This window comes from Balaenoptera ricei, chromosome 13, assembly GCF_028023285.1.
Source record: "Balaenoptera ricei isolate mBalRic1 chromosome 13, mBalRic1.hap2, whole genome shotgun sequence".
NCBI lineage: Eukaryota > Metazoa > Chordata > Mammalia > Artiodactyla > Balaenopteridae > Balaenoptera > Balaenoptera ricei.
This window is the reverse complement of record NC_082651.1, coordinates 31,369,590-31,657,947: the sequence shown is the minus strand read 5'-3', so window position 1 is coordinate 31,657,947 and position 288,358 is coordinate 31,369,590. Positions and strand designations below refer to the sequence as shown.

General features: G+C 43.5%; 6 protein-coding genes and 1 pseudogene across 19 annotated transcripts in view; 4 read left to right on the top strand and 3 right to left on the bottom strand.

Annotated features, from left to right (window-relative positions):
• Nucleotides 1–43,880, top strand: part of TET3 (tet methylcytosine dioxygenase 3) — a 116,731-nt gene extending 72,851 nt beyond the window's left edge. For all 7 annotated transcript variants that reach the window (XM_059942633.1, XM_059942632.1, XM_059942631.1 and 4 more), the window contains 8 exons: nucleotides 11,151–11,241; nucleotides 18,296–18,389; nucleotides 26,118–26,326; nucleotides 27,475–27,625; nucleotides 31,061–31,150; nucleotides 31,665–31,802; nucleotides 35,048–35,384; nucleotides 36,026–43,880. In XM_059942633.1, the coding sequence (XP_059798616.1) occupies nucleotides 11,151–11,241; nucleotides 18,296–18,389; nucleotides 26,118–26,326; nucleotides 27,475–27,625; nucleotides 31,061–31,150; nucleotides 31,665–31,802; nucleotides 35,048–35,384; nucleotides 36,026–37,836 (2,921 nt within the window). In that variant the 3' untranslated portion in view covers nucleotides 37,837–43,880. The remainder of the gene's footprint in view (nucleotides 1–11,150; nucleotides 11,242–18,295; nucleotides 18,390–26,117; nucleotides 26,327–27,474; nucleotides 27,626–31,060; nucleotides 31,151–31,664; nucleotides 31,803–35,047; nucleotides 35,385–36,025) is intronic.
• Nucleotides 43,881–58,002: 14,122 nt separating this feature from the next.
• LOC132377339 (formin-binding protein 1-like) lies at nucleotides 58,003–71,551 on the top strand (annotated as a pseudogene).
• A 4,041-nt stretch (nucleotides 71,552–75,592) lies between these two features.
• BOLA3 (bolA family member 3) lies at nucleotides 75,593–85,878 on the bottom strand. 2 transcript variants are annotated; one of them, XM_059942797.1, is made up of 4 exons: nucleotides 85,771–85,878; nucleotides 83,468–83,591; nucleotides 81,267–81,355; nucleotides 75,593–75,838 (listed from the first exon to the last, which is right to left on the bottom strand). In XM_059942797.1, the coding sequence occupies exons 1-4, from the start codon at nucleotides 85,822–85,824 to the stop codon at nucleotides 75,773–75,775; spliced, it is 333 nt and encodes a 110-aa protein (XP_059798780.1). In that variant the 5' UTR covers nucleotides 85,825–85,878; the 3' UTR covers nucleotides 75,593–75,772. The 2 variants fall into 2 exon arrangements, with proteins under 2 accessions (XP_059798780.1, XP_059798781.1); XM_059942798.1 differs by having other exon boundaries at nucleotides 83,492–83,591.
• Nucleotides 85,879–95,129: 9,251 nt separating this feature from the next.
• On the bottom strand, nucleotides 95,130–112,815 carry MOB1A (MOB kinase activator 1A). Of its 2 annotated transcripts, none has more exons than XM_059942873.1 (6): nucleotides 112,567–112,815; nucleotides 109,170–109,333; nucleotides 103,755–103,848; nucleotides 102,167–102,300; nucleotides 97,604–97,767; nucleotides 95,130–96,426 (listed from the first exon to the last, which is right to left on the bottom strand). In XM_059942873.1, the coding sequence occupies exons 1-6, from the start codon at nucleotides 112,578–112,580 to the stop codon at nucleotides 96,349–96,351; spliced, it is 648 nt and encodes a 215-aa protein (XP_059798856.1). In that variant the 5' UTR covers nucleotides 112,581–112,815; the 3' UTR covers nucleotides 95,130–96,348. The 2 variants fall into 2 exon arrangements, with proteins under 2 accessions (XP_059798856.1, XP_059798855.1); XM_059942872.1 differs by having other exon boundaries at nucleotides 109,170–109,336; nucleotides 112,567–112,812.
• Nucleotides 112,816–112,960: 145 nt separating this feature from the next.
• Nucleotides 112,961–151,169, top strand: MTHFD2 (methylenetetrahydrofolate dehydrogenase (NADP+ dependent) 2, methenyltetrahydrofolate cyclohydrolase). 2 transcript variants are annotated; one of them, XM_059942409.1, is made up of 9 exons: nucleotides 112,961–112,980; nucleotides 116,904–117,125; nucleotides 144,249–144,433; nucleotides 145,892–146,014; nucleotides 146,638–146,790; nucleotides 147,207–147,314; nucleotides 148,152–148,244; nucleotides 148,628–148,753; nucleotides 149,941–151,169. In XM_059942409.1, exons 2-9 carry the CDS (start codon nucleotides 116,989–116,991, stop codon nucleotides 150,102–150,104), a joined length of 1,089 nt encoding a protein of 362 aa, XP_059798392.1. In that variant the 5' UTR covers nucleotides 112,961–112,980; nucleotides 116,904–116,988; the 3' UTR covers nucleotides 150,105–151,169. The 2 variants fall into 2 exon arrangements, with proteins under 2 accessions (XP_059798392.1, XP_059798393.1); XM_059942410.1 differs by lacking the exons at nucleotides 112,961–112,980; nucleotides 116,904–117,125 and adding an exon at nucleotides 128,699–128,804.
• A 1,075-nt stretch (nucleotides 151,170–152,244) lies between these two features.
• SLC4A5 (solute carrier family 4 member 5) lies at nucleotides 152,245–278,773 on the bottom strand. Of its 5 annotated transcripts, XM_059942570.1 has the most exons (28): nucleotides 274,697–274,766; nucleotides 273,157–273,349; nucleotides 248,305–248,385; nucleotides 243,091–243,261; nucleotides 229,534–229,663; nucleotides 199,821–199,981; nucleotides 198,786–198,941; nucleotides 197,975–198,070; nucleotides 195,517–195,572; nucleotides 192,061–192,218; nucleotides 191,540–191,627; nucleotides 190,424–190,578; nucleotides 189,833–190,054; nucleotides 187,999–188,173; nucleotides 186,020–186,153; nucleotides 185,061–185,332; nucleotides 180,735–180,793; nucleotides 178,256–178,456; nucleotides 174,878–174,991; nucleotides 173,309–173,470; nucleotides 172,315–172,493; nucleotides 170,971–171,043; nucleotides 162,151–162,219; nucleotides 161,497–161,670; nucleotides 159,073–159,222; nucleotides 157,345–157,429; nucleotides 156,189–156,256; nucleotides 154,157–154,240 (listed from the first exon to the last, which is right to left on the bottom strand). In XM_059942570.1, exons 3-27 carry the CDS (start codon nucleotides 248,381–248,383, stop codon nucleotides 156,222–156,224), a joined length of 3,354 nt encoding a protein of 1,117 aa, XP_059798553.1. In that variant the 5' UTR covers nucleotides 248,384–248,385; nucleotides 273,157–273,349; nucleotides 274,697–274,766; the 3' UTR covers nucleotides 154,157–154,240; nucleotides 156,189–156,221. The 5 variants fall into 5 exon arrangements, with proteins under 5 accessions (XP_059798550.1, XP_059798551.1, XP_059798552.1 ...); XM_059942567.1 differs by lacking the exon at nucleotides 157,345–157,429 and having other exon boundaries at nucleotides 152,245–154,240; XM_059942568.1 differs by lacking the exons at nucleotides 157,345–157,429; nucleotides 273,157–273,349; nucleotides 274,697–274,766 and adding an exon at nucleotides 278,714–278,773 and having other exon boundaries at nucleotides 152,245–154,240.
• On the top strand, nucleotides 266,065–266,556 carry LOC132376919 (chromobox protein homolog 1-like). The gene has a single exon (XM_059942833.1). It carries the CDS (start codon nucleotides 266,065–266,067, stop codon nucleotides 266,554–266,556), a length of 492 nt encoding a protein of 163 aa, XP_059798816.1.
• Nucleotides 278,774–288,358: the final 9,585 nt, after the last annotated feature.

The window sequence follows — 288,358 nt, the reverse complement described above, 5'->3', positions numbered from 1 at the left end:
GTGAAGTTCTTTTTGTTTGTAGACTTATAGTATCCAGTCAATATTGTATTTTCCAGAGTTACTATTACATAGTCTTTTGAGTCATTTCTTTCACTTAGAAAAATTCATTTAAAAATCATCCATGTTGTTGTATGAATCAGTAGTTTGTTTTTTTTAATTGTGGTGAACTTCACATAACATAAAATTTATTTTTAACATCTTTATTGTAGTATAATTGCTTTACAATGTTGTCTTAGTTTCTGCTCTATAACAAAGTGAATCAGCTATATGTATACATATATCCCCATATCCCCCACCTCTTGCGCCTCCCTCCCACCCTCCCTATCCCACTCCTCTAGGTGGTCACAAAGCACCGAGCTGATCTCCCTGTGCTATGCGGCTGCTTCCCACTAGCTAGCTATTTTACATTTGGTAGTGTATATATGTTCATGCCATTCTCTCACTTCGTCCCAGCTTACCCTTCCCCTCCTCGTGTCCTCAAGTCCATTCTCTATGTCTGCGTCTTTATTCCTGTCCTGCCCCTAGGTTCATCAGAACGATTTTCGTCTTAGATTCCATATATATGTGTTAGCATACGGTATTTGTTTTTCTCTTTCTGACTTACTTCACTCTGTATGACAGACTCTAGGTCCATCCACCTCACTACAAATAACTCAATTTTGTTTCATTTTATGGCTGAGTAATATTCCATTGTATATATGTGCCACATCTTCTTTATCCATTCATCTGTGGATGGACACTTAAGTTGCTTCCATGTCCTGGCTATTGTAAATAGTGCTGCAATCAAAATCGTGGTACATGACTCTTTGAATTATGGTTTTCTCAGGGTATGTGCTCAGTAGTGGGATTGCTGGGTCATATGCTAGTTCTATTTTTAGTTTTTTAAGGAACCTCCATACTGTTCTCCATAGTGGCTGTATCAATTTACATTCCCACCAACAGTGCAAGAGGGTTCCCTTTTCTCCACACCCTCTCCAGCAATTATTGTTTGTAGATTTTTTTTTATTGTCCTACTTGATATTATGACACAAAAAGAATAATTTATGTTAGAACCACGTCACATTAACCCTGTCTTCTTCTATTAGTCTGGGGTTTTTTTTGTTTCTTTTTTCACACACACACACTGTATTTTATTTTTACAAGAGATAAATAGACTGACACCAAGCATTGTAAATGGATGACCACAGCAAAAGCAACAATGATTGCAATTACCAAACACGAAACACACTCATGCTATGTAATAATATTGACATTCAGTCCAGTAATCCTCCACTGTAACAGCTCCTTTACTTTGCAGTGAAAATTGATTTGTATATTCTTTGCCTCTGAGTCCTTGTGGGATTTTTTTTTTTAATTTTTTAAATTCAAACAGAAAGTCACAAATTATAATCATCCTCATCAGCACACTCAGTCCCATGTAATTAATTTTTTTTCTTCATCTTGGTCTTTTATTGGCACTTTTATGAGTTCATCAGTTTTTCATTAGAGTTCTGAAAATGCTTATTCATTCAGTTCAGCAGTACCGTCAGTTACCAGAAACCTGTACTTGTCAGAGTCTTTTCCATGAATTCCTTGAAGATGAAACCCTTTTATAGGAACATATTTGCAAAAGCGTCACAGTACACCCAGAACTGTCTGTAAATGACAAAAGACTTAAAAATGACCACAGTTAAAGATTTGATGAAAGTTCATAATAATGCAATTGACAAGGAAATTTAGTTATTTCTGAGATATACATTTTAAAGTAATAACTAGAATTATGACTTATAACATTATACCAGAACATATAAGATTTTTAGAAATTTCATGTAATGTCTGAAACATTTATATTAACATATTTCCATACAAATAACCCAATGAAAGTTTAGTATTTGTTGTTTTGTTTGTTTGTTTGTTTTTTATACTGCAGGTTCTTATTAGTCATCAATTTTATACACATCAGTGTATACATGTCAATCCCAATCGCCCAATTCAGCACACCACCATCCCCACCCCACCGCAGTTTTCCCCCCTTAGTGTCCATATGTCCGTTCTCTACATCTGTGTCTCAACTTCTGCCCTGCAAACCAGCTCATCTGTACCATTTTTCTAGGTTCCACATACATGCCTTAATATACGATATTTGTTTTTCTCTTTCTGACTTACTTCACTCTGTATGACAGTCTCTAGATCCATCCACGTCTCAGCAAATGACTCAACTTTGTTCCTTTTTATGGCTGAGTAATATTCCATTGTATATATGTACCACAACTTCTTTAACCATTCGTCTGTCGATGGGCATTTAGGTTGCTTCCATGACCTGGCTATTGTAAATAGTGCTGCAATGAACATTGGGGTGCATGTGTCTTTTTGAATTATGGTTTTCTCAGGGTATATGCCCAGTAGTGGGATTGCTGGGTCGTATGGTAGTTCTATTTTTAGTTTTTTAAGGAACCTCCATACTGTTTCCATAGTGGCTGTATCAATTTACATTCCCACCAACAGTGCAAGAGGGTTCCCTTTTCTCCACACCCTCTCCAGCAATTATTGTTTGTAGATTTTTTGATGATGGCCATTCTGACTGGTGTGAGGTGATACCTCATTGTGGTTTGTTTGTTTGCTTTTATAAATTTATTTATTTATTTTTGGCTGCATTGGGTCTTCATTGCTGCGCACAGGCTTTCTCTAGTTGTGTCGAGTTGGGGCTACTCGTTGCGGTGCGCGGGCTTCTCATTGCAGTGGCTTCTCTTGTTGCGGAGCACGGGCTATAGTTGCGCGGGCTTCAGTAGTTGCGGCGCATGGGCTCAGTAGTTGTGGCTTGCGGGCTCTAGGGCACACGGGCTTCAGTAGTTGCGGCACACGGGCATAGCCTCTCCGCAACATGTGGGATCTTCCCGGACCGGGGTTTGAACCCATGTCCCCTGCATTGGCAGGCGGATTTTTAACCACTGTGCCACCAGGGAAGTCCCCTCATTGTGGTTTTGATTTGCATTTCTCTAATGATTAGTGATGTTGAGCGTCCTTTCCTGTGTTTGTTGGCAATCTGTATATCTTCTTTGGAGAAATGTCTGTTTAGGTCTTCTGACCATTTTTGGATTGAATTGTTTGTTTTTTTGATATTGAGCTGCATGAGCTGCTTGTATATTTTGGAGATTAATCCTTTGTCAGTCACTTCGTTTGCAAATATTTTCTCCCATTCTGAGGGCTGTCTTTTTGTCTTATTTATGGTTTCCTTTGCTGTGCAAAAGCTTTTAAGTTTCATTAGGTCCCATTTGTTTATTTTTGTTTTTATTTCCACTTCTCTAGGAGGTGGGTCAAAAGAGATCTTGCTGTGATTTATGTCAAGGAGTGTTCTGCCTATGTTTTCCTCTTAGAGTTTTATAGTGTGTGGCCTTACATTTAGGTCTTTAATCCATTTTGAGTTTATTTTTGTTTATGGTGTTAGGGAGTGTTCTAATTTTATTCTTTTACATGTAGCTGTCCAGTTTTCCCAGCACCACTTATTGAAGAGACTGTCTTTTCTCCATTGTATATTCTTGCCTCCTTTATCAAAGATAAGGTGACCATATGTGCATGGGTTTATCTCTGGCCTTTCTGTCCTGTTCCATTGATCTATATTTCTGTTTTTGTGCCAGTATCACACTGTCTTGATTACTGTAGCTTTGTAGTATAGTCTCAGGTCAGGGAGCCTGATTCCTCCAGCTCCGTTTTTCTTTCTCCAGGTTGCTTTGCTATTCGGGGTCTTCTGTGTTTCCATACAAATTGTGAAACTTTTTCTTCTAGTTCTGTGAAAAATGCCCTTGGTAGTTTGGTAGGGATTCCGTTGAATCTGTAGATTGCTTTGTGTAGTATAGTCATTTTCACAATGTTGATTCTTCCAATCGAAGAACATGGTATATCTCTCCATCTGTTTGTATTGTCTTTAATTTCTTTCATCAGTGTCTTATAGTTGTCTGTATACAGGTCTTTTGTCTCCTTAGGTAGGTTTATTCCTAGATATTTTATTCTTTTTGTTACAGTGGTAAATGGGAATGTTTCCTTAATTTCTCTTTCAGATTTTTCATCGTTAGTGTATAGGAATGCAAGAGATTTCTGTGCATTAATTTTGTATCCTGCTACTTTACCAAATTCATTGATGAGCTCTAGTAGTTTTCTGGTAGCATCTTTAGGATTCTGTATGTATAGTGTCATATCATCTGCAAACAGTGACAGCTTTACTTCTTCTTTTCCGATTTGGTTTCCTTTTATTTCTTTTTCTTTGATTGCTGTGGCTAAAACTTCCAAAACTATTTTGAATAATAGTGGTGAGAGTGGACAACCTTGTCTTGTTCCTGATCTTAGAAGAAATGGTTTCAGTTTTTCACCATTGAGAACGATGTTGGCTGTGGGTTTGTCATATATGGCCTTTATTATGTTGAGGTAAGTTCCCTGCATGCCTACTTTCTGGAGGGTTTATATCATAACTGGGTGTTGAATTTTGTCAAAAGCTTTCTCTGCATCTGTTGAGATGATTATATGGTTTTTATCCTTCAATTTGTTAATATGGTGTATCACATTGATTTGTGTATACTGAAGAATCCTTGCATTCCTGGGGTAAACCCCACTTGATCATGGTGTATGATCCTTTTAATGTGCTGTTGGATTCTGTTTGCTATAATCTGTTGAGGATTTTTGCATCTATGTTCATCAGTGATACTGGCCTCTAGTTTTCTTTCTTTGTGACATCTTTGTCTGGTTTTGGTATCAGGGTAATGGTGGCCTCGTAGAATGAGTTTGGGAGTGTTCCTCCCTCTGCTGTATTTTGGAAGAGTTTGAGAAAGATAGGTGTTAGCTCTTCTCTAAATGTTTGATAGAGTTCACCTGTGAAGCCATCTGGTCCTGGGCTTTTGTTTGTTGGAAGATTTTTAATCACAGTCTCAATATGTGCTTGTGATTGGTCTGTTTATATTTTCTATTTCTTCCTGGTTCAGTCTCGGAAGGTTGTTCTTTTCTAAGGATTTGTCCATTTCTTCCAGGTTGTCCATTTTATTGGCATATATAGTTGCTTGTAGTAATCTCTCATGATCCTTTGTATTTCCGCAGTGTTAGTTGTTACTTCTCCTTTTTCATTTCTAATTCTATTGATTTGAGTCTTCTCCCTTTTTTTCTTGTTGAGTCTGGCTAATGGTTTATCAATTTTGTTTATCTTCTCCAAGAGCCAGCTTTTAGTTTTATTGATCTTTGCTCTTGTCTCCTTCATTTCTTTTTCGTTTATTTCTGATTTGATCTTTATGATTTCTTTCCTTCTGCTAACTTTGGGGTTTTTTTGTTCTTCTTTCTCTAATTGCTTTAGGGATAAGTTTAGGTTGTTTATGTGAGATTTTGCTTGTTTCTTGAGGTAGGATTGTATTGCTGTAAAGTTCCCTCTTAGAACTGCTTTTGCTGCATCCTGTAGGTTTTGGGTCATCGTGTTTTGCGTTTTTTTGTTTTAACATCTTTATTGGATTATAATTGCTTTACAATGGTGTGTTAGTTTCTGCTTTATAACAAAGTGAATCAGCTATACATATACATATATCCCCATATCTCTTCCCTCTTGCGTCTCCCTCCCTCCCACCCTCCCTATCCCACTCCTCTAGGTGGTCACAAAGCACCGAGCTGATCTCCCTGTGCTATGCGGCTGCTTCCCACTAGCTAGCTATTTTACATTTGGTAGTGTATATATGTTCATGCCATTTTCTCACTTCGTCCCAGCTTACCCTTCCCCTCCCTGTGTCCTCAAGTCCATTCTCTAGTAGGTCTGCATCTTTATTCCTGTCCTGCCCCTGGGTTCTTCAGAACCTTTTTTTTCTTAGATTCCATATATATGTGTTAGCATATGGTACTTGTTTTTCTCTTTCTGGGTCTTCGTGTTTTTATTGTCACTTTTTTCTAGGTATTTTTTGATTTCCTCTTTGATTTCTTCAGTGATCTCTTGGTTATTTAGTAGTGTATTGTTTAGCCTCCATGTGTTTTTATTTTTTACAGTTTTTTCCTGTAATTGATATCTAGTGTCATAGTGTTGTGGTTGGAAAAGATACTTGATACAGTTTCAATTTTCTTAAATTTACTGAGGCTTGATTGTGACCCAAGGTATGATGTATCCTGGAGAATGTTCCATGAGCACTTGAGAAGAAAGTGTATTCTGTTGTTTTTGGATGGAATGTCCTATAAATATCAGATAAGTCCATCTTGTCTAATGTGTCATTTAAAGCTTGTGTTTCCTTATTCATTTTCATTTTGGATGATCTGTCCATTGGTGAAAGTGGGGTGTTAAAAGTCCCCTACTATTATTGTGTTACTGTCGATTTCCCCTTTTATGGCTGTTAGCATTTGCCTTATGTATTGAGGTGCTCCTATGTTCGGTGCATAAACATTTACAATTGTTATATCTTCTTCTTGGATCAATCCCTTGATCATTATATAGTGTCCTTCTTTGTCTCTTGTAATAGTCTTTATTTTAAAGTCTATTTTATCTGATAAGAGAATTGCTACTCCAACTTTCTTTTGATTTTCATTTGCATGGAGTATCTTTTTCCATCCCCTCACTTTCAGTCTGTATGTGTCCCTAGGTCTGAAGTGGGTCTCTTGTAGACAGCATATATATGGGTCTTGTTTTTGTATCCATTCAGCCAGTCTGTGTCTTTTGTTGGAGCATTTAATCCATTTACATTTAAGGTAATTATTGATATATATGTTCCTGTTACCATTTTCTTAATTGGTTTGGTTTGTTTTTGTAGGTCTTTTCCTTCTCTTGTGTTTCCTGCCTAGAGAAGTTCCTTTAGCGTTTGTTGTAAAGCTGGTTTGGTGGTGCTGAATTCTCTTAACTTTTGCTTGTCTGTAAGGGTTTTAATTTCTCTGTCAAATCTGAATGAGATCCTTACTGGCTAGAGTAATCTTGGTTGTAGGTTTTTCCCTTTTATCACTTTAAATATGTCCTACCACTCCCTTCTGGCTTGCAGAGTTTCTGCTGAAAGATCAGCTGTTAACCTTATGGGTATTCCCTTGTATGTTATTTGTTGCTTTTAATATTTTTGCTGGTTTTAATATTTTCCTTTGTATTTAATATTTGTTAGTTTGATTAATATGTGTCTTGGCATGTTTCTCCTTGGATTTATCCTGTATGGGACTCTCTGTGCTTCTTGGACTTGATTGACTATTTCCTTTCCCATACTAGGGAAGTTTCCAATTATAATCGCTTCAAATATTTTCTCAGTCCCTTTCTTTGTCTCTTCTTCTTCTGGGACCCCTATCATTCGAATGTTGGTGCATTTAATGTTGTCCCAGAGGTCTCTGAGACGGTCCTCAATTCTTTTTTCTTTATTCTGCTCTGCGGTAGTTATTTCCACTATTTTATCTTCCAGGTCACTTACCTGTTTTCTGCCTCAGTTATTCTGCTATTGATTCCTTCTAGAGAATTTTAAATTTCATTTATTGTGTTGTTCATCACTGTTTGTTTGCTTTTTAGTTCTCCTAGGTCCTTGTTAAACATTTCTTGTATTTTCTCCATTCTATTTCCAAGATTTTGGATCATCTTTACTATCATTACTCTGAATTCTTTTTCAGGTAGACTGCCTATTTCCTCTTCATTTGTTTGGTCTGGTGGGTTTTTACCTTGTTCCTTGATCTGCATATTTCTTTGTCTTCTCATTTTTTTTGACTTACTGTGTTTGGGGTCTCCTTTTCGCAGGCTGCAGGTTCGTAGGTCCCATTGTTTTTGGTGTCTGCCCCCAGTGAGTGAGGTTGGGTCAGTGGCTTGTGTAGGCTTCCTGGTAGAGGGGACTGGTGCCTGTGTTCTGGTGGGTGGGGCTGGATCTTGTCTTTCTGGTGGGCAGGGCTGTGTCTGGTGGTGTGTTTTGGCGTGTCTGTCAACTTAGTATGATTTTAGGCACCCTCTCTGCTCATGGGTGGGGTTGTGTTCCTCTCTTGCTAGTTGTTTGGCATGGGGCATCCAGCACTGGAGCTTGCTGGCCGTTGGGTGGAACTGGGTCTTAGCGTTGAGACGGAGATCTCTGCGAGAGCTCTCACCAATTGATATTACGTGGGACCAGGAGGTCTCTGGTGGTCTAGTGTCCTGGACTTGGCTCTCCCACCTCGGCGGCTCAGGCCTAGCACCTGGCTGGAGCACCAAGACCCTGTCAGCCACAATGCTCAGAAGAAAAGGGAGAAGAAAAAAGGAAGAAAAATAAATAAATAAAATAATAAAATGAAAAAAATAAATAATAAAAATAGAGCAACCAAACCAATAAACAAATCCACCAATGATAACAAGCACTAAAAACTAAACTAAAATAAATATAAAAATCAGAAACAAATGAGTTGCAAACAGCAAACCCCAAGTCTACTGTTGCTCCCAAAGTCCGCTGCCTCAATTTTGGGAACATTTGTTGTCTAGTCAGGTATTCCACAGAGGCAGGGTTCATCAAGTTGATTGTGGGGATTTAATATGCTGCTCCTTGGGCTGCACGGAGAGATTTCCCTTTCTCTCCTTTGTTCGCACAGCTCCTGGGGTTCAGCTTTGGTTTTGGCCCCACCTCTGTGTGTAGATCACCCTCAGGCATCTGTTCCCGCCCAGACAGGAGGGGGTTAAAGCAGCGGCTGATTAGGGCACTCTTGCTCACTCAGGTGGGGGGAGGGAGGGGTACAGTAATCATAATTGGAATGCAGGGCAAGCCTTCGGGCGGCAGAGACCGGTGTGACATTGCAACGGCCTGAGGCGCGCAGTGCGTTCTCCCAGGGAAGTTGTCCCTGTATCTCGGGACCCTGGCAGTGGCGGGCTGCACAGGCTCCCAGGGGTGTGTGGAGAGTGACCTGTGCTCGCACACAGGCTTCTCAGTGGCGGCAGCAGCAGCGTTAGTGTTTCATGCACGTCTCTGGGGTCCGAGCCAATAGCCACGGCTCGTGCCCATCTCTGGAGCTTGCTTAGGCGGTGCTCTGCCTTTCTGTGGGCACACTGGGGAGGAATGCTGTCTCCTCGCGCACCCCGAAAGAATGGTCTCTTGCCTCTTCAGCAGGTCCAGACTTTTCCCCAACTCCCTCCCAGCTAGCTGTGGCGCACTAGGCCCCTTCAGGCTGTGTTCACACAGCCAACCCCAGTCCTCTCGCTGGGATCTGACCTCCAAAGCCCGAGCCTCAGCTCCCAACCCCCGCCCGCCCCTGCGGGTGAGCAGACAAGCCTCTCAGGCTGGTGAGTGCTGGTCAGCACCGCTCCTCTGTGCGGGAATCTCTCCGCTTTGCCCTCCGCACCCCTGTGGCTGCGCTCTCCTCCGTGGCTCCGAAGCTTCCCTCCGCCCACCCCCGTCTCCTCCAGTGAAGGGGCTTCCTAGTGTGTGGAAACCTTTCCTCCTTCACAGCTCCCTCCCAGAGGTGCACGTCCCGTCCCTATTCTTTGTCTCTGTTTTTTCTTTTTTCTTTTGCCCTACCCGGGTACGTGGGGTGTTTCTTGCCTTTTGGGAAGTCTGAGGTCTTCTGCCAGCGTTCAGTAGGTGTTCTGTAGGAGTTGTTCCACATGTAGATGTATTTTTGATGTATTTATCGGGAGGAAAGTGATCTCCATGTCTTACTCCTCCGCCGTCTTGAAGGTCCCCCCCAAATTAATCATTTTAAAGTGTACAATTCACTGACATTTAGTACATTCACAATATTGTGAAATAATCACCTCTATCTAGTTCCGAAACTTTCATCATTCTAAGTTTCAAAGTTTCATCATTCTAAAATAAAATCCTATACCCATTAAGTAGTAACTCTCCATTCCTCCCTCCTCCCAGCCTCTGGCAACCGTCATTCTGCTTTCTGTTTCTATGGATTTACCTATCCTGGATTATTTCATACGAATGGAATCATGCGATATATGTGCTATTTTGTGTCTGACTTTTTCACTTATTGTAATGTTTTTGAAGGTTCGTCCACATTGTAGCATGTATCAGTACTTCATTCCTTTCTCTTTTTTTAATTGTGGTAAAACATACATAATATAAAATTTACCATTTTAACCATTATTTAGTGTATAGTTTAGTGGCATTAATTACATTCACAATATTGTGCAACCATCACCACTATCTATTTCTAAAACTGTTTCAACACTAAACAGAAACTCTATTAAGTAATAAGTCCCCATTCCCCACTCCTCCCAGCTGTCGGTAACCTCTAATCTAATTTTTACCTCTATGAATTTACCTATTCTAGATATATCCTATAAGTAGAATCATACAATATTTGTCCTCTTGTGTCTGGCTTATTTCACTTAGCCTAACATTTTCCAGGTTCATCCATGTTATAGCATATATCAGAATAAATACTTTTTTTTTTTTTTTAAAGTTTTTTCCTTTGTGATGAGAACTCTTTTTTTTTTTTAATTTTTATTTATTTATTTATTTATTTATGGCTGTGTTGGGTCTTCGTTTCTGTGCAAGGGCTTTCTCTAGTTGTGGCGAGTGGGGGCCACTCTTCATCGCGGTGCGCGGGCCTCTCACTATTGCAGGCTCTCCTGTTGCAGAGCACAGGCTGCAGACGCGCAGGCTCAGTAATTGTGGCTCACGGGCCCAGCCGCTCCGCGGCATGTGGGATCTTCCCAGACCAGGGCTCGAACCCGTGTCCCCTGCATTGGCAGGCAGATTCTCAACCACTGCGCCACCAGGGAAGCCCCAGAATAAATCCTTTTTATGGTCGAATAATATTCTGCTGTATGGATATACCACATTCTGTTCATCTGTTGATGGACACTTGTGTTGTTTTCGCCTTTTGGCTCTTGTAATAATGCTGCAGTGAACACTGCATACAGGTGTTGTTTGAGTCCTTGTTTCCAGCTTGTTTGGGTCTGTACCTAGGAGTGGGGTGGTTTGCCAACCTCTGGTCTAGATTATGTATAATGATAAACTAAATTCTAGAGTGGTTAGGCCTCAGTCTTGATAATGCATAGTTTTATCAGATTTTTTAATTTTTGCCAATTTGGTCTGTGTGTAATGGTGTTTCATTGTGATTTTAATTTGTATTTCCTGATTTCTAATGGGGGTGAACATATTTCCACATGTTTATAAGCCATTGAACTTCCTGTTTTGTACTATGCTATTAATTTTCCTATTGATGGTTTGCCTTCCTAAATTAATATTGATGAATTGATGTCTCCAAATAATGTTTACTCTGTATTTCTGCAGAACAAATAGTGGAGAAAGATGAAGGTCCGTATTATACTCATCTGGGATCTGGCCCCACGGTAGCCTCCATCCGGGAACTCATGGAGGAGCGGTGAGTGATACACAGATGTCCAAGAAGAAATGGGCAAGTTGTTAATAGAATATGGATTTTAAGCACCTCTCGTTTTCATTGCCTTATACTAGACAGCCTACAGAAAGGAATCCCTGATACACAGACTGAAAAGTTGAATGTGGGATTTTTCACCCCCAGTGCCCTGGGTTTCTTTCTGTCTATAGGTCTGCCCTTTACAGATCCCCATAACCCCCTTTTATCTCACTCTTTCTTGAAATATTTTTTATTAAAGAAATGGGGTTAAATGGTTGTATGTTCTGTAGAGTTTCCCATGGTCTGAAGTTTGCTGCTACCTTTCCTGTGGTATTGTTTAACAGGTTCTTCTGCCCTGTGTTGTGTAAATTGGTTAGATCTAAAGGCTTGATCAGAATCAGATTGTTTCTTTCTTTCAAAACTACTTCCTAGGTGGTGGTTTGTACCACCAATAGGAGAAATGTATGCCTTGTCTTTGGCCAGTGGGCACCTATTCACATTGTCTCCTGAGTCCTTTTGACATGATCCTAGGAGTTCTTGATTTCTCGTATTTTTATTGGGGGAAGAAGTATTTAGAAAACAGACTCTGGGTGCTGGGGGTCCTCATTTTCTAGGCCATTTCAGTAGAAAGAGCCAAGGTGTATGTGTAGGTTTTTTATTTTTGCTATTGCTTAGTGATTAAATACATACACTGAGTTTATATACACTTCCAATTCGAACTCAAAACTATAGGGCTTTTACTTAACAGCTCTGTTTTGCTTTTTTAAGCAGTTTTGCACAGATAGAAACTTTAAAATCTATGTACGTGTCCACAGTAGATATTAAATACTGTGAGTTCCAGTGTGTAGAGAGGTAAAAATAGCTTGGTGATTGAGAGCATATGGACACTGGAGCTAGACTAAGGTCCAGTCCTGGCCCTTCCACTTACTGATGAGTTCTTTGGTAAGTTGCTTTACTTCTCTGTGACTGATGAGTTCTTTGGTAAGTTGCTTTACTTCTCTGTGACTCGGTTTTCTTATCTGCAAAATGGAGAAAATAAAAGTATATACATTGGAGGAGAGTTATGAGGATAAACTGAATTGATGTCTGGAAAGCACTTAGTGCTTACTAGTAAATATTATATACAGGGTGTCTACATCATATCTGCATTTACTGACTGCATTTTTTTAACAAACGTTAGTATTTTAATAGTAAAGGCGTAAATTATGTAAGACATAAACATGTTTGCTCATACATATACATAGACATACAGATGTGTGGAAGGCTGGGGGCTGAGAATTGTAGCTTAGAATTTCTACAAATTTGGGGACCAGATTTTGTCTGACCAGGGTAACTAATACTGTCATTAATATAGCAGGGAACATGATTTTGAACTAAATAACTGTAGTGATACCCCCGAATGAATAAAAGGTAAGATGGATGGAACACAGTGATCTGCCATAAACACTCTTAATTATCGTGTACCATCTGGAAACATTTATATTCATAGTAGCCCATCAGAAAAGCATTTGATCCAAGACCCAATCTGTAAATTCAAGACTGATTGAAAGAGCACCTCTGAGTCCATAAGAATCATCAAAAAGTCTACAAATAACAAATGTTGGCAAGGATGTAGAGAAAAGGGAACCCTAGTACACTGTTGGTGAGAATGAAACATTTAAAACAGTGTGTGGGTTATTCATGCACGCCTGCATGTGCCCACATGTGTATGTGTTGCAGCTTCGAGGTTGGAGTGGGCATTGTTTTGGCCAGCGATTTTTTTTTTTAACATATTTATTGGAGTATAATTGCTTTACAATGGTGTGTTAGTTTCTGCTTTATAACAAAGTGAATCAGCTATACATATACATATATCCCCATATCTCTTCCCTCTTGCATCTCCCTCCCTCCCACCCTCCCTATCCCACTCCTCTAGGTGGTCACAAAGCACCGAGCTGATCTCCCTGTGCTATGCGGCTGCTTCCCACTAACTATTTTACATTTGGTAGTGTATATATGTCCATGCCACTCTCTCACTTTGTCCCGGCTTACCCTTCCCCCTCCCTGTGTCCTCAAGTCCATTCTCTAGTAGGTCTGCGTCTTTATTCCCATCCTGCCCCTAGGTTCTTCATTACCTTTTTTTTTTTTTTTAGATTCCATATATGTGTTAGCATACGGTATTTGTTTTTCTCTTTCTGACTTACTTCACTCTGTATGACAGACTCTAGGTCCATCCACCTCAGTACAAATAACTCAATTTCGTTTCTTTTTATGGCTGAGTAATATTCCATTGTATATATGTGCCACATCTTCTTTATCCATTCATCTGTGGATGGACACTTAGGTTGCTTCCATGTCCTGGCTATTGTAAATAGAGCTGCAATGAACATTTTGGTACATGACTCTTTGGATTATGGTTTTCTCAGGGTATATGCCCAGTAGTAGGATTTCTTTGTCATATGCTGGTTCTATTTTTAGTTTTTTAAGGAACCTCCATACTGTTCTCCATAGTGGCTGTATCAATTTACATTCCCACCAACAGTGCAAGAGGGTTCCCTTTTCTCCACACCCTCTCCAGCATTTATGGTTTGTAGATTTTTTGATGATGGCCATTCTGACTAGTGTGAGGTGATACCTCATTGTAGTTTTGATTTGCATTTCTCTAATGATTAATGATGTTGAGCATTCTTTTTGGCCAGCGATTTTGTGAGGAATCTTGACACTATTGTTTACAGGTTGAGGGCTGCAGGGGAGTCAAATGTACAAGTTTGATCTGGGACAGTTTTTATGTGTGTTTGTTTTTTGGTAACAATTTTGCAAGATTTCTAGACAGCTCTCTCAATAACTTTTAGTTATGGAAGAGTATGTTTTGAAACAAGGATTAAGAGATAATGATAAAGTTGAGATTTGTCCTTTTTTTTTTTTTTGTCATTGCTTTAAAAATAACAGCCAAGTGTAGATTCTTCAGAAACTGATCCAAGGGAGGAATTCCTCTCAAGACCAGGAATACTTGTGTTTTCCCTCAGCAACTGGTTTATTTTTATCTTAAGGGCCTTGTAAATCATGGAACAGATTGTGTTTCCATCTTTATGTTGGCTGCTAGTAAGCTTAGAGCCAGATTTGTGTATCCTCATTAGGAGGAACGTAATTTCTCATCTTTGGCCCGTGGGAGCCTATTCAGGTTCACTCCTGAGTCCTTTTGACATGACCCTAAGGGGTCTTCATTAGCTTCCTTGATTTCTCATGTGATGAAATGTTCTAGGCTCATCTCTTAAAAATACGCACAAGATCCCACCGTTTGCATTTTGCATAACAACATCATGTCTGTTTCCCCCTTTACTCTGATTTCATCACCTGTTATTTTTATCACATAGACATCTTTTTAAGCTCCTTCTGTAACAGGAGGGGAATGAATGATTGCTGAAAATCACCTGGAAGGGGGTCTAGTTTGTGAATGATCCAGGCTGTCTCTTTCTCTAGACTTCCCACCCAACCCTTTCTCTGCAGGACTGCTCCACTGCCAGGAGTTGGCCAAGGCAAGGAGGGAAGAAAACTGAAATCCAGGGGATGTTGGTGCTTTTAGTTTATCTGGGAAAGACTGTGAAAGGAGGAGGTTGAAAGCAAGTCCTAAAATATTATCAGATTTGTTAATGGGTTCCATACCTCCTGGGTACCCAGGTCCTTGTTGTCATAGATAATTGGAGTCAGGTGTTCAAACCCATATCTGAGAATGGCCTGCTGCACAGGGCCACATGTCCTCTAACTGGAAAGGGGATTCTCTGCAGCCTAGGAGTTCATTAAATGTTCATTCTAGGAATGAAAGCACCAACACCATGCCAGCAAATCCTCTGAGTTTGGGGGGAACTGGTCTCATTAATGTGTGATAGAGGTAACCCTGAAGAATCACAACTTTAGATCAGCGGTTATCAAGCTTGAGCATGCTTCAGGTCTCTGGAGGACTTGTGAAAGCACAGATCGCTGGGCCCCACCCCAAGATTTCTGACCCAGCAGGTCTGGGATGGGACCCAAGAGTCTGCATTCCTCCCAAGTTTCCAGAGGATGCTGGTCCCAGCACCACCTTTGAGAATCACTGGCTAAGACGATCAAGTTACCCTTTAGAATAAGGTTTCAGCCTACCCTTCCAGACTTAGTTTAGGGTCTAGGAGTTCACCTATATCTTAGCCTCTTAATGATAGGCCAGAAAGTAAGACATTTAAGAAAAAAGAACTAAATCCAGAGTTGGTTGGTTGTCTTTCAACACAGAGACAGTTCTGGTTAAAAAAAAAAAAAAAATTCTAACTGATCAGACAGTGCTTGGCCCTTTTATTTGCTCTCAAATATGAAGTTCACTACAGGAAGCATTTCTCACAAGGATGGGACGGTGGGGAAGGTCTTGGTCAGAAAGCCCTAGTCTGTGTCCTCAGCTCACCCTCCTGTGGGGAACACGATATCCTGTCCGTTCCAGTGAGAACAGTATGGTCACCTCAGGTTGTTCTTCCCAACAGTGACCCCAGGACACACTGAGTGCCCAGGCTCTGCGCTCCTGATAGATGCTTGTGGAGCTGAAAGTTTTCCAGGAACCAAACAAAAGCAGCAGTATCTGGTCTTTTCCTCTTGAGCCAGACCACGCTATATAAACTCCCCAGAGTCCTGTCTCCAAACACATTCTATAAGGGACTAACGTAGCCTTAGAATTTTAATGTGGCAGTTATCAGCTTTTCACCTCATTCCTGAGGTCCTGAGTGAAATAGAGAACATTGAACTCAGAGAAACCTTAGATCAGCATTTTTTTAAATATTTGTTTTCTTTTCCAATTACAAAAATAAAACATGTCTATAAACGGCTGTTTTTAAAAAGTCTAGAGTGAATAAAGCTCTCTAATAATTATCCTTCTTAGAAGAAAATATTTTTTAAAAGTTTGACGCTTACGTTACTATTTTTTCTAAGCATTTACGGAGATACACATATGTATATAGAGAAATTTTTAACAAAATGGGATCAAGAATACTATCCCCATGTTTGTAGCTATTACCCCCCACCCCACTTAATTTCTTTCATGTCAGTACATACAATTCTGTAGAATCCTTTTTGACGACTTACATGGTTTTCCATTGCATGTACATTTATTTTATTATGTTTTATTTAGCCAGTCCTATACTGGATATTTAAGTTCTCTCTAAATTTTCTGTTGTTGATGCAACAATGAATATCTTCTTCCTAAATCTTGGTGTATTTGTACAGTTATGTCTGAGGTAGAGATTCCTAGAAGTAGAGTGGATGAGATAAAGAATTATGTGTAACTATTTGTGTATTTATATAAAGAATATGTAAAACAGAATATGTAGTAGCTATGATAACATTATCCTCTATTAAATAGTATATTAACATAATATGCTATGACCAGATTGGATTTATTACAGAAATATAAGGATTGTTTGATTTAGACAGTCTGTTAAAATAGCATACCTTGTTAATTGACCAAAGGAGAAAAACCATTCAATCATCTATGTCCTTAGTTGCTAAAAATGTATTTGATAAAATTGATCGATTCTTGATTAAAAATCCTTAGAACGAGGACTTCCCTGGTGGTGCAGTGGTTAAGAATCCGCCTGCCATTGCAGGGGACATGGATTCTAGCCCTGGTCCGGGAAGATCCCACATGCCGCGGAGTAACTAAGCCCGTGCACAACTACTGAGCCACGTGCCACAACTACTGAAGCCCGCGTGCCTAGAGCCCGTGCTCCGCAACAAGAGAAGCCACCGCAACGAGAAGCCCGCGCACCGCAACCAAGAGTAGCTCCTGCTCGCCGCAACTAGAGAAAGCCTGTGCGCAGCAACGAAGACCCAACGCAGCAAAAAAAAAAAAAAAAATCCTTAGAACAGGAAACGCTTAGTAGAGCCCTTCAAAGTAAGGGAGTCTCTATCTCTATCCCAAAGTCAGCGAGCTTCATGCCCAGGGATGAGTAGTTAGAAACATTTCCAGTAAAGTCAAGAAATAAGCAAAGATGCCTGCTAGTGCTTTGGAAGGGGCTGGCCAGTACAGACAGACAAGAGATGGAAATAGAGGCATGGAAAGTGGAAAGGAGGAGGTGGCAAATAACCAGTATTTGCAGATGATATAATATTGTACTTGAAACTAAAAAGCTATTAAAAATAAGACAATTCAGTAAGATGGATGTTTACAGTATTAAGAATAATTAATATTTATTGGGCTCTTCCCTCATGCCAGGAACTTCAGGGTACTTTATTGCACTCCCTGTGGATTATCTCATTTGATCTTTTCCCAAGCCTAGGAGACAGGAACCATTTTTATATCCATTTTACAGATGAGGAAACTGAGGCTTAGAGAAGTTCAGTCATTTGGCCATGGTCCTGTAACAAGAAAGTGCTGCGCTGGCACTCAAGCCCCAGCTCTCTGACCTCCGAGGCTGCACTTTAACCGCCATTGCCCCCAGGTAGCTGTGTGGCCTTGGGCAGGTCAGTTCAGCTCTGGGGGCCACTGTTTCATCACCTCTGAATGTGGTGAATCCCTGAGTGTGTGCACACATGTATGGGCCAGGGCAGGGGTGTGTGCAGGAACCAGACGTGTTTACTGTCCAAGGGAATCTCAGAGCCAGTTTGTACTGGGTAGGGTCACTTCCCCCTGGCCTCAGCTATCTGTCCTCATCTGTTCAAATGTCAGTTGGGGATTGTTGAAAGAGAATAATAAGGGTTTCCCCATTTGTTTTCTTTTGTCTATTGCATTTTACTGAATTTATAAATAACTAACTCTGCTAACAGGGCTGGATACAAATGCCTGTGTTGAGCCTTGGGTTTGAGTGCTCAGAGGTAATAATCAGAGACCTTCTGCCCTGGGACAGAGCGGAGCCAGGTGGACCAGAGGCCCTGGGAGTCTGTAAGTGGAGCTGTGTCCCCAGAGGCTTTCACACGGAATAAACATTTAAATCTTCCTCTTCCTTCTCTATTGCCCCGCAGTAACTAGAAACCCTAGCTGAAACACACTGAGGCTTGCCTTCTTACCAAGACTTGCTCTCCTTTGGGGTTCAGCTGTGCTAATGGTGCCTTCTGTCTCCCTCTCCAGGTACGGAGAGAAGGGGAAAGCCATCCGGATCGAGAAGGTCATCTACACGGGGAAGGAAGGGAAGAGCTCACGTGGCTGTCCCATCGCAAAGTGGGTACGTGTCAAAGCTCCACAGTCCAAGCTGGGCCAGGGAGTGGAGGGCAGACGTGTGCACTGTCCAGGGAGCTGTGAGCCAGCGTCTGGTGCTGGTTAGGGTCATCTTCCCCCAGCCTCAACTGTTAGTCCTCACTTTGTTTAAATGCCAGCCTCTGATGTCCAGGGCTGGCCTTGGAACTGCTCTGGTCATTACTGTCAGCTCATACTGCCCGTGTGGTTCAGGGCTGCAGAGGGAGGGAGGAGAAGCGGAAGCTGGAGATGTCATCTTGCTCAAGGCTGAGCCCCACCACAGTCCCTGTGACTCCTCTGCCCGCTTTGTGTGCCCTGGAGCTGCAGGTGTTCCTGTCTCCTGTCCACAAGAACGAAGCCTCTGGACAGGGTCAGGGACAGCATTGCATCTGTTTTACTTCTGAGCCACTGTTTCCTATAAGGCAGCCTGTGTGTCTTGGTAGAGGGGACGTCAATGACTCAGACCCCAGTTTCACCCAAAGTTTTCTGACCTTGCCCTTCCAGTCCTCATAGAGCACTTTAGAACCACTGCGGAACCAGTGCCCAGAGCAGCAGCAAGGTTATCAGGTAGCTGTTTGCTCAGTGCTTGGTAGGGAGAATATACATGGAAAATAGAAGGCTCCTTCCCTGTGTTCAAGCTGCTTATGATGTAGAGACACAGGAAGTAAGGTCATGGAGACTTGAATAATCGAGGTTTAACACCGAGAGGCAGACTTGGTGCTGTAGAGTTCAGGGGCAAGGGACATGACCGGCAGGCTGGGTTTCCCAGAGAAGGTGCCTATGCGTGGAGCCATATTAAATGGGCCAGGAGAAGGTAAGAGCATTCCTGGTGAGGAGAGTCATGTTGGCAAAGGCAAAAAGGCTGGGTGAACGTACACACGGCTCACTTTGAGTGAGGGATGGTGGTAAGATGACCTTTGTCATCCTCTGTCCGTCTCCACACATGCCTGTTTTTATCTGGTCTATACCCCATGCCTTTGCACCTTTATGTTTAACGAAAATGAAAGATGTCTGAACCTGAACTACCACATATCTATTTGTAGCAATTTTCAGACAGTAGTGAAGAATTATCTGGAAAAATCTGGAATACTTAAGAGTATTCACAGGTATGTAGAAGCATGTTGTCCCCACCCTTGTGAAAGATGGTCAATACAGTGGGAGGTTGACTCTGTCTGCGGCTGATCACGGTAGGGTGTTATCCCCCCAGAGAACCTATTAGAGAAATGGCATTGTCCCTCTCTCCTGCTAATTCAGGCAGTTGTTGAGGGATTCCAAAGTCTTGGGCAAGAAACTGAAGATCCTTGGGGCGTAGGTAGAGATAGGGACTTCTCAGCTTCAGAAACAGCACCTTAAAGAAAGAAGACACCTGGCTATGTGGATGGTGTTGAGGATGAGAACATGCATTTCTAGTCCCCAGACACCCGTGGTCAAGCTTTAGCTCTTGACCAGCTCTTGTATGTCTCTGCTGAGGGCTGAGGAGGAAGTTGCCCAGGTAAAGCATGAGATCAGTTTCTGGGGCTGTGAGAGGGAAGCAGAATGATGGAGGCGGGGGAGGAACTTGGTCCTCAGAACTTTGGTCCTCCAGAGTCTGTGGACAAATGCCCAGAGCAGGACACATGTAGCATAGTGCTTTGTCCAAAGGTTGGAATAACTTGTGGGTATCACCAAGTCTGGTGGGGGATGCCAGCTTTGAAAGAAAAGCTCAGATAGAAGGGAATACATAGTGACAGAGAGGTGAGGAAATTCTGTATCTGATGAGTGAAGATAAAAGGAGAGAGGAAAGAAAATTTTTTTATGAGAAGAGTGGTAGATCATAGAACTGTTACAGTGGCAAGAAAAAGGCCATGCTGAGTTGTGTTTGTTTTTTTTTTTTTTCCTCTTTTATAGCCATCTCTCATAGTGTGGTGGACTTCTCTTATTTTTTGCCTACACAGCCACCAAATACCCTATGTATTTTGGTTGTAGAGCTCATCTAGAGTTCCACCTCCTTGGAAGTTAGAGAAGGGGCAGGTGTTCCCTTTCTCTGCCCCCCCCCGGGGGAGGTGACCCACAAATGCTAAGAAGGACAGATTATCCTCGGTGGCAGCATGGCATCAAGAGCGCAGGAAGTGGTCCATGGCCACGGGGGACTGGCAGCATCCAACTGCCTGTGGTGGACAGTGCCTTCTGTGGCTCTCCCTACTTCCCCTGTCCCATGTCTAGAGCCTGGGTTTTCTTTCCAACTGGGGTTCACGTCTGTGTTTGCAGCCTGAACCCCCAACCAATACCTTCATTACAAGCAGTGTACCTGACAAGTTCTAGACTTAACCGGCTAGGATCTTGGGGGACAAAGCTGAGGTGCATCATGGATACCCAGCAAATGTGTGTTGAGAGAATGATCTAAGAAAGCAATGGGGACTACCCAGAGAGCCTGCTGGTAGTCTCTATTTTAAGGTGGCCTGTACAAAGTATGGAAGTCACCAAGCATGGGAGTAAGGGAGTGACCCACGGAGCGTTCCAAAGGCTCAGAATAAACAGAGGCATGCCAGAAGCAAACACTGCAGACGGAAAAAATGGGCTTTTGGTAGAAGAATCATGGAGATGCTGCTTCGCCAGCCTGTAAAGGTAACAGGTCAGAAGGCAGATATTTGAAGACCCTTCAGGGGCATGGTAGAGTAGACTTACTGGGGAACCCCAGTGGTTGGAACTAAGTACCAAGGGTGAGAGTTATGGGGGAATAGATTTGAGTCTCTGCCTGGTGCTGTTCTAGGTTCAGTGCTCAGGGAATTCCTGCCCAGAATCTAGGTGATTTGTTTACAATCCTGTGATGGCATGTGAACAGTCTGTGTTGCCGTGCTCGAGTGTTGGTTTGTTCACACCTTACGTTGGCCTTTGACTTTTGCACTTTGTGTATTTCATCCTGCTGGGTTCCTTCATAGAGTGTGGATAGGGAGCTCCGCTTTGTTATAGCTTTTTTGAGTGTACCCAAAGGCCTGCGAGGGTGCCACAGGCCTGTCTGCTCATGCCTAGTCACCTTTATGTGTTTGTCACTTGGGAAACCCAAAGGGCGTGACCTCAGTCTTAACTTTGACAGGTCGGGTGTCTCTGTGTGCTCTGAACGTGTGTTGCACATGAGTGCAGTTAGTCAGTGCGCTGCCCGGGCAATGAGCAGAGGTTGACAATAGTGTCTCAGAAACCCTAGTACCTACGATGTGTGCAGATGCCCATGAAATGCCCGACTCAGCCTGCAGTAGGCCAATCACACAGGGATATGATTAATGGCATGTTCATATATTTACTGAGCCACAAAAACAATTTTATAAATAAATTGATGTAATCGATGCTTCCACAGAGGGTGAGGGTGGTGGACACCATTATTGCTGTGGCTCAAAACAGGAACTCTTGGCCCAGTTTTATGTTTTGTTTAGCATACAAAGTGTCCTTTAAATTTTTGAAGCAAATTCTGATACATGCTGCATCATGGATGAAACTTAAGGACATTATGCTAAGTGAAATAAAGCCAGTCATTAAAGGACAAATGCTGTATGATTCCACTTCTATGAGGTACCCAGAGTAGTCAGATTAATAGAGTCAGAAAGCAGGATGGTTGTTACCGTGGGCTGTGGGCAGGGGAGAATGGAGAGTTATTGTAAATGGGTGTAGAGTTTCTTTTTTTTTTTTTAATTAATTAATTAATTTTATTTATTTTGGCTGCGTTGGGTCTTCGTTGCTGTGTGCGGGCTTTCTGTAGTTGCAGCGAGCGGGGGCACTCTTCGTTGCAGTGTGCAGGCTTCTCATTGCCGTGGCTTCTCTTGTTGTGGAGCACGGGCTCTAGGCGCGTGGGCTTCAGTAGTTGCAGCTCTCGGGCTCTAGAGCACAGGCTCAGTAGTTGTGTTGCACGGGCTTAGTTGCTCCGCAGCATGTGGGATCTTCCCGGACCAGGGCTCGAACCCGTGTCCCCTGCATTGGCAGGCAGATTCTTAATCACTGCGCCACCAGGGAAGCCCCGGGTGTAGAGTTTCTGTTTGGCAAAATAAAAAGTTCTGGAGATGGAAAAAGTTCTGGTGATAGTTTGCACAACAACGTGAATATACTTAATGCTACTGAACTGTACACTTAAAATGCTAAATTTTATGTTACATATATCTTACTACAATTTTAAAAATTGAATTTGGTGTTCCTGTGTTTAAAAGGAGAGATTTCATGTGAAAATCTGGATTTCTGTTTTCTTCTTGCAAAACTGGAAGAGGTAGGTACACTCGGCTGGAATTCCCGCCAGGCAGTGGTCGATGGAGAGAGGTCTGGCTTCCCACCCATCCCCCAATTCTTTAGTTGTACATCTGGCCTGCTTTCCTTATTGGTATTTCCTGCCCAGTGGCTCTCTCAGCATCTCCCTGCACTGACGGACTCATGACCAAGTCTGTCTCCAGCCCAGACATCTCCTGACCTCCAGACCCATTCTGTTGGGGCTGCTTAGAATAGCCACTCCAGTGTTCCAAAGTGCCTCTGGCCTCAGCATGCTCCCTGCTAACCTGCAAGGAAACACTGCCCACACTCACCCACTTTTCTGCGCCACAAAACGTGGAGGTGATTTAAGACGTTTCCCTGTCCCTCAGCTCCTATAGTCAGATGGTCCCAAAGTCCCCTTTCTCCTAAAGGTCTCTAGAATCCATGCCTTTTCCTGCTTCATTCCCCACTGTTCTAGTTCCGACTTTATCTGTTTTGCTTGTGTTACGTCAGTGGTCTCCCCATTTCACCCCTCTCCCGACTGTCTGCACCCCTTTCTAAAGCATGTAGCTATGTGTATAAGTGAGCCCCCTGCTTATAGTCCTTTGTAGAAGCCCCGCCTCGAGTCCTTGTCCCTCCTCCTGCCACTCAGAGCCCTTCCCTGTCTCCCCTCTTCACAGGTCCGCACATCTTATCTAGTCACAGAATTCCCTGGGATTCTGGGGGGAGATTCAGCCACCTCATCCCCCACTCCTGGACCCTTTGCCTTAACATATCTTTGTGTGAGCCAGGACGGTGTTTAGGGAATGAGTGAAGAGGAGAGCAGTGCCCAAGGCCCGTGCTTTTTTTTTTTTAAACAGCCTTATTGAAGTATAATTCACATACCATACAATTCACTCATTTAAAGTATATAGTTCAGTGGGTTTTGGTATTATTAATTTTTTAAAATTGTGTTAAAATATACATAACATAAAATTTGCCATTTTAACCATTTTTAAGTGTACAATTCAGTGGCATCAATTACATTCACATTGTTATGCAACCATCACCACAGTCTATTTCCAAAACTTTTTCATCATCCCATACTGAAACTCTATACCCATTAAACAATAACTCCCCAAACCCTCTCTCTCTGCCATCCCAGCCCCTGGTAACCACCATTCTACTTTCTGTCTCTATGAATTTAACACGTACAGGTACCTCATATAAGTGAAATCATACAGTATTTGTCCTTTTGTGTCTGGCTTGCTTCACTTAGCATAGTGTTCTCAGGGTTCATCCATGTTGTAGCATGAGTCAGACCTTCGTTCCTGTTTAAGGTTGAGTAATATTCCATCGAATGGACATGCCACATTTTGTTCATCCATTCGTCAGTTGACGGACATTTGGGTTGTTTCCACCTTTTGGCTATTGCTAGGTAATGCTGCTCTGGCCATGGGGGTACAAGTACCTGTCCAAATCCCTACTCTCAGTTCCCTTGGGTGTATTCTTAGGTGTGCCTGGTTATATTTGTTTAACTTTTTGAGGAACTACCAAAAACTGTTTTCCACAGCATCAAGGCTCTTGCTTTTTAACTAAAAACATACAGATATGCACCGTTTTCTCTGCAAATGTTTTAGGACAACATAAAAATCTCTGAATATATTTTGGCTTATAATTTTATCTATGTTTTGGGTTGGCCAAAAGGTTCGTTCGGTTTTTTCTGTCAGTTGGCTCTAGTAGCGTCTAGTTGTCTTTAACTTCATTCGAAACGGTTTTGTTGGATTGTATTGTGACAGCTGTCATATCAGAGTGCATTGAAAAAAAAAACTTATCAAAATTGGTGAATTTTTGTGTAGCCATTTTAATATTGAAGATGGAAGGAAGAAAAGCAACATTTTGGCATATTATGCTTCATTATTTCAAGGAAGGTAAAAACGCAAAAAAAGATTTGTGCAGTGTATGGAGAAGGTGGTGTGACTGATCAAATGTGTCAAAAGTGGCTTGTGAAGTTTCGTGCAGGAGATTTCTTGCTGGACAATGCTCCACGGTCGGGTAGACCTGTTGAAGTTGATAGCGAATCAAATCGAGACATTAATTGAGAACAATCAACGTCATACCACTCTGGAGATAGCCGACTTACTCAGAATATCCAGATCAAGCATTGAAAATCATTTGCACCAGCTTTGTTATGTGAATCGCTTTGATGTTTGGATCCCACATAAGTTAAGTGAAAAAAACCTTCTTGACCGTATTTCCACGTGCGATTCTCTACTCAAACTTAATGAAAACATTCTGTTTTTAAAACAAATTGTGACGGGCGATGAAAAGTGGATACTGTACAATAAGGTGGAATGGAAGAGATCGTGGAGCAAGTGAAATGAACCACCACCAACCACACCAGAGGCCGTCTTCATCCAAGGAAGGTGATGTGTATATGGTGGGATTGGAAGGGAGTCCTCTATTATGAGCTCCTTCTTGAAAACCAAACGATTAATTCCAAGTACTGCTCCCAATTAGACCGACTGAAAGCAGCGCTTGACGAAAAGCGACCAGAATTAGTCAACAGAAAACGCATAATCTTCCATCAGGATAATGAAAGACCGCATGTTTCTTTGATGACCAGGCAAAAACTGTTACAGCTTGGCTGGGAAGTTCTGATTCATCTGCCATATTCACCAGACACTGCACCTTCGGATTTCCATTTATTTAGGTCTTTACAAAATTCTCTTAATGGAAAAAGTTTCAATTCCCTGGAAGACTGTAAAAGGCACCTGGAACAGTTCTTTGCTCAAAAAGAAAAAGTTTCAGGAAGAATGGAATTATGAAGTTGCCTGAAAAATGGCAGAAGGTAGTGGAACAAAAGGGTGAATACGTGGTTCAATAAAGTTCTTGGTGAAAATAAAAAATGTCTTTTATTTTTACTTAAAAACCGAAGGGAGGGCTTCCCTGGTGGCGCAGTGGTTGAGAATCCGCCTGCCAATGCAGGGGACACGGGTTCGAGCCCTGGTCTGGGAAGATCCCACATGCCGCGGAGCAACTGGGCCCGTGAGCCACAGTTACTGAGCCTGCGCGTCTGGAGCCTGTGCTCCGCAACAAGAGAGGCCGTGACAGTGAGAGGCCCGCGCACTGCGATGAAGAGTGGCCCCCGCTTGCCGCCAATGGAGAAAGCCCTCGCACAGAAACGAAGACCCAACACAGCCATAAATAAATAAATAAATAAATAAAACCGAAGGGACTTTTTGGCCAACTCAATATTCTTATCCCTAAGTCTATATACATCACCAATGACTTAGGTTTTGTAGTAATTATTTTTTTTATTTTGCTCTTTAATGTTTTTCTTTCCCTGATTATAATGGTCCTTTAGCCTGTGCGGTTGCTGTCGCCAAGGTGTGACGCCCCTGGTACACTGCCCTAAAGATCTGCAGCCCCAGGTCTGTTGGGCAGAGGTGAGGGGCTGTGGCATCCGTGCAGAGGAGCATGGGTGCCCGGCTCCTGTGGTTCACAGCACCCCCGCCCCACCTCCCTGCAGGTGATCCGCAGGCACACGCTGGAAGAGAAGCTGCTCTGCCTGGTGCGGCACCGGGCGGGCCACCACTGCCAGAATGCCGTGATCGTCATCCTCATCCTGGCCTGGGAGGGCATCCCCCGAAGCCTCGGAGACACCCTCTACCAGGAGCTCACCGATACCCTCCGGAAGTACGGGAACCCCACCAGCCGGAGATGTGGCCTCAACGATGAGTATGTGGACGGTCCCAGTGGGCAGTCCCAGTGGGCAGGGGTGGGGCAGTGGGGTCAGGGCCCTGTGTGTCCTGCAGAGTTAGGACTGTGGTGGAAAGAATGCTTACCTACGGATCTGGCCTGGGGTCTGGCCCTGGCTGGGGAGGGTCTCTTGACTCAGCTTAGCTTTGCTTTCCGCCCCAGATTGACTCTGAGGCTCTAATAGTGGTAACAAGTGTGGAAAAGTGTGAGTGCCCTGCTAATATAAGGCATCAGTGGTATTCACAAGACCTACCCTTATAGGGTCCCCTCCCCCATTTTTAAAATTAAGATATTTTTACTTACAGTAAAATTCATCCTTTGAGGTATACAGTTTGGAGAATTTGACAGATGCTTACAGTCATGTAGCCACTGCCACAATCAAGATATAGAAGAGTTCCATCACCCCCCAGACTCCACCGTGCCCCTTTATAGCCAGGCGCTTCTCCCCACCCCTGGCAAACACAAATCTTGTTTCCTGTCCCTGTAGGGTTGCCTTTACAAGAGTGTCATATGAATGGAACCATACAGCATATAGCCTCCTGAGTCTTGCTTCTTTCCCTGGGCACCGTGTTTCTGAGTTTCATCTATGGATGTGTGTATCAGTAGCTCATTCCTTTTCACCACTGAGTAGTATTCCACTGTGTGGGTGTGTCACAATTTGTTTATTCATTCCCCAGTTGGAGGGCATTTGGGTTGTTTCTGGATTTTATTAAGTGTTGAATGGTAAAGTCAGTGTTCATTTGTTTAAAGGCCTGTCAGCACCTGGACCTGCAAGAAGCAGGCATGTGGTTCACATTATTCCCGTTTGTGTGGTCTGTGTTGGAGCTGGTCAAGATATTAGAGTTAAGGCAAAGTGTAAACGTTATTGGGTTTTTGATTAGATCCTTCCCAGCCATCTCAGACAACCCGTGTGCTTCTCCCCGCAGCAGACTCTCAGACTTCAGGCTCAGGGGTGGGAGCCAAACAGGCTGCTCAGAGCTGATTCTCTGCCCACAAGGGTAGAGATTTGGGAAAGGAGTTGAGGGCAGGGAAGGATGTCATGGCCGTCACTGGGAAGCCAGAGGGAGGGGGAAAATTCCAGAACTAAAAATGTGCCTTGTGTGCCTAACATGTGATATATGTTGCAGCCGTACCTGCGCTTGCCAAGGCAAAGACCCAAATACCTGTGGTGCCTCCTTCTCCTTCGGTTGTTCCTGGAGCATGTACTTCAATGGCTGCAAATATGCTCGGAGCAAGACTCCTCGCAAGTTCCGCCTCGCGGGAGACAACCCCAAAGAGGTGAGCACAGCCCCACAGGGAGCGTGGGACCCTCCCACTCACCCTGTTCCACCTGCTGCCTTTAATAGTCCCGGTGGGACGTAGGATTAGCACACTGTGACTCAGATGTGTAGAAAATGGAACTTCCATTTTTTTTTTAAACTGACCTTATCTTGCAGTGAAATAAGGTATGTGGGGTGTAGTGTGGAGGGATACGATGAGTGAAAAATTAGACTTACCAATTATAGGTACCTCAGACTCTTGCAGTTTAGAAAAGTCTCTTTAAGGTAAATGTTCAGATTCCTCATTAGAATTTGACCCTCTTGGGGCTTCCCTGGTGGCGCAGTGGTTGAGAATCTGCCTGCCAATGCAGGGGACACGGGTTCGAGCCCTGGTCTGGGAAGATCCCACATGCCGCGGAACAGCTGGGCCCCTGAGCCACAATTACTGAGCCTGCACGTCTGGAGCCTGTGCTCCGCAACAAGAGAGGCCGCGATAGTGAGAGGCCCGCGCACCGCGATGAAGAGTGGCCCCCGCTCGCCACAACTAGAGAAAGCCCTCGCGTAGAAACGAAGACCCAACACAGCCATAAATAAATAAATAAATAAAATTAAAAAAAAAAAAAGAATTTGACCCTCTTAAAGGGTTATTTCTCCCCTCCATTCTTCTCAAGACATCTTTCTGGGTGTGAGGTGTGGCACAAAGAGGGGCCTCTGGGCCTCAGGCCACCCTCTGGCCAATGCTGGACGTCCCGAGGGTCCCTCATCCTGCCTGGCTGCTGGGCCCACATCTCTGTGCACTTGTCCAGTTGTCCAGGTCCTTGGTGTCTCCTTGCTGGGGGCCTGGCACGGTCCTTGGGCACTGGACTGGCATCCACATGGTATGGCCACTAGGCCTGAGGCCTCCTCCCGCCCACCAGAGCTCCTCCCCAACCCAGTGACAGCAGGACAAGGGGCCTCAGGGTCTCCTCTGCAGGCCGAGCTTAGGCTGGGAACCAGAAGCGTCAGGTCAGGTCGCCTCCCACTCCGCCACTTCTCTGTTGCCCTGGTTGTGAGGACCATCCCGAGGGGGTCTCCACTTGGAGTCCAGATGCAAAGCAGGCACAGGCCTGAGTGGGCTCTCTGTCACGTCCCCTCCAGCCTCCCTGCCTCCTGCCTCCCTGCCTCCTGCCTCCTGCCTCCTGCCTCCCTGCTTCCTGCCTCCTGCTTCCTGCCTCCCTGCCTCCTGCCTCCTGCCTCCCTGCCTCCAGCCTCCCTGCTTCCTGCCTCCCTGCCTCCTGCCTCCCTGCCTCCTGCCTCCCTGCCTCCTGCCTCCTGCCTCCCTGCCTCCCTGCCTCCTGCCTCCTGCCTCCCTGCCTCCTGCCTCCTGCCTCCAGCCTCCCTGCTTCCTGCCTCCTGCCTCCTGCCTCCTGCCTCCAGCCTCCCTGCTTCCTGCCTCCCTGCCTCCTGCCTCCTGCCTCCCTGCCTCCAGCCTCCCTGCTTCCTGCCTCCCTGCCTCCTGCCTCCTGCCTCCCTGCCTCCTGCCTCCTGCCTCCTGCCTCCCTGCCTCCAGCCTCCCTGCTTCCTGCCTCCCTGCCTCCTGCCTCCCTGCCTCCTGCCTCCAGCCTCCCTGCCTCCAGCCTCCCTGCTTCCTGCCTCCCTGCCTCCTGCCTCCTGCCTCCTGTCTCTGCTACCGTGAGGGGGGTACTGGATCCAGGCAGTACCTTGATCCCAGTCTCTACCTTCCAAACCTCTCCAAGCTCCTTTTACCAGAAGGGCTTCCCCCTTTTCCAGGGGACAGGGACTGTCCTGGGGCACATTTTTTTTTACACTACATGTAAATTTCTATGCTCAGACTTCCAAGCTTTGCTTTTCAGAAATAAAAGGAAGCATGTCCAAATTTAGAACCCCTTTTTTCCCCTCAAAGCCCAGCTTTCTGACTATTACATGACCTAGTCTAAGAGTCTGATTTGACACTAGACTTTTATTTATGGCAGTGCCTGGCCTCCCCCAGAAGCAGCAAATGCAGTTGCTTCAATGAATGGAGGAGTCCCAGTGCCACCAGGAACTAGGAATTACCATGAATGAAAATAATTGCTTTAATTTCTCACAGATACTTTCCCTGTTCCGTCAGCTACCATTTCCTGTGCACTTACTAAGTGCTGGGTACTCTGCCCAGCACCTCACAGGTGTCTCAGTTAATCTCATGACAGCCTGAGGATCTAGGCGCTATTACTGCTCCCTTGACACGCGAGGCAAATGGCTTGCCCAGGGCCATGTGACAGTGATGATGAAGTCAGCATTTAAACCCTGGCCTGTGTTTCCCCAGAGCTCACAAGCCTCACCCCCGTGTTGTGCTGGCTTCAGGCCCACTATGCTGGTGGCAGCATCTGGAAGGCGGCCAGGGAGGTGCAGCGAGGCTGGCTGGCAACTCTGGCCGCCCTGCTGGACAGACAGCTGAGCCATTGGTCTCACCCTTCCATTTCTAATTCTGTGAGTTTGGTACCTTTTTTCTTCCCTCTTCCTCTTCTTTCTTCTCCATAAACTCTTCATGCCTGTGCTCAAGGCTAGCTAGGAGCCCCCATAGCCCAACTTGTTACCCTCAGAGAGCCGGAGAGAGGCTGCAGATACCTGAAACTCTCTGCCAGTCTGAGGGCTGCTGCTTCGTCGAGGGCAGCACTATTCAGTGGAACTTTCTGTGATGATGGAAATGTTCTCTGTAGAAAACACACAGCCGTGGGAGCCACATGTAGCCACTGAGCATTTGAAATGTGGCTAGTGCAGTGGAGGGGCTGAATTTTCTTTTAATTTTTAAAATTAAAAAAAGTTTTTAAAAAATTAATTAAAACTTTTTAATTTTAAAAAAATTTTTATTTAATTTTAATTAAAATGAATTTATATTTCAATAGCCACACGTGGCTTGTGACTAAACACATGAGATGGTGCGGGTCTAAAGGACAGAACGTTGCAGTCTGGCTGTGTGCCTGGCTCGTGATGGGCGCTGGGCCTGGCTGGCTGTGGGATTTCTAGCACAAGCGTCACCCCCCCCCCCCACCTTTATTTACCTGTCTGGACCACTGCAAGAAGGTCCCACGCCTGCCGCTCGTGCCTGTACACGCCTGCCATCCCACACCTCTGACCTAGGGTGTTGAGCAAGTGCTTAGCAAGAGCAGGAACCTGTTCTAGGTGTTCTGAGCGGCACTGGGCTGGAGCCTGGCAGAACAGGTGCTTAGTAGTCAGGGTGACCAGACCCTCAGGCAGTGTCTTTCCTGGTGAGCTTCAGCGTCTCCAGCATTAAAACAGACCTGGCACCGTTCCCCTCCCAGAGGGAACACCGTAAAGATACCTGATGGCTCCTTGCTTCCTGCCTTCCCAGTGGCAACCTGGCAGTGGTTCTAGCACGGAGGTCAATTTCCAGTGTGCAGACTTTGCCAGGCAGGGCTGCCCTGGAGGTGTGTGACTGTTCTTCTGTCCACAGGAAGAAGTGCTCCGGAAGAGTTTCCAGGACCTGGCCACCGAAGTTGCTCCCCTGTATAAGCGGCTGGCCCCCCAGGCCTATCAGAACCAGGTACTGGGTCTTGGGCTGTTCTGTGCCCACATGTCACCCACATCTCTGCCCAGGCTCCCTGAAGTGGGGGAACGGCAGAGTGGGTTCCTTACGGGAAAAGCCCAGCCAGAGCTAGAGCAGTGATCTTTGTTAAGGTCTTTGTTAAGACCCCTTGTTTACACCAAGCTAACCACATCCCAGGCTGTCTCTCCTGTATCCTTGGTCTTTGTCTCTCTCCCCTTAATTATCCTCCACCTCCTCTGCTGTGGTTTCTACTAGGGAGGCTTGAGTTTCTCTCACCTGTCACTTCTGCACCCCACAGACGAGGTGAGAAGGACTTGAGATAACCCGGAAGGAAGTAACCCCTTATAGGGACTTCAGCCAGAAAACCTCCCTCCTACAGCCCAAGTACAAGATGGCTGTGGTCCTTAACCTCCTTCCTCCCTCCTTCCCTCTAAGACCTGGCCTCCCCAATGCCGAATCAGGGCCACTCACCTCAGGTCACTCGAGCAGCTGTCCTTGGCCATCCACACAGGTGACCAATGAGGAAATAGCGATTGACTGCCGCCTGGGGCTGAAGGAAGGGCGGCCCTTCTCAGGGGTCACGGCCTGCATGGACTTCTGTGCCCACGCCCACAAGGACCAGCATAACCTCTACAACGGGTGCACGGTGGTAAGGAAGCCTGTGACCTGTCACAGCCCCACCTGCGAGACGATCCTGGGAGGGCGCACACCTGTTCTCTGCAGATAGGTGGGCTCAAGGCAGGGAGGGACCCTGCCAGACTGCCTGCTCCTGCCCACTTCTCTGGGAAATGCAGGGGCAAGGCTGGCTTGGGTGCTGCAGAATGCAGCCTCTTGGGCACCCAGTGTCTCCCAGTTCTCTAAAGTGTGGCTCCAGGTCTCTCTGAGCACTTGGATTTAAGTCCAAACAACCTTTTGATTCATTCATTGAGCAAATGTTTATTGTGCCTCAGGTACTGCTCTAGATGCCGGGGAATAAACTGGACAGAGTGCTGCCCAAAAATGTGATATAATGTCCAGTAGCAAGGAAGGCTGTGAGGAGAAGATGAAGTAGGGTAAGGGATGAAATGACAGCAGATGCTATTTTAGATGACATGGAGAGAGGCCTGTATGAGGAGGGGCACCTGAGCAGAGACGCGGAAGTAAGGGACTGAATGCATGAGGGTGGGGTACTCCAGGCAGAAGGACCAGCACAGGCAAAGGCTCAGAGGAGTGAGATTAGAGGGGCAGGGAGGGGTGAGGTCGCAGGGAGCATGGCAGGCTGGGAGGGCTGTGGGTTGTGCTCTAAGTGTGATGGGAAGCCCTAAGATCTCATTTATAAAGTCAGAAGCACTCTCTTGCTCCTGCAGATGGAGAATAAAATATGTTGGGGTAGGGGTGGGTGGGGGAGAATCAGAGCAAGCAGGCCAGGTAGGAGGCTGGGACACTTGTTCAGGCCAGAGGTGACAGGGCTTGGGCAGGAGTGAGGGTGGGGCGTGGGGAGTAATTGGACAGGTTGTGGGTTGATTTTGAAGGCGTAACTGAGAGTCGTTGCTGATGGGGTGGACCTAGGATGTGTGAGTTGCTTGAGCAACTAGGCAAGTGTTGGTGTTTACTGAGATGTAGAATATCAGGAGAGACCAGTTTTGGGGTGAAAATCAATAATTCTTTTTTGAGATGCTTGCTAGATGTCCAAGTGGAGATGTAGAGTAGGCAGGGGAGAGGGAGGGTCTGGAGAAATGAATTTGAGACTGGAGAGCGCTGAGTTCATAGTTAGGACCATGAGCCTGGATGCAGGCCCCAGAAGAGTGAGTGCAGATGGAAAAGAGAGGATGAGAAGCAAGATGGGGCAGGCTTCTGTCTACACTGTATTGTGCGGGTTTCTAGCTGAAATACAGAGAAAGAAGGGTGGGCCCTCCAGGATTAGGAGAGGGGTAGGGAAGGAGGATGGGGCACTGAGAGATAGGAGCACAGGGAGGTTATTTGGATCCCAGAGCTTCTGGAGTTTGGAGTGAAAAATAAGTTTTTTCCAAAAATGAATAATGTTTTTTGTTCTAATTAAACAATAATTTATTGTAAAAACTAATTTTAATAATATGAGAAAGTATAAAGTAAAAACGCCTGAAATCTCATAGGTAACCTGTGTTAGCATTGTGATGACCACACATTCAGACACCTGAATGTATGTGTGTGTGCACAGTTGTATACATTTTACACACTATGTGTACGTGCTGTTCCAGGATCTTGCTTTTCTTGACTCAAGAATACCTGGTGGACAACTTGCTGGTCGGTGGATATAGGCAGCGTGTTCTAAGGCTGTGTGACCGGTCTCCTATGGGTGGCAGTCAGTGCTTTCGTACTGCTCTATAAACCACAGGGAGGGCGTCCTCAGCACAGCTTCGTGCAGTGGCCCCAGGATAAGGACACTTACAGCCTTGGAGTGCTCATTTGGCAGCTTACTGGGCAGCAGTAGGGTTTGTCAGGAGGCAGAGAGGGGAGAGAATAGCCCAGAGCTTTACTGGGGATTTTGTAGAAAGGAATGGGCAAGGTAGGATAAGTAAGCTGAATAAGTTTAGGATGGATAGTTTGAATAATTTCTGCAGGCTCTGGGCTATAGAGGTGGTCCCTAGTTGTCAATACCTAGCCCTGGGGTGATTTAAGGCAGAGAGAATATTTGCTTGGTGTGTGAGAGTTTTATAAAGGAGATGGTTGGGGGTGGGGACTCTGGATTGGTTGGTTTGTGTATCAAAGTTGCACTGGCAGGGGATCATTTGCTATCTATAGGAATTAGCTAGTCTTAGGGGAGGGACAGTCCCTCCAGGATCAAGGCCCCAAATGCCAGAACATCAGGAATACAGAAAATAAAATATAGTCAATATAAGAGTAAAACGTAAACGAGAAAAAAATCAATCAAACCTTATTAGTAATCAGAGAAACACATACCAACGACGAGATACATTTTGATAACAGGCAAAAAGTTTTAAAGAAATTAATAGCAAAAGTATCAGCAAAAGTATAGGAAAATTGAAACTCATTCTGCCATTGTAAGTGAAACACTGATGATAATCATTTTGGAGCGCAGTTTGGCAATATGTGGCGGTTCTACCTTATAGTGTTTATTCTAAGGAATTAAGTATCTTAGAAAATTCAGTGAAAAGGATAAAAGTATTATTTATGATAGGGAAACAGGTTTAAATGGTCATGAGGCATTAGTTAAATTAACACATTGATACAGTGGAATAATATTGTGTGGCTCTTAAATCATATTGGGGAAGCATATTTAACATGAAAGAAAATATACTGTGTTAAGAAAAAAAGTTATTCTAAAACTGTATGCATAATATAAATGATCCTATTTAATTATTAAAAAGTGAGTGTATATATGACCAAGTATATACAAGGGTTATTTCTAGTTGGTGGGATTATGGAGATAATTTTTATGTCCTTTGTGCTGGCCTAAATGTTCTACAACCAGCACATATAATTTTCAATTTTAAGGGCAAAAGGAGGCTGAGTGTTGAAGGCAAGGAGGATAATGGTGGAAGGTCCGAGGTCTGTGTGATGACATGTAATGGCAATGATGGCAGTGGAAGGCAGAGCACATCTCCCAGTCGTGACCTGGCCCCTTTCTGGCCGTGTGACCCTGGGCCGGTCATCTTATCCCCCCAGAGCCTTGTTAGACAAAGTGAATGGATGTGCTCTGAAAACTGTCGAGCAGACCCTAAACGCTGGAGATTCCGTTACTCTCTAAAGCAAGACAAATGCGCTTTTCAGTTGCTCCAGAGAGTACTAGTGGATAGCTGGGGCTGGGACGGTGTGGGGAAGGGGCGGCCTTGTGTGAGGGATGCTGAGCCCCTCCCCCCCAGTGTCTGGCTACCACAACCCCATGCACCCTCCCCGTCTCTCTGTCTGGGGCAGGTCTGCACCCTGACCAAGGAAGACAATCGCTGCGTGGGCAAGATTCCCGAGGACGAGCAGCTGCACGTACTCCCCTTGTACAAGATGGCCAACACGGATGAGTTTGGCAGCGAGGAGAACCAGAACGCCAAGGTGGGCAGCGGGGCCATCCAGGTGCTCACCGCCTTCCCCCGCGAGGTCCGGCGCCTGCCGGAGCCTGCCAAGTCCTGCCGCCAGCGGCAGCTGGAAGCCAGGAAGGCGGCAGCTGAGAAGAAGAAGGTTCAGAAGGAGAAGCTGAGCACTCCTGAGAAGATCAAGCAGGAGGCCCTGGAGCTGGCTGGCATCCCCACTGACCCAGGTGTGTGGGGAGAGGGTGCCCGGCAGGGGTGGCACGGGCACTGTTGGGTTGGGGGGGGCCCTGGACGGCTCCCTTACCACCCCTCTTCCTGCCTTGAGATAGAATTCCATACAGAAAAGTACTGGGTTGGGGGGGGGGGGTCTCTCAGCCACCTGGACCATCAGTTATCTTAATTTTGTCAGTCAGCGCCATAGCTGCAGCAGCCCCGGGAAACCAGGCCAGATGGGAGGCACCTGGGAGCCAAATGAAGGCAGTCTCCCTGTCTTCCCAGAGGGCAGCTGGGCGTCCCCCCGGCTCACCCGCTCTCCTCGCTGCGGGTCTGCGGAAAGTACCAAGGCGCCAGGCGCGTGGTCTGCGGCAGGGTTTTCAGGTGTGGGGCGGCCCTCGTCCCTGCCATGGCTGGCACGAGGGGGCTTCAGTGAGGCCGGGTGGAGTTCGCTAGAGTCGGGAAGAATGACAGCACCAGAGCCCTGGGCTCTGCCTGCTGCTCTTCGGGGGCTTCGCCCCACTGCGCGGCCCTGGGAGCGAGTCCGGCCTCACTCATCTCGCCCGCCCAGCAGAGGACACCTCTTGGCGAGAGGGAGCGTCCGTCTCTGTGCTTCTCTGTGCTTCTTCTCTGTCTTGCCTCCTGTCCTCCTCAGGCCTGTCTCTGAAGGGTGGATTGTCCCGGCAAAGCCTGAAGCCCTCCCTCAAGGTGGAGCCACAGAACCACTTCAGCTCCTTCAAGTACAGCGGCAACGCGGTGGTGGAGAGCTACTCGGTGCTGGGCAGCTGCCGGCCCTCCGACCCGTACAGCGTGGACAGCGTGTACTCCTACCACTCCTACTATGCACAGCCCGGCCTGGCCTCCGTCAACGGCTTCCACTCCAAGTACGCGCTTCCGTCATTTGGCTACTATGGCTTTCCATCCAGTAACCCCGTCTTCCCCTCTCAGTTCCTGGGTCCTGGCACCTGGGGGCACAGTGGCAGCAACAGCAGTTTTGAGAAGAAGCCAGACCTCCACGCTCTGCACAACAGCCTGAGCCCAGCCTACGGTGGTGCTGAGTTTGCCGAGCTGCCTGGCCAGGCTGTTCCCACAGACACCCACCACCACCCTGCTCCTCACCACCAGCAGCCTGCTTATCCAGGCCCCAAGGAGTATCTGCTTCCCAAGGCCCCCCAGATCCACCCAGTGTCCAGGGACCCCTCTCCCTTTGTACAGAGCTCCAGTTGCTACAGCAGATCCATCAAGCAAGAGCCGGTAGATCCACTGGTCCACGCCGAATCTGTACCCAGAGAGCCTGGCAAGATGGTCAGAATGCCTTTGCCCGAGGCGTCTCAGAATGGGGGACCCAATCACCTATGGGGACAGTACTCAGGAGGCCCAAGCGTGTCCCCCAAGAGGACTAACAGTGTGGGTGGCAGCTGGGGTGTGTTCCCTCCTGCGGAGAGCCCTGCCGTTGTCCCCGATAAGCTCGGTTCTTTTGGGGCTGGCTGCCTGACCCCTTCCCACTTCCCAGATGGCCAGCATCAGTGGGGGTTATTCCCTGGCGAGGGGCAGCAGCCGGCCCCCCAGCCTGGAGGACGGCTGCGGGGCAAGCCGTGGAGCCACTGCAAGTTTGGGGACACCGCCTCGGCCTTGGCTGGGCCCAGCCTAACGGAGAAGCCATGGGCGGTAGGAGCCGGGGATTTCAACTCTGCCCTGAAAGGTGGTCCCAGATTCCAAGACAAGCTTTGGAGCCCCTTGAAAGGGGAGGAGGGAAGGATTCCAACCCCGGGGGTGAGCCAGCTGGACAAAGCCTGGCAGTCCTTTGGCATGCCCCTTGGCCCCAGTGAGAAGCTGTTCGGGGCCCTGAAGTCCGAGGAGAAGCTGTGGGATCCCTTCAGCCTGGAGGAGGGGACGGCGGAGGAGCCCCCCAGCAAGGGCACGGTCAAGGAGGAGAAGGGCGGCGGAGGCAGCGGCGCTGGTGGGGCAGAGGAGGAGGAGGAGGAGGAGCTGTGGTCCGACAGTGAACACAACTTCCTGGACGAGAATATCGGCGGCGTGGCCGTGGCCCCCGCTCACGGCTCCATCCTCATCGAGTGCGCCCGGCGGGAGCTGCACGCCACCACGCCCCTCAAGAAGCCCAACCGCTGCCACCCCACCCGCATCTCGCTGGTCTTCTACCAGCACAAGAACCTCAACCAGCCCAATCACGGGCTGGCCCTCTGGGAGGCCAAGATGAAGCAGCTGGCAGAGAGGGCACGGGCGAGACAGGAGGAGGCCGCCCGGCTGGGCCTGGGCCAGCAGGAGGCCAAGCTGTATGGGAAGAAGCGCAAGTGGGGGGGCGCCGTGGTCGTCGAGCCCCAGCATAAGGAAAAGAAGGGGCTTGTCCCCACCCGGCAGGCGCTGGCCGTGCCCACGGACTCAGCAGTCACCGTGTCCTCGTATGCCTACACGAAGGTCACGGGCCCCTACAGCCGCTGGATCTAGGTGCCAGGGTGCCAAGGAGCCAGCGTACCTCAGCGTCGGGCCAGGCCCGAGCTGCCTCTGTGGTGCTTTCGCCCTCACACCTGGGGGCGGGTTGGGGGTGCAGAAGTCTTTTTATCTATATATACATATATAGATACGCATATATATGTATTTATGGTCCAAACCTCAGAACTGACCCGCCCCTCCCTTCCCCCCGATTCCCCAGCACTTTGAAGAAGAAACTACGGCTGTCGGGTGATTTTTTTCGTGATCTTAATATTTATATCTCCACGTTGGTTTTTTTCCTCCCTTGTTTGGGGGGGGGCCTTTTATTTTCTCTTGTTTTTAAAACTCTATCCTTGTATATCACAATAATGGAAAGAAAGTTTATAGTGTCCTTTCACAAAGGAGTAGTTTTAAATTCCATTTAAAATGTGTATTTATTGGATTTTTTTAAAAGTGACAATTGTAATGGTAAAGGATCGGCAGGAAAGGCCAGAAGCACTCATTCCTGCCCAGTTGTGCTGGGCCTGGTGAGCCTGGCCCTCTTGGGAGCTGACAAGGTTCTCTCAGCCATCGGCCCCTCATGAGCCAAGTGCAGGTTGTAGCCACCCACTGCATCCCTCCTGACAGACATGCCTTCCCTTCAGGGGAGGGAGCCCTCAGGACAGCTTCTGTCCTCTCCGGTAGGATGGGAGAATCTGTAGAACAACAGCTGGGGTCCCTTTTCCAGTCACCGGCTTGGAGTCGGGGATGGAGGCAGGTGCGCCCCAGGCCAGGCACCTGAGATGCTGGCATAGATTTTCCCAGAAACCAGGTTGGAAGTAGACAGCTTCAAGCTTGCTAGTCTCCACACTGAATCCTCTCTGTCCCTTAGCTATCAAGTCATGTGATACCGTGGTCCCCTCGGCAGCACCTCGGGATGGAGCTGGAATCAAGAGGTTCTCGGGAGCCTTTTCCACCGAGCTGACTAGCCAACGAATACTGGCTGGAAGGAATTTGTCTTAGTGGCAGGTTTTTTTTTTAAAAAAATGCCCCAAAGTCTGTGCTGATACCGAAAAGGGCTACTGTATCTTTAAAAACAGGAAGTTGAACCCAAGCTGTGAAAAGCCAGCGGTGCTGTGTGCAGCGCTGCGCAGAGCCTGGTGCTGTAGTGTTGTGCTGGGACTTCCTTGACTCGGGCAGGCTGCATCTGCAGGAGCTCCGCACAGCAGTGTGACAGCAGTAACGCATCTCCTTATCCCTGGATTTCACATTGGACAATGGTGCATGCCTCATACCTGAGCCCACCTCCTCCATGCTATCATTTGGGGAGTGGGCCTACACTTAATGATTTTAAAATGCAAGAGTCAAACATTTTCAGCAGGTAGCTATGATTTTCCTCCCTAATTGGTGCCATTTCTCTATTTGGTCATTTTCTCCTTTCCTTCCTCCCCTCTCCACCCACTTGAACATGCCCGTTCTAAAATTCTGGTGCATTCATTCAGTTCTTTGAAATGAGAATGTGGTGCTTAATTTTTTCAACATTGTTGAGAGAGGTTGGGCCTGACAGGCGGAAGCAACGTGCGTTGACAGCAAGTCAGACTTCTTGGAGTGTCTGTTTTTCCTGTGGTATTAGCAGAAATTATATCCAGCTACCCATGTGGATGTGTGTGGTGAGTGGGAGGCTTCATAAGGACACAGAGGGGAATATGGCCCCACAGTGAATGACAGCCAAGCCCTGAGATAAACATCAGATATTTATTGAGCAGTTTTATTCAGATGTGGGTCTTCATAAAATGAGTTTAACAATCAGATGATGATGCTAAAGGCAAGTTCCTGAGCTTCCAGGTGCCTTGTGTAAGAGCTGAGAATTGGCCCGCTGGGTGTTTACTGTAACTGTTCCAGAAGCACTGGCGGAGAGTCGCTGTGAGATGTCCTGAGCATTTATGTGGTCTGGTTTTAACTGTAAATAGTGAAAAAAAAATTTTTTTAAGCACTTTTGCCTAGATTTAAACAGCAACTTGAAAAAAAGTATGTTTTAACATGTAATTGTGGGAGAAATTGTAAATAGTAGCTGAATATTTAACGTGCTTTGTCTATCCTTCACTTTTACCATATTCTGTAAAGTTGCATTTATTTTACAGGACAAAAATGAAATATTATTGCTTTTGAAATAAGTACCCAAGAGCTTATCAGGATTTCGAATTATTCAGAACTCAGATTTATAGGAAAACCTCTGACCTTCAGTTTGACAAGCTAAAGGAAGCAGAGTCTTTAATGAGCATGCTGATTTTCTAGTTTTGAGGAAAAGTTGGGTCCTTTAAATGCTATTTTGCTTATCGCATCAGTACTTTTATGCAGGTCTCATTTGACTCCGTGCTTAGGTAGATGCGGGGGTGCCTTGAAAACTTCATTTTAAATTATCTTAAGCAAGAAATACAGTATTTTACAAAACATTTGGAGAATGTGACCGTCTGTATGACCCGGGAAAGCCCCAGGTTGGCTGTTGGTTTGGAAGGTCCTGAGTGTAACCCAGGTGATTCTGATGCTTGGCATGTATGAATCTCCTTGATGTGTGTTAAATAGACCCTTCCCCTCATCCCCCTTTGGTAGCAAAGCCATTAGATGAAAGAAGAAACCAATACAAGCTAAAAGCATGTGATGTCTGTCCCCCCAGCCCAAACAGCCTTCGGTTCATAAATTCTAGATCAGCAAATAGGCTGCTGAGAAGTGAGTCAAGAGGCAGTCTCCATTGGACGTCCCCATGCCCTTCAGAACGGTGTTTCAGAAATTAGGTGGTGCTGTTGCCATGCTCAAGCCCATGCTGATTTTTACACACTACATGTATAACCTACCTCAAATCTCAGTCATTAAATTAGCATGCTTTAGACGTATGTTGAAAAAGTAACTATGCACAGCTCTTTATCCCCCCCCCCTTGCTGCTGAAGGTTTCTTAAAGAGAAAAATCAAATTTTTATTTTTTACTGGCACTATCATTTTTTAAGTCCTAAAGATGATTAACAGACATTTTTATCATGAGAAGAAAAATAAAGCCATTGCAACTAAAGAACCTAACAGCATGATCAAGTTTTAATAATAGTATAGCAGCGGAAATGATGGAGTCTTAGAGTCATCCCCCAGTGTGCCCTGTCCACAGACGCCATCCACATGCAGTGCAGACATTTGGTTCTTCTTCTGTTTTGTTTTCCCCGCCTTTTGCTTGCAAGGAAAGTACTTGCAAAGTTTTGTGCTAAGAGTTTTTTAAAATAAAAATCGCTTTGTGGCAGGTTCTCGCAAAATAACTGGTGCTAGCTCAAGAAACCGTTATCTGACCATCAGAGATCTTGAGTAAGGTGTTTCATGGATTTTGAGGTTTCTTGTTTTTGTTGTTGTTTGGTGTGTTTTTTGGCAGGGCCTAGGTTTCCCACACTCTGGCTTCGTGGGTACTGCTTTGCTGTCTCACTGAGATGACAGATATGCATGGAAAGAGATCATACCCACCCCTCTTGGTCCTTTCACCAGCCTCTTTTGGAAACAGTAGTTTGCAGAACAAGGGACTTTTACAGTGCTAAAGTAAGGAAAGAAGAGCAGATCTTAATTGCTTTGTACCAGACAGCAGTGGGTGTGTGAGGACGGGTGACAGTGAGTAAGTAGATGGTAACCTGAATTCCATTGAGAGAACCCGGCCAGGCTTCATGAAGTTAACCACCGCCAGATCTCACACCAAGGCAGTGCTGTGGAAAATTAAAATGATAGCCCTGACGTGCCTCAACCAGTCTCTCTTTCCTTTTGTTACTGAAGTGTGTTTTATGGACTAGGAAGCATTTTTATGAATTGAAATAGTATAAATAAAATGGTGCTATGGTGTTTTAATGTGACTGTCCCTGATCCTGTCCTGCTGAGGTGCTATCAAGGTTCTGAAACCACAACCAACCAAAAACAAGGTGGGCTCCAGTCTCTCTTGGCTTCTCCCCCCCTCCCCCCTTTTGGTGCTGTCTCCTTAGACCTCTGTTTACGTGCTAGAACCTGCTCTGAGCAGTTTTTCTGTTTTGTTTTATTCTTCCCTTGCTGGCCAAATAGAAAGGCAAGTCTCGAAGGCAGCCAGCCCCCTTACTACGACGGGGAATGGGCTTGACGGGGAATGGGCCTGCCTGGCTTGGAGGTGGCGGGAGCTCTCATTTCACATCTGTCCTCTTAGGCCTGATAAGAAAGGAGGTGTGAAGGGCTTTTCTTTTTTCTTTTTTTTTGGAGGAAGGGGAGTTGGGTACTCCTGCCTCTTCTAACGTGGCAGGCATTCTCATAGCCAACACACATTTTCCTCCTGCAGTCCAGGGTGCCAAGTAGATGTCTCTGAGGGTTCCAAAGGTGCTCTGCATACCAAGGTGGGCCAGATGGGCCTCCTTCCTCACCTAGCACTGGCCAGGACCATGGTGGGCAGGGGTCTCATTCCTTTGCTCCTCACAGCCTTTGCCCCAGCAATGCTTCTGCTTCTCATTGGGAACCCCTCATGTTCAGACTTAAAGGAAGGAGCTTTCTTTGCTCACTCGGTGCCACTGAGGCTCTTTTTAGTTGGTGCTATCCTAAATTTCTTCTTGGGTCCACAAAAGTTGATATTTTAAAAACTCAACAGGAAGCTCCATTTTGTGTCATCCACTGTCACAATAATTTTTTTAAATACCTCAAAAACAAAACATCATGACAACTTTGGTAAAGTAGATTCCATGAGGGTCTGATACATACAGGTTGTCCATTTGATGACATACTTGACCTTGCAGAATCTGGGGTCATTTTGTTTTTCATTCTTCAGTTAAAATGGCAGAATGCCTAAAGGAAGGACTGTGGTTGACTTTATTTCATTTCCTTTTTTTGCTTTTGAATAAAATGTGAATTTCCCATGCCCATCTCATTGAGCTTTTTCAGTCATGGTTGCTGTCATTTGAAATGACTCCCTCAAAACCTAGTTTTATTAGCCAGCTGCATTTGCTGTAGTACATGGCCAACTTCAACATACCCTGGACCAAAATGAACATTTTTTGGGGTGCATACCCCCAGCATAGGTTATACAGTCCCACACCCACATGTGCAAAGAGCTTTTCCATGTGTGAGGCCCCCGTCTTGGCGCTCCCAGCCCTTCCTTCTGCAGAGCTGCCGACAAGAGCAAAGCAATAGGCTTCTTCCCTGAGCAGAGACTGCAGCACAGAAATGCAAAGTCTAAAGTTGCTTTTTGCCTAAGAATCAGTGAGAATTGGCCTACTTCCTTGTTTGCTTCTATTCTGACATCAGGGATGCTTTTTGTAGTGGTATTGTTTGCTCTCTTTTCTTGTTTTGACTACCTGTCATTCAGGGATAACTCATCATTATTCACATGAGGATTTAAAAAATACTATTTGGCTCATTTGACCATCCAAATTTTCTTGGTTCCAGTACTTTTTTTTCTTTTGAGGGGAAAAAGGAGGAGAAAAACAGGAGCGATGTAATTTCTTTTTCACGTATTCTAATTTAAAAAAAAACAAGGACAGGTCATATTGTGGCATATTAATGCATTAGACTTCATCTAGAACCCCTGTAGCTTTTTGGTGTGTTTTATTTCTTCTCTCTTTGAATTCCTGTTTGGTTACTTGGCTTCCAATGGAGGTGAACTTAACAACCATACTTGAATATTCCGTCTTGACTTTGTAACTGTGGCTACTTGAAATGAAGTTTATCTGGGGTTGATGGATGAATGGTAGATTTTTGCAATGTCTCAAGGCAATAGGATGTGTATTATTAAACTGTAGATATTCTTAGTACAGTAAATTTATGCTGATAATTTTATTTTGTATAATTTTTACTTTTTTGTTAATATTTTTTCTTCCCACTTTATTGGTTTGCCTCCTGAGCTACCCTCCTTGCCTTCCCTTCTCCCCCAGTGTTTCAGCAGATTTAATTTAGGGTGCCTAGAAATTGCAAGTATGTATCCTTTTTTGATTTGTATTTTATTATAATTTACACAAACAACTGGGTTTGTGAACTGTATTACTCCTGGTATCTTTAAAATATTGTGGGTGTTTTAATAAATTTTATATTTATTTTTTGCACTCAAATTCTGTGTGGCTTCTTCCCCCTCGCCCCCCCCCCACCTTGAATTGGGCCCAGATTGTGGTATTTAAGATTCCCTGTAATCCCACCGTCCCCCTGAAGGTTGTAGGTACACAAAGGAAGCCCTGACTAATAGCCTGTTCCCCTTCCACCTCCTGCATAAAGTGATGTTCAAAGACTGGCAGCTGTTAAAGCTGCTAGAAAGGGGGAAAGTAGACGGGGCCTTTTACTCGTCTGTTTCTCCTTTTGTTTGTTTTTCCCCTTTGATCTTTTCGTCCCCTTTTTCCATTCAGTTTGGAGACTCCCACCCCCTGCCCCCATTACCATTTTTCACTTCTGATGTACTGTTTGCTAAGGATTGCTGCATCCTACTCCACTCTGATGGCCTCAGCAGCACATCCAGTAGGAAGGGCCTATCTTTGGAGAGAGGAGCTTTCCCATAAGGTCCCATGCCTGGGGCTACCTCTTTTCATTCAGGTTGCCAATTCTGTTGATGGCTGAAAAGGGAACTATAAGTTGAAGAAAGGAAAAGAGAGAAGGGTAAATGGGAGGAGGAGAAACCATCCCTTCTGCTTGAAGCATCGGACTAAAATGGATTCAGCGTCTCTGAGGGACAACCAACCCCGCAGTCCACAAAGACCAGCACTCTCTCCAGTTGGTGCCAGTATCCCGTTAGGTCACTAGACAGGAAAGCTCCTCTCTGAGGACATTTGCGTGAAAACCCCATCATTCCAATAGGGGTGCCAGATGACAGCCTCGGGGGTTTCCTTCTCTGTTTCAGTTGCAAAGGAACCCTCTGGAAATGCCTGGGCACACCAGGGTTACCAGGGATCCTCACAGATGTTCGTGTGTTTTATGGAAGTGGGGTCACACTGTGTTTGGTAACCTGCTTTCCACTTGACATCTTTGAGTTGAAAGAGACCTAGTGTCCCCTTTCCCAGCCCCTGTTGCGTTGGCCCCATTTCCAGGCCCTGAGGTGAGGGGCTAGGAGATTACTGCTTCGGCAGGGACTGACTCACTACTGGATAATATAAATATGCTTTCATCTCTTCTTATACAAATTTCGTGTTAAATATAGAAAAATTAGAAGACAGGAGTTTTAAAAAATTATTTGAAATCCCACTACAAGAGAACCACATATTATTGGTCACAAACATTTTCTGAGTATTTAAATATAACTATATGTGTGTGTATATATATATATATTTTTTTAATGGAATAAAACAATAATACCATGTTGTTATCTTTTTTCACTTAACATATCTTCAAGTATCAGTAATACAGAACTATAGTTGACCCTTGAACAACACAGTGGTTAGGCGCACCAACCCTCTGCACAAAGAGCCTAACATTATTTACTAGTCCACCCTCTGTATCTGCAGTTCCTTGGTATCTGAGGTTCCACGTCTACCCACTCAACCAACTTGGATCCCGTAGGACTGTAGTATTTACTATTGAAAAAAATCTGCGTTGGGACTTCCCTGGTAGTGCAGTGGTTAAGAATCCATGTGCCAATGCAGGGGACACGCGTTCGATCCCTGGTCCGGGAGGATCCCACATACCACGGAGCAACTAAGCCCGGGTGCCACAACTACTGAGGCCACGTGCCGCAACTACTGAAGCCCACGTGCCGAGAGCCCGTGCTCCGCAACAAGAGGTGCCACCGAAATGAGCAGCTGGAACACTGCAATGAAGAGTAGCCCCCACTCGCCCCAACTAGAGAAAGCCCACGCGCAGCAACGAAGACCCAGTGCAGCCAAAAATAAATTTTAAAAAATTAAAAAGAAAAATCTGCATATAAGTGAACCTGTGCAGTTCAAACCCATGTTGTTCAAGGGTCAACTGTACATCTTTTTAAAGAGTTGCCTAGTATTTCATTGTGTGGATTTACTCAACCACACATTACTATTGAACTCTTAAGATTCCAACTTGTTGCAGTTATAAACTGAACTAATCTAAATCTGCCTCCATCTTATTTCCACTAAATTTCTTTGTCCTCCAAGAAGCATCTCAATTAATCCCTCTGAGCCACATGACTGCATCCTTAATTCCCTGAACCTTCTTGTGACCCTATACTACCCCCACCATACCCCTGTTGGCAGCTAGAGCATCCTTCATTATAGTGGGATCTCTAGAAATGACCGCTGTCCCAGATGCGATCTGGCTGGCCTAAACCAAGCACACAGACACCACGGAGTCCCACAACCTGGACACGCCATTTTTATTAACACACACCAAAGTTTATTAGCTTTTTAAGCAGCTGAGTCACGCTGAGGGCTGTGTGGCTCAGTGGGAAGAACATGGCTCCCTCGCTTCCCAGGTGTGTGACGTGAGATGAGAAGTTTCATCTCCCTGTGTCCTTTTCTTTGTCTGTAAAGCAGGCTAATCACACCACATAAGATGGATATGAGGGTCAAAAAGAAATGCTAGAGAAGTAACAGTACCAGGCATTTGAGATGTGGCAGGTATAGAAGCTATCGTTATTACTCTGGGCATATACAAAGCTTTAAGTCACTAAAGAGTCCAAGACTCAGTTGTGGACCACAGAGTGACCTCTTATGTGAACTACTGCCAAGTCAGGCTCCCGAGCTCCAGCCTTTATGCAATTCATCTTGTGTTTTTACTTCTACACACGGCACTTGAACCTTAACCATCCTAAATGGGCTGTTTAACCCATCCTCTCTGCCAGTGTTGAATCTCAATTTTGTCAATATTGTTTAACCCTATATAGCTATGCAAACTTGTTCAACAACCTTATCACAAGTTCTGCTGATGCTCTTGTAGGCTTCTTAACCTAGGAGAGCTGTTAGTCATTTTATGTCTCCCATTGTACTCTGAAAATAATAGGCACTCATTGTCCTGTAAGAAGAAATGAATTGATACCCTTAGGGAGCGGGGGATCAGCTGAAATACATTCAACACATGTAACTCAGCGCACATTCCCGTCAGAGACACAAGCACACCACAGAAGACACAAGAGGACCACACATAGAAGACACCATAGAAGACATAATCAAAGCTTCATCAAAATCTAGATCCTTCCAATGCTACCCTGACTCCCACCTGCAGAAGCCTTGGCAGATACCTGCTCTCTTCCTCTGCCAGCAAGCCCAAACCCAGGCCCAATACCCCTTCCCTACCCTTCAAACATCTTCCCTATTTTGTCTTTTTTCTTCGCACACATTGACTCCTACTCCTTGGGACTACTCCCCTCCCCCCTGACATTTTCTCTTGATTTGCACCCTTTGCTTCCCCTCTGACATGCCTCATCAACTATCCTCTTTCTGCAGCTCCTCCCCTCACCGTGCTCTCAGGACTGTCGGCCTGATCCTGCTCTGCCCTCAAGCTCACCACCTTTCTCCCTGCTTCCTATCACCAGCACATTTCTGCAGGTGTAGACAACCTCCTGGCTTCAACACCCACACTACTCACTCACCGTGTCTTTGTCCCTCCAGAAAGAGCTGTCTTCTAGGCCTATGATTCTGTCTTCACTGATCTCTCAAAACCCTCCACTCCTGGAATGTACCACCAGTGACGTCCCATTATCCCAGAACCCTAAAGCCCTCTGCTCTTCTCATGGCCCCTTTGTGCCCTCATGTCCATTAAACATATATGCCCCCCAGGAGAATAGGCTCAATCCTCACTATGACCTATAGGCTTTCCTTCAGAGGCCTTGCTCAGCCACCAGGCCTCAACCATGACCCTAATGCCAGTGATTTCCAAAGCTGTGTCAAGCCCTGAGTCCCTCATGAGTTTGGGCTGCTGGATAGCTCTGGATGGCTGTTTGGCAGGGCCAAAGTCTTAACACACCTAAAATTGACCTCTCAAGTCTCTGCCATATTTTCCTCTGGCTGTTGATGGCCCCGTCATTCTATTGGTCACATCCTGACACCGGCCAATGCTGGATTTTACCCCCTTAGTGTCCTCAGTCCTGCCTCCTCTTTTCACTATTATTAGCAGTCCACACTGTGCAGTTGCACAGGATGTGCACTGCACAAGTCTGGGGGGCACCATTCACATAGACTAACATGTGGGCCTTGATCATTGGCATAGATTCCCTGTGGGCAGGAGAGGACCACAGCAGGGCCTTCTAAAGCCAGGGGCCCAGGGCAGAGGCCTCTCATACTTTGGTCTAAAAATGAGAACTTTCAGATGGGCTTCCCTGGTGGCGCAGTGGTTGAGAATCTGCCTGCCAATGTAGGGGACATGGGTTCGAGCCCTGGTCTGGGAGGATCCCACATGCTGCGGAGCAACTGGCCCCATGAGCCACAACTGCTGGGCCTGAGCGCCTGGAGCCTGTGCTCTGCAACAAGAGAGGCCGCGATAGTGAGAGGCCTGCGCACCGCGATGAGGAGTGGACCCCACTTGCCGTGACTAGAGAAAGCCCTTGCACGGAAACAAGGACCCAACACAGCCAAAAATAAATAAATAAAAAATAAAAAATAAAAAAAATAAAAAAATAAAAATGAGAACTTTCAGAAAGATTAAGTGACTTGCCCAAGACCATCATCTAGGAAGTGGCAAAATCCAGACTCAAACCAGGTGTGTCTGACACCAAAGCCTGAGCCCTGTCCAAATATACCCCTGCTTCTTCTGCACCTTACGAGCCGTGTATCCAAGGGATACACATTGTTCTCGCTGGCAGGAATCTACCCACAAACTGAGCTTAAGGCATGGCTGGCAGCCTGCAGGTCTGTGAGTACAAGAGGCATAGGACAAGGTGGCTCTGCAGGAAGACTTGTGCTTTTTAAAGCTTTTCAACAAGTATCAATATTTGAAAGTCTGCATTCCAGCCCCAATTTTATCTCTCTGCTCATCTCACCAAAGCCGATCTCCTTACCTAGATAATCTTCCTTAAACCAAAGAGGATGATACTATTTCCCTGTAATACTCCTCACTGCTCTCCATTTGGCACAGCTCTCAGGGTAAGGTGCAACACCCTAACTCCGTCCGAGGGCCCTGCAGGACATGGCTCCAGCTCACAGCCCACTCGGTGTCTTTGTCCGATGATCTCCTCAGTGCCTGCCCCCACTCCGGCCAGGTGGCTTCTCACATATGAGAGTGCTCTCAGGCTAATGGTAGTGCAAATAATAAATAATAAACCCCCAAGAACTCACTCCTTTTAAAATCCGTTAAAATATTTACATAAACTATAAAACTACTCCAAATAAATTATCGATAAGAACAAAAAGATCAACAAGATTTTACTCAAGGAAGTATGAATAAACAGGAAGTCGAGTTTTCTGAAACCAAAGAAAAACTTTTACTGCACAAAGAACCTCAAACATTAATTCAGAGACTAGCAACGAATCCTTTGCAAGAAATACAGAAGGTTAGACAGTGATTGCAATCTATTCTCAAAAAAAAAAAAAAAAGCTACAAGTGTATACTGTACAACACAGGGAATATAGCCAATATTTTGTAATAACTATAAATGGAGTATAACCTTTAAAAATTGTGAATCACTATACTGTACACCTGTAACTTATATAATATTGTACAACTACACTTCAATAATAAATAAATAAATGAATAAATAAATAAAAAGAATATCTCACCCACTCAACAGAAGCAAGATTCCTCGATAATAGACTAAATAGTATCGATGCTGAAAGCACGACTGATGTGCTGAGAACAGAATAACTGAGGTAGATCAGGAAACAGCTATTTAACACGAAAGATTACATAGGGAGATGCACAAGGCCATAAAAGACCATGAGAATAGAGCACTGAAATGCCTCTTGAAAATACGGAGAGTTCCCAATAAAGGACACAGAATAAATGGTTCTGAATCAGTAATCAAAGGCCTATGGGAAGAAAAATGTTCTGAATGAGGTCAGGTGGCGTTGATACCTCCAAGGCATTGCAGGCTGTGGCTCATTTGATCAAGAAGTCCAAGTCCCGGAGATTAACCTCCTCCTCATTGGCTGAGGAATCATTTCTGCAAAAACATTTCAGCTCTTCAGCCATGTTCACATTCGGAACCCCGAGCAAAAGCTGTAGGCCCACAGCCCTCAAGTCTCAGATCCACTCTATCCATAGGCAGCACTGTGCTGGCTGGGCACACACCGCCAGGCCCAGACATCCAAGCAGTTCAGAGCAGAGGACCTCACTGGAGACTAAAATGTCCGGCTGGTTTTTACTATCCCTATGCACTGGCAATTCTAAACAGTGTCATTGCTAAGGCAATAAATGAGGTAAATATTATGGTACAAAAAAGGAAAAGTGAACTAATGCTTTGTTTTTAAATTAATAAACTTTATTTGTAGAGCAGTTTTAGGTTTATAGAAAAATTGATTGGCAAGTAGAGAGTTCCCATATACCCACCCCATCCTCACCAATTTCCTCTGTTACTAACATCTTGCATTAGTGTGGTACATTTGTTATGATAGGTGAGTCAATATTGATACAAAATTATGAACCAAAGTCTATAGTTTACATTAGGGATCACTCTGTATTGTACACTCTATGGGTTTTAACAAACGTGTGATGACATGTATCCACCATTGCAGCACCCTACAGAATAGTTTCACCTCCTTAAAACTCCTCTGTGTGCCACCTTGTTCATCCCTTCCTCCCCTCCAACCCCTGCCAACACTGATCTTTTTTCACTGTCTCCATAGTTCTGCCTTTTCCAGAATGTCATGTAGTTGGAATCCCACAGTGTGCAGCCTTTTCGGATTGGTTTCTTTCACTTACAATATTCATCTGAGTTTCCTCATGTGTTTTCGTGGCTTGATAGATCGCTTCTTTTTATTGCTGGAATTGACACTTTAATTGCATTAACGTGTGTTTTGTTAAAGGGCGGGAAGAGAGGAGTTGCTGCGGGTGTGGAGGGAAGTGTTTGGTGTAGACGGAGCGCCAGGCCTGAGGAAGCGCCGGGCACCCAGGTGACAAGCCGGAGGCGAGGGCGGGGGCGGTGCAAGCGGGAAGCAGCACCTGGAGGAGAGGCGGCGCCGGCTGGACCTGATCCCGTCTGTGTGCTGACAGCGTCCCTCTGGCTGCTGGGCGAGCGCTGAGAGGCGCGGCGGAGAAACTTCACGTCATAGGCGGCCTGGAGTCCCCAGGCGGGGTCTTTGCTTTCAGCGGGCGCTCGCAGATGGCCTCCCCAAGGAGCCCACGTTGCGGATCTAACAGTTGTTGTGGTTACTGTTTTAACAATAAAGAACCTTCAGATCGGCACCTTTTAAAAAAATTTATTTTATTTTTTCTGATGTTAACATTTCATGTTTTTTTTTTTTAAACATCTTTATTGGAGTATAATTGCTTGACAATGGTGTGTTAGTTTCTGCTTTATAACAAAGTGAATCAGCTATACATATACATATAATCCCATATCTCCTCCCTCTTGCGTCTCCCTCCCTCCCACCCTCCCTATCCCACCCCTCTAGGTGGTCACAAAGCACGGAGCTGATCTCCCTGCAGATTAGCACATTTAAAAATTACTCTTTAATAAACATTACATTCTGCAGGCAAATTAGTACCAAGTCAGCCCCTGACACGCAGACTCAGCAGCATGCTTTTTTTTTTTTTTTTTAATTATTACTATTATTTGGGTTAAAGTGAGTTTTCCCCTTGGCTTCTGTTTACTTAGCAATTTTTTCAGTTTATTTTTTATTGTAAAATGTACATCAAATAAAGTTTACTATTTTCACTATTTACACGTGTACAGTTCAGTGGCATTAATTACATTCACATTGTTGTGCTGTCTCCACCATCCATCCCCAGAAATTTTTCATCATCCCAAACAAAAACTCTGTGCCCACTAGACAATAACTCCTCATCCTCTTCCCTCCCAGTCCCTGGCAACCATCTTTTTACTTTCCCTCTCTATGAATTTGACTACCTAGGTACCTCATAGAAGTGGACTCATACAATAGTTGTCCTTCTGCGTCTGGCTTAATTCACTTTGCATTAATGTCTTCAAGATCCATCCATGGAATAGAATGTGTCAAAATTTCACTCCTTTTTAAGGCCAAATAATATTCCACTGTATATGCATACCACATTTCATTAGCTGCATGTTTTAAGAGTGAATTTGTAAAGGTTCTGAATCTTTGGTTCTGGCTTTGAGCTCCTTAATGCCTCTAATTACCCCCTCCCGCCATACCCTGCTTTAAATTGTACATTTGAAATACAATCCTCACAATAAAATGTAAGGATGAAGAAATAGACATATTATTTCAGTTCCATCATTCTGTGTGGCCACTTTGAATTGTATGTTTAAAACTTTTAACTTGGAGACAAATTAAACCCACTAGAATCAGTCTTGAAAAAAAGACAGACATAATTGCAATTTCTGGAATTCATTGTGAAAAGACACTTTTATGAATCTCTGCTGCACTTTGCCTATTTTTTTTTTTTTTTGGCTGCATTGGGTCTTCATTGCTGCGCGCGGGCTTTCTCTAGTTGTGGTGAGCGGAGGCTACTCTTTTGTTGTGGTGCGTGGGCTTCTCATTGCGGTGGCTTCTCTTGTTGCGGAGCACAGGCTCTAGGCGCGCCGGCTTCAGTAGTTGTGGCTCGCGGGCTCTAGAGCACAGGCTCAGTAGTTATGCCGCACAGGCTTAGTTGCTCCGCGGCATGTGGGATCTTCCTGGACCGGGGATCAAACCCACGTCCCCTGCATTGGCAGGCAGATTCTTAACCAACTGCGCCACCAGGGAAGTCCAAACTTAGCCATTTGTATGCAACTCTTCCTACTGGAATATTTCTTCTTCCATAAGCTACGACTGAAGACTGACATATCTGTCTGTTCCATCAAGTGAACATGAATATGCAAAGAAAGTCTGTTTTGACACATTTACAGAAATTAAGATCATAAAAAAGAAATTGTAATTTTACTCTTTATTACCATGATAGACTAACATGTGGGTATAAGTTTTCCCCTTTTTAAAAAGACATATATTACTATAATTTAAAACTATTAATCCATTTTTCCTCTTTTGTGCTGTACTTTTAATTTTATTTTTTACATTTTCTTCCGAATATAAAATACTCCTTATAAGTTTTATATGTACAAATTGTAGCAGTCAGGTTAAATAATGTATATTTATTACTACAAAAGTAATATGCCACAATAACTAATGATTGTGAAAGCTGTGAACTACACAAAAACAATTATTAAGAATTTATAAATAACTATAAGTTTAATGCACAAGGAAATAGGTGGACTATTAATACAAAGACTGAGAGACAGTGTTAATTGGGTAACCTTAGAAAGACCTTATATCCTTTTTGAGCCAACAAATGTTTATACGTTTTAAAATAATGTGAAGCAGAATAATAAAAATGAGATTAAATCTTAATTCCAATCTTTATAGAATTGGTTGGTACTAACATCTGTAACTTTGGACATACTAATCTTTAAGGACTAAATTAATTTTAGTTATTTATTTATATTTAGGTCATGAGGCTTTCAGGAGAAAATACTATTTGGGAATTCTGCACATTACATTTGGATGAATTAAAACATCATCAAAAAAACCCACAAAAAACAAAAAAATATCATCATCAATATACACTTTCTACCTCAAAACTTTACGAGAAGAAAAAAATTCCAAGATTACGTACCAAAATACCCATGCTCAGTTAACTTCAATCCAAACATAATTAGAAATATGATGAAAAAGAGAAACTGTTGGAAGAAGTTAGGTACTCATTTTATTTTACTAATCTGCCGAAACAATGGCCTTTATAAAAATAAAGAAAAAAATTTTTATACTTTTGAATCTATGAAAACTGAAATTTTTGAAGTCTTTGTTTTAAAAAATGTCAAATTTATAGAAAGATTGCAAATACTACAGTGCATGTACTGTAGATTGCAAATACTACAGGGCAACATGCCCTTTACCTAGATTCATCATTAGCGATTAGTTATATTTGCTTCTCTCACGTTCTCAACACACACACGTATGTGCAGACACACATATACATCCCTACATATATATAAATGCTTACATTTGCATATATATATATTTTTATATTTACACATATATTTACCTATACGTATATTTTGACGAACCATTTGAGAATTCACTGCAGACATCAGGACACTTTCCTCTAAGTCCTTCTGCCAGTGTCTGCTAAGAATAAGGTCGTTCTTCATAATGACAGTATAATTATTGCACTCAGGAAATTTAACATCAATATAATATTATCTAATACAGACGTCATATATTAGGTCATATCCAGTGGTTGTAATAATGTCCCTTATAACTGTGGTTTTCCTCCCTAAACCAGGAACCAATCTGGAATCATGCAGTGCATTTAGTTGTAATGTTTCTTTCATCTCCTTAATGCTGCCACTGTTGCCCTATCACTTTTTTCTTTTGTGATATTGTCATCTTTTAAGAGTTCAGGTCAATTTCTTTGCAGAATGCCTTTCAATTGTGGTTTGTCTGTTTCTTCCTTATTAAATTCAGGCCAACCCAATTTGACAGGAATCCTACCCAGACCATGTGTCCTTCTCAGTACCTCACAGGAGGAGGTACTCTTGTCCCGTTATTGGTAATGTTAAGCTTGTCATTTAATTCAGGCGGTGTCCAGCCGAATTCTCTATTGCAGAGGTGCCTGAAAAATTTCCCCTTTGTAATAAATCAGATTTGTGAGATGATGCTTTGAAATTGTATGAGTAACCTGTTCTCCAATAATCTTTCACCCAATGGTGGGGTTTTGTTTGTTTGTTTGTTTGTGGTGAAGGAAAATACAGTGTTTATTGCAGGGTGCCCACCAAGTGGTTTTAGTTTCCATTGATTCTTGTGCGAATCAACTATTAACCATGGTTGTTACAAAAATGGTAATTTTCCAATGTTATAATTCCTACATTTATTGGTTGTCATTCTTCTATTTTAAAAAAGCACTTTTCCTTCTCCTTCCTTTTGTATTATTAGTAGTAATATTAGTAGTACTATGAACTCATAGATTCTTATTTATAATTGCACATTTTAAAACTATTCATTTTTGATACACAAGTTGTCTCTACTTTAACCAGTGGCAGCCCCTCAAGCTCATGCCTGTGACCTTTGATATGTCCTCATCATTCGAGTGTTTTCTTGTTTTCTGTCACACAATATATTCCAGGCTTATCTCACACTTTCCCTACCCCAGTCCTGGAATCAGCCATTTCTCCAAGAAGCCCTGGTTCTTTTTAAATGGGAAATATTTAGAAATCAAAATCTGGGAGATATTCATGTCCAGTGCTACTTGGAGTATCGTTTCCCAGCCCTTTCAGTTGACAGATTTAGGAGATAAATGAACACATTTTTTTAAAAAATCATGAGTTCAAATAGATAACCCTAATTCCACTCTAATACCACAGGGCTTTTCCTCCCCGTTCTGTGTTCCACATCTGTATTGTAAATCTCCTTCATCAGCCAAAGGCCACCAGGAGCACACTTACAGTGAAACGAAGTTAGATTTATTGACCTGTTGCAACAAGGGTAACTGCTCAACTTGAGGAGCCATGGGACGTCCCAGGGGGAGGGTGTCAGAAAGGACTTAGCAGGATTTGGGCTTGTGTTGGGTGATTACGGAGGAAGGTTTGAGGGAGTGCGCATTGCTCTGGATATGGCTGTAAGGAGGCAGGGCTAACTCTATGGGCAGGTATCTTAATTCTTTTCTAGAAAGAGAGAAGCATGGGAACAAGGCTACCAATCACAGGGTTAGGCCATTTTTGTGGTTTAAACAATGTTCAAGTTTTTGTCTGTGTTTGGACATGATTATGAGGTGGCCCTCTTTTTATTTGGATCCATCACCATCACAGAGTGGCCTTCCCTGATGTTGGTGTTCTGTGAAATTTTTACTTTTAATAAACACCACAGCCTACCTCTGGTGCCAGGTCAGCTTCCAGCTGTCAAGGGCTAATTCTCTCTCAGTATCTCCCTTTTTCCACAGTGAAAACATTCACTCCCAACAGTATGGATGTATTTAGTCATTTGCTCAATCCTACAATACACACAAAATAGTTTCAGAGTTGTTACACTTATACCACTACGAACAACAAAAATATCAAGTAAAAGTCAAGATTTCTTTGTAGATTTTTTTTATTCTCAGAATATGTCCAATTAAAAGGATGGTGTTCAAAGTTACTTGAACTAATCATATTTTCTTCTTCTGTATAAATGAGTTTGTTATCAATTTGACTTTCAGCTAGGTTCATTTTTAAATGTTAAGTATTTTCCCCATCCTCATCGATTTATTTTTTGAATATGTAAAATATTAACACAGTTAAAAAGTCAAAACTATATGAAAAAGACGTATTCAGCAAAGTCTCATTCTTTTCTCTCTTCCTCTCTCTCCATTCCCACCTAGCCCCTCTAGATAAGCCAATTTCATTAAATTTCTGGTTTATCTTTCCAATCTTTCCTTTTACAAAAATAAGCATACACAATATAGACTTTTATTTCCCTTACTTACACAAAAGCCAGCATATGAAATATACTTTCAAACTTTTGGGTTTTTTTTAAAGGAAGGTTTATTGAAGTATGATATATTCACTCCTTTTAAGTGTACAGTTTGATTGATGCTGATGTATCAAACTAGGTAACCACCACCAAAACCAAGATACAGAACATGTCCAGCACCCCAATAAGTTCCCTGTCCCTTTGCAGTCAATCTTCTTCTTCCACTCCCAGCCTCTGGCAAACACAGATTTAATTCCTCTCTCTATTATTTTACCTTTTCTAGAATATCATAGAAATGGAATCAGACAGTATTTAGCCCTTTGTATCATCTGGCCTCTTTCACTTAGCATAATGAAAGTGAGATTCATAATTGTTGTTAAAAGTACTAATTGTTCTTTTCCTTATTATTGTTGTGTACTCTTTCGTTGTGTGGCTAGAAAAATGTGTTTATCCCTCTATTGGTTCATGGACATTTGGGTTGCTTCCAGCTGATTGCACTTTTATATCTTAACAACATAAACTGGAAATAATTCCTTATCAATTTATAGATTTCTTTCTTATTCCCTTACCTCCACTTTTATATGGGTTATAAAAGTTAACAGCTTTATTGAGATATAATTCACAAAGAGTAAGGCTTACCCTTTTAAAGCGTACAATTCAGTGGTTTTTAGTATATTCATAAAGTTGTGTGTGGATCAACACTATATAATTCCAGAATATTTTCATCACCTCAAAAAGAAACTCCATACCCATTAGCAGTCACATCTTATCCCTAACCCTATCTACTCTCTTCTTCTAAGAATTTGCCTACTCAGGAATTTTCATGTAAATGGAATCATATAATATGTGTGTCTGGCTTCTTTCACTTGACATAATGATTTCAAGGTTCATTCACATTGTCACATGTATTAGTACTTCATTTCTTTTTATGGCTTAATAGTATTCCATTGTATAAATATACCACATTTTGTTTACCCATTCATCAGTTGATGGACATTTGTATTGTTTCTACTTTTTGGCTATTGTGAACAAAGCTATGAACATTCGTGTACAAGATTTTGTGTCCGCATATGTTTTTACTTCTCTTGGGTAGATACCTAGGAGTGGAATTGCTGGGCCATATGGTAACTCTATGTTTAACTGTTTGAGAAACTGTCAGACAGTTTTCCAAAGCAGCTGCACCACCACCATGTATAAGAGTTCCAATGTCTCCACATTCTCTCCAAACTTGTTATTGTTCACGTTTTTTATTCTAGCAACGCTAGTGGGTGTGAAGTGCTATTTCATGGTAGTTTTGATATTCATTTTCTTAATGGCTAATCTTGTTGAGAATCTTTTCATGTGCTTTTGGCAATCTGTATATCTTCTTTGGAGATATTCAAATCTTTTGCCTATTTTTAAATTGGGTTATCTGTATTTATTGTTGAGTTGTATGAATTCTTTATATAAGCTTTCTTCTACTACTTGTGTGATTACATCTTTAACATTTAGACCTCTGATCGTTTGCATATTTTTCTTGTGTATGGTGTGAGACATAGGTCCAGGTCCTTTATTTACAATTTTTTTCTCCCACTTTTGAATTGTATTTTCACTTTCTTGATGGTGTCTTTGAAGCACAAAAGTTTTTCATTTTGATGGATTCCAATTTATTTTTCTTTTCTCACTTGCTTTTAGTGTCATATATCAGAAGGCTTTGTCTAACCTAAGGTCACAGAAATTTACTTCCATGTTTTCTTCTAAGAGTTTTATAATTTTAGCTCTTACACTTGGGTCTATGATAGATTTTGAATTAATTTTTCTGTACAGGGTGAGGAAGGAGTCCAACTTTATTATTGTACATCTGGATATCCAGTTGTCCCAGCGATATTTGTTGAAAAGACTATTCTTTCCACCTTGAATTGTCTTGGCACCCTTGTTGAAAATCAACTGGCCATAAATGTAAAGGTTTGGTTCTGAACTTTCAATTCTATTCCATTAATCTCTATTTCTATCCTTATACCAGTACCTCATTGTCTTGATTACTGTAGCCTTGTAGTAAGTTTTGAAATTGGGAAGTACAACTTCTCCAACTTCATTCCTTTTTTTCAATACTGTTTTGGCTAATCTAGGCCCCTTACATTTCCATATGAATTTTAGAATCAGCTTGTCAATTTTGGCAAAAAAAGGCAGCTGGAATTCTGATAGAGATTGTGTTGCATCTATAGATCAGTTTGGAGAGTACTGCCATCTTAACACTATTCTAATCCATGACCAGGTGGTGTCTTTCCATTTGTTTAGATCTTCTTCAATTTCTTTCAATAATGTTTTGTGGTTTTCAGTGTACAAATCCTAAACTCATTTTGGGAAATTTATTCTTAAGTATTTTATTCTTTTTATGCTATTGTATGTGGAATTGTTCTAATTTTATTTTCAGATTATTCACTGTCAGTGTATAGAGGTACAACTGATTTTTGTATATTGCTCTTGTATCCTGCAACCTTGCTGAACTCATTTACTAGTTCTAATAGTTCTTTGTGGATCCCTTAGGATTTTAAAAACAGGTTTAATTTTATTAATTTATATTAATTGATATACTTGCTTTGCAAAAGGATTTGGCTATTTCCTTTCATCTTTTAGACCCTGGAATAATTTGTGTAGTATTAGGCTTATGTGGTGTTTAAGGATTTGATAGAATTCCCCTATATATGGTGTATTTATTTGATAAATTTCTCTATTATTTTATGGAGATTGGTCTGTTAATGTTTTCTCTCTCCATGAGGGTCAATTTTGGGAAACTGTATTCTCCTCTGAAATTATTGATTTTATCTGTGGTTTGAAATTTATTTGCATAAAGTTGTACAAAATAGTCTCATATATTTTTTTAGTTTCCTCTGTTCCAATGGTTATTTCCCCTATGCCCCTTTATATTTTGTATTTTTGTGCTTTCTTCCCTTTTTTCTTAATTAGTTTAGCTACTGGTTTGTTGATCTTGTTAATTTTTTCCAAAAGAACCAGCATTTTGATTTATTATTTTCACTATCTTTTGTTTCCTACTTCATTAATTTATGCTTTTATGCTTATCATTTCCTTCCGTGTTCTTTATTTGGTTAATTTTGTAGTTCTTTTTCTGGCTTTTTGAGGAAGCTAAAATTTTAAATAAACAAAAGATAGCTTATAGTCTGCCAACTATTTTTTTAGCAAAAAACAAAGGGTTTTTTAAATGTCTATTCAAGCTACGAATCCTAGGAACAAAGTTCCCTCTAGAAAATTTTACTGAAAAATCTCCTTCGTGAATTAAAGTTAATGATAACAATGATGCGATAGCATGACGTGAACATAAACATTTTTTCATTCCACAAATGTGTAACATAAGGACCACAGGAACGATCTAAGCCTGATACATCTGAGATATTGTCTGTACAACCTAGTATATAATTTTAAGTTTTTTAGTTGAATTTTTAACCATAAAATATCAGATTACTGACGTTAATTATCTCTGAAGTTAATTCTCAGATGATGGCATTCCCTTCTATGCTTGGCTTTGGCTTAACATTTATTTTGCCCGTATGGACTGAATGTGTCTGGTCCACCTCTACCAGAAGAGGGCGAGAAGGTTGGGCGGTACAGTCTGGTTTATGGGTGGCCGACAGAGAATGGAATGAGGAGGCAGAGGTAAGTCAGGCTTGAGGTGCCAGCAGGAAGGCCCAATAGTGTTCCAGGGGCCCTGTTACCAGAAGCGCTCTGGGACCACCCATGGGCCGCCTCCTTCTTACATGAGAGGGCCTCTTGGACCTCCGGGCTCCTCCGAGGATGCTGCATCCCAGAGACCCGTCGGACCTCGCTCTGGGGCGCTCCATCCTGCTAGGGCCAGGGCCAGGGTCGCAGCGCTCAATCCTGCTAGGGCCAGGGCCAGGGTAGCGTTGACAGGCGACGTCCATACCCCTCGGTCTTTCCCTCCGGGCCTGTGCGCCATTCGCCTGGACAAAGCTTGAGCGCGCGCTTCCGGACTCGGGAGAACATCCCGGTCATTTACAAACTAAAGCACACAAGAGCCCTCGGCGGGCGGTGGGTGGAGCGATCTTGGTGCGGATCTACCGGGAGAGGGGGCCGTGGGGGAGACCCAGCAGGACGCGGGCGGCGTACCCGCCGCGGGGAGCCTCTAACCGCCCCTGCGCCCGGACTCGGGCACCGAGCTCGGGGATCCGTTCGACTTAGGAAAACACAAGCAGTGAGGAATTGGTATTCTTGAGAAATACATCACATTTGTCAGGGAAACGACAGAGATTGAACTCAGCTTTACAAAGCAACTCAGGAATCTTTTGAAGAAATACCAACCTAAAAAGAACTGAAAGGAGGAAGAATACAAGTATATTCGTCATGTAAAGCGTTTCTTCCCACCCTGTGAGCGAAATGAGCGGTCACGCTGGGCACCATGAATTTATGGAGTTAGCAGGCTGTGTTCAAGACCAGAGCAGGAGTGGAAATCGCGCTTTTTGTGATGCACAGAAGAGAGCCACCGGTAGACACTTGCTGGAAGCAACGTAAATCAAGTAAACGACGGTATGTGTGAGATTCCAAAAGACTGACAGAACACAGCAGTATTTTGGAAAAAAAAAAAAAATCATGCTGACATGAGTGTTTAAAAGGTAGGTGTTGAAAAGGCACACCAACAAACTCAAAAGTGTCATCAATAGCAGAGGACAGCAAAGCAGATTACTCACCAAGTCTTCAAGAAATTGGACCAGGACCTGCAGGAATATTACCATCCTCATATATCCAACATCCTTCAGAAAATACAAGAGATGGAAGAAAGAAGGACAGTGAGAATTGGAGGATCAATGAAGACATGCAGATGTTGATCAACAGGCAATAGTAATCAGTGGGAAATGCTTGGATACCATAGTTAAGGCAGCTGAATGAATGATCAGATAAATGTCATAGTTGGTAACAGAAACTTTCAAGTCAGAGTTTGAGCCTCCTGGAGACATCTGAGGAAGACACTCAGCCAATGAAGTGTACTGTGTCTGATCATAGTGTTTAAAATTCCAGAGTAGACAAAACAGAGGTCAAATCTGATAGCAAATCCAAAGGAAAGTTATGGCTGTTCATAAAAATAAATGTCTCCCACACAGTAAAGGGAACTCATTGCTTCAATGAGTTCATGATCTTCAAACCCCAAATTCACTTTAAAAACCTTAAGCATGGTTGTGGGGGGGAGGGCAACACCAGAGGGTTTCAGCAATCTTTCATCTCAACAAAGAAGGAAAAAGCTATATAAAGAAAGTCAATGAATTAAATAAAGAAATCCAGATGGAGATGGATCAGAGATGGTATAACAAAGATGAAGAGTGACTGTCTAAAGAATCCTCAAATGGGAGACCCAGCCAGTTTGGGTCACAAATTAACTATATGTATGTATATATGTATATATGTATATATATATATATATATATATAGAGAGAGAGAGAGAGAGAGAGAGAGAGAGAGAGACAGAGAGACAGAGAGACAGAGAGAGAGAGAGTTTCATATACATATATACATATACGTAGGAAAACTGTGACGAGAGGCCCAGAACCTTGTAGTCTGGCTGGCTGAGGTTGAAGGCAGGCTCCCAGCACCAAGTGAAGAGGTCTGACAACAGAGTGTAATGCACAAAAATCTCAGTCCCAAATAACTGTGCACAAGACTGGAAGAATACAGACACCAGTTACACAGAGGAGCAAAGTCCGGAGAGTGAGGTGCAGGTCTGGTCATGACTTTTAGTAATAAATTCGATGACAAGGAACATCTTCCCCCCCCCCCCCCCACAGGGACTTGTAAAACTCTCTACATATTTGAAGGTCAGAATGAAGGAATTCTTTCAGCAGTTGAAGCAGAAACATTGTATGTTATAGAGGAAAATGAAGGTGATTCTGCGTTTGGAGAAATGAAGATGAAAAGGGTTATATTCCTACTTTATTTGTCAAAGTCTATTTGGACAAAAATGCCAAAGGTGCTAAGATGTATACAGGCATACCTTGGAGACATTGCAAGTTTGGTTCCAGACCACTGCAATAAAGTGAATATGATAATAAAGTCACACGAATTTCTTTGGTTTCCCAGCACGTATAAAAGTTATGTTTACGTTATACTGTAGTAAGTGTGCAATAGCATTATGTCTGAAAGAACAACATATATACCTTAATTTTTTTTTTTTTGGCTGCACTGCGCAGGATGTGGGATCTTAGTTCCCCAACCAGGGATCGAACCCCCGCCCCCTGCATTGGAAGCGCAGAGTCTTAACCACTGGACCGCCAGGGAAGTCCCACACCTTAATTTTTAAAAATACTTTATTGCTAAAAAATACTAACCATTGTCTGAGCCTTCAGCAAGTCAGTCTTTTTGCTGGTGGAGGGTCTTGCCCAAATGTTGATGACTACTGACTGATCAGCGTGGTGGTTGCTGAAGGTTGGGGTGGCTCTGGAAATTTCTTAAAATAAGACAATGAAGTGTGCCACATCAATTGACTCTTCATTTCATGGACAATTTCTCTGTAGCCGTGCTGTTTGGTAGCATTTTATCCACAGTAGAACTTCTTTCAAAATTGGAGTCAATTCTCTCAAACCTGCTGTTGCTTTATCAATCAACTAAGTCTGTGTAATATTCTAGATTCTTTGCTGTTATCTCAAGAATCTTTACAGATCTTCACCAGGAGTAGGTTCCATCTCAAGAAACCACTTTCTTTGCTCATCAATAAGAAGCAACTCCTCATCTGTGAAAAGTTTTATCATGACATTACAGCAATTCAGTCACATCCTCAGGCTCCACTTCTAATTCTAGTTCTCTTGCTCTTTCCACCACATCTGCCGTTGTTTCCTCCATGAAAGTCTTGAACCCCTCAAAATCACCTGTGAGGGTTGGAATCAACTTCTTCCAAACTCCCATTAATATTGATATTTTGACCTCTTCCCATGAATCATGAATGTTCTTAATGGCATCTAGAATGGTGAATCCTTTCCAATTCAGAGGGTTTTCAAATGACTTCGCCCAGATCCATCAGAGGAATCACTATCTATGGCAGCTATAGCCTTACAAAAGGTAATCCTCTTTTTCTATCTGAATTTTAATTTTAATAGATATTGCCAAGTTTCTCTTGTTTAGTTAAAATCAACTATGCCTAACAAAATGCAAAATGTATTTCTTAAATACTAACACTTGAGAGTCAAAATTACCCCTTGATCCGTGGACTGCAGAATGGATGTTGTGTTAGCAGGCATGAAAAAAGCATTAATCTCATTGTACATCTCCATCAGAGTTCTTGGGTGACCACATGCATTGTCAATGAATAATAATATCTTGAAAGGAATCTATTTTTTTTTTTAATAGCAGTTGGTTTCAACAGTGGGCCTAAAATATTCAGGAAACCATGTAGTAAATAGCTGTGCTGTCATCCAGGCTTTATTGTTCCATTTGCAGAGCACAGGCAGAGTAGATCTAGCATAATTCTTAAGGACCCTAGGATTTTCAGAATGGTAAATGAGCACTGGTTTCACCATAAAGCCACCAGATGCATTAGCCCCTAGCAAGAGAGTCTTTGAAGCTCTGAAACTAGGCATTGATTTCTCCTCTCTAGCTATGAAAGTCCTAAATGGCATCTTCTTCCAATAGAAGACTGTTTCATTTACATTGAAAATCTGTTGTTTGGTGTAGCCACCTTCATGAATTATCTTAGCTAGATCTGGATAACTTGCTGTAGCTTCTACGTCAGCACTTGCTGCTTCCCCTTGCACTTTTATATTATGGAGATGATATCTTTCCTTAAACCTCCTGAACCAACCTCTGCTAGCTTCAAACTTTTCTTCTGCAGCTTCCTCACTTCTCTCAGCTTTCATAGAATTGAAGACGGTTAGGGCCTTGCTCTGGATTAGGCTTTGGTTTAAGGGAATGTTGTGGCTGGTTTGATCTTCTATCCAGACCGCTAAAACTTTCTCCATATCAGAATAAGGCTGTTTCACTTTCTTATCATTTGTGTGTTCACTGGAGTAGCACTTTCAATTTCCTTCAAGAACTTTGCCTTTGCATTCACAACTTGGCTAACTGGCGCAAGAGCCCCAGCTTTCACCCTATCTTGGGTTTTGGCATGTCTTCCTCACTAAACTTAATCATCTCTAGCTTTTGATTTAAAGTGAGAGATGTGTGACTCTGCCTTTCACTTGAACACTTAAAGGCCACCGTAGGGTTATTAACTGGTCTAATTTCAATATTGTTGTGTCTCGGAATAGGGAGGACCAGGGAGAGGGAGAGAGACAGGGAACAGCCGGTAAGTGGAGCAGTCAGAAGACACACAACATTTAGTTTTTTTAGTTTGCTGTCTTAAATGGGCGCAGTTCGTGGCTCCCCAAAGCAATTACAATAGTAACATCAACTCAACCATAAAAAAGAATGAAATAATGTCATTTGCAGCAACATGGATGGATCTAGAGATTGTCATACTGAGTGAAGTAAGTCAGAGAAAACCAAATATCATATGATATCGCTTATATGTGGAATCTAAAAAAAAAGGGTACAAATGAACTTATTTACAAAACAGAAGAAGAGTAACGGATGTAGAAAACAAACTTATGGTTAACAGGAGGGAAAGGGGGGAGGGATAAATTGGGAGATTGTGATTGACATACACACACTACTATATAAAATAGATAACTAATAAGGACATATTGTATAGCACAGGGAACTCTTCTCAATACTCTGTAATGACCTATATTGGAAAAGAATTTTTAAAAGAGTGGATATATGTATATCTATAACTGATTCACTTTGCTGCACAGCAGAAGCTAACACAATATTTTAAATCAACTATACTCCCAATAAAAATTTTTTAAAAATAGTAACATCAAGGATCACAGTAATCACAGGTCAGCATAACAAATATAGTAATAATGAAAAATTTTGAAATACTGCAAGAACTACTAAAATGTGACACAGAGACACAAAGTGAGCAAACGCTGTTAGGAAAATCGTGTCTATAGATTTTCTCAATGCAGGGTTGCGACAAACCTTCAATTTGCTAATAATGCAGTATCTGTGAAGCACAATAAAGTGGAGAGATAAAACAAGGTATGCCCGTATTTAATATTATTTTAAAAACTTAAAAAAAAAAATCTCAACACTGGAGTTTGTTGAAACACAGTTGTTTCTACCCACAACTGTGACTATTACAGGAAGTTCTTCAAAGTACTGGATGGTTAGATAGCACCACAATACATATTTTTATACAGCCACATAGTGAGCTTTTAGGCATCATACCCCTGAATTTTCCTTGACTTTCCTTTCCTTGAGTTTTGACTTAGTCAGGTTTCTCCTGCTAAGTTGAAGTTTTACATTCAAAGCTGCCAACTACCAATTTACAACTTACAATATTTGAAATCTGATAAACATTTCTTCCTTTGGCAGCATCTATAAATAACAAAAAAGTTGGATTCTACCTTCTCACCATTATTTCTGAATCAAAAAGCACAGCATCTTGAGGGTGCTTCTGCTCTCTCCTGATCTCTTCTTTTAATTAATTAATTTATTTATTTATTTTGGCTGCGCTGGGTCTTAGTTGCTGAGCGCGGGCTTTTCTCCAGTTGTGGCCAGCGGGGGCTACTCTTCGTTGCGGTGCGCGGGCTTCTCATTGCAGTGGCTTCTCTTGCTGTGGAGCACGGGCTCTAGGCTCGCAGGCTCAGTAGTTGTGGCGCACGGGCTTACTTACTCTGTGGCATGTGGGATCTTCCCAGACTAGGGCTCGAACCCGTGTCCTCTGCATTGGCAGGCGGATTCTCAACCACTGCACCACCAGGGAAGCCCTGATCTCTTCTTTACATACAGTGTCTGCGACAAATTGAAGCATATTCTAATGTTACATTTTGTAACTTAATAAACTGAACTATGCTAGTTTGTTAAATTTTACCACTACTCACTTAGAGGAAATCATGAACAAAATAAAATCTCACCCTACTTGAGTAAAGAAGTAAATAAGAAAATACTTATATTGGTACTAAACGCTTAAATGTGGTTAAGATCATGGCTGGTTCATCATGATTATCCCAGCCTGTCTATTTGATCCCAAACAACTAATTGAAATCTGTAAAAGTTTGGTCAATTAACCTGTTGATTTTTACGTATGGCACCAGTTGAGCTCTCCACCAATTGCAGATCAGATATTCTAGTGATGTACAGACACACTTACATGAAAACAGCACGTGTCCACTTCTCAGTCACCTAGGTTCTGTTTCAGCTGGAGGTTTGGTGGCAGGAGCAGCTGTATTCAGCTCACACTTCCCCAGGCTGGGCTATAATTTGAGTGCAGTGTGGTGATAACTACAGTCATACACAGACTAAGAGCACAGCATACTGTTTCCAAAGGGTAGATTTTTAAATCATTCCCATCTTTAAGATCTAAATTTTTAGTTTACTGAAATTTTTAAAAAGTAGTAAATGTAAGGGCCCACTTCAGAAAATGTGATTAACTTTAGCCAGAATAAAATAAACATTTCTCACCATCTTTAAAGAAATCTGGCTACATAGGATTTGCATTCTTAAATTGGCACTGAAGCAGGAGGGTGGATAGTGAAACTGGTCACATGCATAGTCAGCCACCAAATCCAGTGTTTGATTATGCTCAATAAAGACCCAGCTATAAATGGGTCAGAAGGAAGGTGTCAGGTTGAGACATACCCTTTTTTTTTTTTTTTTTGGCTTTGAAAAATATTTATTCATGTCTTTCCTACTTTTAGATAGGAAAATTAGCTTCTTGCCTCTACTTTATGGGCTCATTTCATAAGCTCATATCAGAGGATCAGAAAATGGCAGGAGGGGGGCTTCCCTGGTGGCGCAGTGGTTGAGAATCTGCCTGCCAATGCAGGGGACAAGGGTTCGAGCCCTGGTCTAGGAAGATCCCACATGCCGCGGAGCGACTAGGCCCGTGAGCCACAATTGCTGAGCCTGCGCGACTGGAGCCTGTGCTCCGCAGCAGGAGAGGCTGCGATGGTGAGAGGCCCGCGCACCGCGATGAGGAGTGGCCCCCGCTTGCCACAACTAGAAGAAGGCCCTCGCACAGAAACGAGGACCCAACACAACCATAAATAAATAAATTAAAAAAAAAAAAAAAAAAAAGAAATCGATTTAAAAAAAAAAAAAAAAGAAAATGGCAGGAGGGACTCATACTTGTTGCTCTGGATGGCCTGTGTTTCAAGGTAAGTTAGCTGCAGTGAGCTTACATTTTACACTGGCTACCAGAGTGAGCTATAGCAGACTGTACTTAATGACAGCCCAACTTACAACTACATATATAATTTTTTTAATTTTATAATTAAAATTTCTTTTGCATTATTATGCCTTTACTGACATGATATTGATAAAGCCACCTATCTTGATCCAGACCTCTTCAGGGGATTGTTTCCTTCAGTTCTCCTTTTCAAGTATTGCATCAAGAAAATTAGCTGACCCTTAAATGATGGAGATTTGTTTTAATGAGCCGTAATGCTCATTAAACTAGTAGACTAACTGCTTCTGGCATTTAACCAAATGAATGGGAGACCAAAGGTATTATAATCTGACCTTCTTATGTCAGATTATGAGCTCACTTCCAAATTGTTAACTACCAGAAAAAGCCTAGAACAGGCCAAGTCAACATTAGCTTTTAAAAAGCCTGCCTTGAAAAACATCCTGTTTTTTGAAGTTTTTTTTTTTCTTTAGGATTGTGCAGATTTGATTCAGAAAATAGCTCGATTTGTTTGTATAGAGCAAGTGTTGTGTGCATAAATTTATGATCATTATTTTAAGCTGTAGCCTCCACACCAAAAACAGATAAAGATATGGGACACTGACTAAACAGTTCAAGATATTTTGTAGCTGCAGTTCCTTTAGTCAGTGCCTGAAGTATTAGAAAAAGTATTGAACAATTTCCAAAGCATCAAGAATTTCCTTCTCCACCCAAGACATTCTTGTCTTCCAACAGTTCTCTGTTAAATAAAAGAAGAAAAATCTCAGCCTGATTATAAAGTTTTCTTCCTTAATTTTACAGGTTAATAATAACACACTTATGATAGGGACACAGTGAAGGGACAAAGTAGGTGATTAAATAGTTAATCCCACTAGGAGATTGTAAGTAGAAAAAAAAGTATGGGAGACCCCTGTAAGTTAATGATCACTCAAGAAGGCAGGCTTGCTTAGCAACAAAACCATGCAACAGAAGCATGAGACATGCCCCCAAACAATAAAACAATGGTGAACTGAGACCTACATCCTGCCCAGTGAGGTCAGTAAGTTAATGAGTCCTAGGACATGCTCCTTTGAGCATATTAAAAACAAAAATATAGGGAAAAGATGACATTATACCTGAGATGATTTACCATATTTTAGTATATGTTAGTGCCTTTTTGCCATTTCTATTGTGCCATGACAGTCCCAGTTTGACCATGTAGGGACAAGAAAACTCCCCCGCCCGACATGGAGGAGGAGCTGATGATGGAAGTTTGACATCTACTCAAGTATGAGGAAGGGGCTTCCCTGGTGGCGCAGTGGTTGAGAATCTGCCTGCCAATGCAGGGGACACGGGTTCGAGCCCTGGTCTGGGAGGATCCCACATGCCGCGGAGCAACTAGGCCCGTGAGCCACAACTACTGAGCCTGCGCGTCTGGAGCCTGTGCCCCACAACAAGAGAGGCCGCGATGGTGAGAGGCCCGCGCACCGCGATGAAGAGTGGCCCCTGCTCGCCGCAACTAGAGAAAGCCCTCGCACAGAAACGAAGATCCAACACAGCCAAAAATAAATAAATAAATAAAATGTTTAAAAAACCAAAAAAAAGCAAATGCCCCTAGGAGAGAGAAGACCGCTAAGAGCTCAAGGTCTTAGTGTTCAAACTTCTTAAAAAAAGAAAAAAAAAAAAGAATGATGGGGGCTTCCCTGGTGGCGCAGTGGTTGAGAGTCTGCCTGCCAATGCAGGGGACACGGGTTCGAGCCCTGGTCTGGGAAGATCCCACATGCCGCAGAGCAGCTGGGCCCGTGAGCCACAATGACTGAGCCTGCGCGTCTAGAGCCTGGGCTCTGCAACAAGAGAGGCCGCGATAGTGAGGGGCCAGTGCACGGCGATGAAGAGTGGCCCCCGCTTGCCACAACTGGAGAAAGCCCTCGCACAGAAACGAAGACCCAACACAGCCATAAATAAATAAAATAAATTAAATTAAATTAAATTAAACGTTTAAAAAAAAAAAAAGAATGAGGAAGAAGGTGGTCTTCTTTCTCTCCCCGCTTTTCCTTTGATTATAAAAATGTAGCCCGCCTAGCTTTCGGCGTGGCACTCCCTTGCCTGCCTGCTTGTACCCCTCACAAGGGTCCTAGTCTAATAAACTCTTTCCTTACCTGTCATTCTGCCTCTCACTGAATTCTTTCTGCGCGGAGACAGAAGAACCTATGCTCTACTAAGCCCCGAAACGTGTTCTGCCGTTTCACTTACAGGTTAATAATGTGTGTGTTGAAGTCTTTCCTCCCTAACCTTGTTTATAAATCTACCAAACCTCACCCCAGACAATGCATTTCTTTAAACTCCTCCTGTTTGGGTGAAGCTGTTACTTCCTGAGGTCCAAAACTCAGGGCACTTGTTTTCTTTTTAATAATGCTAGGGCACTTCTTTGGTGTGGTGTCTAACATGTGATTATTTAATGTTTGCCAAAATGTTTAAAATAACTTTCAATTGGCCAACTGGATTATGACTCCTTTTGTGGTTTTGTTTTTGTTTTTAAAAGTGCTTTCAATCAAACACATCTATAATTCGCCCCACAGAATATACTGCTATTTAAAGAGTCACCAAAAACAAGGAAATTATGAGAAACTGTCTTGAGGGAGAGGAGCCTAAGGCGACTGTACGACTAGAAGTAATGTGGTGCTGTGGAGGGGGTACCTGGGTAAGACGTTATGGAAAACGATGGAAATCGGAATAAACTTCGGGCTTTATTTTGTAATACTGTATCAGTATTGGGGTTTACTAACAAATGTGCCATAATAATGTAAGCTGTTAATAATAGGGGAAACTGGGGTACAGAGGAACTCTCCATACGATCTCGTTTTTTCTGTAAATCTAAAGCTGTTCTAAAAACAGTTATATTCAATATAAACTGTTCTAAAAACTGCTTATAAAAAACAAAAACAAAAACCTAAAGTGATTACTTGAACTTCAGTTGTTTTAACTTTTTACTCTTTTATCCATTTGTTTAGCTGATTATTCTGCTCCCTAACGACCTTTTTATTTTCATAACTGCTGGGGAGGCTGCCTGCTGGATGAGACACATGAGACTATTATAGACACTTGGGTTCTGAATAAACTGTTTGAATAAAGGTCAACATGATTGTTTGTTTTTATTCTTATTCTAAAAGAAATGAAACCATCTGGCACCTTTTACTTGTACCCTCTTATCCGCCTCTCTAATAAATATTATATTTTCCTCAAAAAATTAAAGTGCATAAATGTTCTTTTAAATTCACAGTGTGCAGTGGTTGAGAATCCGCCTGCCAACGCAGGGACACATGTTCGAGCCCTGGACCGGGGAGGGGACCCACATGCCGCGGAGCAACTAAGCCCGTGCGCCACAACTACTGAGCCTGCGCTCTGGAGCCCGGGAGCCACAACTACTGAAGCCCGCGCGCCTAGAGTCCGTGCTCCGCAACGAGAAGCCACCGCAATGAGAAGCCCGCGCACCGCAATGAAGAGTAGCCCTGACTTGCCACAACTAGAGAAAGCCCGCGCGCAGCAACGAAGACCCAATGCAGCCGAAAATAAATAAAGTAATTAATTTAAAAAAATAAATTCACAGTGTCAGGGTATTTTACCACAGCCTAAGAGATCAGTTCCGTGAAATGAGGTGCCTAACGGCAGACTTCACCCCACCAACAAATGCAAATAAAAAGGCGTCCAAAGCGTGGCTCGCCGGGCGAGCAGCAGAGACCCCGCCGGCCGGGCGAGGGCCGCCGGGAGCCCCGCAGAGGTTGGGGTGGGGGGAACTGGGTCTTCGGCGGCGCGGAGCCGTGGCCGCGGACCCCAGCCCGAGTCTCCGCCGCGCGCCGGCCGGCGTGTCTGAGTCGTCGCGAGGAAGCGCAGGGCGGGAAGGCGGGCCGGCTCTGCTCCCCGGAGAGCGTCGCGGCTGGTGGAGGCCCTGCTCTTTGACCTGGATCCCGGGGCGGATCCCGCCCAGGGCAGCGTGCCCTCCGCCCAGGTTAGGTCGGGGCTGCACCTGGCTCGGGGGCGTCGCGCACTGCCACGCTTTACTCTGCGCAATTAGGGGCCTGGGGGTGGCTCCCCCTAGACGGTGGGGGCGGAGGTGAGCTGGCCAACTGCCCCCTGTGCAGCAGCTCCCTAGAGGGAAAAGGGGGTGGGCAGGGCAGGCCTCACCCGTCTGGGGGCAGAGGTGTGGGGTCTGGGGGGGGGCGGTCCCGACTCCTGGGCCACTAAGGGAGTCTGTCTTTAACTTGGGCTCTGGAATCCACTCTCCCCACCCCTCACTAGCTGGTCTCTTAGAGCTGGGAGGGACCAGGTATGGGGATTTTTAAAATACCCGAGGTAGTTCTGATTTGCAGTAGGTTGAGAATCGCTCTTTATTTCCTAGCGCTGACTTTCTCTTAACTCGGACTTGCCAGTGCCCCTCATGACAGCTCCCAGGCCGTTTTTTTTTCAACTTCTGCTTCTCCTTGACTGATTCTCTCCGTATTTCCCGATTTGAACCAGATTTGTTTTCCCAGAGCTTTCCACCAGCCATTATCTGTCCTTTGGTCATTTACCCTTTCCAGTTTGGATTCCCATGAAAGGAAATTGAATCTATTGATTCACTGCCATTGTCTGGGGGGGGCTTTGTGGCCCCAATCCCCTCCCAGGTTGCAGGCCAGCCTGTCCCACAACTGCTAGTTGGGTGCTCTCATCAGGGGTGAGAGGGGCACCACAGGAACCCATGGAACAAAACAGGCCTGGGACCCGGCAGTGTCTCTTACTTAGGTTGACTTGCCTAGTTAGCAATCACCTACCCTAGGATGCTTTGGATTTTCCACTGGAAAACTGCACATTGTCTTCAAAAGGGCCCTTGACTTAGAAAATGTCTCATGTTAATTCAGCAGTTTCCGTAAGTAGCACTTAAACTCTAGGAGTTGGCTGTATCAGATGCAATGTATGTACTGTGGCTGCTAACATGAAACAATTTCTTCTTATTCAGTCAACTGAAAAAGAAACCCTGTTATTCCTCTCCCAACTTGCCTTTTAATTTGTGGGCAAGAACAACTGTATATGTGTGTGTGTTTCACAGGGTGCAGGGGGGGGGGTACTTTAAAAAGTTCTTCTTGCCATATTTGGGAGCAGACATGTGAAGTGGTGGGACTGACACATTTCACTGGGTCTGAAGAGTCCTCTGGGGTGGGGGATGTGATGAAGCAGAGGCAAGAGTCCCAGTTTCTCTAGTGTCCCCACACTCCTATGAGGCCTTTTCTTCCTATTCTCCCACTCACCTTTTCCTCCAGTTGAGAATTCCTGTTGTTTCGTCCCCAGTCTCTGCTTTGGAGAATAGAACCCCTACTTCTTTTGGCAGTTGTTCCTCCCTCCACTCCAAACCAGAGTCCAGAGAGAGGCTGCAGTGTACTGTGACTCCTGGACTCCAGGTGGCTCCTGATTCATGACAGGCCGATCAAAGGCCCTCCCTGGCACCCTTTGAAGTGGAAGTTGGAAGGACAGTCTGTCCTCATGATCTGCACATTAAGATATAAAAATTAAGAGCTACTGGCAGTATAGTCGGTTGTACACTGGCAGCATGTGGTGAATGCTGATTTACAGTAGGAGACAATAAAGCTGATCTGCAAAGAGAAGCAGACAGGAGAGGCAAGGAGCCCCAGTGGCAGTGGTGTTCATGTTCCTGACATTTAGCTGTAACCCTGTCCTTTCTGCTGTTTGGCTCTTCAACCCTTCCTTCAATATGTGTAATCTCCAGTGTCCTCCTAGTAATGCACAAGTGTATCAGTTATCTATTGCTGCATAAAAATTCACCCCAGAATTCCGTGGCTGGAAACAACAAACATTTATTACCTCACAGTTTCTATTGGTCAGGAATTGAGGAGTAGCCTAGCTGAGTGGTTCCAGCCATTTGCAGTCAAGGTGTCAGCTGGGGCTACAGTTCTCTGAAGGCTTGGCTGTGACAGACTTGGAAGGATCCACTTCCAAGATGAATGGCTCTTGTCTTGGCAGAAGGCTCAGTTCTCTATGGGCTGCTGGCAGGCCTACTTCATTGGCTGTTGGTACGAGACCTTGGCTCCTCACCACATGGACCTCTCCACAGGCTGCTTGAGTGTCCTCACAACATGGCAGCTACCTTCCCCCAGAGCAAGCAATCCAAGAGAGCAAGGAGGAAGCCACAGTGCCTTTTATGACCTAGTCTCTGAAGCTGCACACTGTCACTTCCACTTTAATCTGTTCTTTAGAAGCAGATCACTATGTCCAGCCCACCCTCAAGAGGAGGACAATTAGGCTCCACACAAGTAATCAACATGTATCTAATTCTGTGGTCTTTCTGTTCTCGCTGACCACTGCCTTCTTCTTGCCTCTGGGACTTAGGTGTTTCCTCACTATACCAACTAAAAGCTGTCCTCTGGGGTGTCTAGGTCTTTCGGAGGTGCCCTGGGGCCTCAGGAGTTCTGTTTTATCCTGTCTTTTCAACTCTGATACAACTTAGTGAATCTATTCCATGTAAAAGGCAGTTCTGCCTTGGCAGGACACCAATCCCTCCCCCACACTGTGGGGTTAGAGAATAATTTTAAACCAAAAAATGAGGGCACCGTATGTGAACAGAGTATTTAAAATTTGTGCTGCTCCAAAGCTCTGGGGCTCAAGGTTGTTTTACCTACATACTTTTATTTCTTAGGGAGGTGAGAGGGATCTTAAGAACTAATAGTGACCAGTGATTTCTCTGGTGGTCAGTTCCATGAAACACAAAGGAGGAGTTTGAGGAAGGAGTGGATGGTCAACCTGCAATCGCTATGGTGACAGGTCATGTGGAGGACTGAGAGAGGCAGTGGATGTGATTTCTCAGAAAGCTGTCCAGTGGAGAGATGGGAGCAGGAGGGCAGGAGCCACACTGTGAGGGGCGGGTGAACCCATCGGGGCTCTCGGTTGTAAGCAACAGATACTGACCAGGCCGATGTGAGCAGAAAAGAATTTAGTGAAAGGATATGGGGATAATCATAGAATTTCTGGGAACACTGACGAAGCAGCTTCTGAAAATGGGCTGGAAGAGGAAAACTGGCCAGAGCCCAGATCATGTTGCAGACACAGTGACTACCAACCGTCATGGACTCCAGAGACAGTGGCCTATAACACTGACACCTCCCAGAACACTGGATATTGCTGCCACAGCTACCAAAATGGATACGCCACTGCCCTGCTTCTCAGCGTCACTTGCTCCCAATGCAAAGTTCAAGGCAGATCCATCTGGCTGAGTCTAGATCATCTGCCTGTGCCTTGTTTGCCAAGGAGCTAGGAAAGCAAGCCTTTTCAGCTTCTGACACTGGAGGTGGGCTCAACCTCCCACCAACATGCAAAGGGTGGGGGATCTTCAAACGTGAAGAAGACCCTGATCCAGGCAGCCCACACTCCTCAGAGTTCACTCCAGGAAGTAAGAAACTTGAGGGTCCAAGATCATTCTTGTAAGAAGTTTGGAGGGAAAGGGAAACAGAGTGGTGAACTAAGGGAAGAGCAAAACCAAAGGGTCTTTTCTTTTCTTTTTGGTAAAATTAAGGGACCTGAGCAGTTTCACAGAGGAGAAGAAACAAAGTTTCTTGACAAGACAAGGAAGCTGGCACCCCATTCTGCCTCTAGCATCAGGACAGAACTGTTCAAAGACAAGACCACTTTGAACAAAAGGACATGCTTCTGAAATAAAGGAACTAAAAGCATTACTCATGACTCTTCAAAAATTTCATATAGTCTTTCTTGGTCTGCTTATTAATTACATTATCCCCATATTAAGAATGTTGCCAGGACTTCCCTGGTGGCGCAGTGGATAAGACTCCTCGCTCCCAATGCAGGGGGCCCGGGTTCAATCCCTGGTTGGGGAACTAGATCCCACATGCATACCACAACTAAGAGTTCGCATGCCACAACTAAGGAGCCCTCAAGCTGCAACTAAGGAGCCCACGTGGTGCAACTAAGGAGCTGGTGAGCCGCAACTAAGGAGCCCCCCTGCTGCAACTAAGACCCAGCACAAATAAATAAATAAATATTAAAAAAAAAAAGAAGAAGAATGTTGCCTAGCACAGAGCAGGATTAAATAAATATTTTTGTAATGAAAAAATTTTTAGTTGTCTGTTGCCTTTAATTAACATCTAAATAGATACCATATTCTTCTATAATTAAAATATGGAAATGTCCATGAACAAAATAGATAAATTTTTTGTCATATGCCTAGGAAAGAATGGTGGCAATAAGATACATCCAAGCTTTCAGCAGCAACATCTACGCAGCCAGGGCGTGGTCAGTGTTTGGGGACAGAGGTAAATATCCGCAATCCGTGCATACCTTTGATTTCTTCTTTTAGTGCCTAAGGAAGCAAAAGAGCATCATCATTGTTTTGTATTTGACACTGATTACAGTAAGTCTCTATGGGAGTATTTTTATATAGCTCTATCTCTGTAGGAAACTTTGCACACACTTTCTTTAAACAATGTTTCCTTTTTTTTTTAGAATCAGTATTTAAGCTGGCTCAAAAATCAAAAGGCATAAAAGGCATGCAGTAAAGTCTCCCTCCCACAACTGTCCCCCAGTTTCCACCTCCAAACCAAATAGAGAACTGTTGGTATTTTCATGTGCATCTTTGCAAGGATTTAAAAATGCATATTCAAACTAATATGAATATATATTCCATCCCAATACCTTTTTAAAACACAAATGATAGTATTTCAAACACATTGTTCTGCACTCTCTTTTTCCCTAACACTGGGGATCTTTCCATATCAGGCATAAAGCACACCCTCATTCTTTTTTGTATCAGCATAGCATTCCATTATATGTATCATAACTTTTTAGCCTGTCCCCTAATGAAGAACTTTCAGGCTGTTTTTTGTGTTTCGCTATTTTGAGCAAAGAATAGCTGTTCTTTAAAACCACACTGGGAGTTCCCTGGTGGTCTAGTGGTTAGGATTCCACGCTTTCACTGCGGAGGCCTGGGTTCAATCCCTGGTTGGGGAACTGAGATTCCACAAGCTGAGCAGCATGGCCAAAATTTTAAAAAATTACTTGAATAAAAGAAAATATAGAGCTTCATGTAAAAAAAAATTTTTTTTTAAATAAAAAGATAAAACCACACTAATCAGCACCAATTCCCCAATTTTACTCTAAATCAGAAAATAAAGTTGTAAATTACGAGATTTGCTTAAGGCTACAAATGATGTCAGGGCCCAAGTGTAAATGGGCAACCACAATCAAATAGATATTTAGCTCCTGAAGTACCAGGAGACAAACTACAGGACCTGAATGAGGCATGGGAGTCTAAGTCCTTTTATACTAGGCCCAAGACACCACAGTGGGGTAGACATTTTTTTCCAGTCTATCCAGCAATCTCCCTTCTCCCTTTCCACTTTAATTGTGTACTGCTGGTGGGACTACCAATTGACCTGTACTGAGGTAGCTATGTGCCCCTGGACCAGCCTGACTGGTCCAGGGGAGGCACATGACTCAAACTGGGTCAATCAGAGTCTTCCCTGGGATTTTTCAGTGTAGAGCCTTCTCTCTTGGTCACCACAGATATACCTTGTCTTATTGCACTTTGCTTTACTGTATTTTGCAGATATTGTGTTTTTTCACAAACTGAAGGTTTGTGGCATCCCTGTATTATCAGATGATGATTAGCATTTTTTAGCAAAGTATTTTAAAATTAAGATATGTAGATTTTTTTTTTTAGACATAATGCTACTGCACACTTGATAGATAAAATATAGTGTAAGCATAACTTTTATATACACTGGGAAACCAAAAAAATTCATGTGCTTGATTTATCATCATGGTCTGGAACCAAGCCTGCAATATCTCTGAGGTATGCCTGCATACTGGAATACTGTCGCTTGGAGGCAACTTGGAGTCCTGTTTCCCACCAAGAAGAGAAAGCCCATCTCCAGTAGGAGAAAATGAGGCCAACATACAGAAACTGGAAGCTCAGAAAAAGAGAATATGAAAGAACAAGCAGATGAACTTAAGACCCTGAATCTAGATAATTTCATTACATGGGCCAATTAATTACCTTTGTTTGCTAATGCTCGTTTTAACTTTGTCTCTGCCACTTACAACAAAGAGAATACTAACACATGTGGTCAAGTTTATTGAGTCAGAAGGATCCTTAGAGATAATCTAGTCCTATCTCCATCTTTGATAAAAAAAGAAATAGAGTTTATCCCTGTCCAAAGTCAGCAAGTGAGCAACAGCAAGTGAGATAGAATCTGAACCCAGGGAATCCTGACATCCTGGCCACCCCTGATGCCAGGAGCTGTGGTTGTGTTGGGAGCCAATGAGCTGCCCCACCACCTCCATATTCACAATAAGCCCCTCAGCTCTGCAGATAAGCAGAAATGCCCCTGGAAAAAAAAGCCTCATGTCACTGCTGCAAGAGGGAAACACAGTGCCCTGAGCCACATGCTCTCTGCTTTCTGCAGGCATGGAATGTTCCCTAGAGGCTGTCCCTGTGTCTCGGCCACAATTCTTAAAGCCTCTGTGGCTAAATGAGGGCCCAGTCACAGCTTCACATGAAAGACCCTGGACAGAGAAACCATCCAGGCTTTGATCCCTAAGCCCTGTGCACTTCCCCTTCCAGGGCCTTCTCCCCACTCTCTTGCAGCCCTCAGAGGGCTCCCCAACACAGGTCACAGGATCTTACAGCTACAGAGGGCCTTAGAGATCACTTGGGTCACTTTAAATAGGTCAGGAAACTGAGGCCCTAGTGGGGAAATGACTTGGCCAAAGTCCCACAGTTTATACGATGTAGAATAGGTAAACATTTTTCAGCACCCGCTATGCCTATGGCATTATGCTGGGTGCTGGGGACACAAATGAAAAAGGCATGGGAAAATGATAAAAAAGGTAAGGAAAGTAACTCAAGCCCACAAGAAATGGATTCAGCACAGACAGTGATGGATGCTGCCAGACCACAAGCCAGCTCAGCACTGCTACGGGTACTGGTAGGAAGAAGCATTTGCTACTGCACTGGCCGTTTGTGGAGGAGGTAGCCCAGGAGCGGGACCGCGGGAGGTGCAACAGGCAGAGAGGCACAGGGCACCGGGCCCAGGAGAGCAGGTGAGGAAAGGCTGGGAACCTGCTGCAATTCACCAGGAAAAGCCTGACTTTGAGTCAGGCCCACGGAGGGGAGACTGAGGCCGATCACACAGAGGATCGGAAATCCCAGATGAGGGTGGGACCGGGCTCCATGGGCAACCAGGGTGCCCACGGGAGGGTTCTGAGTAGGAGAACAAGGGCAGAGGCACCCTTCGGGAAGGATGATGGACAACAGACAGGAAAGAGGGCAGAGAAAGGGAGAGGGCAACTGCTATTTACCAAACGCCTTCCCCATGCCAGCACAAGGCGGGCACGTTTGGCCAGCACCTCACGTGATCTTCACCAGCGAGAACTCTGAAGCTCCAGTCTCACTGTAACGTGCGGAGCTGGGATGGACCAGCTCACCCGACACAGAAGGGAACACGGCGCTTGCTCTCCTCTGTGTGGCTGCTCCCCAGGGTGGGGACAGGATGGATGGGGAAGGAATCCTCATCATCCTGCCATCGCTGGGGCCTGGCCCAAAGCATATGGCAGTGACACCCTCTGCCACTGCCTCCTGCATCACCCACCCCACGACAAGCAGTGCTTGGCCCAGCAAAGCGGCTGCTATGGTAACCCAGGCAGTAGCTGCTCCAGGTTAAAAGTACACCAATGCCAGGAGGTGAATTCTCTGAAATGGAAAGCCTTTCAGGCATTAAACATTTAATTTATCTATAAATCAATAACAAAACCCAGGCCAGCTCTCCTTACTCTCTATAAACTCTCAACAAATACTGATTGAGCTGTTTTATGTACCAGGTCCTTTGTTAGGTGTTGGGGACACAGCAGTGAAGAAAACAGACCTGGGTTGTATAAGTGAATCACTCTGCTGTACACCTAAAACTAATACAACATTGTTAATCAACTATGCTCCCATATAAAATAAAAATTACGAAAAAAAAAAAAAGAAGAAGAAAAGAAAAAGAAAAGACCTGGGCCTGGCCTGCATAGTCTGCTTCCAGGGCAACGACAGACAAGTGAGCAACATTCTCCAGCAAGGATGGGGCCAGGGAAGGTACATGTTCAGTAAGGGCCCAAAGGAAACCTTGAGCCCAAGATGATGTAGGTGATATTCTCCCAAGCGGAGGAAATTGCTGTCCCCTGAACTTGGCGCAGGTTCCTCGCAGCATTTATAGGTAACAATGATGATGATGGTGACAGCGGCTGACATTTATGAAGGACTTACCATGTGTCAGACACTGTTCTCAGTGCTTTTCATGACTTTACCACTAATCCTCAAAAGAGCCCTTTGAGGCAAATCCTATTACTCTCCCTGTTACAGATTAGGAAACTGAGGCACAGGGAGGTTAAGTAACTTGCTCAAAGTCACACAGCAGAAAGTAGCAGAGCCCAGATTTGAAATGTGGGCAGTCCAACTCCAGAACCTGTATCCTTGTAACCATGGCTTCAGGCCAGGGGATGTGCTGTACTTAACAGCACCCCCAGGAGCCCAGTTGCACTAGGCAGCCTGAGTAGTTTTGATAACAAAACCCAAAGTCCTACCAGTTGGGGATGATCTGGGCCAGTTGGGTCTTCCCTGCCTTGTCTTCTACCTTGGCTCCAACCCCTGGGATCACATGGGGCTAGAAGTGCTTCTGGAGGACAGAAGTGGTTGCTGTTTCACCCCAGACTGCCCAGTCAGACCAGCAGCATGCCTTAGGGCTGTACGTGCCCACATCCAAGTGAAGGTGGACTCCACAAGGAACCCAAAGATGGATCCAACAAGCAACCGGACCACAAAGGGCTGGCAGGGCCAAGGGATGGCGGCAGGGACCTAAGTATCCAGGACACAAGGCAGAAAAGCTGGAGTCAGACGGTGGAGGGCATTCATTCCCTGCCGGGCAGGTGGGAAAGCAGCATTTGAGCCTGGCAGAGGAGTGAGGGAGGGGCAGCTCAGGCAGGAGGTCTGATCTGGACAAAGGTCCAGATGCATGGAGAGACCAATGGGCAGGGCCCAGATGGAGGATCTGGGCCAAGAAGGGTGGGGAAAGGCCTGGAAGAGCAGTCTGGAACACCTGGACTCGACTTTCATGACCAGAGCTGTGCTTTACAAAAGTTAAACTAGTTCACAAAGTGCAACTTTCCAGAACGATGTCAAACACACTGGCTGAATGGGGTGAGTTTATAGACATAGGCCCAAGGGTCAAGGCTGGAATAAATTCCAAGTAAAATAAGCATAGAAAATGAATATGTTGGGCCTTAGTCTGGTTTAATCTGATGTTCCAGACCCTTGCTGTTGTTACTAGGTCTGGGGCAGCTGGAGCAATTTTCAATCAGGCCATCCCTGTTTACCCAATTTAGGACTACTTTAGTAGTCCTAAAAGAGGCTTAAAAAAATGTTCAAATCTACAAAAACATACATATTTTCATACTCCTGTGTTTACAAATACTATTCAATATGCAACAATAACAGTACACAGTAAACATTGGTAGCACTATACAGGGAAATGCAAAATAACTATTGGGCGGCTTGTTTTCAATTTTGAATAAAATTCATATTTGCCTACAATCCGATCCCAGATAGTTTCAGTTTATGTTTTTCTCGGATCCTGAGTCCTGTTCACATGATTGTGGTATTGCATTATTCTTTCCTAGGACTGGTGGTACAATACCATCCCCACTTGCAGGCCCTTTCAGATGCGGAGACCAGTGGCAAAGCCTCTACTGACCTGATTTACCATCTGGTGCTGCTGGACAGTTCTCTTCTCCTTAAATTCTTCCGATTCGATTTGAATTTCATACATTGCCCCACAGCCTCCTGAAATAAATGTGATTTGAAAGTGTTTCAATTATTAAGTTACAGCAGCCACAGTTCCTTATGTCCTTGAAGTAAGTACCACACAATCCAAAGAAGGTCTGAACGTTATCATTCAGCAGAAAGTTGCTAAGATTGTTAGAAGATCATGGCTTACAATCTGACCACGTCCTCCTCCTGGCAGGCTGCCTCAATCCAAAACATGCTCTTCCTTTGGTAAGGCACTTGCACTGCCCAGAATTTTGCTTCTGGGGTAGGAAAGATAAGGCACAAAACATGCAAAGCCTAGGAAATGTAGGTTTTCCAACTATTTCTTTTTATTAAACCAGCAAATGCCATGGAAGAAGGTGGGAGGGACTGAATTTCAGGGCTCCATCTCCCAAAGAACTAGCAATTGGTATTTTTAAAAATGCAAAAACACACTAAAATCTGATTCAAAAACCATGTGCAATACTATCCAAAATAAAAGGAACAAGGAAGCATGAGAGACAGGGACACAGCATTACAATAAACAGTGAAAACATGCTGGTCACGGAGCTGGGCTCTCCAGCACCCCTGCTCTACAAGCAGCATTAAGGGTTTCCCCCTGGGCTGCAGCAGGGAGGAGGTGGCTATCCGGGGACGCGCTCAAGGCAGAGCTTGTGTGGACCCATCCACCCCCAGCCCGAGCTTTGTCTCCACATGGCTGGAGAGCTAGTGTTGATGACTGATGATAATAAAACCTGCTGCTCTAGCATGAAACAATGCGGCAAGAAAGAACTCAGTAGGCTTTGTTAAGCTTTTCTCATGTGTTCTAGGAGCCTAAGCTTTGGTTAAACCAAGGTTCCTAGCCTTGATCCCCTTTCTGCACTCTACCCAGGGCTGGGCAGAGTGAGACTGGAGGTCAAGTTCCAGCTCTCCCCTAACTGGGCCTGAGGCAGGTACAGGACTGGTGACATCAAGACCTCAGCAATGGGACTTCCCTGGTGGCACAGTGGTTAAGAATCTGCCTGCCAATGCAGGGGACACAGGTTCGAGCCCTGGTCCGGGAAGGTCCCACATGCCGCAGAGCAACTAAGCCCGTGCTCCACAACTACTGAGCCTGCGCTCTAGAGCCCACGAGCCACAACTACTGAAGCCCACACACCTAGAGTCCGTGCTCTGCAACAGGAGAAGCCACTGCAATGTGAAGCCCGCCCACCGCAACGAAGAGTAGCCTGCGCTCGCCGCAACTAGAGAAAGCCTGCGCACAGCAATGAAGACCCAACGCGGCCAAAAATAAATAAATTAAAAAAAAAAAAAAAAAAAAAAAGACCTCAGCATTGCCCTGGGACCCCTGCAGAGGGCTCACCCAACCTACCATTCCAACAGATCTTTAGATTGGTTAATTTCCTATAGTGTCCAGAATAAAACTACTTTCTAAACTTTCTCCCTATCCTTGTAAATGTTACGTTCCCAGAGAAGCCAGTGAGCCCTCGAGCAATGCAGAGTGACAAAGACTGTGTCTGGGTGTGGGAGATGCCACCCCTGGCCAGCTCTTCCACATGTGTGTCTAGATAAAGGCCTTATCTTCCCCGTCTGGTGTGGGCAGAAGCTGATATCCCAGCCTGCTCCTGACTCACAGTCAGCCTGAACTTCGAGGTGCCAGCGGCCATCTGAGAAAGGCAGGGCCTGGCTGGGGCTGGTCATTGGGCTCAGGACAGAGTCTGCCCTGGGTCCTGGCTCTGCCGCCTATTCCCTGTGAAGGGCTAGGCAGGTTCTTAGGCCTCTCTGGGCTCGTCTTCCTGGAGTCTGTTCCAGCTCTGGCATTCTAGGGTGTCAGAAGAATGTGGGGAAATTAAAGTCTGGCTCATCTCAAAGTCAAATTAAAGGCTGTGGACCTGAGCCCCAGGGTGACTGAGAGGGATCTAATCTGAGCTGGGCCAAGCTGGCAACCACAAGTCCTTGCAGTTCCCCACCAATGTTTCTGCATCCCCACCTCCACCCTTCCAGCGGGAGAGGCCAAGGTCTATGTGTCCAAAAGCCACATGTATTGAGAAGCCACTGATGGCGAGTTCCATCCAAGCCCCCTGCCCTCTACCCCTCCAGTGGGTAAAATCTTACCAAACTCTGTGGGAAAGATGAGAAAAACTTTACCTGAAATGTCAGTGACTTTGATACCTGTAGCTCGAGGAAACTTTTCTTTGAGAATTTGGGTCACTTTGAGCTCCCCCTCAGTCTGCGAGGCAAACATACGCTGGGCACAGTGGAGAAGAGGAAGCTGCCACAGAACAGAGGAGAGTCACTGTGCAGGCCCCCCCTGCCCTCCCCTGCAAGGCTGGGCCCCGGGCTAAGTCAGGGGGACTGCATGGTGTCCAATGTCCATTTAAGCTCTCCAGGATGCAGAATAAACTTTTTTTGAGGGGGGAGTGGAGTTGTAAATAACTCACTTTGACTCTAGAGATAACAAGGCCCCCAACTTAATTCAACAAATGTTTAACTCCTCATGCTAGTGAGACACTATCATGATGATGGTTTAATAAGTGAGGCGCCTGAAGCACTAAGTAATATGCCAAGGTTGGATCCCTTAATAAGATGCAGAGTCAGGAGAGGCCAGGCAGCCTGGCTCAGGCGTGCCCTGCTTAGGCCAGCACGCCAATGACCATGTACTGATGGGGCCAAATGCCACCCACCCGTTAGGCCTGATTAACACTCTACATTCTCTCCAGTGGGGTGTAACCCTGTGACCTACTGCTCAATAAGCCAGCTACCCTTTGCAATTCTTACTGGGAGAAGAAACAGAATTCTATTAAAGGACCTGAAGTCAGAACATTTTTAGATTATTTACCATTGGCAGTAACACTCCCCCCTCCCCCAGTGGCTACCCTAAGGACCCAGTGCTTCTGATGGGAATGTGTCTCAACCCTTATGGATGAAACAGCACAAAACCATGTCGGCAGCTCCTTGGCTGTGTTGACCACATGCTAAAAGGGGAGACTGAAAATAGAGCATGGCAGGACTTCAATGTCAGGCTAAAGATTTTGGACTTTGTTAGACAGGCTTCCTGGTGCCAAAGTAACAGTGCCTTTTGAAGCAAGTCAGGAAAGATTCCCAGATAACAGTATCATTACAAAGGGAGTAGTACCAAGCATCCCTAACTGGAGGAGGAAGGCGGGTGGAGCGCTGTTCATCAAGTGCTGGTGCTGACGGTAACATCCCTTCACCTCCTCAGTCCTGCCCATCCTCAGGCCTTTTCTGACGGCCCAGAGCAGGGTCCTGGGTTATAGAACCTCAGAGCTCCTTCCTTAAAATGCCCTGTGCACTGACTCTTTCACCAACTGGTCTTAGAGGCCAAGACTGAGTCTGTCTTGTTACTGCAGTCTTCCAGAGCTGACCCAGGGCAGACCCTCAGGAGGACTTGGGTTATGGATGAATGAGTGAATGAATGAATGAGCAGGGGAAGAACCACACGATTCAGGGCATATGTACTGGGCACCTGCAAAGAAGTCCTGATTCTAGCAGGCAACTGAAATGCAGGTCAGGAGAAAGATCTGGAGGGAGGCTGTGTGAGTGATGTACAGAGGGACAGAATCTTAAGTTGTGGGCCTGGGTAAGACTGGGGGGCGGGGGGGAATGGGACCTCCTCTGAAGACAGTGCCCTGGGGGGCAAAGGCAGAGGGTAGCCAGGTGGCAGGCAGAAGCGGCAATCACTAAGGAGTGAGGGTGGTTAGCACTGCTGACTCCTTGGGAGAAGCCTTTTCCTCATCTCAGCTGATCTGCAGGCAGCGAGCGCCTTTAAACCAGTAATCTACTGACAAAATCCCCGGAAAGCCGACTGTCCACTCTGAAAGTCACCAGCAGAAGTGCCCTTCATGCTTGGGGGAGGCAGGTCCAAGAGAAGGAGGAATGTGAGAGGAAAGCGAAAGAAGTGGATGAAGTGAGGAAAGAATGAATCAGAAAGGGGGGAGAGAAAATTAGCAGGGCGCGTGGTGAGTGCCCTCTGCTGGCTTCCTACCCCGGGAGTATGGGATTTGGGGAGGGTCAAGGTCACAGAAGCCAGGCGGACTTTCCGGAGCTCTGACCCAGCCAACAGTCCCCGGCACGCACGCCGCGACTCCGGGTTATGAGTCCCATGTCTTCGGCTCAGTAAATCAACATTGCTTTTTCCGTGCCCGCTGTATTATGACTGTTTATGTATCTATTCCCCTCGGCCTCAACCCCCACCCCGTTCGGGAGCTTCCCCAGCACGCGCCGGGCCTGACACTTCTCCCAGTGCCCGTAGTCGGGCCCACTAAATGAACGAACCAACGAGTGAGTGAAGGAGAGAAATGAAGGGCAGGCCCTGGGCCCGGCGCGCCGCCCTCTGTGGACCAGTTCCCCAGCCGCGGCCGCGGCCGGCTCCGTGGTCCCAGCGCAGCTCCCGCCCAGGGGAGAGCAGCCCGGTCCCCGCCCGCGCTCACCCGGCGGGTCCCGCGGAGCAGAGGCGCTGCCGCGGCCGGGCTCCACGCCGCCATGCCCGGCCGACGCGGCCCACCGTCTGAGGTCGCTTTGTCGCCCAAAAGACGCGGAGCCTGGGACCAGAGCCGCCGCCGCCACGGGCTAGGTCGCCCCCTGCCGTCCGGAGGCCGCGAGCCGCCCCCGCACGCCCGGGGCCGCGCCGCCCCGCCCACGCCACCCCCCACGCCCAGGGCCCCGCCCCCTGCCCTGGCTCTCGCCCGGCTTCTCCTGCCTCCCAAGCCTCGCCCCCAGCGGGTCCTTCCTCCTCTGCCTAGAAGCCGGTGCTAGGTGCTCGGTCCTGCAGGACTTTCCCTCGTCCCAAGGACCCTGGTGCCCTAGGTGGAACGCCTCCATTCCAACTCCCCACCCGAAAACTTGCTGCTAAACTGAGGAGCTTGGGTTTCTCCCTCCAGGAGGGAACCAGGAGAGGATTTTAAGCAGGGGAGTCGTTTTCAGATTCGCGTTTTAGAAAGATCACTCGCTCCTGCAAGGAGCGGGGACAGAAGGAGGCTGAAATTGGAGACGAGGACAGAAGTCCCAAGGCTATTGCAATGGTCCAAGTGAGACTTGAGGCCCGAACTACAGCAGCAGCAGCAGCAGCAGGGATGGGAGGAGTGGACTGAGACACCTGGGAGGTGGATGGACTGCAGTGACCGGATTGGCGGATGAAGGGATGAAGGCGGCAGGGAGGACTCTCAGGGTTCTGGCTTGGACAATGAAATGAGTAGAGGAGAACTAGGTTTCGGGTGAAGGCAGTCGACTAACTCAGTTTTGGATCTGTCTGAGTCTAAGGTGCCTGCAGGACACGGCCCAGCAGAGATGCTGCTGGAGACACAGACCTTGGATTCTTCACAATGCAGTGGAAACTGACACCATCAGGGACCGGTATTGATAGGGACTGAGTAAAGGGACAAAGTGGGTGATTAAATAGTTAATCCCACTGAGGAATCATAAGTAAAGAAAAAACTATAGAAGACCCCTGTAAGTTAACGATCACCCAAGAAAGTAGGTTTGCTTAATCACAAAACCAAGCAGGCTTGCCTAGCAACAAAACCATGCAACAGAAGCATGAGACATGCCCCAAAACAATAAAACAATGGTGTAATGAGACCCACATCCTACCCAGTAAGTTCAGGAAGTTGATGATGCCTAAGACATACTTCTCTGCATGCACTGAAAACAGTAATATAAGGAAAAGGTGACATTATACTGAAACCTGAGATGATTTATCACATTTTAGTATATGTTACTGCCTTTTTGCTCATTTCCATTGTGCCACAGCAGTCCCAGTTTGACCATGTAGGGACAAGAAAACTCCCCCACCTGACATGGAGGATGAACTGATGATGGAAGCCTGACATCTACTGAAGAATGAGGAAGGTGGTGGTCTTCTCCCCCTCCCCACTTCTCCTTTGATCATAGAACTGTAGCCCACTAAGCTCTCGGGGCAGCACCCTCTTGCCGGCTGCTTGTAAACCTCACAAGCATCCTATTCTAATAAATCACTTATCTATCACTTTGCCTCTTGCTGCATTCTTTCTGCACTGAGCCATAAAGAACCAGAGCTCCTTGGAGCCCCGAGACACATTTCTGCGGTTTCAGTATGATTATCAGCAAATCTGCCCCACTGCTGGAATACTTCAGATAGATATCACAAGCCAAAATTCAGCCAAGCCCTTTCTCTCATAGGATATTTGCAGCATGTGGTCTGGTATACACTGAAGGATGTACCAGCTCTTTTTCGTATTGCATTCTGGCTTATACAATCAACATGTTCAGTGTTGCACTTGGATGGGTTGGGCAAGCAGATAGGGTAGGAGGTCCCCGGAGAAAAAGAATCAGGCATGGCTTTCTTGACATGAGCCATTTCTGGCCTAAGTCATTTTGTGATCTAAGCCTGACCACAACGCTTGCCCTTGAATAGGTCTCAGTAATTCCTCAGATCTTAAGGAAATAAAAGAATGCAGGAACAAACGACTGTAACCCGGCAAGAGAAGTAACAATAGCAAAGATAATAAATCACTTATAAAGACTCCCAGTTCTGTTTCAACGGTAAAGATTAGCCTGGCGCATACTCTTGAGCTGTTTTGCAGAATTCAAACACTATCCCCACCCACCTTGAGAGCTCAGCCACCAGATCAACTGGAAGCTAAGAAATGATGTTGATCTTTCCTGACCCTCGTGACTTCAACTAAAACTTTGACTCTGTCAACCTGTGCCCCAATTCTAGACTGAATTCTCCTCTGCTCAAGCCCCTTCATGAATATGCATGTACCCTTAGCTTAAAACTTCTCCAGTTTTGCTCTTGGGGAGATACTGCTTTGGGAAAGATCCCCAGTGTTATTACTTGCTGCAATAAATCCTTCCTTCTCCTCCTCTTTGACTTGGTTGTGTCATTTGGCTTGACACCCACCAAGAGGCAAACCCAGTTGTGGGGTAACAGTTGGACGTGAGACAGGAGACATTTACAGACAGCCTTCTGTTTACACTTCCAGATAGAAGTAACAGCAGGAACAGGGTAAATAGCTGGACTTTGCCTCCAGTGGACACTTTAAGATAACAGTAATGGCAGGGGCAGAGAGGAGCTGAGCCCTGCCCACATAAGAGACAGAGACCACATATTTCTCATTCTCGAGGTCAAGGAGACCTTCCCGACTACACATAGTAGATGATGTCAACCTACCCATAGGCCTCTTCACTAGAAGCCATCTTGGCTAAGAGATGCACGCACACAGGGAGGACCCTGAGATAAACCAAATACGGACTCAGAGCCAGGCAATGTTAGATGATTGGCCAGAGGAAACCCGGAAGAAATGCCCCATATTAAGTGATTCAAACTATCACGAGGGCACGACTCTTTCTGAGTCCGCCTGTGTGTGTCTATTCACACATACTCTTTTTCCTCCTAATAAACACTTTATTTGCTTCACTACTTTCCATCTCCTTGTGGAAATTCATTTCTAAAAACCGACAGGCCAGGGCCTTGTCACTGGCCACTGTCTCTGGTGGTCTAGTGGCTAGGATTCAGCACTCTCACTGCCGTGGCCTGACTTCAATCTCTGGCCAGGGAACCGAAATCTTGCTGCAAGCCGCTGCAGGCCAAGGCCACCATATATCAGACGGACCTACAGTTGTTGTTCAAAGTGATCAGCTAAAAGTATGCTCATTCATTCTAGTATGAATGACTAGAGGAGTTGAATGACTCCTATTATTAAAAAGAAAACCGGGCTTCCCTGGTGGCAGAGTGGTTGAGAGTCTGCCTGCCAATGCAGGGGACACGGGTTCGAGCCCTGGTCTGGGAGGATCCCACATGCCGCGGAGCAGCTGGGCCCGTGAGCCACAATTACTGAGCCTGCGCGTCTGGAGACTGTGCTCTGCAACAAGAGAGGCCGCGATAGTGAGAGGCCCGCGCACCGCGATGAAGAGTGGCCCCCGCTTGCCACAACTAGAGAAAGCCCTCGCACAGAAACGAAGACCCAACACAGCCATAAATAAATAAATAAATAAATAAATAAATAAATAAATAAATAAATAAATAAATAAAAAGAAAGAAAACCACAGGCACCAAATGGGGTCACTTATGCTAGGCCACACCACCAAACTGGGGCTTAATACCTAACCTAATTAAAGCTTTAGTATCCTCCTCTTACCCTCAGTTTTCCACACTGCTGTCAGAGCCATCTGAAATGAAAACTTGTCCATTTATTTGCTTACTTAAAATCCTTCAGAGTCATCACCTACAGGTAAAAATCCAAGTGCTTTCATATGATTTAACCCCTACCTACCTGCCCAACTGAAATATACCCTTCACTAATACTGGACTGCTTATACCTCCCTATGCAAACCATGCAACGATTCTGGTTATTTGGTAACTACCCATCTGAGTCAGTCCAAGCCTTGTCTTCTCCAGGGAGCCACCTCTGACTGCCCCACAGTAAACTAAGGGCCCATAACTTCTGCATAACTTTTACTACACAAAATAGCCCTTTAGAACTATCAATTTATGTATGTGTCTGTTTTTCGCACTGGTCCATAAACTCCATGACAGGATCTTGCTTTAGTAACCTATGTCAAAGGCCCAGCATGGCATGGGACAAAAAGGGTATGCACTGACTGACAGTGGTTTAACAATTCTAGCTCCACAGTATGAATCTGAACCTTTTTAGAAAAGGATTTTCAGAACAATCTCACCATCTTGGACTTCCAAATTAGTTCCAACATAACAGTTCACATAATTTTTTATAATAGAAGCAAATCAAAGGCCAGTTTTAGGACTTGGATGAAAAATGCAAAAGAAGAGTATTGGTGGCATAAAAAATAGAGTGAGGGACTTCCCTGATGGTGCAATGGCCAATGCAGGGGACACGGGTTTGAGCCCTGGTACAGGAAGATCCCACATGCCGTGGAGCAACTAAGCCCGTGTGCCACAACTACTGAGCCCATGTGCCATAACTACTGAAACCCGCATGCCTAGAGCCTGTGCTCCGCCACAAGAGAAGCCACTGCAATTAGAAGCCCACACACTGCAATGAAGAGTAGCCCCTGCTCACCACAACTAAAGCCCATGTGCAGCAACGAAGACCCAACGCAGCCAAGAATAAATAAATAAATTTATTTTTTTAAAAAAGGCCAGTTTTACTTTATGATTAGAAGCATAATGCCTTTGGTCTCCAGAAATGGGTCTCTCCCTTTTGCATTTACTCTTTTTGCCTGAACTTGAGATTCTCTCTTCTTCACTTGTATCAGTCCATGATCACTCCCAGCTTTCATACTTATATCTGAGCTAACTGCAGAAAATTCCTTAAGTAGGATCTATTTGGATACATCTTTTTTTTTTTTACCTCATTGGGATGATTTTTTAATTGCAGTCATTTTATTTTACAGAGTCTCCTAGCACTCTTGAGTACACAGAACTTTTACAAATGCAAGCCAGAGAAAGAGACCCACCTCACTATGTATTCAAAGTCTGAGCTTTTGTGACATAGCCTAAAAAACACTGAAAAATTCCTAACATACCTCTCAACTGTCACCCCTTCAACAGGTTGCTGTAGGATTAAATGAGATAAACCTGCTAAAAGTCTCCCCTAAAACAGGTAGGTTCCTCTAAGGAAGTGATATTCAAAATGCTGGTCAGCCACAAGATAAAAGAGTTTGGCCAGAATCTGAATCAATAATCTACTTCTTTTAGTTAGCAAATCTGCTACAAAAAAATGTCAGCTGAGCTAAACAGTACACTCAGATACTTACATTATAGTGAAAACTCCTCATCTTTTCACAGAACAGGAGCAAAAAGTTCACAGAACAGCAGCCTGTCCAAGCTTTTGGACCATCCAGGATTGTTCATCAATTTGCTATGAACTCTGAACCCCAAGTAAAATCCAGAAACTTCTTCCTGGCCCCTCCTGCAGCCAGAAGAGAGCTATGTGACCTAGGATCTGCCAGTGAGAGCCACCCATTTAAGCTTTTGATTAGGAAGAGACACGAAAGGAAGGAGGTGCTAGGTAAAATCCTTTATTCTCGTCAAGGCAGATGCATCTAGCTTTGGGGAGGAGGTAAGGCTCACCGACATCTAGTGGCCAGCAACAACAATGCAGGCTATAGTGTCCAAACCTACCTCAACAGCACTGGGGTATTTGCTAAAGAAGGCCCAAAGCATGGTTTGGACACTGTTTCTGGCTGTGCAGGTTCAAATCCAGACTGTGGCCCTCCCAAATATTATTCGAGTTCTTCTACTCATTTATAAAGTTTAAAATAGCTTTCAGGGCTTCCCTGGTGGTGCAGTGGTTGAGAATCTGCCTGCCAATGAAGGGGACACAGGTTCGAGCCCTGGTCTGGGAAGATCCCACATGCCGCGGAGCATCTAGGCCCGTGAGCCACAACTACTGAGCCTGCGCGTCTGGAGCCTGTGCTCCGCAACAAGAGAGGCCGCGACAGTGAGAGGCCTGCGCACCGCGATGAAGAGTGGCCCCTGCTTGCTGCAACTAGAGAAAGCCCTCGCACAGAAACGAAGACCCAACACAGCCAAAAATAAATAAATAAAGATATCTCTCCATTTATTAAAAAAAAAAAAAAATAGCTTTCAAACTTAGCCATTAGACACCTTCACAAACTTAACACTTTTGCAACAGATTTTAAGTTTACTGAAATATAACCATCAAAAAAGAGATTCCAAATTTTGATTACTAGCTTTCCCATACCTTTATACAAAATGAGTGTTAACCCATATTATTTAGCCACTTTTGTTAAGTTTTCATTAACTGTACTCAAAAAAGGTCAAAACAATTCTAGCAATGCTATTTTGAATGGACCTAAAATTAGGCATCTGTAATTTGAACCTCTAAAAATAACTGTAATATTTCTCCTATAATAATGAAAAATGTCTGTTTGGGGTGGGGAGGGGTGTCTTATGGATAAGCCGAGTACTTATGGATAAGCCGAGTACTCAATTTCAAGGTCAGAAAATTAATGAGTCTAGTCTTTCCTCTTCCCTTTTCTCAATCTCACAACCAGGAATGTTCAAAAGAGGTCAAGAGCTTGGTTAGCATGATAAGGAGACAACTTATTTTTTGTCTGGGATGGGTTTTAGCCACTGCATCCAGAGGCATAGTCTGTTCCTTGGGGGTGGGCCTGCTATTACAAGATGTTTAGTTCATTTAGGAACTTCCCTTTCTTCTAAGAGTTAAGAAAACATTTTCGCTACTAAATGGTAAGCAAAGGTAACCTTCCACAGAACCTGCAAAAATCTCAAGTTTCACATTTAAATAGAAACAAGTGTGTTGAGACATACTTTCATCAGTCCTTCCTTTCTTTCAATATATTTTATTCTGATGAAGTTACAAAAGTAGATACAAAATATTTTTTTAAAAAAAGTACAGTTAACTGACTTAGAAAAATAGATAAAGCCCCTAAAGGTTTAAAAATACAAAATAAATTTTCATGTAAAGAACATTTAAAAGTATTTTAGATGATAACCAAGACTAACTTAAACTATTTTCAATGTAGACCAAACATAGAATGTTGTTCTATAATAAATCTATAGCACACTGGTAATCCATCTGGATTTACAGAATACTTGTTTGGAAAAGAATCTGATAATGAGAGAAAACCCAAGTGAATTTCAATGCAGTTGCTTCAGTAAAATTACTGCTATCACAGGTAATATCAATATCATCCCCCAAAGCCCTTTACAGTCTGAAATATCAAAATCTAATGCAAAAACAAAGGAAGACTGAGGAACTACTTATTTTCCCTCTTTTCCAGAATTGTACAACAGTAAAAAACCAAATCCAGTTACTGAACTGATATTAAGAGGAAATAATGTCCCTGTTGAAGCTGCTTAGTTTGGTGTACCAGCTGGTATTTTCAGGCCAGAATTCTAGACAGGAGAGACAGCCTCCTACAACCAGGCAAGGGTAACACCAGCACCATGACTGGAGCTGCTTAGAAACAAATTTCTAGGACTTAATACTCTTCAGTACTGATTTATTTATGCTTATAAGGTAATGATGTTATGTTTAGAAGCTTCTCCACTTCTAATGTGACCTCACTGCTCAGAGAGAAGGCCAAGAGTATAACCAAGAAACCTCAACAATATTTGAAAAATTAAAATCACCACCAGAATTGTTCCTCTTGCTTTTGCATTACTAGAAAAACCTTCCTCTTGCTGTTATCAATGTCATGATGAATACAGATGTGCATTTCTCAAGTAGGCAGCTACATGAGCTAGGGATCTACAAGTCTAAGATGAAAGGAAATACTTTGTTAGCTGGCAGCCCACTAAAAATCACTTTATTCACAGTTTGGAGGAGAATAAAGGATACATTTGACTGTCAATACAAAAACTGTAGTACAAGGAAGTTGCACTAAACAAAAATCTGCACTAAAATCATGGGTTGGACAGTACTTGCTAAATTATGCAGTTAATCCTATGGTGCTTTAATTTCCAGGCCTTTAAAAAAAAACTTTCCAGGCCCAAAGTTTTTTTTAAAGGCCTGGAAATTAAAGCACCATAGGATTAACTGCATAATTTAGCAAGTACTGTCCAACCCATGATTTTAGTCAGGTGTGAAGGGCAGTGATCAGACACTGAGAGATGACTTCTGATTAGGAGGAGCCAGGGGAGTGTTATTCAGGGAGATAAATCAAGATTGAGAGGAGTCAAAGAGAGACTGATTTCTTCCAACTTTAATCAAAGGTTGACCCTCCAGCCAAGTCAGAAAGGTGTCATCCTCTCCCTATTCTCTCCCCTTCCTCCAACTCTCCTGTTCTCAACTCCCTGGCCTTGGATGTAAACAAATAATGTTAACACCAATGTTTAGATGCATTGTTGGTTAAGCCAGATTAGCTTGGGAACCTAGTAATGCTTTTATTTTTTTTTAAAAAAGGACATTCTGAATTACCTGAATTCCCAAATTACCAACAAATTTTAAAATTTATGTCCCATTATTAAGCTGCCTCTACTACTGTCCTAAATGTGGCCATCTTTAGTTAGTTTTAGGGCTGAGTCATGAAGAGAAGGAGGATTTCTATCACTGAAAATAAATGGAGAAAAGTGAGAACCCTTTTGTTTGATGATATGTGAAATATTAGAAATGATGAAAGTACAATCCTAGGTGAGAAATATTTCATTCCTTGCATACTTAATTAAAGCCAACAATGTTCAAAGTCAAGAGTCAGTAACATTCTAGGTGGCATGTAAAAACCTTCTTTCTTGTTTGGAAATGATCAACATAAACATACAGAATGCCTGACAGGGACTTTGGATATTCTTAAAACGTGGACTATGGAATGTTTCATAGAGGGCTTTTCTCTTTTTTTTCGTAAGGGATTTTTCTACTCTTTATTTCCCAAAACAACGATGTACAGTTTCAGCCTAAATCAGATAAAATGTTTTGTTTCCTTTAAAATTCTACATATATTTAAGAATTTATTGAAATTGGGTTATTACAAAAATGGAGTTTCTAAGCAATTCTTTTCTTTACATTCTAGTGGAATAATAAAAATAAAACCCTATCAAATTTAAACTCATCCAAAGTTATCAAGATGGAAGATGGTGAGTACTTTGCAAAAAAAATCATAGCTCTGAAACAAAGAACGTTGATGAAATTAAAGTGTTGCCAGTCTGGCAAGTCTTTAGTAATATGTGTGCCTCGTTACATTTTAAACAGTCTAAATCTTAGAAACCTAAGGAAAATTAGATCTTTTCTTCACTAAAGGAGAAGATTCTTTTTATCCCAATAGAAACAGAATGATTTCAAGTTTTAATACAGAAACAAAACAGAATAAAATCCCAATCCATCCTTTGACTATTAACAGAATGAAGTTTTTTTTTTTTTTTTTTTTTACTTATCCCATTTTGTCTCCTTTAAACATATTACCCCTCCTCGCCCAACACACACACACATTAAAGAACAGGCAGCACATCAAACTTTTAGCTGGGTTATAAAATGTGTACACCTTCAAGGTTTTTTATTGTGGTTTTCCTTACGTTTTATCCTTATTGGGATAAGGTTCGTGCATTTCTACACTAAACTAAGTCTCAAGTCACAATAAAAACGTATAAAAGTAGTTTCTTTTTAAAGGAAAACTCAAAATAAAATAGTCAAGTACTCTAAGTACTTTCTTCCATTCTCCTATCCAAATTTTAAGGCCTCTGAAACAAACATGAATGAAAATAATGGTTTTTGAGACCCAAAGCTGTCATATTTTTTGGAAGTTCTCCTTTTCTCAGACAAAACCTACATATTAAAATTAATCTGAATGAAGCATTTCAAAATAAAAATCCGCAAGACGATCCTTAGATGCCTTAAAAAAATTATTTGATACACACACACTAAAAATTTAGATAGGTTTATGTGAATAAAATCCCAAATAAAGATTAAAATAAAGGCTAAAAAATAAAGTCCTTTTAGAAATAACTTTGGTTACTCCCATACCACATATCGTATGATGATTTAAACTGCAATCACGGATTTTGAAAAAATATACATATATATATATAATCTTACCTAAAAAAACACTAGCATACAAACTTCAAACTACAAGGTTATCCAAAGTGACACAAATGTTCTAAATCTTAAGGAAGTTTTAGAACACCTCTTCTATTTGTAAAATAAAAGCAGAATAAAACTGATTTGTGATTGCATTATTAGGAAATTTGTTCTGGAAACCTGTTAATAAATTATTGGAAATTCTTAATATCCATCATGCTGTCACCTGATACAGAGTCGATCATCTTCTTCAGTAAAAGAATAAGTAAACTAATAAACTACAGGTTAGTCCTCACATTCTACAACCAAGTATGGCTCTATGGCAGTAACAGCAGTGGTCACACAGTGCCTCAGATTCAGCTATGTCCTGAATTTCTCACTCTGAAGGTATGAGGCCAACCTACCTTTGGGACAATTTTATCAGTAGACACAGAAAATAGGTGTCTTTTTATCTTGTTTTCTTAAAGTTTGTATAACTAGTCTATAACAGAAAGCAATGAGATAGCTCTAGCAGTAGATGAAGCAAGAGGGTAACTGTTCTAGAAGAAAAATTTATCTGTCTTTCGATCCAAGCTTCTCAATTAATTCCTGAAGAGGTGCCAACTCACGCCTATCAATCAGATTAAACTCCTAAAATAAAGAAGAAAAATAAAATTTAAAAACAGATCTAAAATTAAAACTCTATAAATGTCATTCAGAGAAGGGCTTCCCAACCCTAGCTTTCTGAAATCCAAAAGAATGATGAAATAATCTCTATGAACATTTTATAATGGGGTCATTTTTACTCCCAGTTTTAAAATACAGGGGACTTAATAAATAAGCAACCGTACATGTTAGCATGATCCTGTGTAAAATCAAAATCGTATAATGTTTGCATTTACACAGAAATTATCTGAAAACTATACACTGAACCATTGATAGTGGCCTCATCTGGGGCAGCAGACCTTTTACTTTCGTATATCTATATCTACACTCTATCTATGCCATGCAATAATCTCAGAAGGAAGACAAAGAAGAGAGCACTGTACATTCTCCTTTGTGTGGCACATAGAATTGTGACATACAATATCTACTATAAAGCTACCTGCTTTACAAAGAAAAAAGAAAAAAAAATGAAAAAAAAAAAAATAAAGAAAAGCTACCTGCTTTCCCTCCAAAATATCTAGAGAGACATATTTATATTTTGCATATAGAATTATATATCTCGAAAGTTAGGCTAACAAGTCCCTATTCTTTGATATCTTTTTCAAACAATGTGAATTATTTTGACTAAAAAGTTCTAATTCCAACTAAGGGCCCATAAGGAAACAGGCCACACCTCTGAAGGGGGTGGTTCTTTTTGAAGTTTCTAGCTGCTGGCTTTGTAAGATTTGGCCTGAAGTGGACTTCTGGAAACTTAACCCAAGATAGTAGCTAATGAGTTCTTCCAAAAGTTTCTCTTTTAGGCATAGACATCTCATGAAACAACCCAACCATAGATGTTTTTCCATGGCATCCCTTTACCCAGCAGTGGCGATGGAACAGGAGGGTATGGACAAGCTTTCTTGAGTGTTTGGTGCTTCTTGTCATATCTTAACCAGAGACCTGGGGCAGGTCTCTCCAGAGGCAAAAGGTCCAAAATGGGGGTAATGGTTTCTATGCTGCTATGCACATCAAAGAAATAAACATGGAAAAGGGAACAAAACACGAGTACCCTGCATGCTTAGCTCTACATCTATAAATAAGTCTCTAAAAATTACTCTATATTAACAACCAATCCAGATATGTCCAGGTCAAAGGACACAAAAGTCAACGCGGTTCAACTTACCTGAACAAAGAAAATAAAGTGCTTAAAGGAGGTGTTGAGGTGGGCCTCCTCCTGCAGCTGCATCACAGAATCAAAGTGCTGGTGATAAATATGGGCATAAACCCTGAACAGACGCTTTAGAATGGTCTTTGCCACAGACATAAAGTTTTTAGGAAATGGGACACCTGTAATATAGGTATGTATCAATCAGTCTTTTATCAATTCAAGAAAAATAAATAGCAGAAAAGTTTAGACGCTGCCATGAGCAACGCCAATACACAAATTCACAAATACAAGCCTATTTCCATTTTTTTTTTTTTAAAGGCAACGGAAAAAAAAAAACCCAAACCTAAGTATATGAGGTATCCTCACATACCACACTTTCCCTGACTGCCTTAGAATAGTAGGCACAGGTATCAAGTTATGCAAGATGATGTGGAATCAAAAACAATTTTAGTTGTTTAATACTGGAGAGTTTCTTCCTAAAATTAAATGCAACAAGTTTTTTTTTGGCTGCACCTCGTGGCATGTTGGGATCTTAGTTCCCCAACCAGGGATTGAACCCACGCCCCCTGCATTGGAAGCATGGAGTCTTAACCACTGGATCACAAGGGAAGTCCCGGAGAATAAGTATTTTTGACTATAAATAGAAAATTTTTACTTTTTGCAATTTTTAACTCTAAAAAATTTTTTTTACATAAACACATACACACTCAACCAGGACTGGAAACTCTCCCAAGCAAAAGAAAAAGAAAGGCACACTTTGAGTCATTATTATCTACTGTCTACAAATAAAAAGTATTTCCTCTTCTGAAGTACTCTGAAAAGCCAGTTTTCCTTCTTAAACTAGGAGTCCCCGACTTTTTTTTTTTTTTAATAAACAATGTACTTTTTAAAAAAAAATTAATTAATTAATTAATTTATGGCTGTGTTAGGTCTTCGTTTCTGTGCGAGGGCTTTCTCTAGTTGTGGCAAGCGGGGGCCACTCTTCATCGCGGTGTGTGGGCCCCTCACTATCGCGGCCTCTCTTTGCGGAGCACAGGCTCCAGACGCGCAGGCTCAGTAATTGTGGCTCACGGGCCCAGTTGCTCCGCGGCATGTGGGATCTTCCCAGACCAGGACTTGAACCCGTGTCCCCTGCATTGGCAGGCAGATTCTCACCCACTGCGCCACCAGGGAAGCCCCCCGACTTTTTATTTAATTTTTTAAAGCGCTATTTTCATTTTCCTATAGTCTAAGAAGGGGAATAATACTTTCTGTAAAGGGAAGGAATGGCACCTCCCTATTTTTCAAAGAATATAAACACCTCCTTAGAAAAGAACTGGGAGAGGACTTAGTCATCTTTCTCCAAGCAGAGCAGGTGGGGATGTGACTGGTTGCATTCCTGAGAATTTTGGTTGACAAGGCCAATGTTTCTTAGAAAACAGGGACAGGAGAAAGACAACACAACTGGCACTGAGTATAGTTAACAAATACATAAGAAGGCATCTGCTTCCAAAATAACCTAGATTAGTTGGCCTTAAAGGTCTGTTTCACGACACTACTCTTGAACATATTCTTTTCTCTAATCTTTCAGAAAACAAAGGCTGTCACTTTCTCCTTCCCTGCATTTTGTATTCTTTATTTCTCAACCAGTCCTTAATAGCTTGAAATTTAGTATAGTTTGCTCTTGTCAGCTGATTTGTGTGTCTGTGTGTGTGTCCCCATCCCCCACCCCTAGTCTTGGTAACAACTTGCCTTTTCACACATTATTCTGGGACTTATGGACATGTTTTTTCTGGACTTGGTCTTATGTTCATGTACTGAAAAGATGGATTTTTAAGTCAAATCCTTTTTCTCTCAGAATTTGCAAATGGGCCTCGTGCTATTAAAAAGAACATTAATAAGTTGGATATATTTGTTTAAAAATGAATAATAAACAGTTTTGTCTAATAAGAATAAATAATTAGCATAAGTAAGATCTGGATAACAGCCTAATGAAGGGGGAAAGAATTCCAGAACATTAGGATAAAATAGTGAAGAATTGGGAAGCCGAGGAAAGACTTTAATAAAGAAATACAAGTGATTTCTTTTAATCTAAGCACTTTCCAAGCTGAATTTAACATTCAAGCACACCCAATACACAATAAAGGATCTATGAGAAAGGAAACAAAAGGTTTTATAGAACGGAAAAGTTGACCAAAACCAAACAGACCAAACATAACAACATGATATAAATTTTTCTCCTTAAAGAGCCTCTGATTAGATTTCAAAAAGGAATCTGCTATGTTCTGAATGTTTGTGTCTCCCTCAAAATCATGTTGAAATTCTAACCCCCTAGATGATGGTACTAAGAGGTGGGGCCTTTGGGGGTGATCAGGTCATAGGGCATCTGCCCGCATGAATAGGATTAGTGCCCTTATAAGAAGAAACTCTCGACAAAGATGATTTCCCTCTCTGCCATGTGCAGATACAACGAAAACACTGCTTTTTGCTATCTGTAAACCAGGAAGAGGACCTATGACAGAACCTGACCATGCTGGCTCCTGATCTTGGACTTGCAGACTTCAGAACTGTGAGAAATACATCTCTATTGCTTATAAGCCCTCCAGTCTCTGGTATTTTTTGTCATAGCAGTCCAAACAGACAAGACAGAATCCAACAATATGTTGTTCATAAGATACCCTTATACTGAAAATGACAAGGACCAATCACATCCATGAATACCAATGCCAAAATCTTAATCAAAATAGCAGAAATAAAAAAAATACTCTTGCAGCAGAACATTAAAAAAAAAATGGAGAAAACCTTATGATCAACAACAGATACTAGAAGAGTATCTGATAGAACCCTATAACCAACTTGATTTTTAAAAATTCACATACCTCTAACCAAAAGCAAGATTCCTACTTAATGCTGAAATACTAGAAGCACTCACATAAAAGTAAACAAGAAAAGGATGTTTGCCATCATTACCATTACTCAGTACTGCTCTGGAAGTACTAGTTACTGCAATTAGATAAGAGTTACACAAGTAGTATATTTATCAGAAAAGAAGAGGTGAAATTAATATTATCTTAGTATGATGTAACTATATACTTTAAAAACTCAAGAAAACAATCCAAAAGAATCAGAACAGTTTTCCTATATACTAAACAATAACCAGTTAGAAACCAGATTATCAATAAAAACATTAAGTGCCTAGGAATAAACTTAAGAAACCTGAAGGACTAGCATAAAGTAAAATACAGAATTTTACAAGAGGAAATAAGAAATAATTAAAAGACATGAATAAATGAATATGAATTGTTCTTGGATAGGAAGACTCAGTATTGTCAAGAGAACAAGAATCCCTACATTAATCTACAAATTGAATGAAATCATAATAAAAATCTCACAGGTTTTTTTTTTTTTACCTTGCAAAATGTTTCTAAATTCTTTGGAAGAACAAATTTTCCAGAATAGCTGTAAGTATTCTGAAAAAGAAGAGCAAGGAAGAGAGACTAGCCCTACAAGATGTTCAAAGATACATAGCCATGGTAATTAAAACAGTGTGGAATTTCTATAACTATAGATAAAGAGATTAAAAGACTCCAAGATATATGTCAATTTGGTGTACACATATGATAATGAGGGGATAAAAGACACATGTATTCGATAAATGGTACTGGACAAACTAGCATTTATAGTTGGAAAAAAGTAAAGGGAGCATTGAGAAAAAATTCCGACAGAACAAAGATTAAAATAAAATGTAAAAACAAAACCACAAAAGTGCTAAATAAAAGCATGGACAAATATTTTATAATCTGTAAGTAGGAAAATACCTTCTAATCATTGTATTAAAATCCAGACATCATAAAGGGAAAGATTAATAGGTCAAAATAAGAACATTATACATAGCAAAAAAACCTCATAAACAAGACAATAAGGCAACCCAGGGAAAAAATACACACAACATGCATGACAAAGAGCTAATAACCTTAACATAAAGAAATAGAAAAAGGATATAAACAGAAAACACACAAGGATCAATAAACCAAAAAATGCTCAATGTTATTGATATTTTTTAAAATGTACATTATACTAGAAATTTATTTACCCATATTAGAAAAGATGAAAAACTGAGTAACAACTAGTACTGATGAAGAAACACAGGCATAATGCAGGGGACACGGGTTCAAGCCCTGGACCGGGAAGATCCCACATGCCACGGAGCAACTGGCCCCGTGAGCCACACCTACTGAGCCTGTGCGTCTGGAGCCTGTGCTCCGCAACGGGAGAGGCCGTGACAGTGAGAGGCCCGCGCACCGCGATGAAGAGTGGCCCCCGCTCGCCACAACTAGAGAAAGCCCTCGCACAGAAACGAAGACCCAACACAGCCAAAAATAAATAAATAAAATTTTTAAAAAAAAAAAAAAAAAAAAAAAAAAAAAAAAAAAGAAACACAGGCAGACACAAACATGGCTGGAAGGAGTATACATTTACAACCTTTTTGGAGAGGAATTTGGCAGTCTTTATTACATTTTTTTATAGTAATAGAGCACTAAAAATACAATAACACATTTACCATTTAAAAAGAAAATTAGTTCTACAACATTAACTCACCAATTTTAGAAGGAAAAAGAGTTTCATCATCAAGTTGATCCTGAACCCAAGTCATCAAATAGTCAATATATTTTGGTGCAGAACATTTGATTGGCTTTTTAATATTAGTACCATCTGCCCAATGATATTCATATCTGGAGAGAAAAAAGTTTTAGTGATAAAGTTTTCAAAAACATGTTGCAACTTGTAATCAAAGTAGGCTCACAGTTTGTCAACAGAAGTTATATATATAGTACTACAGTATAGTATAGTATATATATTTAGTAAATTACCTAAAGTTCTACTGAAGATTACTTGAGAGTTCCCTGTAGAAGTACAGTTGACCCTTGAACAATGTGGGTTTGAACCACACAAGGTCCACTTACATACAGATATTTTTCAATAGTAAATACTACAAGATCCACGGTTGGTTGAATCCGTAGATGCAGAGGAACCATGGATACGGAGGGCCGACCATAAGTTACACTGTATTCTGAAATGTGATGGTAAATGGAAAAGAAAAGGAAGCCAGTGTGGCAGCTGGCTGTGCCAGAATCTGTTTTACAACACAGCCCTGAGAAAGACAAAGGAACTGCATTCCTGTCTGTTAGACAGAGGGTGCTGAGGACTGCGTAAGGTGCTGATAGATCCACCACATTCTGAGCTTGTTGGACATTAAGTAATCATCAACGGAGCCAAGATTATAAAACCCTGTTTCTTGGAGATGGTTTTAAAGAAACAATCTTAGGCATGCGTCTTTTTCTACCTCATCTTTGCTGAGCTAGAAATGATTAATAAGACTTAATCAAAACTTCACTGTGTGAAGCATTTAAGCCAAAGATAGAAAGTTTGAGGAATAAAACTTAACACTTCACAAAATAAAAAACATCTCTCCTAAAATAACATAATAAAAATAGGACCCAAACTCACTGGGGCCCTTTTTTTCCTTTACATCTATAGCAAATTCAGAAAGGACTATTTTTTCCCAAGAGGTAAATATCTTGCTACCATCTATCATCACATAAAATCAATCATTTGTTATAGGAAAAAAGGCCGGAAGGACACACTAAAATGTTAATTCCACCACATCTTAACTTTATGGGTGATAAAGAGTTCCATCTCTTTCTCAACATTTCTAGAAATTTATGATAGTCAAAAAAATTTTAATCTAGCATCTTTAAGCCAGATAACTAAAGCAGCACAATTTGGAGGTAACTAACAGTAAATAAGCACAACAAAAAAATCAAATATTAAAGGGTCAACTAAAAACTCTTCCAAGAAATTAATTTAAAAACCAGAAACAGAATCATAAATGTTAATAAAATTGAAAAAAATAACTTTTGTAAAAGCAAGATAAACCTAACTCAAATTTCTTTACTTTCAATCCTACTACTGAATATTCATACTTAATATAATGCAATTATAAAAAATCAAAATACTGGGTACCACATACCAAAGTATTTAATAACTAAAAGCTTATAGGTAAACTTTTTGTTTTCACAAGCAAATGGGTAAGAAAAACAAGTCTTTATTATTTAATTTATATCAATTGGTGATTAGCTTTATTTGGTAATAATTCAAATACCTATATAATAGCCAGTATATGTACCTTGGACCTGCAGACATGACTGGACAGCTTGCTTCAGTGCAGAATTCTGTGATAGTTCCATATAACATGTTGATCTGGTTGAAGAAATCCACAGCTGGAAAGATAATAGCAGAACTGTGTTAAAATGTCTGTGTAAACACAACAAAACATCAGACCTCTCAGTCAGAGGATTCAGCCAAGAATCCTCAGGAGATTCAACAATCCAGGGGCACTATAAATTCTCTTTCTAAGTTGTTACACCTAAGTAAAGTTAACTTTTAATATATATTCACTTTTAATATACTAAGCTTTTAAACAGCCTGTAAGCAGGAAAATATTAGGGATAATTCTAACGTAATGGTGATTATTACATTAGAATATACAATTTGATCATATACAAGCAAATGAAAAAATCCATAGCTTCTTACCAATATGGACCAGACAATATCATTTGTGTTGGGAAAGAGAAGAAAAGCGTTGCGGAATATACTTGGAGGGAGGTGTATCAGCTGTGTCAGGCATTTAAAAAATCTAGTTCATCATAAAAAATTGAGACCTAGTGCATATTGAGGACATAAAAAAGACAGGAGATAATGTCCCTTCCCCTAGAGTCTCCAGCTAACAAAAGGGACAAAATTAAAAGAGAGGAGTAATACAACATATAAGAAGATAGCATACAAAGGCCAACAATAAGTGCTAGAAGAGTTCAGAGAAAAGGCAACATCTCGAGGAGCTGAGATAGTCAAGGAGTACTTCCTAAAGGAGCTTCAGCTAGATCTGGAAGAAAACAGAAGAGGAAGGGGGTAAGAAATGAACTTAACTGAGTGAAACATATTACTCTGTGCAAAGAGAACCACATAAGCCTTGGCAAGCTTTTTTAAAAATGTCTTAGTTCCCCGTCTAAAAGATTACCTAAAAAATCAACTAGGGCTTTTCCAAATTTCTTAGAAAACAAATCAATATTCCACCATGTCAAAAGGAATTTTATACAAACTCCCTCACTTATAAACCTTCCTCTTAAATTAGTCATGTTTCTAAGAAAGTAATACTTAGGCATTCAATATTCATTCAAAACAAAGAGTGTGCCCAGATGGTGTGCTGGTTTATGATCTGTTCTCAAAATATGGTCCAGAGATCCCCTGTTTCAGAGGGGAATCTGTGAGGTCAGAAACATTTAATTGCTCTGAATTTTCACTCTCTCTCAGGAGGCACAGTGGAGTTGTCCAGAGGTTCCATGATGTATGACATCACAACAGACTGAATGCAGAAGCAGATATGAGAATCCAGCCAACCTCCTATTAAGTCAGACATTAAATAAGATTTGCAAACCTGTAAAACAATGCCACACTTCTCACTAAAATTTATTTTGGAAAATAGTCATTTTTCATAAAAATATATTTATGTTAACATGTATTTTAAAATAAGTATTTAAACTTGCTCAATTTTAATTTCTAACACAGTATCACTAAATATAAGCCACATAATTAAAAGCCCTTTAAGGTTCTCAATAATTTTTAAGAGAATAAAGGGATCCTGGAACCAAAAGGTTTGAGAACAGTTGATTAGAGCAGTAAGTCTCAAAGAAAAATCAAAAGCTGAAGAAGGCCAACAGATGCCTTCAGAATAAAAGATGATATACAGATGGCCAACAGGCACATGAAAAGATGTTCAACATCGCTAATTAAAATGCATATCAAAACTACAATGAGGTACCACCTCACACCAGTCAGAATGGCCATCATTAAAAAGCCTACAAATAATAAATGCTGGAGAGGAAGTGGAGAAAAGGGAACCCTCCTACCCGTTGGTGGGAATGTATCAATAAATTGGTGCAGCCACTGTGGAAAACAGTATGGAGGTTCCTCAGAAAACTAAAAATAGAGTTACCACATGATCCAGCAACCCCACTCCTGGGCATATATCCGGACAAAACTATAACTCAAAAACATACATGCACCCCTATGTTCATAGCAGCACTATTCACAATAGCCAAGACATCGAAACAACTTAAATGTCCATCAACAGATGAATGGATAAGGATGTGGTACATATATACAATGGAATATTGCTCAGCCATAAAAAAAGAACAGAATATGGGACTTCCCTGGTGGTCCAGTGGTTGAGACTCTGCACTCTCAATGCAGGGGGGCATGGGTTCAATCCCTGGTCAGGGAACTGAGATCCCACATGCCTCACAGTGCAGCCAAAAAAAAAAGAACGAAATAATACCATTTGCAGCAATGTGGATGGACCTAGAGATTATCATACTAAGTGAAGTAAGTCAGAAAGAGAAAGACGAATACCATATGACATCACTTACATGTGAAATCTAAAATATGACACAGGGGCTTCCCTGGTGGCGCAGTGGTTAGGAATCCGCCTGCCCAGTGCAGCGGACATGGGTTCAATCCCTGGTCCAGGAAGATCCCACATGCTGCGGAGCAACTAAGCCCGTGTGCCACAGCTACTGAGCCTGCGCTCTAGAGCCCGTGAGCCACAACTACTGAGCCCACGTGCCAAAACTAATGAAGCCCCCATGCCTAGAGCCCGTGCTCTGCAACAAGAGAAGCCACCAGGATGAGAAGCCCTCACACCACATGAAGAGCAGCCCCCGCTCACTGAAACTAGAGAAAGCCCACGCACAGCAACCGAAGACCCAATGAAGCCAAAAATAAATAAATAAAATCAATAAATTAAAAAAATAAAAATTTAAAAATAAAATATGACACAAATGAACCTATTTATGAATCAGAAACAGAATCATGGACATAGAGGACAGACTGGTGGTTGCCAAGGGGGAAGGGGTTGGGGGAGGGATGGAGTGGGAGGCTGGGGTTAGCAGATGTAAGCTTTTATATATAGAATGGATAAACAACAAGGTCCTACTGTATAGCACAGAGAACTATATTCAATATCCTATGGTAAACCATAATGAAAACGAACATAAAAAAAAGATGTATGTATATGTATAACTGAATCACTTTGCTGTAGAGCAGTAATTAACACAACACTGTAAATCAACTGTACTTCAATTTAAGAAAAATCAAAAAAAAGAATAAAAGATAATAATTTGAATAAGGTTACAAAAAGGGGTATTTTCTGAATAGATAATATGTCACATGGTTCACATGCCAAAGATAGATAAAAATATACAGTAAAGGGGCTTCCCTGGTGGCGCAGTGGTTGAGAATCCGCCTGCCAATGCAGGGGACACGGGTTTGAGCCCTGGTCTGGGAAGATCTCACATGCTGCGGAGCAACTAGGCCTGTGAGCCACAATTACTGAGCCTGCGCGTCTGGAGCCTGTGCTCCGCAACAAGAGAGGCCGCGATAGTGAGAGGCCCGCGCACCGTGATGAAGAGTGGCCCCCACTTGCCGCAACTAGAGAAAGCCCTTGCACAGAAACGAAGACCCAACACAGCCATAAATAAATAAATAAATAAATAAATAAATAAATAATTAAAAAAAAAATGATCTCTGATCTAATCAGAGATCAGAAGAAAAAATATATATATATATACACAGTAAAAAATCTAAGTTCCAACCACTCCAACTTCCCCCCTACCCACAGGTAACTACTATACTAATTTTTTCTGTGTCTTGCCCCCTAAGTTTCTTTATCCCATCTAACACAAAAGATAACACATTACATAGTTCTACACCTGATTTTTTTTCTCTCTTAGTAATATGAATAATGGCTTTTTAATGAGTTGAGAAAAATAAAATTTTTCTTAATGTGGCTACTAGAAAACTTTAAATTCCATTTGTAGCTCACAATATATTTCTATTGGACCACACTGACCAAGGCAAAGATTATCAACAGTTGAATACCACATAAAAAGACAACTAGACACTATGGAAATATCTACACTGTTGGAAGTATATACCACCACCTACGAAGTAGTCTTAAACAAAATCAAACCTCAATCTGATCAAAGCTCCAAATCTGTTCTAACATGGTAGCCACTAGACACACAGGGCAATTTACGTTAAAATGAAGTTAAATTTAAAATTCGTTTCCAGTCACTGTAGACACATTTCAAGTGCTAAATGGCCACAGTGAAGATATACAACATTTGCCTAATCACAGAAAGTTCTCTTGGACAGTGCTGCTCTAGATTTAACATTTACAGGAAATAAAAGAGCGAGATAATGGATGCGTTGGGGATGTTATCAGCAAAATTTATTCTGTAAAAAACAAACTGGTTTCTTCAACAACAACAAAAATAGCAAGGAAAAATAACTGCAGTGAGGGGCAACCTGTGAATTAAAAGAGATTCAAGAAACATATGCACAGAGCTTGTTGGATCCTGACTTAAACCAACTATATATTTTTATTCTTTACTTTCATAAAAATATTTATTTGGTCTCTCCAGCTCTTAGTTGTGGCATGCAGGATCTAGTTCCCCGACCAGGGATTGAACCCGGGCCCCCTGCAGTGGGAGCACGGGAGTCTTAACCACTGGACCACCAGGGAACTCCCCTTATATTTTTTAAAAAAGAAACATTTATAGGACAATCAGAGGAAATGTGAACATTAACTGGATATTTGATAACATAAAGGAATGATGGCACTGTCATTACCTTTAAACGGGGAAGTTCTTATCTTTTAGATACTGAAATACTTATAGATAAAATAATATGTCTGGGATTTGCTTCAAAATAATCAGGGTAGTGTACAGAAGCAGCACAATTGGCCATGAATTGATAACTGTTGAAGCTAGATAATGGATACCTGGGAATTCATTCTACTTGTTTCTCTACTTCTGTACGTTTGAAATTTTCCATTAAAAAGTTTTAAAGATTCCTGGAACAACTAAAATTCCTAATGGACTTAAACCCTATCATCCAGAACTGATCTCATCTCAGAAATGATAGACACTAATATTCAAATCTCTAGCCTCAGCATATCCTTCCATGTCATGCCCTTACTTCTTGAATTCAGAGTGACTTTCAGCTCATGGGTCCCTCTGTTTTCTCCCAATCTCTCAATTTTCTTCTGACTACTGCTAACTCACAATAATCAAGTGACTGACCATAGCAACTGTACTTGACTTTTCTGCATACACAGGCAGATGAAAGCTGCTGTCGGGGCACAACTATGAAGATGGATCCCTACAAAGTCATGTCCACCACAGGTAGAATCTTTGTATTTATCAATCTTTCATTTGACCTTACTCAGCAATTCAGACCATTTTCCTCAGAGATCACCCCAAAGTACTCTTCATTTCTCCTCAGGTCTCTCTATTTAACCACACAAGCTACAATCAGGTACACTCTGAAGAGAACACACTTTGGATGTATTTGTACTTACATGTTTCTTTACAGATAATCTGTTTTACTAGGACAGCTACACCCATAAGAAAATTCATTAACAAAAAGATTTTAGCAAAATCTTCTTATAAACCAGTAAAGTTGAAAGTTATTAAAAACTTACTGTTAACCGCAATCCATTCATTGAGGTCCTCTCCCTCTGGCAACATAACAGCTTGTCTCAGATTCCCACTTCCTAGAGTTGCTTCTGCATGTTTTAAGAGTTCATACTGATGAGATCCTTCAGGGATATTCTTCTTTGGTTTGAATGTTTTAGAAGAGCGGCTACTACTGTTAGGTTAAAAGTAAAAGTACATCCATTTTTAGGACCAGAAGCAGATTGACAATTTTAGGCATATAAATTGTTTTGAAATTAAAAAATATTCCCTGAAAAGTGCCAAGATGGGGGGTAGGGGAGGAGAGAATAAACACAATAAAAGAAAGAGTTAAATTTTTTCCCCTACATAGAAACAGGATTAGCAGCACAATTTCACATAGAAGGCAATTTTACTATGCCTCATGAAGCAGTCTGGTGTAACAGAAAGGGCACCTTAACCAAAAGAAGAAAAAACCTGGATTCTAGTTCTTGATCTGCCACTAACTCTGTGACTGCCTGAGAAACCTAACCTCCTTTGGCCTCAATTTTCACCTAATAGTGCTGTGAGGGTGTTAGCTCTAAGGTTCGTATAGCTCAAAAATCCAGTTTTCTGTATCAAAATATTTGTGATGCCATCAAAGCAAACCAGAGAAGTAGCACTAACATTTTAGAGTTTATAGCGGGGAAAATAAATGAGACAACTGGTTCTGGGGGGGGGGGGGGGGGCGGAAATAAGTTTTTATTCCTATCTCACACCATGCATAAGGAAGGTCTTCCTAACATGACACAAAGCCCAGAAAAAATGGACAGCTTTCTAACCGTAACAATTAAAACTTCAATAATTCAGAACAAGGAGACAAGTAGCAAAAAAAAAAGTACTTGCAACGTAAGTATTAACTAAATTATAAAGGGCTTTTATAATCTGTTAAGGAAAAGGCAAAGAATGCTTTAGAAAAATGGGCTAAGGAGATGAATACACAATTCAGAAAGAAAAACAGAATGACAAATGAACATATGAAAAGCTGTTCAATTAAAATTAGATTTATTTTTCCTTAACCTGAGTGTCAGAAATCAGAACAATTACATTAAATGTGGGCTAGGGTAGAGCGAAGTTAGTACTTTAATTCACTAATGGTCAAAGTGCATTAACATTTTAAGAGGGCAACACGGCAATATCTATTAACACTGAAATGCTTCTCAATCCATCCCTTCTACTTCTAGGTGTCTCTCCTCAATATGGATAAGGATGTGTTTCCCAAGATTGTTTTTAACAGCGAAAGACCTGGAAATGATCCTAAAGCTTACTGGTAGACGAATGAATAACTATGACACATCTACATCATGGAATACCATACAGTAGTTAAGAATAACAAGATAGAGGTACTTGTATTCAAACCGATAGATCTCAATACATGGTTAAACATATTACAGAATGAAACGCACAGCAGAAGCCCATTTTATAAATGCATAGAAAGTGTCACCCATCAAACTGATAGTGGTGATTACTTCTAGGAAGGGGAAGGGAATGAAACTGAGGACTTTCACTTCACCTGAGTAATCTGAATTTTAAATAAGACTGATTATGAAGTAAAAAGGAGTTATGAAAACAATAAAAATCAAATATGGAAAGTTTGTGTTTAACATGATAAAGAACTAAATTTAATAAGGAAGTACTAAATTAGAGGGAATGGCCCTTTCAATAGAAACAAGCTGTGAATGACAGGTAGCTAAATATTTTCCGTACTTAGCAAGAAATGATGTCTCAAGGTTCAGTATGATTTTCATCTAAATTAAGACTTGTGCTTCAAATGGTACCATCAAGACAGTGAAAAGAATCCACAAAGTAGGAGAAAATATTGCAAATCACAGGGATAAGGGACTTGTATCCAGGATAAAGAATTTTTACAACTTAAAACCAAAAAGACAACTCCATTTAAAAAACGGTCAAAGGATCTGAATAGACATTACTCCAAAGAAGATACACAAATGGCCAATAAGCACACGAAAAGATGCTCAACATCAACAGTCATTAAGGAAATGGCAATTAATATCACAGTGAGGTACCATTTCACATCCACTTAGGATGGCTATAATCAAAAATGCAATTAACAAGTGCTAGGGAGGGTGTGGGGAAATTGAAACTCATATAGTGCTGGTGGGAAGACAAAATGGTGCAGTGCTTTGAAAAAGTCTGGCAGTTCCTCAAAAGGTTAGACATAGTTACCATACAACCCGGCAATTCCCAAGAGAAAGGAACACATACGTACATCCAAGTTCATAGCAGTATTATTCATAATAACCAAAAGTGGAAACTCAAATGTCCATCAACAAAACAAAGTTTAAAAGAAATAAACAGCCTCACATTTAGGTCCAAAAAGCAAATAAGAACTGTGCATCCACAAACAAAGCACTAACAGAAAAAAAAGACTGGGGTGGGGGTGGTTTCTAGTAATATGGAAATTTACAATTAAAATATAAATCATAAAGATTTTTTGATATGGTAATCATACTCTGAAGACTATACGCTTAAAAAAATAATCCAAAGGAGGGGAAAAGCGATTTAGACAAAGATAGTCTCAGCAGTCTTATTTCATAATAGCAAAATGGTAGAAAGAATCCAAACTTCTCACAATAAGAAACGGGGTAAGCTCTGGTTATGAAACACTATTTTAGATGTCAAGTATGTGGGTGATGCCCATAACTGAAAATGGATGATTTATTCGCTCACACAATACATATTTTTAAGCAACATGCTAGGTAAAGAGAGCCACCTGAGAAAAATAAGGTGCTAGAGCAATGCTTCTCAAACCTTAATGTGATTAAGAATCATCAGAGAATTTACAAACTTTCCCATTGAAGGCTCATTTGGGCCCAGACGTTATCTCTAAAATAGGATTCTACTGAGTTAAAAAGAAGTTAGTTAATTATACAAATTCACAAAGTGGGCTGAATCAGAATTGGATGCAAGGCCCGCAGCTTAACTTCAGCGGCACTCCCATATATTCCTGGGGCGGCATTTTTCGGCGGGGGTAATTTAATACTGACGATAATAAAACTGGACGTACGGTGGAGTAAAAAGCTAAGTCAGCATGGATCGTTACTAAAAGGCTCGAGACTCGAGACAAATTGAGACCCCCAGATCGTCCCTCTGCCCTCAGGTGCCCTCGGGCGGAAAAGTCTGGAGGCACTACCGGCCTCGGGGCCTTTCTACTCCCCAACCTTCTCACTCCGCTTCCTTTGCCTCGACCTTCATCTCCCTCTGCTTCTGCCCACATCCAAGCCTCCCCCGTGACCCCGAGCGCGAGCAAAGCAAGCGCCGGGCACCCGACCCCGGCCCCGGGGACCCGCCCTCGCCTCAGGCGTCCGTCCGCCCCTCCCGGGCCTCGGCCCTCAGCCCTGGAGCCCTCGACCGGGCCACACTCACAAGAGGAAGCTCATCTTCTATCCTCGGAGGGGAGGGGAGGGGCCGCTGGCCCCTGCCGCGGACAGGATTCGGAGCCCACGCGGGACCGAGGGGGAGCGGAAGGTCCTCAGCCAGCGGACAGCGGAAGCCCGCGCCGCCGCTGCTCCGAGCCGGGATCGAGCCGTGGCAAGCAGGTGAGAGAAACTGCAGCGGCCTCGCCCCCCTCCCCCACCTTACAGACCCAAAATGCGGAAGCAACAAAATCTCGCGAGCTAAGGCTTCGTTCTGCTCCTCCCCGCTGAGAGGGTCTCGAGAGGCCCCTTTTCGCACCGCCCGCTCCCCCGCCTCAGCCAATCAGCAGCCTCTAGGCCGGGACTTCCGCTCCCGGAGGCGTGGTGGAATTGCGGTCTTCGGACTGGAAGAGCGGCTGAGCTTGTGCGTGGTTCGAATTGTTACTAATGTCTTGCCCGTTCCATCTCCCTAGGTGTTAAGGGGCTTCTGTGAGCGCAAAAATTTTTTTAATTTTTTTTTTTCCGCCGTGCTGTGCTACTTGCGGAATCTTAGTTCCCCAACCAGGGATGGAACCCAGGCCCACGGCAGTGAAATGGCCGAGTCTTAACCACTGGACGGCAAGGGAATTACCCAAAATTTTTTAAAAATTTTAATTTGATTTTTAAGTTGAGCTCTAACTCACATAGCATAAAATTCACCCTTTTAAAAAGTACGCTCCTGTGTTTGTGTGTGTGTGTATTAACAGAGTTGTGCAACAATAGCCATTATCTGATTCTAGAACATTTTTTTCATCACCCCAAAAAGAAACCGGTACCCATTAGCAGTCCTCATGCCTCCCTCCTCCCAACCCCTAGCAACAACTAGTGTACCTTCTTTTTATATGAATTTGCCTAATCTGGGTATTTCATGTAAGTGGAACCACACAATAGTGTTTTGTGTCTGGCTTCTTTCACTTATCATGTTTTTCAGATTCATCCATGTTGTAGCATGTATCAGTACTTCATTCTTTTTTATGGACGAACACTATTCCATTGTATGAATATACCATGTTTTGTTTATCCAGTCATCTGTTGATGGACATTTGGGTTGTTTCCACTTTTTGGCTATTATGAATGCTGTTGCTACGAACATTCCTGTACTGGTTTTTGTGTGGATGAATGTGTTCTTTTCTTTTGGGTATATGCCTAGGAGTGGCTGGGTCATATGGTAACTATATGTTTAAACTTTGGGGTAACTGACAGATTGTTTTCCAAATTGGCTGCACCATTTTACATTCCCACAGGCCAATATCTGAGGGTTCTGATATTTCCACATCCTTGATAGCATTTGCTATTATGTATTTTTCTGATTATAGCCATCCTAGTGGGTGTGAAGTGGTATCTCTTGATTCTGATTTGCATTTCCCTGTTGGCTGATGTTGAGAATCTATTCATGTGCTTATTGGCCTTTGAAACAAATACATTTTTATCTTCCTTTAAGTTACCTCAGGCACCCAAAAGACCATCTGAAAAAGGGTCCTGGTCCAATAATAATCTTCATCCGCTATCTCCACAACATTACCATTTCTTTTGTTCCTCAACACCAGTCAGTCCACATTCTGCAGGGTGCCTGCCGTCCCACAGAAAATACTCTCACCAAGCTCTCCAGTGTCAGTTTCCAAATCCCACAGGCATTTTTCAGTCATTATCTTACTTGCCATTCAGTTCTATCTGGCCCATCCCACTAGACTCCTGATTTGATCACTGATTTTATTTTTCAAGAACCTCTTTGTTCCTCCCTGTGATCTGGCTTCTATAGGGTACAAGTAGGGCACAGAGAAGGGGAAACCATGGCCAGATATGTTGGTAATAGTCTACTTTAGCCAGGCTTGTTTGGATGCAAGTGACAGAAACCCACACTGTTCATATTTCCATCAGAACTATCTTACGTTTTCTTCCCCATTAGACTGTGAATTCCTTTGTGGGCAAAACAAAGCTTGTTTATTTGTCATCGCCAGTGCTCAGCACAGCGCCTAGCACACAATAAATGCTCAATGAATGGTGATATAGACTGGAATTCCCAGACTAACGGAGGAGATTGACACAGGAATAAATGGTAATTAGTGCAGTATTACCAGTACTGATAAGATGAAAGGTAGAGGAATTCTAGGCTTTTTATGACTTGGCCTTTAGTTTTCTAGTTTTCTAGCTTCATTGCTCAAGGTGGTTTTCCAGCCAAACAACTTCTTGCTGTTTCTCCAATAAGTCCTGGGCCTCCTTGAGTCCATGCTCCTGTGCTTGCAGCTCTTTTTGCCTGGAATGCCCCAACATCCACATCTTACCTTGTCCTTCAAGATCCAGCAGGAAATCCTCTTTCCTACCTCTGAACTCTTGTAGCCCTGTATCTATTGATATATCTTTCTTATAATATAATTATAGTTGAAGTTAAAGAGTAGTATTTGCATATTTAACAGCTGTTTTGTTAGGTGGTAGGACTTTGAGAGTTTATGTTCTTTTCTATTTTTCTGTATAATTCCTATTTTTCTCTAAAAGCAAATACTAATATTAATTTCTTCTTTCTTTTTGAAAAGAGAAGCAAGATAGAATAGTGACTAAAAAGCTCATATTTTGGAGGTGACTATTTGTACTTGGACCCTGCCAGTGCTACTTAATAATCATATAACGTTGAGTATTTTCATAACTTTTTGCCTCAGTTTTCTCATTTGTAAAATGCGGGCAATCTCTTAGGGTTGTGAGGATTAAATAAGGTATAGAACTCCCTTAGACAGTTCTAGAACATATATTTACTCAATCAACGTTTGCTATTTAAAAAGGAAGAAATTTTGACATATTTTATTACCTCGGTTGGCTGACCAGCTTCTTGAAAGCAAATCCCTGACTTACTTATCTTTGTATTTTAACTGTGCCTACTGTGGAGCCTTGTATGAGATATTTAGCAAATAGAAATGTAGCAAATATTTGCTAAGTAATGCAACTGAATGTTTGGCTAAGTACTATTTTATTTATTTATTCATTTTTTGGTGGCACTGTGTGGCTTGTGGGATCTTAGTTCCCTGACCAGGGATTGAACCTGGGCCCTCGGCAGTGAAAGCACAGATTCTTAACCACTGGACCGCCAGAGAATTCTGGGCTAAGTATTATTTTAGACCAAATTTTTTAAACAGATGCAGTCCCTGAATTTCAGCAGTTCTTGTGTAGCTTAGGAAATAGTTGCATCTGCTTACCCAGAGAGTACATTCTCACTTTTTGTTGTTGTTGTTTTTAACCTACCTCATATTTCCTCAATGGGGAACAATCTTTGATCAAATGGCAGTAAAATGACCAGGTAAGGCAGTACCTATTTTCTGGAAGGGATGGAAGTGCCTGGATCCTTCCCCAAAATATTTTAATAAGGAAGCCATGTGGGAAAACAACAGAGATATTATATCACGAGGCTACTAGAGTGAGAGCCACAAGGAAAGTCCTATGCTGGTTCTGTAACCTTGGTTTCTGAGAATGCAGCCATTAAATGATAGAGTAGTGGTTTAAACCTCTGGGAACCTCTTTATTACCCACGTGTTTTCTATGAGAATTTTTTTTTAATTAATTAATTTATTTATTTGTTTATTTTTTGGCTGCATTGAGTCTTCGTTGCTGTGCGCGGGCTTTCTCTAGTTGCGGCGAGCAGGAGCTACTCTTTGTTGCGGTGTGTGGGCTTCTCATTGCCGTGGCTTCTCTTTGTTGCAGAGCACAGGCTCTAGGCACGGGGGCAGCAGTAGTTGTGGCACACGGGCTTAGTTGCTCCGCAGCATGTGGGATCTTCCCGGACCAGGGCTCAAACCCATGTCCCCTGCATTGGCAGGCAGATTCTTAACCGCTGCGCCACCAGGGAAGTCCCTATGAGAATTTTTATATGGTATTTTCAGTTTGTTGTACACATTCTCTCTTTCACACACACACACAATTATTCTAGAAAGGTGCAGTCTAAGAGAAACAGAGTTTGAGCCACATAAGTAATTTTAAATTTTCTAATATATATATATATATATTTAAAGCAAAAATAAAAAACCCGAGTGGAATTAATCTTGATAATATATTTTATTTAGCCTGATGTATCCAAAATAATGTGATTTTAGCATGGAATCAATTTGAACATTTTTAATAAGATATTTTACTTTTTTTTTTTTGCAAAACATGATATGAATGTATGTACGTCTACACACAGCTCAGTTTGGACTAGCCACATTTCAAGTGCTCAGTAGCCACATATGGCTAATGGCTGCCATGTTGGACCATACAGTTCTAGATCATCTGCATGATCCTCTCATAACATACCTTCATTTTTGCTTGCTCTTTTTGGTATCAAAGTGCCGTGCCAGCTGTCATGATCTAATAAAACATTAACAGAAGCAAGCAATGTGAAAACAATGCATCAGTACCAACTGACAGCCACATGGCACACCGTGGAATGAAGAAACCAAGAAAAAGCAAAAGTGGGGGAGAATCAAGGATCGCTCAGCAAAGGTGGTGCAGGATGCCCAGTGCAGAAGAATTTACCCTGTACCTGTCACTACCACGTTCCTGTTGCAGGTGATTTCATTTCATCCAAATATTCCCTGTCGCATTAAGTAATGATGTTATTTTGATTTTATTAACTTTACTGGTTTTGTTGTGTTTAATTTATAACTGTAATTTGATAGCTTTTTAAAAGCTATAAACATAAGGACATTTAGAAATTTATACTTTTATAATAATTTATATTATTTAAATAATGTAATTGTCATTAAAAATATTTCCAGACAGCATGAGAAGGGAGTTTGTGAAAATTTTCCTCCCTTTTAATGGGATTGTTCCTTAAGTTGGAGAATCACCGAGGATATGAAAGGCCAGCCATTTATAAGAAAACCTTTCCAGATAGCTACTACGTTTGAGAGCAGAGGGGAGGAGGGGGAGCCTTAGGGATTTGGAAATATTTGACCAGGATATCAATATAGACCACTTAGAGATCAAAGATAAGATCTCTGAATGAACAAATATAACAAAACAGAAACAGACTCATAGATACAGAGAACAAACTGGTGGTTGTCATGGTGGGGGTGGGGGGGAGGGGGGAGATGAGTGAAGTAGATGAGGAAGATTAAGAGGTACCAACTTCCAGTTAAAATGACTTATTTAGTCATGGAGATGTAATGTAGAGCATAGGGAATATAGTCAATAACACTGTAATAACTTTGTATGGTGACACTTAGTAACTAGACTTATGATGGTGATCATTTATGTATAAAAATATCGACCTGAAACTAATGTAATATTGCAAGGCAATAATACTTCCATTTCAAAAGTAATAAAATATAAAGGTAAAAAGTAAAAAAAAAAAAAAAAAAAAGATTTCTGAGAGAGAGAAAGATAGAGTAAAACATAGGAAGAGAGTGAGAGAAATTGCTAATTGCTACAGGGCAATTTGCTCCTCTCAGACACAGCCTATAGTCTATAAATACTGGGGAGGTTTTACTCTTTCCTTGGCTCAGTTGGCCAGAGAGATCACTGCACACCATCTGGTCACAGCAGATGCTGAAAGCAGAAGCTAAGCAGCAAATTGTACCGCAGCCAATACTGCCTTTTCTGAACCTCTCCCACCCCCTGCCCCACCCGCATTCATCACGCAGTTCCCCTTTCCAGCTCCCTCGGGCAGAATTTGCAACCTTGCATTTTCATTCTGTGTAAGTGCCCTGTCTCATCATTTGAACTAATTTGCTCAAGCCCCGCCTCTTCTCACTTTGGTCACAGCAAGGTTCCTGCCCCTCCCAGCTAGTCGGTGCTCTTGGCAGCCTGTGTTTTAGCCCCTGTCACAAGTGGATGAAAAAAGACAAACAGACAGTAAAGTTGCTAAGCTGTCCCTGCTCGTTATCTCATGACTCAGGTCACAGGTCGTGAAAGAGAAATCCCAATTTGCTGAACACGGAAAACTCACTCAGTGAAGAAGTCATGTGAAAGTTTCCCCTTTGAAAATGTCTTCAGTCTAAGGTCAGACCTCTGTCAGTCACATACACTGGTGAATGCAGTTCATGGCCCTTGCACTCCTGGAGCTCACATTCAGTTGGAGAAGATAGATATTAACAAATAATTACATAATTACTACTAGGAAGAAAAGCACAAAATGCATTAAGAGCATTAAGAGAGTGTAACAGGAGAGACCTAAGAGAGACTGGGGAGTCTCAGGAGATGTCATTTAAGCCGAGACCCGAGAAGGTGAGGTAGCCGAATGAAGAGAGAGGGAAGAGGGTCTGCTCAGAGTCAACAGCACGTGCAAAGGCTTTGAAGCAGGTAAGAGTTTGCTATGATCAAGGCACCAAAAGAATAGAACTACCATATGACCCAGCAATCCAACTACTGGGCATATACCCTGAGAAAACCATCATTCCAAAAGACACATGCACCCCAATGTTCATTGCAGCACTATTTACAATAGCCAGGACATGGAAGCAACCTAAATGTTCATCAACAGAGGAATGGATAAAGAAAATGTGGTACATATATACAATGGAATATTACTCAGCCATAAAAAGGAACAAAATTGGGTCACTTGTAGAGATGTGGATGGACCTAGAGGCTGTCATACAGAGCGAAGTAAGTCAGAAAGAGAAAAGAAATATCGTATATTAACACATATATGTCGAATCTAGAAAAATGGTATAGATGATCTTATTTGCAAAGCAGAAATAGAGACACAGATGTAGAGAACAAATGTATAGATACCAGGGGGGTGGGCGGCGGGGGCGATGGGAAGAATTGGGAGATTGGTATTGACGTATATACACTATTGATACTATGTATAAATTAGATAACTAATGAGAACCTACTGTATAGCACAGGGAGCTCTACTCAGTGCTCTGTGGTGACCTAAATGGGAAGGAAATCCAAAAAAGAGGGAATACATTTATACATATAGCTGATTCATTTTACTGTATGGTAGAAACTAACACAACATTGTAAAGCAACTATACTCCAATAAAAATTAATTAAAAAAAAAAAAGGCACCAAAAGAGGCCAGTGTAATGAGAATGTGGTAGGCAAAGGGAAAGTGAAGGGAGCTGAAACCAGCCACCAAAAACTTAGATCTTAGTTGAAGCCAGTTGGCCAGCCATTGAAAGGTTTTCAGGAGAAGGGTGATGCCATCTACACTTTAAAATGTGGAAGCAGTTAAGAGGCTATTGTGGTTGTCTGGGCAGAAGATGGGGTTGACCTAGACTAGATCAATGGAGAGAAGTAGACAGAACTGAGGTCTACTCTGGAGAAATAATTCAGTGATGAGCTGACTGTGAGTCAAGGCTAAGTTCTGTGTTTCTGGCACAAACAACTAGCTGGTTGTTCCCAGTTACTAAGATAGAGAAGATGGGAGGAAAAGCAGCTTTGGGGGTAGATCAGGAGTTCTGTTTTGAATGTATTAACACTGAAATATCTACGATGCAGATATATACAGGTCTGGAGCTCAAAGAAGAGACCAGGATGAAGATCATCTTGGGAGGTACCAACATATAGATATTTACAGCCATGGCAGTGGATAAAATAGCCAGGGGGAGAGTAGAGAGTAAGAGATGCCAGGGCAGAACCTTGAGGAGCCCTGATATTTAAAGGCCACATAGAAAGAAGAAACTGGCAAAGGAGGCTGAGAAGGAGCAGCCAGAGAAGTAGGAGGGAAACTAGGAGGGGATGTTATAAAAGCAAGAGAAGAGTGTTGAAGGATAAGAGAGGGGGTCAACTCTATGGAATGATCTTGAAAGTTCCAGGAAGAGGACTAAAGGGAAAGTTTATAAAAGTGGTGACCTTGGGGAAATCTTCTGACTGTGTTCTCATCTTCACGTTCCACTGTGGTGATTTAGGAGAGAAGCTTTATAAATGCCATCAGTGTGGGGGAGGAGAGTCAGGCAGGAACCAGATGTACTGATGAAAACCTTTGTCACCCAGGCATGTCCTGTGGTACTCACTGAGGAGTAGCCTTCTCTGAAAGTGTACTCTTTTTTGCTTCAACTGTTTTTAATTGAATGATTCTTTAAATTCTATAGTGCTTTACAATTTTCAAAATTTTCACATTTCATATAATCCCCTTGAAAGCATACTCTTGAGTAAGAAATGGTGACAAGAATTTGGCTCAGATTGCCTTCAGTCACAAAGAGAACCCAAAGACTCTAAAGTTTTTAATGCCTTTTCTCATATATTTTGCCATTTTCCTTTGCTATCTTAACCCTGCCACTTACTAGCTGTGCACCTGTGCACTTATTTAACCTCTTTGTACCTCAGTTTTCTCATCTGCAAAATAGGGACAATAATAAGACTGATAAGAGGATTGGATAATACATGTAAAATACTCAGAACAGTGCTAATATATGTTGGCTATTATTAGTCTCAGAAACCAAAGTTTGTGTTGTTGATGTCTTTTCTTTTCTCCTAAATTTCAAAAGCTATTTCTCTCGTGTCTTAAAAAAGAAAGGGACTTCACTGCTGGCGCAGTGGTTAAGAATCCACCTGCCAATGCAGGGGACATGGGTTCGAGCCCCGGTCCGGGAAGATCCCTCATGCCGCGGAGCAACTAAGCCCACGTGCCACAACTACTGAGCCTGTGCTCTACAGCCCGCGAGCCACAACTACTGAGCCCGCATGCCACAACTACTGAAGCCCGCACGCCTAGATCCCGTGCTCCGCAACAAGAGAAGCCACCGCTATGAGAAGCCCGCGCACTGCAACGAAGAGTAGCCCCCGCTGGCCACAACTAGAGAAAGCCTGCACGCAGCAGCAAAGACCCAAAGCAGCCAAAACTAAATAAATAAATTTATATTAAAAAAAAAAAAAGGAAATGGATTTGAAAATTAGATTTGCCATTTACTAGCTGTGTGATCTTCGGGAAGTTAGTAACCACTCTGTGCCTCAGTTTCCTCATCTGCAAAATGGGGATAATAGCAGTACACTGCTTTATAGAGTTATGGTGAGGATTAAATGAGTTATGAAGTGTAATGCATTTAGAACAGTGCCTGGCACATAGTAAGTGCTACCTGTTAGTTATGTTGTTCTCTGCAGCTAATCATTTCCCTCAGTATTGCCATCACCTTTAATCTTTTTTTTTTTTTTTTCAATTTTATAGCTACTTTATTTATTTATTTATTATTTATTTTTGGCTGTGTTGGGTCTTCGGTTCGTGCGAGGGCTTTCTCTAGTTGCGGCAAGCGGGGGCCACTCTTAATCGCGGTGCGGGGACCGCTCTTCATCGCGGTGCGCGGGCCTTTCACCATCGCGGCCCCTCCCGTTGCGGGGCACAGGCTCCAGACGCGCAGGCTCAGTAGTTGTGGCTCACGGGCCCAGCTGCTCCGTGGCATGTGGGATCTTCCCAGACCAGGGCTCGAACCCGTGTCCCCTGCATTAACAGGCAGATTCTCAACCACTGCGCCACCAGGGAAGCCCCACCTTTAATCTTGAATGTAATAAAATGAGGACAAGTAGAAAGTGTGTAGATTTTTTTTCATGATAAAATACAAGTTTTGATTTATTTGTAATTAATTCTAAGGAGATAATAAGCAAGAACATGATGGATTGGCATCTCAGTACTGAAGTTTGGAAGACAAACAATATTTTCCATAACAATTTTTGGTGCTGCTGTCAGAAACATGTATTTTTAACCACTTTGGTAAAACATCATCTCTCTTCTTTAAAAAATCATACAAAATTTTTGTAAATGGTAAAAATTTAGTAAGAGTTCTTTTTGTCAGGCAAAAAGAAGAAAAAGGAGGAAAAAGAAGAGGAGAAGAAAAGGAAGAAGGCAGGCAGGCAGGCTAATAAAGTACAACCTTCGGGGAGTATCATGTCATTAAATGTTCTGTAACCTTGTCAACCTTCCTTGTTCCACTTGCTCCATTCCAGCCATTACATTCTGCCAAATGCCCTCTCTTCAATCTGACCTCACACAACTGTGATAGACATATTTTGTGAAAGAACATGGGTTTTGGATGAAGACAGACCTATGTTTAATCCTGGCACTGCCATTACTAGCTGGCGGTCATGGGCAAATTACTTTAACTTTGTGAGTTTGTTGCTTTTTCTATAATAGATATAATAATATATTGACCTCACAGGAACATTAGGATTATATGAGTAAATATAGGGGAAGTATCTAGCATATTTCCTGGCACGTGGTTAATGGTCTATGAAACTAGTTCCCTTTTCTCCACAGTCTGACTCCCTGCCCCCTTTCCTATCCTGTCAAACAAGTAAGGTCCCCTTCCTTCTCCTTGAAATTAGAAGAAAACTGAACTGCATCTCCTCAGGGTGCTACACGGACTCCCCCAATATCCAGAACCCTTTAAACAGAAGCCACCCCCAGTTCAAATACACGAAAGAGAAGAATTGAAGAAAGAACCTAAAGCCTGAAAATTCTGAGGCTGATAGTCTCCAACCACTGGATCCTTAACCTGCTGCCTTTCACCCTATAATGGTTTATGAAGGAGATATGCAAAGCGGCCCTGTAAATCACTGGAGGCTTCTGTGCAGACTTCTGAACAAAGTTCCCAGCTTCTTATGGGCTGGGATGGACTGCTTGTGAGCCACGAGCTCTCCTGTTTTCTGTCGGCCTTATGGCCCTGTCAAAAAGGCTGAACATACTCCTTGGCCTGCTTCCCTGAGTCCACACTTTCACTATGGCCATAAAGGTGATTCCAGTATAAAGGCGAGGACAGGACTTTGCTAAGAGTCAGGGGTCCCTCCACTCGGCTCCCAGAGACGCCTGGGCACACCTCTGCCACTTACCTACTCAACTGTTAACATGATTTGTCTTCCACCTCACTGAGCTAGAAAGCTAGTTAGAACAAGTTTGTATCTTAGTCAACTTTTAAAAAATATCCTTACTTCCAAGCACAGTGCCATTTTGTCTCTGCTTCTTAATCTTTTTTGTAGTTTCCAGTGTGTATGCGTACATGTGTGTGTTTTAAACAAAGAACATGAATTGCTTTCATAGTAAGAAAAAAGGAACAATTCTCTCTGGTTGGGTGTTTCGGAGACTGGGCTGTCCTGTCTTAGTGCTGTCTACTTTGGTGGTATTGAAATAGAAGGCACATTGTCCCCAAAACAGTGTGTTCTAAGATGAGAGAAAGTCAGGGGTATGAAATGGATAGGTATGGCCCAAACTAGCCTAGTGTGAAAGCAGGATCATGGTCCGGGTGTTGATATTAATTTTCCCAGGGAGGGGTACTAGGGTGTGGTAGACAATCAGAGGGCTTGGGAGAACAGGTTTTACCAATCGATACAGAAACATTTCAATATTTTCACAACTGCAGTGGCTACCCTGATGCCATTATGAGCTCTAGGTCATGAGGGGTGCCCGGTATAATCCTCACTTAGAAATTGCTCTGGGATGATAATGAGTCCTTGATTTCTTCAGGTAAATCAGTTACACTGGAGGTTTGACGGGTGGTGGAATGTGTTGGTGTTCATAAGCTCTGTGGTTCCTTCTAGACGTGGAACACTGTTAGAGTTTAGCTGCCAATTCTGTGGGTCCCACCACCATGGCCTCCTCTGCCCAACTGTTCTCTCTCACCCATTTATAGTTTTAAGTGATTTCGCCTGTGTGTGGTCCGGTTTCCTCCTTAGCTATCTATTAAATATTCAGGCCCACGTGAAGTGGAGGGCTAGAGGGAAGGCTTCCATGCCAGGCCTCATCTTGCTGGTGAGTGACTTCAGGCAACTGGTCATCTCTCTGAGTCTCAGTTTTTTCATCTGAAATGCGGAACATAATACGTACCTCACAGGGTTGTTGGGATTAAAGAAGATGGTGCTGAACCCAGTGCCTGGCACAGAATAAGTGCTCAATAAATGGTACTTAATAGCAGAGCATGGACTCTGGAGCCAGCCTGTCTGGCTTCAATCTCTGCCCTCCCCTTACTAGCACCCTGACCTTAGACATGTTCCTTAAACCTCCTGTGCCTCATTTTCCCCATCTGTAAATGGACATAATAATAGCACTTACTTCATGTGCTTATTGTGAAAATTAAATAGGATAACGTTTGCAAAGGGCATAAAACAGTGCCTGACACATTATAAGCGTTCAGTAAAGCTTAGCTATTATTAGAATGATTATTAATAGACGTTTGGTTATAAATGTGCTTTGTGCTTGCATGAATGAAATGAGTCATGAGATATGAATTGTCTTGGTTTAATAAGCCCACAACATATTGAAACAGGAGGGAAAGGGTCAGGGCACAACCTTTAAAAGAATGACATAACCATAGGACATGACAAAAACTGGTTAGAATCAACTAGGTCCAAGATGGCAGAAGATCTGACTTCCAGTGGACCTTGAGCCTCATTGTAATATATTAGCATACTAAATGACACACCCACAGGTGCCATGACAGTTCTGAGGCCAACCATAAAAGGCCCAAAAGTGGGTGGTGACCCAATTCATGGAAATCCCTGCCCCTTCCCCAAAATAGTTGGAATAATCCACTCATTAGCCTATGAAATTACCCAGCCCATAAAAACTAACCATGCCATATTTTGGAGCCTCTCACCTTCTGAGTTGGCCCATATTCTGTGGAACGTGTTTCTCTCTAAATAAATCCACTTCTTACCTATCACTTTGTCTCTCACTGAATTCTTTCTGTGATGAGACATCAAGAACCTGAGATTCATTAGGTCCTGAGACCAGGTGTGTAATCTCAATTAAAAGACCATGGAGGACTTCCTTGGGGGTCCAGTGGTTAAGACTCCATGCTTCCAATGCAGGGAACACGGGTCTGATCCCTGGTCGGGGAACTAAGTAAGATCCGACAAGCTGCGCAATGGGGCCAAAAAAAAAAAAAAGACCCAGCATGTAAGTCCCAATCTGAGTTGCACGGTTTCAATATTTGAAGAGATAGACAGATGCACAAATATCAAGATGTCCTTCTGAGGACTGACATAGGAGTATTCTCATATTATATGATAGCCCCAAAGAGAGGGCAATTAATTCTGCCTATCAGCATTATGTTGGAGCAAAAATGCTCTTTTGCCCGTGTGTGGTCCAAATTCTTCCTTATGTGTCAATGAAACATGTGAGGCCACTTAACGTGGAGGCCCATAGGCAAGACGGGTAAGTCAGGCAGTCTGGGGGTGCAGCCTTGGGGATGAGTAGCAGTGGTTCTGGGGAGTAGATGGAGGAGGGCAATCAAACAGCAGGTAGAAGTACAGGATGTGCTCAGTGGAGGGCAGAGCAAGGAAAGAGTATGCAGAAAGGCTATTTAGGGCCTGAGTTAGAAGGGCCTGAGCACCCCACAGAATTTGGGCTAAAAATTAGAGCATAAAGTATTTTTGTTAAACAAGTGGTATTTCAATATAATACTGTGGGAGCATGGAGGGAAGTTCTTTCATTAGGCATAGTAAAAAATATATAATAATGTTCTCATGCTTTCACTCTCAAGAGTTTTCTTTTTGGGAAAAGAGAATTTCCAAAATTTTGCAGAGTGGTGAGAGGGTTGTGTATCCTAAAATCTGGGCATGTCTGGTTCCTTTCCCTCTTCAAAGCCACTGCTGCAAGGTCCAAGTAACTGTAAGGCCCTCCTCACCAGGGCTTGCTGGGGATAGATTCTGTGAGTTATCACACCCAGGCATATAACCTGAGGGCATGCTCTGAGCTGTACAACCTTTCACATCTACTGTCTTGAGGGTTCTCAGCACAACATTCTTTTTCTTAGTCTCTTCTCTTGATCACTGTATGTCTACCTTTCCCTCAAACCCCAGGAGGGCAGAAATCTGATTTAAAAATTTTTTTTGAAATAATTTCAGACACACAGAAAGGTTGCAGGAAAAGTTCAAGGAATGCTTACATACTCTTCGCCCAATTCCCCAGTTGTTAATATGTTATATTCACTATATGCTTTATCAGCTTCTCTTTTTGTATATACATCTTTATGGACTGAATTGTGTCACCCCCCCACCCCCAAATTCATATGTAGAAGCCCTAACCCTCAGTACCTTAGAATGTGACTGTATTTGGAAATAGAGCCTTTAAAAAGGCAATAAAGTTAAAATGAGGTGGTCACGGTGGGTTCTAACTAAATCTGACTGGTGTCCTTATGAGAAGAGGAGATTAAGACATACAGAGAGAGGCGCCAGAGGGGTGCTCCCACAGATGAAAAAGGCCACGTGAGGACAGTGAGAAGGCAGCTACCTGCAAGTCAGGGAGAGAGGCCTCAAGAGAGGGCAAACCTGCCAACACCTTGATCTTGTACTTCCAGCCTCCAGAACTGCAAGAGAATTAATTTTGTTTTTTTTCTACCAATTTTATTGATATATAATTGACATAGAGCCCTGTATAATTTTAAGGTGTACAGCATAATGATTTGACTTACATACGTCAAGAAATGATCATCACAATAAGTTTAGCAAACAGCCATCATCTCATATAGATATAATAATTTTTTTTAAGCCACCCAGTCTGTGGTATTTTATTGCAGCCCTAACAAAACCTATATATATATATATATTTTTTTTTTTTCTGAACCATTTGAAAGTAAGTTGTAGATATGATATCCCTTTATCTCTAACAGCAAGTACATTCTCTTACATAACCACAATATGATTAGCTATAGAAAATTTAAATTGATACAATGCTATTAACTGATCTACAGACTTTATTATTATTTTGCCAGTTGTCCTATAATGTCCTTTATAGCAAAAAAAGAGAGAGAAAAAAAAGAAGAATGAAGGAAAAATAAAGAAAATAATGGGGGGGGGGTGGTGTCTGGGATCACATATTACATTGAATTGTCATGCCCAGGCTCCTTTGATCTAGAAAAGTACCTCATTCTTTGTCTTTCATGACTTTGACATTTTTGAAGAGTACAGGCTGCTTTTCTTGTAGAACATCCCTTAGTTTTGACTTGTCTGATATTTCCTTGTGATTAGATCTACTAGTACATTACAAAATTTCAGGAATGTGCCTTTTTCCTGGACTGCTTTAACATTCCAGGTCTATGATCTCTCCTCTCATTGTGTAAATAAGAAATCTGTAACAATTTTAGGGAATTCAATGGCTTAGGAAAATCACTTTATTCAATATTCAGACTTGCTAAGATTTATGAAGTGGTGTGTCCTCCTCAATGCGTCATATCTGAGGGCATATAATGTGTTTTTGTCCTATTACTGGTGTTAATTTTGATCACCTGTTTAAGGTGATGACTGTCAGGTTTCTCCACTGTAAATGTACCATTTTCTCCCTTTGCTATCCTTTTTTTTAAATTTGGTTGTGCCTGGCAGGCTCCTCAGTTGCAGCTCGCCGGCTCCACTGTTGTGGCATTTGAATTCTTAGTTGCGGCATGCATGTAGGATCTAGTTCCCTGACCAGGGATCAAACCCCAGCCTCCTGCATTGGGAGTGCGGAGTGTTTTAACCACTGCGCCACTAGGGAAGTCCCCCCCTTTGCTATTAAAAAAATACTCTGTGGGAGAGATACTTTGAGACTATGCAGATAGGGCGGCCAGTCAGATAAAATACAGGTAGCCCAGTTTAATTTGAATTTCAGGTAACAGACGAATACCTTTTTAGTAAAGTATGACCCCTCCTCCCAATCCAAATTTAATTGGGCATCTTGTATTTTTATTGCAAGATCTGGTAACACTATATGTAAATAACTTGGTCCTCATCCAACTTCACTCAGTTATTTTGACATCCATTGATGATTCTCAATCAATTTTTACTATGATTTTGCCAAATAGTCGTTTTCTAACTGCATCATTCTTCTGCATTTATTAGTTGCTATTCCATCTGCCTATCTTTTTATCCACTCTTAAAGCGCCTGGCACACAGTAGGCACTCAGATAATTGGGCAGTGAATGAACGCGTTGGCCGAGCTTCCGTGACAACGTTTGGCAGGGGCTTGCCTTCCTCAGCCAGTCTCGGCAAGCTATCGAGCCTTCGGAACCATCCAGGGCCTCGCTCTTGGCTCTTATTGCTCCAATCACAAGCATGGCTTTACTGGGCTTCTCTACGTTTAAAGGAAGACAACCGATCGGTTCCTTCAGCTCCAGCGGCCCAACAGACTGCAAGTAGAGAGCCACAGGGACCAATGGGTGCCGGCAGGAGGCGGGGCCTGCCACGCGGCAGCGGTATAACCGCAGGGCCGGCGCGCCTTTCCCTCCCGGCGCTGGCCATGGCTGCAGCGTCCCTTTTATCCGCTTTGGCCACCCGGCTGCTCCGGCCGGCGCAGAGCTGCCGCCTCCACCATCGCCCCTTCCACCTCTCGGCAGTTCGGTAAGAGGGTCGGGGGGCTGGGTCAGCGCGGAAATCCGAGGGGAACCGAGCGCGGGGCCCGCCCAGGGACTCCCTTCATGAGCATCTCCGTCCCGGGAGGTGGTGGCCACCGAGAGGGGTGTGGCGGGGCGACGTGGCATCCCAGAGTGGCCGCAGCCTACCACCAGGGCGCTCGTTCGGCTGTGTGGGCTGAAACCGGGAGCCCGCCTTTCGGAGGAGCCGGTCTCCTGCAGGCTCCGGGCGTCGCCCTGTCTCAAAGCCAGTCCGCCGGCTGAACGGGGCCCACAGTGTGGAGCGGAGGTGCTGGCGGGCCCTGGGGCGCCGCGACTTACCTGGGAGCATACGGAGGTCACCGGCCAGAACCTGCCGGTCGCCCTTGGCCCTGCTACCAAGAGCGGGAAGGCAGAGGAGATGTTTTGGCGAGCGCGGGGAAGAGTTGTGAATGAGCCACCTTCCGTGAGCCGTCCCTTCCCGGGACCCTAGCGGCGGCGGGGGTTAGGGCGGAGCCTTCCTCGCCGGGTACCAGCACTTCCCTCCTTCTCCCGGTCGTGGGTGTGGCTCGCGCTGCTCTACAAGCTGCCCCTTTCCCTCCCAAGAGAATAAATGTGTTGTGGTCACCAAGACTTTGACTGCAGCCCACCCGGAGTTGGTCAGTGCCAGACCGAGTAAATTGAGGTGGTAAACGCCCGGGAAGAGAAGAGGGAAAGCTCTGTTTGCGTTTTCTTAGGGAGGTAATAAATATTTCCTGATTTTTTTTGGACCTCAAATTCCTATTCTAAACCTAGGTTGAAGAATCTTTTTTTTGGGGGGGGTGGAAGGGGAGCTGTGATTTCGTTCCCTAAAGCTATGCACCCTCTTTCCCGTCAATCTTTAGAGCCTTTACACTGCAGAGACCTAAGCCTTGTAACAGCAGCCCCTTTATCCAGGCACTGGGCTAGGCTGTGCGAATTCAGACATGGTAAAAGCGGTTTTCTTTAGTGGAACTCCCATACTTGTCAAGAGGCAGAACACGTACGTGTGGCAGAAAATGTAATTTCCGGTCAGTGTAAAAATGCTATTAGAGACGTTTCCAAGGTGCTGTTGGAGCAAAGAATGGGGATTAATGCGTTCTTGAAAGAAGACTTCAGAGGGGACATTTAAGGATTTCCTTTGTCTGACCCTGACCTGCCTTTCCAGCCCCATCTTTCATTACTGTCTGTTCTCTTACCTCTTCCTACCTTCCTGAGTTCTGGCCACATGTGCTTTCATGATTGAAAAGAGATTTATAAAAATACTCCAATTCCTTAACTAAAGAACTGGAACAGTTTGCTCACACTCTCCAGTAACAAATGCCCTGCTTTTGGGGCTTCCCTGGTGGCGCAGTGATTAAGAAGCGACCTGCCAATGCAGGGGACACGGGTTCGAGCCCTGGTCCGGGAAGATCCCACATGCCGCGGAGCAACTAAGCCCGTGTGCCACAACTACTGAGCCTGCGCTCTAGAGCCTGCGAGCCACAACTACTGAAGCCCACGCGCCTAGAGCCTGTGCTCTGCAAGAAGAGAAGCCACCGCAATGAGAAGCCCAGGCTCCGCAATGAAGAGTAGCCCCTGCTCGTAGCAACTAGAGAAAACCCGCGCAGCAACAAAGACCCAACGCAGGCAAAAATAAATAAACAAAATAAATAAATTTATAAAAAACAAAAAAGCAAATGCCTTCCTTTCACTGCCTTTTCTGAATGAAATGTAGGTTTCCACATCTCTGAAGGCAATAAGTACATTTGGTATTCAGTGTTCTAATGTATTGCTTTGATTACTGCTAGCTGGTAAAATTAAAACATCTTTTAAAAAATATGGGTCTAGGGGCAAGACGGGAATAAAGATGCAGACTTACTAGAGAATGGACTTGAGGATACGGGGAGAGGGAAGGGTAAGCTGGGACAAAGTGAGAGAGTGGCATGGACATATATACACTACCAAATGTAAAATAGATAGCTAGTGGGAAGCAGCCGCATAGCACAGGGAGATCAGCTTGGTGCTTTGTGACCACCTAGAGGGGTGGGATAGGGAGGGTGGGAGGGAGGGAGACGCAAGAGGGAAGAGATATGGGGACATATGTATATGTATAACTGATTCACTTTGTTATAAAGCAGAAACTGGTACACCATTGTAAAGCAATTATACTCTAACAAAGATGTTAAAATAAAATAAAATTGAACAGAAATGAAAAAAAAATATGGGTCTGAATGTATTCCTTTTTTTGCGGGGGGGGGGTAGTGTGAGAGTTTTCATGAGAGATAGTACTGTAGTCTAGGCAACAGTGAGGTAAAGGAAAAAATGGACTTTGGAGGCAGAAGTTTGTGTTTGAATTTTGTTTCTACTGTCCTCAGTTTCTTGTTCCGTATAACAGGCTTATTATAATAGTCCCAAGGTAACTGAGAGTAATGTATGTAAAACTCTAAGCAAAATATCTCGTGTTTAAGAGATGTTAGATCCATCCCCCTTTGTATCTGTGTTCACTCATTACTGGTTCCATTAATTAGTAGATAACAGAACTCTTTCCAAAATAAGTTGATCATGAATTGTAAAATGCACCTGATATTAATTTTTCATGGAAAATTACAGTACTGTAAACTATTGAATTAGAAGGAAAGTGAAGATGCTTCTGACTTGGATTTCAGTTTTTAATTTTATTTAGATAGTCCTCTTCTTTCTAGTCTGTTGATTCATAATTTTATTGGAAATTTTTCTAAACACATCTGTGAAAGCACTCCTAAACGTGTTAGCTAATATGGTTAATAAATTTGGATTCCCCGTGGGACTGATCTCAGTCTCCATTTCCATTTATTTTGGGGTAGCAGTAACTTTATCTGCCCATTGGCAAAAACAAAAAATGTTGGGAAAGTAGGTAATGACTCCCTCTCAGGACTGTGTTTCACATTTGGCAGAATTGTGGTATGCAGGTGAGGGCTAAAACACAGTTATGTTATAAAAGATACTCATTGCATTGTGGCTTTGTTTTGGTTCTTGTTAGTCTTTGACTTCTTTTTTTTTTTTTTTTTTTTTTTTTAAAGCAAATTGGCGTAACATCCAGAAGTTGCCTTTGGAACTTGGAACACTGGATTCTCCCAGAACCCTGTGTCCTTAACTTTATTATATCATGCTTAGCCCAAATATGCTGCTACATTTTCTCTAAGTTTACTGCTTTCAAAAGGAACTTAAAAAAATTTTTTTTAATGAAGTGCAATCTAAGTCCTACTCACTGATTATTTTTATAAAACTATCCTTATGAGTGTATAAATAGATAAATATATCTATTGTATATTAAGGATGTGTGTGTGTATAAATTTAGCCAACAGAGTTAGAAATTAATTTTTAGTGAATATATATGCCTGGCACTTTATTTATTTTCTATTATTGGCCATGCCACGTGACACGTGAGATCTTAGTTCCCCAACCAGGGATCGAACCCCCGCGCTCTGCATTGGAAGCTCGGAGTCTTAACCACTGGACTGCCAGGGAAGTCCCCACATGCCTGGCACTTTATTTATCTCATTCAATATAAATGACTGTCCTAAGCCCTTTTAAAGTAATCTTTCACTCTATTCTATTCCAGGGTTGGGAATCTATTTCTGGTGCGGGGCAGGTATTACTATAGATCAAGAATGTTGCCAGGGGTATTTGTATCAGCAAAGCCCTTTTATTTTATTTTATTTTTTTTTAAAGATTTTATTACAGTTATCTTTTTTTTTTTTAAACATCTTTATTGGAGTATAATTGCTTTACAATGCTGTGTTAGTTTCTGCTTTATAACAAAGTGAATCAGTTATACATATACATATGTCCCCATATCTCTTCCCTCTTGCGTCTCCCTCCCTCCCACCCTCCCTATCCCACCCCTCTAGGTGGTCACAAAGCACCAAGCTGATCTCCCTGTGCTATGCGGCTGCTTCCCACTAGCTATCTATTTTACATTTGGTAGTGTACATGTGTCCATGCCACTCTCTCACTTTGTCCCAGCTTTACCCTTCCCTCTCCCCGTATCCTCAAGTCTGTTCTCTAGTAGGTCTATGTCTTTATTCCTGTCTTGCCCCTAGGTTCTTCATGACCACTTTTATTTTTTTTTTAGATTCTATATATATGTGTTACATTACAGTATTTCTTTTTCTCTTTCTGACTTACTTCACTCAGTATGACAGACTCTAGGTCCATCCACCTCACTACAAATAACTCAGTTTCATTTCTTTTTATGGCTGAGTAATATTCCATTGTATATATGTGCCACATCTTCTTTATCCATTCATCTGTGGATGGACACTTAGGTTGCTTCCATGTCCTGGCTATTGTAAATAGAGCTGCAATGAACATTTTGGTATGTGACTCTTTTTGAATTATGGTTTTCTCAGGGTATATGCCCAGTAGTGGGATTGCTGGGTCGTATGGTAGTTCTGTTTTTAGTTTTTTAAGGAACCTCCATACTGTTCTCCATAGTGGCTGTATCAATTTACATTCCCACCAACAGTGCAAGAGGGTTCCCTTTCTCCACACCCTCTCCAGCATTTACTGTTTGTAGATTTTTTGATGATGGCCATTCTGACTGGTGTGAGATGATATCTCATTGTAGTTTTGATTTGCATTTCTCTAATGATTAATGATGTTGAGCATTCTTTCAGGTGTTTGTTGGCAATCTGTATATCTTCTTTGGAGAAATGTCTATTTAGGTCTTCTGCCCATTTTTTTTTTTTTTAAAGATTGATTGATTGATTGATTGATTGATTGATTTTATGGCTGTGTTGGGTCTTCGTTTCTATACGAGGGCTTTCTCTAGTTGTGGCAAGCGGGGGCCACTCTTCATTGCGGTGCGCGGGCCTCTCACTGTCACGGCCTCTCTTGTTGCGGAGCACAGGCTCCAGACACGCAGGCTCAGTAATTGTGGCTCACGGGCCTAGCCGCTCCACGGCATGTGGGATCTTCCCAGACCAGGGCTCGAACCCGTGTCCCCTACATTGGCAGGCAGATTCTCAACCACTGCGCCACCAGGGAAGCCCATTCTGCCCATTTTTTTTTTTTTTTTTTTTTTTTATTTTTTATTTTTATTTATTTTTTTTTTTAAACATCTTTATTGAAGTATAATTGCCTTACAATAGTGTGTCAGCTTCTGCTTTATAACAAAGTGAATCAGTTATACATATACAATATGTTCCCATTTCTCTTCCCTCTTGCATCTCCCTCCCTCCCACCCTCCCCATCCCACCCCTCTAGGTGGTCACAAAGCACCGAGCTGATCTCCCTGTGCTATGCGGCTGCTTCCCACTAGCTATCTATTTTACATTTGGTAGTGTATATATGTCCATGACACTCTCTTACCCTGTCACATCTCACCCCACCCCCTCCCCATATCCTCAAGTCCATTCTCTAGTAGGTCTGTGTCTTTATTCCCGTCTTGCCACTAGGTTCTTCATGGCCTTTTTTTTTTTTTCTTAGATTCCGTATATATGTGTTAGCATACTGTATTTGTTTTTCTCTTTCTGACTTACTTCACTCTGTATGACAGACTCTAACTCCATCCACCTCATTACAAATACCTCCATTTCATTTCTTTTTATGGCTGAGTAATATTCCATTGTATATATGTGCCACATCTTGTTTATCCATTCATCTGTCGATGGACATTTAGGTTGCTTCCAGGTCCTGGCTATTGTAAATAGAGCTGCAATGAACATTGTGGTACATGACACTTTTTGACCTATGGTTTTCTCAGGGTATATGCCCAGTAGTGGGATTGCTGGGTCGTATGGTAGTTCTATTTGTAGTTTTTTAAGGAACCTCCATACTGTTCTCCATAGTGGCTGTATCAATTTACATTCCCACCAACAGTGCAAGAGTGTTCCCTTTCCTCCACATCCTCTCCAGCATTTATTGTTTCTAGATTTTTTGATGATGGCCATTCTGACCGGTGTGAGATGATATCTCATTGTAGTTTTGATTTGCATTTCTCTAATGATTAATGATGTTGAGCATTCTTTCAGGTGTTTGTTGGCAATCTGTATATCTTCTTTGGAGAAATGTCTATTTAGGTCTTCTGCCCATTTTTTTTTTTTTTAAAGATTGATTGATTGATTGATTGATTGATTTTATGGCTGTGTTGGGTCTTCGTTTCTATACGAGGGCTTTCTCTAGTTGTGGCAAGCGGGGGCCACTCTTCATTGCGGTGCGCAGGCCTCTCACTGTCACGGCCTCTCTTGTTGCGGAGCACAGGCTCCAGACACGCAGGCTCAGTAATTGTGGCTCACGGGCCTAGCCGCTCCACGGCATGTGGGATCTTCCCAGACCAGGGCTCGAACCCGTGTCCCCTACATTGGCAGGCAGATTCTCAACCACTGCGCCACCAGGGAAGCCCATTCTGCCCATTTTTGAATTGGGTTGTTTGTTTTCTTGATACTGAGCTGCTTGTAAATTTTTGAGATTAATTCTTTGTCAGTTGCTTCATTTGCAAATATTTTCTCCCATTCTGAGGGTTGTCTTTTCATCTTGTTTATGGTTTCCTTTGCTGTGCAAAAGCTTTTAAGTTTCATTAGGTCCCATTTGTTTATTTTTGTTTTTATTTCCATTCCTCTAGGAGGTGGGTCAAAAAGGATCTTGCTGTGATATATGTCATAGAGTGTTCTGCCTATGTTTTCCTCTAAGAGTTTGATAGTGTCTGGCCTTACATTTAGGTCTTTAATCCATTTTGAGTTTATTTTTGTGTATGGTGTTAGGGAGTGTTCTAATTTCATTCTTTGACATGTAGCTGTCCAGTTTTCCCAGCACCACTTATTGAAGAGGCTGTCTTTTCTCCACTGTATATTCTTGCCTCCTTTATCAAAGATAAGGTGACCATATGTGCGTGGGTTTATGTCTGGGCTTTCTATCCTGTTCCCTGATGTATATTTCTGTTTTTGTGCCAGTACCATACTGTCTTGATTACTGTAGCTTTGTAGTATAGTCTGAAGTCCGGGAGCCTGATTCCTCCAGCTCCGTTTTTCTTTCTCAAGATTGCTTTGGCTATTTGGGGTCTTTTGTGTTTCCATACAAATTGTGAAATTTTTTGTTCTAATTCTGTGAAAAATGCCAGTGGTTGTTTGATAGGGATTGCATTAAATCTGTAGATTGCTTTGGGTAGTATAGTCATTTTCACAACATTGATTCTTCTAATCCAAGAACATGGTATATATCTCCATCTATTTGTATCATCTTTAATTTCTTTCAGCAGTGTCTTATAATTTTCTGCATACAGGTCTTTTGTGTCCTTAGGTAGGTTTATTCCTAGATATTTTATTCTTTTTGTTGCAATGGTAAATGGGAGTGTTTTCTTAATTTCTCTTTCAGATTTTTCATCATTAGTGTATAGGAATGCAAGAGATTTCTGTGCATTAATTTTGTATCCTGCTACTTTACCAAATTCATTGATGAGCTCTAGTAGTTTTCTGGTAGCATCTTTAGGATTCTCTATGTATAGTATCATGTCATCTGCGAACAGTGACAGCAGCAAAGCCCTTTTAAAGAAGTCCTCCTCAACCCTAAATCTGAATTGGATTTGTAAATATTAACATGTTTTTAGTTCCTTAATATATCATGAGTATATATGAAATGCTATTGTATATTTTGTGCTCTGCTAGAATTATCATGTAAAATCGAGTAAATGCATTAGGTTTGCTATAAAATTGTGATATCTTCTTTTTTTTTTTTTTTTTTTTAAGTGAAAGAAGGTTTATTCAGGGAGAAACACACTCACTAGACAGAGGGTGGGCCATCTCAGAAGGCAAGAGGCAGCAGGGTATGGGGTTGTCAGTTTTTATAGGAGTGGGTAATTTCATAGGTTGATGAGTGGAAGGAGTATCCCAGCTATTTTGGGGAAGGGGTCGGGATTTCCAGGAATTGAGCCACTGCCCATTTTTTTACCTTTTATGGTCGGCCTTGGAACTGTCATGTGGGTGTGTCATTTAGTGTGCTGATGTGTTACAATGAGCATATACTGAGGCTCAAGGTTTGGTGGAAGACAACTTGTCCACCATCTTGGACCTAGCTGTTCTAGCCAATTTATGTCATGTCCTTGGGCTATGTCATTCTTTAAAAGGTTGTGCCCTGCCCCCTTCCTGTCTCATTCCCTGCTCAGAGATTTTACTCCCATAATCTTATGGGAAGCAGAGGGGCAATGGTCTGTCATCTGTAGCTGCTTCAGGGCTGAGTAGGGGCATCAACCCTGCCTGTCAGGGAGTGACAAATCTGTGGATGCCTGATCTAGGGGCCCCAGGAGCAGGACAGCTTCTTGTTTTAAGTTGACATGAACTGGAATCATTGCATAGCCATCATCTTGATGTGGAACTGCTTCTGTAGCCTCCCTATGAATCTTCTTGAAGATGAAGCACTTTTGGAACAGCATCAGAGTACAATAGTAACTGTCTATAAATGACGAAAGACTTAAAAGGTTAAATATCCGATTACAGTGTAATTGATAAAGAAGCTTGGTTACTGTTGTGACATAGAACATTTTAAGATAACAACTAGAACTATAGCATTATACCAGGACATATCCAAATTTTAGAACCTTTATATAATTTTTAGAATGTCTATATTAATAACATTCATCCATACAGTATATTTTTAAATAGGTTTATTACTCGTGTGATAATGCTGTCTATGTAATTTAACATACTAAATAATACTAGTTAAATATTTCTCTCTGAGATGCCTCAGGGGCCCTCTAAAGCACCCCAAAGTTAGTTGAAAGTCAGAAGAACTTTAATTAAAATTTGACATTTGGGAAGTTTGTCAAAAAGTTTTAAAACACTTGATCAAATAAAATCATTCGTCACTATGAGACAATACTTATTTCTTAACCAAAGTGTCAAGAGCTCTCAAAAGCAAATACAGATTAAAGGCAAAGAAACTCACACAATCTGTTATCAAAAATGGCATAACTTCTCAGTATTTTTTCATTCCTCACACGTTCTTTTACTGAAAACACATATCTTACTTTCCTTAAATTTTTTTCTTCATTGAGTTACTCCCATAACTAAATTTGCTAACAAATTTGCAATAGATATAATAAGGTCTAGTAAATCTAGGTACAACAGAAGTATTTTTTCTTTAAGTAAGTTTTTTAAAAATTTATTTATTTTTTATTTATTTATTTTTGGCTGTGTTGGGTCTTCGTTGCTGCGCTCCGGCTTTCTCTAGTTGCAGTGAGCAGGCTTCTCACTGCAGTGGCTTCTCTTTTTGCGGAGCACGGGCTCTAGGCGCGCAGGCTTCAGTAGTTGTGACACGCGGGCTCAGTAGTTGTGGCTCGCGGGCTCTAGAGCACAGGCTCAGTCGTTGTGGTGCACATGCTTGGCTGCTCTGCGGCATGTGGGATCTTCCTGGACCAGGGCTCAAACCCGTGTCCCCTGCCTTGGCAGGTGAATTCTTAACCACTGCGCCACCAGGGAAGCCCACAACAGAAGTATTATACTTAACATTGATGACTCTAAAGACATGTCTATATTAATCAAACCAACAAGCTTAAGCCACCTTCAATACCAGATATCAGTTTAGTACTGAATATTTTACAGATAACATGAACCTGAAGTTCATTCTGGCCAGATTACTTTCTATTTCTAAGTATTTGTATAAGCACTTAATTTTCTTTAAATCAACTAAATAGAGCTCTTTTATGAATTAATTTTTGGCAATACCATACATCTACAGCACACACATAGATACATACAAACATACAAACAAACCCAGAGGCCTCATAGTTCCCATTCCAAAATTTTAACCAAGAGTCAGGTACAGCATCAGTCTACAAAGGAGGTTGGATTAAAATTGGGTTTCTGGCAGGTGGAACAAATAAAGCTCACTTGTCTAGATGGCTAAACCCTTTTTACTAATATTTATGGAAAAGATACTTACGATTTTTATTTGTCCTTGACAAGTTCCAAATTATTTACTGCCTTTTTCAAAATTTGCATTTTAAAAAGATGGCAGAGATAAGGGTTCCTGGAAAAAAAACAGGTAGGATATTTGCATCTCAAAGGCACAGGTAAGTTCCTCCTAGGATGACTTTGTTTCCCCTTTGTTTAATACTTACAAGCCTCTTCAGATAAATAGGGAAGGTTTTGGGAGTGGTAAAAGGATTGTGAGCTTTGTATTTGTTTTTGGAGCTACATCTCTGGTCCTGTAAAGACTGGATTTGTAAAATAAGGACAGTTTTTTTTTTTTTTTCTTTTTTTTAAAGAATTGGGTGGCTCCCTCAATGATATTGAAGGACTGCTATACCCATTTACCTATGTTGAGGAATGTTTTACTTTCCTCATTTAGCTTAGGGGAGAAGTCCTTCCCCCAAATTTCTATCAGGTATGGTTAGCTTAGTCAGACCAGTGGCCTCCCATTTTTACAAACACTTTTGGGGATCCTCCCTGGGTTTAAGAAATTTTTAAATTATGGCCCTCAGTCAGGCCTTTGGTCTGAGGCGGCTTGCCTACGGCCTCATGTGATCGCATTTTTAAAGGTAGCTGGACAATTTCTAGCCCACGTTTTTTCTTTTTTTTTTTTTGGTCCATTCGATTCCTATCACGTAAGCACCCTCAGCTTGAATTTTATAAGCGCACAGACTGGAGGCATTCATGGCATTTCAGTGTCTGGATCTGTCCAGTCAAAGGCAAAGAGATACTGGGGTGCAGGGGAATGCAGAAGAAAGCGACTTTTAGTTCTTGAACTATGAACTAGTTTAACAGCCCATAGTTTAAAAACTTAGATGGGGTGGAATGTAGATCTCCTCTCACTTGGGACTGAGGTAGATTCCTCTGACCTAGAGCAATTGTTTTTCTTGGTGGGTGCTATCTCTGTGAGGATCTCCAGCTTGGATTATTGTCGGGAATTTAGTGAGCCAGTCCCTTCCCAACAAGGGGAGGGAGCACTCAGGCATGAGCAGAAACTGATGTGCAAAGGTAAAATTTCCTAGCAAGCAGTTGAGGGGAGGAGTGAATCACTGGTTCGGAGCTTTCCATCAATCCCTGTTATTATACAGCTTGTGGAGGACAAGGGTCCAGGGAAATCAGTCAGCACAGAGTAGGCAGCCCAGGTATCTAATAAGAAAATAACTTTCCTACCTTCCATGTCAAAGGTTACCCGAGGCTTCTCCGGAGAAATGACCAGGTGTCCTTTGGGAGCCAGGGAGGGTCCCGGGCCCCATCAGTCTTCCATCCTCTCGGCCATCATTGCTTTGGGAGCCCTGAGTCCCCTTCGGGACTGGGAGCAGTTCTGCTTCCAGTGACCCTCTTGGTCACACTTAAAACAGATGCTTTTTGGCAAGATAGTGACTCTGATCCAGCATTCCTGGATCCTGTCCTCACCATGGGTCTTCGCAAGGGATGGTAACCCTGGGGTGGTGCAGGGGTTAGGGCTGCTGCCAGTTGTGCTTTTTGCTGTTGTCCCTGAATCCTTTTTGCCTCTCTATTGTTAAATACTCCAAAAGCCAAATCCATGAGCTGATTTATGGGGGTCTGGTGTCTCCAGCTCCCCGGATGCGGCATGAGGGGTAAATGGTCTGGAAGACTGTCCCCCCTCACAATTGGGGGAGGTAGGAGTTCACGGTAGACCTCTCGGGGAGGTGGACTCATAAAGAGATCATCTAAAACATTTGGCTTCTGTGAAGAAGGCACTTTGAAAGGGGTGTGAGCCAGGTACACCCAGCAGGAGTTCTTTAGACCTGGATTATGGAATAGGGTCATGAACGTTTGGATGTATGGGACTTCCCCCCATTTACCTTTCCTTTTACAAAATAGGTCCAGTTGCAAGATGGTATTGGAATTCAATGACCCAATTTTTTTTTGGCCAGATCACTTCGTCCCCTAGTTTGTATTGGGGCCATACAGTATTGCAAAAGAAAATTAATTTTTTTCTTAAACCACCCTGTCTAAATTTTCCCCAGTTAGTTAATATGCATCTGTAACAGGGAAGAGCCAAATCAGACTACATGTTGGATCTGTTTCATTTACTTTATCTTTTTATTTATTTATTTTATTTATTTATTTTTTATTTTTGGCTGCATTGGGTCTTCGTTGCTGCATGCGGGCTTTATCTAGTTGCGGCGAGCAGAGGCTACTCATCGTTGCAGTGCGTGGGCTTCTCATTGCGGTGGCTTCTCTTGTTGCGGAGCTGCGGAGCACGAGCTCTAGGCACGCGGGCTCAGTAGTTTTGGCTCACAGGCTCTAGAATGCAGGCTCAGCAGTTGTGGTGCATGGGCTTAGTTGCTCCGCGGCATGTGGGATCTTCCCGGACCAGGGCTCGAACCCGTGTCCCCTGCATTGGCAGGCAGATTCTTAACCACTGCGCCACCGGGGAAGTCCTGTTTCTTTTACTTTAAACTTTGCTTTCTGCTGCTTTTTTTTTCACTAAAAGGATACTGTCTATACATAATGGCCTGCCTTGGGGAACCCTGCCCCTCTGACTGAATGTTAAACCAAAGTGCCTTTGTTCAGGGAAACATCCGGACCCTGTTCCACTTGTGGATGGCTACAAGAAAGAAGAAATTAACACGTCCCCTCCCCGAGACTGGCCATTCCAGGTGATATTTGCAGAACTTATGGCCTTTTCACTTTATTTCCTCATCTCCTCCCCTTCTCTGTGCTATGAAAGAAACCGGCATCTAAACCACGATAAGATGGTTATTTTGAGACTTCAGTCTGCCATCTTCTCGGTCTGCCAGCTTTCCGAATAAAGTCGTATTCTTTGTCTCAACACCTCATCTCCCATCTATTGGCCTGTCGTGCAGCGAGCAGGGCGAGCTTGGACTCGGTGACACATCCTAGCAGCGAGTCCTTCGGGATGCTTGTAGTTGCCCGCATTTTTTTATTGGGATGTCTTGATAAGATGGGAGTCTGATGGATCCCGGCCAGGTGGTAGTTATTTGTCCTGACATTCTCCCAGTGTCAACAGTGGGGTCCCTGTGAGCACCCGAAATCTGCCTGGTCGGTGAGCCTGAGTAGGTCCTTTGGATTAGTCAAGGAAAGGAACAAGAGCCAGTGGGAGAAAAAGCAACCAGAGTCCCAGGGCCTAAATCCTTCAGAGAGGGAGGGTGGAGACCTAGGCCCTGAGCCAACTAAATGGATTAACTTTATCAATTAAACAAAAGAAAAACAAATAGAAGGGTAGGGCTGAAGGGCCCCAAGGCAGTGATAACAACACAAGGCAACAGCTCCCCTCAGGATATGGTCCTTTTGTTGTTGAGGACGGCTACCTCTCCACAGAAGTAAAAGAAGCAACACCCCACGTGCTGGCAAAGCCAGCTGGGAGGCTCAAGGATCGGTAGACAGTCCAAGAAGTCAGGAGAGAAGGAGGATAATAAGGGAAATCCAGGGCAGGAGGGAAGGTGTACAGCCATGACGCTTCCTAAGAGATTTGTAAGCCTGCTGAGAAAGGTGCTCACCCACTGCCTCCGCTGAGGGGTTGATAAAGTCCGCCTGGGACCCCCCCAAGAGCAGTGCTCACCGACACTTCCGCTCAGGGGTGTCTGTGTGATATCTTCTTAATACTTCAAAAGACGCAAATACAAATTAATGTTTAATATAAAGTTTAGATATAAAATTACTGCATTATATCTAAGACATTGAGATTTGGTTTAAAGTAGGTATTTAATCACAATGCAACTGAAAAGCAGGCATTGAAGGCTTAGACCATTAAAGCTTTAAAGTTTTTAATTAACAGTGGCCTTGAGAATTAATTATATCTGACCATACAAGATATCCAGTACCTTGATGTTATCCCTGAGAATTAAATATGTGCTATAAGGGGAAATAGATTGTTTCAATGTTTCAAACAATCGTATTCTTCATTGGTGTTGAGGTTGGAGCATTCCTTATGACACTGGGGACAAAAATCTAAAGGGAAAGTCTTGTTTTCAGTGAGGTGTTTTTTCTTTTTCTTTTTTTTAAAATTTAATTAATTAATTTATTTTTGGCTGCTTTGGGTCTTCGTTGCTGCGCACGGGCTTTCTCTCTAGTTGCGGTGCGCGGGCTTCTTATTGCAGTGGCTTCTCTTGCTGCGGAGCACGGACTCTAGGCGCGTGGGCTTCAGTAGTTGTGGCTCGCGGGCTCTAGAGTGCAGGCTCAAGTAGTTGTGGCGCACGGGCTTAGTTGCTCCGCGGCATGTGGGATCTTCCCGGACCAGGGCTAGGACCCGTGTCCCCTGCATTGGCAGGTGGATTCTCAACCACTGCACCACCAGGGAAGTCCCCGGGGTGTTTTTTCTTAAGGAATAGATGCTTGTCCTACTTTAAGTAATGGGAACTTTAAGCATATATGTGGAAATAAGAAAACCAGGAATCCTCCACGTTGGAACCCAGGAAGAGCTGTTCTTATTGTTCTTACCAATTCTTACTGGGGAGAGATGGGCTTTCAGAGATTTGAATATGTTTCTGGGAACTGAAGTTTCTGCTAGATCTGAGTTTTCTCATTGTCTCACCCCCAACAAGCAGTTTCTCATCCATGTGGTTCTAGTGTGTGAATGTAGTTCAGAGAGGAGCTCTTACTGGTCTAGTTCACTACCACTGCTCCTGGTGAATAAACCTTTGCACCAGCTGGACCGCTGGCCAGCCTAGAAGTTGTTGTTCTTGACATCAGATACTTACTCCTGGTGTGTCAGCTGTGGATGGGGCACTGGGGTCTCGGGGTAGAGCACACTGCCACCTATGAGATGGAATTGCCTTAGTCCCCCTTCCAATCCCTATTCTTCATCAGGAAAGTCTTTTCCAGGAGGGGCTGTAGGGAGTGGTAGGTATTTGAGGTTTGTCTAGTATATTGCTTATTGGTTTAACTGCATAGCATAATTTATATATTTAAAAGCATGTATAAATTAAAAGCCAATTCACTAACTGGGAAATGATTTAAAAGCATGTATAAATTAAAAGCCAATTCACTAACTGAGAATGTAGGATGTACATTACGTCCCTAGTACTTATTTATCTTATAACTAGAAGTTTGTACAGTCATCCCTCAGTATCTGAAGGGGTTTAGTTCCAGGAACCCCCAGGATACCAAAATTCCCAGATGGTCAAGTCCCGTATATAAAATGGCATAGTATTTGTATATAACCTATCCTCCTGTATACTTTAAATCATCTCTAGGTTATTTATACCTAATACCATGTAAATGCTGTGTAAATAGTTGTAAATACAATGTAAATAGTTGCCAGGTGCAGGGCAAATTCAAGTTTTGCTTTTTGGAACTTTTTGGAATTTTTTTTCCCCAATGTTTTCGACCCATGGTTGACGAATTCTCAAATGCAGAACCTGCAGATAGGAGGGCCCACCACGCCTTTTGACCACCTTCTTCCAATTCCCCCTCCCCCACCTCCTGAAGTTTTGGGTATTTAATAACACTTTTGTAGCCTGATCTTTACTCTTTACAAAGATTCAAGCTATTTGTTTTTGTGATTCTGTTGCCTTCTGCAGAAATGAAGCTGTTGTCATTTCGGGAAGGAAACTTGCTGAGCAGATCAAGCAGGAAGTGCGGCAGGAGGTGGAAGAGTGGGTGGCGTCAGGCAACAAACGGCCGCACCTGAGCGTCGTTCTGGTTGGCGAGAATCCTGCAAGTCACTCCTATGTCCTCAACAAAACCAGAGCAGCTGCCGATGTGGGTATGTGTCACTCTCAGACCCCGACTGCTGTTAAACTGAGACTTATCTGAGGCAAACTCTATTGCAATTTATGATTCCTTTTTCTGATTAGAAAACCCAGGCAGAGGAGGCTAATGTGATTGAACTGTATCCAAATATTTGTCATAAAGAAATCAGGCTGTCTACTGGGGAGGGTTATAGACTAGGACAGGAGGAATATGGTTGGTATTCTTGGTGTCTTCGGGAATGTAGTCTGAATTCTGTTCTAGTCTAACATTTGATAGGTGACCTTGAACACAGTTTACATCTGCTTTCCTTGAGCAATAATGAGTCTGAATGAGGTGTTTGAGCATTTGGTCGAGGAGACCTCAGTGATGTGGCCTACAACACAGTCATGGATTTGAAGGAAATGACTCTGACTTCTTTGAAATAGCCTTTGGTTCCTCCACCAGTTGGTTCCAAAGCCAATTAAATCAGCAGTGTAGAAGTGGTTGGAGGTTTGAATGCAGAAGGCACAGGTCTGAGTGAAGGGAGGCTTGTGTTCCAGGTCTCGCTGTACTGCAGACTCTGTGTGGCCGCAGACCAGAGGTGGGTAGGCTCAGCTGTGCCGTTGCCCGCTTCTCTGTGGGTCAGTGGTCTGAGCACCGTGTGCCTGCCCTTCTGAAGGGCTGTGAAACCTCTGGCGTGCCTGGCCAGTGTTACTGGACTGTGAGCCCTTGGTATACTCTATTCTTGATCACTGAGGATTGAAGCCTCCTGCCCTTTTCATTGAAAAACCTTTAGAACCTCTAGAAAATAGTAAGCCATGGCTTTCTAAGACATTGGGATGGGAGGTAGTGTGATACAGTGGAAAGAACATGGACTTTGGAACTGGAAAAGTTGTCTTTGTCACCAGCCAGCTTGTGTTTCAATTTCACTGAGCCTTGTCTATAAAATGAGGTTGATGAGGATTATGTAGTATAATATATGGAAAGTATCAAGCTAGGGGGAAGGGTAAGCTGGGACAAAGTGAGAGAGTGGCATGGACATATATACACTACCAAACATAAAACCGATAGCTAGTGGGAAGCAGCCGCATAACACAGGGAGATCAGTCAGTGCTTTGTGACCACCTAGAGGGGTGGGATAGGGAGGGTGGGAGGGAGGGAGACGCAAGAGGGAAGAGATATGGGGATATATGTATATGTATATGTATAGCTGATTCATTTTGTTATAAAGCAGAAACTAACACACCATTGTAAAGCAATTATACTCCAATAAAGATGTTAAAAAAGAAAAGAAAAGAAAAGAAAGTGTCAAGCTAGTATTCTTTAGTGTTTGTATTTGGGAAGTTACTTAAGGTTACTTGTGAGCCGATTCAAGCTTTCCAGCTACCAGGGTGGGGATGATGATAAAAAGCCTCGCTGGTAGCATGGCAGGTAGCATTGTCTCAATAAATGCCTCTTTTTTTTTTTTTTTTACCTTGAAATTTTCTTATAGGAATCAACAGTGAGACAATTGTGAAACCAGCTTCAATTTCAGAGGAAGAACTGTTGAATTTAATCAATAAACTAAATAATGATGATAATGTAGATGGCCTCCTTGTTCAGCTGCCTCTTCCAGGTGAGATTTGGACACCACCATTTAAAATGATTTCTGGGGATTTCCCTGGTGGTCCAGGGAGTAAGGCTCCGTGCTCCCAATGCAGGGGACCTGGGTTCGATCCCTGGTCAGGGAACTAGATCCCGCATGCCGCAACAAAGATCCCACATGCCGCAACTAAAGATCGCGCATGCTGCAAGGAAGATCCCGCATACTGCAACTAAGACGCGGTGCAGCCAAATAAATAAATATTTTAAATGATTTCTGAGGAATGGAGAGACTTGTTACTTTATACAACTGGCCCCTTGTGTGGATTTGACATAAAGGGGAGGTAAACTCAAGAGAGTGAGTATGTTATTAGATATGGGACAGACCTACTCAGAATACCAATTACTCCTTGGTTTGGTATTGAGATCTTAAAGCAAAGGACAGTGGAAGGAAGCAGTTGTACAACAGGACACTGGCTTTGATCTTGGCATTAGGCTTTGCTCGATGTGTGTTCCTTATATGCAGATGAAGAAATAAGTCATGGGGGCGAGCTGCAAAAGCGGAATAGGTTTTTGTGGCAAACCAGGTAAGCTGGAGTCAAGCAGTGCTAACTACGTAACAGTGACTTAAGACCACTGCTCTGATTTCTTTTTCAGAGCACATTGATGAGAGAAAGATCTGCAATGCTGTTTCTCCAGACAAAGATGTTGATGGCTTTCATGTAATTAACGTAGGGCGAATGTGTTTGGACCAGAATTCCATGTTACCAGCTACTCCATGGGGTGTGTGGGAAATAATTAAGCGAACTGGTAGGTATATCCGGCTCAGTGTTATCAAGGCAGTACTTACAAATGGTAAAAATTCATGCAGAGTGGAAACTCCCACCCCACAGCCTCTATTCCTGCTCCCCAGAGCCTAACTCCTTTAGCAGTTGCCTACAACTGTTTTTGCTGTTTAATCCAGAAACCTCTGAGGGAAACTTAAGCTTTAATAGTGGTGATTGTGCACACTCATAACATTTTGCAGCTTATAAAATGTTTCCTTTTAGCTTTCACTCTGTGTAGCGAGTGATAGTCCAGTTGACTGATGAGGCAATAAGCTTAGTGAATTCCTTCATTATCACAATTAGAGTCACATCCTAGGCCATCAGCCTTCCTTTTCCTTAGGTGCTCTTTCTAAGATAATCAGGCACTATCTTAAATGCAAATATATTTATTTTTCATAGGTATTCCAACCCTGGGGAAGAATGTGCTTGTGGCTGGAAGGTCAAAAAACGTTGGAATGCCCATTGCAGTACTGCTGCACACGGACGGGGCACACGAACGCCCCGGAGGTAAGGGTTTTGCTCCCAGGGATGAGTCCTCTTCTCCCTTATGAGAGACGCTTGAGAGACTGCCCTGTGGATGTTTGGAAGTGTTAACTTTGTTAAACTTTGTTTTTGTTGTAATTTTGTTAATAGGTACTTGGGGAGTAATCTTTGTAGGAGAAGCTGTACTCAGTGTCACTTGAAAGTTCATTTATATTCACTAGTATGGAACTAGTTCAGAGATAGATATGCCTCAGAAATTTGAGTTTTGAGTATAAGTATGGTTGTAGACAATTAGAATTTCCAGTTATGGCTTTGATAGTTGGAGCTAAGAAGTAGAACTTATTCAAAGTTAGTGTCCTGTTCTGTGCCATTTGGTAGAAAAAAGTCTTAGACCAATGCAAACAATTGAATTGATATTACTGTAATGTGTCATCATTGTGTCAAGTTCTATTAATTTGAGAAAAAGCTTCAAATCAGAGTTAATGTGATTATCATAATATGACTATACATGATTACATCAGAAATAATGTCAAAACTAAATATTTCCAGGTATCTTTCAGCACACTTTTAAGAAAAATCCTTGAGTAATTCTAGTGATATTTTGTTTAGAAAGGCTGTTAAATAGGATAAGGAATAAATCTAAAGATGTATGACTCCAAAGGGTAGAGCTAGGACCAACAGGTAAAAGTTACAAGAAATTGAGTATTTGTTTTTTTTAAAAAATGACAATTGGCTGCCCAGAAAGTATGGCACAGGAACTGTCAATTATTTTTTCAGAGATGTTGAATTTCTTGCATGGTTTGCCTAGTTGAGATCTCATCCAATCCCAGCTTTGATTCGGAAATATTTTTTAACTCATAGGTGATGCCACTGTCACAATATCTCATCGATATACTCCCAAGGAGCAGCTGAAGAAACATACAGCTCTTGCAGATATTGTGGTCTCCGCTGCAGGTAAGAGCACTAGGGAAGGGGCGGGAGCACGTCACCTCAGAGGGTGAAGATGGGACGCTCATCTTCGAATTTGCCTGCTGCACTGCTGTTCCATTCATTATTCTCCTAGGATTGATAATGTGAGCTGCTTACAAAGATGAGGAGAGAGTTGTGGTTGGAATACTGATTTCTGGCATTCCATTATAGATTTGATGGATGAATGTTTTTTCTACAGCCTGTTTACTATATGAAATTGAAATGTTTCCTTGGTTAATAGTTTTTATAGGTTTTTGTAGAACAAGCTAATTCATTCTTCCAGTCTCTTGAAATTGAAAGTAGATAAGAATCTTATCTAAGAATCTTCTTTTCGGTACTAAACCGATCATTCCTATCTCTATTTCTAGGCATTCCAAATCTGATCACAGCAGATATGATTAAGGAAGGAGCAGCTGTCATTGATGTGGGAATAAATAGAATTCAAGATCCCATAACTGCTAAACCCAAGTTGGTTGGAGATGTGGATTTTGAAGGTAAATGGTATGATTTTTTAAAAATATAAAAGTCAATAAATACTATTGTTATTGGACATTTAGGGCAGACTATTTTAACTTTTAAACTTATGTTACCTTTGTAATACCATTTAAAATGCTTTCCATGAGAATTAATTAAGAAAAATCTTTTTAACAATTATAGTCATTCTAGAATTATTTTAGGTGTTTGTATCATCAGATTATGGAGAACAGATATAGAGTTTTCAGAGAATTGTTTTGTTTTTTTCTGCTTAGGGCTATTTTATAATTAAAACAACTTCAAGACTTTTAACAAGTCTGAAAATTTAATGAAGTGATTTTCCTAAACTATTGAGTCTCCTAAAAAGTGTTAAGATTTCTCATTTTCATACTGAGAGGAGATATCACAGACCTGGCATGTTAAAAGTATGGGACAGAGCCAAAGTACTAAAATTTTGGAATTTGCTAGTAGATTTCTCCTTTCAGTTCTGATTTTATCTGAATTTTATGCCAATAATCCTATTTCTAGCTTTCTGTTTCTTCTAAAGCAGTCAGACCCAAGCCTAGGTTTCTAAGTATTTTTCCCTTTAGATTGGAATTTAAAAAATCTTACTTTTTATTTTCCAGAAAATTACTTTGCTTGGTACTTTGGGCAAACAGTATAGTTAAATAAATAGGATGAAATTAAGAAAATATTGTAGGCAGGTATTAATTGAAGTAATGCTTATTATTATTATAGTTACACTTCCCATACAGTTAACCTACTGAGATGTTTCTTTTTAAGTTGATTTAATATGGAGGAAAAGTATGGCTGGTAAATTATAGGTTGTTTAGATATATAAATATTCACTGAACAACTCTGCTTATTATATGCGTGTTATTGATTTATTTATTTTTGGCCGCTCCGCACAGCATGCGGGATCTTAGTTCCCCCACCAGGGATTGAACCCGCGCCCCCTGCAGTGGAAGAGCAGAGTCCTAACCACTGGGCCGCCAAGGAAGTCCCTATATGTGTGTTATTTTATATTAGTATGTTCAAAAGCCTTTACTCTTGAGTAATGTAGCTGTGATTTTTTTTAAATGAGTCTGAGGCTTATGAAGATGCTTATGTATTTTATTGCTTTTTCTTTGAATGCTTCTTCCATGATAAAGTACATACAGTTCCTTTGCCATAATTAAAGCAGTCTGCCTGTCTTATTTCTATGTAGGAGTCAGGAAGAAAGCCGGTTACATCACTCCAGTCCCTGGGGGTGTTGGTCCCATGACAGTGGCAATGCTAATGAAGAATACCATTATTGCTGCAAAAAAAGTGCTGAGGCTTGAAGAGCGGGAAGTACTGAAGTCTAAGGAGCTTGGAGTAGCAAGTAATTAACTATTGTGTCTTCTGTGTCATGAACAGCACTCTAAGCTAGTTCAGGAGGAAAACCAGGCCAATAGAAATGCAATATTTATTCTACTTAAATGGTTTAAAACAATGCTTTCTATTTATTTGTAAGCTTAAATGGGTGGGTGTTTGCACACATAGCCCTGCAGTTACCCACCAGGGAGCACGCCACTATCCTGCTGGGTCATGGGATCCAGACAAGAGAAGCCATTATCTACTGATTAACAGGGGGACACTGTCACATTGAGAATGGCTGCCTAACTTTGTCAACCACTTCAGTTAAAATTTGTCTTTTTTAGGAGGGCAGCTATGCTTACCACTATACCACCAACGCTGCACAAATTTGTCTTTTCTATGACTGCATTTCCCAAGTGCTATTCCAATAATGAGTTGATGCTCACTTTAGGTTCCAAACCTTTTGAGTTCAACTGGTCAAACCAAAGGAAAAATGTTGCAAGAGAAAATTAGGGAAAAGGTAAAAAGAAAGAAATGACGGTAGTTGAGTAGAAAAAAAATTACCCTAATTTAATATATGTATTGATTGATAACCAGAAGAAAAACTACATGTCAATAGTCTCCTAAGCTGTCATTTTGTAGCTTAGTCATTGGGAAAATGTTTGGGGTTGTTTCATTTGCTATTAGGCCTCGTTTTATGTTGGTTACCATTCCTGAGGTTTCCCCATTTTAGTTTTCTAGGATTGAAAGGCTTATTTTATAAATTATTCATGTGTGTTGTCATATTTGACTTTCCTACATCCTTAAACTTCACTGTCAAATTTTTATACTGTTGGGGGTGTCTGTATGGTTTCTTTAGTGTGTCTTGAAACCTGTATTTGGAAAACATAACTTGGGCTTGATGATCATTAGGGCAGCTTGTATAAGTGTGCAACTTACTTTTCCACCAAAGAACTGTCAACAGCTGCCGGCTTTTCTCTGATGCATCTGTTGGCTTTCCTTGATTGATTTTTGAGAACTTGAGTTAATACTGAATTTAATCAGACTTTCTGATTAAAGGACTTCTTTGTTTCATTTTGTTTTTTTAAATAAAACACTTCTGACTGGTATAGAATGAGTTTCTGAAATACTGTATCTTTCTGCTACTACCTTGTTGTGACCTAATTTTTCTCATTGGATGTAATCAACCTAAATATTCCTATATTTGGTAATACCCAATCCGATGCCTTAAGCAAATTGGTTTAAAGAGCTGTGGAGAAACCAGCCTAGTCCTTTTAATCTTACATCCCAAAAGGTCGTGCCAAGCCAGGAGTTTAATCTGTAAGATTCATTTAAGTGGTTAGTCTTGTTCTGATTATTTTCTAAACCATATGTTCAGTTTACACAGGACTTCTTGATGTGCTTTGCCAAGCCCCCCCCCCCCACATATATATAAATTTTTTTCGTGTGTCTGTGTGTGTGTGTTTAAAGCATTAGTTTGATTGCACAGATTGAAAGGTATTTGCTGTGGCACATTTGCAGCGAGGATAGGTCCGGTGTATTCTGCTCAAGGGCTGGATATTTGGCTTTCATGCAGGCAGAAGCAACTCCTGTTCCAGGCAGCTTGAGGCAGAGAGAGGAAGGAGAACAATGCAGAGCTGACCTTCTCCCCTCCTTGTTCATCTGCCGCCTTTATGCTTTTTTTTATACATTTATTTATTTTATTTATTTGTTTTTGGCTGTGTTGGGTCTTCGTTGCTGCGCGCGCTTTCTCTAGTTGCGGTGAGTGGGGGCTACTCTTCATTGCAGTGCGTGGGCTTCTCATTGCGGTGGCTTCTCTTATTGTGGAGCACGGGCTCTAGGTGCACGGGCTTCAGTAGTTGTGGCATGCGGGCTCAGCAGTTGTGGCTCACGGGCTCTAGAGCACAGGCTCAGCAGTTGTGGCGCACAGGCTTAGTTGCTCCGCAGCATGTGGGATCTTCCCGGACCAGGGATCGAACCCGTGTCCCCTGCATTGGCAGGCGGACTCTCAACTACTGCGCCACCAGGGAAGCCCGTCGCCTTTATGCTTTTGATAGTTTTCTGGAGATGAAGAGGGGTGATAGTTGCTAGAGATATTTTTGCAAGTGAGGTGTAGTTCCTGTACATAAGCCATGCCTGCTGACTCACCCAAATTATTAAACATGGAGCAAGATGAACAGACAGGATTAAGTTTTATTGAACTGTAGTTACAAGTTATTGTTACTGCATGGAGAAGTACCAATATGTCAACCTATTAAAAGCTATGGAAATTAAAATGTTCGTGTGTGTGTGTGTGTGTGTGTGTGTGTGTGTACAAAATGCAAATGACAGGCAATGTGAAAATTACGGTGATCAGTTTACAACAACAAAAAATTAACATTCTAGTTTTCCAGCTTGTTTGATTAATCAAGCACATTTACTCCTGAATCCACAACATTTCTACAATTCAATTTGGACAAAGTGCTATTGGAAATCAGCCAGTTTTTAAAACTGAAATGTTAAGGGTAGATTGTTAGCTCTCCCAGAATTGGTGCAGATGAAGACAAAGAATTTATACTTAAACTCAGGCAATGGTTCTGGATTAGTGAGCAGCTAAGTAATTCTGCTGCCCTCAGTAGAAGTGGTGGAGGTTTAGAGCTTTACCTCATGGCAGTATACTTGGAAGGGAGTTCTGAGATTTAATTTAATAAACACTGAGAGCTTTCTATGGACCAGGCACTGTACTGGCTCTGGGGATTACAGAGGCAATTAACTGTCCCTGTACTCAAGGTGGTTAATGATCTAGTGTCATTTGTCTTTAAAAAATAGAAAGGGATAAAGAAAAAGCACCTGCATTTGTCATCTTGAGTAAATGTGGTAACCGTAACCAAAGTGATTTACTCAAGATTCAAATCCACAGTTTTTTTGGAGAAGGTAAATGTCAGATGCATTGTGGCTCTCAGGCACACAGTAGGTGGTAAATAAACACGGTTGGTGTTTGTTAAATGTGACTTGAAGATAAGAAGACTGATCTTAAGTTTCATGAGGAAAAGAGTTTGCTTCACTATTAACGGTTTTAAATCTACCCAATTTGTTTCTAATTATTCCTTTAAAGTACTAGTCTGACTAGTGTTACAGAGTTTTAACCTTCCAAAATTTCACATTAGCCCTGCCTAATATGCAATATTCATGTGAATGCAAGTTTGACTTTGGGAATCAGGCCATTGAAAACTTGCAGGAAAGACCTACCCAAATGCATAATGAAATGTGATTCTGGGCTTGAAAAACCAGTGATACTAATTTAAAGGATCATTTTGTTGATTTGCCATGTGATTTGAGATTTCATTTTAACAGGAACTATTTTGTTTTTAAAATATCCACTCAAACATGTTGGTTCTTTCATTACCAGACTTTTAGAAATAGCTTTCAATCTGGAAAAGCCCCAGTCACACTTCTGTGCTGGAACAAGGCTCATAATGCAGATAGTTCAAACTTGTCATATGACCCTTAGAAAACTGAATTGGATGGAGAGATAAGAGGTCCTTTTTAGCATTTCTTAATATGCAAAATTGCAAAACAAATTTTCCAACCTTGGTCTCTTAAAGTATGAGTATTTTAAGTTGTTTTAAGACCATCTAGATAATTTAAAATCTCAGCTTTAAAAAAAAAAATCTTAACTGATATTTGTTTTAAATAAAAATTAACTAGTGCCCCTTTATCTTAGCTACAGTTTTGAGAGAAAGCATTTTTTCATTTCAAAAGAAATGTTATAATTTCTATGCTGGACTGCATTTTAAAATAAGGTGTAACATTTAGCTTTAGTTATTTTCATAACTACAGAGGGAAGTAGAGGGCTTTGCACGTAAGTAGTACTTTTCATCAGCAGCTCTCCAGTTTTCTGTCAAGCAGAATGACTCCCTCTGTTTGGTAAATAGGAAACAGGTTTGGAAAAGTGAAGGGTTTTGGCGCAGACCCTCACAGTGAAGACTAAACCAGGCCCTCACTCTGTGCCCCGTCTGTCCTCCTAGAGGGTGGTCTCGCTGTCAGCTTCTCTTCTGTATCTTTCCATGTCTGTGAAGTCACAGTCTGGCTCCATCTCTATCTTCACCTGTGGCACCATGAAGACTGGGCTCTGTGAGTAGCTGAAGGCAGGTGAAGCTGGACAGGAGATTTTGAAGTGCAGGGTGATGCTGAGTGAGAAAAAGAAGAGGGAAGAATGATTTATCTAGGATTTGGTGTATTTTAATGCTATCCCCCAGAACAGGGTTCTAGTGCAAATAGTTCTGTCTTTTTGCTTTTGAACTCTTAACACATCACAGGAACTAGCAGTATCCTATCTGCTTGGCCTTCAGCTGTCACAATTACTGGTCTCACCCTTTTTCAACCTATTTTTCACATTGCTGCCAAAGTGAACTTTTTGGATCATGAACCTGACTGTGGTTTCCCACTGTTCAAAGGAGAGAATTCAAGCTCCTTAGCCTGGCGAGACAAGAGCCTTCTCTGCTCAAACTTCTGCCTGCTTGCTGTTGCCCCGTCCATCCTGGGTTCTTTGCCCTGTGTCTGTGTGGTATTTCAGGCCTTTTCTCAATACCTGCAGTGCCTTCTTTTCTCTCTTTTTTCTTTTACTCTGTACATCTGGAAGACTCCTATTTATTGTTCCCAGATTCTCTGGGTAAGGCAGATTCCTCCCTTAGATGCCTGTCCTTTCTCTTATGAGTGCTCTGTTCTTGGCATGTGGTAAACATGCCTCTCTTTCTATATTCCCAGAGGTTAAGCATCGTGCCTGGTAGATCATGGATGCTTAATCTTTGTTAAACTAGATCATGTTGCTGAGTTTTTTCCTCACTGAAATGGAATCCTGCTATTTAGTTGTCTTTACTTCTATGTACTTTCATAGATTCAGTAAAACACCAGCATAGTTGGGAGATGCCATCACTAGTTATGAAATTTTCTGCATTTCTGACCTTGTCCCCTGCTTTGTGTACTTTAACAGGTTTTCGGAAATGTCCTATCCTGGTCCAAATTCTCTCTCCATTAACTGAAATTAGAGCAATTAGAGATTTAATTTTGTGTAGGCTACCTTAAAATGAAAATAAGATAGACAGTGCGTTTCTCTTAACACATTTATTTATAAAGATCTGTGGCATTAAGGGCATAGGAGCCCTGACTGGGGAGGTGGGATGAGAAGGCAGGCAGAGATGTCATTTGGACATGCGACACAGTAGTCTTGGGCCTGCTGCTTAGGGAGGCTTATACTGGTGATAAATCTCTTCTCATCATGGCAATGTGATAACAGCTTTGACATATAACTCAGAAGATCCTATACATGTTTCCTAAAATCTCTCAGGTGAGTCCCATCTCCATCTGGAGCCAGCTAGCTCTAGTCTTGGGGTAGCCCGTGCTTTTACTGTCAGATGTAGCACAGTGACTCTTGTCCAGCTTAGGGCACACTAGGAGTGGGACTGCCCCTACCATCTTCCCTAGTAATGACTGAGGCAGACTTTCTTGCCTCTGAATTCCTCTTTTCTGTTTTTGATCCCCCCTTGTTTTCAGTCATCAAGTAGTCCCACCTTTTTTGAGGGTGGCTTCTCATTAAGAACAGCAAGGAATCACATGGTTGGCATGGGAGTTCCTGGAACCTGGGCCTTGAATCCTTTCTTGACTGTTTTTATCTCCACTTGATCATTGATATTTAGTTAGCTTTCCTCGATACCCTTTCTGACCTTTGCATATTAACCATGCTGTTATTTTACTCCACAGAGTATTAGAGTGCTTGGTGTTTTGATCCTTAGAGTTCGTTTATCCTGGCTTTTAATAATATATACTTAAATCACGTCTAATTTCTGTTTTCTTTTTTCAATATTTACTTTCAATTTTCATTCTACTTAACATTTTGTAATAATTTCCTTTTCTAAAGTTCAGTACCTTTGTGTGTTGTAATCATATTATGTCAATAAGAGGACAGATTTGTTACTTGACACTCAGTAATCAGGTCTGTGCCTTTGTGTCCTGTGGTGGACCAGCAAATGCCTTTTACTGAGACACTGGGTAGCCCGGGAAATCCTAGTCCCTCCGCTTTCAAAGCCATTGCTTAGGCTCTTATCTAACACTCAGAGAGTCTTATCTCATGGCTGTTACCTTCGGTCGAGTTCTGAATCACTGAAGGAAGAATCAGAGTGAGTAACTCCAACTGGAAGATCTTTGTCCTGGCAGGAAAATTAAAGTGTCAGATGTGGAGCAGGTTTGAGAACTATTCTGGAGAATACCCTCTTTCTCCAGTGCTTCCCTCACCCATTTCTTCTCCTTTCTATTCTCTAACCCCGTGGCCAGTACTACACAAGAGGAATACAGGGGCCTCACAGAGATAGGTGGCTTCTGGTTCAGTTATTCCTTCACCCAGAGATGAGTGGGAGGCATGGCGAGGGCCAGGGAAGAATGAAGAAAGGTGATGGAGGTATACAAGTGAGAAGGGGGAAGGGCATGAGAAATTCAAAAGGAAGAAGTACTTCTGGAAGAGAATGTAATGGGAAGCCCTTCCTTGAAGGGCCCTTGTGGGGCCTGGCAGGATCCCCAGTATGGGCCTCTGGGGAAAGCGGCAAGCCCTTAGGAGCACCAGGGTCAGGACCCATGTTGGCATCTTTCAGACTACTCCCAGGATAGACTGTGTTGTGTTGATGACAAGACTATCCACTAATAGGAAGCTGAGGCTGGAAGCGGGTAAAGGCAGCAATAAAATCCCCCAAGATCTTCATAAGCCGCATCTGATCCTTCCCAGGCAAGTTCCCTTTCAACATGTGGAAGGTGCTTGTGATTCATACAGAATCACAGCCCAACCACTAGGACCTTGACTAATTTATAATCCCAGTGTGATGCTACTTGTTCTCCTAAAGGGGACAACTCAGCTTGGCTTTGAGCTCTCAATCACTTCAACAACCACTGGCAAACATGAGAGGCTCAGCAGGTCGTGTTTGGATCAACGCAGTCTGAAACAATGCAAGAGGGGGCAAGGCGGTGCCGCAGGCATCTGAGGGCGCTAGGGGTAAGGAAGGAAAGAGGGGGTTTGCCTAAACTAATGAAGACAGATTGATCACTGAAGTCTACATGGTTTGATTTGGGGCTTCCATATGGTTGGAGTTCCAGTTCTTGTAGCCCAGTTCTTTTTGAACTCTGCCTAGCACAGGAGTCCTTTAGTATCTAAGACCAATAGATCTGAGTTAGCGATGAAAGTTCCTTGAGGAAGAGGTGGAAGATTAGTAGTAAGTAGGAAGGGAGAGACACCATGTGTTTTACTTACTGGCAACGCAGTGGATACCGTTTTGGGGATCTGATTGGACACTTTCCATGGGAATCTTTATAACTGAGGGAGGAGGGAACTGGGGCTGGAGAGAAACAGTGGGAAAAGCTGATAAATACCACCAATACAACAGTGTTGGCTTTCTTGCCAAGATGGAAAATACATGCGTCCACAGTGTGCAAACCACCATCCTCTTCATATCCAGACTAGACAGTGGGTGCTGCAATTACCCTGGGGCCCACTGAGGACACTAGAAAGGACAGAACTCTTGCAGGAATGTTACTCATCAGAACAGTTTCAACTGTCTTGGTAACCAGTCACTTGGGAGTGAACCTCACACAGTAGCTGAAGACGTGTATAAAATGAATTTATGTAAATTGAATCCCGTTTTTCCATTGAATATATCATATAAACCAGAGATGCTTTTTCCCACCCCTGAAATAGTTCCTGGCATGTGGTAGCCACTCAAATATTTATTGAATGAATCAGTGAAAGAATAATACTTGTCTTTAAAAGGCACTTAGACTCTCAGTTTCTTTGTTCTCAGAACCTAACTTTGCAAGTCGTCTAAATCATCAACAAGGGGGAGTTCCCTGGTGGCCTAATGGTTAGGATTCTGGGCTTTCACTGCTGTGGCCCGGGTTCAATTCCCTGGTCAGGGAACTGAGATCCTGCAAGCTGTGCAGCACGTCCAAAAAAAATCATCAATGAAAAACATGTGAATGGGGATTATGGGCCTCTTATGTTCTGGGAAGAGGACAGTAATTAAGGACCAGGGGAATTTTGGCCTATCACTACCATCAGAAGATGGTTTAGTCGTCACCAATCAGTCAGCAAGGGCTTGCCTATAAGCAGCTTTGATCTGCAAAAGGCAAGATTGCTAGGAGAACAGTTCACAGTGGAGGCAGGGATGTGGGTTTGGGTCAAATTGGGAGAATGGGAGCCAGGCATGGTGTTAGGAAGGACATGGGCAGCTTAGTATGTTGGAAATGATCAGATTCAAAGTTGGAATGGTTTTCTTAGTTCCCTCCTAGACATTTAGCCTATACATCCATCTTGGGTGAGTCACTTCCCTTTTGGGGGACAGTTTCACCATCTGTAATGAACACTTGAACTAGACAATCTTTTTCACTACATTTTGTGATTTACTATAAGTTCTGGACTGGCTTCTTGTCTGTTGACTCCCTGAGTGTTTTGAGGTGAGATGGGGAGGAAGCATGGGAGAAGAGAGGGGCAGATGGGGCAACTGAGACTGAGTGGTCCCAGGCATCTGGGGAATGTAGTCACCCTCCTTTCAGGAGGCCACATGCGTCTTCCCCCACCTCTCTGCCCAGGACCCTACGGACAGGCCCAAGCAAGGCTTGTCACCAGTCCTCCCACTTGCCCAGGAGTCCAGTCTACTAATGAGTCCCTATTAGAACCCTCCCCCCGGGCCTGCTCTGTTCTTTGGAGGTCAGTCCTCATAACCTCCTCCATGATGGAGCCGAGTCTTCTGCCCTGTCCCCTCAGGGACCTACACTGCTGTTGTAATGGCCCCAAGAGCCCATTCACTCTGGCCTACCCTGAGGGTATTCACATGAATAGACATGATCTCAGCACACCAGACTGACACTGGGCCCAGGCAATCGCTCCTGGCTACCTGAGAAGCCACCCCACCCTGGCCATGGCAGAGGTGGAGGGAGGGTCTCTTGATCCCTCCCATCAGCCCAGGCCTCACATCCTCCCCACCTCCTCGTCACTGTGCTCATGGGCCCCTTTCCTTTTCTTCTTATCTGCCTCCTTTTTCTCCTTCTCTGGAAGGATGTTGTCAATCCAGGCCAAATCATGCTGGGAGAAGATGAGGTCCAGAAGCCTTCGAACGATGATGAGGCCCAGGATCTGTGGTGAGAGTTCAGAGAAAACCATGGGCTCAAGGCCCCAAACTTGGGCACAATTTTTTTTCTCCCTCACTCAGCTATGTTCAGGGACTTTTTCTGGTATCTTTGGAACATTCTCAAAGTTCCCCCAAACCATTGTTCACCTCCCACCCATCTTGGTTCCTCTCGTCCAGCCTCTGCTCAGTTGAGTGGCGATGCCTACCAGTGACCCAGAGGCACAGAGCCTGTGACAGCTGAGGTGGGGAGCCAGATGGGGACCATGGGTGGAGAACTACAGTTATTCTTTAAATTAGTGGTTCTCAGACTTGAGCTTAGATCAAATCACCTGGCAGGCTGTTAATACCCACACTGCTAGGTGCTGGGTGAGTTTCTGACTCAGAAGGTCTGGGGTGGGGCCTGAGATTTGCATCTCTAACAAGATTGCCGGGAGATGTTGATGCCGCTGATTCAGGGATTACACTTTGAGACCAACTGTCCCCCATGCCCCCATTTCTGAGAGCTGCCAATCTCTCTGCTAACAAACTGAATAAAGTATACTGGCATATCTAGAATTTTTAAAGGAAAGTCTAGAAAGTTTGGTTCTGTTCAGGATAAACAAAGGCAAAACATGTGCTCTTTGGAGAAGATTAAACACTGACCTTCTAATAAATGCAATGGGTCCAAGTAACTAGTTATGAATATTGTCCTTTCACCACCAAGAACTAGCCATTAGATGAGGTCAGGGAGAAAACCATCCAGCTGGATTTAACACTGGGTCTTCACTGACCCTGTGTCTTGGGAGCAAGCAGAGCTCGGGAGTTGGTCAGACCTGGTTTTTAAAATTCCTGGCTCTGAAAACAGAGCATGGTTGCTAAGGGCAAGGGTAGGAAGAAGGGCTGTCTACATAGGGACAACACAGAATTTTAGAGGTGATGGAACTGCTCTGTATCATGACTATGGTGGTGGAATCGCTACTCTGTGTTTTGTCAAAACTCATAGAATGGCAGAGTCAATTTTACTGCATGTAAGTTAAAAAGTATCAATATGGGGGAAGGTGTGAATCTTGGCTCTGCTCCTTCCTGGTTGTGTGACTTGAATCACTCACACATGCTCTCTGAGCCTCAGTTTTCCAGTCTATAAAATGGTAGTTCTTTAGCGAAGGTATGGACTAAATGAAATAGCACTCAGTACATGCCAATTGTGACGATCCTTTCCCCTCCTCACCTCTGAAACCCATGAGGGCACTGTTGGGGAGGGTCCATTTCACTTTCCCTAGAGTGGTGGTTTTCAACCTTGGCTGCACATTTATGCTTACCTGTAGACTTACTATAAATACCAATGCCTGGGTTTCTCTAAGAGATTCTGACTTAATTGATTTGGGCTGAGGCCTGGGCGCATGTGCGTTTAAAAAGCTCCCAAGTGACTCTTATGAGCAGCCAGGGTCAAGAATCACTGACTCAGAACCCTGCCAGGATATTTCAGATCCTACTCTGTGTCCTCACTTTGGTCCCTAATCCAGCCCTGCAGGCTTTAGGGCCCACCTAGGGCTTCCCCCAAGCATTAGCCCACAGTCCCCCCTCCCATTCCCCATGCCCCAGCAGGGACAGAGGCCACTGCCCTCCATGGGCGATCTAGGTGCCAGATGCAACATGTTGTTGGCTTTTCTTCTTTTCACTTTTAATTTTGGAATAATTTCAAACTTACACAATTTCAAGAATAGTCAAAGAATGCTCACATACTTTCCCCAGCTTCTCCAAACAATGACATGTTAATGACATTGGACTTTGAAGTTCTAAATCTCTATTTCTAGCTCTCCCCATCCCATCCCCCCATTTATCTTTTCAAATTCAGTTATATTGAAGGGTGAAGAATTATATTTAGTGTAGATCTACTTCTGCACTTGGTTTGAATTTTGGCAGTGGGGAACTCAGTCTCCTTGTTGAATTTGCCCAGCTTCTCCATCGCACCCCAGAGTTGGGGAAGTTGGTTGGTTTTGCATTCTCACTGAGCCGCCCTGACCTGAGCTGGGTGGAGGCGGGCGTGTGGGCTGTCACTACAGCAACCATCCACCACATACAGCTTCCCTCCCCCTCTCTCCTCTCCATTCCACCACACACACCCCGCACCCCAGCTCTACTTGGCCTGGAGTCACAACCCGAATCTTCATCAGTGCCTGCCTTTGTGACCCCGAGAGAATCAGGCCACTGTGGAGGAGAAAGCTAGGGTGGGTCTCCCCCTGGACACCTTCCCCGGCTGAATCTGCTGAACACGACGGGGAAGCCTGCGCTCATCTTACCATGACTGGGAAGATGATGGCGGCCATCGTAGACTTGAGGATCCAGAGCACAGCCAAGCACAGTATCTGCACCAGGGTGAAGAGGTGGATCCGGCGCAGGGGCACGTGCCGCAGGAAGGCATGGTCCGGCTGGTGCTTGGCCGGCATCAGGAAGAGTTTGCAGCGATCCCAGAACTGGTGAGGACAGAGGAAGGCTCAGCCAGGCCATGGGGACCCTGGTGGCCCTGCTGGGGGCTTGGGTCTGGTGAAATGGGTGCTGCAGTGGGGTCTCATAGAGGGGAGCCCCTGGTCAGGCCTTAAGGATGCAAAGGAAGGGGACTGGAGGTCTAGGAGGATGTACAATGAGATCTTATGCTGGGGGAGTGCTGAGCCCTTGGTGAGGGCTACAGCCCTGGCGCTGGCCCCAGTAAACACTGCCCACACTCAAGGAAAATGCAACTTAACAGCAACACAAGCTATCCAAGACGTCTGGTGTATCATGGTAAATAAAGAACAGAACAAAACAAAATGTTTTCTTCTGTGCAAATTGCCTTAGAGAAGAGAGAGGTGTAGTGAAATGCTCATAGGAGTCAGCTCGATCTGGGTGTTGAATTCTGAGCCTCAGTTTCCTCATCTGTAAAATGAGGATTAGAGGACCTAAGGGGAGAGCCTTACCTGGATGCCATTCAGGGAGGCCACACCCATGTAGAGGAAGACTCCATACAGCACTGGCAACGGGATGTACTGAAATGAGAGAGGGGAGCAGAGCTCTGGACTGGCCTCCGCCCAAGGCAGGCTATTGGCCACCCTGTTCAGGATGACCGTGTCTGCTGAGCCACAGAAGCAGCCTGGTCAGCCCTGGCTTTCTCCAAGTGGTGAAAGAGTTGGATGTTTGGAGGAATGAAGTGTCTGCTAGCAGATCTGGAGCCAGAGTGTCACTGGGGAAGGAGATGGTCTCTGGGGCTCTCCTGCCCTCTTCTCTAGCCCAGTGGACAGTTGCTCTCCCAGCCTGGTCCCCCCACCCCCACCCCCTTTAGGCCCTGCAGAAGCCATGTGGTCTGGCTGAAGATACACCTTCTGGAACACAGCAGATCTCCACAGACTGCTCATTCCTGCCAGCCCCTTCCCACCTCCAGTGCCACCTAAGGCTCCCCCCCCCCCCGCAAACTGCATTGCTCAGCTTGCAGGGGGCTGGGGACCTTTCATGAGCTGACCTACTAATGAGTGGGGAGTACCAGCTGATGAACAAAAGCTCGTGCATCATATACGATCAGGTAAAAAAAGAATCAACACAAGTGTATGAAGTAACCCCTACTGGCTGACAACCAACTGCTGATGGTTTGGTGGGTATCTCGCCTTCCCATCATGCTCACAGGTAGTTTGTTGGCTTTTTCAAAAGTTGGGTCATGTCACTCGTACTGTTGTACAGTCATCATTGTGACTCTTTAGAAGACTTTTGAGGTATGTCCCTCCGAGCTGAGTCTTTGTTTCCTTCAGCCTTCCCTCTACCTGCGCCCGTGGCTCACCGCTGCGAGCAAGGCTGCTCTGCTCGCTCCCAGGGCTGCTGTGCTGAGCACTTGCGAGAACACAAAGTACTGCATCCAACTTTCAGAAGCCGTTTAAGAATGTTGGCAAATCCAAACAAATCGATAACCTCTCGTTTAAAATAAATTAGGCTGTGTTCATTTTTTAAACACAAAGCGTGATTTGGACCCGTATGCTATAAACCTTAAACTACAACACTTGAATTTAAAGAAAGGAAATCTGGGCGCATTGCATCATTCCATTTGTACATGGCTTATGAAGTTTTTGCCTAATTATGAAATAAGGTAAAAATTTCAACCCATCAACAGACTATTGTTTTAATAAGATATATATGTATATACAAAATGGAATATTATTCTATTACACAGCCATAAAAAATGAAATATTGCCATTTGCAGCAACATGGATGGACCTAGAGAATATCATACTAAGTCAGACAGAGAAAGACAAATATTTTATGATATCACATATGTGGAATCTAAAAAGTCATACAAATGAATCTTTACACAAAATAGAAACAGGGACTTCCCTGGTGGTGCAGTGGTTAAGACTCCACGCTCCCAATGCAGGGGGCCCAGGGTTTGATCCCTGGTCAGGGAACTAGATCCTGCATGCATGCTGCAACTAAGAGTTCACAAGCCACAACTAAGGAGCTGGTGAGCCGCAACTAAGGAGCCTGTGAGCCGCAACTAAAGAGCACACCTGGGACTTCCCTGGTGGCGCAGCGGTTAAGAATCCGTCTGTCAATGCAGGCGACATGTTTGAGCCCTGGGCCTGGAAGATCCCACATGCCACGGAGCAACTAAGCCCATATGCCACAACTACTGAGACTGTGGTCTAGAGCTTGCAAGCCACGACTACTGAAGCCCACAAGCCTAGAGCCCATGCTCCACAACAAGAGAAGTCACCACAATGAAAAGCCCGTGCACTGCAACAAAGAGTAGCCCTTGCTTGCCACAACTAGAGAAAGCCCGCGCACAGCAATGAAGAGCCAATGCAGCCATAAATAAATAAATAAATTTATTTTTTAAAATTCATATTAAAAAAATTAAAATAAAGATCATGCCTGCTGCGACTAAGACCCGGTGCAACCAAATAAATAAGTAAATAAATAAATCTACTTTTAAAAAAGCAAAACAAAACAGAAACAGACTCACAAAGAAAATAAACTTAGGGTTACCAAAGGAGAGAGGGAGAGGGAGGAATAAGTTAAGGAATATGGGATTAACAGATACACACTACTATATATACAATAAACAACAAGGATTTACAGTATAACACAGGGAACAATATTCGATATCTTGTAATAACCTATAATGGGAAAATAAACAAAAAAAAAAATCTGTACTAATCAGCCTCAAAGTGTGGGAGCAATTAACAGAGAAATAAAATCTTAAATAAAAGACTAAGCTATAGGGGCTTCCCTGGTGGGGCAGTGGTTAAGAATCCGCCTGCCAATGCAGGGGACGCGGGTTCGAGCCCTGGTCCGGGAAGATCCCACATGCCGCAGAGCAACTGAGCCCCTGCGCCACAACTACTGAGCCTGCGCTCTAGAGCTCATGAGCCACAACTACTGAAGCCTGCTCACTGCAACAAAGGGTAGCCCCTGCTTGCCACAACTAGAGAAAGCCCACACGCAGCAATGAAGACCCAACGCAGCCAAAAATAAATAAATTAATTAATTTTTTAAAAAAGACCAAGCTATAATCTGTAACAACACAAATTTAAGATGGCTTAAAACTTCCCTTTCGGGGCTTCCCTGGTGGTGCAGTGGTTGAGAATCTGCCTGCCAATGCAGGGGACACGGGTTTGAGCCCTGGTCTGGGAAGATCCCACATGCCACGGAGCAACTGGGCCCGTGAGCCACAACTACTGAGCCTGCGCATCTGGAGCCTGTGCTCCGCAACAAGAGAGGCCGCGATAGTGAGAGGCCCGCGCACCGTGATGAAGAGTGGCCCCCGCTCACCGCAACTAGAGAAAGCCCTCGCACAGAAACGAAGACCCAACACAGCCAAAAATAAATTAAAAAAAACAAACTTCCCTTTCACCCTAATGAGTGTGAAAACCACATCAAACTGAGTTGTCTTAGTTTATAGTTACCAGTGACTGATTATCAAGTCACCTCATTATCAAGCCTAGGAAATTGTCTCCAGTCTTGTCATTTGCAGGCTGAAGCAGCTTTCTCAGAAAATCCCAATGGCCCATGACATCACAAGTGATAGTGCTGTGATCTAGAATTCTAGATTAATCGGTGCAAATCTTTCTTGGATCTCCAGGGAAAGGCCCTTTTCAAATATTAGTGACACAGTCAAGTGGCAAAAAGGTGCCTCTGGTGTCAGCTTTATACCACCTGCTAAAGCAATGAACAAGGATCACAGCCCTATAAACATAAGGACATCACAGCCTTCCCATATAATTTGAGGCTGAGATCATGAGAACAACATGGGGACCAGAGGGGGCACTTCCACACGGTCAGGAGTTCCTCTGAGGCAGAACACAGTAATCCACAGTCTTAATGAGCTGTGGTGAGTTGCAAGCAAAAACTGAAACAAAACAAACAAAAAACCTTTGGGGCTTGGGATGAACTGAGAATCTGCAGAACTGAGTGTGTAAGCCATTTATGCTGCCCCTCAGATACATGGTCACTTCATCCCTCAGTGCCCTCATTTGGCAAGATAACCAAATATTTGCAAATTGGTGATGGAAGGACTGAAGATTATTGTTAGGGGAAACACTGACCGAAGCCGCCCGCCCTGGCCAGGCAAGATAGTAGCCGCTCACATGAGTCATCTTACGACAGGAGGTCCTGGTAAGGAATGAGGAACTAATAAGCTACCACCAACAGGAAGAATTCGGGAAAGTTCAAAGGAGAGAGGAGACGCCAATCCATATGTCCTACCAATCTCCCAGAATCCTCACTGGAATCATCTTGGCTGAGCGACGCGCGCGCCACCAAGAAGTCCCCTGAGTCAGAATGATTGACCAGAGACAACCCGGAAACTAACCCAATCACCATAAAACCTGAGACTTTATGTGGCAGAGCAGTTCTCCTGGGTTCCCTTACCCTGCTGCTCTCTGCCCGGGCGCCCCTTCCCAATAAAGTCTCTTGCTTTGTCAGCATGTGTACCTCCTCAGACAATTCATTTCCGCGTGTTAGACAAGAGCCCACTCTTGGGCCCTGGAAGGGGTCCCCCTTCCTGCAACATTATCACTGATCCTCTAATAAACATCACTGTATCTAATATCAGTCTAAACATCCATTGATACGGAGAGAGGTGATACGGAGAGAGGGGTGATTTTGTTCCTTGCTGCTCAAATTGTGACCTTTGGACCAGCATGATTTGGTACCATTGGTGAGTTTGTTAAAAATGCAGAATTTGGGGGACTTCCCTGGTGGTCCAATGGTTAAGACTCCATGCTCCCAATGCAGGGGGCTCAGGTTTGATCCCTGGTCAGGGAACTAGATCCTGCGTGCTTCAACTAAAGATCCCGAGTGCCGCAACTAAGACCTGGCACAGCCAAATAAATAAATTAATGTTTTTTTTTAAAAATGCAAAATTTGGCGCCCCCCCCAGACCTACTGAGTCAGTATCTTCATTTAACAAGATTCCCAGGTGATTTTTAATACACATTAAAATTTTTTTTAACATTTTTATTGGAGTATAATTGCTTTACAATGGTGTGTTAGTTTCTGCTTTATAACAAAGTGAATCAGTTATACATATACATATATCCCCATGTCTCCTCCCTCTTTCGTCTCCCTCCCACCCTCCCTATCCCACCCTTCTAGCTGGTCACAAAGCACCGAGCTGATCTCCCGGTGCTATGCGACTGCTTCCCACTAGCTATCTATTTTACACTCTCTCACTTTGTCCCAGCTTACCCTTCCCCCTCCCCGTGTCCTCAAGTCCATTCTCTAGTAGGTCTACGTCTTTATTCCCGTCTTGCCCCTGGGTTCTTCATGACCATTTTTTTCTTTTTTTTTCTTTTTAGATTCCATATATATGTGTTAGCATATGGTATTTGTTTTTCTCTTTCTCACTTACTTCACTCTGTATGACAGACTCTAGGTCCATCTACCTCACTACAAATAACTCAATTTTGTTTCTTTTTATGACTGAGTAATATTCCATTGTATATATGTGCCACATCTTCTTTATCCATTCATCTGTGGATGGATACTTAGATTGCTTCCATGTCCTGGCTATTGTAAATAGAGCTGCAATGAACACTGTGGTACATGACTTTTTGAATTACGGTTTTCTCAGGGTATATGCCCAGTAGTGGGATTGCTGGGTCGTATGGTAGTTCTATTTTTAGTTTTTAAGGAACCTCCATACTGTTCTCCATAGTGGCTGTATCAATTTACATTCCCACCAACAGTGCAAGAGGGTTCCCTTTTCTCCACACCCTCTCCAGCATTTATTGTTTGTAGATTTTTTGATGATGGCCGTTCTGACTGGTGTGAGATGATATCTCGTTGCAGTTTTGATTTGCATTTCTCTAATGATTAATGCTGTTGAGCATTCTTTCAGGTGTTTGTTGGCAATCTGTATATCTTCTTTGGAGAAATGTCTATTTAGGTCTTCTGCCCATTTTTGGATTGGGTTGTTTGTTTTTTTGTTATTGAGCTGCATGAGCTGCTTGTAAATTTTGGAGATTAATCCTTTGTCAGTTGCTTCATTTGCAAGTATTTTCTTCCATTCTGAGGGTTGTCTTTTCGTCTTGTTTATGGTTTCCTTTGCTGTGCAAAAGCTTTTACGTTTCATTAGGTCCCATTTGTTTATTTTTGTTTTTATTTCCATTTCTCTAGGAGGTGGGTCAAAAAGGATCTTGCTGTGATTTATGTCATAGAGTGTTCTGCCTATGTTTTCCTCTAAGAGTTTGATAGTGTCTGGCCTTACATTTAGGTCTTTAATCCATTTTGAGTTTATTTTTGTTTATGGCGTTAGGGAGTGTTCTCATTTCATTCTTTGACATGTAGCTGTCCAGTTTTCCCAGCACCACTTATTGAAGAGGCTGTCTTTTCTCCACTGTATATTCTTGCCTCCTTTATCAAAGATAAGGTGACCATATGTGCGTGGGTTTATGTCTGGGCTTTCTATCCTGTTCCATTGATCTATATTTCTGTTTTTGTGCCAGTACCATACTGTCTTGATTACTGCAGCTTTGTAGTATGGTCTGAAGTCCGGGAGCCTGATTCCTCCAGCTCCGTTTTTCTTTCTCAAGATTGCTTTGGCTATTCGGCATCTTTTGTGTTTCCATACAAACTGTGAAATTTTTTATTCTAGTTCTGAATACACATTAAAATTTGAGAAGCCCTGGAACAGAACTCTACTGGAGGAACTGGTACAAAAATAGGTGAAGTTAATAAGTGATACAGAAAAATTAATAAAAATAAACCACTAGTAACTAGGATCCAACTTGCACCCCCTGAATTTGTAGCATCAGGGGGAACTCTCTTCTGTTGGCTACATAAATAAGAATTAAAAATTTCAACTAAAGTATGGTCTTGGGTAGACAGCTCTCTAGTGTAAGTTCTCTATGAGTCTAGTACTTGGCTATGCCTAATTTGACAGAACTAGGCAACCTTACAGTTGCAAAAAGTTAAACAAGTTTTATGGAAAATTTTCTTAATTGGAAATAAATTCTGGGATTAAATCTAAGAATTCAGATCTGGATTAAGTTGTATTTTTCTTTAACTGGCTATACCAAATATCTCTCCTTTACCTAAAATCAATCTCATATTTAGTACTGGTGTCAGCTAGTCATAATGCTTTAATCACCTAACAGTTTTGAAAGCCTTGATATATACCTTGATACAATCAAATCAGAAATCTTAAATCTTATGATCAATAAAAATCTAGATGTCTTCCATGCTATAAAACTTATCAAATAGATTAGTGGTTAAATAAAATGATTATATATATTTTTCCTCTCACTGTAAAAGAACATGAGCAGGCAAATTTTTCATATCCTTTTGTGATTGAATGCAAAGACAATATCAGAGCATTTGGAGCTATAATAAACCCCATAAAAACTTTTTCATGACAGTCAAAGCAATAATGAATATTTCCCCATATCTGGCATCTTATCCTATTTATAGAGCCCATTTAGGTTTTTTTTGGCTGTGCTGGGAGACTTACAGGATCCTAGTTCCCTGAGCAGGGATCAAACCCGGGCCACTGCAGTGAAAGTGCCAAGTCCTAACTAACCACTGGACTGCAAAAAAAATAATAATAATAATTTATTTATTAAAAAAAATATTTATTTATTTTTGGCTGCATTGGGTCTTCGTTGCTGCAGGCGGGCTTTCTCTAGTTGCGGTGAGTGGGGGCTACTCCTCATTGCAGTGCTTGGGCTTCTCATTGCTGTGGCTTCTCTTACTGTGGAGCACGGGCTCTACACACGCAGGCTTCAGTAGTTGTGGCACACGGGCTTCGTTGCTCCGCGGCATGTGGGATACTTCCCAGACCAGGGCTCGAACCCGTGTCCCCTGCATTGGCAGGTGGATTCTTAACCACTGCACCACCAGGGAAGCCCCTGCCATTTGTTTTTATAAGATGCATAAATTAATACAGAAATACAGTCTACAGCTTGGAAGTTACAACATTTGTGCCGAAAATTGCAGCAGGGGACTTCCCTGGTGGCGCAGTGGTTAAGACTCCGCGACATGATCTGTCAGTGGCCCTTTCCCTTAATGCCTTCGGAAGGCTTTCCTTTCTTGAATTAAGCTAAGTTGTAGCCACCCAATCTTTTGCAGCTATTTTTCCCTTTGAATATCTTTTTACAAGCTCATTCGCGGTAAGCTTGTAAAAAAACAAAGACTAAAGAACCATGATGTTAATTGATTTGTTTACAATGGAAAATATTTCTGGCTTGAGAACTGGTGCTGGGCACAACCAAACAGGTTTGAGGTTGAGTATTTTTTTAATGGATGTTTCCATTTTGCAGGAAACAGATTACATACGGGGGTGGGGGGCAGGCATTTTGTTTATTTAAAAGAGTGTTTTAAACGGCCAGGGAATATCCACTTTTGCGGAGAGGCTGCCAAAGAACCACTGCACCTTAACTACCCCCCACACCCCCGCCCCGGCAAATTCATATGTTACTTAACCTCTAGTACCTCAGAATGTGACTGAATTTGGAGATAGGTCCTTTAAAGAGGTAATTAAGGTAAAAGTAAGTCATATGGGTGAAGCCTAATTCAATACGACTGGTTCTTATAAGAAGAGACACAGGACACATTACATAGGACACAGACGTGCACACATGAGGAAAGACCATGATCTACTTCTAGAACATAAATGTCTCTTGTTTAAGCCACCCAGCTTGTGGCCTTTTGTTATGGCACCCAGAGCAGACTAATACAACAGGTGAGTGGCTGGAATGGAAAGCCTTTCTGGGGGACCCATGCTCCAAATGTACACCCCATTGCTATCATCTCTTCCAGCTGATCTGGAAGGACATGAGCAAGAGGAGCTTCTAACAGTGTGGGGAAAAGTCACTTATGCGCCCAAGACATGCAAGACAGAGGAGCAGAAAACAGGCCCCAAGAATAACGACAGAAGCCTCCCTCCCCCACTGCAAGTTTTAAACTTCAGGAAATAGGTGAGCAAGGAGGCCATAAACTACAACGTGGAAACACAACCAGCTTGAGAAGCTACTGATTTAAGCAAGGATGGAAATTGGCAGATATGTCTGTGGGAAGGGTCCTTCAGAAAGATGAGGGTGGACCCTGGGAGGGGTGGGAAAGAGCAGTGAGGATGGCCTGGTGCTGATAATAAAGGATGCAACATTACAGAAAACAGTAATAATGATGAAACATGTCTGGCCTAATAGGATCCTGCCTTTTTAGGGGCCTTGTAGGGAGGCTGTTCCCCCCTCTGAGGCATCGGATCAGTGCCTTCTCAGGTGGACAGGGCCCTAGCAGAGGGTGCAGAGCCTCACCTGCAGGATGGGAGCCAGGAAGACAGAGATCCCTGTCAGGATGAAGACAATGGTGCCGGTCACTCTCTGTTCCCTGGCAGAAAAGAACACATGGTCAGGGTGGATTGGGAGATGCTCCATGACCATTCCAGCCCTCTGTGGGCACTTGAAGGTTGTGTCTGAGGCTCTGGCCTCTGCCTTGCTGCCCCATTCCAGAGAGTAAACCAGTGACCTGAGGACCAGCTGCCCGGCACATGGGAAGAGAGGGAATCCGACTGAGGTGAGGGCATTTGTAGGGGTGTTCAGGAGGTTATCCAGTGCAGTGGCTAACAGGGGGTGCTTGAGCCAGACCAACTTGGGTTGAATCCTGGCTCTGACACTTACTAGCTGTGTGGCATCAGGCAAGGCCCTAAATGTCTTCAGCATTAGTAGAACATAACTAATGGCACGCACCTCAGGGGCTGTTGTGAGGATGAAGTGGGATATGAAGTGCTTATTATCTCTGCCCTTTGATTATAATAAGATCCCATGCTTGTGGGGCATGACTGATGAGGATTTAGGGGAAGGGGGTCTGGCTGCTGGCAGAGCAGGTGTCAGGGGCTGGAGGGCAGGTATGTTTTCTGGAGTGCTCAGACCCAGGCACAAGTCCAGGGGAAGCCTGGGGCTCTGGGGCAGATTGCTCAGGCCCAGCCATCTGGGGCTCAGGGGTTGGGGAGGGGACCCTGCCCTGACCATAGGAACCTTGCTCAGGGCCGCCTGGGCAGCCCAGGAATTCCGAGGTAGTGAGGAGAAGCTCTTAGGACAGCCGTGTATGAGAATGCCAGGGTCTGATGTGGGCTCACCCCAGAGGTCCTAAGGGGTGGAAGATGCGCTTCCCTGCCTGAAACATTCACATGAGAGGAGGGGCGAGTGAAGGACAGGCCATGGGCCACAGCCCAGGGGGTGGGAGTGGTCCTGGAAAGGCTTTCTGGAGGAATGGAGATTGAGCAGGACCCGAACCCTGCTTTGGGGGATTTGGGGGACGGCATGGCTAGGGAGTCTTGAAGAGGAGACAAAGAGTCAGGTCAGAAGGGGCTCTGTGGGAACCCCTGAGCAGCTATACAGATGAGAGGTGAGAGCATGTGTAGGGCGTGGGGTGTACTGACTGGAATCTATTAAGAAAAAAGCACCGCTTAAAACTGACTTTTCGTCTCCCTCTTCCCTCCCTTCAGGGCTATCACTCCTATCCCTGTGGTTCCTGGGTTGTTAGAGAAGGGGCCCTATTCACCCAAACGCCTTGATGGTAAGAAAAACCTGCTTCCTCCCCACTGCCCCCAATCTGCCCACTCCTGCCCAGGTGGTCCTCGGGCCCTGACCCCCACCTACCTGACCCCCAGGAACTGCGGCTGCTCCCCAGGGGCGCTGGTCTCCGTCTCCATCCTGAGGCTGTCGATGTGGGCAATGGAGATGACCGTGGCAGCCACGTACCAGGGGAGCCCCATGAAGGAGCAGAGAGCCATGAGGATGCCCACCCAGAGCAGGTCCAGATGGTAGCCGGCGGCCTTCTGCAGGGGCAGCGGTGGGGGGGGGGGGGGGACGCTGTCTAGCGAGCCTGTTCCCAACCACCTGTTGCGGTGGGGTGGGGGAGACAGAACTCTCCCAAGGCAGCCATTTTGCGGAACACGCTTTGAGGGCTCCCCGGGGGCTTCTATGCAGTACTCTGAGAGGACTGCCACCCTAAGGTGACCAGGCCTCACCAACCCCAGGGTTTGGTGAACCAGGGAACTGATGCAGGTAAGGGAGGAGAGGGGTGTTCAGGCTTGGAGAGGCCCTGGGTTTGGGTCCTTGGGAAGAAGGTCTCCTACCCAGCAGCCCAATATCTCTATAATTCCCTAATGAGGGGTCCCAGGTGGGGCAGGCCCAGACCAAGCCTAGAGTGATCCAGATTGGGATGGGGGAGAGAGTAGTCTGTCTCCTCAGACTCAGAGGCAGGGAGGACGGTTGGCGGGGCCAGGAAGGCTAAGGACGCTCCTCTGCCTTATGGTTCTGGGTCAAAATCCCCTTGTTAGGATCTGTTCAGACTCCCAAGTTCACTGTCAGGAGACAGAGCGGGAGGGTCACTTTGGGAGAAGCAAGGAGCCGTGCCCAGCGGCCCATCCTGGGCTTGGTCCTGGCCCTTGGAGCCTCCCCGCTGGCCCTTCTGGCCTTACCCACATCTGGAGGTCATATTCTCCCCACCCCCGGAACTCCAGTCTTCTGCCTTCATATTTTGCTTCACACATGGCCCAACATTTTGAAAGAAGCACCTCCTCCCTCCTTCATTCCTTCTGGCTCTGTGGAAAGAAAGAGATTGTGCCCCTCCTCCTAGCACCAGCCTTACCCTCAGCTTGTTCTCCTTCCGGTTGACTATGACGGCCGTGATCTGCTGGTCCATGAAGATCAGGATGGTCACGAGCAGGGCGGGCAGGATGCTTACCAGGTACACCCACCACGGGTTCTTCCCAAAGGGGGCCACGAACCAGCCTCGATCAGGCCGCGTGGGCTGAGCAGAGCAAAGGAGAAGGCCCTTTTCTCTCTCCCTTGTCCCGGTGCACTTGTTGTCTGGTCCGCTCTCCCAGACTTCCCGCTATTCCCACACCTGGGGTACTTTTCAAGTGCAATCTTATCCCTTAAAGACATTAGGCACCTGCAACTTTAAAGAGACCCCGGAGGCACAGACTTGGGAAGGGCGTGGTGTCTACAGAGCAAAGGAGATGATTTGTTGCAGCCGCCATGGGCTTGTTTGGGAAACGGGGAGGTGCAGAGTCAGGGGGCATTGGTAGAGAGCTTGTGGTCACTAATTGCAAAATATGTTAACAAGAAATGGAAATGAGGCCCAACAGCAAGAAAAAAGAAAATGATGGGCCCAGTGCCTGATGCTTTCTGTCTCTTCTCTGAGTCATCTGTCTGGGGAGGTTATAGAATTGTCTGTAAAACACCGAACATTAATTTAGACTTGCATATTAAGAATAAAGGATTATCTGTGCAGGAGCTGGGCTGAGGTTTATCTTTTGTTTACTTCAGAGAAAGAAGTACTTTAAATTTCAAGGCCAACATGAGTTTTACGAGATGTTTAAGCTGAAATAATATTGCAAAGGTCAAGCCCTCAAAGGCAGGGAGGGTCAATTCTAGAACCTGTACCTCCCAGTCCAGTTTAGACGGGTGGAGCTCCTTGTGAGGGAGCAGGGCTCAAGCGGAGCTACAAGCAAATGGCACCAACTCTAGACTAATGGGAAATTCTGAAGCAGTGGTGCCCAAACTTAAGCAGGCCCCAGAATCTCCTGGAGGGCTCGTTAAATTCAAAGCCCTGAACCCCACCCCCAGACTTTCTGATTCCATGGGTTTCGAGTGGGGCTGATAATTTGCATTCCTAACAAGTTCCCAGATGAGGGCGAGATGCTAGTCTGGGGACCACACTTTGAGGATCACTGTTTTGTTTTTGTTTTTGTTTTTGGCATCGCCACGTGGCTCGCGGGATCTCAGTTCCCCGACCAGGGAATGAACCATGGCAGTGAACGCCCAGAATCCTAACTACTAGGCCACCAGGGAGCTCCCGAGGATCACTGTTTTAAAGGACCATTTTCAACAGACGGCCCAACTTGTAGACTGCCATGAGTGAGGGAATTGTAAACCTGTAAGTGGAAATCAAGGGGCTTCAGCTGGGCTGGAGAGTAGATTCCAGCACCTTCCCCATCCTGTGGCTACACAGCAGGAGTTCATCGTGGATATATCCCCGAACCACCATCTCAAAGGACCGCCCCTAGCAGGCCGTGTGGGAAGGGTGGAGCATACAGAGAACACACGTGGCCACTTGGCTGAGCACATAAAAATTTGATCAGCATAGAGGGGAAAGGATCTGCAGCTGGTGGGCAGGCGGAGAGAATGCACAGAGCAGGGGCCCTGGGCAAACCTTGATGACGCTGGGCACGAGCAGCTTGGGGGTTGCCAGGCCAAAACAGGCATCAATTCCACAGAACAGCAGGATGGAGAAAATGATGGAAAAGTCAGCTACTAGGGCCCGAACCTGCAGAAAAGAGACGAGCAAGTCAGAGAAGCTCTTGCCTGCTCCAGGCAGACCCCGTCCTCCAGTAGCGAAGAGGAGAGCTGCTGAGAGCTTGAGCTCCAGAGTCAGAAGACCCATCCTCAGCTATCTCAGAGAGTGCCAGTCACTCTCTAAGTTGGATGAACCTGGTGACACTCCCACCCATCACTTTTCATTTCCAATACTTGGTTTTCCAAGACCTTTGTGTTTTTACCAAACTGATGGCTGTGAAATGGTGTGATCTCATTCTTCTCTGCAACACTAAATTCCAGGTGGCAACATGGCACTTTGTAAGTATTAATTTGAGGGGAAAAAAAGGTGGTGATAAAAGAATATGACACTAACATGAATTTTATTTCATCCTTCAGGCAATAGATATTCTCAGATGCAGTCACTGCTCTGGAATTTTTATATAAAAGGCAACTTAGGGATATGATCTGGTTGGAAGTTGGAAGGAAGGGAGGGAATTTCTCTTGAGGATGCATTCGTGTTGCAAGTACACTATTTTTTGCTCAGTTTGTATTTTGTAAATCTTCCCAAAAATCTTTTATTTAGTCTTTACAAAATATTGGCAAAAATTCAATTATTCATATCAAAGATATTTTTCATCATCATCATTATTATTATTGGTAGTAATAGTAGTAGAAAATTTATTTAAGATGGCTTTAGAAGAGTGCTCATGGGGTTTCTGTTAGAAGAGCATTATAAAAATCTTCCCAGTGCCCCTCTTCATTTCACAACTGTTGCTCACATATGCAAGTGCTGTTTTGATTAATAAATGCTTTTATTCTAGCCCCAAAACAGTTAGAAAATGAAGTTAAAATAGCAGTTAGCATTTACAATAGGTAAAAACAAAAAAAAAATCAAGTATCTAGGAATAACTCTAATAAAAAATGTGCAAGACCTCAAGATCAAAACCTACAAAATATTATGGAGAAAAAAAAAAAAGACCTTAATAGGGACTTCCCTGGTGGCACAGTGGTTAAGAACTCGCCTACCAGCGCAGGGGACACGGGTTCGAGCCCTGGTTCAGGAAGATCCCACATGGCCGTGGAGCAACTAAGCCCGTGCGCCACAATTACTACTGAGCCTGAGCTCTAGAGCCCACGAGCCACGACTGCTGAGCCCGTGAACCACAAATACTGAAGTCCGCGCACCTAAAGCCCATGTTCCACAACAAGAGAAGCCACCGCAATGAGAAGCCCTCGCACTGCAACAAAGAGTAGCCCCCGCTCGCCACAACTAGAGAAAGCCGTGTGCAGCAACGGAGACGCAACGCAGCCAAAGATAAATAAATTAAATAAATAAATAAAAGACCTTAATAAATGGCAAGGTATACCATATTCAAGGATTAGAAGACTCAGAATTTGAGAGGTGTAAATTCTCCCCAAATTGACATTTAGAGTCAATATAATTCTATCAAAATTCCAATAAGTTTTTATTTTGGTGAAATTTAAGATTCTAAAATTTATGTGGAAATACAAAGGGCCAAGGCATTATTGAAAAAGAAGGACAAAGAGGGAAAGTTTGGTCTGTGAGATATACAGACTTATTATCAGTTTTAGAAATGAAGACTGTGATATTGGCATACAAATAAATCAGTGAAACAGAATAAAGAACCTTGAAACAGATCCCATCACATGTGTACATTTGATATATGGCAAGGGAAGCACTGCAGAGCAGTGGGAAAAGGATGGTCTTTTTTAAAAAAAATGTGCTGGCAGAGAGATCAGCTCAGTGCTGTGTGACGACCTAGACGGTAGGATAGGGAGGGTGGGTGGGAGGCTCAAGAGGGAGGGGATATATGTATGCATATAGCTGATTCACTTTGTTGTACAGCAGAAACTAACACAACATTGTAAAGCAATTATACTCCAATAAAGATGTAAAAAAAAAAAGAAGTATAAACATAATGTACGCATGAAACTTATATAATGTTATAAACCAATGTTACCTAAGTAAATAAAATTTCCTCTTTAGTTTGTAAAAATAAAATAAAATTTAAAAGTGCTGGAACAATTGGCTATCTAAATAAAAAACAAACAACACTCTCTCACACTATATGTCAAAAGCAATTCTGGTATATTATAGATTTAACATGAAAGGAAAAACAATGAAGCTTTTAGAAGATACCATAGGAGAATATCTTCTATCCAATATTTTCCTTGAGGAAAAATTGGATATATTTGATTACAGTGAAGCTAAGAATTTCTATTAATCAAAAGATACCATTAAGAAAGTAAAAAGGCCAGTCATAGAGCAGAAGATATTTGCAACACATATGATCACAAAAATGTTTCTATCCAGAATATATAAAGAGTTGCAAATTGGAAAGAAAAAGACAGACAACCCAGTTGAAAATGTGCAAGAGATTTAAACAGGCTCTTACAAGAAGAAAGTCAATGGTCATCTAGAGTCTGTTATACAGAGTGAAGTAAGTCAGAAAGAGAAAAACAAATACCGTATGCTAACACATATATATGGAATATATATATAAAAAAGAAATGGTCATGAAGGATCTAGGGGCAGGACAGGAATAAAGATGCAGACCTACTAGAGAGTGGACTTGAGGACACGAGGAGTGGGAAGGGTAAGCTGGGACAAAGTGAGAGAGTGGCATGGACATATATACACTACCAAATGTAAAATCGATAGCTAATGGGAAGCAGCCGCATAGCACAGGGAGATCAGCCCGGTGCTTTGTGACCACCTAGAGGGGTGGGATAGGGAGGGTGGGAGGGAGGGAGACGCAAGAGGGAAAAGATATGGGGATATATGTATATGTATAGCTGATTCACTTTGTTATAAAGCAGAAACTAACACACCATTGTAAAGCAATTATACTCCAATAAAGATCTCAAAAAAAAAATAACAGTGACTTCTTTATAAGTCACTTCTTTTAAAATTACAACTCAGTATTAAAAAAAAAAAAAGAAAGTCGATGGTCATATGTCCATTAAACACATGATAAGATTTTCAACTTCATTAGTCATTGGGGAAATAAAAGGAAAAAACCCACAATATACTACTAGGCTAAAGATAAAAGTCTGACAATATCAAGTGTTGTCATGGGGCTTGACAACAAGGGAACCCAGTTCTCTCTGATCCAAAGTCTGTGCTCTTAACTTGAAAAAACCTCAGTGAGCAAGTGCTGATGTGGTGTCCATTCCATCAGATGGACCAGAACCCTCTCAGGGACTCAGTGGTGGCTTCCATGTGAACGGTCTGACTGTAGGGTGAAGTTACCTTGGTAGGGAAATAGCGGCTGAATTTGAACTTCTTCAGGGTCAGGGTCATGGAGTATGTCCCGAAGAAAAGGATGAAGGACATGAGTGCCAAGTCTGGGATGAACTGGCAGGAATTCCCAAGTAGGCGCCCACCATAGTTCAAACACTCCTTTTTGCTCAGCAGGGACCAGTCCAACGCTGTGAGGTTAAGGGGGTTGTACTTGGAGACCAAGACAGGAGAGAAACAGTCAGGGCCTTCCTGGGAGGTCAGCTGTTTCCTCCCCACTGCAGTGTCCAGGCAGCCCACGCACCCCTCCCACCCTCCAAGGGGCCCCAGCCCTCCTGCCCCATGATAGTGCCCAGCAACAGAGTGATGGTCCTGGGGACAGGCTGTTTCAAGGAATGACAAGCAGGAGGTTCCCTGGGAAGGTTAGGAGCTGACATGTGCTTCTTCATTGTGTTCTAGGTTGTACTGCTTTGTGAGCGAGGAGGAAAAGTGCAGGACTGGCTCCCATCTCAGTCAATCAACCATGGGTCCTGTCCACAACTCCTTCCTGGAGTGTCTCACATTTATCCTCCCCTTTCCTTCTTCTATGCACACACTTTTTGTGTGCATAGAAGAAGGAAAGGGGCTCACACCCCACCCTTGTCAGACCTCTTTTGGGTTAATCACTTCAGTCACTTGACCTTTGGTGTCCCAGATGCCTAAAATCCAGGGCACACAAAACAACTATATATATATATATATATATATATATATATATATATATATATATATATATATATATATATATATATATATATAAAATACACATTCCTATATATATTCTTATTTATGTTCCTAAGTATGTATATGTACATATATTCATATATCTATATTCACACATGTATATTAATATATATGTTTCTAAGTGTAATAGAAGGAGAGTAATGTATAATAAAATTTAATTTATATTTTGAAAAATAAATGTGCAAATATTCAGGAACCTACATAATGAAGTAAACAGATGTTTGCAACTAGCCATAATGTATGTCTGTATTAAGAGAAGTGTGGTAGTTTGATATAATAACGGTCCCCAATGGATCATGGCTCCCTGTGTCCACACTCCTTTGCGATGTGACATCAACGGTCCTCCCATCAAAAGGTGATTCCCCTTTGAATCTGAGCTGGCCCTGGGCCTGCTTAGATCAATAGACCAATAGAATGGGGATCAACAGACCAACACAGTGGAAATGTTCCCCGCAATGTAGCCGTGCCTCTACTGCCGCACTGGTCTGGCCCAACATCTCTGTCTTGGCTTATTTCTCCTGATTTCCCTGTGTGATGCCCCACCCTCACTCTGTCTCAGCAGGACTGGTCCACCCACTGTCCTCAGGACAGATTTTGTGCTTTTCCTCTTGTGCCCTTCTGTCTATGCTGGTCCCTAGGCTTGGAATGTGCTGTTCTCTTTGGAACCAACTTTCCCAACCTTCAAGACCAGATCACGTTCTACTTTCTCTATGAGGCTTTCTTCTCTAGTTTGCAGAGTACGTTCTGCCTCCACTGCTGGAAGGATGCATTTGACCTATGTTTGATGCATGGCACGCTCTACTTGTGCTGCCCGTTACTTTTTCAGGTTAATCTCCACATGCATATTACAAGCAGGTTGGAGGGCAAGGACCACGTTTGTTTCTTACATGTTTTTCGAACCATCATATCACCCGCACACAGCACCTTACACATAGTAAGTATTCATACATAGGCACTGACTGATTCCATTTTTCCTCCCTCAAAATCAGATACTTGAGAAAATCTTAGGTTAAATTGCCATTGAGCAGTCAGCTGCTTGTGCAGGGGTAACTTAAGGGGCAAGCTTAGGGACACTAAAAGTCCAAAAGTCTCCTCCCAGCACCGACCAGGTGCTACCCTTCACCTGGTTTTCTACTTCCCACCATTAGTGCCACTTAGGCTAGGTGTCTTCTCCTGACGGCCACTGCTCATCATTATCGGGAAAGGCAGACCAGACCTGGGGCCCTCGGAGACACATGAGTGCAAAGGACAGATCAGATTCAGAGAGGGGGGAGCATTAATAAGCTTTCTGGGGCTGGAGGGTGGCATTGTTGGTTAGGAACTGGGAGTCCTCGGTAGAAAGGCAAGGAAGAAGGTAGAAAGATGGGCGGGAAAGTTTACAGCCTTGCGCAGCCCTACTTACCATTCCTCACCTCAACCCCGCCCCCCTCCCCGTCGTGTGTGTGTGTGTGTGTGTGTGTGTGTGTGTGTGTGTGTGTGTGAGGGAGGGGGGGAGGTTTATGCACAAGGATTTAATAAAATGAGACAAAATGGGATTTTGACAGTATATACTTAAAATAAAAATACTCATTTTCACAGCTCTGCGGGTGACCCTGCTGTGGGTGTGCACCAGGGTTAATCTCTGCAAGTCTGGTCTAAGTTTCCCAAGTCTTCTCATTCTCCCCACAAACATAAGCCCTTGAATGTCTGACATGAACAAAGGACTTACCAGAGAAGTGTTGGTGTTTGGTGGCGACGTGGCTGAAGCATTGAACGCGGTTGTATTCGCTGTGGATGAGCACAGGGCGTGGGGAAGGGTCAGCAACTGCTGGGTGGGGATCCTGCACCCCACCCCAGGCCCCACTCTTGCCCATTTCCTTCCAGTTCCTTAGAGACAAGGACCGGCTTTCATTGTGAGGGCAGCTGTACCCTTCACTCTCCTCACTTGGGAGGGCAGGGGTTGTGGGAGGGAGCCTGGGCCACAGCTCCGACAGTCTAGCTGGGCCAGGTTAGGACAGCTCCTGTCTGACATGGAAGGGCTGGCTTTAAAAACTGCTGCCAAGACAAAATGCTAACACAAGTGGGTAAATAATGTGCCTTGTGAATCCCTACCACCCACTTGACCAATGTCTGTGCTCTTAGACTTGACATATTCAAAGAACTTACTCTTTGCCACGCACTGTGCCAAACCCTTACATACATCATCTTGCTAAGTTCCTAAATCCCCAAGAAATCTCCACATTTTAAAGATGAGGTAACTGAGGCCCAGAGAGGTTAAGTAACCTGCCCATTGCCCAAGGTCACGCAACTCACACTTGGAGGAGCCGTTATCCATCCCAGGCAGGCTGGCCCAGAGCCTACACACCTCCCAGCTCTATACGACGAGCTTCCTTCCCTGCCCTGCTCCCCTCCACATACACTTCCTTTCTCTCCTGCCCTGTCCATATGTGTTTTTTGTTGGTTTTTTTTTTCAGGTCAGCTGGGCCTGTAAGAACTTGCTGGGTATCTTCCCTAATCTGCCCGTTAAATGCTAGCTGAGGAAAAGTAAACCTGGGCCCAGGACCTGAAGGAGAATCAGGACCCCAGAGGTGCTGCTCTCAGCTGTTCACTCTGCATCCCTTGTCCACAGTCCCCTGCCCCAGCCTCAGTGTCCCTAAGTGGAGCAGAGGAGGGGTCCTTTTAGGGGCCATGAGACGAGCTGAGAGGACCTGTAATCCCCTCCTTGAGGGATGCAGCCATTTATTAAAAAGGCAGCTTTGGAGGTCACCCTCTCTCTTGTTCCTGCACTGCATGTGTAGAGGAGAAGGGCCAAGTTCTCCTTGCCTTCATCCCCCAAGTGAAGACTGACTAAGCAATTCCTCTGCAGCTGATTTAAGGAGGGAGGGAGGAGGCTCAGCCAGTTTGCTGGCAATAATCTAAACGCATCGCAAACCCCATTTAGCTCCTGCTAGGAACCCAGAGGGAATAAGAGGTTATTCATGAAGCTTCCTCCAACCTCCAACAAACTGTCATGGGGTGGATGGGATCACAGGGCCCTTCTATGTTGCCTACTTCTGGGGCAGTTGGGGCTGGGAGTGGCTAAGGAATTCAGTCTTGACCTAGGGCAGAATATTCTGAGATGTTCTACAAACCCAGAGTTTTGTTACAATTGTTCTGAAGGACGCTTCACTGAAGAGAAATCAGGGACATCTGCTGCCTTTCCTCACACTACTGACCAAAAGAACATGATGCACAGTTAACAATGGAGCAGGAAGGCTGACTCAGGGGTCCCCTCGCAAATGCTACAGGACTCCCAGCTAACACTCGAGCCTGGTGAGTGTAGATGCACTTCCATTGCCCAAGGTTGTCAGATCAGACATTCTTTTGAAGTCTTCTGCTGAGGCTTTGCCATTCTTTTATATCGAGAACTTTGTGAGGTTTATCTGAAAGCCACTTTGAGATGAAGAAGGAAGAACTGTAACATGGAAAATCCTAGAAAGGGTCCAAGTATCAAATATTTTTCAATTCTAGTGTTTACAAAGTGGTACTCACTTGGGATTGAAAGCAGCCAAGTCAGTGTGTGCAGCATCCACAAATAGAATACAAACCAGTTACAATGGAAACAAGATCAGATTAAAAAGCGTGCCCCGAAACAAGCTCTTATGATAAAGAGTGACAAAGAGTGATAGTGTACCACAGTCACACTGGGTTTTGCAGTAACACTAGGATTATGGAACAGTTAGTAAACGAGTGGCCCATGGACTGGGAAAGAAACCCTCCTAGCTAGCTCTCCCCTCCCCAGTCTCCTAAACATCTAGAATTTTCCCTTTCATGTTGTCCTAATCAAAACTAACTTGTCCTGTTTCCAGTTCCTTTACTCTCCATGAAGAAACTGAAAACCTAATCTCACTATGGCTAGTTGCTAATAATGACTCAGTTTAATAGAGCAGTAGTTCTCAAACTTAAGCATACATGAGAATCACCCAGAAGGCTTGTTAATATACAGCTGGCTCTATCCCAGAGTTTCTGATTCAGCAAGTCTGGGGTGGGGCCTGAGAATTTGCATTTCTAACAAGTTCCCAGATAGTGCTGATGCTGCTTCCAGGGACCAACTTTGAGAATCATGGCAATAGCATGACCCAAAAGAATGAGGTGACATTAGGCACCTGGGTAAGGCCAGAGGGGACACTATTTGGTGGTAGGTGGATTCTATTATAGTTCTCAAATCCTACCTTATGTGCCCTGTTCCTAGGGAACCCCTATGTTTGGTTCCTCCTGTGGACAGATGATTGCCAGAATGGCCAAAGTTCCACATATGACCCTAGAATTTGGACCATTTCTGAAAGAAATTAAGGATGTGTACTTCCAAAAGCCATGTTTGTGCGAACATTTGTGTTCAGTGCATTGGATCTGTAGTCCAGAGGGTGTGAGCAGAAAACAAGTGCCTTGATGGGGCTTAGTCCACAGAGATGGGATTTGCTCTACAGTGTGATGACAAGAGCCTGCAGGTAGGATCTCCTCACTCCCCTGGGCAAGCAACATGCCCTGGCTCAGGACAACAGACAGCTTCACCTACTGCTGGGTTTTAATGAAATAACTCAAAATTAATTATAGAAAAAAAAAAAGAAGAGAAAAAAATTGTCTCGACATCTTTACAAATTCAGAGCAGTGACAGAGGGTGAGAGGGTACAACCAAAACTATATTCCCTGATGTCAGAACAACTTTATCTTTACAAGGCCTAGTCTAAAGTAGAGTGCACAATAATTGTGCAACAAATATTTTTGGTTGACTTATCAATATTTTTTATCAGTTGTATGCATTAAGGTGCTGAACAACATGGTAACTACTTATGTGAAATGCCAACTGAATCTGAGTATAGATATGAAAACCTCACAAGCGTTCCATGAGACTGGAAGGGCCAGCATTGATATCCCCTAGGGAAACTGACATTTGGTGTGACCTTGGGTGTCTCTGGACCTCAGTTTTCTCTGTGAGTCCAGCCTGGTGGTGCTAAGAGGTATGTGGATGGCTCTCTAGCCTCTGCTCTATAGCATCCTGGGCACTCTGAGCACGTCCCACTGAAAGCTCTTAGGGGCATGATTCTGACTGTGAAAGAGGCCAGTTGTTCAGCTATGGCAAGTCCTAACTTTACAGATGGCACTTTTTTGGTCAGAAAGGGACTTCACAGGAATGAGTTGACCAGTTGGTTGATTCAGCCTCCCACCCAGCACAGGGATCCTTTTTACAATACCTTTGGCAGATGGATATCCAGGTAGTGTCCAAGGAGCTTGCTACCACCCGAGGGGGCCAATACCTCTCAGGGTGGTGGCTTCCACCACTGTTAAGATATACCTTGAATTCAGCCAGCGTTTGGCTCCTGGAGCTTTTGTTCTTCAGCCCTCATTCTGCATCTTATAGTTACACAGGGTGAATCTGGCCCCTCTGTGACATGACAGTCTTTCTCTAATACCTCTCTAAAAGCCTGGATAACCCCAGGTTCTCTAACCATTCTTTAATGACATAGTTGCCAGGTCCTCCTCCACCCTGACTAGTCCTCTACCCTGGACACGTCCCCATCTGTAGGGATGTTCATCCCTCTGGTGTGAACACACTGGCAGTGATGTGTCAGGGAGAACTCATGGTGTCAAGTGCTCATGGAGCTGGGAGGGACTTTAGGCTCCATCAGGCCTACCTCTGGCCTAGAGCAGGAACCCCTGAGTAGCATTTCTGACTGGTGTGGCCTCCACATTACTCCACACTGAGGCCAAGCATGCCTTCTTCCCTTCCTGGGGTATCACTATCACTGCTCCCTCCTGACTACGACCCTGGGCTCTGGCATTGTGATCCTCATTAGACCTCCTGTCCCCTTGATTTCCTTCCAAAAACTGGTTTAAGACCCTGTATTTGCTCCTTTGGGACAGAAAGTCCTTGGCTGAACAGCCCCTCCCAAGCAGGCTCATGCTCCTGCATTTGAGTAGACAACGGGGTAGAGGGGGGGAGGCAGAGGGGGAGTGGGTGTTAGAGGGGAGTGGGTAGTGGGAGGGGGCCTAGGGCACCTCTGGGGTTACCGGTCACCTGTGTCGGGGGCGACGCACTCGCATTTGTAGATGGTGATAGAGTCAGGCTTAAAGTTCATGTTGATGGGGTAGTACTTGAAGGCACCAATCATCTTCTTAATGGCATCATAGATGAAGATGAAACTGATGAGGGTGGAGAAGCCCTCCTCAGTGAAGCGGGTGATATACTTGATGATAAAGCTGGCATCTGTGGCCACCAGGATAAGGCACTGGACAGCTGAGTGTAGGCCAATCCAGAGGCGGAACTCCATGTAGTCCAGGCCATTGCCTCTGGAAAGCAGAGGGAATCGAAGGGCCTCCAGCCCAAGGCTCTTGGCTGTGCTCGGCTCCCCAGACCCACCCTGGGCGCCTCATCTGCCCCTCCTGTGGCACAGATGCCCTCCTAGGAAGTACAAGAGGACTGGGGATGGGGACAGTTCCCGGGTGGGGTTGTCTGGTCTTTGAGAATTCCGGGAAAGGCTCCCATGGGGTGGCAGAAAGGTGCTCACACACTTCGGTTCTTACACATTTGGTAAAAAACACCAGAGTGAAGGAAAAACAGGGAATTTCAGAATGACACAGCTGGAGCAGACCTTAGAAATGGGCTCATGTTGTAGGTGAGGCAACTGAGCCCAGAGCTGCGTGAGTCAGGGTATAGCCTTCTGACCTCCAGCTTGAAACTTTTTATACACTGCATTGACTTTCAAGTCATAATTGCTCATGAGCAAAGCAGTGTGAATTCTCTCCTCTTGTCTTGCCTGGATTTCTCCCCATGGGCTGTGCTAATATGCACTAAGGTGGCTTAAAGGCAGATATCGGAGGGAGTCAGGAGGGACCACCTGGCAGTGCCTCCTACAGGTAAAGACAGCTTTGGTACCTTCTCACCCCACCTCCCCCTTGGGGCTCTTCCCCTACCCCAACCTTGGCATACTGTCCCAAGTGTGAAAGCAGGCACTGGGGGCCACCAAGGGCACCTACTTGCTGAAGTCGAAGAGGAGCTTCTCGAAGATGAGGATGGGCCCTGTGCTGCTGAGGATGATGAGAGGCTGTCCCGAGAAGAGGCAGAACAAGGAGCCAGCCATGGCAGTGCCCAGGAAACTCTCCATCACTCCCTGGGGGCATGAGGAGTGTGAGGCTCAGTAGAGGTGTGAGAAAGGGGCCTCTCCGACAGGTTAGAACCCAGTTATCTCAGCAAGGGCCACAGTGCTCGTCCTCTATCCTAGGTCCTCTCCTCCTCAAATTCTGCTCCCCATCTCTGACTCCACAACCTCTCACAATTGCCAAGCATCACTCTCTAATTCTAGGTCCCATGTGACTTCCTTTTGGCACCCTAGGGCCTAGAAAACAGGGCTGCCAATGGTCATGCTTGTTCCTGTGCCCATTCTACTCCCAGAGGACAGTCCATTCATCCACCCAATCATTTATTCATTCAAAGATCTAGTAGGTGATTTTAAAGGTCAGACCATTCATTCATTCATTCATTCAAAAATCTATTAAGGGCCTACTATGTATCAGGCATTGTGCTAGACATTAAGGACCCATGTACAAACAAGATAATGCATCTTCATTCTAGTGGGATATACACACAAGAAACTAGGCGATTTCCATACAGCAGAGTTTCTTAACCTCAGCACTACTGACATTTCAGGCTAGATAATTCTTTGTTGTAGGGGGCTGTCCTGCGCATTGTAGGATGTTTATTAGCATCTCAGTAGCACCTCACCTCCCAGTTATAAAAACCCAAACTGTCTCTAGATGTTACCCAATGTCTCTTAGGGGTCAAAATCGTCTCTTGTTAAGAACCACTGCCATGGAATATGATAAGCTGGGATAAGGTAGGAGCACACAGTAAGAGTGAAGGGTTGGTCAGGAAAGCCTCCCAAGAGGTAGATACAGGGAAGCTGAGAACCAAAAAATGAGCAGAGAATTGACCAGGAGAATAGGGTAAGTGGATGAGAAAGAGTGTGCCGGGAAGGGGAACAGTATTCACAAAGGCTGGAGCTGAAAGGGAGCATGTCTTTGAAGAACTGAAAGATGATCAGGATTGATGGAAAACAGAATGCAGATGAGTGAGGAGGACAGGAATCTGAGAAAGGGAATACTGGGAGATGAGGCTTGAGAGGCAAGTAGGATCATGTCATGAGGGCTACTGGGGGAAGCTGGGATTTATGAGTCAAGGATGATGTGTGAATATCTGGGTCAACCATGGTGTCGCTCATTGGCTGGGGGGAGCAGCAGGTCTGGAGGGAAGATAATGGATGCAATGTTGGCCCTGTGAGTTGGGGGATCCCAAAGGGCAGCTATATGGACATGCCCAGGAGGTAGCTGGATATTGAACCTGCTGCTCAGGAGAGTGGTGTGGGCTGGAGATAGGCACTCATCTTAATTTATCTGGGAAAATGGGTCTTCACCTTGGTGCTCTGAGCTTTCCAGTGATACTATCCCAAAGGCCCCCAGTGGAGAAGACCCTTGTCTGGGTCTCAGGCTAGTGTCTCTGCTGAACTGTTTTCCCCAGGTATACCTGTGTTGTTGTCATGGTAGACATTTCTAAAAATGTCTTAACTTCAAGCTAAGAATTTAAGGTTAGTTTTTTTAAAAAGTATGGGAAGAAGGTCACAATTAGCAACTCAATTAATTGTGCTCATTAAACTCATTAAAGCATCAGTAGGAAAAGTATCAACTAACAAAGCAGATGATTTCCCCTTAAACATTTGCTCTATTTACATAATCTTTAAATTTGGTCTTTAGTAATATGATTTAGCTTTAGACCTTTTAATTATGCCAGCTTATTATTATTTTTCTCAAGGGTAAAGGATTACAAAAAGTGATGGTCTGAACCTGGATGGTAGGTCAAACCCAAACCTTGGTTTTGGGATTATGGGAATAAGCTCCTTACCACTACCTGGTGGCAGCAGATTTTTCTGAGGTTTGCATGCATGTCCCCAGCTCACACACACCTGATAATTGTCAGTGGCATCCCCCAGAAGCCCACCAAAGGTGATTGCGTTGGTAATGCAGCCGAGGTAGATGAATAGGATGGCAGAGATGGACTGAATATGGAAGCCATCGTAGAAGTCACTTGGGAACCAGGGCAGCTTCCTCTTGACATCCAGACACAGGCCACCGAAGAACCTGCTCAAGACAGGCCCAGATACTGCTTTCTCACCACAAACACCAGTGCAGGGGCAGGGCTATTTACAGGAGCCTGCAGAGTCTGCAGTGAGGAGGGGAACTTGACTAGGGGTGGATGCGGAAAGGGATCTTTCCACCAGAACATTTAAGACCAGGGAAGAATTCTGTCTTTAGACTGAGTTTGTGGTTGGCACCATCTCCACTGGGAAGGGTGGTCACGGACAGTCTGGGTGGGAGAGGGAAGGCCTTATGGGAATATGTCTTGGGGTAGACCTAACATTCCACAGGGAATGGAAATCCTGGGGTCCATAGATGGCTATCCTCCTCAAGCCCCTGATCATCCGCAGGGTGCCTGTGCTTGGTAAACATAGGTGTGTCCAACTTTAGGAGATGGAGAGATCCTGGTTTATAACAGGTTCATCAAGGGCAGATTCTGAACCTTATAACTGGTTTCTTTGCTTTGTGGAACAAACGAGCGGGGAATTTTAGGTTTAGGGAGAGTGTTTACTGGGGATGCTAGTCTCCATAGCTCCTAACACAGTGCTCAGCATAGAGCAGGTTTTCTCAGCCTTGGTACTGTTGACATTTTGGACTGGAGAATTCTCTGTTGGGGGGAGGGCAGTCCTGTGCATTGGAGGATGTTGAGCAGCATTCCTGGTCTCTATCTGCTAGACACCAGTGGCATCTCCCCTCCAGCTGGGACAAACAAAAATGTCTCTGAACATTGCCAGATGTCCCCTGGGTGAGGATGGGAGTGGGGAGTAGGTAAAGTTGGGAACCACTGGCGGGCAGAGAGCCAAGGGCATAAAAAACATGACTCGTTCTCAAAGTTATGATTTGCACATAGCTTTGCAGGGCTGTGTCCTTTCCTAAATTCAGATCTACCCAAGTTATTCTAAGAGCTGGCAAAGAAACGCAAGCCAGGAAATTTTTCTATTGTTTTCTTTTAAAACAAGTTTTTTGACTAGGTAACATAAGGTTTAAAAAATTCAAAAGGTACTCTTATGGACTGAATTATGTCCCCCAAAAAGATATATCAAAATTCTAACCTGTAAATGTGACCTTATTTTGTACATGTAATCAAGTTAAGATGAATTCATTAGTGTGGGCCCTAATCCAATATGACTGGTGTCCTCATAAGAAGAGGAAAATGCTATATGAAGACAGAAACACAGGGAGAACACCATCTGAGGACACGGACAGAGATGGGAATGGTGCAGCTGCAAGCCAAGGAACCCCAAGGACTGCTGGCCACCACCAGAAGCTACAGAGAGGCAAGGAAGGATTCCACCCAGAATCTCAGAGGGAGGATGGCCCTGCTGACACCTCGATTTGGAAATTCTAGACTCTAGAACTGTGAGAGAATAAATTTCTATTGTTTAAACCACCCAGTCTGTGATACTTTGTTTCCGCAGCCCTAGGAAACTAATACCGGTAACAAAGGGTGTCCTGAGAAAAGTTTGGGTTCCTCCACTAGCTTCCCCTTTCCTGCCAGATCCAGGAGGGGCTTTGAGGGCTGGGGAGGAAGAGCGTGCATTGGCCAGATCCCAAGGCCCGGAGTGGGTGCTGCTGACAGAGGTGGAGAAGGTTCCTAAATGGTGAGTGAGGAGAAGAGAAATCTAAGACAACTGGTGTCGCTGTCAGGCCTGGAGTGGGCACCTTCCTGTCCAGATGAGCTCTTCCCCGATCTCGTGCACGGTTGGCATCTCCCCATCATCCCCGCTGCTCCCTCCGCCGGCCCCGCTGCCGCTGCCGCCGCTGCCGCCGCCGCCGCCGCCGCCGCCGCCGCCTGCAGCGCCGCCGCCGCCTCCAGCCCCGCCGCCGCCTCCCGTCACAGAGCCGTTCATCTGGCCTAGCTCAGTCAGGGAGAACACGGATTTCCTGGAAGGAGAAGGGCGACAGGGGACAGTGGGGCTCCCAATCCTAGGAAGAGATCAGCACCTCCAGGGCTGTCCTCACAACTCCTTTACCTTTCCAACTAAAATCATCAAATATCTTAAAATACAGAGGAAAATGCAGAGAATGATCTAGCAACGCCCACACACAGGTCACCCAGGTTTTACAGATGGTCACATTCAGCATATTTGCTTCTGATTCTTTTTTTCAGAGAAATAAAGTGAAACTGAAAAAAAAAGAGTATAAACCCATGTACGCTGACATCTTTCTTTCAAATCGAAAAAAAAGAAACGGACAGACTGAAAGCTCCCTCTGACCCGGCTCCCCGATTGCCACCCCTTCATTCATACACACCTCTTGTCAGCAGAAGTCACCTTCTTGGGTGGCTCAATTCGAATATTTGGGTCCCACTCTCCAGGGGGAAGCACGATGACCTCGTCTAGAAACTCATCAATCCCCGCGATCAGATCCTCCCGATTCCTGGCCTTGTAGGCCACGTCGCTGAAGAGCTGGCAGGGAAAGAGGCAGAGGAAGAGAAAGGGCCGCTCTCTTGCTGCGGTCCCCATCTCATCCACCTCCCGGGGGCACACCACATATACTTTCAAAGAAAGTCACTTTGAACCATTACTCCAGCTGCCAATTTGCTCTCAGTTTCCGAGATGAGAACAACGGGGCAGCTGAAACATAGCACAGTGGGGACAGTGGGACATGGGGCAAGGCGGCTCTTCCTGGACCTGAAGGCCAGGTCTCTGTATTCCAGTTGTCCGACCTGGGTTGAGTTACTTACTTAACCTTTCTGCTCTCAGTTTCCCACAGAGCGAGCTCATTAGAAAACCTGTGCAGAGCCCAGTCGGAGAAGCTCAGGTATTTCAAATCTGTTTTAACATCCCAGCCCTTCATCTTTGGAGGGTCAGGCTGCATCATTCCACACTGTCTCCAGAGGGTTCTTTCTGACTTTACAGATCTGATTGGGCTATGCTCGTGTTTAAACTCCTCTAGGCTCCCTGTCACATAGTGTCAACTCTCAGCTCTGCCTACAGGCTCCGTGTAGTATATGGCTCCTCTCTCTGGTGTCACCTCCTGCTCTAGAAGCTCTTACACTGAGCCTATATCAAACCACTTCCATCCAGCTCCTCCCTCTCCAAACCGTGGCCCTTTGCCTGGAATGCCTGCCTCCTAGGCTGGTGCTCATCCTTAGCTTTAAAGCCCCCTCGTGTGTGAAGGGCCCATTGACAGCCTGGGCGGTTAGCACGTGGTTCACTCTAGGGTTGTAGGTCTATCTCTCCCACTTGATTGGTGCTCCTAAAGGGCAGAGACTATTCCCTCATTCTCATAATCCTCACACCCTGCACAGGGTCAGGCATACAGTAGGTGCTCAAACGTGACTGTTGGATAAGTGAATGAATGAAGGCACATTGTTTGACGCAGGAGCCATGACATTCAGGGGTACACGCTTCTCGTGGCACTTACGTCGTCTACCATGAGGGTTGCAATGGCACGGCCAATTTCGTTGTAGGATTTTGCTCTCCCAGAAGGTCCCAGCAGTATGAACAGAAATCTGCAAAGAAGATGGAGGAGGAGGGGGAAAGTGAGAAGGAAAAGTAAAAGCAGGTGGAGAGAAGGATTTTCTGGCCCTAAATCGTACCCATTCTTAATTTTTTAACTGGGCAGAAACGTGTCCCTTCCCTCCTCTGAATCCCGTATTTGCTTTGGAGAGACATTCCTCTTCACTCCCACCTGAGCATCTTTGCCATGCCCTGGCATCCCAGAGCTCACCCAGCAGCGCCTCTCCCAGCTGCTGGCTACTTCTTGTTTATGATTATTTTAAATAAATTCTCTCAAATTCTTCCTGAGTCAGATTGCCCTCGCCATACAGTTCCCTACTTTTCCTTCTTCGATTTAGGGGTGTCTCCAACAGCACTACTAGCTGACTGCATGGACAGCTGGCCACCCGAGGGTGGGTATGGTGGGCAGATTTCAATGGCTCTCACCTGGTGGGGACAGGCACCTCTGTCACTCCTCCCAGCATGGCTGACTGGATGAGACGCACGAAGGCAATGAATGGCTGGTCCAGGAAGTCCACCTCGCCCACGAGCACATTGGAGGCTTCTGAGTCCTTGGGGATCTTCTTCATGAATTTGTTTTTCCGCTGGTCAGTGAGGGGGACACGAGATACCCATGGATACTCACGTGCAGCGGTTTCAGCTCTCACTCAGCCTGTTCAGACTACTGTGGAGACCTGACCTTACAAAATTCTCCCAGCGTTTCTCAAGAGACTGAAGGAAATAAGCCAACACTCTCCCACAATCTGCAGATGAGGAGACTCAAAGTTGGTTAACCCCAGGGACCAATTAAGCCTTTCGTAGATGGGAAGGAACAGGCAATGACTTGACCCCCTAAGATGTTCCTTGATGGGCGAAAACCTTGTTCTACTGAAGTGTGAGTTGAGGGGTGAGACTAGAAAGTCAGGGCTTGCTGGACATCAGGTCTCTTCCCCCAGCAGCAGCTCAAGCAGATGGGAGTCTTGGCCCTTACACTCCAGCTGCCCAGCCCTCCCTCTTTGCCTTTACCCTGGATGGCCGTGGGAGGAATGAGACCATCCTGATGGCCAGAGTGGACACACTTTGTTTTTTCTTTACCACCAGCTTCCTGGCTCACAGGAACCCCTGGACCTGTGGGTCCAAGCCTGTGGGAGACTTCTGTGCCCCCAAGTCACCCCTAGAGGACCTCCCAGGAAACTCATAGCTTCTGAGCCTTTCCAACTGAGACTATCGAAGCACCCTCTGTCCAGTCCCTCTGGCTGGTGTCTAGTCAGGGCAGGAAGGTCAAATAGGAAGAATGAGTGGGGTCCAATGTGAGAGGTGCTGGAGACAAGCCCTCTGCCCCAAATCAGCCCCACTCTCTGCGGTCATGACTTTCATCCTACGGATAAGATGCCGACTCCTCCCGAGCCCTCTCTTATGATGAAAATGCCCAGGGGTGGTCACATACGCACTTTTCTTAGTCTTTAACATCTTAGGGTACATTAGTTTTTCAGATCACTTTCCCTCTGGGTAGCAGACAGAGATAGTTTCATAGAGAGAGGTGGGGAGGGAGCATTTGGGGAGGACGGGGCTGGTGGGAGTCCACAGTGGCCAACAAAGGAAGAAAGGGTCCAGGAGGTGGAGGCAAGTGGTACAGAGAGATTCTGTGGACGCCACAATTTTGCCACCCATTCCCCCTTGATGAGAGTCTCTCTTGTGGGCACAGAAATGTTTGTTTCTCATAAGCTCAGTGAAGATAGTTTCCTTCTGTCCCTGGAGAGGGGTCAGCTATGGGCATGGGCATGGCCAACAGGTCTTGCCCCTTTGGGTCCACAGCCATTTCCTGATTTGACTCGTGGGGGACGTGATACGTACTGGGCTGGGGACCTACCAAGCACTAGAAAAGGCTTGTGAGCAAGGGCTGCACCCTTATAATCTTTTAAATCCCTTAAAAAACATAAAACTCTCCACAACCACCTGGGCAACAGCCCCAAGGACCCTAACGCAGTGAGAATAAGCAACAGCAGGAGTTAATGGGAAGGCCAGAGTCCCCACAACTCAAAAAGTCCCTTTGTCCCAGGAGCAGTTAGCTGGTTCATAAGCAGGTTCTTCAGGATGGAGGTCTGGGTGTGCCAGGGCAGGCACTGTCTCCCTGCCAACTCCATGTCTCTGGGCATCAGGCAGGGAGCAGGTGGGTGGCAGGAGTGCCCTGGAGAACAAGCTTTTGAAAACAGCAATGCTCTGGGGTGGCCCATGCAAGACGCTCGTAACCATGAGCAGAGAGGAGCTAAAACAGGGCCTTGGTCCTCCCTTGTAGGCTGTGACCCCAGTAAGGAGGCCAGGGTTGTGGCATCCCAGAAATGGGCCATGCTGGTGTTCTGGCCACCCTGGCTTGGTGATGGTCTGGACATGGGCTTGTCTAACCAGGGTCCTGCTGACTCTACTGCCTGAACACAGGGGACTCTGGTCCAGCTCTGCTGAGTCACTGCACGCAGAGATGCTGTTTGAATCCACACTCTGATCACCGGGAACTCACGGGAACTCAGGGCCAATGTGGAGTGGTGAAGAAAGTTGCACCTAAAGAACACCTGAAGAACTGCCAGGGCTGCTGCAGATACTGAGAAGCAGCATCACACAACCAGTTAGGAGAGCTGGACGCTGGTGCCTGGTGTTGGGTTCCAGTCCCTAAATCAAAGGCAGCATTGCCGGGGGAAAGTAGAGGAGAGTATTCGTCTTACCACTTAGGTAGTGAAAAATAGGTTGTGAAAAATTTTACTAGGCAGTGCTTTCTTATAACGGCTCCACTGTCTGTGCGCATGACTATAGTAAAGCGGGATTCTTCTCTAAATAATATTCCAGAATACTCGTTCCTAAGTCACTCCCAAATTAAGGGCTCTAGAGTCAGACTGCCTGGATCAAATCATGGGTATGCCACCTTTCAGCTGCATGAACTTAGGCACGTTATTTAACTGCTTTTATATTCTCATCTGTAGAGTGAAGATGATATAGTACCTTCATGATGCACAGAAAATGCACCACACAATGTAGTGCATGCAATGTGTGGACCTCAAATGTTGGTTGATGCCGTTATTATTGTTATTTTATTATTTTGGCCACCAAAGGGCCCTGGAGACACTGACATGAGGGAATACTCTTGTTTTGCCTTCCATCAAACTTGGGACTGCCTTGGAGGCCTGGAGGTCACCCAAGCTTCTGAGGAGTAGGTGTCAAAGTTCAGGTTTCCCTCATCACCTTCCTTCCCACTCCTGGGGGCACAGGAAAGGAGACCTTGGGACCTTCTGCCCCTGAGATGTGAATGTTTGGAATTGAGGGCAGCCTCCTCTGGGCTTCCCTCGGGGGCAGAGTCATGGGGGTCCTGGGCTGTGGGCTTAGAACTTGGACTCAACTTGTCTGCGGGATTCTGATCTCATCAAGGAGGTTTCAGCCAAGCTGGTGGGAGACACGAACTGACTTTATCCGGCACTAGCCAAGGAGAAGATACACTATTGGGCAGTCCAGTTGATTCACTATCATTATTGTCCCCACAGGGAGGCCCCACTGCTCTTCTCTACCAGCCCAAGCCCCCACTTCATCCTTAAAAGTGTTTGCGGGTCATGGATGAGGTGAAACTCTGTGTGGCAGTCTTCTCTCTCCAATAAACCCCAAGGTCAGGGATAGCTGGCATCTCATCTGATCACAATTCTCTGTCCCCTACTCCTTCCAGGGCCTGGCACAGAGCCAGCACCCAAGTGATGGACTGGACTGGGTCACCAAGGCAACCCAGAGCCCCACCCGCATCCTTCCCGGGGACTCCCACTTTTTCACGGGAGTAGAGTTTTGCCTGTAGGGGCTCCCTACCCCTGAAACCAAAGACTTCTTCCTGCCCTGGCCCTCCACTGCAGCCAAGTGCAGGGGCTTTACTACCTGGTCTGTATTTGGGGTGAGAGAAATATCATTCATGCTTCTGCTCTGGGCGTGACCTAGGAGAAAAGGAAAAGAAGGTCCATCAGGGGATGACAGGTTCTCACAGGTCCTTTTCTCTTGGTCTCTACACAGGCTTTTCCCATCTTCACAACCAAAGTAAACTCCCCTCCCCTAATCCTGCAGCCCCTCTCAGCTAGCATTCTCTCTCTTTTCTTCTTTTCAATGGCAGCTTTCTTAAAAGAATTGCTGGGCCCCAGGTTCTACTGCATCCTTCTCACTCCTCAGTGTGCTACGCCCTGGTCCCAGCCCTCCGCCCTGCCTTCTTGGGCAGAGACTAAGATGTTGCTCTGCGCCAGGCCCTGAGGTGGGGAGGCACACAGACACACTATTGGGTAACGAGCCAGGTGTCACTAAGCTTGGGTCTTGCTGGAGAGAAAAGAGCAGTTTCACCTCTGTCCTCCATGACCCATGCGAGTCTTTAAAGACGGCTGGGGATTTGGGCCGGCAGAGGGAAGGAAGGTGGGGTTCCCCATGGCGAGAACAGTGGTGGTGAACTATTCGAACAGCTCCTTCCTCCATTAAGGCAGGAGAAGTTCAGCTCTCATTTCCCACCAGCAGCCACATCCAGTGAGCCCTCTCAGGCTTTCTGTGGTCTGTGGTGTCCCCGCACTTCCAGACTCTGCTTTCCATTGGCTCCCCTCTCTTATTTCCATCCAGGATCCTCTCTTGCTCTCCTGGGCTCTCCTCAGGGCGTTGCTTTGCACTCAAACCCTCCAGAGGCCTCACCCCCATCCTCCTCGGTCAATCCCATCCCCTCCTGTTTCTTCCCCATCCACATTTGTGCTGGGGATGCCCAGGTTGGGTCTCCAGTCCAGATCTGTCCTGAGCTCCAGATTCCTCTGAGCAGCCTGAGCTGGCACCTCAAACTCAACACACCTGAAACGAAACTCGTTGTCTTCCATCAAACGTCTCCCCCCATAGACCCCACACCACCGGTGCTTCCTCCCCTTTGTCCACTGGCAATCAGAGCAGACCAGGAGCCAGCCTCGACGCCTCCCTCTTCCTTATTTCCCACTACCCACCAGTCGCTGGATCCCAGCGGGGTCCTTCTCTCTGTTCTTGCTCTCGCTGCCCGAACATGGCCCCCGTCTCTTGGTCCCAATAGTTCAGCCCCTTCTAGTTTATTTCTCAAATAAAAATCTGATCATGATATGTCCCGGCATAAAACTTCTCAGGAGTCCCCATTACCCTCAGAATACAGGCTGGGGCCTTTTGCAGGATTCATAGGCCCCTTTGGATTGGACCCTCTTTCCCTTAGATCCTGGTGAACTGAATCACACTATTTCCCCGAATATGTGGCACACCCTTCACAGCACCTTCCCTTCACATGCTGTTTGTTTCCTTTGTTCTAAAGAACACCCTCTTCCTCCCCCATGCTCCTGGAAAACTTCTATTTATTCTCCAAGACTCAGGCAAGTGTCTCCTCCTCTTTGAGCCTTCCCAGGTGCCACCTTGGGGTGGGGAGGTGTGCACACAAAGCTGTAACCACTTATTCATGTCTTTTATCCAGGTCCCCACCACGGCAGCGCTGGCACTTCATACACAGTGAGTAACTGAGCAAAAGGCTCGTCCCAAAGCCGTCCACCGCCTCTGATTGCCAGCGTCCCTCTGCGGAATAACCAAGACCAGGGAGACTAAGAGCATCCTGGGGTCACTAAGAACAAACCCCTGCCTTGGCGAAGGTCACATCACCGTCACCGCCCTGAAGCATTCCTCTGGCCCGGTCAGGGGCACAGCCCTGGGATGTGCTTGTTCGTATCTTGTCATTCTAGTAAAAGTATTTAAAGGAAAATACTCCTTCACGCTGCTTTTTCTTTTCACTTCCCAAGTTCCCTCTTTCCTTTGCCTCACAGCTCACCTGTCTGTTCAGCCCTGATGAACTGCCTGACAAAGTCCGGTCTGTGACCATGCCCCTCACAGGCTCCACTCACCCAGTCACAGCCCTCGGGGGCTGCAGCTCCACCAGCATCTCATTGTCTGGGGCCCAAGACTGTCATCCAGGGACGGGAACATTCTCTGTCCTGGGGCAAAGGACCTAGCCTGCTTTTAATTGTTTCTAGGATTGTTTCTCACCAAAAACAGGGCTAATGATCAGTTTGGTGAAAATAAAGCCACAGACTAAGTTAAAAATGCCTAGCACACAGGATTGGGTATTGATTATGACAGGACTTGATTAGAGCTGCAGTTTTTGGAGTAATTATTTAGAAAATTACGGTAGTAAGTTAGACTCTGAGGGCAGCCCAGGTTTAGGGTGAAAGTTAGATTTCTTCTGATGCCTGAGAGTTCTAGACAGACCCTGGGCTTTACCTCCTCTGCTATGAAAGTATGAAAATTGACTCCAGAGTGGCCACAGCCAGGACGAAGCTGCCACACAGTGGCAGAGAAAGAAGATACTCACACAGGCGGCCGTAATTTGCGCTTTGCTGCATCCTCAGGTCCTCGGTGGAGTGGTGTAGGCTCGGGCCCGCCGCGGGGCTCCGGCCTGGGCTGCGATCTGGGAGGAGGGACAGAAGAGATTTGACTTCGGCAGACTTGCTGGAGTGGCGCAGCTTCTTACGTTAGCACAATTCACGTTTACAATCATTTCACCTAAATAAAGCTGGGCTGCAAGACATGTCTCTTCCCCTTCTAAGAAGAAAGGATGTTTCGGTTTTGGTTCTTGTTTTTCAGGATTTTTTTAAGCAAGTGAATAGTCTGAACATGATTAGAGAAAATATTTGTACCTTTGAAAGTGAAATAGATATACAATTGATTAAATAGACACCAGGTGTTGTAGATGACCTAGGTTCACCCCTGATTCCACAACCTACTGGCCATGTGATCTTAGGTAAGTAACTTAACCTCTCCGTGCCTCAGCCTCCTCATCTGTAAACTGGGGATGATGAGAACAGTACCTAGTCATGGGGTTACTGTGAGGATGAAGTGAGTTAATGCACGTGGAGCACTCAGACAGTGCCTGGAACACAGGTAAGTGCCGAGTACGTACCCACTGTAGGCTAAACATTTTCCATTTAAAATAATTCATCTAAGGAGATTCCTCAAGTCTCTTTAGTTAGCAGCGTTATCAACTTTGTACTGATTATTGCATTTATCTGACAGGTCCAGCAAGGCTAGTGTCTGGGCATCTCAACTCTGGGATATCAAGAGTGGAGGGTGGCAGGTTTGAGATGCATGCATAGAACAAGCCACCAGCGTATGGCCCGACTCACTGGTGGTGGAGGAGACTGACTTTCCAATGTCAACCAAGGAGCGGTGGATGGGCTTCTTGGTTTGGTGACGGTGTTTCCTCAGTAGGACGTAGCTGACCCTCTCTCGGAGCTCTGGCCGAAGGAGGCCGTCCTCGATTTGCTTTTCAATGACATCATCTAAGTGGGAAACAAACATGCCTTGTCCATGTGGCACCGAATGACCAGGGGTGTGGGGGTCTTCAGTTTCATCTGTTATTAGTGGGATTCAAAGTGACCTAAAGGAGGCAGGGAATGTAGAAAGAGTCCCACCTTTTCCACAAACTGAAAATTTGGACCAGTCATGAACGCTCAACCTCCTTATATGTAAAAGGGTGTGTGCATGTCTGTGGGAGCTTGTGCATGTGGATGCATGTGTGTGTGCATGGGGGTTCACTGTGTGCCCATGTGGGTGCACATGTGCATGCATGTGTGGGTATAGGATTCTCTGCTCTTTCTATCAATAACATTGTGGAAAATAAATGAAATTGTACACATGAAAGTACCTTAAGAAGCACAAGGTACAATGCTAAGTGGTTTTAGTCCTAACATGAATTCTTTTTAGAAAAGTATTTTGGGCAATGTAGTTCTGGCAAAATTGAATGTGCTAAAACAAAATTCACAAGAAGTTTTAGGGATGATAAGGCAAGCCGCTCCCTCCCTTTGCCACTCTATCAAATGAGAGCTAATTTCCTAAAGATGAATGGTGATCTATTTACCCTGACAAGAAACAGGTTGCCATGGCAATAGGTGTCTCCAACCATGTTAAGAAGCCCTTCTCCCTTTTGTTACATTGCTGGATGGCATTTCAGAGGCTGACCTTTCCCTCTCTACGTGTATCTGAAACTTGGAGCAACTGTGACACTGCCTTAGGGGCCTCAGACCCAAAGCCTGGTCTCTGCAGAATTAGGCAGGCATCAGAGGTGGGTGTGCCATGCAGACCAAGGGTGGGCATGAGATGGGGCAGGTGAAGGGGGACACTGCCCTGCTTGGTGGGGGCCACAGCGGTCCTTGCCTCACCTATGATCTGTGGTAAGGAGCCGCTGTCCAAATCCAGCAGCACCGTCCCCGTCTGCAGGCAGGTCCGGAGCTCAAAGAGGCTGTGCAGGGACAGTGTGGACACATGGGGCTTGCTCCAGCGCTCGCCTCCTTCCTCTACCTTTTCTTCAAACTTTATCCACCTGGAAAAGTAAGGATGGGGCTCAGCATGGCCTTTGCCCTCAGGAGGAGCCCCCAGCTGGGCCTCTTCAGGAGAGGAGTGTTGGCTTACGAGTCATGCTATGCACATTGTTGGGGCATTGGTCCTAGACTCACAGGCAGAGGATCTCCCGGGGACATCCCCACTCGGTCCCCCACTCCTCCTGATGCGGTAATGCTCAGGACGAAGTGGCATCAGAGAATGACCATAAATGGGCATGAAAGATACTTTTAGGGTGGTGGAAATGTTCTAAAATTGGATTTGGTGATGGTCACACAACTCTGTACATTTACTATAAATCATTTAATTAATACACTTAAAACAAGGGAACTTTATGGTATCCATTAATAATAGAGCTGTTAAAAAAATCATCCACTGGACCCTAGTTACCCGTCTACTGGTCACACATGTGTTCAGTGTCTGCCTTATGGGGTGTTTGCTGGGAGCAGGAAAGTATTTCCCCACAGTTCTAGTGTAGGGCCTGAGGTTTCCATGAGTCCCACTAGGATTTTGGCTCTGAAAGTTCAAGTTAAAATCCAAACGTCATTTGAGGAAGGAAAGAAATTAAACCAAGGGTATGTAGGAGTTTGTCCTTTCTAGAAGCCTTGGAATCATAGGCTAGGGTGGAGGGGACCAAGTGGGAAGGCCTTGGGCAGGCTGGCAGAGGTAACACTGGCCTGTACCTCCCCCGCAGAGGGCAGCACCACACAGCCTGGAGAGCCACTGGGAAGCAAAATCTGGCTGGAAACCTGTTGGCTCAGCTTTATTAGATGTCGACCTCAAGTTAGTGAGTAGCGTCAAGCTATGCCAATCAATATCCCAGGGGAGTATTTTTGGACTGTGACTAATTCTAAAGTTCCCCTGAAAAAGTAAATGTCTGAGAGTGGTTCCGGAAAGTCTAAAAAAGAATGGGGATGGGACATGCTTTTAGCAGATACAAAAACTTACTGAAAACCTTGAGTAATTAAAGCATTGTAATTCCAGTCCAGATATAGACAAAGGGATCAATAAAACAACAGTCTGGAAACAGACCTGAGCCCCCATGGGAATTTGGGTTTTGACGGAGGAGCCGTTTAAAAGATGACCAACCTAAATATAAAAAAGTCCCTACTTCTTACCAAGCACTACTAAATTCTACGTGGATTAAAGCCTAGACATAAAAATAAATCTATAATGGAATATCGTTGAGCCTTAAAATAAAGGAAATTTTGACACATGCTACAGCATGAATAAAACTTGAAGACATTATGCTAAGTGAAATAAGCCAGTCACAAAAGGACAAATACTGTAAGATTCCACTTCTGTGAGGGACCTAGAGTAGTCAAATTCATAGAGACAGAAAGTAAAATGGTGGTTACCAGGGGCTGAGGGGAGAGAGGCAGGGGAATTACTGTTTAAGAGGTATAGAGTTTCAGTTTTGCCAGATGAAGGAGTTCAGGAGATGGATGGTAGTGATGGTTACACAGCAATGTGAATGTACTTAATGCTATTGAACTGTACACTTAAAGATGGTTAAAATGGTAAAGTTTACGTTATATATATTTTACCACAATTAAAATAAATAAATAACAATGTTAAAATCTATAAACAAAAATATAAATATACTAGAAGAGAATATAGGAGAATATTCTTGTTGTGGTTGTGGAGAAAGACTTCCTAAGCAAGATGTAAAACCATAAAGGGAAAATAAATGGGCACATTTTGTTACATAAAAATAAACTAAAACCTCTGTGTCACACAATAAGACATAAATGAAATTCACATAAATGCAACATACTCAGAAAATATTTGCAACAAACAGGGCATCAAAGGATTTTTTTTTTTTTTTTGGCTGCACCAGACGGCATGTGGGATCTTAGTTTCCCGACCAGGGATCAAACCTGCACCCCCTGCTTCCAACTGAAAAATGAACAATTCTGAAAAGAAATAATGGCCAATAAATGTATGAAAAGATGTTCAACTTTACTAGTAATCAAGAACATTTAAATTGTTGCAAATGAAACAACATCCTTAACTTCTCATATTGGCAAAAATTTAAAAGATTGACAACTTCCTGTGTTGGTGGAAACATGGGGGGTGGGCACTCATAAACTGTATGTATGAATATAGTATGTGTGTGTGTGTGTGTGTGTGTGTGTATATATATATATATATATATATATATATATATATATATTATATATATGGGGTAGCCACATAACTTTCTTGGGGTGGGGAACTGGGGAGTCTCTTTTGTCTTTTGACTGAGCAGTTCCATTTCTAGGAAATTATCACAGGAATATCATTGCACATCTACACATACTAATATGTATACCAGGAGACGCTTACTGCAGCTTTGTCCAGTAAGGTGAATAACTGGAAACCACCAGTTTTCAGTAAAGACATGGTCACATCAATTCCATACATCCATGCTGAAGAATAACCCTCAGAGATAAAAAGCACGAGGGTGAACTATGCGTACTGACAGGATGGACAATACCATCCCATTCTATAAAAAAAAGAAAAACACACAAGTGTGTGTGAGTGTGTGTTTACACATGTGTCTGAACATGCCCAGCTGCAGTTTTGAAAGGATGCCTGTCAGGTGGGTAAATGGTTACTTCTGAAGGGAAGTGTGGGGTTGTTGGTGGCGGGGAGGATTTAAGAGACTTTCAATCTATTGGGGTTAATTGGTGTAGTAAGAGCGCAACCTGTGGAGCAAGACAACCAAGTTTTATTTTTTATTTATCTTTGGCTGCGTTGGGTCTTCGTTGCTGCGTGCGGGCTTTCTCTAGTTGCGGTGAGCGGGGGCTACACTTCATTGCAGTGCGCAGGCTTCTCATTGCAGTGGCTTCTCTCGTTGCAGGGCACGGGCTGTAGGCACGTGGGCTTCAGTAACTGTGGCACGTGGGCTCAGTAGTTGTGGCTCGTGGGCTCTAGAGCGCAGGCTCAGTGGTTGTGGCGCACGGGCCCAGTTGCTCCGCGGCATGTGGGATCTTCCCGGACCAGGGCTCGAACACGTGTCCCCTGCATTGGCAGGCAGATTCCTAACCACTGCGCCTCCAGGGAGGTCCCGACAACCAAGTTTTGAATTCCAGCTTCACATTTACTAGCTATGGACTTTGGGCAAGTTACTCAATCTCTCACCACCTTTGTTTTCTTCAGGAATATTAACAGTTTATAGCAATTAGAGAAGTGCCTGGCACATAATGCACACTCTGTTAGTGTTAGCTATTAATGTGAAAATAAATAACGTTGCTTTTGTAAGTTTAGAAACAATAAGGAAGTAAGAAAGTAAAGGCATTCAAAGCTCTCCCAACCAGAAGACACCATGGTTGATATTCTGATGACCTTCATATTAGATCTCTGTGTGCATGAACACACATGTGCATGCATGCACACACACACTTTTACATTAATGACACCATAAGGGTGTGGTATCTAATGGATATCCTTTCATGTCTATAAATGTCTATAAATATTCTTATCATTTAAAAGGCTCTGTAGCATTCCATTGTATGAGTAGACCATAATTTATGTGAATAATCCTCATTTGGTCGACATTTAGATTATTTCTAATTATTCTTTATTATAAACAAGGCTGGTTTGAATTTCCTTTCCTGTTCAATAATTTCCTCACGATAAACTCTCAGGAGTGGAACTGCTGTGTCTGCACATTTTTACGTGTATGACATACATTGTCAAACTGTTCTCCAGAAAGCTGTGCCAATTCATACTTCCACCGATGTACAGGAGACCTCACAGTTCTCTGAAGTCTCTCAAATTCTAGTATTGTCATTCCTTTTCACTTTTGTGCATTTGGTAATTGAAAAATTATATCATATTTGCATTCTTTTGACTACATGTGAGGTTGAACATCTTTTCCTTTGTAAGATTTCTTCTTTACACAATTGTGTGAGCACTTTGCAATATCAGTGTTTAATATCCTGATTCAATACATTTATTTGAGACCAGTTTACTTGGAGCCTGGTGGGGTCTTGGGGGCTTGGATGGACACAGGATGGGGAGGTTTTTTTTCTAAATATATACATGTTTATTGACAAGTGTTATTATGGACCTGTTATTACAGGTAAATGATTCTTTTTTTAAAAAATATTTATGTATGTATGTATTTGGCTGTGCCAGGTCTTAGTTGCGGCATGCGGGATCTTTAGTTGAGGCATGAGGGATCTTTAGTTGCGGCATGCAGGATCTTTTTTAGTTGCAGCATGCGGGCTCTTAGTTGTGGCATGTGGGATCTAGTTCCCTGACCAGGGATCGAACCCAGACCCCCTGCATTGGGAGCACAGACTCTTAACCACTGGACCACGAGGGAAGTCCTTAAATGATTCTTTTTTAATTGAAGTATAGTTGATTTACAAAGTTGTGTTAGTTTCTGGTGTGCAGCAAAGTGATTCAATTATATATATAAACTTTTTCATATTCTTTTCCATTATGGTTTATTACGGGATATTGAATATAGTTCCCTGTGTTATACAATAGGCCCCTGTTGTTTATCCATTCTATATATGAGTTTGCATCTGCTAGTCCCAAACTCCGAAGGATGGGGAGGTTTGATTAGAGGAGGCCTGGGAGGTGAAGACATGGGGCTGGAGCAGAGACCACTCAGACACTTGCCTCGGAGACTCACCAAGGTGTAGTGGACTTTTTTAATGGGGAAATATGTTTGGGAGAACATTATTTAAATTATGGTAGATCCAAGTCTGTATAATATCAATACAAACTTTTTCTAAAACTTGTATTAATATAATGGTTTGCAAGGAAGAAATCAAAGGACAGGTCCAAATGTTTTCGTCAGATGTTCACTCTTCTCCCTGAGAGTCCTTCTCCTATTTAATCACTCAAATTGCCCCCTTTTACCTCAAAAATACACGAGATAAACCACACTGTCTCCTTGCCACTGAGGACCATTTTGCTACTCTACAGCCTTACCCCATCCACCCAAAAGTATGATGTGTCCCAGTAAGTGGGGCCACTTGGGTTGATTGCTTTCTACACTGTCTCATAAACATCCTGGGTGGACATTCGGGCAGTTCTCTCCCACGCATCTAACCTTCAGCTTCCTGCCTATACAAATGCAACTCCATCTGGAAAGGTGATTTGAAACCCTTTGAAACATCCTTTTAGTAACGCTGGATAGCAAGAACAATTGGTCCTCTTCACTTTCCAGGACTTCAACTATTTGTACTGTGTTACAGGCACCCATAAAAGATTAGCTCTATACACAGAAAAGGTCTCAACCAACCTGAGCACAGTTTGCAGAAAAGCAAAGTTACCTGTTTCCAGGTTCAGGGCAATGCCAAAACTAGACTCCTGCTACCACCGTCTCTTGAGAACTTGATTTTTAAAAAGTCCAGGATACTCAACAACTTCACTAGGGATACCTCTTCAGTTGTCCTTGCAACTATTTTGGGAATCCAGATATTGAAACAGTAAACCCAAGGCCTGAACTTAATTTTGTGTTTGTTATGGCTACAGCTAGAAATTAAGCTCACTTTTCACCTTGAGTAGAATATAGAAACGTGGAGGACCCAAAGTCTGCAGCTGTGGTTTTCAACTTTGGCTGTCTGTTAGAATTGCCTGAGGAAATTTTTAAAAATACTGATGCCTGGATGGTCATGCCACCAGGAGTGTGGCCTGGCCATGGAAACTCCCAGGTTATTATTATTATTTTTTTTAAAGATTTATTTATTTTATTGATTGATTGATTGCTATGTTGGGTCTTCGTTTCTGTGCTAGGGCTTTCTCTAGTTGCGGCAAGCGGGGGCCACTCTTCATCGCGGTGCACGGGCCTCTCACTATCGCGGCCTCTCTTGTTGCGGAGCACAGGCTCCAGACCTGCAGGCTCAGTAGTTGTGGCCCACGGGCCCAGTTGCTCCGCGGCATGTGGGATCTTCCCAGACCAGGGCTCGAACCCATGTCCCCTGCATTGGCAGGCAGATTCTCAACCACTGCGCCACCAGGGAAGCCCTCCCAGGTTATTTTTGCCCTGAGGGTTGACGAGACTCTGCCCTGTAGTCATATACAACCATGTGGCTCAGGGATAGTTGGACTTGTCTGGGGTCCCAATGCAGGCAAACCGCTCTGGGCACATAGGTCCCATTCTTTTTGTATAAGAGGGGACATGGCCTCTTTCCCTTAGAATGGCTCCGAGAACACCAGTTGAAAAGGTGGAGTGGATCTCTGAAGACTCCTTCCCAGCATGGCCATTCTATGCTTTCATTTCTCTGATTTTTTAAGTAGAGTACATACCTCTACACCAGCATGTCTTGAACTTTAATGTGCATACAAGTCACCTGGGGATCTTATTAAAATGCAGGTTCTAATTCAGCAGGTCTGGGATGGGGCCCAAGATACTGCATTTCTTTTCTTTTCTTTTTTCCTTTTTTTTTTTTTTTTTGGCTGTGTTGGGTCTTCATTGCTGTGCGAGGGCTTTCTCTAGTTGTGGCGAGCGGGGGCAACTCTTTGTTGAGGTGCATGGGCTTCTCATTGCCGTGGCTTCTCTTGTTGTGGAGCACAGACTCTAGGCATGTGGGCTTCAGTAGTTGCAGCACGCGGGCTTAGTAGTTGTGGCAGGTGGGTCCTAGAGCGTGCGGGCTTCAGTAGTTGCAGCAAATGGACTCAGTAGTTGAGGCGTGTGGGCTCTAAGGCATGTGGGCTTTAGTAGTAGTGGCACACAGGCTTAGTTGCTCCGCGGCACGTGGGATCTTCCCAGACCAGGGATTGAACCCATGTCCCCCTGCATTGGCAGGCAGATTCTTAACCACTATGCCACCAGCGAAGTCCCTGCATTTCTTCTTCTAAAATTTTTTACTGAAGTATAGTTGATTTACAATGTTGTGTCAGTTTCAGGTGTATAGCAAAGTGATTCAGTTATATATATTCTTTTTTTAGATTATTTTCCATTATAGGTTATTACAAGATATTGAATATAGTTCCCTGTGCTATATAGCAGGTCCTTGGTGTTTATCTATTTTATATGTGGTAGTGTGTATCTGTTAATCCCAAACTTCTAATTTATCCCTCCCCCACCCCCTTTCCCCTTTGTTAACCATAACCCCTTTGTTTTCTATGTCTGTGAGTCTATTTTTGTTTTGTAAATTAGTTCATTTGTATCATTTTTTTTAGATTCCACATATAAAGTGATATCATATGATATTTGTCTTTGTCTGACTTACTTCACTTAGTATGATAATCTCTAGGTCTATCCATGTTGCTGCAAATGGCATTATTTCATTCTTTTTTATGGCTGAGTAATATTCCACACTTTAAGAACCCCTATCCTAGGATGATGATTCTTAAACTTGGTTGCATATAAAAATACCTCAGATACTTCTAAAATCTTGATGTTTAGGTCATATCCTAGACCAATTTACATCAGAATATCTGGGTGGGATCCAGGCAACTCTGCTACAGATTGTTCTAAGTAAAGTTCCTGACTTCTGGGGCTCAGAGGCTAAAATGACAATTAATTTGTAGTCAATCGTGTTTCCTAATCGTTTTGGTATATACCTGTCCCCCCAAATAGACATCAAGCTTCTTGAGGACAGGGACCTTGTTTCCTCTCTGGTGTCCCTTCTGATCTCCTGCCCAGAGCAGTCCTCATCAAATGCTTGCTCCTTCCTGCTTGAGGGTAGTCAGGCCTCAGTGATTACTTTGGGTAATCACTATGAGAATCACTATGAGAAAATGACTGGGAAAAAGAGAGCTCAACAATCGTGGGTTTAAATTGTTTTAAAATACTCAGAATGATCATCAGAGTCTAGTAACATCACAAATATACACACAAAGACCAGCTGGGCAGGAACTGCCTTTTGATGGAAGCAGAGACCACCACCTACGAAATGGTCTTGTGGAAAAGCCAGACAGGAATCAAATGAGTCTGGACCCAACTACCACTTTACAGGAAAGACAGGGGCAGAGGAACATGTTAAACACCACCACAGGGATGCAGTTAACAAAATCCAGTATGTGGAAAACCAATTAGGACAAACAATGCAATTTCTTTAGCAATAATGGCAACTGCAAGGGAAAAACAAAGGAGGAGGAACATGTAGATTAAAAATGATGTAGGAGACATATCTCCCAAATGCAATGTGTGGACCAATCACATTAAAAAATATATGAGGTGATCTGGGAAATAAATATGAATACTGCATGGATAATTCAATGAAAATAAAGAATTACTGTCATTTTTTTCCAGATGTGACAGTAATATTGCGGTTGTGTTAAAAAGAAATAGGCCTTTGAAACCAAGAAGGGCCCTGTAGGATTCCTGGGCACAGAGGCCTTTCGGTGTCCCCCGTTTCTTGTTTGTAGGGAATAGGTTTCAGCCTCCATGACCTTCCCTGCATTCCAAAGGGCAGGTTCAAACAGTTGCTAATCAGGGAAGAGAGAGGATACAGAGACAAGGGAGGAGCAGTCGAGAAACAATAGTGCAGCCTTGGGTTAGAGTCCCGGTTCCACCTCAAGGGATACACATAACAATATCTTTGAGTTCTTCTACAGAACTCTTCATTCCAGAGAGAAGGTCACAGTTTGATAACCTCTAGATCCACAGAAGCTAATTAGGAGACCACCTGAGGCCAGATTAAAGGAATGCAGGCCTGCACACACCCTGATCCTCATCAGCAACACCACCCTTGAGCAATAGTTTTATTGCTATAAAACTCCTCACCAAATTCCCCTGGGTTGGGACAAATTTTTGAGAGCATGAGCCCCCTGGGTCCCCCTTTGCCTGGCAAAGTAATAAAGCTTTTTTTTTTTCTTTTCTACTTCACCCAAAACTCTGTCTCTGAGATTCAATTTGGCACCAGTGCACAGAGGCCAAGGTTTTGGCATCACCTTTACCCGAAAGAATTGAAAACAGTGTCTTGAAGATATATTTGTACAACGATGTTCCCAGCAGTATTATTCACAGTAACTAAAATGTGGAAGCAACCCAGCTGTCCACCAGTGGATGAATGGATAAGCAAAATGTGGTACATACATACAGAGGAATATTATTGAGCCTTAAAAAGAATGGAAATTCTTATATATCCTACAACATGGATGAACCCTGAGGACATTATGCAATAAGCCAGTCGTGAAAAGACAAATACTATATGATTCCACTTAACATGAGGCATTTAGAGTAGCTAAAACTCTTAGAGACATAAAGTAGAACGGTGGTATCTGGGGCTGGGGGGAAGGGAATGGAGAGTTATTGTTTAACGGGTACTGAGTTTCTGTTTTATAAGATGAAAAGAACTATGGAGATGGATGGTGGTGATGGCTGCACACCATTGTGAATGTATTAAATACCACTAAACTATATACTTAAAGGCAGTTAAGATGGTAAATATTATATTTAAGTATATTTTACCACAATAAAAAAATGGGGGAAGGAAGAAAGAGGGCTTATCTTTTAGAGTCACCTACTGAAATATTTACAGATGGATTGATATGGGGAGTGGGATTTGTGTCAGCATGATCCAGTGTGTGTGTCTGGGGTAGTGGGTAGAAATAGAGGCACGAAATTGGCCATGAGTTAGCTGGTAACCATTGAAGCTGGGTGATGGTTATGTTGAGGGAAGTCATTCTACTACATACCACTTTTGTATAAATTTGTATACAAATTTATATACAATTTTTGTATAAATTCCCATAATAAAACATTTAACCACTTTTCAGGATGAATAAAGGAATGGGCTCTTTAAAAAGCCTCCGGCCAAAGCCAGGCTTAAAAACTTTTGGAAGCCTGATAAAGTGGTTAATGTGTAATCCCAAGCAACTCATTGCAAAGTGAGCTTTATACCACATTTGGCTTCAAAAGTGGGGAATTAGAGTTGGAGAAGCAGGTCAAATGGAAAGAAAATCTCTGGGCTGGAAAAGAACTCTCAGGGATTTTGTCCAGACCAGGGGCAGGTGCCAAGTGTCCCTCCCAACTGGGACGGAGCTGAATGGAAGCTCGAAGAGTCACATGTCACAGAAAGCAGTTCTCAGTCACGCAAAGGGTGTCCAGAACTGAGGCCTTTTCTGTGACTAGTAACTTGGTCACTATACGATTAGAGGAAGTTGCTTTTCAGTTAATACCAAGAGTGGTAGAAATCATCATGGGGCAAGTTACTAGGCACCGCCAAACCACTAGATGGGAGGGTCTCCTTTTAGGATCTGGAGAGGGCTGAAAACGGAGAGACCTGAACTCTAGTTCCATCCTCAGATGGAAATAAATTATAACCCCCACTGGCCTTGCCCTGGCTAGCATGTATATCAGTGGCTCTCAACCTTAGCTGCAAGGATCATCTGGGAACTTTCAACAAATTCCAACATCCAGGCTGACTCCAGACTGACATCAGAATCTAGGGGCCTGGCGGAGGAGCTTCAAGATGGTGGAAGAGTAAAATGCGGAGATCACCTTCCTCCCCACAAATATATCAGAAATACATCTACATGTGGAACAACTCCTACAGAACACCTACTGAACGCTGGCAGAAGACCTCAGACCTCCCAAAAGGCAAGAAACTCCCCACGTACCTGGGTAGGGTACAAGGAAAAAGAAAAAACAGAGACAAAGAATAGGGATGGGACCTGCACCAGTGGGAGGGAGCTGTGAAGGAGGAAAGGTTTCCACCCACTAGGAAGCCCCTTCACGGGCAGAGAATGCTGGTCGCGGAGGGGGAAGCTTCGGAGCCACGGAGGAGAGCGCAGCCACAGGGGTGCGGAGGGCAAAGCGGAGAGATTCCCGCACAGAGGATCGGTGCCGACAAGCACTCACCAGCCTGAGAGGCTTGTCTGCTCACCCACCGGGGCGGGTGGGGGCTGGGAACTGAGGCTCGGGCTTCGAGGTCGGATCACAGGGAGACGACTGGGGTTGGCGGTGTGAACACAGCCTGAAGGGGCTAGTGCGCCACAGCTAGCCGGGAGGGAGTCCGGGAGAATGTCTGGAGCTGCCGAAGAGACAAGAGACTTTTTCTTGCCTCTTTGTTTCCTGGTGCGCGAGGAGAGGGGATTAAGAGCGCCGCCTAAACGAGCTCCAGACACAGGCACGAGCCGCGGCTATCAGCGCGGACCCCAGAGACGGGCAGGAGACGCTAAGGCTGCTACTGCCGCCACCAAGAAGCCTGTGTGCGAGCACAGGTCACTATCCACACCGCCCCTCCCGGGAACCTGTGCAGCCCACCACTGCCAGGGTCCCGTGATCCAGGGACAACTTCCCCAGGAGAACACACGGCGCACCTCAGGCTGGAGCAACGTCATGCTGGCCTCTGCCGCCGCAGGCTCGCCCCGCATCCGTACCCCTCCCTCCCCCCGGCCTGAGTGAGCCAGAGCCCCCGAAGCAGCTGCTCCTTTAACCCTGTCCTGTGTGAGCAAAGAACAGATGCCCTCAGGCGACCTACACGCAGAGGCGGGTCCAAATCCAAAGCTGAACCCCAGAAGCTGTGCGAACAAAGAAGAGAAAGGGAAATTTCTCCCAGCAGCCTCAGGAGCAGCAGATTAAATCTCTACAATCAACTTGATGTACGCTGCATCTGTGGAATACCTGAATAGACAACGAATCATCCCAAATCGAGGAGGTGGACTTTGGGAGCACCTCAAAGGTGGACTTTCTCTTTTTGTGAGTGTGTATGTGTATGCTTCTGTGTGTGATTTTGTCTGTGTAGCTTTGCTTTTACCATTTGCCCTAGGGTTCTGTCTGTCCGTTTTTTAATTTTTTTACGACTTAAAAAATTTTTTTTTCTTAATAAGTATTTTTTATTTTAATAACTTTATTTTATTTTACTTTATTTTATTTTATTTTATCTTCTTCTTTCTTTCTTTCTTTTTTTTCTCCCTTTTATTCTGACCTGTGTGGATGACAGGCTCTTGGTGCTCCAGCCAGGTGTCAGGGCTGTGCCACTGAGGTGGGAGAGCCAAGTTCAGGACACCGGTCCACAAGAGACCTCCCAGCTCCACGTAATATCAAACGGCAAAAATCTCCCAGAGATCTCCATCTCAACGCCAAGACCCAGCTCCACTCAACGACCAGCAAGCTACAGTGCAGGACACCCTATGCCAAACAACTAGCAAGACAGGAACACAACCCCATCCATAAGCACAGAGACTGCCTAAAATCATAATAAGGCCACAGACACCCCAAAACACACCACCAGACGTGGACCTGCCCACCAGAAAGACAAGATCCAGCCTCATTCACCAGAACACAGGTACTAGTCCCCTCCACCAGGAAGCCTACACAACCCACTGAACCAACCTTAGCCACTGGGGACAGACACCAAAAACAACGGAAACTACAAACCTGCAGCCTGCGAAAAGGAGACCCCAAACACAGTAAGTTAAGCAAAATGGGAAGACAGAGAAACACACAGCAGATGAAGGAGCAAGGCAAAAACCCACCAGACCTAGCAAATGAAGAGGAAATAGGCAGTCTACCTGAAAAAGAATTCAGAATAATGATAGTAAAGATGATCCAAAATCTTGGTAATAGAATGGAGAAAATACAAGAAACGTTTAACAAGGGCCTAGAAGAACTAAAGAGCAAACAAACAGAGATGAACAAGACAATAAATGAAATTAAAAATTCTCCAGAAGGGATCAATAGCAGAATAACTGAGGCAGAAGAACGGATAAGTGACCTGGAAGATAAAATAGTGGAAATAACTACTGCAGAGCAGAATAAAGAAAAAAGAATGAAAAGAATTGAGGACAGTCTCAGAGACCTCTGGGACAAGATTAAATGCACCAACATTCGAATTATAGGGGTCCCAGAAAAAGAAGAGAAAAAAAAAGGGACTGAGAAAATACTTGAAGAGATTATAGTCAAAAACTTCCCTAATATGGGAAAGGAAATAGTTAATCAAGTCCAGGAAGCACAGAGAGTCCCATACAGGATAAATCCAAGGAGAAACATGCCAAGACACATATTAATCAAACTATCAAAAATTAAATACAAAGAACAAATATTAAAAGCAGCAAGGGAAAAACAGCAAGTAACATATAAGGGAATCCCCATAAGGTTAACAGCTGATCTTTCAGCAGAAACTCTGCAAGCCAGAAGGGAGTGGCAGGACATATTTAAAGTGATGAAAGAGAAAAACCTACAACCAAGATTACTCTGCCCAGCAAGGATCTCATTCAGATTTGACGGAGAAATTAAAAGCTTTACAGACAAGCAAAAGCTAAGAGAATTCAGCACCACCAAACCAGCTTTACAACAAATGCTAAAGGAACTTCTCTAGGCAGGAAACACAAGAGAAGGAAAAGGCCTACAATAATAAACCCAAAACAAAAAGAAAATGGTAATAGGAACATACATATCCATAATTACCTGAAATGTAAATGGATTAAATGCTCCAACCAAAAGACATAGACTGGCTGAATGGACACAAAAACAAGATCCATATATATGCTGTCTACAAGAGACCCACCTCAGACCCAGGGACACATACAGACTGAAAGTGCGGGGATGGAAAATGATATTCCATGCAAATGGAAATCAAAAGAAAGCTGGAGTAGCAATTCTCATATCAGACAAAATAGACTTTAAAATAAAGACTATTACAAGAGACAAAGAAGGACACTATATAATGATCAAGGGATCGATCCAAGAAGAAGATATAACAATGGTAAATATTTATGCACCCAACATAGGAGCACCTCAATACATAAAGCAAATGCTAACAGCCATAAAAGGGGAAATCGACAGTAACACAATCATAGTAGGAGACTTTAACACCCCACTTTCACCAATGGACAGATCATCCAAAATGAAAATAAATAAGGAAACACAAGCTTTAAATGATACATTAAACAAGATGGACTTAATTGATATTTATAGGACATTCCATCCAAAAACAACGGAATACACATTCTTCTCAAGTGCTCATGGAACATTCTACAGGATAGATTATATCTTGGGTCACAAATCAAGCCTTGGTAAATTTAAGAAAATTGAAATCGTATCAAGTATCTTTTCCGATCACAACGCTATGAGACTAGATATCAGTTACAGGAAAAAATCTGTAAGAAATACAAACACATGGAGGCTAAACAATACACTACTTAATAACCAAGAGATCACTGAAGAAATCAAAGAGGAAATCAAAAAATACCTAGAGACAAATGACAATGAAAACACAACCCAAAACCTATGGGATGCAGCAAAAGCAGTTCTAAGAGGTAAGTTTATAGCTATACAAGCCTACCTTAAGAAACAAGAAACATCTCAAATAAACAACCTAACCTTACACCTAAAGCAATTACAGAAAGAAGAACAAAAACCCCCCAAATTTAGCAGAAGGAAAGAAATCATAAAGATCAGATCAGGAATAAATGAAAAAGAAATGAAGGAAATGATAGCAAAGATCAATAAAACTAAAAGCTGGTTCTTTGAGAAGATAAACAAAATTGATAAACCATTAGCCAGACTCATCAAGAAAAAAAGAGGGAAGACTCAAACCAATAGAATTAGAAATGAAAAAGGAGAAGTAACAACTGACACTGCAGAAATACAAAGGATCGTGAGACATTACTACAAGCAACTATATGCCAATAAAATGGACAACCTAGAAGAAATGGACAAATTCTTAGAAATGCACAACCTTCCAAGACTGAACCAGGAAGAAATAGAAAATATGAGCAGACCAATCACAAGCACTGAAATTGAGACTATGATTAAAAATCTTCCAACAAACAAAAGCCCAGGACCAGATGGCTTCACAGACGAATTCTATCAAACATTTAGAGAAGAGCTAACACCTATCCTTCTCAAACTCTTCCAAATATAGCAGAGGGAGGAACACTCCCAAACTCATTCTACAAGGCCACCATCACTCTGATACCAAAACCAGATGAAGATATCACAAAGAAAGAAAACTAGAGGCCAGTATCACTGATGAACATAGATGCAAAAATCCTCAACAAAATACTAGCAAACAGAATCCAACAGCACATTAAAAGGATCATACACCATGATCAAGTGGGGTTTATCCCAGGAATGCAAGGATTCTTCAATATATGCAAATCAATCAACGTGATTCACCACATTAACAAATTGAAGAAGGAAAACCATATGATCATCTCAATAGATGCAGAGAAAGCTTTCGACAAAATTCAACACCCATTTATGATAAAAACCCTCCAGAAAGTAGGCATAGAGGGAACTTTCCTCAACATAATAAAGACCATATATGACAAACCCACAGCCAACATCGTCCTAAATGGTGAAAAACTGAAACCATTTCCACTAAGATCAGGAACAAGACAAGGTTGCCCACTCTCACCACTATTATTCAACATAGTATTGGGAGTTTTAGCCACAGCAATCAGAAAAGAAAGAGAAATAAATGGAATCCAAATTGGAAAAGACGTAAAGCTGTCACTGTTTGCAGATGACATGATACTATACATAGAGAATCCTAAAGATGCTACCAGAAAACTACTAGACTAATCAATGAATTTGGTAAAGTAGCAGGATACGAAATGAATGCACAGAAATTTCTTGCATTCCTATACACTAATGATGAAAAATCTGAAAGTGAAATTAAGAAAACACTCCCATTTACCATTGCAACAAAAAGAATAAAAGAGGAATAAACCTACCTAAGGAGACAAAAGACCTGTATGCAGAAAATTATAAGACACTGATGAAAGAAATTAAAGATGATACAAATAGATGGAGAGATATACCATGTTCTTGGATTGGAAGAATCAACATTGTGAAAGTGACTCTACTACCCAAAGCAATCTACAGATTCAATGCAATCCCTATCAAACTACCACTGGCATTTTTCACAGAACTAGAACAAAAATATTTCACAATTTTTATGGAAACACAAAAGACCCCAAATAGCCAAAGCAATCTTGAGAAAGAAAAACAGAGCTGGAGGAATCAGGCTCCTTGACTTCAGACTCTACTACAAAGCTATAGTAATCAAGACAGTATGGTACTGGCACAAAAACAGAAATATAGTCAAGGGAACAGGATAGAAAGCCCAGAGATAAACCCACGCACATATGGTCACCTTATCTTTGATAAAGGAGGCAAGCATATACAGTGGAGAAAAGACAGCCTCTTCAATAAGTGGTGCTGGGAAAACTGGACAGCTACATGTAGAAGAATGAAATTAGAACACTCCCTAACACTATACACAAAAATAAACTCAAAATAGATTAAAGACCTAAATGTAAGGCCAGACACCATCAAACTCTTAGAGGAAAACATAGGCAAAACACTTTATGACATAAATCACAGCAAGATCCTTTTTGACCCACCTCCTAGAGAAATGGAAATAAAAACAAAAATAAACAAATGGGACCTAATGAAACTTAAAAGCTTTTGCACAGCAAAGGAAAGCATAAACAAGATGAAAATACAACCCTCAGAATGGGAGAAAATACTTGCAAATGAAGCAACTGACAGAGGATTAATCTCCAAAACATAGAAGCAACTCATGCAGCTCAATATAAAAAAAACAAACAACCCAATCCAAAAATGGGCAGAAGACCTAAATAGACATTTCTCCAAAGAAGATAAACGGATTGCCAACAAACACATGAAAGAATGCTCAACAGCATTAATCATTACGGAAATGCAAATCAAAACTACAATGAGATATCATCTCACACCAGTCAGAATGGCCATCATCAAAAAATCTACAAACAATAATTGCTGGAGAGGGTGTGGAGAAAAGGGAACCCTCTTGCACTGTTGGTGGGAATGTAAATTGATACAGCCACTATGGAAACAGTATGGAGGTTCCTTAAAAAACTAAAAACAGAACTACCATACGACCCAGCAATCCCACTACTGGGCATATACCCTGAGAAAACCATAATTCAAAAAGAGTCATGTACCACAATGTTCATTGCAGCTCTATTTACAATAGCCAGGACATGGAAGCAACCTAAGTATCCATCAACAGATGAATGGATAAAGAAGTTGTGACACATATATACAATGGAATATTACTCAGCCATAAAAAGGAACAAAACTGAGTTATTTGTAGTGAGGTGGATGGACCTAGAGACTGTCATACAGCGTGAAGTAAGTCAGAAAGAAAGAAACAAATACCATATGCTAACACATATATATGGAATCTAAAAAAAAAAAAAAAAGAAAATGGTCAGAAGAATCTAGGGGCAAGATGGGAATAAAGTTGCAGACCTACTAGAGAATGGACTTGAGGATACGGGGAGGGGGAAGGGTAAGCTGGGACAAAGTGAGAGAGTGCCATGGACATATATACACTACCAAACATAAAATAGATAGCTAGTGGGAAGCGGCCACATAGCACAGGGAGATCAGCTCGATGCTTTGTGACCACCTAGAGGGTTGGGATAGGGAGGGTGGTGGGAGGGAGGGAGATGCAAGAGGGAAGAGATATGGGGACATATGTATATGTATAACTGATTCACTTTGTTTTGTTATATTCACTTTGTTATAAAGCAGAAACTGACACACCATTGTAAAGCAACTCTACTCTAATAAAGATGTTAAAAAAAAAAAAAAGAATCTAGGGGCCTGAGAAACAATACTTTTTAAAATGAAGACACAAGTCTTTGAGAAAACAAAGCAATGAGCAGACCATTATGTGTGGTTAGATAAGAGTAAAATCTGTAATCTGTAATCTATATCTATGTCTAAATCTAAATCTATATCTAAATCTGTATCTGTTTCTATATCTAAATCTATATCTAAATCTAAATCTATATCTATATATCTATATCTAAATCTAAATCTATATCTATATCTATGGCAATTAGAGTGAAGTTCCCTTCCTTCTGCACTTATTTTGCATATCAATATCATTAAATTATATATGGTTAATTTCTTTGCAAAAATTACCCTTAGGACACCCTGATTTAAATATTTTTTAAAAATTTAATTTCCTATACAATGCAACCTTTAATGATAAGTTTATGTTGCCTCTAAACACTTGTTTTAAGACTTAGAACTGTATGAATTTATTTCTCAGATGAAGTTAAGTTTACTCACCTAAAAGTTGTAAAGTACATACCCACACTGTGTTAATTCTCTATCTATGTGGGCTCACTGACTTTTAGTCTGTTACTCTTCCATGCCCACCCCATCATCCATCATCCTAAGACTTGACTTTCATGTATTAGTTACAAAGCATCAAGACAGTGTTTTCACTTTCTGCCTGAGGCTTGTTTTTAATAAATTTTGTGATTCTAACAGATTCATTTCTTAAAAGCAATGTGAAAGTCAGTTTATCCCCATTATCCAGCAAAGCTCTCTAACTCCACATTGAGTCATATCAGTGCCCTGAATTTTCCAGCAGAAACCAAAGGCCAGTGTTAATTCTCTTATGGGGCAATGAAGAACTGTCCTAGAGATACCTAGTAACCATCAGATACTCCCTAGGTTCAGTCTTTGACAGAGGCACCAACAGATGATTTACAGAAGGAAAATTTTTCAAAAGAAGAACTCCTAAGCAGATTCTTGCCCATTCCTCCAATTTATTTGGCAAATTCATACTACACGATGACAAAACACATGCATTAAAATATGTATGTAAAATAATGTAAAAAGTTATTTATACAACTGATTAAAACTACACATATGGTGGGTATGTTTGAAAGGGAGCAGGACCCTGTGGGGCCCTCCTGGGTACAAATTCTTTCTGTGTCCCCCGTTTCTTGTTTGTAGGAGATAAGCTTCATTCAGCCTCCTTGACCTTCCCAGAGTTCTGAAGAGCAGATTCAAACAATTGTTTATAAGGGAAGGGAAAGAATGCAGAAACTAAGGAGGATCAGTCAAGAAACAATAAGTGCAGCCATGGGGCAGGGTCCTGGTTCCTCCTCAAAGAATATACATAACAATATCTTTGAGTTCTTCTGTAGGAACTAAAGCTGCCACCCAGGTGGAGGATGGTAACTTCAGGCTGAGCACAAGATTCCTGGAACACTGCCCTGTTACCTTACCACCAACCAATCAAAAGAAAGTCAGCACACAGTGGAAGATAATGAAGACTGACATCCTCCCCAAATGATTCTCCCTTTAAAAACTTTCATGGTCAAAACAAAAACAAACAAACAAAAAACTTTCATGGTTGAGCAGAATCTTTGGAGCTGGCTTTTGGACAGGAGTCTGCCATCTCCCCAGGTTGCTGGCCTCCTGAATAAAGCAAACTTTCTATTCCTACCAGCACTTGTCTTTTGAGTATTGGCTTTCAAGTGGTGAGCAGCCAAATCTGAGTTCAGTAATATGTTCACAAACCAAACTTGACAGTGAATTTAGTTAAGTATGTAAGACTGAGCAAGCAGGCATGGGTCAAGGGTCAACATGCATATGCAGGAGTTTAGAAGGTACAAAGAGGGGCTGATGGCACCAGAAAGGCCCCACAGGCCTCTTGGGGTATCCACTCCAGACTAGACTCAGAAATTTGTCTTTTTATTGTCCCAGAGATGATTTGGTCCAGGGATATTGACTAACACTAACCAAGTTCACAAGGGTTGATGTATAAACCCAAAGGCCAATTTATTTAATTTACAATGAGATTTACAACAGTTATAAGGGTTAGTTATTCTCATCTTCTAGCCCTTGTATTCTCTCCTTATAGGCAGCCATACATGGAAAGTCAAATTATCATCAGAAAATTATAGAATCAGAATGAGGCACATTAGCAAAGTGATTCAAATGTTTAATAGACTCAGAATAAGATGTCTGGAATCCTCCATCCCTGCAAATGAGATTTGCCTGGGACTGGGACTAGAGAGGTGGAGACCTCTTAAATTGTTCTGGAATGAACCCATGAACTTCCATGGCTAACTCCCTGTGATTGAAAGTCTTTCCCCTTGCTAACCTAGGAGTCTCCTCTAAGGACCTTTAGTTATGCAGTGCGATTTGGGCATTACTGGAGAACCACTTCTTCCCAAAAAGTGTACCCAGTAGTGCAGCTGGCAGGGATGGGGCAGAGGTGTGGCATTCCCAGAGCTGTGGGGAATTGAATGGGGTGGGGAGGGCTTGCTCCCAGCTCATGCATTTAGTGAACCCACATCATGCCTTCATTCAGGGGTAAGGGGGAGCCCACGGCTAAGTGAATGCCATCAGACAAAGCTACTGGCAAATTCTGAACTGGCTCCTTCAGGGAACACTTCTGGAGCCAAACTTCTCTGAGGGCTACTTGTCTGTGTGTCCAGAGGGCATTTGTAATTACCTAATGGGTCTGTCATTTATAGACTTGTCAGTCTCCCTCAGAGTCTGCCAGCACCTTCTCCTCACTGCCCCTCAGGAGATACCCCCTCCTACACCTGGATGTTCTCTCTTCCACCTCTGCTGTTCAGGGCCTAATTCAAAGGCTACCTCCTTCATGACAAAGCTCCCCCAGGGGCCCAGCTTGCCCGGACCACTCCTTCCTCTGACTCCCATGCACTTTGTCACATGCACAATAATACTGACAGTGGTTAAAGCTTACTGAGTACCTTCTATGTGCCAGACGCTATGCTAAGCACTTTACATATATTATATCCTTCAATCCGCAAATCTATCGCCGAGGTAGGTCTGTCACTACTCTCATTGTGTAGGTAAGGAGACCCTTTGAGGATGAGGAGCCTGCCCAAGATCAAGCAGCTTATAAGAGACAAGGTTTGAGGGCAAGTCTTTTGACAGAGAGCCGTGTTCTCACCACTTCACACGTACTGCCCTGGTTTTTAGTTATCTGTGTGTATGAGCACACGCCTGCCTTTTACACTAGATTGGGGTGGGAAAACCGTGCCCTACAGGTTAAAAGCACACCACAGCCTGTTTTTATATGGCCAGCTAGCTAAGAATGGTTTTTAAATTTTTAAAAGGTTGTGAAAAAAAGAAAGAGAAGAAGAAAGCAGAGGAAGAAGAGATCATATATGAGCAAAAAGCCTGAAACACTGTCCGTTTGGCCCTTAACAGATACGTTTGTTGACACCTGCACCAGACGATAAGCATTCTGAGAACAGATTCATACTTTACTCCTTTTAATTCTCCCACAGGACCTAACACAGCATCCCCTAAAATGATTTTAGAATGAAAGAAGAAAGGCGTGGTGGATAAGACAAACTTTCCAAAGTTCTCCTAGATCCACAGGTTAGAGCTTCCCCTTTTCCACTACCCTAGGGATTGGTGTGGTATTGTAGTGACATCCACTGGTGTCCACTACAAAGACATGGCATGACGTCTGCGGTGCCTGTCCAAGACGGGGATGGTTTTGCAAAACTCCACCACCTATACTCTCATGGGCAACTTGAAGAATTCTAAAAGTTCTGGTTGGCATGAGAAGCACAACTGCGGCCAATGCATAAAGTGCATAGTTTTACTATTACATATGTGTAAAAGATATGTTTGGAGTGTCTGCTCTGCTGCCATCCATACCGATGTAGTCTCCAGGCAATGGCTGGCCCTTCCATACTTCTCCGTAACTCTGATCTGGGGCACAATGATGGGACAACCAAAGTTGGGCAAATTAGATTATCTCTGAAGAATTAGAAATTGGTGGATTGAGGAACACATTCTGGGATGGTCCCTTGAGTAGAGTAGATGTAAGCATAGAGGCTGAGGAATGGCCTAGGGCAGGGACAAGTGGAAGAAGCTGGCTGCAGAAGGGTAAAAAAAGATACCCAGAGAGAGGCAGAGACCAGAAGCAGAAAAAGAGAACAGCTTGGCTTCCCAGGCCCAGCCCTTGAGAGATCTGACTGTCCCTGGGTACCATGAGGTCACCCCGTGTTCTGCTGTTGCTCCCTCTTTTTGCATAAGTTAGCTTGAATGGGCTTCTGTTACTTGCAGCCTAAAATATCCTGACAATGACAGTGGCATTTCTTTTTCCCTTGGGCATCACGCACAGGTTCTGACAGCTCAGTTGAGCTTGGGCTGCAGTTGCAGAGCTAGACATATCAGATGGGGGTGGGAGGGGCTCTTGACTTTAGCATAAAGAGTTCCTGCCAAAGGAGCTCTCCTCATTGAACCAGCCTTACTATCACACTCTCTGGCCAGCTAATCTAACCTTACCATCCTCAGTCCACTGTGTGAGGCCTTGCATCACTGCCTGGCTGTCACTATGGATGTGGACTGGTGCTTCCCCAACCTGACTGCAGGCCCTCTGAAGGTGGCCCCTTCTGGTCTGCTAGGCCTCATGCAGACCTGCCCTGGCTGTGCTAACTGTAAGTGATCACTAAGTCCCCAGGGGATGAATGACCCTAGCACAGTCCCCATCCTGTGTTCACACAACTCACAGGTGAGAGTGCTGGCTAGAATCTGGGACTTTGAGGCCTGGGGGAACCATGCCCACTTCTACCTGGGACTTGGTCCAGGTTCTGATTCATATAAAATCACTTTTTCCCTCCTGGTATTTATCCGAAGAAATAAAAACACTAATTAGAAAAGATATACGCACCCTTATGTTCATTACAGCATTATTTACAATAGCCAAGTTATGGAAGTGTCCATCAACAGATGAATGGATAAAATATATATATGTATACACATATATATTCTGTTATATATGGAATATTAGCCATAAAATAAATGAAATCTTGCCGTTTGTGACGTGGATGGACCTAGAGGCTTTTATGCTAAGTGAAATAAGTCAGAGAAAGACAAATACTGTATGATTTTATTTATATGTGGAATCTAAAAAACAAAACAAAAGAACAGACATAATAAAGCAGATACAGAGTCATAGATACAGAGAACAAACAGGTGGTTTCCAGAGGAGAGGGGGCTGAGGAAAGGAGAAAAATAGGTGAGAGAGACTGAGGTACAACCTTCCAGTTGCAAAATACATGAGTCACAGATATGAAATGTACAGTGTGGGGAATATAGTCAAAAGCTATATAATAACTTTGTATGTTGACAGATGGTAACTAGATTTATTGTGGTCATCATTTTGAAATGTAGAGAAATACTGAATCACTATGTTGTGTAACAGGAACTAACATAGCGTTGTAGGTCAATTATACTTCAAAATCCAACAAACAAACTTATAGTAAAAGAGATCAAATTTGTGGTTACCAGAGGTGGCGCTGGGGGTAGGGAGAATTGGATGAAAGTGGTCAAAAGTACAAACTCCCAGTTATAAGATAAATAAGTCCGAAGGCTGTGATGTACACATGCTAAATATAATGAACACAGCTGTGTGTTATACAGGAGAGCTGTGAAGAGAGTAAATCCTGAGTTCTCATCACAAGGAAAACAACTTTTCTTCTACTTCTTTAATTTTGTATGAGATGATGGATGCTCACTGAACTGACTGTGGTCATCATTTCATGATGTGTATAAGTCAAAGCGTTATGCTTTACACCTTCACCTTATTCAGTGCTGTATGTCAGATATCAGTATTTGACTAGAGGAGAGAGAAGGAAAGACCATGTTAGATATTGAATGTGAAAGTAGCTTGACAATGATGAATAGTATGATTATTCGAGCCAGTAGGTAAGCATCAAGTCAGAGTCAGACAACCTTAAAATCTTTCCTCTGACCATAAATCCCCATGCATGGCTCCACTATGGCCAGGGTCTGGAGCTGCTTACCTGCCTCAGAACCACTTGGCAATCTGCAACTCCTCCAGTCAGGTCTTCCACTCTGCTCTCTCTTCAGATGAGAGATGGTATGGGAATTATCAGCTCAGAACTCTCAACTCCTGCTCAGAGCCCCCAAACCTTGCTGCAACTTCCCTGCCCCCTGCTCCCTCGGGCCTGTCACAGGGCACAGGTGTGGGCCTTTCTGGCTGGGGGAGCCCCCAAACTGCACCCAGGGCCCTGCACCCTCCATCCAGCAGGCCCTCTCTCCCTCTTGCATCTTTAAACACTCTCTTTCATCTGGCCCCTTTCCATCAGCACTCAAACACTCCCATCTTTCTCAAAAAAACAAAAGCCTCCCTTGACCCCATGTTCGCCTTGAGAGACTCCTGCCCTTCACAGACAAGCACATTAGAAGAACTGTCCAAAAGAACCCACCTGGGTCCTCCTGACTCTCTTCTCCACCCTCTGTCCCCGTCCCTCCCCCGAGACCGTTGTGTCCCTCCATCCTGTGGATACTCTTCAGTTCTCCCCTACTTTTTGGCCACTCCCCATCTTGCCCCTGTTTCCTGGACACAGCACTCTTCTCATTCCCCTCCTACCTCTCTGGCTGCCCCTTCTCAGTCTCCATTGTGGGTTCTGCTTCCTTTGCCCATCCCTCAAATGTTAGTGTTCTAGGGGCTCTGTCCTGGGTGCTCTCCTCACTTCACAGATCTTGGGGGCAACCTTATCCTTTTCTTTGGGTTTGATTTCCATCTAGATGCTAATGGCTCACAAATCTATGCTTCTCCTCTGAACTCCAGGTCTCTATGTCTATCTACATGGTGATCTGCTGGATATCTCCACTTGCAGTTTCCTCAAACATAACATGTTCAAAACTCATCATCAAGCTCCCCCAAAGAAAACAAAGCAAAATACCCAACACAACAAAACCTAACTATTCCTCTTGTGTTTCCTAAATTGATACCACTTGCTCAAGCCGGAAACCTGGGCATCTCCTTGACTATCTTTCTCTCCCACATGCCATCTGTCATTAAGTCCTGTTAAGATATGTCTCAAATCCAGTAAAAAGATCAGTGGTTGCCAAAAATTAGGAAGGAAAGAGTGATGAATAGGCAGAGCACAGGCAATTTTTAGGGCAGTGAAACTACTCCATGTGATACTGTAATGGTGGATACATGTCATTATACATTTATCTAAACCCATAGAAAGTACAGTACCAAATATGAACGTTAATGTAAACTATGGACTTTGGGTGATAATGATGTCAATGTAGGTTCATCAATAGTGACAAATGTACTCCTCTGGTGGAGGATGTTGATAATGGGGGAGGCTGTGCATGTACAGGGCCAGGGGGCACATGGGAACTCTGTACATTTTGCTCAGTTTTTCTGTGAATCTAAAACTGCTCTAAATAATAAAGTATATTTAAAAGGAAATACAGATACACTATACATTATATATATATAATTATACGCTCAAAAAATATGTCTCAAATCCACACCTTCTCTATATTCCCACTGTCAACATCTTGGTTGAGAATCTCATCACCTCTCACCTGGACCAGCCTCCTAACTGGCCCAGTCTTACCTTCTTTTATACATTCTTCACATTGAAGCCTGAGTGATCTCTCTCAAACAGACAATCCTGTCCCTCTCCCACCCCAAACCCCTCAGTGGTCCTCCAAAGCTCTCAGCATCAAGTTCAAACTCCACAACATGGTCTGCATAGGACCTGAATCATTGGCCACTCCCTCTCTAGTCCAGCTACAGGGAACTTCTGCCGCTTCCTCTGTCTCTGTTTCCCGTTCCAGGGGCCTCTTCCCCCTTCCGTACCCTCTCTTGGCTAACTTTGACCCATCCTTCAGGTGTCTATGTGAACAACTCTTCTTCCTGCACATCTGCCTTGATCCCTCCTGTCTGGGTTAAGTGCCCCTACACTGTGCTTTCTTAGAAACTCATCACCAAGTATCTAGTTATTTACCTCTGTGCCCCATTAGACTGAGAGCCCGAGCGAGCAGGGATGGCATCTGCCATGTTTTTTGTATCTCTAAGCACCTGGCTCAGGGCTTACAGACAGTAAACATTTGGTAAATAGTAGTTGAATGAATGAGTGAGGTTTGTTGATGTCTATACTAAGAACTCTCAGCTCCCCGCTCTGCTTTCTACGTACACAGGGCTGCTGTGGCGCCATAAGGGTGATCCCAGGTGAGTGGTGAGACCAGAGGGCTGGGGCATCTTCTGCCCCAGACTAAGAGGTAAAATGATGGTAGGAGAACATGCTACAAGGTAGTAAGCAGGAACAGTTTCAGGGTTGAGACAAAGTTCAGGCTTCTTCCATCACGTACAGAGTGAGAAAGCATCCCCGCCTATGTGTGGAGGGGCTTTTGAAAATGTACTGATCTGGTCTGACCCAACTAAGCTGACCTACTTCTCCTGCCCCTCTTTCTGCCCTTTCCTGGTCATGGCAGGAATCTTTTCAGAGCGTATGTGTCTTATAAGAACATTCCGGCAAGTTCACGCTTTTGGTCTGCTCTGAGTTGAGATCAGAGGCAGCTTGGATTTGGAGTTTGCTTTCAGAATTCATGGAAGGCTCAAAGCTCTATTTCTGAGTAACCCCAAAAGCCCCTCCACACTTGGCTGGCTTCCAGCCCAGATCATTCTCCTTCCCTTTGTCCCCAGCAACCAGGCAGATTCAAGCTTGAGAGACAATGGAATTATGGGTAAATTGTTTGCTCACAGTGAGGGGGTCCATCCCACGCCACCCAACCCAAGCCTCCCTTCAGGCAAGGTCAGTATCAGCAAACAGCTAGCTGCACTCCCCTCCCGGGAACGCTAAAGAGACAAATTTAATAAAAATCTATCTGATTAGCAGCCTGACCTACCAGCATTGATCACATTAGAAATGACGCCCGCACACACAATCCCCATCATGCACAAAGGGCCAGGCTCAGTGGAGCTCAAAAAACCAGTTAAATCTGTCCAGTGGTGATTCTTTACCCAAGGGCCCAAAACATCCCCCAAACTAATAACCCCCAGAAAAGCACTGCCGGGGAAAATTCCTTGCGGATTTGAGATTTTCACTCTGTTAATCTCCTAACTCAATAAAGCAAACACTCCCGCAACAAATTAAATACTTTTATTAAAAGGTCCCCTCCCCCAATCTCTTTGATGTGGGAACAAACCTGCAACCCTCTCAGGGCCTGAGTGTCCACTTGAGGGGTTGTTCCCGCCTCCTATCATTCTCTCCTGTTATTCCAAGAAGGCCCAGAACCCACTAGGATTTGCCGATTCTTGGATTCTGGAAACTTTCGAGACCTCTGGCTTCCCTGTGTAGATGGCACAGCCTGTCCACTGAGGGAAATGCTTCCCATTTTTTGGTGGGGGTGACAGGCCCCAAATAGGCCTGGCCCGGAGCACCTCTACTGATGCAGTTTGCCAGGAGGAACCCCCAGCAGAGCTGCCCAGGCCAAGGCGGACTTGCTCACCGATAACCAAACCCTGTCTCTGACCTCTGCAGAGGCCTACTGCTCAGACCTCCAACAGTGAGCTGCAAACCAGCCAGGGGGAGCTGGAGAGAAGATTAAAGGAGGCTGGGGTGGAGAAAGGAGCTGGAGATAAGGAGGCCTGAGCGGCTCTCCCCCCACTGCTTCCTGCTCAAAGCTGGCCCTCAAGATGCTCCTCTCTCCATCAACCTGGAATTGGGTTCAGCTGTTTAACTTCCTCCAGCCTCCACTTTCCTCTCGCTATGGGTTTGAGATCCACTTGGGTTATACTGGGGCCCTTCCCAGGTCTCCTCAAATGCTGTCCTTGGAAAGCCTGCCTTGTGGGGAAACACCCTGGTTTGCAGATGGTAACCCCAGGCCCCTTTATATTTTAAAGGAGCCTTCTTCCAGAAACATCATTATCTACAGTTTATCACTTTCATTGCAGGGTCTGTAGTGAGCAAGACTCTATGGATCCACACTCAGAGAGAAACTGGGTATTTCGTCTATGGCAACAATCATGTCTCTGAGAGCCCTGGGGCCTTCTCAGCAAGGGCTCTGTGGGTGCGTATGATCGGCCCGCATGGAAAGTCTGGTCCTGGCAATTATTGCCAGGGATTCTGAATGCACACCTTGCCCAGGGTGGGGAGAAGTCACCCTCCCCCTACTGGGCCTTGGAGAACACCTTTCTCAACTTTCCTTCTCTCTATATGCCCACCTTGGACAAGAAAGGCATTTGCCCAGGGAGGTACAAGCCCCTCAGAGGCATTAAGCCACAGTAGCACAGACTGGGACCTGGTCATTTGAAATGTCCTCCCCTCTCTTATCAGCCCTGGATGGATGTCCTGGGCTCTGTGGCTGTCGCCATTTATCTCTCACACCAGTTGCATTCCCTCCAGACTTATGTCCTCCCATGGAAATCAAAACAGAGTCCCTGGAAGTTGAAGGAAGGGGAGAGAAGTGGCTGAGAAAATGGGGAAAACATGACAAAGTTCATAAGCACCCAAGTTGGAGAGTCAGATAGCCCTGGGCTAGCATCCAGACTCAGCGACGTGCAGGCTCTGACCCTGCATCTCTTTGACCCTCTAACCCTAACTATCCTCATCTATAAAATGAGGATAATAATATTTCCTGCCTCCTCAGGGTCATAGTGCAGCTTGTATGAGATGAGCCTGCGAATTGCTTAGCGTTAGTAGTAAGGGCTCATTGAATGGTCTGAGAAGAAGAGGCTCCACAGCTCCCAGACAGGGATTGGGCCCAGCCACGGGGCTAGGAATTCATTCCTTCTGAGGCCTGCAGGAATTTGCTAGTCACTCAATGGCCTTTTTTCTTTTTCTTTTTTTCTTTTTCCAGGAGAGATTGGAGGGGGAAGCTTGGGAATGTTAAATCCGCACTTCGTTCTACAGAACAGCTACTGAGGTGAGTGAGGTTGGTAGGTAAGGAAGGGGCCCAGGCTGTGATTGGGGCAGCTGCCAGGTCCTGGGTGTCATGGTGGCCCCCAGGCAAAGCCACCTTGGGCACAGCTGGCAGTTAGTTCAGGCATTCTCAACGGCGGCAATATCAGCCCCAAGGGGGGCAAGAATTGGTTCTCAGGAGAGCAAAAAAGTTTAAGGTATTACAATGGTTTGTGGCACTCCAAAGCTCAAACCTACCTGACAAAATCTAATTTCTTAGCATTTCATTTCTCTCATTAGCAATAAATTTAATTCTATTTTAACAAAGTTAATTTAAATTTAAAAATTTGGGGGGGACGTTAATACAAAAAAAGGTTGAGAAACATTGGTATGCTCTGCTTGCAGACTCTCAACTTCTGTCCCAGGGTCCCTCCTCCTCTCACCAGCCCCTCCTGCTGCCCCTACTGTATTCTGCCTTCTCCTTGAGCTCTTGGCAGCATTTGATGCTGCTGATCAGTCCAGCTCAGTTTAGAGGCTGCTCTGCCCCAGGCACTGGGTATGGCCAGCGCTACTCCTTACCCTGATTCTCCCTTGGCTCCCGTGACTTCACCGTGTGGTTCTCCTGCAGCCTTTCGGCTCTTCTCTTCCTTCTACTGCCCCTCTATACACAGCTCTCTCTGCTCCCCACATGTGCCTCCAGAGCTACGCTCTTCTTGTCCTGCCCCAGACTCTGCCAAATCCCTTTGCTTCAGTGCTCACTGGAGCTCCCCAAGTGGGTTTTTCCTGGCACGCATTCTTCTTCCTCCAGGAAGCACTCCTGTCTGCCCCAGCCTGCTTGGTGCTTTCCCTTCTACAATATTTAGTTTGAACCACTTGACATGAAAGGATATATGCCCTTGTGTTATTCTCTCACGGTTTCATGGGTGTCTGTTCTACTTTCCCACCAGGATTTTCATTTCTCTGAGGATGAGACAAAGTCATAAGCTTCTGTTTGCTCCTTAGCATCCAACCCAGTTCTGGACACCAAGGAAGGCAAGTAGGTGGGTCTCTGGGGGCCAGGAAGCGCCCTAGTAGAACTCAAGGTATGAGATGCCACTGGTCAGCTCAGGCTGGGCCCAGGCAGACTGCAGTGGAAAGCCCCCTCTACCTCTCTCCGGGGTTCTGCCTCACCTGGCCGACTCCTTCCACTCCATCTGGTCTCCGTCGTGCTGCAGAGTGTCCATCTCTGTGAAGAGGGTGGGGTTGGGAGCCTCATCTTCCTCCCCCAGGATGTCCTGGAGCTGCTCAGCAGCTGGAGACCCTGCAAAAGGAGGGCAGCAGGTTCTGCTGAGTGCCCCATGGGAGGTAGAGGCCAACTGAAATGGAGCAGGAGCCAAGTGCAAGGGCAAAGTATTTCCTAATTCAGTAAAACGAAGTCCACCCTCTGGGCAAAGCTAGACTCAAGTTTCTGTGGATTGGATGTGGGTGGGATATTCTTCGAGATAAAAGACATGAAAGGATTTAGTCTGTATTCAGACTCCTGGGTCTTGTAGCTGACACTGAAGAAAGATGGAAAATGGCCAAAGCCAGGGCAGCAACAAGGACAGGGAACAGAACAAATAAGTGAGGGGAGAAAAACTCTGTCCCAACTTCAGCATAACATACCCAGAGGGATCCCTTTTCCACTGGACTCCACACAGTCAACTCCCAGCATTGGCCTTGAAGGGGCAATCAGACATGTGAAAGGATGTGCTTGTACCAGTGTGGCACGTGGGCCCACTTTCTTCATGCGCAACGTAACAGTCTATCCCTGAGCTCCCAGTCTGCTTTCCAACTGCCCAGGGGATGTTGCCTTCTGGGTGTCTCTCAGGCACCTCAAGTCAGCATTCTGACACGGAACACGTACTCTTCCCCAAACATCCTTCTCCTGCCTTCCCTCCTTGCCTCTCTCCCTCCCCTCCTCCCTTTCTTCCTCCCTCCCTCCTCCCTCCCTCCCTCCCTCTCTTCCTTCTTTCTCTCACTCAATATTTAATGAATGCCTACTATGTGCCAGGCATTGGTCTAGGTGTAGGGAAACAAAGCTGTGAAGGAGGCCCATATGTTCTTGATGTCTTGAGCCTCTCCAGTGGCAGATACAGACAATAAACAAGTAAACAAATCCATAAAAAATCATTTCAGTGATAAGTAGTAATAAGTGTTCTGAAAAGAAAAAAAAAAGACCACGGAGCTATATTAGATAGCATGGTCAAAAAAGGCCTCTCTGAGGAGGGCGTATTTGAATTGGAACTTGAAAAATGAGAATGAGCCACTTCTGCATATCTGGAAGAAGGGTGCTACCAGCGTGCCAAAGACCTGAGGTGGAGTGTGCTGGTTAGTGTGTCTAGGGCATGGTGGGCCAGAGGGAGAGAGGTCTCACACAACATCGAATGCCTTGGTTAGAGGCATAACTGTCCACCCAACTGCACAGGCTAGACACCCTGGCATCATTCTCACCTCACCTCTTTCTCTCACCTCCACTCCCACATTAAAAGTTTTCAAGAATACTCTCCTTCCTCACCAATCCCATTGTCCCTGCCCTGGTTCAATCTCTCACTGACTGTCTTTAGGCTTCATCAAGTCTTCCTCTTCCTCCAAGCCTCTCTATCCCCTCAGTTTATCATCCCTTTGGCCTTCACTTATTTCTCCATGGACTCCCAATGGTCAATAATTTCAACTACCCTTCTCATCACAGTCTCCACTCTCTTACTCCTTGACTTCCCAATAAAACCAGGCAGCTGATGCCCAAACAAGAATTCACTGGCCCAATCTTCACCTCTTCAAATGTGTCCTGGGGTGCAGGGAGAGGCAGTGTGGTATGGTGGTACGGTGGATGCAAGGCACACGCTAGGCTTTCAGTCCAGCTAGACGTGGGTATGAATCTCAGAGTTGCTACTTACTCATGAGTGAATTCAGTGAATTCAATAACCTTCTGGGTGTCTTGTCCCAATAAATCAGGTAAGGAGGGTTATTGTCCCAATAAATCAGGTAAGGAGAATAACACACGTGACACAGGGCCTGGAGTATAACAGGTGCCAATCCCCCTTGCCACCAAGCTTAGCACCCAGGCTCATGAGCCCCTCTGGAGAAAACCACCCAGCTGTACAAATGGGGGGTTTCCACTGTTAACAGGTCTCAGAAGTACAGCCACTTCCACTCACCCTTGCACGCCCTTTCCCATGTTCCTCGATGCCACCACTAACCTTTGCTCCTCTCTGCAAGCCTCTTGACCTATCTCTTATCCCACACCACCAAGAAAATAAGACCTCTGGGCATGAAATCCATCAACTTCCTCCTTTCCAGTCCTTCTGTGTCCTTACCACTGCTGCAGTCTATCTCTGAACAAGAATTCTTCCTCTAGCCTATCTCTGGCCCCGTCTATTTCCTTCTACTGGATCCTTATTTCGTCAACCAGCCTTTCCTTACCTGGGTCTTCAACTTCTCTCCCTCCACCCTCTTTCTCTCAACCGATAAACAGCTCTTCCTACCATGAAGCACCTTCCCCTGATCCTGCCTGCCTTCTAAGCTCTGCTGCTCTCCTTTTCCCTTCTCTCTCCTCAACTTATTGAAGGGGAGGTCTACACTCGCTGTCTCCACTTCCTCCTAACCTAATCACTTCCCAACCTGCTGCAGCTGATTCATCCCCACCACACTAAGGACATTGACTAAGGCAGAGATTTTAAACTGGCAGCTCAAAGATGTGTTTAATTCAGCCCTCATAGAGTATAAAAGTTTTTGAAATTGTTGCTAATACAAAGAATTATGAGATTGCATATAAAAATCTAGATTTCTGACTTTTCTTGAAAATTCAGATACTCTGATGACAGTGCCCATATTCCTACCTGGCAACACTCAATTAGAGCTGAGTGATGGATGAGAATATGCATTTTAGTTTGCCACAGTCCCCACTACTCCCTATTATTACCCTGCTAATCTCATTTATGCTAAGCACCCAAGTTTACAACCCTGCTCTCAGATCTCTCTTGTTGTTCTATTCTCAAATCAATAAGTCAATAAAATCAATCAAACCTACCACACTGTGAAGCTATGGTCTGGCTTATCTCTCTGGGACATGAGTGGTGCTGACTGGTCCCTCTGAACTGAAATGCTCTTGGTTCTCATAAGATAGCACTTTCTTGATATTTTTTCCTATCTCTTTGAGGACTCCTTCTCAGCGTCCTTCCCTGGCCCTGCTTGCATGTCTCACTTAAATCTTGATCTTCCCCAGGATTCCTCCTTGGCCTTCTTGTCTCCTCTCTTTCTACCCCCCTACTGGACCACCTCATGTTCTTTTTGGTGTCACCCTATAGCCGAGGTCACCCGTGTCTCTAGGTCCTGACTTACTGAGCATTTCCGACTGCCAGCTGGACTGCTCCATCTGGGAGTTCTCCAGCCTTCTCGAGTCAGTCTCAACATATTCAAAGCAGCCCTGCCTCCCGTCTTCCGACACCCCAAACTTGCCCTCCTCTGTTTTGATTAATAGTGCTCCTGGCTACCCAGCCATCCAGAGGAGAAATGTGGGGCTCACTCCTGAAGCTTCCTTCTCTCTCATCATCCATGTGCAATCAGACACTAACGTCTTCCACTCACTTCCTGACTATTTTTTAGCTCTCTCCCTTTTTCCCACCATTGCCACCACCTTTGTTCAGGTTCTCATTATCTCCTACTCTTATCATCGCAGGAGCCACCTACTGCTCCCACGGGCTCTGCTTGCCCCATCCATCCCATTCCCTATGTAGCAGCAGAGTTTGCTTTAAGACATTTCAAACGTGTTCACATGGCAAACTCCTGGGAGTCATGGCGCTCTTTGAACAGCACCATAAAATATTGTGCATATAAGTTAGAAATAATTTTACTAGCAGAGAATACTACCAATTTATCTGTATATAGCTCAATGGACTGCATTTATTTAAATGGATTTTTATTTCCGAATTTTTCTACTACTTTAAACTTAGTCCTTTTTATTGACTTATTGATTATTGACACTTGCTAGCAGACGTCAAAGGTTTAAGGAAATTTTACAGATGAAAATTTAACAATTGAACAAATAACCTTATTTTTTCCTTAAACTGGGAGAAGACTATGACTGCTTGATTCTGAGACGGCACACCAATTCTCCATAAGATCAGAGTTCAAGAACTACTCTTTTAAAATACAGATTTGGTCATGTTACTCTCCAGGTGAAAAACAGTCAATAGCTCCCTATTACCTAAAGCCTAGGGTCTATGACATGGCTCAAAACATCCCTCATGATCTGGCCCTAACCTGCCCTGGTAGGTTCTGTCATGTTCCTCATCCAGACACCCCAGACTCCAGCCACCCTGGACCCCGGATACTCTGGACCGCAGGTACCCTGGACCCCAGCCACCCTGGACACCAGCCATCCTTAAGCCCAGACACTGTGGACCCCAGCCACATCAGACCACACACAGTTCTCTGAAGAGGAGAGCACATCACTCCTTGGACCTTTTGTGCCTACCATTCCCTAAACCTGCAATCCCCTTCTGCCTTCAAGGCCAAATAAGAAGGCAAATAAATGGAACAGTCATGAAATGATGAGACCCGACAGAGAGGGGGATGCCTGAACCAGCCCTGTCTGGGGCATTACCTGCTCCCTGGAGTAGCTGAGCGCTGGGGTCTCCGGCTGTGGACACTGCCTCTGGCCCCAGCCTGTTTCTGCTGCTGCCACCCTGGCTGCTGCCTTCACACGTCCTCTTCCCCACCAGCAGGGCACAACAAACTCACTTTTGTTTCCAGTTAAGCACCAGGGGAGGTGTGGGGAGAGGAGAAGAGGGAGAGGGAAAGAGAGGGAGAGGGGGAGGGGGTGGGGGGAGAGAAAAGGAATGTATGAAAGACTGGGGAAGTGGAGAGAGGGTTGTATGTGAGAAGATGTAGTAAGCATGAGAGGAAAAAATATTGAGAGTGAATTAAAGATACTGTGAGTATAAGAGAATTGTGTGTGTGTGTGTGTGAGAGAGAGAGAGAGAGAAAGGCAGGGGGGAGAGGGAGAGAGAGCTCTCAGGTTCTCAGGCGCGGTGGGGAGAGAAGGGCTCTGTGGCCGGGGCAGCCGGGTCTCCACAGCAGCAGGGGGTGGCAGCTGCAGGCTCGAGAGGACTGGCAGAACTGCCCCTTTCCCCCTCCCCCATGGGCCCTTCCTGCCGAGCCGGGGGCCCAAGGGGAGCCCAGGCACCTCTCCTCAGTCCCCTTTATAGAGGCAAAGGTAGGATTTTCCTTGAGACTCCCCGGGGCCTCCTAAAGGGCCTTGGCTGCAGCTGAGCCGGCTAGAGCAGGGCCTGTCCTGGCCCGTGGATTCTCTCAGCCGCACAGCCCCAGGGTGGAGGTGGAGTTGTAGGGGGAGAGGTGCTGGGGGGGGGGGGTCTCATGTTCCGCAGCAACCACGCTTGGTCAGTAATATTCCATGCAGCTGGCTTCTCTCCTTCCCCAACTTTAAACCCAAACTCCTGACCCTTCCCCTCTTAGTCCGCTTCGAAGACAAAATGCCAACTATCACTCAGTGGGCATTTTCCGAGAGCCCATGGACAGTGGGAACGGGTCACTTCAGGGTGTGTGCTGAGCCCTCCTGGGGAATTATTTTGCTCTGCTAAGAAACTCCTAATCTCCTGGGTTTGGTTCAACAAGTGCTTACTGAATACTTACAGTGTGCCAAGGTTGATTAGAGGTCATGAGTGGCTGCTGCTCCAAGGAGCTCTGAACCCTGAATTCACTAAGTCTCAGAGCTGGGAGAGAGCTTAGCGATGGATGAGAGGGTGAGAGGATGAGAAATCTGAGACCTAGTTTACAGCACAGAAGGCCCCACCAGGCCCAGGTTAGGACAGCAGTCTGCTGACGCCCTCACCCTGCACTGCCCTGCGCTCCCTTACCATGTCTTCATGCCTGAGGCTCAAGGATCAAGTGTACCCACTTTAAAGCTGAGAACATAGCAGCAGAGGGTCAGGGCTGTGTATTTAGGTGCGGGGCCCCCACCAAGGACTTCCTGCTTTGGTGGGCTCCTTAGCAGGGCAGGGCAGTGAGTAGATGGGCCCCTCTAAAGGTCCCAGGCTCTACAGCTCGTACCGCACTGTGGCTGAAGTCGGCCCATTTCTTCCTGAGCACCACGGGGCAGACCCTGCACGCTGCCCTGAGTCAGGGGCTGTGGGTGACCTCGAAATCCCAGAGGAACACCCAGAGAGAGATCACCAAGGGCGCCAGAGGATTCTCTTTACTCGTGTGGTGCTTTAAGAGCCCAGACCTACGTTCAACTCCCGACTCTGGTAATTACTAGCAGTGGGATTTGGGCAAGGCATTAAGCAATCTTAGCCTTAGTTTCTCCATCTATAAAGTGGCTATAATCACACCTGCTTTACTGGATTGTGGTGGCCATTAAATGAGATGATATATGTGACGTGGTTGGCACAGTGCTTGGCATATGCCAGTTACCCAGTAAATATCGCTATGATTGATGTTGCCAACAGGTCTGACACTTTCCTCCCTAATAACCCTTTTAAACATTCCAAGGGCTCAATCCTTTTCAGCTTCTAAATACCTGTTCTACCCCTCCCACTCCACCCTGAGGCCCCTCCCTTCCCTCGGGCCCACAGAAGCCTAGCTCTGTGAGCTGGGTTCCTGCATCAGGGCCTCAGTGCATCTCTAATGCACTGCGGGCCCTTCACGCAAGTTAATCTGCAAATGAGAAAGGCCACAGATAAGAGTCCCTTGATAGCTCACAGCAAGAATCACATAGCGATGGCCCAACTGGAGGTATGGACTCAACCAGCAGTTTCTGGGAGAAACCTAACCTTGGCAGGAGCAAGCTTCAGGAAACACACGAACAGACGCACACAGAATCGTGCTTTTACTGGGGGCAGGGAGGGGGGCACCTGTCCAGTCATTAGTTGAGCAAAGCACAAAATCACCGTGTGGCCTGCAACCTGCAAGTCTTCAACTCCTAGAAGGACCAGGAGGCGTTTAGCACCACCAGGAAGTCAGCATGAGGGCTTGGACCTAGGGTCCTCAGTTCTGATTGCTTTCAGAGGTGCTCTCTCTCAGCTCACAGCATGGACACTCTAAATATTTGCTAGGTGAATTTCACTGCTTAACACTCATGAGTATAGCAGCTGGGACTAGCCTCAGCAACAACAAGGAAATGGAGCTGGGTAGGGGACCAAGCTCAAGGTCCCCGAGTACTGGGGAGTGGGAGAGACAGAAACTGAGGGCTCCGAAGTCATGCTTGCAGTCATTTGAGGTGGTTTTCAAGAGGGGACTGGAAGACTCCAAGTCATAGTTTCATGGTCAGTAAGGGGTTTTTTTCTAGAAAGCAGTCCATATACTCAAAATATGCTCTCTGGGAAGGAAGAGGAGAGAATCTGCGGACTTGTAGTGTTTATGGGAATCCATCCTGCCGTCAGTAGCTTTGGGGTTGTCTGCCGGCCCATACAGTCCCCCACCCAGAGGATGACTCTTTGGTGGCCGTGTTTGTGGAATGCTTGACCTGTGCCCCTTCGCCATGGTTAATTGGACCAGGAACAAGTTAATCAGACACCTGACTCAAGCCTGGAAATTCTGAATTCGGTTTCTGAGATAGCTGGGCGTTTCCTGACGGTTTCTGAGAGAAGGAGCATGTAAAATGGAAGCTGAGGGCACAGAGAGGCAGAAAAGGCTACAGAGAGAGAGGAATAAAGCAGACTTACAGGAGAAGCAGGGGGAAGGCCATGAGCCCCAGAGAGGGGACTGAGAGGGTGTCCATCCTCCTGCTGAGCCTGGTTGGTTGTTCTTTAGGGACTGTGAGAAACTCCTTTGCTCTTACAGTATAAACTAACTCTCTCTCCCCCCACCCCCTCACTCCCTCCTTGCTCAAGACAGCTCAAGTAGGTTTCTGATACTTGTGATCAAATTACCATCTTAATCATGAGTCTCCCTTATATGAAATTCTAGGGTATGGAGATTTTCTTCTGTATACCTTCTCAAGAACTGCAAGTGTAAGTGTTATAAAAGAATGTTAAGTCTAGCTAAAGGGCTAGACTTAGAGGCGATGGCCTTTGTGTTTAGCTCAACACATTGTGTGTCTTTAGCTGTGCAAAAATGGGTGTTGACCTTGAAATCTGCAAGAAACTTGTGTATCATATGAGTGGGGCCTTTTCAGTCTTTTAAAGAACCAGGCCTGTGGACAGCAAACAACAATTGAAATAAATAAAACAAACTGAAAAAAAAAAAAATGGGTGTTGAGCTAAGGTAGGCAGAGGGAAATTGATGTGACTGAAAGGGAGGGGAGTGAGTGTATGTGTTGGGAGGGAGGGGAGAAGCTGGGGGGTGGCTGAAAACTGAGAAGCAGGAGATGTGACGGAACTGGCGAGGGGGAGTGGGGGTGAGGTGGGAGTTGCCAATATGGTAGGAGGCTGAAACTTCAGAGAAAAGTGGCCAATAGGAAATTTCCTGTGACCAGGGGATTTTAAAGAAAGGGGATATCTAGTATCTCACTTTAAAAATTGTGTACCTCTGCAAGGTAAAACTGCTCCCTGGTTCTGAACTTCAAGAAAGCCTGCTGCTCACTTGTATGTGGTATGTGCCCAATCTGGGGGAGACCAAAGGAGGACTGAACCCCATGCCTGAGCTGGAGCTGGAGGTGAGGGCAGAGGTACAGGAGGTGAGACACAGCGAGACTGTGAGCCCAGCAGGCAGGACTTGGAGCTACAGTGATACTGAGACTGGAAGCCGCTGGAAGTTCACAGAAATTTAGGCAGAGGTGAGGACACTAACTCTCAAGGAATAAGGTAAATCCAGCTAACATATATGGGTTATAATAACTTTGTATTTATTAGATCTTTCATTGGTTCACTTGCAAACTGAGCTTTAAACCCTAATTTCCCCTTAAGGTCTTAAGGTCACTAACTCAGGATTCTCTTCCAAAAGGGGTTTTTGTTTGTTTCTGCTTTTGTTTGTTTGAATGCTGTCTATGTTGATAATTCCAGGAAATCCAGGTTTTAAGATGTCAAGGGCAAGAAGAGAGGAAGAGCAAATACAGGCTTCCTCTGGGAATTTTGAATTTGCCTTCCTGTCTGCCCAACCTCCCCCTCCACACACACACACCGGGGTGGGGCGTGCCTAAAAGGCCTAGGATGATATTCTTTCCCCCTTTCCTCCCTCCTGTTCCCCTTTGTCTCTGCTCCTCTCTTTACCACTCCTTCCCAGAAACAAGTTGGTAAAGTAGACAGAGGAAACCACCTCATTTTAAAGCTTCGAACTCTAAAAGAAATCCAATTGTCTTTGCTCCTACGTTGCAAACACAGCCTGTCTCAGGAGCTCCTTAGTGGAGCAGATGCTTTAGAGGTAAATTTGTCTTCTGTCCCAACGCTTGCTCTTTCCTCATCAGAAATGGGAAAAAGGGACTTCCTTGTTGGCGCAGTGGTTAAGAATCCACCTGCCAATGCAGGGGACACGGGTTCGAGCCCTGGTCCGGGAAGATCTACATGCCGCGGAGCAACTAAGCCCGTGAGCCACAACTACTGAAGCCCGCGTGCCTAGAGCCTGTGCTCCGCAACAAGAGAAGCCACTGCAATGAGAAGTCCGCACACCGCAACGAAGAGTAGCCCCTGCTTGCCGCAACTAGAGAAAGCCCGTGTGCAGCAACGAAGACCGAATGCAGCCAAAAATAAACAAACAAATAAGTAAATAAAAAGAAATGGGAAAGAAAGACCCCATGAAATCTAAAGCCTTTGGAACCATATAAGGCTCAAACACCTGGCTAAAAAATAGCCTTTCTCTCCCTTACTGCTCATCTTGGGGTGGTTTTGATCTTTTAATGACCCTAGAGTTGTTCAATACTTGGCAAGTAGAAGAAGACCTTAACACTTTTTCACACCCCTCCCACCAGAAGGATCTCATAAGCCTCTCAGTACGAATGACGGCAGCCAAACCAGATGTCCACTCATAAAGGAGTGCTTTTATTTTTTTATTTATTTATTTTTGGTTGTGTTGGGTCTTCTTTGCTGCGCAGAGGCTTTCTCTAGTTGCGGTGAGCGGGGGCCACTCTTCATTGCGGTGTGCAGGCTTCTCATTGTGATGGCTTCTCTTGTTGCAGAGCACAGGCTCTAGGCATGCAGGTTTCAGTAGATGTGGCACGTGGGCTCAGTAGTTGTGGCTCGTGGGCTCTAGAGCGCAGGCTCAGTAGTTGTGGTGCACGGGCTTAGTTGCTCTGCGGCATGTGGGATCTTCCCAGAGCAGGGCTCAAACCCGTGTCCCCTGCATTGGCAGGCAGAGTCTTAACCACTGCGCCACGAGGGAAGCCCAAGGAGTGCTTTTAAATTGGGTTAACATAGATCAGTTGAAGTAACATATGTCAAGTGCCTGTCATGCACTGTGCACCATGCAAAATACTTCATGTCTGTTTATATTTCATCTAGGAGCTCACAACTTAGTGTGACCAACATCCCAGTTTGCTTCGGACTGACCGGTTTTAGCACTGGCAGTCCCACGTCCCATGTCCTGGGAAAGCCCTCCATCCCAGTTAAACTGAAACAGTTGGTCACCCTACAACAATCTTTCACTCTACAGATGAAGGCGCTGAGACCCCAGTGCCTACACACCAGGTTGGGCTTGGTCGGTCTCGTTCCTCTTAGATCTTGGCTCCGGTTCTTAGCACCAGCCAAGAAACGCCAAAGGGCAGCCATATTTCTACAGCTGCTCTTCACCCTCTTGCTCCTAATAGCTCTCAAGAGGTTCTCAGAGCCAGAAAATGCATTCTTTCCAGGGAAGGAAGCATGGCGCTTGCTGATTCTCACCACAGCTTGATGGTTCTATTCCCTATACATGCTCTGCTGGAGTCAAAATTGATTTGCTGCTAAGTACTGACTTCCTAAATTATATTCATATTGGAGGAAGGGGTGGTAAGGAGTAGGGGGATAAACAATCCACCTGCTATGGCGTATCATATTATGGTATAACTACTACCTACCTATCCCTGTCATCATAAGGCAATTTGGCTGCTTAAAAGGACGTAATTCTCAGCCCATATCCAACATGGTGACTGACCAGTGATAACTTACAAAGGACAGTAGTGTAGTGGAAGGGGCACACACAGGTTTTAGAGTCTACAGACTTGTTTTCAAATTCTAGTTTCACTGATTACCGCTGTATCACACTACATCTCTTCAAACCTTGATTTCCCAATCTGAAGGTGGGGATAATAATATCTCCTTTTTATTAACACTATACATTTAGTTAACAAAATTACAGTGACATACCATTTCATGGTACGAATTCTTGTCATTGTTTTGTGAGGCAGGAACTAAAGGAGTCACCTGTCAATCCTTCATCTGCACAGCCTGCTTTACTCTCAGGCCTAGCTCTGTCTAGCCACCTGCCTGGCCAGCACCCACACCGTCCATTCTGCATGATTCCCCTCTTCTGTAGAGCTAGGTCCCACTTGGACTTTGTGGTCAGCTAGACCGCCTGCCTGGGCTGTCTGAATGGATTCATAGAATAGACAGGACACTCAGAGAGGGAAAACATATGTGGTCAGTTGCCCTACAGCAAAGAAAAGTGGCAGATTCAGGCAATTATCCAGATGATGCAGTAAAATTACTTGGGCACTGTTTTGTTTTCCCTTCCTCGGGTCATTGTTACTGACGCTGGGATGTGGTGGAGCAGGGTTTATATTTGCATCATACACACAACGCCCTGTTTGGTTTGAAAGAAGTGAAGGACTGAGGGGTGAACCTCTACCACCCCTAAGAGAATGGCCGGAACAAGCTCAGCCCCCATGGGCTACAGAAAACTCACGGTGGCTGTTGACTTCGCTAGCAGGCTTTGTGGCTCCCTTAAGTCAGCAAGTCTGGAACTGTGGTCTGGAAAGTATTCTTAGGGGTAGGTGGGATCTATTAGAATTTTTTAATTTCATGTTTCCATTTTGATGATAATCTTAAAAAGATTTCTTTCATTAGATATAAGGGCGAAACTTTTCTGTTGTTATAATTCAAAAATGTAAGATACTTTTATGGAATAAAACCTTAATTAAGATATTATTTCTCAAACTGGGATTTTTATGGTCCCCTGGGGCTCTACAAATGTACAAATGCATTTTCATGGGTCCACAACCCCTTTTCCCTTTAAAAGGGGTTCTTACTTTACTCCAGCTTGAAAGACATGGCCTGAAATTTCCTGTCCTCCTAGGCCCTCCCATTCTCTCCCCTGTTCCACAGCCATGCCATGTGACGTGCATGGGAATAGCAGGCTGTGAAGAGAATGAACTGAATGTGCAAATGTACCAAAGGATTCTCCATTCCCTCCCCTTTGGTTTCCAGTTAAAACCAGTGTCCCCTTAACCAGAAACCACCAAAACAACATAAAATCCACCACTCATGACCACTTCTGTGATGCACCATGTTGCATCAACAAATACCACTTATTAGACCTCCTCCAAACCCTTCGATCAGAGAGCACCAGCTCTAACCCACTTTCCTCTTCCCTGACTCAGGAAGGATCCAGCAGACTCAACTTTGGAAGGGTGATTCCATCTCTGAATGTGGTGGGGTGACAGGAGAATGCCCCAGAGAGTGAGTGGGAGGCATCCAGATCCAACATGGGGAGCAGGCCTTCCCACCAGGCTTGCCCTCCTTTGGGTCTCTGATATGTCTACCCCTGAACATGTATGTGTGCACAAGCCTGTGTGTGCATGTTTGTGTGTATGTGTGCACATGCATATTTTAATCAAAGCTTATCTCTTAAACTAGACACCTCCAAAGGACTCCCCATTAACCCCTCTCCCACATAGGCACATTTACTTTGGAAAAGTCACAGGCCTTGGTAGACTTGGTGCCAATGACAGCAGTTGTTCAGGGCAGTGCAGGGTTGGGGGTGACTCAGATGGCCTTCGCAAGCGTGTATGTCAGGTCTCCTACAGTAATGTTAAGAGGCTGTTACTGCCTCTGACGTTCTTTTGAAGGTTTAGATGGTAAAATAACTCATTTTGCCTTGCTCAAGACAGTGGAACTATATAGTAGAAACCAATTAGGTACCATTTATTACGCAGATTTGGGATATGCTGCAGGTGAAATCATGTCCCTAGAAACAGCGAAGGCTCAAAAGGATAAAATGTCACAGTTGTGCTCTAATCTTTTCACTCCTCTTAAGATTGATACTTTTCTTTCCACAGGAAGGAACAAAAGACTGATTTTTAACCAGCCCAGAACTGATTTCCTCAACAGCAGAGGAAGGCCGCAGGGGCTCTGCTGACCTGGGAGAAAGCCTCCAGGACTCTGCAAGCTGAGGAGCAGGGTGCCCAGACAATTCCAGACCATTCCTTCAAGCTCAGGTGAAGAGCGAGGGTGGAGGGAATGCAATAAGGAATTCAGTTTACTGAGCACAACACCTCACGCCAGACTCTCACGTTTGTTATTGGCTCTTCGGGCAACGGCTGTGTGGCCCCTAGGAATTTGGAAACAGGAAATAATTCTGAGAATTAAACTGTGAAATCAAGGCAGAATGGATCAGAGCAGAGGTCTCAAAGTCACCAGAGAGGGACAGGGGCTCAGCCTGACTAAAGGCATCCCTGAGCAGAGAGGCTGGTCTGCCGTGGCAGCAGAGCAGAGGGGACTGAGAGGCCTGAGCAACATGGGGCGTTCCTCACATTCTCCAGAGAATCCCCCTGCCCTGCCCTGCCCTGCCCCATCTGGACCACCCAGCCGATGGCTCCCCAGAATGGTCCCCTCAAGAACTCACGTGTCCTGCTGACATGATCCACAGTGCTGCCGGCACTGGCCAGCCCCTGCTGCGGCTTGTCTGGCCGCAAGCCCCAGCGGACCTTTTGCAGGCCTGAAAGATGTCCCTTCTGGTCTCTTTTCCTGTGAGGGTAACTGGGGACTGAAAGCCCAATGTGGATGGAACGGCAGTCTGTCGGCACAGAATAAAAGAGAAGGTAGGTAGAGTTACTGAAAATTGACATTTCTCCTTAATATTTTCCAGTTACAAAGAGCTGAGGCCACTGAAGAAGATCAGAAGACATAGGATTCCTGGACGGGGCCACTGGGCTTGATAGAATTCCAACTCTGAACCAACTCCCCAGTTGCTGGAAGGGAGACCCTTGGCCCTATAGTTAGAATTCTGTCAGAATGAGCAGAACTCCCATCTCCCCATTCTTGCTAGTCCAGAGCAGCAATAAACACATATGGTTTATGACACGTGGTCCAGGAGAGAGGCCCTCTGTGGGTCACAGATTTAGTTCAAAATGCCAAGCCCCGGCTTCAATTGTTATGGGAAAGTCATATGCATTTCCATCAAGGGCCATTTTTACTAACAACCAGGGACTATGTGAACTACTACTCATCAGAGAAGTGAGTTATTAAGGATTTCTCAAAGCTGGTTTTGTAAACTAGAATTTTCAAGAACTAGAGCTACCAAGAACCCTAATTCAGAATTCCACTAAGAACCCTGGCTGGTATGTAAATCCCCCACTAACTCTGTGCACAAAGAGGCAGCTAGAATTCCCTCAGACCTCAGGAAGGACATTCTGCCACCAGTCTCTCATCTGTATTGTCTTGAGTTGGTCAACAATTTTAAAAATAATTAATAGTTTTCTTAGTACAATTTTAGATTTACAGAATAATTGAGCAGATAGTACATGAAGTTCCATGTACCCTACCATATGCCACCTCCAGTTTCCCCTATTATTTTTTTAACTTGGGATGTGATTGACATATAATATTGTATTAATTTAAGGTGTACAACATAATGATTTGATATACATATATCTGCAAAATGACTACCACAATAAGTTCAGTTAACATCCATCACCACACATAGTTACAAATTTTTTTTCTTGTGATGAGAACTTTCAAGATTTAGTCTCTTAGCAACTTTCAAGCATACAATACACTATTGTTAACTACAGTCACCATACAGTACATCACATCCCCATGACTAATTTATCTTATAACTGAAAGTTTGTGCCTTTTGACCACCTTCACCCAATTCCTCACCTCACACCCCCAGCCTCTGGTAACCACCAACCTATTCCCTGTTTCCATGAGTTTGGATTTTTAGATTCCATGTATAAGTGAGATCATACAGTATTTGTCTCTCTGTCTAAGACACTTAGCATAATGTCTTCAAGGTCCATTCATGTTGCAAATGGCAAGGTTTCTTTCTTTTTTATGGCTGAATAATATTCATATGTATATCACATTTTCTTTAACCATTCAACTGTTGATGGACACTTAGGTTGTTTCCATGTCTTGACTATTATAAATAATGCTGCAATGAACATGAGAGTACAGATATATTTTCAAGATAATGATTTCATTTCTTTTGGGTATATACTCAAAAGTGGAATTGCTGGATCATACAGTAGTTCTGTTACTAGTTTTTGAGGAATCCCCATACTGTTTTCCACAGTGTCTGCACCAATTTGCATTCCCACCAACAGTGAACAATGGTTTCCTTTTCTCCACATCCTTGCCAACATTTGTTATCCCTTGTCTTAGATGATAGCCATTCTAACAGTTGTGAGGTGATATCTCATTGTGGTTTTAATTTGAATTTCCCTGATGATTTAATGATGTTGAGCACATTTTCAAGTACCTGTTAGCCATTTGTATGTTTTCTTTGGAAAAATTTCTATTCAGTTTCTCTTCCATTTTTAAATTGTATTTTTGTTTTGTTTTCTTTTTCTATTGAATTGTATGAATTCTTCATATATTTTGGGTATTAACCTCTTATCAGATATGTGATTTGCAAATATTTTCTCCCATTCTGTAGGTTACCTTTTCATTTTGTTGATAATTTCCTTTGCTGCGCAGAAGCTTTTTAGCTTGATGTAGTTTAACTTTGTTTTTTATTTTGTTGCCTTTGCTTTTGATGTCAAATTAAAAAAAAATAATTGCCAAGACTGATGTCAAGGAGCTTACCCCTTATGTTTTCTTCTAAGAGTTTCATGGTTTCAGGTCCTACGTTCAAGTCTTCAATCCATTTTGAGTTGATTTTTCTGTATGGTGTAAGATAGGGGTCCAGTTTCATTCTTTTGCATGTGGCTGCCTAGTTTTCCCAATATCATTTATTGAAGACACTATCCTTTCCCCATTGTATATTTTGGCTCCTTTGTTGTAAATTAATTGACTATATATGTGTGGGTTTATTTCTGGGCTCTCTATTCTGTTCCATTGATCTGTATGTCTGTTTTTATGCCAGTACCATACTGTTTTGAATACAGTAGTTTGTAATATAGTTTGAAATCAGGAAGTGTGATCTTCAAGCTGTGTTCTTCTTTCTCAAGATTGCTTTGGTTATTCAGGGTCCTTTGTGGTTTCATATGAATTTCTGGACTGATTTTTATATTTCTGTGAAAAAAATCATTGAAATTTTGATTGGGATTCCATTGAATCTATAGATTGTTTTGGCTAATATGGACATTTTAACAATATTAATTCTTCCAGTCCATAAACATGGAATATCTTTCCATGCATTTGTGTTGTCTTCAATTTCTTCCATCAATGTCTTACAATTTTCAGTGCACAGATCTTTTATCTCCTCGGTTAAATTTTTTCCTAAGTATTTTATTCTTTTTGATACAATTGTAAATGGAATTGTTCTGTTAATTTCTCTTTCTGAAAGTTCATTGTTAGTGTATAGAAATGCAACTGATTTTTGTATATTGATTTTGTATCCTGCAATTTTAATTAAAAAAATTTTTTTTAGTTCTAACAGTTTTTTGGTGGAATTTTTAGCATTTTCTATTTATAATATCATGCCATCTGCAAATAGAGACAGTTTTACTTCTCCCTTTCCAATTTAAAAATTTCTTCTTCTTGCCTTTTATTTCTTTTTCTTGCCTAATTGCTCTGGCTAGGACTTCCAGTACTATTTTGAATAAAAGTGGCAAGAGTGGGCATCTTTGTTTTGTTCCTGATCTTAGAGAAGAGCTTTCAGCTTTTCATCATTGAGTATGATGTTAGCTATAGGCTTGTCATATATGGCCTATATTATATTGAGGAACATTCCCTCTATAACCAGTTTGTTGAGGGTTTTTTTTTTTTTAAATCATGCATGGATGTTGAATTTTGTCAAATGCTTTTCCTGCATCTATTGAGATGACCATATAATTTTTATTCTTCATTTCATTAATGTGGTGTATCACATTGATTGATTTGTGGTAAAAATTTTCCCTAGGGCTGGTCAACAGCTATTGATCATTATGACTATTTCTGAAGCCCAAGAATAGCAACTAAAATTTGAAAGTCTGTGGCAGAGTGGGAAATTGGACTTTGTGTTCTTACATCAAGATCTACACTAACTTTGTGAGGGGTTTTTTGGGGGGCGGTTGTTTTGTTTTTGTTTGTTTGTTTGTTTGTTTTCCCCTGGAGGAGAGGGTTACCTGTTGGCTCAAACTCCTGAAACTGACATACTAGATGCCTGGGCATCACTGACTGCACATATCACACTGAAACCAAATGAAGCTGAAACTTGAAGAAACATGTCTAGGCCTTTTAGAGACATGTTGAATGCCCACTCTGGTGAGCAGATTCTGTGTTAGTCTACGCTGGCTGGTGCATTACAAGGCACTGGAGAGTAAGGTTACATGGATGTCAATGTCCAAATCTCTTTAGAATCCCAGCTCACCCCCACCTTATCCTACTGCCTGCTCTTCCAGACCCTCAGTCTCTCGTGGGTGTAATGAGAAATTTAAGGTAGATATCTTTATGAAGCGCAGCCTCACTTCCTAGTGAACCAGTATCAGAATGACTGGTGCATCTCCTTCCTTCTCTCTCCTACACTGAGCCTGAGCAAGCTGTAATTTGAAGTAAGCCATGGACACCAAAATTTAGAGATAAGTAGTTCTACTTTAAAGGTTTAGCATATTTGGTTCTGTCAATGATGAGTTTCTATTCTCCACCCTTGAGGCCAGGAATGGAAATGTGAAGCAGCAGATGTATCAGAAAGGCCTCTACCAAAAGTTAGCTGCCCTGGGTGCTCCCTGACTTGTTCTTCACCTGCTGTATGGCCATGCACATCTGCTTCTCTGGGACTCAGTGTTCTCACCGATAGTTCAGGAATAAAAATTCTTTCTCTACTGGCTAGGCATGGTTCTTGAGAAGATAGAATGGAATGGTGAATGGGAACATGATTTTGGGAATTGTGAGGGGTTATACAAACAAAGAGCACCCTTTTTAAAAAAATCAGGGGGATGGTTGTCAGGGAAATATTTTCTTTCTGCCCTGGATCTAACTTGTCTCATTTTCTCCACTATAACCATCAGAGTGTGGCTGTTTAGCTGGTGAACTGTAGGGAATCACTAGCCCACCCCCAGCTTTTTTCTTTGCTCTGCAGGACCACTCTTCTCACTGTGAACATCTTGTACTTTGGCTCAGGACAGTGCCAGCTCCTCACTGCATTCTTCTTCATCAACAGCCCCAGAGTGGCTCTACACATTCCTCAGCTCAGGAAGCATCCAGCTGGACAGGAAGATTACTGTCTCCCTCCGAAAGGGCTGGGGTAGTGCCTCTTCATAAACTCTGTGGCTGCTTTTCTGTAGAATGTAGGACACTTAGGGTCTCTGAGTGAGCAATTCTGGAGCAACAAAAATATCCCCACTCAATACCCTCTTTCATTGGTTTAACCTGAGCTGCCATTTTTAGAATCTATAAAAAGTTGATATTTGACATTTAGTATGATTTGTAGAGCTTGTAAAATAAGTGAGCTTAATTTTGTGATGGAGAAGCTATGCCGTAATCCTAGTACCAGTTACCTGCCTCCAACCTGACCACGTGGTCCCTTTAAGACATGGTTAAGGCTGGTCTCACCAGATCTAGAGGAGACACTGTGGGTGAGTCAGGGAAAGGGACCAACTCTCTAGTTTCCCCAGCTGGAAGGGCTGTTATAAGGATATCCAAGGAATTCCCAGACCCTCCGAGAATTTGCATCAAGTTCTCAAGGTGACCTTACCTTCCTGATCCTGACATCGTCTCCTGTAGTTAGTGGGGTCCAGCTTCCCTACCCCAGCCTTTTCCTCCTCCACCTTCATAACTATAAAGTAAAAGATGAACACAGCCTCAAAATGTATATGACACAAAAAGGTAAAATTTCAAGGAGAAATGGTCAAATTCATACTCATAGCGGAAGACCTTAGTGCAGATGAAAAAAATTAAGACAAAAGAACATATAAACAAATTGAGGAATCTCAAATATATATATGTTGGGGAGATATATATATAAGAGAACACACTTCTTTTTCAAGTACAAATGGAACATTTACAAAGAGAGCACATATACTAGGTCTCAGGAAAGCCTTAGTAAATTTTAAAGAATCTGTATCATACTTCTACAGTAAAAAAACAAAAAACAAAAAACCCAAAACTATACAGATTATCTGTGGCTTCTGCATCCATGAATTCCACCAACCATGAACCAAAAATATTTTTAAAAAATATTCCAGAAAGTTCCAAAAAGAAAAACTTGAATCTGCCACACACCAACAACTATTTACATAACGTTACATTGTATTTACAACTTTTTACATAGTATTTACATTGTTAGGTATTATAAGTAATCTAGAGATGATTTAAAGCATACAGGAAGAGCTGCCTTGGTTTATACACAAATACTATGCCATTTCATATAAGGGACTTAAGCATCGCAGATTTTGGTATGGAGCAGGCGGTCCTGGAACAAATGCCCCACAGATACCAAGGAATGACTGTATATATAAATAAATATATAAATATATATTTATATATATGTGTATAATAAATATATTATATATACATATATTTGGAAACTAAAAATAATTTCTAATGATGGGCTTAACAGGAAATCACAATGGAACTTATTACATATTTAGACTTGAATTACAACTTGAAACTTGTGGGATACAATATACTTTGAGAAAAAATGGAGAAAGGAAAGAAAGAGGGAGGGAGAGAGGAAAGTAGAAGGAAAATAAATGTGATAAGCATTTAACTAAAGAACCTAGAAGAAAATGAGAGAGAAAAGAAAGTAGAAGAACTTAAATATAAAAGATGAAAGCAACAAATAATGAAATAGAAAGCAACTGAGCATAGAGGTGGTTCATAAATCTAAAGGCAATTATTTGAAAAGATTATTAAAATAGGCAAACCATGCAAGACTAATCAACAAGAGAAGAGAATATTCATACGTAAACAACATTTGTAATGAAAAAGGGATGTAACTAAAAATATAGTAGAGAATTTAAAAATTATAAGTGAATGCCATGAAAAACTTCACGCCAATACATTTTAACTTAGATAATAATAACAGCTACTGTTGCAATGTGCCAGGCATTATTTTAAATGCTCTGCTCTGCGTGTATGACTTACTTGAATCTTCGCTATAAGTAACATTGTTGTTCCCATTTTACAGATGAGGAAACTGAGGCACAGAAGGCATAATTGACTGCTCAAAGGGGGGAACAGCAATTCAAACCCAGACTGCCTGTTTCTGGAACTATAGCTCTTAGTCACAAGGCTAATAAACAGATAGTTGATTAGAAAAGTAATAGAAACGATCAAATAACTTTAAAGAATTAGAAACTCCGAATTAACCAATAACTGAAATGGTTACGGGAAAGGCATCACAACCAGTCATATATTGATAATTATTGAAGCTGCTTTGTAGGGACAAAAGGATCATCATATTATTTTTTCTATTTTTATTAAGTTTGAAAATTTTCTGTAATGAGAAGAAAAATAAACACCAGAAGCATATAGTTTGTTTTTTTTTTTAATGTTTTATCTGAACCTTCAAGTATATATAGTCTCTAACTTATACAAAATTGTTCTCAAAAGTAGAGAAAGGGGAGTTGGAGGTAGTCGTTACACCTGAACACCAGGAGAGAGGATGGGGCCGAAAACAGGAGAGTTGGTTGAAAATCTTCATAAGGACTAAGTTAAACCCTCAGATCTTGCTCCTAGGTTCAGTCTCCTAGAATGGCTCCCCTATCCCAGAAGATGGAAAGTTAACTCACATGGCCCTTGGATAGTTGAGAGCAAGAAGGTGTCATTTCACTGGGGGAAAAAAGGATTTAATTAAAGATAGTGAGCCACTCAGCCCTCTCCTAGAACAGTAATGAAGCTTACACACTCCAGGAAGGAGACTGGAGGACTTAAAGATTCTGACATTTTGGAGATCTCTAACAAAATGGTTAGGGCTCCACCCAATTGCCCACCTTGAGTCTATCATTCAAGAAGTCCAGGCTGTCAAGCAGCTGTTTAGCAGCTCCACTCCAAATTATGATGGCCAGCAGAATCATCAGAATGACACAGACCAAAACAAACAGGAAAAGACAAAGTCCAAGAAAACAGGAGCACTGCAAGCAGCCAAAGAACCACTTAAAAACCATATAATTAACATCTTCAAGTGGACTAGAAAAAAAACATTGTATCCATGACAAAAAGAAAAGCAGAATGCTATAAACCTGGAACTTTTAAAGAATAAGAAAGAACTCTTGGAAATTAAAGAGATGTTAGAAGAAAACTTTCAATACAAGAGTTGGAACATGAAGTTGAAAAAATACATCAGATAACAGAGCACAAATACAAAGAAAAATTTTAGGAAAAAGACAAGGAAATCAGGGGATCAATCCAGGGGTTCCAAAATCAAAGTAGTAGGAGTTTCTGAAAGAGAAATCAGGAAACATGGTAGAGAGGAAATTATTAAGAAAATGACATAAGAACACTTCCCAGAACTGAAGGATTTGAATCTCCTGATTGAAAGGGGCTGCTGCTGAGAGCTCAGAAAAATAATTTTTTTTAAAAAAATCCACTCCAGGACTTCCCTCGTGGCTCAGTGGTTAAGAATCCTCCTGCCAATGCAGGGGACACAGGTTGGAGCCCCGGTCGGGGAAGATCCCACATGCCATGGAGCAACTAAGCCCATGCGCCACAACTACTGAGCCTGTGCTCTAGAGCCCGTGAACTACAACTACTGAGCCTGCACTCTAGAGCCCGTGAGCCACAACTACTGAAGCCCACGTGCCTAGAGCCTGTGCTCTGCAACAAAGAGAAGCCACCACAATAAGCCCGTGCACTGCAATAGAGTAGCTCCTGCTCTACGCAACTAGGGAAAGCCCGTGCGCAGCAACAAAGACCCAACACAGCCGAAAATAAATACATACATGCATACATACAAAAAATCCACTCCAACTCACATCATCATGAAGTTTTAGAATATTACATATAAAGAGAAGACCTTAAAAGCTTCCAGAATAAGAATATAATTCACCTACAGATAATCCACCATGAAAACTGGCATTGATTTCTGAATAGCCACAGTGGAAGCTATAAGAAAAGGGATTCATGCCTTCAAAACTGAGGAAAAATTATTTCCAACCTAGAATTCCAGTCCTAACTAAGCTATCAATCAAATGTGAGAGTAGAATAAGGACATTTTCAGACATGAAATGTCTCAAAAATTTTCTCAGGAAGTGATTGAAGCAAGATGAAGGAACATCAAAGAAAGGAATATGGCATCTGGGAAATGGGATTCACCACAAAAGATTGGCACAGGTAGGTCCTAGGAGGGGAGCTGTGCAGCAGTCCAGGGAGCAACAGGTGCATCTTAGATCAGGCTCTGGACAGGATGTCTCCAAGGAGAACCTAGAACTGATCAATTATCTGGATGTATTTGACTATTTCGACAGGGTACCGAGATTCTACCAAGAATAAAGAATTGTAGAAAGGAAAAGTAATCATGGTACATTGTGCAAGTCAACTGTGAGCAAAATTTATACAGTCATAATAAATAAAAATAAATGTTAATTTTAAGAAAAATTATGATATAAGCAAAGTTGGTTTTCCACTAATATGCACCAGTATGGCTTCTGTTTGTGGCTGGTATCCATTCTTATTGGTTAGTGTTGGTACCATATTGGTTGTGAAATATTTTGAACGTCCCCACTGGATATAACTATTTGGGGATGATGGGGAAACAAAGTGGGGCTGTGTGCATGGAGGCACGTGTGGAGGACACTGCTAGCTACCTGCCTGATGTCTGTCCCCTCTTCTGTTCTTATTTTGTTCAGGGCAGCAATGTGGCCAACTGAAAATAATCATTTCCCCCAGATGCCCTTCAGCAATCCCTCTCTAAAGAGATATAGGTGAAAGAACCTGGAGAAAGATTCCCTTCCTGGATAAATCCTCTCCAAAAGAAACCCCCTTCATTATTCCTTCTTCTTCCTCCCTCCCTGAATAGGGTTGCTAGATTTAGCAAACAAAAATACAGTTTCTCCAGGTTAAATATGAACTTCACATACACAATAAATAATTTTTAGTATAAGTATACCCCATGCTCTATTTCTTAATTTATTTATTTATTTATTTTTGGCTGTGTTGGGTCTGTTGCTGCGTGCAGGCTTTCTCTAGTTGCGGCAAGCGGGGGCTACTCTTCGTTGCAGTGAGCAGGCTTCTCATTGCGGTGGCTTCTCTTGTCGTGGAGCACGGGCTCTAGGCGTGCGGGCTTCAGTAGTTGTGGCGCATGGGCTTTGTTGCTCTGTGGCATGTGGGATCTTCCCCGACCAGGGCTCGAACCCGTGTCCCCTGCATTGGCAGGCTGATTCTTAACCACCGCACCACCAGGGAAGTCCCCCCATGCACTATTTGAGACATACTTATACTAAAAAACTATTCACTGTTCATCTGAAATTCAAATTTAACTGGGCAAACTGTATTTTATCTGGTAAACCGTATTATATCTGGCAAATTATATTTCATCCTTATATCTAGAGCCTGGAACATGATGCCTGGAAGTGCAGCAGCCATCTTGTCATCATGGGAGTGAAGGCTATATGCTGACTATGGATACAAGGGACGAAGGAGCCTGTGTCCTTAACATCTTCAGTGAACCACTCTACCAGCACTGGACAGCCCACACTTGGACTTCTTTTTACGGTGAAAAATTAAACCACTAAATTTATAGTTAACTTTTTTGTTACTCAAAACCACAGCTGAATTAAAAGACTCTGGGCAAATAAGATTGGGTTCTGCTAGTAAGGAAAACAGGGCGAATGGGCACTGAGTGCTCATCTAGAAGTGTCTGCTACACTTTCCAACGTTCGTTCCTTCCTCTCCTTGCCTGTTTATAGAACCCCATTTTGCTCAGGTAGAGACACAGGGCCCTTGATTGCTATACATACCTTCCCCAACCGCAGACATAAATTGTGATCTGTCTAAACCATTCATTGTAATCTTATGGCCCTTGGCCAGTAAATGATCTTAGGAGTAGTCATGTGACCCTACCCTACCGAGCCAATGAGATTTAATGGAAGTCTACTGGGTAGGGTTTCCAGGAAAACTTTTATCTTCCTAATAAAAAGTGACAGACACAGTTAGAATGCATGTTTTGCCCTTTACCTTCCCCCTTTTCCTGCACAGACTCTAGGCATGAGACTTCTAGATGAAGCAGTCATCTTGCAACAATGATGTGACAGGTATGAAAACCAAAGGCACAGGCTAAGAACAAAGCAGAAGGCTAGAATAAACTTGGGCTCCTGATAAAATCACTGAGCTCTAGACTGTTTATCTCTGGTCTTCCTGTTATGTGAAAAGAAAAAATCTACCTAGTATATTTAAACTACTAGCCAAGTTTTATGTTACTTTTAGCTGAAGGTCTTCCTAACTGGTACATAATGGAAAGCTATAGGGAGTTTAAATGAATTAACTAGATCTCTATGTATCACGTGTATAAAGCTCAGTAACATAATGAATTAAAAAAGCAAGTTGTAAAAAGATACAAACAAAATGACATTATTTATGTAAAACTTTAAAACACACAAAACACTGCCAATGTTATTTATTGCTACATTTATAAGTAATAGAAGCATAAAATCATGCAGAGGAATGAGACACACTAACTTCAGTTTACATCTGGGGACAGGTAAGGTTTAATGGTGATGTTTCAGCTGTATCTTTGATATTTTTGATAGATAGATATAGATATGAAGCAAATATGATAAAATGTTAACATTTGCTAATTCTGGACAATGACATATAACTATCATTCTACAGGTTTGAAATATTTTATTATTAAAATTTTAATTTTTTAAATAAATAAGATAAATAATAAATAAGATAATTCCCCAACACTATGACATAGTAGTCTCAAATAAAATGGGCCAACTGAGTACTCTACACAAAGAATGATTGGGAAGAAAAATCCTCACACTTTGATATGTCATTATGAAATTTTAGAATATTAAGTGTGAAGAAAAGAAAAGTCCTAAAAACTTTTAAAGAAACAGGAACAGGTCACCTATAAATGAATAAAAATCAGACTATCAGAAGACTGCTCTTCAGGAACTTAGACAAGAGAAGATGCCGGACCAATGCCTTCAAAATTCTGTGGGAGAATAGTTTCCAGCCTAGCATTCTCTATTCAGCCAAACCACCGGTCAAGAGTGAGGGTAGAAGACAGTTTAGGATATGCAAAAAATAATTTCACTTCTCTCTCATATCTTCTTAGGAAGTTATGTATGTATAATATATATTACCTCCATGAACAAAGAAGGGGAAGACAATGGGATCCAGGAGAGAGGGGTTGAAACAGAAGAATAATGAAGGAAGGTCCCTGGACAACAGCTGTGATATAGCCCTAGAGAGCAGTCAGTCCTCAAAATAGCTAAAAATGAGGTTTCAGAAGGAACCACCAAGGGAAAGATGAAATTCAAGAGACTTTATACACTCCTTGAGAATTTGAAACAACTTAAGGAAGTGACAAAGACAGAAAGTGCAAAGAGGAACTTCCCTAGTGGTGCAGTGGTTAAGAATCCACCTGACAATGCAGGGGACACAGGTTCGATCCCTGGTCTGGGAAGATCCCACATGCCACAGAGCAACTAAGCCCATGTGCCACAACTACTGAGCCTGCACTCTAGAGCCTGCGAGCCACACTACTGAGCCCGCGTGCCACAACTACTGAAGCCCACATGCCTAGAGCCTGTGCTCCACAACAAGAGAAGCCACTGCAATGAGAAGCCCACACACTGCATAAAGAGTAGCCCCCACTCGCCGCAACTATAGAAAGCCTGTGCACAGCAATGAAGACCCAAAGCAGCCAAAAAATAAATAAATAAAATTTTTAAATTAAAAACAAAAGTGCAAAGAAAAAGAAAGGCAATTAGGAACACCAGGGAAAATTAAAACTGTAAGAAATAAAATGTGATTATGGTATATACATAATCATAAGAGCATAAATACTGATTTTTAACTAAAAACAGCAATGATATATCTACATTGGGAGGATAAAGAAGAGGAGATGGGTGTTGTGTATGATAGTTAAATAGTCACCTGTAGGTGACTGATATCTAACTTTGATAACTAGCAGGAGATTTATTATCATTATTTTTATTTTTATTTTTTTTTAGAGGGGTGTAGGTAACCACCAAAAGAACCTAAAAGAATTCCAAGTGAGAGATCAAGATGGCAGGCAGGAAGACACTGGGTTCACCTCCTCCCATGAACACATCAAAACTACAACTAAGAAATAGAGACACAGATGTAGAGAACAAACGTATGGACACCAAGGGGGGAAAGTGGCAGGGGGTGGTGGTGGTGTGATGAATTAGGAGATTGGGATTGACATATATACACTAATATGTATAAAATGGATAACTAATAAGAACCTGCTGTATAAAAATATACATAAAATAAAATTCAAAAAAGAAGAAATATTTACTAACTTTATGAACCAACAAATGAACAAATGAACTGCCTTCAGAATCTTTATTACATTAAAATTTTTCCTCAGTGGGGGGTGGGGAAACTACAACTATATAGGGACTTCCCTGGTGGTCCAGTGGTTAGACTCCATGCTTCCACTGCAGGAAGCACAGGTTTGATCCCTGGTTGGGGAACTAAGATCCTGCATGCTGCACAGTGCGGCCAAAAACAGAACAAAAAACCCTGCAACTATATATAGAGTGAATCTCACTGAACTTGACCTGCGGACTAGCAAAACAGCTCTTCTACAACCAAGTTGTAAAGAAAGATCCACATGGAATCTGGTAGGAAGGGAGGAGAAGCAATCTGCTCAGGATCTGCACACCTGGAAGGAGTGAAGCTAGCTCCAGGGCAGAGACCACATTGCTGAGGCACACATCTCTGTGCACACTTGGGAGGGTGCAGGGCCATCCCAGCAGTGTGGCACCAACCCCACCAGCCCCAACCCAGCCTATAACCAAGGTGTGCACACTGGGGAAAGAATGAAACCAGCACAGAAGTGCAGCCCCAAGCCCTCAGATCCCAGGCATGCCTTCAGTGAAGGCCACCACACATGGGAGAAACAACTCCCTCAGGGTTCCTGCTTGAGCATAGGATAAGCCATGGCTTCAACCAGACTCTGGCTGTAGCCCCTCCAACTCCATCCCTACCTCCCACCAAGGTTGTGGTTGCCAGCACACCCTGGGAAGATACTGTCTTTGCTTACTTCAGATCCAGCTCTCCCACCAAAGCCACTGGGCACACACAGGCTGCACAGGGAGCTCCTACACAATTACATGCCTTCAAGACCAGGATAAGTAACTGTTCACCTAATTTCATAAAGACAGAGAAAGATAAACAATATGAGAAGACAGGAAACTATGTTTCAAATGAAAGAATAAGAGAAGGAAAAAAAAAAAACAGGAAAAAACCCTAATGAAACAGAGCTAAATAATTTACTGATAAAGAGTTCAAAACAATAAGAATAAAAATGTTAAATGAACTGGGGAAAAAAATAGATGAACACAGTGAGCATTTTAACAAAGAACTAGAAAATATAAAAAAGAACCAGGGAGAGCTGAAGAATGCAATAACTGAAATGAAAAAGCCACTAAAGGGAATTAATAGCAGATTAGGTGATACAGAAAAACACATAAGTGATCTGGAAGATAAAATAATGGAAATCACCCAATCAGAGGAGCAAAAAGGAAAACAAATTTTTAAAAACAAGAATAGTTTAAAGGACCTCTGGAACAGCATCAAGCATACTAATATTCGTGTTATAGGGGTCCCAGAAGAAGAGAAAGAGAAAAAGGTAGAACATGTGTTTCATGAAATTATGGCTGAAAACTTCCTGAACCTGAGGAAGGAAACAGATATCCAGGTACAGAAATCACAGAGAGTCGCAAAGAAGATAAACCCAAAGAGACCCACACCAAGACATATTATAATTAAAATGGCAAAAATTTAAAGAGATGCTTCTAAAGGCCACAAGAGGGCTTCCCTGGTGGCGCAGCAGTTGAGAATCTGCCTGCCAGTGCAGGGGACGTGGGTTCGAGCCCTGGTCCAGGAAGGTCCCACATGCCACGGAGCAACTAAGCCCGTGCGCCACAACTACTGAGCCTGCGCTCCAGAGCCCGTGCTCCGCAACAGGAGAGGCCACAGCAATGAAGAGTGGTCCCCGCTCTCTGCAACTAGAGAAAGCCCGCCTGCAGCAATAAAGACCCAACGCAGCCAAAAATAAATAAAAATAAAATAAATAAATTTAAAAAAATAAATAAAAAAATAAAAAAAATAAAAAAATAAAGGCCACAAGAAAAAAAGGAGTCACATACAAGAGAAACCCCAGAAGGCTATCAGCTGATTTTCAGCAGAAACTTTGTAGGCCAGAAGGGAGTGGCATGATATAGTTTAAGTTCTGAAAGGAAAAAAACCCTACAATCTAGGACACTCTACCCAGCAAGGTTATCATTCAGAATTGAAGGAAAGATAAAGAGCTTCTCAGACAAGCAAAAACTAAAAGAGTTCATCAATACTAAACTGACCTTAAAAGAAATGTTAAAGGGTCTTTTCTAAGTAGAAAAGAAAAGGCTACAACAAGAAATAAGAAATTATAGGAAGGGAAAAATCCCACTGGTAAAGGCAACTATACAGTAAACACTGAGGCAACTATACAGTAAAGGCTGAGGATCAATCATTTAAATAACCTACCATGAAGGTTAAAAGACAAAAATTGTAAAAATCAATAACCATAATAAACAGTTATGTTTATTATATGTTTACTATAACCATAATAAACAGTTAAGGCATAGACATGAAGATGTAAAATATGACACCCAAAACACAAAACATGGTGGGGGAGTAGAAAAATGTAGATCTTTTAGAGTGTGTTTAAAGTGAAATGATTACCAGTTTAAAACAAGTAGATATAGTTATAGGTCAACATATATGAACCCCATGGTAACCACAAATCAAAAACCTATAATAGAAAAAAACCTATAATAGATAAAAACTAGAGAGAAAGGAACACAAACATAACACTAAAGAAAATTGTTAAACCACAAGGGATAAGACTAAAAGAAGAAGAAAAGAACGGAGAAGAACTACAAAAACAGGTAACAAAATGGCAATAAATATACATCTATTAATAATTAATTTAAATGTTAATGGACTAAAAGCTTCAATCAAAAGATGTAGGGTAGTTGATTGGATTTAAAAAGAAAGACCCATCTATATGCTGCCTGCAAGAGACTCACCTCAAAGCTAAAGACACACACAGACTGAAAGTGAGGGGATGGAAAAAGATATTCCATGCAAACGGTAATGAAAAGAGAGCTGGGGTAGAAATACTTATGTCAGACAAAGTAGACCCTAAAAAAAAGTCTATGATAAACAACAAAGAATAGCATTATATAATGATAAAGGGATCCATACAAGAAGAGGATGTAACATTTATAAATATATGCACCTAATATAGGAGCACTAAATATATAAAGCAAATATGAACAGACATAAAGGGAGAAATTGACAGTGATACAATAATAGTAGGGATTTTAACACACATTACATTAATGAACAGATCATCCAGACAGAAAATCAATAAGGAAACAGTGGCCTTAAATGACACACTAGACCAGTTGGACTTAATAGATATCTACAGGACATTCCATCCCCAAAGAGCAGAATACACATTCTTTTCAAGTGCACATGAAATGTTCTCCTGGATAAATCACATACTAGATCACAAAACAAGTCGCAACAAATTTAAAAGGATAGATTAAAGCACAGAAATCTCTTGCATTCCTATACACTAAAAACGAAAGATCAGAAAGAGAAACTGGGGCTTCCCTGGTGGTGCAGTGGTTGAGAATCTGCCTGCCAATGCAGGGGACACAGGTTCGAGCCCTGGTCTGGAAAGATCCCACATGCCACGGAGCAAATGGGCCCATGAGCCACAACTACTGAGCCTGCGCGTCTGGAGCCTGTGCTCTGCAACAAGAGAGGCCACGATAGTGAGAGGCCCGCACACCGCGATGAAGAGTGGCCCCCACTCGCCGCAACTAGAGGAAGCCCTCGCACAGAAACGAAGACCCAACACAGTCAAAAATAAATAAATAAATAAATATATTTGTTAAAAAAAAAAAAAAAAAAGAGAAACTAAGAAAACAATCCAATTTACCACTGCAACAAAAAGAATAAAATACCTAGGAATAAACCTACCTAAGAAGGCAAAAACCTGTACTCAGAAAACTAAAACACTGATGAAAGAAATCAAAGATGACACAAACAGATGAAGAGATATACCATGTTCTTGGACTGGAAGAATCAATATTGTGAAAATGACTATACTACCCAAAGCAATCTACAGATTCAGTGCAATCCCTATCAAATTACCAATGGCATTTTTCACAGAATTAGAACAAAAAATTTTACAGTTTGTATGGAAACACAGAAGACCCTGAATAGCCAAAGCAATCTTGAGAAAGAAAAACGGAGCTGGAGGAATCAGGCTCCCTGACTTCAGACTATATTACAAAGCTACAGTCATCAAGACAGTATGATACTGGCACAAAAACAGAAATATAGATCAATGGTATAGCATAGAAAGCCCAGAGATAAACCCACACACCTATGGTCACCTAATCTATGACAAAGGAGGCAAGAATATACAGTGCAGAAAAGACAGTCTCTTCATTAAATGGTGCTGGGAAAACTAGACAGCTACATGTAAAAGAATGAAATTAGAACACTCCTTAACACCATACACAAAAATAAACTCAAAATGGATTAAAGACCTAAATTTAAGACCAGATGCTATAAAATTCTTAGAGGAAAGCATAGGAGAAACACTCTTTGATATAAATTACAGCAAGATCTTTTTTGACCCACCTCCTAGAGTAATGAAAATAAAAACAAAAATAAACAAATGGGACCTAACTAAACTTAAAAGCTTTTGCACAGCAAAGGAAACCATAAACAAGATGAAAAGACAATGCTCAGAATGGGAGAAAATATTTTCAAATGAAGTAACTGACAAAGGATTAATCTCCAAAATATACAAACATCTCATGCAGCTCAACATCAAAAAAACAAACAGTCCAATCAAAAAATGGGTGGAAGACCTAAACAGACATTTCTCCAAAGAAGACATACAGATGGCAAACAAACACATGAAAAGATGCTCAGCATCACTAATTATTAGAGAAATGTAAATCAAAACTACAATAAGGCATCACCTCACACCTGTAAGAATGGCCATCATCAAAAAATCTACAAACAATAAATGCTGGAGAGGGTGTGGAGAAAAGGGAACCCTCTTGCACTGTTGGTGGGAATGTAAATTGATACAGTCACTCTGGAGAACAGTATGGAGGTTCCTTAAAAAACTAAAAATAGGGGCTTCCCTGGTGGCGCAGTGGTTGAGAATCCACCTGCGAATGCAGGGGACACGGGTTCGAGCCCCGGTTCGGGAGGATCCCACATGCCGCGGAGCAATTGAGCCCGTGCGCCACAACTACTGAGCCTGCGCTCTAGAGCCCGCAAGCCACAACTACTGAGCCCATGTGCCACAACTACTGAGGCCTGCATGCCTAGAGCCCGTGCTCCGCAGCGGGAGAGGCCACCGCAGTGAGAAGCCCGCGCACCACAGCGAGGAGTGGCCCCCGCTCACTGCAACTAGAGAAAACCCGCGCGCAGCAACAGAGACCCAACGCAGCCAAAAATAAAATAAATAAATAATAAAATTTAAAAAAAAAAAACTAAAAATAGAATTACCATATGACCCAGCAATCCCATTACTGGACATATACCCTGAGAAAACCATAATTCAAAAAGACACATATACCCCAATGTTCATTGCAGCACTATTTACATTAGCCAGGTCATGGAAGCAACCTAAATGTCCATCAACAGATGAATGGATAAAGAAGATGTGGTACATATATACCATGGAATATTACTCAGCCATAAAAAGGAACGAAATTGGGTCATTTGTAGAGATGTGGATGGGCCTAGAGTCTGTCATACAGAATGAAGTAAGTCAGAAAGAGGAAAACAAATATCGTATATTAACACATATATGTGGAATCTAGAAAAATGGTACAGATGAACCTATTTGCAGGTCAGGAATAGAGACGCAGACCTAGAGAATGGACGTGTGGACACAGGGGGTAAGGGTGAGTGGGATGAATTGGGAGATTTAAATTGACATATATACACTACCATGTGTAAAATAGATAGCTAGTAAGAACCTGCTGTATAGCACAGGGGGCTCAGCTTGGTGCCCTGTGATAACCTAGATGGGTGGGATGGGGGTGAGTGGGAGGGAGGTCCAAGATGGAGGGGATATATGTATACATATAGCTGATTCACTTCATTGTACAGCAGAAACTAACACAACATTGTAAAGCAATTATATTCCAATTAAAAAATAAAGGATAGAAATTATATGAAGAATCTTTTCTGACCACAACAGTATGAAACTAGAAAGCAATTACAGGAAGAAAAATGGGAAAAACACAGACACGTGCAGACTAAACAGCATGCTATTAAAAACCCAATGGATCAACAGAAAAATCAAAGAGGAAATCACAAAATACCTTGTAATAAATGAAAATAAAAAACACAACTTTCTGAAATCTATGGGATGCAGCAAAAGCGTTCTAAGAGGGAAGCTTATAGTGATACAGGCATACCTCAAGAAACAAGAAAGATCTCAAACAACCTAACCTACCATCAAAAGAGATTAGAAAAAGAAGAACAAACAGAGCCCCAAGTCAGAAGAAGGAAGGAAATAATAAAGATCAGAAAGAAAATAAATAAAATAGAGACTCACCCCCAAAAGAAGAAAGAAAGAAAGAAAGGAAGGAAGGAAGAGAGAAAGAAAGAAAGAATCAATGAAACCAAGAGCTGGTTTTGTGAAAAGATAAACAAAATTGATGAGCCCTTTAGCCAGCCTCATTAAGAAAAAAGAGAGAGAGAAACCAAATAAGAAATGAAAGACAAGAAATTACAACCAATATCACAGACATACAATCATAAGAGAATATTAGGAACAGTTAAATGCCAACAAACTGGACAACCTAGAAGAAATGAATAAAATCCTAGAAACATACAATTTTCCAAGACTTAATCAGGAAGAAATAGATAATCTGAATAGACTGGTTACTAGTATTGCAGTGGACTCAGTGGGTATTCCCTGGCAGTCCAGCGGTTTGGGCTCTGTGCTTATGTTGCAGGGGGCATGGGTTCAATCCCTGGTCAGGGAACTAAAATCCCACATGCTGCGTGGCATGGCCAAAGAAAAGAAGTGGAATCAGTAATCAAAAAACTCCCAAGAAACAAAAGTCCAGGACTGGATGGCTTCACAGGGGAATTCTACCAAACATATAAAGAAGAGTTAATATGTATCCTTCTCAAACTATTACAAAAAACTGAAGAGGAAGGAACACTCCCAAATTCATTCTGAGGCCAAAATTACCCTGATACCAAAATCAGACAAAAATACTACAAAAAAGCCAATATTCCTAATGAATATAGATTCAAAAACCCTCAACATAATATTAGCAAATTGAATTCAACAATATATAAAAATGATCGTGCACCATGATCAAGTGGGATTTATTGCATGGATGTAAGAATGGCTCAACATCCACAAATCAATCAATGTGATACACCACATTAACAAAAGGAAGGATAAAAATCACATGATCATCTCCATAGATGCAGAAAAAGCATTTGATAAAATTCAACACCCATTCATGACAAAACTCTCAACAAAGGGAATAGATCACAATATAATAAAAACATTTTATGACAAACCAACAGCTAATATCACACTCAATGATGAAAAACCGAAAGCTTTTCCTCTAAAATGAGGAACAAGACAAGGATGCCCACTCTCACCATTTCTATTTAACATAGTATTAGAAATCCTAGCCACAGCAATCAGGCAAGAAAAAGAAATAAAAGGCATCCAAATTGGAAGGGAAGAAGTAAAACTGTCACTATTTGCAGATGACATGATACTAAGTATAGAAAAACCTGAAGTCTCCACCAAAAAAACAATTAGAACTAATAAATACATTCAGTAAAGTTGAAGGATACAAGATTAGTATACAGATCTGTTGTTTTTCTATACACTAATAATATCAGAAAGAGAAAGAAAGAAAGTCCCATTTGCAATTGCATCAAAAAGAATAAAATACCTAGGAATAAACTTAACCAAGGAGGTGAAAGACCTGTACTCTGAAAACTATAAGAAATTGATGAAGGAAATTGAATATGATACAAATAAATGGAAAGATATCCCTGTTCATGAATTGGAAAAATTAATATTGTTAAAATGTCCATACTACCCAAAGCAACCTACAGATTTAATGCAATCCCTATCCTAATACCCATGACATTTTTCACAGAACTAGAACAACTAGTCCTAAAACTTGTATGGAACCACAGAGGACCCCTACTGAACAGGAGAAGATATTTGCAAGTGATATGTCTGATAAGGAGTTAATATCCAAAATATATAAGAGCTCATACAAGTCAATATCAAAAACACAAACCACCCAATTACAAAATGAGCAGAGGATCTGAGTAGATATTTTTCCAAAGAAAATATACAGATGGCCAGTAAGTATGGGAAGATGTGCTTAATATCACTAAGCATCAGGGAAATGCAAATCAAAACTACAATGAGATATGACCTCACACCTGTCAGAATGGCTATTGTCAAAAAGACAACAAGTAATAAATGTTGGCAAGGATGTTGAGAAAAGGGAACTCTAGTGCACTGTTGGTGGGAATGTAAATTGGTGCACCCACTATTGGTGCAGTCTGAAGTTTCCTAAAACAATTAAAAATAAAACTACCATATGATCCAGAAATTCCACTCCTGGGTGTATATCTGCAGAAAACAAAAACACTAATCCAAAATGATACATGTGTCCCAGTGTTCATAGCAGCATTATTTATGATAGCCAAGATATGGAAGCAACCCATTTGTCCTTCAACAGGCAAATGGATAAGGAAGATGCAATACACACACACACACACACACACACACACACACACACACACAATGGAATATTATTCAGCCATAAAAAAGAATGAAAATTTGCCATTTGCATTAACATGGAATGACCTGGAGGGTATTATATTTACTGAAGTAAGTCAGACAGAGAAAGACAAATACTGTATGTTCTCACTTGTATGTGGAATCTAAGAAATAAAACAAACCAGTGAATATAAAACAGAAATAGACTCATAGATACAGAGAACAAACTAGTGGTTACCAGTGGAAAGAAGGGTGGGGGAGGGGCAAGATTGAGGAAGATAATTAAGAGGTAAAAATAACTAGGTATAAAATTAATAAGATACAAGGATGTAATGTACAGCATAAGGAATATACACAATATTTCATAATAACTTCAAATGGAGCGGGCTTCCCTGATGGCGCAGTGGTTAAGAATCCGCCTGCCAATGCAGGGGACATGGGTTTGAGACCTGGGCCGGGAAGATCTCACATGCCGTGGAGCAACTAAGCCCGTGCGTCACAACTACTGAGCCTGTGCTCTAGAGCCTGCGAGCCACAACTACTGAAGCCCGCACACCTAGAGCCCGTGCTCCACAACAAGAGAAGCCACCACAATGAGAAGCCTGTGCACCACAATGAAGAGTAGCCCCCACTCGCCGCAACTAGAGAAAGCCCGCGAGCAGCAACAAAGACCCAACACAGCCTAAATAAATAAATAAATAAATAAATCTATTTTTTAAAAAAACAAACTTTAAATGGAGTATAATCTTTAGAACTATCGAATCACTATGTGGTACACCTGAAATTATAACATTATAACTCAACTCTACCTCAATTTTAAAAAATGTATTTATTTTATTTATCTTTGGCTGCGTTGGGTCTTTGTTGCTGCACACCAGCTTTCTCTAGTTGCGGCGAGCAGGGGCTACTCTTTGTTGAGGTGTCAGGGCTTCTCATTGCGGTGGCTTCTCTTGTTGTGGAGCATGGGCTCTAGGCACGTAGGCTTTAGAAATTGTGGCACGCGGGCTCAGTAGTTGTGGCTTGCCGGCTCTAGAGCGCAGGCTCAGTAGTTGTGGCACATGCTTAGTTGCTCCGCGGCATGTGGGATCTCCCCAAACCAGGGCCCGAACCCATGTACCCTGCATTGGCAGGCGGATTCTTAACCACTGCGCCACCAAGGAAGTCCTCTCTCTCAATTAAAAAAAATAATTCCAGATGCTGGTGGCGGCAGCGCAGAGTGCCAGGCTCTTTTGTTTGGCTGAGGGAAGGGCGGTTGGCCGGCGCCTGCGGAACGCCGCTTCAGTGAGGGGCTCGACCGCGGTCACCTGGCCTGTTGCTTTCCTGGTCCCCACTCCCCTGGCCGGCTGGACAAGACGCACCGGGAGTGCGGCACTGATTCCTCTCGGGTTCAAGGGCACTGCTCTGAGCAGCGTCATCCTTTATACCAGAAAGCTGGCGGGCACCATGGGGAAAAGACAAAACCAGAAGAAAGTGGAGGAGGTGCTAGAAGAAGAGGAAGAAGAATATGTGGTGGGAAAAGTTCTCCACCGCCGAGTAGTAAAGGGCAAAGTGGAGTACCTCCTAAAGTGGAAGGGGTTCTCGGATGAGGACAACACATGGGAGCCAGAAGAAAACCTGGATTGCCCCGACCTCATCGCCGAGTTCCTGCAGCCACAGAAAACAGCACATGGGACAGATAAATCAGAGGGAGGCAAGCGCAAAGCTGATTCTGATTCAGAAGATAAGGGGGAGGAGAGCAAACCAAGAAGAAGAAAGAGAGTCAGAAAAGCCACAAGGCTTTGCTCGGGTTTGGAACCCGAGCGGATTATTGGAGCTACAGACTCCAGTGGAGAACTCATGTTCCTGATGAAGTGGAAAAACTCTGATGAGGCTGACCTGGTCCCTGCCAAGGAAGCCAAAGTCAACGTGCCCACAGGTTGTCATATCCTTCTATGAGGAAAGGCTGATGTGGCATTCCTACCCCTCGGAGGATGACGACAAAAAAGATGACAAGAATTAACTCCCCTGAATACCAGCCCCTGTCACATCTGACTGTGGGTTTCAAGTGGGGAAAGAAAGAGTTCTACTTGTCTTGACACCATAGAGGTGGCTTGAGAAGATGTCCTTTGAAGAGCCAGTATAGTTTCTGTGCCCTACAGCAGCCCAAGTGCTTTAAAGCTGTTCCATGCTGTATAGTGTGCACACCCATCCCAGTGGAGGGGAAGGAGGGTCAGTGTTTCAAGGCAACCCATTCTGAACTTTGCTGAGAAAAGCAAAGGGCTTTCTATGAAGGACAAAACTTGCAGAATGGGATGTGGGAGAGCAAAAGATAATATAGGTCTTCAAAGAGCATCTCCACAACCCACAGCCTTCTTCCCAATAGTGTTAACTCTGCATTTTTACAGCATAGCATGTATGTAGTTTTTGAGTATTACTTTTGTATTATTATTTGGGGTGGGAGGGATGGGGTGGGAAAGAAGGGAGATGGGTTAGGGTCATTTTTGTTAAAATTTGGGGCCTGATTGGGGAAATGGTGAAACAAAGGAAAGAACAACTAATGATGATTTGGTTCTGTGTCCAGAATATTTCATCCTTTCAAAAAATGTCATTGGCAACCTAAATGAGGACTGTGAGAGACTGTTTAAAAGCTGTGAATGCCTGAAACTTAGAAGCCAAGGTGTTCCCTGCCTGAGCTTAATGCTGTTCCCAACAAAGGACTAAGCCAGTTAAGAAGTTACCAAAGCTGTCGTCTGTGGGATGGAAACTGGTTGAGGAGGAAAAGTCTTATTGGAGTGGATACACAGGCAGGTCATTCTGTCTTAGAGGTGATAATTCTTGAAATTGACAAGAAGACCCTTTCTTTTCCAATTATGAAGTTATAAATATCAGCTTCTCCACCCAAGCCACTGGCTGAAGTATTTGGGGAAGGGCAGAGGGTGGTATAGGAGGTGGGAGAGTAGGGAAAGACAAGGGCCGGTGCTCTTAGGGTGGAAAACTCTTGGAGCCTCTGTTTTTTGAACTTTGAAACCATTGGTGGCAGGATTCAGTCACTGACAGCACAAGTTCACTGAATCACTTCAAGAGCTGAATGATTTCAGAAGCCCTGGTCTCAGGAGAAGATTAAATTTTCATACTGGGGCAGTGGCTCACTTTAAAACAAAACAAATTATTTTAATCCTAAGAATTAACTAAAACCCAAAACTCTGTCTTGAATCATGAGATCCATCAGTTCTGACATCGTCTAGACCTGCATCTAGAACTCCATTGTAAAACATTTTTAGGCATGTGTTAGGTTTCTGTAAAAATTTTGTTTAAATGTTAAGCTTCATACCAACACTGTCAGTTTTTGTCTTAATAAAACTATAGATTTATAATCAAAAAAAAAATATTCCAAGTGACTGTCTTTGGGAATTAGAACTGTGGGGTGTGCAGAAAGCTGAGATGGAGTTCTGTTGCTTTTTATTATAAGCTCTTACATGTGTTACTTGATTTTTAAATTATGATTATATATTATTTTTACTTTAAACATTTTAAAACAAATAATTTAATATGTGCTCTTACTTTATGTGATAATTGTATTCCCTGAAAATCCATGGTTAAATCTGATTGTTCAAAATGAATCATGATATTCGGGAGACCTACAAAAAAAGAACCTTTAAGACAGTGGTTCTCAAACTTAAGTGGGCATCAGAGTCATCTGTGGGGCTGATTAAAACCTGGATTGCTCAGCCCTACCCCAGAGTTTCTAAGTCAGCAGATCCGGGGTGGAGCCTGAGAGTCTGCATTTCCAGCAAGCTTCCAGTTGATGCTGCTGATGATGATCCAAGGACCACACTTTGAGAACCATGGTTTTAAGGAAATAGCTCCTAATTTATATTTTCTATTAAACTGAATCACCATACATGGAGTTTGCTTCACATGAGGTTTACATACATAACAATATCACATCTTTTCATTCAAACTGGGCATTGTGAACTGGTAAGCTTAGTGAGAACACACTGCTAGCTCCAATAGGCTGGTGATTTTTTGAAAATCACCTCCTCAGGCATAGCATGAGGAGTAAAGAGAAGCTGAGTAACAAATCCTCTTTCTCACAAAGACCACCTCCAACCACAAAAGGGAAAGGCCATGTGACCTAGGCTGGCCAATAAAACACTCCCTAGTCCCCAGTCAGAGATTGATTCAGAGATGACCCCATGGCCAAAGCTGGACCAATCAGAATTCTTCCCAGGACATTTCCACTTGAGCCATCCCAAAACACTGCCTTGTTCTGGCTCTTGCTCTGGTTCTGGCATTGTGAAGCTTATAAGCTTGAGGGGCTACTATCTCGCCTGCCCTGTGGAAGGATGCATCCAAAGAAAGTAGAGAAACAGTTCTGATAACACTGTAACTCCCTGAGTCAGTTAATTCTGACTGGCCTTCTCAGTTGTGTTGAGCTGATAAATTCACTTTACTTTTTCTCATGTTTGAGTTGGGTTTCTGACACTTGGAGTCAATAGTTCCTGAATAATACAAATGAAGTAAGAGTTTTCCAACATGTTTTAAAAATGTGTTTTTTCATATTTGAAGTTCTATGGATTTTTCAGATTGGAAACCAAGCAAAAATGAATACAAAATGACAATACAGATGCAAATAGAGATGAAAACTCTCCAGGGCTACAGAAGTATGGAGCTATAATGTAGCTCGTATTCAGGTAGATGCATAACTTTCAGTTCTGCACTAGCTGAGACCATTCCCTCCTCACCTCCTCTGTGCTGGGTCCTGCATCCTCACAATTTGAGAGAAGCTCCCTTCCAGGAGTATGCAGAAGTATAAGAACCCAGGCTTCCCCAGATTCATCTTCAAAGGGAGCCATCCATTTAAAACAACTCAAGCAGAGTGTTGACCAAATGGAAAGTGTTTAGATTAATTACTGCTCTGATTGGCAGCTACATGGCCCACCATAAAAATTCCCAATCATGACCTAAACTTTGAAACAGAAGCTCTATCTCCACCATTTCATATAATATATATTAATTGGCTGTCAAATATTTGTTTTCATAATCTCATTTAATCCTGACTAAAATTCAGTGAGGTGCATAATTTTGATCTCCACGTTACAGATGAGGAAATGGAGATTCAGAAAATTAAGTAATTTTTCCTGAGTCACAGAGCCAAGCATGGTGGAGCCAAGAATCATATTGGATTCTCTGCTTCTGGGACCCAAGGAAGGAAGGAAGACAGGGAGGGAGAGAGGGAGGGAGGGAGGAAGAAGAGCAAAGAAACAAGAGATAGAGGAGGTCTGGAAGAAGCCTTCCACTTCTGGATTCCAGACCCTGCCTTAGGTCCCAACCATAAGCCCTCCCAATGGCCTTATACTAAACCCCATTTTCTCTTCAGCTAGCTTCAATTGATTTGAGTTACTTGCATCCAAAGAGTATTAACCAGTACAGCTATCCACCTCAATATGTTGCCAAAGGAATTGTGTTAGAACACAGCAGCCCCAGCATGTAGCAAATGAAAGAACTTGTAACAGCAGTTTTACCTATACCAGCCCCTCCACTGCCCAACTAGCTCACCATTATCCTCCCATCCATCTTTAGATCATAGATTGTCTTGGGGGATGAGCATGGCTTTACAGTGAGGGATCAGACCAAATTCTCTTCTGTCCCAAGTCACTTAAGGGCCCCATTCCACTTTACTGCCCCTGCCACCAGTGTGAAATCACATCTGGGAACCCTGCAATTCCAAACCCTACTGACAAAAATCAATGCCTTAAGCCTGTAAGGCTAAGGACAAGAGTGCCACACCAGTGAACACTCAGGGCCCCTGCACAAGTAGCCTTCATGTCCACTGCAGCAAGGAGGTGGTGATACAGCCAGTCTTATGGGCAGACAGTGTGTTTTGACCATCAAAACCCTGGTAATTGAATCACCTGCCATTTAAACACTCCCCCCACCCCACCCCCACCCCAACCTCCCTTCCACAAGGGCACATCAGTTCAGTCCAACAAACTCACTTTGTTCCAGATATTTGCACTAGACACTGCAAACAAAGAGAACAAAATAGTTTATTAGGGAAGAAGGGCAAAATATGGTAAAAAATCCTTCAGGTTAGACATTCATACCTCTGGAAAAAAAACTAGAAAAAAAGTTGTGCCACATTCATCAAAAGTCAGCCTTTTGGGAGCTTTTCCTCCCACCCCATCTTTTAAGCCATTTGACCTTATTATACTATCTAAGAACATGGGACTAGCCCAACATGGTATCCAGTGAACTCCTCTGATAGCCCGAAGTATTTGAGAAAAGGACCTCCCCAAGGGCTCCTCTGGGTTTATTTTGTGAACTGAATTGACAAGAATGACATGGGGTCATACTGGGCTTTAAAAAAACTAAGCTAGAAGCCAGAGAAAGGCCACCTTCACAACCGATAGTTTATCCATTGCCTCTGGGCTTAGCAGACCCCTAAAATGCATGCCCCGGGAGAGGAAAGAAAAACAAGCAAACAAAATATCCCTAAGCAAACTTTCAGTAACAAAACCAGGTACCATATCCAAAACCTAACAACAGAAATGTCTAATAAAAGGAGGCTAGCCATTATTCAGTTTCAATTCTGAGATGTTACATTAACAGATATAATCTATTTTCCCATAGTTTTCCGGGGAAGAGGCAAGTCTCAGGGGTTTTGCATACTTCATAAATACTTTAGTCAGTCTTGTAACTTTGGCAAAGACAATAGAAACTTATTTGCCTGGAAGAAAGAGTCTCAGTTCCATCAGATGAGAACAAAAGAGAACTCACCAGGGTGTCAGAGAGAATGAGTCTCCTGTCATTTCTGTTCATTTGGTGTGAGTTCCAAACCAATGAACTCAAGGCACCAAGATGACACACTATAATTTTTTAAAGGAAAGGCAAATATTCAATGCTCATTTGGAGGATTTACTCAGCTTTCATGCTATTCTCCTTCTCATGTGTGTAAAGCTCACTCTTAAATACTCTGTGCTCATACTGTAAAGCACATTTTCCCTTATCTGCATAGCTTTGTCTACTATCTCTGATGCTCCAAGCTGCAAACTTACCTTCAAGCTCTAAGCGTTGGAAACCACAATCCAAATCTCAGGGAGGCCAGAGCCACTCGTTCTGTTGCTCTTGGTTGGTGAGAAGGACTCTCTGTGATTTCCAGGCTGAACAGTATTTGGGGCATTGGAGATTGACTTGTGGGCTCAGTGGCGGCCAGCCATGTGACCAGGATGGGGGAAGGGACACTCCTGCAGTGTGAGGGACTGATGCCTGGTTGGCTGACAGACCAGGGTAGTGCAGGGTCTGAACAGAGCTGCCCAGGATCATAGCAGACATCTTTAAGTTTCTTCTTAGATTTTAACTTGGTGATTTTACATGGCAGTGTTGTTTCAGCCTGGATTTTGAAATGCTGGTTTATCTCCCTGCATGGTTTCTATCCCAGATCCTTTTGAATTCTGTCTTAGAGGGCTCTTAGAGGTAGAGGTCTAAGGGACCTTAGAGATGATCCAGTCCTGCCCCGGGGCCACCCATTTTATAGGCAGTTAGCAGCACTTCTAGGAGCCTGCAGAGGCCTGGGTGTGGAATGCATGCTGGAGTGACCAGGACTGGCTGGCACCAATATTACAGCTCACTTGAATATCTTCAACCGTTAGGTCATTAGAGCTTTGAGGACTGCTGAGATGCCAGTTAAATGGATCTTGTCACACTTCAGGTACCTAAATCTGCAGCTATCAGATTAGGGCATGGCTTAGAAATTACAGCAATTTGTACTTGTGGTCAATGAGTTTTTGTATAGACATGTGTACTTATGTTTATGTATCTCTATCACAATCTTCATAAAGTACTCCAAGATGATCTTTTTGGGATCAGGGGATGTCATGAGCTGGGGAGATCTTTGATCTCAAAGATCTTGAAGACTTCTGGAGACCAGAGCTGTATGGGTAAACTTTTAGTTCACATCTGCCACTCCACCCAAATGGTTTGTGCTGGCTGCCTGCTAAAAAAATGGGGGAGGTGGTGAAGAATGGAGGAAATGGTAGAGGTGGAAGTGATAGGTGAAATGGTAGAAGTGGCAATATGGTAGCTGGACATAAATGGAGGTGTTGGAGGTATAGATGGAGGTGGTGGAGGTGGAGGTGGTGGACGTATAGATGGAGGTGGAAAAGATGTAGATGGAGGTGGTGGAGGCAGTGGTGGTGATGGAGGAATGGGTGAGAAGACCTCCTAAATGATGGAGTAGGAGATTATTTTTACTATTATGCTGATGACCCTGGATGAATCTGACTTTCTGTGATTAGAAGTGTGAAATGGCGAAGCCTTGGCATTAGGAATCTGGAGAACTTTATTCTGTCCCCAAAGCTGTGTGACCTTGAGATAATACTTCACCTCTTTGGGCTTCAGTATCCTTGAAGCAGAATTGGCACTTAATAAATGGTGGCTTGTTTAGGGGAATTCATCTTTCTCCCTCCAAACACTTTACTCTTCCCTACAAAGTAGGAGTTTCTGTCCTTTCTGGAGCTTTGAGAAAAGTACTCTCCACTCACCTCTCTTACTTACTCTTGCTTAGTGGATGAGGAGTGGCTCATGTGCTTGATGAATTTGGGAGAATAAAATGGGCACGTGCCATGACTCAGATCCTTCTGAGAACTGCCTGCACCAGAGAAGGCCCAAGCTGCCCTCCTCTCCTCCCCTCTTCGCAGTAAACTTCCCAGGGCAGGTTCTTGTCCTGCAGGTACAGAGTCTTCCAGTGCTGGAAAGATAAGTTTGGTTCTTGGGGAAAGAGTTAGGAAGCCTGATTGTGGTTGTACTTTCTAAACCATATTCTCCAATCAGCTTTATCTGTTATGAAGTTATTTTAATCTCTAGCGGTTTGACCCCTGTGTCTTATTTCTCATTTGATTCCAAGCATAGAGAGAAAGACTGGGAACAAGGATCACTCTCAAATTCCAATGCTGGTGAACTAATGAGAGAGCCAGCATGGAGTTGATTGGACTAAACGGTCTCTAAGTTTCCTTCAAGCTCTAACATCCTGTGATTCTATGAGTCTATTTCTCTGGAAAAAAACCAAACTCTTAGCAAACAACTTCTTAATCTCTGACTCTCCTCCTTCCTGCTTCTCAATACAAAGAAGACCTCAAATCTTCAAACATCTTCCTCTCCTCCCCTCTCCACCAGCCCCTCGTGGCTTCATTTACTCCCTGTTCTGGTCTGGGCCCCATGATGAATCCCTTCACTCCTCCCTCAGTGATACCATAACCTCTGGCTCCTGCCCTGCCAATCTCTTGTTCTAGATCAGCCCACCCATTAACCTTCTCCTCCAGCACTGAACTCCCTTTCATCTCTGAAGAAAGCCTGTCTGCAGGGGGAGAGAACAAAGCCAATACACAGAGTGGCAGAGGGGTGTGTGTGTGTGTGTGCACGTGGGTGTGTGTGAGAGGGAGAGACAGACTGACAGACAGGATGGGGAGGGGGAGGGAGACCTAGCCCCATGATGCCTGTGGCCAACACCATCCCTGCCCTTCCCCATGATTGAGTTTTGTGAGCCAAAAACTGTTAAGAGAAGATCTGGCCATCCCCTTTCTCTCCTCTCCCTTCCCGCTGGCCTCTCTCCATGTTACTTCCAAGGAGACTGGTTCACCCAGCTGGCTTTAAGCTCTGGGATAAATTGGAGGCTTTCAGTCCTTCCTTATCACCAGAGTGGTAACAGTGGAGATCCACACTTAGGGGAAAGGGAAAAGTTGGACCCAGTCGTTCTCAGTCAGAGGTATCCCCCACCCAGGGGACATTTGGCAATATCTGGAGACATTTTTGGTTGTCACACTGAGAGGAGAGTACTTCTGGCCTCTAGCGGGTAGAGGCCAGGGATGCTGCTAACATCCTACATGAGACACCCCCCACAGCAAAGAATTAGCCGGCCCCAATTGGCGATGGTGCTGAGGTCGAGAAGTCCTGGATTAGACAGCTCAGCCCCCTCTGGTCTAGGCTCTAGGCTGTCTCTAACCCAGGCCAAAAGAGCATTCTACATGGGCCCATCTTGGTCTGGGCTCTACAAGGAAGAAGGAGGGGCAAAGATTCTTAGTAATTCGCAGTTTCTGACCTCTGTGCTTCCATTTCCTTTAGAGACCTGGTGGAGAGAGGTGGCTACTCGCAGGGACAGACCTCCTTCCATCTCCTGGCCAGATGCCATCTGAACTCCACCTGAGTTTAACATATGGCAGGGTTTAAACAGGTTTGACACAGGGTCCTGGCATGGGGGGCACAGTATGAAGAGAGAACAAGCCTCCTACCCTGGAGAGGTCTGCAAGGTTCAGGTCCTTGTGTTGGTGGGAATAAGGACACATTTCAAGGCCCCAGCAGGCCTATCTAGAACTTTTATCCATAAGAAATTCTCCATGAGCTGGGCAAGACTCACTCCAGTATGTATATTATTTGGCTCTCAGATTGTTTGTGCCAAGCTTTGGCAGGTGGTACAAGACTGGCTGCCCCAGATTCTTGTCAACTTTAGCTGCTTTTGAACTGTATCCAGGGTCAAGGAGGGAACATACTGTGATGGTGTCAAGTCTGCACAGGAGGGGAAAAAAAAAGATGGTATCTTAAAGGGAAGCTGAGATACCCAAAAGGCCAGGCTCAGGTTAGGCAGTGGCTGGGTCCTGGCCTTGCACATCTCCATCTACCCCCTGATCACTGCTGTGGCCTGTGGCCAGCAACATCAGAGACCTTAGCTCACTCTCCACCAGCCACACTGCATGTCCTGCTGTTCCTGTAACACCCCAAGCTCATTCCTACTCGGAACCTTTGCACTTACTGTTTCCCTAACCTTCAGCATGACTTGCTCACTTGTGTATTCAGCTCTCTGACCAAATGCCATCTACCCAAGAGGGGTCTCCCTGACCAGCCCATCTAAAATGCCCCTCTCTAGTCCTTAATTCTGCCTTCCTTGTCTATATGACGTTTCTACCCAAAATCATATTTTGTGTTTGTTTATTCATTTATTGTCTGTTCCTTTAATATGGCAGGGATTTTGTCTTGTTCATGGATTTATCCCTGATGTCTAGAATAGAGGCTCACAAATGGTTGGGTTCAAATCCTGGCTCCACTAACTGTGGGATCTTGGGCAACTTACCTATCGTTTTTTTCCTTCATATTCCTCTGAAAATGAAGCTGAAAAATGAGAATAAGAATTATATCTGGGGCTTCCCTGGTGGCGCAGTGGTTGAGAATCTGCCTGCCAATGCAAGAGACACGGGTTCGAGCCCTGGTCTGGGAAGATCCCACATGCCGCGGAGCAACTAGGCCCGTGAGCCACAACTACTGAGCCTGCGCGTCTGGAGCCTTTGCTCCACAACAAGAGAGGCCGCGATAGTGAGAGGCCCGCGCACCGCAATGAAGAGTGGCTCCCACTTGCCGCAACTAGAGAAAGCCCTCGCACAGAAACGAAGACCCAACACAGCCATAAATAAATAAACAAAATAAAAATTAAAAAAAAAAAAAAAAAAAAAAAAAAGAATTATATCTGCCTCGAGGGTTGTTATGAGAACTGATTGAATCAATGTATATAAAATCTTAGGTCAGGGCTTCCCTGGTGGTGCAGTAGTTAAGAATCCGCCTGCCAATGCAAGGGACACGGGTTCAAGCCCTGGTCCAGGAAGATCCCACATGCTGCAGAGCAACTAAGCCCGTGCGCCACAACTACTGAGCCTGCATGCTAGAGCCCGCGAGCCACAAATACTGAAGCCCGTGCACCTAGAGCCCGTGCTCGGCAACAAGAGAAGCCACCACAATGGGAAGCCCACGCACCGCAACGAAGAGTAGGCCCGCTCTCCGCAACTAGAGAAAGTCCGCGCGCAGCAACGAAGACCCAACGCAGGCAAAAATAAATAAATAAAATTAATTAATTAATTAAAAAAAAAACTTAGGTCAATGTCTGGGCCACAGGAAATAATTAGTATTAACTATGAATATTATTATAATTATTATACTCCCAGGAAGCTCACGACCTGTGTATTCTGGGGAGTGGGGAGTGGCATTCCTGGCAGCTTGCAGGAATGAAGCAGTCATTGTTACTTCTCCAGGAACCAAGATCCCCCTGCAGGCTCTCAACCAGTCCTTCTCTCTCCTCTGCACCTGCTCTCTGTTGCCCTCTGGAGGTCCTGGTTGGACACTGGTGAAAGCTAACCATGTTAGGGACTCTGCGGATGATGTATTTCCTAGGGAAGAATGAGGCTTTACTGGATGGCAGCCCCCTTACTTAAGTTTGGCCCTTGACAAAACCGCCAGTGGAGCCATCATTTGGCAAACATGATTGGAAATCACTGAGACCACAGAAGAACTGTGGGTACCTAGGAATTCATCTCTCAGACCCCAAGAGGGACACAGAGAAAGGCCACCCCTCCCCTCCCCCAGGCTGCACTTCCTGAGCCAGGGGACAATGCTCTGGCCACCTGAGCCAACCTAAGACACACTGTAAAGCCACTCCTCAGATGAGCCAATGCCTCCTCCAGCCTGATAGTTTCTTTGCCTCCTTTTCTTTCCCCAAAATAGCCAGACTATTCCATGTTTTGCCTCAGGGAGCGTGTATGAAAGCAGGAAGCAGAGACAAAATGAGCCTCTTCCCTTAGAGGAAGAGAAAAGACTCCTGGCTAACCCAGACTGAAGTGTAGGAGAGGATGTTCATGAGAAAGATCAAGGCTGTCCCCTGCCCCTCATTCAAGGCTGCATGGAAACATGGAGGGGGACTCTGAGCTCTGCAATGACCTGCAGGCACCAGTGAACTAGGACTATATGGAACAAGAACAAATGACATCAAGTGTAGGGACCTATGTAGGCCCCTAAAAGTCTAGAACCCTGCAGTGCACCTCACTCCGACCGCAAAATGGAAACCACGAGGGACACTCAGAACAGACAGGGATTAAATGTCAGCACCTTTTAAAAATGAGGGTTCAAAATATAGATGGAGAGTTTTAGAGACTCATGTTTCTTACAACCTTGAGTGCAGGGACCAAAACTGGTATTCCAAAGGATAGATTTTTTTTAAGAAAATAGTGTCGGGGAAATGCACTATTTCAAAGATGACACTTAGAGGAGAAGTCTGGGCAGCAGACAAAGGCAGAAATCTAATCATTTGCTGGACTCAGCACATTTATCTCTGCTCTGAAATCAAATGTGATTGTCCCTTAATACTGCGGTTGAACTTGCAGCCCAGGTTGCCTTGGACAATCACCAGGTGCCCTGTTGTCTTGGCTTCATTATCAGCAGTTCCCTCTTTCATTCTCAAAAGGCATGCAGTCTGGGCAGTAAGTTATATGGTTACTCTGCTCAAGATTTTTAAATGAGTGATCCCATGGGCTGACCAACTCTTAGTGAGGTGCTATGAAATAGAAAGGAAGGATTTCCAGGCAGGGGTGGCTGGAGGCTGTGGCACAATGAAGCTCTGGAGGGGCTGAGAATCTCACCCGGACAGGAAAGGAAGGGGCACGTGTTACATGATGAGAGGAGCTGTGGTGAGGTTGAAGGTCAGGTGCTGTGTGGAGTTGAGAGGACAGTGGTGGGGGTGAGAGTGGGATGTTTGAACTTAATATTTCAGACATGGAGTAGTGCAGGGTAATGGCATGGTCTGAGTTATGACCACGGGAGCAGGTAGGAGAAATGGAACCTGATTGCATTTGGGGATAGGAATTGGGCAACTAACAAGAGACGTGGAAGCAGGACTGGCTACTCTATACCTTTTTGCTCCTATTGAATTTTGAATCTTGTTACTATATTACCTTTTCAAAAATACATAAATAAAATTAAAATATAAAGGAATCCAGGCTTCTAGGTCAACAGTGGAATCATTTTATCAAGTTTTTAAAGCCCCACTAGTAAAACAAGTTGCCTTTAAACATTTGAAAAGATGTTCAACCTTACTCACTTAAAAAAAAGAAAAATAGGCAAATTAGAGCCACAATGAAATATCATTTTTCACCTTCAGATTGGCAAATATCAAAAGGTTTCACAACAGCAGGAGTGGAAGGAAATGGGCCCTCTTCCACACAGCAGTTGGACAGATGGCAGATGGGTACAGGCTCTACGGCACCACTTCGGCAATATTCATAACACCTGAAAATGCACATACCTTTGGGTAGCAGCTATTCCTGTGTAGAAATTTATCTCACAGATACACTCCCACCTGTGGACAAAGACACATATGTGGTTTGAGGCAGTTACTCACCTTCCTGCACTTATGTCAGAGGGTTATCACGGGAATTAATTGATATAATGCATGGAAAGGATGTTAAAGAGAGCCTGGCACATAGTAAGTGCTCAGTAAATGCCGGCTGTTATTATTACAGCATTGTTCATGACAGCAAAACATTGGAAACAACATGAAAGTCTATCAATAGGGGACTGATAAAATAAGTTTTGTCTTTCATTGAAAAATCACAAAGATTTTAAATACAATGAGGATATTCTTTAAACAGTGCTATGGAATGACCTTTTAGAAATGTTGTTAAATGGAAAAAAAACAAAGTGTAGAGGAATGCTTGTGGTTTGTCACCATTTGTGTGTGGGTTGTGCCTATAGGTGCACAGTCTCTCCAGGGATGAAGTCACAAGAAACTGGCAACAGTGATGATTCCTGGGAGGGAAAGTGAGAGGCAGGAGCTCAAGGGCTACTGTATAACCTCTTGTACCTTTTATATTGTCCATCATAGGGATGTATTCTCTAGTCAAAAACAATTAAACAAATTGGGGTATATGTCCAAAAAGTTGAAAGCAGGGACTCAAATAGATACTTGTATGCCATTGTTTGTAGCAGCATTATTCACAGCAACCAAAAGGTGGAGACAACCCAAACGTTTATTGATAGGTGAATGTATAAACAAAGTGTGGCTTACTCATACAGTGGAATACTATTCAGCCTTAAAAAGGAAGGAAAGTCTGACACATGCTAAAACATGGATGAAACTTGAAGACATTAAGCTAAGTGAAATAAGCCAGTCACAAAAGGACAAATACTTGTATGATTCCACTTATAGGAGATACCTAGAATAGCCAAATTCGTAGAAACAGAAAGCAGAATGGTGATTACCTGAGGCTAGAACGGAGGAGAAATGGGGAGTTAGTGTTTAATGGGTACAGAGTTTCTGCTGGAGATGATGAAAAAGTTCTGGAGATGGATGGTGGTAATGATTCTGCAACAAAGTGAATTTACTTAACGCCACTGAATTGTACACTCAAAAATGGTTAAAATGGTAAACTTTATATTAGGTACATTTTATCACAAAAAACAATTAAATAATTTTAATAATAAAAATAGTCATTTTTAAAATTTTGATCGGAGTTATGTTAAATGCAGAGATTAATTATGAGGAGCTGCATTGAATGAGCCACAACAAAGAATGGTCCTATCGAAAAAAGGACTCGGTCTCCAAATCCTGGCATTTTTCCATGCCAGTTTACCCTGTTCCGCTGACTGGCTCTTGGGGGATTCATGGTACAGAGCAGAGGTGACAGGCTGAGCCAGGACCATGGGAGGAGGGCAGCTTCATCCAAGACAGGGAAGAAAATGGAAGGGAAGAGGTGACGGGTGGGGGCAGAAGTAGAGGAAATTTCTGCCAGACCACATAGACTTTCTCCATGAGGAATGTTGGGGGTAGATTTTGAGGGGGCTGGAAAAGCTTGGTCTTTGAGGGGAATCACAGAGGGGCCAGACCAGGGATGTGTAAAAGAACCATCACTTTCCTCTGAGGAGCCTGGTGAGGCTGGAGATCACAAATGTGTAGAGAGGATTTCCTCTCCTCTTGCCTCTTCTCCTTCCCCAGGCAACAACGCTGAAGGGGTTGCAGACCCCTGGTAGCTAAATAAGTGAGGAAGAGCAGATTCCCCATCCAGACCACCAACTACCATAGGCTTCTCTTCTTCAACAACACCAAGCTGGGATTGGGAAGAGGCCTCAGTTTTAAGTTGAAACTGAAGTTTGGGTTATTATTGGGATGGACATTATCATTACTGAAATAAGACTGAGACCAAGGGTGACCAAAACAATCATGTGACTTGTCTAAATTTCATCCAGTGGCAGAGCAAGATCTAGACCTACAGAATAAATTTTAAAAAGCAACAAGAGGCAGAAATCAAGTTACTTTCTGATTTTATCTGATGAGTCATGCTTATTCAATGGAATAGTTACACAGTATTATTTTCAGTTGTTAATTGAAATGCATGTATCTTGCATCTCCCCCTAGATTGTGAGTTCCCTGAAGGCAGGTCCCATGTGCTATTTATCCTCATACTGCCCCCACAGCCTAGCAAAGTGCCTTGTATGTACACAGTGGGCACTGAAATGGCTGCTGACCAAGAGGGCTTACCCCATAGGAAGCAGCACCGGGCCATTAGTGTGCTTATACAGTACCTAGCACAGAGCAGGTGAGCAACAAGACCTGGTTGAGTTGAAATGACTCTTCCTAAAGAGAGAGCCTGTGTTCTAGGAAGTCTGATATAAAATGAAGTTGTTCTCACACCAGTCAGAATGGCCATCATGAAAAAATCTACAAACCATAAATGCTGGAGAGGGTGTGGAGAAAGGGGAACCCTCTTGCACTGTTGGTGGGAATGTAAATTGATACAGCCACTATGGAGAACTGTATGGAGGTTCCTTAAAAAAACTAAAAATAGGACTACCATACGACCCAGCAATCCCACTACTGGGCATATACCCTGAGAAAACCATAATTCAAAAAGAGTCATGTACCACAATGTTCATTGCAGCTCTATTTACAATAGCCAGGACATGGAAGCAACCTAAGTGTCCATCCACAGATGAATGGATAAAGAAGATGTGGCACATATATACAGTGGAATATTACTCAGCCATAAAAAGAAACGAAATTGAGTTATTTGTAGTGAGGTGGATGGACCTAGAGTCTGTCATACAGAGTGAAGTAAGTCAGACAGAGAAAAACAAATACCGTATGCTAACATATATATATATGGAATCTAAAAAACAACAAAAAAATGGTCATGAAGAACCTAGGGGCAAGATGGGAATAAAGATGCAGACCTACTAGAGAATGGACTTGAGGATACGGGGAGGGGGAAGGGTAACCTGGGACAAAGTGAGAGAGTGGCATGGACATATATACACTACCAAACGTAAAATAGATAGCTAGTGGGAAGCAGCCGCATAGCACAGGGAGATCAGCTCGATGCTTTGTGACCACCTAGAGGGTTGGGATAGGGAGGGTGGGAGGGAGGGAGACGCAAGAGGGAAGAGATATGGGGACATATGTATATGTATAACTGATTCACTTTGTTATAAAGCAGAAACTAACACAGCATTGTAAAGCAATTATACTCCAATAAAGATGTTTAAAAAAATAAAATAAAATGATGTTGCAGGTTGCCCAGACTTAAGGTAAAAGAGGCAGAGATGAAGGAGGTGTGGATGGTCATTTTCTATTTCTCTGTTAGGGCTGTTCTTGTACTGGATTAAGGAGAGGAAGGCTAAAACACAAGAGGAGGGTGAGTCAGACCTAGTTTACGACCTGTTATACCAGAAGTGAGTATTGCAGTGCCTTATTAGGCCTCAAACCAAGCTGAATTCATTTTTTATTAAGAGAATCTTAAAGGGCTCCTGTCCTCAAGGTTATATAAAATCATCCTAATCATGTACTTTTGAGATAATAAATCAATAGAAGCACAGAGCCCAATTCTTTAGATAGGGAAGTATATCTCAAGTAGCTCAAGGAGCAATCTTTTCTACAATGAAGGTTGAGAAAAGGAAACCCAAGACCAGTTGATTCTGGTTTGGGGAGTGATAACATTGGAGAACACACTCTACTGTCTGATTCTTGTTATGACATCGCTCATGCTGAAGTTATCTCCTTTGTTGGCATGGCCTCCATCTCTGTTGGGAGGTAAAAGAGATGTTTGAGTGGCTTCATTATTAAGTTTAAGTACTTCATTACTGCCTCTCTGGGAAAATGAACTTGACTGAAAGGATAGTGGGCAAGCATTCAGTCAAGCAACAAACCACTTACTGAGTGCCTGCAATTGATGGGGAAAGATGTCTCTCCTTAGACTGGTCCATCCAAAATAAGTTGGGGGGTGAGAGGGAGAAAGATCATAGTTGGTGGGTCTTTAGGGTACTCCTGAGGTAATCCCTCAGCTCATGAGCTGACAGCTCAGTTCCAAATTCCAGGATGCCTGCTTAGAGAGAGAGTAAAACATACTTTCTCAGGGACAAAAGCCCACAGAGCCAAGGGCTCTGGGTTTCTGAGTCAGAATGTCACCAAGGGCTGGGTGACACTTTCTTTAGAAAGCCATCTGATCTTCAGGGGTCCTGATACAGTACTATGCAGCCTGTTCCATCTAGGGAGACAGATGTGGACTCGCCCCCCCTCCCCCGGCCTCTCATGCATCCCTCCCTCTTACTCCCTCAAGAGCCCGAGAAGCGGGTCCTTCATAAAAGGGCGCCTCCCTCAGGCCTGAAAGCTTAACTGAAGTGGGGATTTTTGTACAAGTCCCATGTTTCCTGGATTCTTAGGCGCCTCCAAAAAGATGCTATAAATAATCATTACTGAACTGGAAGAAGCGTGAAGTAGGCACAGGACCAACCTCTGTGACTTCCATGGCTGAAAAGCATGGATTGAAGAGGGGTAGTTAGACCTCCATGCAGAGAATATAACTATTCTCAGCCCCTCACTGTAGAAGTCTGACACTGTACAGATGCACACACGCATACATGATCCCTTCTCTGAAGGCAGAGATGGGAGCACAGAAAAGCAACACTACTATAGAACAAACTGGTCATTCTCTTACTTGTCCTTTACCGTGTTGGAATAGTTATAGATTAATTTAAACAATTAGATTGTCTCTTATCTTTGCTCTCTAAGTCTTGCACAGACCTTTAGCAAAAAGCAATAATGTTCTCACGTGACCCTTGGTGGGCTGGGGATTCCTGCCTATACTACTCAGTTCTTTCACTCACATCCCCAAACCAAAACCTACAACCAAGCTGTAACTCCATATATTTAAAATTCACTCTACTCACCCCCAGTGCAGCGGCCTGTTGCTCCTGGGCCCTTGAATCCAATCTCTTTAAGGTGGGCCTTGCATTTGGAACCCACTCGCTGCTCCTTTTTCTACCTCTGCTATTAAGATAGCCCCTCCACTATTGCTTCACCAACCATCTATTTTAGAATCAAAAGGTCTTTGTCTATTCATAGACACTGTAAAAGTAACGTTCATTTTATGTTTTTTAATCTACTGTCTGTGTCTTCCATGATTCTCATTGGCTTATCTAATCAGCATGTCCTAGGGAGGCTTATTATTTGCTGGTTTAGCTTGTCCAAGCACAACAGGGCCAGCCGAGGCATTTACTCAGGGAGAATCAGCTTCTTAAAATAGGCAATCCTCGGGAAGGATGTCAGACCTTTTGCCTCTTCTCTCCATAAGCCTGAGATTAAGGGGAATGTTCCACATCCCACTGCCACTCCAGCTCTGCAAACCCCAATTCCTGACTTTTCAGAGAAGGATACAGAAACGGAAAACCAAAGAACAAACCAAACCCTGCAAGAAAAATGTTGCATACTTTCTGATTTTTCTAGGTTTTATGCTGATTTTTGCCCTCATTTTATTACTTCCTTCTTCGTAAGTAGGAAACATAAGATGAGGGAGCAATAAGTGGAAAATAGGAAGTTTGGAGAGAGGAGAGAAAGGAGAGACAGTGAATGAGAAGTGAAAAGAAAAGAAGCAAGTGGGAGTGGGAGGCCAGGCACCAGCGCAGGGAGGGGGCAGGAAGCATGCTGGGAAGTCTCTGGCAGTTTCGGCATCTCCAGGAACCAAGCACTGGGCTTGGTACTACACATACCTTCCCTTATTTAACTTCCTCAATGGTTCTGCCAGGACAGCATTTTCATCCCCAACCTTGTAGACATAGAAACTCAGGTTCAGAGAATACAATACTTGCCCATGGACTCATAGAAATAGGAGGAAGAGGAGGGGCTGGAAGCTCCATTGAAAAATGAACTCCACTCCTCTTATTCCACAGGCCCTTCTGTGGATTTTCTGTGTCTTCAGACCTGTATTTCAGGGTTTACTTCCCTTTCACGTACGAAATGTATCTCCTGGTTTAAAGTCTTACTTTATTCCTAGATCATGTGGAGTTTTCCCTCAATGGAAAAGCCACACTCTTGGACCTAGTCCTGCCTGCAGGAGACAGTGGAAAATGTTCTGGAGGCCATGGCTGAGCCATCGCATTAACTGTACATCCTAGTTCTCTTCACAATCCAAGGAATGAAAGACTAGCAAGACTACGATGACCAACTCATCCCAGTTTGCCTGAGACTTTCCTGGTTTAAGCACTGAAAAGTCCAGTGACCAAGGAAACCCCTCAGGCTCAGGCAGACCAGGACAGCCTAGGCCAGAAGACAGACAGACTTTTGCGTCAGGGAGTTTCCAGCAGGCCAGAGATTAGACAAATTCACAAGCAGAAGAGTGTGAGGCCCCTAAAGAAGTACAAAGAGAGGAAGGCATTCAGTAAAAGAGAAACTACATGTGTTTGGAGAATTAATTCATTCCACAAATGGTCATTTCTTGCCTTCTAAGAGCATCTGAGGCAGAGGGAAGGAGCCACATAAATGAAGAACTGAGAGGTGGAAGAACACAGTATATCCTGGGAACATGGATGAGGTTTCCCTGGCACAGGGCAAATTTGGGGAGAAAAAGGTTTGGGCCTGTAAGATAGGCTGCGCCATTCTAGAGAGAGGAATAAACATCAGCAAATGTGTCTAACTCAAAGGAATGTGGAATGGGACTTTGTACAAGAATGGAGTAATTGGCATCAGAGTAGACTGTAGCACAGGTGGGAAGACCAATGGGGACATTACTGTCAAGCATTCAAGTGAAACCCTTTGGTTTCTACACACCCAGGTTTTGTCTAAACCATTTGGACATTTACTTCAGATTATTTTAGCTTCTAATTTTTGTTTTTGACTTCACAGAGGTATTTGAAGGTGAGCTTTATCCTGGATTGGGGAGGGAATAAGAAGATATGGGATAGGTAGCCTTCCCTCCAGGATGCACAAAGGGAACAGGTTTGCAGGCTGAGGATCCTTCCTGATGGAGGACATAGGAAGGGAACTGCCCTGGCAGCAAAATGCTTTCCTCCTTGTGTCCAGTGTCCACTGAGAGTTGGCTGGAGCACTGCCTGTGCCTCTCTCCAACCCTAATGCAACTGCATTTTTTGTGTGTGTGAATTGACATTCATATACATGTTTATATTGGTGTATTTCCCTTTCCTTATTTATTTATAGGAATTCTTTACCATATATTGTAAATATTTTTCTGTGTTTGTCATTTGTCATTCATTCTTGTTTATGGTCTTTTTCTTCTTTTCCTTACAGAAGTGTTTAGTTTGTGTGTGTGTGTGTGTGTGTGTGTGTGTGTGTGTGTGTGAATTTTAAGGAAGTCAAATTTACCCATATTTTTCTTTAAGGTTTCTAGGTTTGTTGTCAATCTCAGAAATGCTTTAACTATCCCCAAGTTTATGTACACCTATATTTTCTTCTAGTTCTTTTCTGGTTTTGTTTTTTCTGGACTTTAATTTGGTATATGCTATAAGATAAGGATTTAACTTTATTATTTTTCCCAAGTGTTACATCGTCATTTGTCAAACTTTGTACCCTGTCCCCACTGGTTCAAAATACTACCTTTCTCACATACTAAATATTTCTGTGTGCTGAGTCTGTGCTCATCCAACCATCCTGATAGCATGTTCTATACTCGGTCTCCTTTTGCTACTACCTACTCTCCTCTCAAGCCACTGTGTTCTGACTGCTGCCCCCATGGTGCCACAAACATTTCTCTAGCAAAGCTCATCATCAGACTCCTAATTGAAAAAGTCTGTGGATGCTTTTCAGGTCTTTTCTTGATGGATCTCTCTGTACATTTGACATTGTTGGCAATTCTTTCCTTCTTGAAATCCCTTCTTTTGGGGTGATTTTGTTTGCCTGTTTGTTTTGGTAAATTTGGGGGACTTCTTGGTCATTGGGTATGTGCATCTTCATCTTTGTTAAATAACACCACAGTGTTTTCCAGAGGCGTTGTAGCAGTGTGCCATAGTCTAATTAGATCAAAGACAAAGTTGGTAGATCTGGGACACTCTGGGTCTCTGCCCCCTGGCATTTGCTCAGTTCCCCTCTTTTACCTTCTCCCCACAAATTTTCTCCTCTCTCTTGTGAGCTTGCATTCTGCTGCTGGCCTGAGCCAACTCCACCACCATCACCACTCTTCCCCGAAAAACAAACCAGTTGAGAGCTTTAAAGACTCACCTTCCTAAAACCTAATTTTTGCATTTTGTTCCCTGTTCCAGAATCAACAGAGTCAAATAAAGTCTGAACTCCTTGGATTGGCACCCAAGGCCCTCCCCTGCCTGGCTTCCTCATTTTTTCCAAGACTTATCTCCCCCCACTCCCAAAGGGGGTGCACTTGAATCCAACCAAGGGAACTCACCCTGCTGGTGAGGGTGTAAACCAATACAGCCACTCTGCAAAAACAATGTGGCAATGTTTAATAAAGATGAAAATATACATACTGAATGACCAAGCAATTTCACTTGAGTATGTGTGTACCAGGGCACATGAACAAGGATGTTTACATAGCATTGTTTGTAGGTGCTCAAACATGGAATCAACCCAAATGTCTATCAAGAGTAGAATGCATAAGTATGTTCCAGTCTCTGCACCCTTCTTCACTCTGTCCCCCCACTGACCCTAGGTCAGTGGGCATGTTTCTTTTTCAGACATATCTTCATTTAAAACAGGAGCCCAACTACTTACTTCCAAAATAGAAAGTTAGGATATTTTTCCACTGAAAACTGAATTTCCAATATCATTGTATTAATATGTAGGAAAATTCTCTTTAACAAGCTGTGATCATGTTTTATCATTCTGTTAACCTAAGTGCTCCTTTTCTTTTTAAATTAACTGTAGGGGGCTTCCCTGGTGGCGCAGTGGTTGAGAATCTGCCTGCCAATGCAGGGGACATGGGTTCGAGCCCTGGTCTGGGAAGATCCCACATGCCACGGAGCAACTAGGCCCATGAGTCACAACTACTGAGCCTGCGCGTCTGGAGGCTGTGCTCCGCAACAAGAGAGGCCGGGACAGTGAGAGGCCCGCGCACCATGATGAAGAGTGGCCCCCGCTTGCCGCAACTAGAGAAAGCCCTCGCACAGAAACGAAGAAGACCCAACACAGCCAAAAAAAAGAATTAACTTTAGGGTTTCCTGGGTGGCGCAGTGGTTAAGAATCCGCCTGCCAATGCAGGGGACATGGGTTCGAGCCCTGGTCCGGGAAGATCCCACATGTTGTGAAGCAACTAAGCCCATGCACCACAACTACTGAGCCTGCGCTCTAGAGCCTGCAAGCCACAACTACTGAGCCCGCGCGCCACAACTACTGAAGCCCACGTGCCTAGAGCTCATGCTCCACAACAAGGGAAGCCACTGCAATGAGAAGCCTGCGCACCACAACAAAGAGTAGCCCCCGCTCGCCCCAACTAGAGAAAGCCCGCGCGCAGTAACGAAGACCCAACACAGCCAAAAATAAAATAAATAAAATAGATTTTTAAAATAATAATAATAAATTAACCTTTAAAAATGTATACACGTTAAATGGAGTATAATCTATAAAAGTGTTGAATCATTATGTTGTACACTTGAAACTAATATTGTAAATGGACTATACTTCAATAATAAGTAAATAAATAAAATAGCATATGTT

Excerpts from the sequence above, each read along its gene's own strand:
- BOLA3 (XM_059942797.1), bottom strand. The coding sequence starts at position 85,824 with ATGGCGGCGTGGAGCCCGGCCGCGGCAGCGCCTCTGCTCCGCGGGACC. Across the intron at positions 83,592-85,770 it reads TGCTCCGCGGGACCCGCCGG|CTTCCTCTTCTCCACTGTGC; the intron begins GTGAGCGCGGGC and ends GTTCTGTGGCAG. Across the intron at positions 81,356-83,467 it reads CAAAGTCACTGACATTTCAG|GAGGCTGTGGGGCAATGTAT; the intron begins GTAAAGTTTTTC and ends CATTTATTTCAG.
- MOB1A (XM_059942872.1), bottom strand. Across the intron at positions 103,849-109,169 it reads TGAATGGATTGCGGTTAACA|CTGTGGATTTCTTCAACCAG; the intron begins GTAAGTTTTTAA and ends TTATCTTTCCAG. Across the intron at positions 102,301-103,754 it reads GTCATGTCTGCAGGTCCAAG|ATATGAATATCATTGGGCAG; the intron begins GTACATATACTG and ends TTTTCTCTCCAG.
- MTHFD2 (XM_059942409.1), top strand. The coding sequence starts at position 116,989 with ATGGCACACCGTGGAATGAAGAAACCAAGAAAAAGCAAAAGTGGGGGA. Across the intron at positions 148,245-148,627 it reads TATTGTGGTCTCCGCTGCAG|GCATTCCAAATCTGATCACA; the intron begins GTAAGAGCACTA and ends CTCTATTTCTAG. Across the intron at positions 148,754-149,940 it reads TGGAGATGTGGATTTTGAAG|GAGTCAGGAAGAAAGCCGGT; the intron begins GTAAATGGTATG and ends ATTTCTATGTAG.
- SLC4A5 (XM_059942568.1), bottom strand. The coding sequence starts at position 248,383 with ATGAAGGTGGAGGAGGAAAAGGCTGGGGTAGGGAAGCTGGACCCCACT. Across the intron at positions 185,333-186,019 it reads CTCCTCTTCGACTTCAGCAA|AGGCAATGGCCTGGACTACA; the intron begins GTAGGTGCCCTT and ends TCTGCTTTCCAG. Across the intron at positions 162,220-170,970 it reads TCCTGGCTCCCATCCTGCAG|TACATCCCGTTGCCAGTGCT; the intron begins GTGAGGCTCTGC and ends CTCTCATTTCAG.
- LOC132376919 (XM_059942833.1), top strand. The coding sequence starts at position 266,065 with ATGGGGAAAAGACAAAACCAGAAGAAAGTGGAGGAGGTGCTAGAAGAA.